This window comes from Phycodurus eques, chromosome 8 (genome assembly GCF_024500275.1).
Source record: "Phycodurus eques isolate BA_2022a chromosome 8, UOR_Pequ_1.1, whole genome shotgun sequence".
In the NCBI taxonomy this organism is placed as follows: domain Eukaryota; kingdom Metazoa; phylum Chordata; class Actinopteri; order Syngnathiformes; family Syngnathidae; genus Phycodurus; species Phycodurus eques.
The window spans coordinates 25756662-25964185 of NC_084532.1; the positions used below are offsets into that span (position 1 = coordinate 25756662).

Sequence of the window (207524 nt, forward strand, 5' to 3'; positions counted from 1 at the left end):
GCCAGGGCTTTTGCCCCATATTGTGGTATCTCGAGCCCCAAAATCCGCCGAGATATCGGAAATTGGTGAGATTCTCGGCGGATAGGTGCGGCATAAAATAATGTAAATATGCAAATTAGTGAATGGCAAACCGCAAATGGGCTAAATGCCATATGAATTAAAGAATAGCTTATTTTCGAGGGGAAAAAATGTCTTAACAAAGATGTATTTTGTCAGGATAAAAAGTTGGAACCTTATGAAAATGTGGTCTTTTTCCAAGATGTCATAAAATAATGATATCAAAGTCCTATACAGTAGAACCTTTATTGATATTATTATTCTTATGATTATTAACACTATTGATATTAAAACTAACATGCAAAAATAAACCTCTTAAGGGCTGTTTTTGAATATTTTACTGGTAATTTTGTGTTAGGACAGGGTAAGTTGATCCAGCAGCTTTGTATTTCACTTGCAAAACTAAATACACGCACTGTTGTTTTTGTTGTTTTTTTAAATCTCTCGGGAACAATCTGTGTTTTAAATCCAAGTTTTCTGATTTGAGTGACAGCATGCAACATGTAAACATGACTTGGCACGTTTGTGTCCCACTTTCCCGGCATTTAGCCTCCTGCCGCTTGGTCGTAGTCGTCCATCTTTCACGCATTCATTCCCCGAGCTACGTTGGCGTGCCACCCCGGCGCTGATTACGCTCTGGTATGTCATTCCGATAAGAGCGCCGATGAAAGCGAGCCGCGCCCAAAAGGTGAAACCACCACTGACTCATTTTGGCATAGCGTCTTCCAAATACATTTGTATTGTGCTGTTATGCAGTCTTTATGACGATTAAGAAAAGGTAATCTTATGTTCTAATTTCCTTCATACTTTTTTATATTTAATACAGACCTGTGATTCAAATTGTAATCTGTAAACATATTGTAAACCTCATTTTCTTAATTTACATTTTTATATTTCATACAGAGTTAGATTCAACTGGGAAACAAATGTTTTTGGGAATCGTTTCTTTAGTGGCAATTTTTTGTGAGGGGCAAGTGGGTCAGTGCCCCGCCGGATGTTTTTACGAGACTCGCACTGACAATACGCCTTCTCCATTACATTCAATACAATACAATGATCTAATTATAGTTACATATTTTAAATTTGATACAGTTAGATTCAACTAAAGTGGTATTGGGCATTGCTGGGGAATCATTACCTTAGTGGTTAATTTTCCATTAGGGGCCGGTGGGTCAGTGCCCCACTGGATGTGTTATGAAACTCGAGTTGACCATTGCATTAAATACAAGGAAATCATGGAATTTTGTTTACATATTCTATATTTGATATGTAGTAAGAGTCAAGTCATGTGTTACCAGTCAGAGGTTTGTTTTTATCACTTCCTTAGTGGCCATTTTGCGTTACAGGCAAGTGGGTCAGTGCCCCACCATACGTGGTGGATGGCTGGATGGGCGGATGGATGGTCACAGCTGTAATATTCACACATATACACTCATATTAATCAGAATGAAACAACCAACAAAGTTTTTTTTTTTTAAAACCACAGACACACAGAAAGGGTAGTATTTAGGAGGAATTATAAGAAATTTAAATGTAATTTAAATGGGGGAAGGGGGGACACTCGTATGAACATTCCGGAATGGATCTAAACGGTTCTACTGTAGGGAATTAGAAGGTCACTCACACTGAATGATGTGACTAGGCTTGTTACCAAGGTGGGGGTCGATATGGGGTAGGGGGGCTATTTAGCTGGATTGAGGGCAATTGTCAAGGATCATTGGGGGTATTCATTGCAAATGGAATGTGAGGATAATTAGGGGTGCTGGCCCAGGAGATGCAGGCAGGCAGGCAGGTGAAATCCCAAAAAGGGTTGAGTTATTTTGTTTTTTTTTTAAATGTATTTTATTTATTTATTTTTTTGGGGGGTGTACAGAAGGATGTCCTTGTTGACACACGTGAGGAAGTTCTCGAGGCATCCCAGCCTCAGTGTGCCGCCGCCTCGGGCTACTGGAATACATCCCACGAGCCCGAGGGGGCATGATAGATGCTTATCGTCCTCATTGTTTAGTTTTAGTTTAGTTTATTGGTTTTATTTGTCAGGGAACATTAAACTCCCAAATCTAATGTGGAATACGGTAGTCATGCATATATTACTCACATAAAGTACATCGGTAGTCTATATACTCACTTAGATTACATCACTCACTCCTATACAGAGGTTGAAAAAAGTCGGTACAGAGTTGTTAGTTATTCCAAGTGCTTTTTCATTTACCTTCCAATTTTCTTTTTTTTCTGTTTTGGCCACCATGATAGCCAGACATCACCCCGATGGATTTCTTCTCTTGCTATGTTTAACAAGTGTTTCCTAATCGTTTAAGAGAGTTTAAATGTGTTTAAAGCGTGTGGGAAGGGTAAAAACTATTTCGATATTCTTTCTTCAGATGGTCGGTCTCTCTATATCGCAGCTTTTCACCTATTGCGGTTGGGTCTGGAACGTATCCCCCGTGAGGAAAAGGGGTTCACCGTGCCTATTTTTTCACCCTCCTGAGTACTTACGTAAGGTACATTAGTCACATGTACAAGAATTGCATTACTCACGCACATCTATTGCATTGAAAAATTCAGTTCAAAGAAGTCAATGCTGACATTTTCCTTTCATGGAGATGATTGGCATCCCGTGTTTGTGCGTACGTCGGCCCGGATTAGCATTGGCAACGAGCGATGCGTGGAAAAGCTATTGGCCTGTTGGCGCACGCAAGCGCACACAAAGGCAAAGAGCGCTTGTTGTGGTTCGTATTGAAATGCAAACGTGCCGCACATGTTCCGTCATTTGCATACCTCTAAATGTCAACAGTGGCGGAAGGAGGAGGAACGAGGGGGGTTGGTCCTAATGTGTGAATGACAATGGACACACACCAGTAGGTTGCGCATACAGGACCGGATTCTTGTAGATTGTGTTTGGAATATATGGTGTCAAAAAGATACACTAGTCCTGAAACCTTTCTGACACACGTTGTAGCTAATGGAAAAAGAAGCCAGTCACAACTAAGGGACTCAAAAAGCTGCAACGATATAAGTTGTTGTTGTTGTTTTGCAGAGAATAAAGAATATATGGCTTGGTGAGTATTGTCATATTGACTGTCTGAATGTGTTGCTTAAAGGGTTATAACTGCTGCAACATTGATGCTAGTTTCGTTAGCCCGTCTAAGGCATTTTGAATTGCGTGTTACCGTTAATCTAGCAGACTGTTACGTTTCGCTTTTGTACTAAATTATATTTCACAGTCTGTGCTTTTTTTTACTTTTACTTAAGTACAGGAGTTGAATCGGTACTTGTACTTTCACCAGAGTCTTTTGTGCGAGTACTTTTACCACCTCTGACACACACACACACGCACACACACACATAGGCCCTCCTCCCACCTGAGGAATTCCAGCGTTAAACTCCAAGTCAAAGTTGTGAGGAAACTTGAAAAATATCTCAATCCAGATTCAATCTCCATTCATGTCACACCGCCTGTTTACATTCCGCAAGCTGATCTCTGGCACGGCGGCGGATAATTGGGCCCCATCGTGCACGTGCCCGGACAAACTATTATCCTGTGTGTGTGTGTGTGTGTGTGTGTGTTTGTGGGCACCACAGCCTGATTAAAAGCACTTAGTGTTGCGGCAATAACAGAAGACACAGAGAGTGTTTTCTCTGCATGTGACATGTGTACGTTAACGTTTTTACGACTTTAAACTGCCAGATTATTCTTGTTTCATGTTGTCGACACATTGTTTTAGTCTTCTCACGCAGTAAAATTTATGAGTGAGAAAAAGCCCAATGAATGCCGACAATTTCGCATAAGGGTAAGTGAACTGGTGCCCCCAACACTGTCGTGATTGGATTTTTATTTTTTTTATTTAAATGACAGATTTGTATGAGGGGCCAGTGGCCCAGTGCCCTATCATATCCAGTAGATGGAACTGTGGTGATTGTTTTCCCCCTTTTTTAAACTTTTATTCCAATAGCAGCTTTTCATTTGGTGTAAGTGTCCTAGTGCCCCAAAAGACTGAGCAAATGGGACGGTGGTGAAAAAAAAGAGCTCATTTTTTTACTGTCTATATTCCATTGTGGGCAAGTGGCCCAGTGCTCACCAGATCCAGCAGATGTCACTGTGGTGGGGGGAAAAAAACACTGTTACTTTTTTTCCAATGACAATTTTGCATAAGGGACGAGTGGCCCACGGCTCGGGAGCAGACATTTTTGTGCCATACGTAATCTGCCTAGCAACAAGCGGCCACACAAACATGATGTGACGTTACCAGGAAGCCATCGAGGTACGGTGGTATCATCACCTACTATTGCCTCAAGGTGCGAGTTTTTCAAATTGAAGCCAATGCTTGGTTGATTTTTTTTCTTTTTTTTTCCCGCTTTATGTCTCCAGGCCAAATGTCAAATTTATGTTACAAACGAGCATCAGATACGCCGCCGCTCGAGTGAAGTGAAAAACAATTAAACTCGTAACAAGGTACCACAGTACATCACTGTGATCAGGTGAGGAAGTTTTCTCATGAATCGCAGACGGTTTGGATTTGTCTGTAACTGTCGAAAGACAAACTGGAAGCACATCTGCCGTGGAAGTAATGTGGTTGGTTTTCCCTGCTATTAGCCTAGCTAAGTGGTTTCAACGTTTGAGAGCCAAGACACAAGCAACACTGTGAGCTTTCAACATTGTTCCACATTCCATTCTCAGGGTTCAAATAAAGCAAAGAGTCTTTTTTGTGTGTGTGTGTCTAACACAGCTTAGGGGGAAATAACAATGTCATGACCCACGATTACTTGCAGGACCATCCAACAGCAACAGATTTTTAGTCCGAGGTCGAGAGGCAAATACCCTATTTTGTATTGATTTTATATTTAATACAAAATGGTAAATCAAATTTCAACCTTTTGAAATGCATTTGCTACAAGAAGCTGATCTTGCATTACTGGCAAGTGGGGTAGTACCCCATCAATTCCAGCAGATTACACCACGGTGGGGGGACAAAACAGTTATTACGTTATTATTTTTATTTACTTTATTTTACATTGAATACAGAGTCGTGAAAACAGTGAATAGCCATGTCTGCTTTTACTTTCCAATTGGTATTTTAGATTTATCGTAGAGTAATGATTTAATTTCAGTTAGGGGCAAGCAGTAATGTGCCCCACCAGATCCAGGAAATAGCACAGTGGTGGCAAAACAAACTTTTTTTTTTCCAATAACAATTTTGCATTTTTATTTTTTATATTTAATACAGAGTGGTAAAATCAAGTGTCTACCTATTTGTGAAAACTGTTTTAAAAAGACACATCTTTGCTCTTGGTGGTAGATTTTGCATCAGGGGCAATTGGCCTAGTGCCCCACCAAATCAATAACAAAGTCCTCCAAGGGGAAAACTACATTTATTAAGATATGGTATCATAATAACATTATGAGCAGCGATTTTTTATTTTTAACTAAAATATATTTTAGAAAAATTACTGTTGGTTAAATGTTTTATTCAATTTATGACAAGTATGACACAGTGATCTACAAATGCCTGTTATATATTATGAGTATACAGTGGGTACGGAAAGTTTTCAGACCCCCTTACATTTTAGATTGCAGCCATTTGTTAAAATCATCCATCCATTTTCTCAGCCGCTTCTCCTCACAAGGGTCGAGGGCGTGCTGGAGCCTATCCCAGCTATCATCGGGCAGGAGGCGGGGTACACCCTGAACTGGTTGCCAGCCAATCGCAGGGCACCTATAAATGAACGACCATTCGCACTCACATTCACACCTACCGGCAATTTAGAGTCTTCAATTAACCTACCACGCATGTTTTTGGGATATGGGAGGAAACCGGAGTGCCCGGAGAAAACCCACGCAGGCACGGGGAGAACATGCAAACTCCACACAGGCGGGGCCGGGGATTGAACCCGGGTCCTCAGAACTGTGAGGCTGACGCTCTAACCAGTCGTCCACTGTGCCGCCTCTTGTTAAAAATCATTTCTGTAAATGTTTTTCCTCATTAATGTACATACAGCAAGCCATATTGACAGAAAAAAAATGTTTGCTGATTTGTTTTAAAAAGAAAAAGTGAAATATCACACAGCCATAAGAATTCCGACGCTTTGCTGACACTCATATATTTAATTCAGACGCTTTGCTGACACTCATATATTTAACTCGTTTTTTTTTTTGTTTTTTTTCTTCTGATCATCCTTAAAATGGTTCTATACCTTCATTGGAGTCCAGCTGTGTTTGATTATGCTAATTGGACTTGATTAGGAAAGCCACACCCCTGTCTATATAAGACCTTACAGCTCACAGTGCATGTCAGAGCAAATGAGAATCATGAGGTCAAAGGAACTGCCTGAAGAGCTCAGAGACATAATTGTGGCAAGGCACAGATCTGGCCAAGGTTACAAATGCTGCACTTAAGGTTCATGAGAGCACAGTGGCCTCCATAATCCCGAAATGGAAGACAATCATAACCCTTCCTCGAGCTGGCCGTTCGGCCAAACTGAGCAATTGGGGGAGAAGAGCCTTGGTGAGAGAGAAAAAGAAGAACCCAAAGATCACTGTGGCTGAGCTCCAGGGATGCAGTCTGGAGATGGGAGAAAGTTCTAGAAAGTCAACCATCACTGCAGCCCTCCACCGGTCGGGGCTTTATGGCAGAGTGGCCCGACGGAAGCCTCAAGACACATGAAAGCCTGCATGGAGTTTGCTAAAAAACACCTGAAAGACTCCAAGATGGTGAGAAATAAGATTCGTTGGTCTGATGAGACCAAGATAGAACATTTTGGCCTTAATTATAAGCAGTGTGTGTGGAGAAAACCAGGCACTGCTCATCACCTGTCCAATACAGTCCCAACAGTGAAGCATGGTGGTGGCAGCATCAGGCTGTGGGGGTGTTTTTCAGCTGCAGGGACAGGACGACTGGTTGCAATCGAAGGAAAGATGAATGCGGCCAAGTACAGGGATATCCTGGACGAAAGCTTTTTCCGGAGTGCTCAGAACCTCAGACTGGGCCGAAGGTTCACCTTCAAAAAAAGACAATGACCCTAAGCACACAGCTAAAATACAGGAGTTGCTTCAGAACAATTCCACAACTGTTTTTGAATGACCCAGCCAGAGCCCTGACTTAAACCCAATTGAGCATCTCTGGAAAAACCTGAAAATGGCTGCCCACCAATGTTCACCATCCAACCTGACAGAACTGGAGAGGATCTGCGAGGAGGAATGGCAGATGATCCCCAAATCTGGGTGTGAAGAACTTGTTGCATCATTCATTTTAGCAAATGGCTCCAATATAAAAAAGTGAAACATTTAAGGGGGTCTGAATACTTTCCGTACCCACTGTATATGGGGGCTTTTAATTTTTTTTTTTTAAATGTAATTCAAATACTATTGGCTCTTATGTTGTAATTTAAAAATAAATCTAAATAAAATTTGGGGATGGAAAAAATGCTTACATGAGCGGCTGTGGGTTAAAACATTTTTAAATTATTTTAATCACGAATGAATTCACAAGCAAAATAAAAACTACTGAACAAATGCTCAATATTGTTTATTATAAATTTCGCTTTTTTGATGAAGACAATTAATTAGTGTACCATTTATTGACTTTTGTATTTTTAATTTTTAAAAACTTCAATGATAAATTATATTTTAGGTTTTTTTGTATCCTTTTTTAGATTTAATTCAACTGTAATGCTATAAAGATTTGGGGATTTCTATGATTAATAAATAATTACAAGCTGGGGATTTCTTTATATATATATATATATTTTTTAAATTGTTTTTTTATTTTATAGTGACCATACAAATGCTTATTAGTATGTTATTATGTATTATGAGCAGTTTTGGGTTAAATATATATATATAGATAGTCAGTCAGTCAGTCGGTCACTCGCCTGACTTTGGTGCAGTTCAGTTCTTTTGGTGGGTTCAGTTCCCACTCAGTGACGGTGTGAATGTGAGTGCGAATGGTTGTCCGTGTCTATATGTGCCCTGCGACTGACTGGCGACCAGTTCAGGGTGTAGTCCGCCTTTCGCCCGAAGTCAGCTGGGTTAGGCTCCAGGGCCCCGTGACCCTAACCAGGATAAGCGGTGTTGAAAATGGATGGATAGATAGATAGATAGATAGATAGATAGATAGATACACACACATATATATACATATAAATAAAAAACTTCAACTGTTACTCTGAGGTTGAATGTGTTTTTAGAATTATACGTCTGGCAGCATCAACATGGCTTCAGTTGCCCACCCCTTGGAATGAATGGTGTTGTCTTACACAAACAGTTTCTGCCTGTCGGGACTCCGCGTCTGCCTTGCCTCATTGTGTGTGACATGATCCAGACGATGTCCTGCTCGCCATCTCCCGTGGAACGGCGCGACCTATCTAGCGGGCACGTAACAACGAGTGGGGCCTGATTCCGCTGCCGACAAAGAGCAGAGGCTTTGTTCAGAAAGATACGCTTTCAAAACTCACTTTTATATCTACCGATAATAGGTTTGTTTTGACACTTTCTGTCATCTTTTGTCTCGCCTCGTCGGGTCTGAATGCGACGACGGACAAGCTCAGGCCCATCACCGAGCGTCAGGTGAAGAATGGCCGGATTAGACGCCTGTGAGCACACCTAACAGCCAAGACAGACATTTACACCTTTAACTGCCTTGGTGGAGGTCTCTCACGGGTTGCCGTCGCGTTCCAATTCAAAGATTTACCAACTTTCTTGGCGCTTCAGAAGGAATCCTGTCTGTGAATTACAGTAGTACCTTCATTCACGACTTTTACGAGTGCCCCAATTTACGAGATTGGCAAATTACGAACTGTCAATTCGTCATTCGTGTGGAGTCCCTCTATTTATGCCTCAGTGGGTGTGTTCCTTGGGGGTGGTCACCGATAGGGTGTTGTTGTTGACAATAGGTGATCCCTCTAACCTACTGTTTAGACATATTTTCTAGTTTACCACAGATGGCTTGTTTTACACCTCTTTCAAACCAGCGGTCCTCCCTGTCCAGAATTTGGACGTTGTTGTCTTCGAAGGACTGTCTCTTATTCTTGAAATGAAAACAAACCGCTGATTCTGGACCCGAAGAAGCGTCCCGTGGATGCTGCGCCATGCGCCTCTGCAGCGGCTGCTTAGCCTCTCCAATGTAGAGGTCTTTGCACTGCTCACTGGACTGCACAAACAAACAATATTGCTTCGTTTGCTTCTCGAGATTTTGCCCTTGGGGGGGAAACAGCTTTTGTCTGCGGGTGTTAATGGGTTTGAAATGCTGTTGTATTTCATGTTTGGGGAAATTCCTTCGGAGTTTTTCTTGCCTTGCTTCAACCTTTGCGCAAGATTTATGGTTGGCTGGAACTGAGGACACTGTTGTCTACCGAGCCCCATCGTAAATAGCGAAAGTCTGCAAGTAATTGTCGCACCCCTTAAAAAGTTTTACAGTTACCTACGTATAGATGCCACGAGATGGCGGCAAAACACTACTGACGAAATGAAGCTCCTCCCCTCACTTCAACAACAGTTTCTTGGCCAAGAGGATGAATACTTTTCGCAAATATGCAGGGGAACTCTGTAATGACCTTTCAATTCATTTAAATATGAAAAACCGATTTCATATACGGGCAATTTGAATTCAAGAGCAAACAAATTCAACTCGTAAGTGAAGGTATCACTGTATTTGCGTACAAAGAATGTTTTGGCCTCATTCCTCGGATCACCCGATGTGCTTGACTGGACTTAGATGATGACCTTGACTGTCCAAGTGCTTGGCATTGTTTGGCATGCACATGGCCCCTCAACCACCCTGCGCCACACCCCCCCATCCCCCTCTCCAGACCCACTCAGGCGCCAACATTCTGGCCTGTGCCCAGCGATCATGGTGCCTGCTTCCAATCACGCCTTTCAAAAGAGGAAAAAGGCTAAATCTTTCCTACATGGCTTTGTCAGATGTTTATCCCTTTAGGTAACTGGAGAGGCTCGCTGGCTAGATAGCTAGTCAGTTAGCTAGCTCGCTATTTATTTTCTATATCTATCATCCAACTGTCATCTACCATCTTCTACCATCCATCATCCTTAAGTCTCTCATCTAGCTACCCATCCTTCTATTATCTATTAATCAATCCATCCATCCATCCATCTACTGATCCACAAACCATCCATTCAACTTCAAATCCATCTACGATTTCCCCGTCTGTCGAACATCTACCAATCCATCGTCAAACTACCAATACAGCTATGTAATCAGCTTTACATCTCTACTGATACATATCCATCCATCTAACATCTACCAATCTACCATCCATCAGTCCATCCATCTATCCATCTACCGATCAACTGATCCATCATTCCATCTAACCATTGATCCATCTACCAATCTACTGATCTACTAGCCATCTGCCCATCTACTCACCTATCCATTATCCATCCATCCATCTAACAATCTCCATATCCACCATCCATTGATCCGTCTACCAATCCACTCACCGTTTCTATCCATCATCCATCCATCTACTGATCTAAAATCCATCCTTCCATCTACAGATCTAGCATCCATCCATCTGCCAATCTACCTACCCATCTATCCATCCATTTACCTAGCCATCCATCATTTATCCATCCAACTATCTACCCTTCCATCCATCTATCCATCTTTCTATCAATCTATCATCCATTCATCTTCCAATATACCCATCCATTCATCTATCATCCATCAATTCATCTAACATCTATCTACCAATCGACTGATCTACCATCTATCAGCTATCCATCTAACCATATATCTCCCAATCTATGATCTACCCATCCATCCATCCATCCATCCATAACCCTATCAAATGTACACACTTTGTTAAGCATGTTCCATGACACACATTAAATCAGTCTGTATATTTTGTCCGGTTTTGTGCTCTTAAGCCGACTGTTGAGCTGTGTTAATGTTATTATTACCGCAGGCTTGTCATTGGGGTCCATTAGGAAACCTGGCAGTGAAGTAGAAAACTGTAGCGAGGGGCCCAAGAGCCCCTGGGGCCGGCGTACGTGTGTGCCAGTTGTTCCTGAAGGGTACACGCTGTACAACGTACACACTGTACGTGTGAATTGGCATCGACAAAAGAGAGAGACGTGCGTCAGACATCTTGAACCCACTCCTTCGAAACCACTGGATGGAGCACACTTGGTGTTAAAAACAATTATTATAAGTGGCTAAAAAAGCCACAGTCTCAATTTCTTGCCATGTATTTTACTGTTTTTACGCATACAGGGGAGGTGGGGGAAAAGCATTTTAAAGGCATTAAAAATGTACAAATGCAGTTATTTTGAGGATGCACTTCCCTTGTAATTAATTCAGTAGAGTCGATCAAGGATAGAGAGCAGAATTCAGACCTCCCCCAAGGCTGAATGATGGCTTGGTCAATATTTATTTTAAAAAAATTGTTTTTGCTTTGTTTTGCAAGCCAAAATTTTAGATACATCCGGTAACTGAAGTGGGAATTATTATTATTATTTATTTATTTTTTGCAATTAAGGTGTTGTAAAAAAAAAACAAAAAAAAAAAAAACATTACAAAAAAAAAATTGTGAGGGTTGAATGGATTAATGGCATTTCGGTTCATTTCGATGGGGAAAATTGATTTGCTATACAGTACTAGTAAAGTGATTTACAAGCACTGTAATAGTAACTAGTACGGCAGTCCATGTTGGTGTAAAGGTAGCTGGACATGACGCGCGCGTTCTGTCGGTACTTTCAGAGCATCGTGCTTCATTAACGTGCTTTCCACAGGGACGTAAACAAGTGGGTCAACAAGCTCTGTTCCTATAGACGTGCACGGTGTTGTTATTGGGCCAAAATAAACCATGCAGGGGGATACATTGCCGTGTGTGTGTGTCATCAATAAAAATATGGTTGTTTTTCTACCGATCCAGCCACCCACCCAATCAGTATCTCTTTACGGTGAATATAAAAAGTCTACACACCCCTGTTCAAATGCCAGGTTATTGTGGTTCATAATAATAATAATAATAAGACAAGATCAATCTTTTCACTTTTTCCATCATTAATGTGACCTAGAACCTCTACAACGCAATTGGGGAAATATATTTTATAGAGGGGAAATAAGAATAACTGTGATAATGTGGTTGCACAAATGTGCACACCCTCTTAACTAGGGATGTGGCTGTGTTCAGAATTGACCAAGCACATTCAAACTCATGTTAAACAGGAGTCAGCACACACCTGCCAAAATGTAAAATGTCTGATTCACCCCAAATAACGTTCAGATGTTCTAGTAGGCCTTTCGTGACGTTTTTTTTTTTTTTCTTCAATTTAGCATTTTTTCACATTCTAAATGACCCAGTTACTGTTTTTATTTTAACACTGTTGTTGATTACATGGATAGTTTGATTACATTAAGTGGCACAAACAGCTTTACTGTATATAGTGAACACCCCCAATTTTTTTATTAACCTATCCTCCATTTTTTGCTGAGATACTCACCTGTTTGCTAGTTTTGTGCTCAGGTCAACGCAATAAAAGTATTGCTGTGGTGCAATCTGGTGCCATCTTGGTGCCAAGGAACTGTTGGAGTGAGTTGAGCAGCTTCAGTCGGGCAAAAGTAATGCTTTGTTGCCATTTTGTGGCATCTATAGGCAATTGCAGTACAATGTAAAGCTTTTAGGGGGCTTCAATATTGGGGGTTTACAAGATATTAGTATTATTATTCCCGTACTTGCACCTTTATTCAGATACTCAACAAAATATCACGTGCACCACCCCTTGTAGAAACCTTTTTAGCATGTTAAGTGACCTGTTTTTATGACGCTGTTGTTTAAAAGAATGGTTCAATTCCATCAACAGGCCCACACAGAGTAGAAAATAAGATTTTACTGAGACTATTCGCGGTAAATTAGGTCAGTGCAGTGTAAATACGCTTAACTACTCATTGTTTAGAGTTTCCACGCATCAGTTAGTTAGCGGCGGTAAGTTCCGAGTGACTCAAGTCGTAGCGATTGAGTTTGTGTGGTGGCTGCCGGTTGCTCTTGGCCTTGAAGTTCCCGGCTTTGTGCTGCCTCGACGTGACAACGCCGATGTTCCCGCTATTGTGTCGGTGGAGTCACTTGCCGTTGCGCAACACAACCTTATTACCTGCACCTTGCTGTTTGACTCGTTTTTTATAGACCATAAAAATGTTGCTTTTTGTGCCGAAATTAAATAAATGCGGAGAAAATTAAACAAATCATCAAAATACTAATACATTTAAACGTGAAGTGATTCCATTGTAAATTAATGAAATTACAAAATTTAAAAGATTAGGATTAGGGTTAGTTAGGCTTTAGGGTTATAATAATTTAATTTAACATATTTTATCATTTATTTTGTGACCGAATTATAGACTTCAGGACCATTTTTTTTTATTGTTTAATAGCATTATTGAAATTATTATTCTTATTAAGTTTTTAATGTCATATTTATTGAATGTCATTATTAACATTACTATTTAATTCTGTTTGTATTATTTATTTTTAATTATTCAATCTATTTTAGATTGCTTTATTGGCATTCTATTTTCGATCTAAAATTTAATAGAATTTGTTTTCTATAACCTTTTTATTTATTTAATGGTGTTAGTGAATTGTTTTTATGTTTTTGCGGAGTTTGGATATACTTGCCCTCTTTATTTATTCAAGGACATTCCTGATTTTTTTTACGATGGAATTTTGATTTATTTAATGATCTTTTTAAATACAATGGCATTTTTATTTATTTAATGGCATTATTTAATGTATGTTTGGTGTAGTTTAATGAAATGACAGTATTTTTTAATTTGTTATTATTTCATGGAATTTGTAAGGCATTTTTATTTGTTTAATGGAAAAATAATTTTCTAATCATTTAATAGAATGTTTATTTATTCAATAGAATTCTTATTTATTTAATGGGATTATTGAATTTTAAATTATCTACTGATACTGTATTCATATTTACTTCATCCATTACAGAGTTTTTACTATGTAATGCAATTTGCATTTTTACAACTGTTACCTACTGTGCATTCGCAACAACGGCCACAGCAAAGAAACAGGAGTTCAGAACATTCAGAGAGCAATTTTCCCATCCAACGAAAAACGCATAGAATAAAATGACATTCAATAGATGAACTGCTGCTTCAATACAGTCAAAAGCCCAACGCATTGCAAAAGATTGGCTCTGATTGCATTGAGTGCGTATTGTGGGGATGATCCTTGTGTGTCCATCCACCGCGTACCCATCATGCCCTGCTGATCTGTTGAAGAAGCCTCTGCATCAGGCACGTCCACTTTAGTCCACCAGACTGTTGGGAACACTGTGTACCCAAGTCAAGAGGCATGCCAGGCCTTTGTTTGTGTGTGTGTGTGTGTGTGTGTGTGTTGGGTGGGTGGGTGTGAATAATAACACTCCCCATCTAGCCTCCGCTGCTTTTGTTCAACTGAGAAATGACTGTGACCTTGATTTATGGATGTAGTTGATGTTATCAATGTCGTAACTTAGTTTACTCTGTTTTCCCCATTGAAATTAATTAAAATGCCATTAATCCAGTCCAGCCCCCATTACCCCCCCCCCCACCCAAAAAAAAGAATGAAGCAAATTGTTTTATTAGACGTTTTTAATAAAGAGAACTAGCAGGTTTATATATATATATATATATAAACATAAATAAAACATAATTGAAGAGAATGTAAAGAAATAAACTGGTTTTATAAAGTGCAGGAAATTGACCATTTTGGTTTGAAGTGTAGTATTTGTGGGTTGGACGTGTGCCTTTAACGGGCGTGACCTAATGAGTGACATCAGGAACTGGAGTAAGGTTGACCGGTTAGTCTGCGTGTGAGCGTGTAGGTGTGGGTTGTGGCCTACAGCAGCCTTCTGGCAAGAGCTCTCATATTGTGTGTTTGACTGTTTGTTCCGTTCAATAAACGGCTGAAAGTGAACCGGCGGTTTCGGCTCTCCTTACGGTTCCTTCATTGTTCCATCATTTGGGGCAACCAAATTTGGGCTTTGAAGCGGGCTCGTACTTTGACAAACTCCTACTGGGGAATTCGTCCAAATGAGCCTTAGTTGGAATCAGGTATACTAGACAGACAGACGAGTCAAAATTGCCATACTTCTTTGTCTACGTTATCTTATGTGGGCGTATAAATGGCGGATAGTTGATGATCATTTCGAGGAGTCTCGCAATGTTCGAGATAAAAATTAGCCCCCGACACTAGTTCCACGGATCATCACAAAATTGGATGGACGTGTCTACCCATTCATGAACGTCAACAGGATGATGGCAATTTTCGCTTGAAGTGGACCATTTCGAGTGACTTCTAGTTCTCGTACTTTGACGAATTCCTACTAGGAAACTCAGTTGGTATACTAGACAGACATGAAGAAGTCTCGCACGTGTCGTGAAAGTACCAAACATCCCACACCACGCTTCACCTACCTGGCGTGAACTTGTTGTGGAAACAAAATTCCAAGCCGCCCACAGCAGAACATCAACTACACATCCTGAAAAGGAAGATCCCTCAGATTTTATTTTCCGGCCCTGTTTTGGATTCATGGATGCCACTGAGTGTTCGTCAGCCTCCAAACAGCCACCTGTGAGCAATGACAAAGTCAACAAAAAGCGGCGTGACACAGACAAATTAATACAGTACATCCACACGGGGACGGAAATAGCAAAACAAGTCTGTGAACCTTTTTTATATTCAAAGCCCTCCAGCTGCAATTGTTTCCTCGTCAATTACGGGCTGACCTAATGTAAGCAAAACGACGCCGCATACCAAACACGACACTCTCCCCGTCCTCCGCTCCCCTTTCCCTTTTGAAGTGCCTTTCATCCTAATGATTTGTTGTTTTCCTTTCTTTTTTGGGGTCCACATTTAAATGCTAAGGAGATAATTGCGGAGGGATTGTTGTGGAAGCACAAATAAAGTTGCCCGAGGGTGGGAGAACCCCTACGGAGCGAATACTGCACCCTCACCCCCAGGCTACATCATGCTTTCAGGCAGGATAAATAACGCAATGTGGCTCTGACATGGTCTTAGTTTGTAGAATAATAAACAATTAAAAACAGTTGAAGAGTTCAAAAGCAAAAATCTGTTTTTTTTTGTGTAAATTGAGTAAAAATCTTTTTTTCTACTTCTGGCTCCAGGTTGAAGCTAATAATGTTTATTTTTAGAGTACTCCATGTTAGGATGTGTATATTAAGCAATGAAGAGGCTAATTTGAAAAAAAACCAACTTTTTTTTAAGGTCTTGTTTGTCATTTCATCAAAAAAAGTAAATAATTTTCTTCGAAAACAGACAAATCCAAAATGTTTAATGATAAAATTACACCAAAAGTACTTTCTTAAATCATTTTACTGTTGGGCAAATTAGCAAGAAAATAGAATGAAGTAAAATAAAGGAAAAAAACATGTAAAATGCAATCTAATCATTAATTTTATATAATTCATTATATTAACTTGAATCTTACATGTTTTAATTATTTTCACTCTTATGTATAAACAAAATCATTGATCTTAAAAAGAATCTTACATTTTTTTTAAATGGCAATAATTGTAATAAATACTAATATATTTTGTAAATATATATACAGTGCAAGATGTAAAATTTTAAAATGTAAAAATGTGGGTAATGCCTACACGATACTAGCATATTTTTTATTAAAATGAAAACTAATAATAATAATAATAATACTCATATTACATTTGCCTCCCTTATTTTTAACACACACTTTGTGTGCGTGTGTGTTAAGAATGCATCATGTAAAAATGTACCTAAATATTTGTGGGAATTATTTTTTTTTTCAAATGATTAAATTACGAATTTGTGACGTCATAGTTACATCTATCTATAGTTGTCACAAAATTAACTTACATGATTACAAGGTTCCAAAATCAAACTATATTAATAACAACGTTTGGTAATTTATGAAAGTTCTTAATTCATGAATATTCACCTGCAACCAAATCATTCGGTTTGGCGGCTCGCTCAATTAACTGGAGACGCCAATGATTGGTTGCAGTTCCACTATTCAACGCTCTGATTGGCTCCGCTTCTCTGTCAATCAAATACTTAACCCTGAACCAATCATAAGGTAGGTTAAGCGGCAGGTGGGCGGGGCTACGTGACGTCGCCACGGAAGCCGTTCCCTGTTTGTTTGCTAACAAGCAGCCTCTCATAACTTGCCTCCATTATGTTGTCTTTTCATCACTTTTTGGCGATGAAGGCGCTTCGTCTCTGAGTCGCTCTTCGGTCTCCTCGCTGGCCGTATGGTGCCGCGGGTCTGCGTTGCGACGCCGCCCCGGGGCTTGTCGTTGTGTGCGTTTGCGTTTATGGGTGGCCTTCCAATTCAACTTGTTTGCTCCGTCAAAGTCATGTTTATTTCCTGAAGATGGCGGCCAAGGGGACACTGTGAACTAAATGACTGTCAGAAACATCGCCTCCATTTGTAATATGGTGAGTACTACGTGGTGGCTCGTCCGTGCTGCTAACCGGAGTAGCCTCCGTGTTGACCCGAGCGAGGGCTGCTGTTGTGGGGGCGACCGAAGGTAGACACTTTCAGCCGGATGCGAAGCTGGCTGGGCTGTGTTAAACATGTCTACTAGATGCTTCCGTGCCATTTATGGGTCAGCTCAGCGTGGTTGTGTTCAGTTGACACCACTGGAGCGAGAGAAAGCCTCTAGGGTGCATTCATGTGTGCTTGCGTTGCGTTCAGGGACTCGTGCGTCCTCCCACAATACTGTCACTGCGGTGTTATGACGCAAGATAATTGGACCGTACCACTTTTTTTTCTTGAATTTTGGGTTGGTGGAATACTCCTAATGTAACTCAAAATGGCAAATATAAAAAAAAAAAGTTTAACTGAAGTGAAAAAAAAAAATGTGAAACGTATTTTTATTCGTTTGCAAGCTAGCAGGATACTTTCAGGTTTACCTATGTTGACTTAAGACCATTTAACTGAACCATTTTTTTTTCTTTTGGAGATAGTAGTTTTATCTGGACCAAAACATAAATAAATAAAAAGTGACAAATGGTGAAATGCAAACTTTTCGGCCATTTGTTCCCAGGTTTCTTGATTCACTAAGATTAGCGTACTACAATGGACTGTACCATTTTTCTTGATTTTTGGAGTGGGGACTTTCCCTATCAGAACTCAAACTGCCCCCCAAAATAATAAATGAATAAAGTTTAACTAAAATGACAAGGCGGAAGCAAGTCACACAAAATGACTATTTGTTTGTCCATTTGCTAGCTAGCAGGCTACTTCCTGGTTCACCTCAGTTGACTTGGCAAATGAACTGTATAATTTTTTTATTATTATTTTGCTTTGGGAAAGAACCGTTTGATCGTAACTAAAACTGTAACCCCCCACCTCTCAAAAAAAAAAGAACAGAGAACATTTCCATTATGACTCTTAAATGGCAAAAAAAAAAAAAAGAAATAATTTGTTCGCTCATTTGATAGTCAGCAGGCTACTTCCTCTTTTAAGGAGAGTGATATAAAACAAAGGAACCGTACAATTTGGGGATTTTGATATGGGGACAACATTTCGATGACTCAAATGGCAAAAAAAATCCGAAATGGTATATTGTCAGTCCATTAGTTCTCTATCAGGCTCCATCCTGACTGATTGATGTTCAAAGCGCTTGCTGCTAATAGAAACACAAACAATGAATCCAGACACAGTGATTGATGTGAAAGTGCTCTAATGCCACTACTTTTCCTGGATCACTGGCACAAAGCGCCATTCAGCGTTTTTGCTGTGACGCTCGGAACCGACCGCCGCGGGCCGTCAAAGGCGCCCGTCGGCTAAATTGTCGCCTCTGTCGTCTCAACAAAGCCTCGCTTTGAGCCGGAGGGGGCGGGGGGGGGGGGGGGGGGGGAAGCCGAGTCGGCGCAGAGATAAGCGCTCGAGCTCGCCAATCTTCTGTAAAACACACCTGTACAATTTGGAGCGGATCCGCTTTCGTCGACCAAAACGAGCGCCACTCTGTGGGAAAGACCTTCATGGAGACCTCCGCCAAGGCCAGACTTTCCTAATTGCGTTTTTCGTCCTCTATGCTTGCAGGGCACCAATGCCTCCGCTCTGGAGAAAGACATCGGCCCGGAGCAGTTCCCCATCAATGAGCACTACTTTGGTTTGGTCAACGTAAGCGTTAACATAAATACAGCGGTGCCTTGAGATGAGAGCTTAATTTGTTCCATGACCACGCTCAAAACACTCATATCTTAAATGGTCTTTGGCGTCAAGCTGTTTAATGCCAATCCCAGTTGAAGTTTACTGTCAAAGAGTGTTACAGTACATGTGCATTCAAAACTAGCAAATAGCTTTGCCTCAAAGTCCACTTAGTTTGTTGCTAACAAAAAGTTAAAAACGCCATTGACGGGCTAACAAATTGCATTTATGTAGCGGTGTTATAACCCTTTAAGCAATAAAAAAATGTAGCACAAATGGTGTGGCAACACGCGTAGTCAGACAATATCGCCATACTTAGACATAGGGCTGGCTTTAGGCAGACTCCTTGCATCTTGTGGCCCAAAAAAGTGGCCCACTTTGATGACAATTTAGTGAATTACCCTCATTGAAACATGCTTTATGAGAAGTAATGCACAAATAATGGATTTGAAATTGTTAGTTTTTTTTTTTTCTTTCTATTTCTGATACTTGGGGATCGTTAAACACACGCTGGGTCAAACTGACCCAAGAACATTATTGCTGTTCCTGAGGAACAAATGACAAAAGGTTAAGAAATCTTACATTTGCCTTCTTTAAAACATTGAAAGTGTGAGAGGTAGGTCACTTAAATATGAATTGAAGTGTTAGTAATTGGGTTACTATTGAGTTATAAACAATTTGGATGACTAAACATGTCCCAGGTCAATTTGGCCCAGGGATGTTATTGCTGTTCCTGAACATAACGAGTTAAATATCTTCCATTCGGCTTCCTTAACTCACTGAAGTGTTGTCTGTGAGCGGTAATGGGAGGTAAATTTTGGATTTAAAAGGTTATTTAAGGAGTTAATGACGTGCATAATTATATATGCCCTAGGTTAAAATGACCCAGGGCATATTATTGCTGCTCCTGAGGGGAAGAAATTGTGGCAGGAGGGTAAATCTTAAATGTAACCCCTTGAAACTATTGAAGCATGCGCTGTGATAAGCAATGCACAATAGGTGGCTTGAAATGTAGTAACGCAGTTACTAATGAGATTTTTAAAAAATAATAATTTGGATGCTTAAACATGCTCCGGGTCAAATTGACCCAGAGGCTATTATTGCTGTTCCTGACCATAACAACCGTAACAGTGGGGTGAAATGGCTCGAACGTGATTGCGCTGCCGTTGTTCTTTTCGATTCCTTCCCGTCAGTTCGGCAACACGTGCTACTGCAACTCGGTGCTGCAGGCGCTCTACTTCTGCCGGCCGTTCCGCGAGAACGTGCTGGCCTACAAGGCCCAGCAGAAGAAGAAGGAGAACCTGCTCACGTGCCTGGCTGACCTCTTCCACTCCATCGCCACGCAGAAGAAGAAGGTGGGCGTCATCCCGCCCAAGAAGTTCATCTCGCGCCTGCGCAAGGAGAACGGTGAGAAGCCTACGCCATCATTTGGAGGTTTTTTGTTTTTTTTGTTTTGTTGTATGCAAGTATGAATAAAACAACTGCAAATGTGAGGAAATTTTTTTTTTAAATGTGTGGGGGGGGAATGCTAATACCTGCACGTTAGGTTAATAATGCAAAATAAATTTGTATCCAATTAAATCGATGGCTTAATTGGGCAAATGCTTCATTCTAAAAATATTCAATAGCTGATCCCTTAGCAAAATTTACATATGACATCTTTTTTTGTAATTATTTTTGAATTTGCAAACATCCACCATACATACTATATCCACTATCATTGCTTTTTTTTTTTTTTTTTTTTGGTATTTGTGTTGACAATACTTTTTTCCCAATCCATTTTTGGTTCAGGGTTTGACGTTGACAAAATCTCAACAACTCCAGGTCTAGTTGGTTTGAAACAAACATTCGATTAAATAAATGGAATAAATAATACAGATTTTACTTAAGGATTGGTGTGTATATCCAAATAAGGCAGTAGTAGAACAGTGCAATTTGGAGAAAACAAAATACATTATCAAAAAGGATTCAATTATAGTATACTGACATAATCATTATAATAAATGAAATGATTTTCTTTCTGATTGGCTAAACGCCTACGTTTTCTAATCCGTATTTTCGGTGGACAATATTTCGGCAGACCTGTTCGACAACTACATGCAGCAGGACGCCCACGAGTTCCTCAACTACCTGCTGAACACGGTGGCTGACATACTGCAGGAGGAGAAGAAGCAGGAGAAGCTGAACGGACGCCTGAAGAACAACGGCCCCGAGGCCGAAACGACGACGACGACGACGGCGGCCGAGAACAAGACGGAGCCCACCTGGGTGCACGACATCTTCCAAGGCACGCTGACCAATGAGACGCGCTGCCTCAACTGCGAGACGGTATGTGGCCACTAGCCAAAATTGGCTAATTCTAATGGATTAATTAATTTTTCATTCTCAAATTGGTGAATGGATTTGTCGTAAACACTAAATAAATTTTTAAAATTCATTTTATAAAAGTGGTTTGTTAAGTATAAATAATAAAATGTAAAAATCATAATGAATTACTTTATTTTTAAGATACATTTTTACCCCGGCGAGGACAAGCCATAACTCGCAATAAAATTGTTTATTATTATTATTATTTATTTATTTTTTGTACTCTCGTAGATCAATTTAGTAATTGGTCAATTGAGTGAGGATAAACGGTACAGAAAATGGATGGATGTAAATAATAAAATTTTAAGTGTTGGTAAAATAAACAATGTTATATATTCACGTAAAACTTTTTTGTATTTATTTTTTATTTACAAATATTAAAAAGTTGGTTAGTTAATCATGACTAAATTGTATCCCAAAAAAGTTCTAAAATCAGAAAGAAATCACTAAGTTTTTAAACTACATGACCTAGAAAAATAATTTAGAATAGTTTTATTTTGTATTCATGTATTTCATTAAATATTAGGTGCATCAATTTATTGAAAATCATTAAACAAAAATGGTTGTTAAAATCATTAATTTTACATACATAAATTGAACATTTATAAATATTGTTTTTAAATGTGAATGACTTGTTTTGTTATAAACAAGTTCATAATTATCTTGCATGTATTTATAAATGTTCGTTTTGTATTCATTTGTCTCATTAAATACGTGAATTATTGGAAATTGTCAAACAAAATATTAGTAAAATCAACAATTTTACTTACTTTTTTACTTTTTATAATTGATTTCAATGATATTGGTTAATTATAATAAAATCAAAATCAACGATTTTAAATGTTATGCATTTGTCTTAATTTATCTCATTACTAATTGATTATCATGATAACTCAACAATATATTAGTAGAATGAAAACATGCATTTAACAATTTTGTATGTAATAAATATTTGGTTAATTAATGATAATTATTATAGACAATTTGAAAATAAATGGGAGGTGGGCTGCATATAGGAAACGAGAACCACCATCATTAACGGACAATGAGGACATGGATGAGCAGATGATTATTTTAATTTTTTTTGTATGCATGTCCCAATACTGTAATTTGTTCTCATTGTTATTGAAAGAGAATTCATTTAAAAAAAAAGAAGTGATTAAAAAATGAAAATACATTTTACTCCAAGATGAGCTTTTTTTAAATGTTTTTTTTTTTTTTTTTTTTACATATCTGTAAATAACCTCATCTGTCCATTTCAAAACTCAAATTTGGTGGCCCTTGAGCATAAAAGTATGGCAACCTCTGTCCTCAGGCCACACCTAAGGCTTATCTAAATGTCTCTGACAGGTGAGCAGCAAAGATGAAGATTTTCTCGACCTTTCCGTGGACGTGGAGCAAAACACGTCGATAACTCACTGTCTCAGGTAGTTTTTATTTTGAACTCACACAAAGTGCAAAAGTAGGTCAGCTTGAGCAACACCCCCGCGCCTCCCGTGTGGCACCGCAGGGACTTCAGCAACACGGAGACGCTGTGCAGCGAGTACAAGTACTACTGCGAGATGTGCTGCAGCAAGCAGGAGGCGCAGAAGCGGTCAGTGAACGCACCGCCGCCAAAACTGATCAGTGGCTCTCAAACTTATTTTTTTTTCTCTAAAGAATTACTTTCCTATTGCAACATTTCTACTTGTTTCACGGAAATATACAACTTTTTAATTCCTATGGAATTTAGGGGTACACGTGGTTGTTGTTAATTGATTTAAGGGTTGAAAGGACTGGAGTGAATTAAGCTAGTATCTGAAGGCACCACTAGTTCAGGAGGATCCTTTGAAAAATGTAACCCTGTAAGGGATCGGGGGGGAGGGTCCCTGGATCTAGCTGAGCGCTCACCTGCATCTCTCCTTTTGTGGTAGCATGTGCGTGAAGAAGCTGCCCATGATCCTTGCACTGCACCTGAAGAGGTTCAAGTACATGGAGCAGCTGCACCGCTACACCAAACTGTCGTACCGCGTGGTCTTCCCCCTGGAACTGCGCCTCTTTAACACATCCGGCGACGCAGTCAACCTGGATCGCATGTACGACCTGGTGGCTGTGGTGGTCCACTGCGGAAGGTGAAGTACGCTCGATGAAGCGCGTGAAACTGGCTCATATGATTGACCAATACACGCCTGGTTCAGATGTACTTAAGAAGTTGACTGCATCGGCCCCAAACCTTAAAATATCAGCCAATAGCAAGCACAACGTATTTGTTGACGCTAAAACTCTATCGACTGATACTAAGTGCACCTGTCTGCTTTTTCCATCGTCAGCCACGAACAAGCCCATGGGTCTGTACGAGTCTTTTATTAAATTTGTGTGACTTGCTTCCGCCTCCTTCCCTCGCGTTCATGACGTAAGCACGTTGTCCTTGAGCGTCCGCTCGGTTGAGCTTCACACTTGACTCATTCCTGCCATTGACAGGAAGCTACTGTACTCTACCTACAGTAGCAGTGCTACGAACGAATGAGTGCCAATTCGGATTCACTCACGAGTCCGCCTGTAGACAATGAATACCGAATAATAATGTTTGCATTTCAATGAAAACAAATCAAAATATGTATTTTATTCTGAAAAAAAGCTGCAAGGCTTTGATTGCTTCCTCGCAATTTTGATTTACTGCACGTGCGCATATACGCAGTTTTAGCCACGGTTCACGTAGATAAGTAGTTCCACATAAAACAGTCCTCTCCCCGAGACGATCATTTCCACGGAACCGTCCGATGGCTGCAAGTTGTACGGATGTTCATGACAAACTGACCGTGGCAGATGAATTGGATAAAGTTCTGCAAGATTCATTTCGCACATCGTGGCAGATGATTGACGATAGCTAGCCAGCTACCACTAAGTAGTAGCTAAGCTAACTAGCTGGCTTAGTAGAAACAGATGTTGCCAGCCAGCGTAGATTTACGCATTTTACGGCACAAAATAGACCACGGCCACGATGCGGTAAGGGATCCTGGTTAAAGTAATTAATTTTAAACGAAAAAGAAACGTTTTGGGAACCGGAACATTTATTTTTGGTGGTGTGCGGAAATCCGCGACCCCAAAAAAATGTGACCGGGACTTAACCGAGGGGCTATCAATAATTTTCATCCGTCCAGCCATTTCCTCTACCGCTTATCCTCACTAGGGTCGCAAATTAGATTAAAAAAAAAATACATATAAATAAATAAATAAATTTAAAAAAAAGCTTCTTTTTTTTTTTTCTCGTTGGACAATGACTTCTAAGCTTCCGAATAGTACAAGGAGTAACAATGTTATAGTGAATTCGCTGTTCATTTGTTACTGTCGATGCAAATAGCGATTGGAGTCCAAGCTGTGATCAATAGTAACAAATAAGCGGATTGCACTGGCTGAGAAAATTCCTCATTTTTTCTTTTTTTTTTTTTTCTTTTCTATTCAAATGACTTTCAAAAACTTGAGCACTCGTTAAATTGAAGCATTAAATCCTGACACGTGATGAGTATTGTTGTATTATCTGTGTACATATCGCAAGACCCCACTGTAGCATGATTCATTCTAGGCCAACGGCGAGCCGAGGTGTTACTATCATTTGAAACCAGTAGCAGGTATTTGCCTGGCTGGACTTCTGCCTTACTTTGCGTGTAATGGCTTGCGTTTGCGTGTGCATGTGTGTGTTGTTCAGTGGTCCAAACCGAGGGCATTACATCACCATCGTGAAGAGTCATGGTTTCTGGCTGCTCTTTGACGATGACATCGTGGAGGTGCGTCACCTTTCTCCTCGTTTTCCTTTGTACGCTCGCCACGTTTGTCTCATCAGTAAAAATCACACCCCTTTCTCCCCTTCCTCCCCACAGAAAATCGACGCGCACGCCATTGAGGAGTTTTACGGACTTACCTCAGACATCTCCAAGAACTCTGAGTCGGGCTACATCCTCTTCTACCAGTCCAAAGAGTGACATCCTCGTCCTTTTCTTTTTACTCCTCCATGTGTGCCAACCCCCCCCCACTACCCCCACCTTATTTTTTTAACTGACTTCACCTGCATCTGACCGCACTTTACGCAAAACAAAAATAATCTACGTTAGCCCTCGTCTTTGACTGGGAGGATGATGTATAAATTGACCCTTTGTCATTCCTCACAGTTACTATGCATTTTTTAGGGGGTTAAAGTAATATGTTCATATTTAGATACCCAACTACAGGATCAGCCGACACTCCATTTACAACTCATTCTCTAGATGGATCTTATTTATTGAACTTATTTATTTTTGTAACTTGTAGCACGAACTGCAGGACTTCTTCTTTTCCTTTGGGCTTGTCCCTTTAGGGGTGGCCACAGCGCGTCATCCTTTTCCATGTAAGCCTATCTCCTGCATCCTCCTCTCGAACACCAACTGCCCTCATGTCTTCCCTCACGACATCCATCAACCTTCTCTTTGGTCTTCCTCGAGCTCTCTTGCCTGGCAGCTCCATCCTCATCATCCTTCTACCAATATACTCACTATTTCTCCTCTGGATGTGTCCAAACCGTCGAAGTCTGCTCTCTCTAACTTTGTCTCCAATACATTGAGCCTTGTGCTCATTTCTAATTTTATCCAACCTGGTCACTCAGAGAGCGAACCTCAACATCTTCATTTCCGCCACCTCCACCTCTGCTTCCTGTTGTCTCTTCAGTGCCACTGTCTCTAATCCTTACATCATGGCTGGCCTCACCAATGTTTTATAAACGTTGCCCTTCATCCTAGCAGAGACGCTTCTGTCACATAGCACTTCTGGAAGCTTCTCCCGTCCACCGAGAGCCTGTCTCACCTCTTCCCGAAAAGCTGCACAACACTCGTCCTGTCTCAGCTTCCACCACATGGTTCTCTGCTCTGCCTTTTGTCTTCCTAATTTTTCTCACCACCAGAGTCATCTTACACACCACCATCCTATGCTGTCTAACCACACTCTCCCCTACCACTACCTTACAGTCTGTAACCTCCTTCAGATTACATCGTCGGCACAAGATGTAATCCACCTGCGTGCTTCAACCTCCGCTCTTGTATGTCACCCTATGGTCCTGCCTCTTCTTGAAAAAAGTGTTCACTACAGCCATTTGCATCCTTTTTGCAAAGTCTACCACCATTTGTCCCTCCAAGTTCCTTTCCTGAATGCCGTACTTACCCGTCACTTCTTCATCACTCCTATATCCTTCACCAACGTGTCCATTACAATCTGCACCGATCACGACTCTCTCTCTGTCAGGGATGCTCAGAACTACTTCGTCTAGCTCCTTCCAGAATTTCTCTTTCACCTCTCGGTCACATCCTACCTGTGGGGCGTAGCCACTAATCACATTACACATAACACCCTCAATTTCAAGTTTCAGCCTCATCACTCGATCTGATTCTCTTTTCACTTTCAAGACATTCTTAGCCAACTCTTCTTTTAAAATAACCCCGACTCCATTTCTCTTCCCATCTACACCAAGGTAAAATAATTTAAACCCTGCCCCCAAACTTCTAGCCTTACTGCCTTTCCACCTGGTCTCCTGGACACACAATATATCAACCTTTCTCCTAATCATCATGTCAACCAACTCCCGAGATTTTCCTGCCATAGTCCCAACATTCAAAGTCCCCACATTCAGTTCAAGGCTCTGTGCTTTCCTCTTCTCTTTCTGCCGAAGAACCCGCTTTCCACCGGTTCTTCGACTTCGACCCACAGTAGCTGAATTTCCACCGGCGCCCTGCAGATCGATGGCGCCGGTGGCGGACGTTGTTAACCCGGGCCACGACCGATCCGGTATGGAATTCTTTGGATGAACGCTCATATTTGCTTGGCAAAGTTTTAAGCCAGATGCCCTTCCTGACGCAACCCTCTGCATTTATCCGGGCTTGGGAACGGCCTAAAGTTTGCACTGGCCAGACACAGAAACAGCTAATGGAAAGATCAGGTCTTGGACAATTGCAATTCCAGGCCTGTTTTTGTATTGGTCAATGGTAAACTCTGATGTATTGTTCGATACCAGACCCTGTATCTATTGATTGCATTAGCAGACAATGACAAAGGTATTCTTCGTTGTCTGAATCGGTTGATACAAGACCCTGTATCTGCTAAAAGAGATCGGATTTTGGTCAATAGCAAATGCAGGTTCCTGGTATTTGATGGTATTGGTCAATGACAAATTCACATGTATTGGTTGATGCCATACCCTGAATCTACTAATGGCATGATCAGATCATGACAAATGGAAATTCAGGTAGTGTCCAATACCAGATCCTGATTATGATACAATTTTTTGGGTGTTGGCCAATAACCAGCCCAAATATCAGTATCTGCTGATACCAGAAATTGGTATCTAATGTTAGCTCTATAAGGTACAGTATGTGTCCATAGCCAGGTAATCAGATAACGACAAATGGAAACCTCAGGTGTCTGTATCAGTCGATACGAGACTCTGCTGTATCTGCCAATGGTATGATTAGGTTTTGCCAGTAGCAAACCCTGGTGGGTGTCTTGGTACGCGTTTCCTGTTGCAGCACTAGAATTCAGTGGACGTTGCGTGACGTTCCTTTTTGTGGAAAAACCTATCACGGCAAAAAAAAAAAAAAAAAAAAAAAAAAAGCCAAAATGGTGCAGTAAAGAAGTGAGGTTGAGCAGTGAGGATGGTGCGTTCAGTGACCCAGCTTGTCACTTTTGTTGTGTTTTTATTGCATTTAGTTGTACTTCCTTGTTCCTGCATTATTGATGTAAATGGTGTTTGTGGTAAATACTCGTTAATTCAATATATCTCCCGAGAGATTAGAAAATTAGCATTTCATACAAGTCTGTTTTTTTCCGCTCTGTGCCAAACTGCTGCAGACCTCGTCTTGAAAAATGTCTTTATTTTCTTTGTAAACGTGTACAGAAACAGTATGGTATGTAGAAAACCGCGACATTATTTTTTTAAAAGGTGTGTGTGCTAAAGAGTTTCACGTATAACCGAGTGCTGTTTTTCCCGCTCGGTAATCTTGTCGCGTGATTGGTCGAGAATGAGTTTCCATTCGTGCTATGCACTCTGTGTTGACTCTTTACTGTGACCATGGGTGGGATAGCGCCACCTGTTGGAAGAGTTGATGGAAGTGTCTGATTGGCTTTCAGCGAAAAGTGCACTTTATTGGCCATGAGCTACATGCTAACACACACTCACTCGTTCTCAATAAAAGTGACCATCGATGACATCAATGTTGTCTGGTTTTTTTTCTTACTGTCATGACAAAATCATTCTTATTTACTAGTTTATTCATTATTACTTATTATGCAATCTAGCAAGTAGGACTAAAAGTACATGTTTTATGGTCCATACTGTACTGCTGCAGTAATTGTTACTGGGTACCGGTGAATATTCATTTTATTCTCAGGGCATTGAGTCGATCGCAACTGGACTGTTCTGTTTGCCTTAGAAGACGTTTTCCCTCTCGTCCGAGCGGGCAGGCTTCATCAATTCACGCACCAAGATTTAGTTCACACACGTCCGAACTGATAATTACAATAACGGGGTTAGGGTTTCAAAACAGGCTTATGGTCTTAAATTAGGGTTTCAAAACAGGGTGAGGGTCTCAAATTAGGGTTTCAAAGCAGGGTTAAGGTCTTAAATTTGGGTTTTAAAACAGTTTTATGTTTCAAAATGGAGTGTTAGAATTTCAAAGTAGGGTTTATAAACAGGGCTAGGGTTCCAAAGCAGGATTTCAAATCAGGGTTAGTTTCAAATTAGGGTTTCAAAACAGCGTTAGGGTTTAAAAATGGGGTGTCTAAACAGGTTTAAGGTTTCAAAGTAGGGTTTATAAACAGGGTTAGGGTTAGAATGCAGCATTTCAAATAAGGGTTACAGTTTCAAATTAGGGTTTCAAAACAAGGTCAGAGTCTCAAATTAGACAGGGTTAGGGTTTCAAACTACGATTTCAAAACTGGTTTAGGGTCTGAAAGTAGGGTTTTAAAACAGAGTTAGGGTTTCAAATCAGTGCTACAGTTTGAAATTATGTTATAAAGAGAGTTTTATGGTTTTAAAAAAGAGGGTTTCAACACAGGGTCAGGGTCTCAAATTTGGGTTTCAAAACATGGGCAGGTTCTTTAATTAGGGTTTCAACACAGGGTTAGGGTTTCAAAGTAGGGTTCCAAAAAATGGTTAGGGTTTCAGAAAAAGATGAGGGTATTAAATTAGGGTTTCAAATTAGGGTTACAGTTTCAAAGTATGGTTTAAAGAGCGTTTTGGGCTTTCAAAACGGGGTCAGGGTCTTAAATTAGGGTTTCAAACAGGGTTAGGGTTTGAAAACAGGGTTGGGGTTTCAAAGTATGGTGTCAAGACAGGGTTAGGGTTTCAAAGTTGGGTTTCATAACAGGGTTAGGGTCTTAAATTAGGGTTGCAAAACTGTGTTAGGGTTTCAAAACAGGGTTAGTGTTTCAAAGTAGGGTTTGAAAACAGGGTTAGGGTTTCAAAGTAGGGTCTCAAAACACTGTTATGGTCTTAAATTAGTGTTTGAAAACAGGGTTAGGGTTTCAAAGTAGGGTGTCAAGACAGGGTTAGGGTTCCAAAACTGTGTTAGGGTTTCAAAATGGTTAGTGTCTTAAAGTAGGGTTTCAAAACAGGGTTAGGGTTTCAAAACGGTTAGGGTTTTGAAGTAGGGTTTCAAAACAGGGTTAGCATCTTAAATTAGGGTTCCAAAACTGTGTTAGGGTTTCAAAACAGGGTTAGTGTTTCAAAGGAGGTTTTCAAAACAGGGTTAGGGTTTCAAAGTAGGGTCTCAAAACACTGTTATGGTCTTAAATGAGTGTTTGAAAACAGGGTTACGGTCTCAAATTAGGGTTTCAAAACTGGGTTAGGGTTTAAAATTGGATTTCAAAACAGGGTTAGGGTCTTAAATTAGGGTTTAAAAACAGGATTAGGGTCCTAAATTAGGGTTTCAAAACAGGGCTAGGGTTTCAAAACGGGGTTATGATTTAAAATTAGAGTTTCAAAATAGGATTAGGGTTTCAAACTGGGTTTGGAAGTGGGGTTTTAAGTCAAGGCTAGGGTTCAACTTAGGGTCTCAAATTTGGTTTTGAACCTATGTTTAGGGTTTCAAATTCAGGTTCAGGTTTTAAATTGGAGTTTAAAGCCAGGATTTGGGTTGAAGTCTGGGTTAGGATTTTCAATAAGGGTAAGGGTTTCAATTTCGGCTACAAATCAGAGTTTGGGTTACGGTTTGAAACTATGTTTCAGGTTTCAAATGAGTGTTTTAAAGCAGGTTTAGGGTTTAAAGTTTGTCCTTGTAGCTTGACTTCGGCTGTGTGTGCGCGTGTTGCTGTTTTGCGCCGGTTTCTCGGTACGTCGCAAGAGAGAAAACCACGGGAGGGCGAATTCCCCGTTCACTAATTTCCACGAGGAAATAAAATGGACTTTCTCAGAACACACACGCACACAATTCACAGGAAGTTGCTAATGGGGTCGCTCATGTGTCCAACAAAACGTTTTTGGTTGAATTCACTCAGATGTTTTCTTGACATTCGCAGGCTTTACATGCGGACAAAAGTGTTGGGACACCCGGATTCCTGTTCTTCCGGTTCACAATGCAGCCAGACACTTTGCAACAGTGGCTGTAGTCTTAGGCTGCCATCTAGTGGTGAGATGCAGTCACTGATTTTCGGCTGCCTTTTGAGATTTGACTTTAAATTGATAACAACTAGAAAAATGTCAATGAAGTTAGTGTTAGGTTTTCAAATTAGGGAGCAGTAGTAGTTACGGAATTGGTAGTAGTCGTTTGTAGTATTAATTGTAAGAGTGATAGTGGGGGTGGTAGTAGTGGTGGAAGTTGTAGCAGTGTTGCTAGTATATTTATTAGTAGTAGTAATAATAGAAGTAACAGTCACGATAGTGGTGGTAGTAGTGGAAGTTGTTGTGCTATTAGTAGTAGTAGTAGTGCTGGAGCTAGTGCTCGTGGTGGTAGTGGTAGTATTAATATTAATAGTGGTGCTCATGGTATTATTATTAGTGGTGTTAGTATAAAGATAATAAAAGTCTATTAACAGGCCGCTCCAGTGAGTCTCTAATGACCCCCAGGTGGTCTGAAAGGCTGCTACTTGAGTGCTGACGAGAACCAGCAGAAGCAATCCTATCATATTATCGGGCAAGAAACCATATTAGCTAACTTAGACTTGAGTCAAAATGGATGCCTGCTTTATACCGTATAAAGCTCCTCCCGGTCGGAGGGCTTCCCGCAAACTCTACTCCGCAGTAGAGCCGCGCTCGATCGAGCAAAAAAGGTTTCGGGGCAGAAGCTCGACAGAGTGGGATACGTATTTGACCCGCTGGGCTTCACTAATGCGCCTCACGCGGGCCCCGTTCCGCTAGTTCGCAGCCGGGCTAGAGGCATCGGGACGTCGGCCGAGCGGCGGATCGGCGTCAAATGTGTCCGTGTGATGAAACGAAACGACACGACAGCGGGGAGGCTGAGCTTCAGAGGAGACACCGTGACCCGGTCAAATTTGCGGAATTGATGTTTCTCGGGCCCAGCGAGGTTGTTACAACAAGTGCAGCAGGAAGCAGCGTTTTCGCAATTTACCACAGCAGGCACACAAAATAGGCGACGCGGGAGACGGCAAACATCACTGCGATTCCTGTCGCTGGCTGAAGAAGACTCAATTGAGACCCACCAGCTGGTTTAAAATGCCGCTGCTCGAGTACTGACTAGAACTACGAGAAAAGATCGCAGTTATGTTAGCTTTCCTGCACTGGTTCAAATTTTGAATTTGAAATCCTTCTATTCATCTACAAACCTCTAAGGGTCAAGCGACTGACGACTTGAGTGCAACTCGAGCGTTAGAGAAGAGAAGAAAAAAAAAAAAAGAAAAAAACTTTCCTGTCGCTGGCTGTCTGGATTATTAATCATGATCAGCATCCTCCAGGAAGTCTTTAAAGACCCTTCAGCTGCTCTTAAACACCGATGCTCGAGTGCTGACTAGAACTAGTAGAAAAAGATCATCGTTGTACTAAGTTTATTGCACTGGCTCCCTGTAAAATGTTGAATTTTTCATTTTTGTACTCACCTACGAAGTTCTAGACAGTCAACCTACTGGAGCGCTACGCGAGCACCACAAAAGAGAAGATAAAATGGAAAAACACATTTTCTGTTGCTGACTGATCATGAAAAGCTCGTCTCGTTGGATTATTGTAACTCTCTGTTAACAAGCCACTGCCTTCAGCAAAATGCTGCCGCTCGAGTGCTGACTAGAACGAAAATTGTAGTTTTGGAAGCTAGAATTTTGAATGCAGCAACTCACGGTGACATTGCTCGTCGGGCGATACTAGAGAAAACACAAAATTTTTAAAAACTGTGATGTTCGAGTGCCGACTAGAACTACAAGAAGAGATCATAGTGGCTTCACTTTACCCTGTAAAATGTAGTGTTGAATTTTGTAGGAAGTGAAAGCAACCGGTCAAACTGTTAGAGGCATATGTGTGTTCTTGAAGCCATCTTATTACGGATTTTTTTTTTTCTACCGGAATTCCCTCTGGGCTGACAATGCTCTGACTCTTTAAATTTGGCTCATGTGCCCATTTTCGTTGCCACTTTTTCTTAAAATAATAAATAAATAACGTTATAATCACAGAGCAGCAGCGCTATCTGTTGTTAAAACAATCAACTGCACCTTTAATATCATGTAAAACGGTGATTCCTTATCCAATTTCATGTAAAGAAATATATTATTTATTGACAACAAACCTATGCCAGTGACATATAGTGACAGACAGAACAATTAAATACTACTCTTAATACCTTTCGTGACATTTGTTTTAGTGTAAAATAATTGGCTCAATAAACAGATTATAACACTGATGTAAAAAAAAAAAATGTAAGGATGTAAAAAAAAAAAAAAAAGTATTGCTACAAAAATACTTAAAAGCACACAATAGTCGTACGTTCAAGCCATCTACTGTAGCTTGACGGCAAACCACCCATGTTACATCTACATGGCGATAAAGACAGTAGTTTCATAAATGACATGTTAATACACAAGCGATTTATTTCGTACTCGGGTAGTTGCATACTGCGGGTGTAAAAAGCGCTTTGCATCAAAGCAATGATGGAGAGAAAATACTATACTACTGTATATCAATCAGTCACTGTGATACTGGGGGAGTTGAAGTACTTATGGAAGCCCGTTTGAGCGATTATATGGTATCTTTGATATCCAGCTTAAGGTCCATGTACTCGTATGCGCTGCCAGGCTAGTTCGGACTCTAGTCAAACAGATGTAAACTGCTGCAGACGTTTTCTTGCGTGAGCGCAAGTGTAAACAGACCAGTTCAATCCGGTTTGTGTTCCGCGTGGTGTAGATCTACGTCCTGTCGTTCACAAGCAGCTGGAGGCGATCGCGTCCGGAGACGCGCTACTCATCCTGTCGTTGAACGTCTGGAAGCATGAGAGAAAAGGAAAAATCTTCAATCGAAAAGCATTAGAAATGTATTAGAAATACCACAATGGAAAAATGTGATTATTGTTGCCAAGCTAATTGGGCCTGCCAGGGAAATTTGAAATGTGATCGGTTAAAGAAACAGTCCCATAGCTAATATAGTTTAAGTTATATTGACAACAAAGAGAGGCTGAAATCTGACTGGACAAAAAAACATGACCTCCACGTGCACGTACTGTAAACGTAACATCTATGCTCATTTCTGTTAGCCTGTGTATGGTGTTTCGCATTATATGTGAGCTTTAAGCTAGCAGACTTTCGCTAGACAAAATTATTTGGTTTAATTGAATATTTTGGTGTCGAAATACACAATGTTTAATTCTCATTTGTCTTGTGTCTCAGTTTTACTGCGGGTGACACATTTGCCTCTGATTTGTAGAACTGTGAGCAAGTGAGTCTTTCTTTTTTGTCCCCTTTTAAGTGATGTTATACAGTACTCTGTCATTTCTTGACAGCGAGAGACTGAAAACAGTTAAAAAGTGTGCTTCAAGAAGTTTAGTAAATGCAAATGTGTGTAACGTGTACCACTGTGGTCGCTCACTAAGACGTATACTTACGGGTTTGCGAGTTGGACTGAGAGACCGAGAGCGTATGTAGCTGATTGCGCTTCTCTTCCACTGCAAGAGCAGACATAAACACAAATTAAGCATCAGAACGTCACCATCTTAACTCGCATTCGTGTTACTTTTCAGTACCACAGCTCCTTTCTTGGTCACGACTTCGCCCATGGAGCGCACGGTGCCGCCCTGCATCAGAGCGGGCCACACGTGGTACAAGACCAGCTCGGCGGAGAGGTCCGAGTCGGGGCTGCGGCGGTACCTGTCGAGAAAAGAAGCTTACACAACTGTAAACAAAAGTATTGCTTTGGCACCATCTTGTGGCATCTTTTGTGTAAAGGAACTATGTTGAAGTTTGTTGAGGAGCTTCATGCTGAGCTCTATAGGCAATTATTAACCTTTTTAAGGGGGAACTGTCACTATTCGTGATGGGAACAAACCCAGCCCTGACGCGAGTGTTTTTCAACACTAATGTAAGTTGGAAAATTTAGTTAAAAAAAAAACCCAAATTACTTATTTTGCATTATTTGGGGGGAATTGAGCTGTAAATGTTTGGTAAACACGGATGTAAAGGAGAAGGAAATGCTAACTTATGTAGCATGAGCTAATTCTTCTGGTATGTTGCACATCTCAGTATTACACTAGTGCCTTTTTGTTGTTATATTTTTGGTGCCATACTTGTTGCTGATGTAAAGTTCCCCATCGCTGGCGAAGGCCAAGTCAATGGGCGGGTCCAGCGTCTGCATGGTGAAGGCCAGCTTGCACGTTTCCCTAATCAAGGGGCTGGCCACGGAAAAGTTGACTTTCGGGATGGAGGCGATGCGAGGGTTGAGGTTCATGGCGCTGAGCACTTCCTGTTGCACACCCGAAACAAACAAAAATCACAAATACATACAAACCTCGAATGACAGTGCATATGTTTCTGTTTCTTCTTACGTCAACGCTGTTCTGCACGTCATAGAGGTCCTGGTTTCGGACGATGTAGTCCACCACGGTGTCCTCAAGGCTTTCAGGCCCAAAGTGACACACGGACAGAGTCTTGCGTGCGCGCAGCCTGAAGAGACGGTGCGCTAGTTTAGCCGCCTTGAAGGATTCCTGTGGTGTGACGATAGTAGTGGTGGAAGTTGTAGAAGTGTTGCGACAAAGAACAAAAACATTTTAAAAGTTGTATCAGGCCCACATTTAAGCGGAAAATCCGTAGTTTGTGTTTGAAATATATCTTTTGTGAACCAGCCCTGGAACCTTTCTGACACACCTCATATATAAAAAGGTCATTTTTGAGGTTACAACCTGCAAATTGTCCAAGCAAACAGAAGCAAACTGTTTTTCACCAGCTCAGTTTTACAGATTTTTTGGGGAGGGGCTAAAACAGGGCCCAGTGATCCACTTGGGCGCCTGGAATTAGTCACCACCTCCCCCAATATATAAGTACTCGAGCTCCTTCGTTCACATCAGCGGTTATCCAGCGCAATTGTGGCGTGCAGTTAGCCAGCTAGTTATGCCTTGAGACAGTTTGCTGCTGTGGCCTCTTTAGAGCGCCTCGTTGTCAGCCGAAGTGCGCATATGTCATGCAGAGAAAGGTGGAAGAGCAAGGGTGGAAGGGGGGGTTAAAGTCGCTAATGTGTGGACCGGGGCTTCAGGCTAGCGTGGCCGCTTTAGAGCGCCTCGTTGTCACGGCATGAAAAAGACCCGGTGGGATATATATTCCAACCAGCGGAGGCTTTAAGCAGATAAAGTTTTGCAGCTCAAACATGCGGTTATGTGTAGGAATAAGAAAGATACTAGACAAAGTAGCATACATTTTTCCAGGTCGCGGTAGAAGGCCTTTGATTGACAGTTGACCAGGGCGTGGTTGCTGCGCATTCAGCGGACACGCCCACAGCATTCAAGAGCGGCGAGAACAGTTAAATTCTTCATGATTTTGAAGCCTCATTTTATATATTTGACTAGATTTGTAATCATTCAAATTTGGCAGGGTTGTTAACAGCATTCTTCTCTGTGGTGTGTCCAATTCATAAGACACTTAAAAACTTTCAGTGCAGTTAAAGGAGCAAAAAAATATAAAAGAATTACAGACTATGTCAGTACATGGCCAAAAATGGCCATGAGCAAGCTCAAGGCTAGTAAAATGAAACAACGCCTGAGGGTAAATTGCGCTTATTTTTGTACTCTTACAACTATGGCGATGAAGATGATCCTCTGCACTGTCTCCAAATCATTTATGAAGCCCTGAAGCTGGAATTGGGCATCTTTGCGCTCCACGTTGTACAGATCGCCGAAGCGCGACACCACGCGCATGAGCCGGGACGAGCCGGTGAGCTGGGACCGGGGGGTCGCCTCGGACCTGAGGGGGCTGGAGGTGTACCGCAGCCCTGCCGGAGTCCTCGCAGAATTGCTTCTGGCCAGTCTAAAGACGTGAGAGAAGGCATCAGAGCTTGCTGGATGAAAACTGGTTTATGCTGTATGTGTGTTACAGTGTGGAAATACCTCTGTGAGCTTAGATACGACACTTCGTCCCTCAACTTCGACATCTGACGTTCGTAATCGTGGTAGGAATCCAGCTTCTTCTTGTAAAGATCCTTTTGTAAGTGTGCTCCTCTCAAGCTAAAAACAAAACAGAACATACACAGTGGGTACAGAAAGTAGTCAGACCCCCTTAAATCTTTCACTCTTTTTTATATTGCAGACATTTGCTAAGATCATTTAAGTTATTTTTTTTCCACATTAATGTACACACAGCACCCCATATTGACAGAAAAAAAAATGAATTGTTGCAATTTTTGCCCATTTATTTACATAAATAAATAAATAAAATAAAGAACTGTCACACAGCCATAAGTATTCAGACCCTTTGCTCAGTATTTAGTAGAAGCAGCCTTTTGAGCTAATACAGCCATGAGTCTTTTTGGGAATGATGCAACACGTTTTTCACACCTGGATTTGGGGATCCTCTGCCATTCCTCCTCGCAGATGCTCTCCAGTTCTGTCAGGTTGGATGGTGAATGTTGGTGGGCAGCCATTTTCAGGTTTTTCCAGAGATGCCCAATTGGGTTTAAGTCTGGCTGGGCCATTCAAAAACAGTCACAGAGTTGTTCTGAAGCCACTCCTTCGGTATTTTAGCTGTGTGTCATTGTCTTGTTTGAAGGTGAACCTTTGGCCCAGTCTGAGGTTCTGAGCACTCTGGAGAAGGTTTTCGTCCAGCATATCCCTATACTTGGCCACATTCATCTTTTCGTCGATTGCAACCAATCTCCCTGTCCCTGCAGCTGAAAAACACACCTACAGCATGATACTGCCACCACCATGCTTCACTGTTGGGACTGTATTGGACAGGTGATGAGCAGTGCCTGGTTTTCTCCACACATGCCGCTTAGAATTAATCCATCCATCCATTTTCTGAGCCGCTTCTCCTCACTAGGGTCGTGGGCGTGCTGGAGCCTATCCCAGCTATCATCGGGCAGGAGGCGGGGTACACCCTGAACTGGTTGCCAGCCAATCGCAGGGCACATACAAACGAACAACCGTTCGCACTCACATTCACACCTACGGGCAATTTAGAGTCTCCAATTCATGCATGTTTTTGGGATGTGGGAGGAAACCGGAGTGCCCGGAGAAAACCCACGCAGGCACGGGGAGAACATGCAAACTCCACACAGGCGGGGCCGCGGATTGAACACGGGTCCTCAGAACTGTGAGGCTGACGCTCTAACCAGTCGGCCAAAAATTTCTATCTTGGTCTCATCAGACCATAGAATCTTATTTCTCACCATCTTGTAGTCCTTCAAGTGTTTTTTAGCAAACTCCATGCGGGCTTTCATGTGTCTTGCAATGAAGAGAGGCTTCTGTCGGGCCACTCTGTCATAAAGCCCCGACTGCTGGAGGGCTGCAGTGATTGTTGACTTTCTAGAACCTTCTCCCATCTCCCGACTGCATCTCAGCCACAGTGATCTTTGGTTTCTTCTTTACCTCTCTCACCAAGGCTCTTCTCCCCCGACTGCTCAGTTTGGCCGGACGGCCAGCTCTAGGAAGGGTTCTGGTCGTCCCAAATGTCTCCCATTTCCGGATTATGGAGGCCACTGTGCTCTTAGGAACCTTAAGTGCAGCAGAAATGTTTTTGTAACCTTGGCCAGATCTATGCCTTGCCACAATTCTGTCTCGGAGCTCTTCAGGAAGTTCCTTTGACCTCATGATTCTCATTTGCTCTGACATGCACTGTGAGCTGTAAGGTCTTATATAGACAGGGGTGTGGCTTTCCTAATCAAGTCCAATCAGTATAATCAAACACAGCTGGACTCCAATGAAGGTGTAGAAGCATCTCAAGGATGATCAGAAGAAATGGACAGCGCCAGAGTTAAATATATGAGTGTCACAGCAAAGGGTCTGAATACTTATGGCTGTGTGATATTTCAGTTTTTCTTTTTTAATAAATCAGCAAAAATGTATACAATTACGTTTTTTTTTCTGTCAATATGGGGTGCTATGTGTACATTAATGAGGAAAAAATGAACTTAAATTATTTTAACAAATGGCTGCGATATAACAAAGAGTTAAAATGTTAAGGGGATCTGAAAACTTTCAGTACCCACTGTATATATATTATACATGTATATCAATATGTTTGTATTATACTGGGCGGCACGGTGGAGGACTGGTTAGAGCGTCAGCCTCACAGTTCTGAGGACTGGGGTTCAATCCCCGGCCCCGCCTGTGTGGAGTTTGCATGTTCTCCCCGTGCCTGCGTGGGTTTCCTCCCACATCCCAAAAAGACATGCATGAATTGGAGACTCGAAATTGCCCGTAGGTGTGAATGTGAGTGCGGACGGTTGTTTGTTTGTATGTGCCCTGCGATTGGCTGGCAACCAGTTCAGGGTGTACCCCGCCTCCTGCCCGATGATAGCTGGGATAGGCTCCAGCACGCCCACGACCCTAGTGAGGAGAAGCGGCTCAGAAAATGGATGGATGGATGTATTATACTGCCCCCAAGTGGCTGAGGTGTGCACACCAGAAGAAGCAACACAATGTTCAAGTAAAAAATGTGCCAAAAACTGTTCAATTCTTCACATTCAATTATGTCATTTTTTTAAATACAGGACAATATTATGAAGTGTTATTTTTCTTATGAAAAACACATTACAAAAATGTTTTTTTTGGGGGAGGAAGTGGAACGGATTAACGGCATTTCCATTAATTTCAATGGGGAAAGATGATTTGAGAAATGAGTGCTTTGAGTTACACGCGTGGTCACGGAATGAATTAAACTTGTTTCTCAAGGCACCACTGTCATCCCGAAATGTAGTTATTTGTGTGTGTGTGTGTGTGTGTGTGTGAGTTTGTGTGTGTGTTTTACTCTTCTTTCAGTTGCAGTAGTTCATCCTCCAGCAGGTCGGTGGCTGTTTTGTTATTTGTCTTGTTCACATCCCTGTGAGCATCATCCAGCCTGGAAAAACCAAACACATCCTTTATAGGTACTGTATTCCATACATTAATCCATTTTTTCTAGCGCTTGACCACATTAGAGTGGCGGGTGAGGAGGGGTAGATCCCGGACTGGTTGTCATCCATCATCCTGAATTCCAGACGTTTTTCTGCCGAGAGGCCTGAAATCAGTTCATTTGAATTTCTCGAGCTTATCTACATCACTAGCAAAGATCTCCGCCTACCTCTCTGCCCCCCGAGCCAACACTGTCAACATAAACACGCGTGCTCTCACGAGTGGATCTTCTACAAGGAGGCAACCAATCAGAGCAAAGGGGGCGGTCTTAGCCAAATAGGGACAAAGCGGATACAAAACTGGGTCAAACAGAAGTATAGCTGTCAGAGGGGCCTTTTCTGGACACTAGCATGACAAATCAAAGGTGTTTTTTGAAATGAAATTGAAATCTTCTTCTTCTTCTTAAAGAATCACTTTATGGAGGTATAATTAGCTAAAATACGGGACCATTAAGCAACAGGGAATGTTACTCACTTGTGCTCTAACCACTAGTTGACTCCATAAACAAATACAGTGCAGCTCAGCCTCTGGCTAGCAGGCATCATGGCTAGCAATATTGTTTTGGCGCTATGTCAAACTCATTTGAAACGGGGTTTAAAAAATAATATACTGTGAATGTGTTCTCAGAGGCTGTTTCTGAACAAAACAAAATATATATATATATATATTGTTCTTAACTTCTATAAAAGTGGGTCGTGACTTTGCAACAATAGGAAAATGCAGGTCCCAGGGTGACAACGTTTGAGAACCAACTGCTGTAAAACTCAGCTAGGTGACTGTATCTCTCTGAAAACACCTTCGCGGCGTGAGAAGTTTTGCTTTATTTTCCTTGTGCATCAGACTCACTCCGCCTTGACCGAGTCCAGCTGCAGCCGAGTGGAGCATAGCTGCGACTCCACCCACTGCATGTCGCTCATGTTGCCGCTGTTGAGCTCCGTGAGTTTCCGCTCCTTCTCTGCCAAATCCTGGTGAGGACACACAATTCAGCACATGTAGCGACGATTAGGGTCATCCGGCCCTGGCAGAGGTCATCTTGACTGCCACCGTTAGTTTACTTGAAAGGGTGATGTCACCTGAAAGAGATTGAAACTGTTGTCTTTGTGGGCGGGGGGCTGTAATGGCGAGAAACAAGTCCCCAGCCACGGAAGCAGGCGCGTTTTAAGCGTGGACACTCCGTCTGTGTGTTCACCTGAGTCACAGGGAGAGAACGGATGTCACACACAGCTTATAAACACAAACATACAGTGGATATAACAAGTCTACACACCCCTGTTCAAATGCCAGTTTTTTGTAATATAAAAGAAGGAGACTAAGATAAATGATTACAACTTTTAACATCATTAATATGATCTATTATCCTTACAACTCATTTAAAAAAATAATACAACACACTACCAGTACAATTCAATTTAAAACAAATAATCGAGAGCGGAAGAATAAATAAACAACTGAGATAATGTGGTTGCACAAGTGTGCACACCCTCCTATAACTGGGGATGTGGCTGAGTTCAGAATTAACCAATTATATTCAAACTCATGTTAAATGGGCGTCAGAACACACCTGTCACCATTTAAAGTGCTCCGATTAACTCGAAACAAAGTTTAGATATTCTAGGAGACTTGTTTTCAATTAGATTGTACAAGTTTAAGATCACGTCAATGGTGGAAAAAGTGGAAAAATGCTCTGGTCTCATTTTTTTTAACTTCACACAAATCTGGTTTGAATGTGTGTGTTGACTTTTTACATCCATATCTGTGCATTTTATGACTGTATATTACTGTAGGTTTAGCATATTTTTAGCATATATTAATGTAGTTTTTATATACATATATATATTAGTATTTTTTGTGGTGATTATCCTTTTCATGTGCAACCCCAACTAGGGACGAGGGTTGAAAACTTGCATTAGCTATATACACTCTATACAGCTCATCAGTTGCATATTTTGCTCTGTAACTATGTTATTCAAATGAAGTCTATTCATTCAGTCAGTCAGTCAGTCATTCATTCATTCACAGTAGGTTAGATTTACAGTGGTTACCTTCAGCAGCCACAGAGTTAAGGACAGCGAAAAGCTGCCCTTGGATTTTGGCCGTAAATTCTATCATCTCACAGCACCGATTCATGTTCTCGTCACAGGAAATCACCTTGGAGAGCGTAAAATCGTGTTCACGAACAAGAAAAAAAAAGTTTCAACAATGTTTTCTAATATTTTGGTGACCTTAACCACATGAAAATACTAGAAACAGTACAGTTCTACAACATGAAAACTACAACGGAATATCTTAGTAGATATCATAATAATTTCATTTCATTTCAACCCTTCATTTAAATTTCAAAAGATCACAGAGAGCAAGCCCTCATTTTTAGTGATGTCAAGAGCACAGAAGAGCAATCGTTATTGAAAACAGTTACATTCAAATGCCCAATGATTGTTGATCCTATTATTGAAATATTGCATGCTAACAATTTATGTTGCGTTTGGGTGACTATTGGATTCCAGGAATATGCAGCAGCTAAAAAGTTCATAGAGTCTGGAGGACTGGACCACATGTTGAGGTTATTATGAGACCAGGTTAATAAAGTTTTGCTATATATATATATATATATATATATATATATATATATATATATGTATGTATATATGTATATATATATATATATATATATATATATATATATATATATATGTATGTATATATGTATATATATATATATATATATATATATATATATAAAAAAGACTGTACTTAGAGTTTAAGGTTAGCTCACTTTTTAGCAGGTAAATAACTTATTTTAAATAGTTTAAAATACAACAGCTAAATACGAAAATTTATTTTTTTAAATACAACGTAGCGATTAAAACCAAGACTAAAAGTTAATTCCTATCACTTCCGGGTTCGCATGAACATAACAGGAAGTGGTAAGCTAAAACCTCTCAAATGGAGTCGAATTTTTTGGGGAGACGTTGCTAGGTAGCCACTGGCAACCCGTTTCCATAGCAACGAAACTCAACTTGTCAAGCTGTAAATCGCTAAATAAGTGTATTTCATGAATTTACAAAAAATAAAAAAAAATCTTGACAGTGATGGCCAAATAAAACGACAAATGGATATGTCATTTGACGTCATACCCAGACGTGAACCGCCGCCATTACGTGTAACTTCATGACGTATTTATCATAATATGTCACGTTGGGTGGACTTTAAATTCTCAAAAAGAACTTACATGATACTCTCTTTGCCATCTCTCCAGCCTGTCCTGTAAAACGCTGAAGCAAGACTGAGTTACGAGCGAGTTTAAAGCATCCGACATGTTTGTGCTCCTGCTGAGATGAAAGAATCAGAAAACAACAACAAGAACAACACTCCTTGTCTCGTTTCGTCCCTAAAAGCGAGGGAAAACAATGAAGAAAAAAAAAATGTTGTCCCCGCCTACAGGTGAGGCGACGTCACGTCACCTTCTGTCGGCCTTTGTTTCACAGCAGCCGGACTCCACACACGGAGGCTGTAGCCGGTGATGTGCTTTTAATCCATTTATACTCCGGTAGGTAAACTTGCAGTTCACCTATTACAGTAGTTTGCTCACCCGAGCTGCAAGTACATGTAAAATGCACCAGGGGGCAGTGTTGTTTAATTTACACCATTGTATCAGGCTCGGCTCTCCAATTGGGAAACTATACTCCTTTAAAAAATAATAATAATAAATAAAAAAAGATATCAAAATGTATCACACATAGAAGTGAAATTCAAATTTGACTTCAATCAAGTAAAAAAATAATATTGATGCACATGTATTGTAATTTAAAGTTAAATACAACTGAACTGCACTTAAAACATTTTAATGTACATGAATGGTAAGCTGAATTTAAAAAAAAACAGGCTGTATGCATAATTACAAGATTCATCCTAATATGTTTCATTGTATTCCGTGTTTTAAATAGAAAATTGATTTGTACTTAATGCAGTGATTGTTTTGCATACCACGAGAGAGTACTCATTTTACTGTCTCATTCAAATGTTTTTAGTTCATTTAAAAAAAAAATACAAACGTTTAATCCCTCGAGGGGAAATTATTATTGTTTTTTGTACTTAAATATTAGCATTTTCTAATGTGCGACTATCCTGCCCTTTTATGTATTGTATACACCATGTATATTGTGTTTAGTTAAATTAGGAAAAATATAAATTAAAAATATAAATAAAATAATTATAATTAATACATTGAATACAATAACAATAATTAAAGATGTAATTACATTTTACATTTTTAAAAAAGTGACAACAGTGAGTCATATGTGGACTTATATTTTTCATTGATTGTACTCATTTTTAATCCCTGAAGTGGGAAATTCAATTGACACTCTACTTTATAGTTTGTGTGTGTAGTTACATAATGGATCGTGTAGTAGTTGTAAATTTTATTAATTGAATTATTCAAAAACTTGAAAAGTCATGAAATAATATTTTGTATAACTTTTCTAAAATAAAGGAATAAAATTACTTGAACACATTACAAATGAAGACAAGCTCTCGTTTCTTGTCACGGTTGTTGGAAATATGAAATGTGTCTTTTGCTATTTTGTGGCTCCTGGTCCCATCGGAACGTACCATCTTACATAAAGAGTTCACATTCTTGGAAACCTCATAACCGACGCGACAAATATTACCATGTTTCTGTCGTTTGTATTAACACGTTACAACATCCATAATACAATTTTTACCCAGCAAAAACAAGCTTCTTTTAACAAGAAGAGCAACAACGCGGTGAAAAGTGGTACGTTCCTTCTCCACACTCCAGTAGGAAAGAGAGGGAGGGTCAACATGGCGTCCGAGCAGGTCCGTTATATTCTCAATCTATTCTTATTTTCTCCTTTATAGACACCATTTTTTTGAGTGTACTAAATGGGCATTAACCCGTGTGTGCTCCATGGACATAAACGCGTCGTCTTTTAAGCCCAGTTTGGTGTCATTCCAGCGTAATAAACACTGGCTTTCCGAATCAGATGTGTTTAATAAAGGCTGCGTTGCATACAAAATGGGGCGAAATGTGACATTTAGCGGGCCTGCGCGACGACCAAGTAACGCTAAAAGCGCCGATAAGTGACGGTTTATTGCGTGTGTTTTTGATGCTAAATTGGGAACAGTGTATTTTTAGTGACGGCCACACAGACAGGCGGTCTCAGAGGAGAGAAATTACAGCACACACCGTGGAATGAGGATTTAAACAGGACTGCTGCATGAATTCAGTGGTGTAAATGAGCCTCGTTTAAAATGGCCATTGTCTATATAGGGAGTATAGGTTTAGTGTGAAGTGTACTACTGCGCTCTTTGTCCTCTCCTGATTTCAAGCATATCAAATAAATGCTCCAATGACTTTCCATAATTGTGTATGCGATTCTGCAACTAGTTTGGCTGCGATTCTATATATCGAATCGCAAGTGAATGGCATCTCAATTGCACAGACGTTTATGGCCAATCAAAATGCCAGGTCATATCACATGATCTTCTACAACAACTAGCTTAACGGGGCCTGTCGTTAACCTTTTCTCCAGGAGAGCGCCAACGGGCCTGTGAAGAAGTCCATGCGGGAGAAGGCCATCGAGAGACGCGGCGCCAACAAGGAGCACAACAGTAACTTCAGGGCGGGCTACGTGCCCATCGAGGAGGAGCGTCTGCACAAGACGGGCCTTCGCGGGCGCAAGGGGAACATGGCCGTGTGTGTCATCGTGCTCCTCTTCCTCCTTGCTTTGATTAACCTCATCGTGAGTACGGCGACGGCAAAATTACAGCGGTTCCTTGACCTACTAGTTTAATTTGTTCCGTGACCACGCTCGTAATGCAGATCACTCGTATCTCAAATCAACTTTGCCCACTAAAATGAAAGAAATTGCCATCAGTCAGTCCAAGCCCCCGAAAAACTTCTGCAAAAATTGGAATGCCTTTATAAATTTCAGAAAAATAGTACTTTACAGGATTATACTGTATAGAAACATATAGTAATAATATTAGATTGTAATGTGTCCGCTTACTGTGCTGTTCCATTCAGATCACTCTTGTCATATGGACGGTGATTCGCATCGGTCCAAACGGGTGCGACAGCATGGAGTTCCATGAGTCGGGTCTGCTGCGCTTCAAGCAGAAGGCGGACATGGGCGTGGTTCACCCACTGCACAGGAGCACCGTCGGGGGCCGTAAGGACCAGGACCTTCATATCGTCGGCAACAACAACCCAGTAAGGGGAGACAAAAACCTCCGAAGAGCAAACTTTCATCTGGACAAGACATTCACACAGGCTCCCTCTAGTGGTACACGGAAGAATCACTGCCCAAGTACAGTTCAGTTCTATTGAACTTTTAAGTTGTATTAAGTTCAGTACAACTGAACTGTAGTTTTAAAGCTAGAATCGGCAATTTCTGGCGCCCCCTAATGCTGGAATTTAGCATTACAACAAAGCCTTCGTCACCTCAGTATGATGGAGGCTAAATGCTTGTCCCGCCTCCTCCTCCTCCTGCCAACCCCGCATGCTTTCTCCTTTCTCTATGGCTCAGTCGACTATATATGGGCCTGCCCGTTCGTAGGTAAAATACATTATTTCCGCTATGTCATTTTAGAGTGCCACCAAGCCATCCAGCATGGGAATGTATAGGATAGTCACTAAATATAACAAATTAAATATTGAAAAATATAGCAAGATGTGTAAGAAGCTTAATCAGCATTCTGTCATCTACTCTTGTAGAGTTTCACCGCATGGGTGGAAATAACTTTTTTTTAACAAAAAATAGTTGTGAATTATAGCATTAAGTTCAGTATTTTCATTTCGTCTTTAAGATCTGTTTGTTTTTAAACATTATCTTGTCTTAGACGGTACTTGGTGTATAAAAAAGTTTGGGAACTTCTGATCTCGACCTTAAACATTTGTTGTTCCAGGTGGTGTTCCAGCAAGGCACCTCCAAGCTGAGCGTGGAAAAGGACAAGACGTCAGTGGTCAGCGACACCGGGATATCCTTCACGGATCCCCGCACTCAGACCACCTTCTTCAGCACAGACTACGAAAACCACGAGTTCCACCTGCCCAAAGGCGTCAAGGTGCTCAGTGTCAAGAAGGCCTCCACGGAACGGGTGATTGTCTCTCTCGATAACTGTTCAGCAAGCGTCATAATACATCGTTGGTTCCAGGTACTTTTGGTGCTTGGTACATGGAGTTCTGGGAACTATTAGGTTTTAAGTCAGCATGAAAAAGTTCCCAGTCGCAACATTTTTGGAATAATAATGCATTTCATTCGTAACACCCTTCTAGTTCCCTCAGAGTAGTCATTAAATCAGTTGTGTTGTTCAGGTGTGCAGACCCCGCGCCAAAGGTTCCTGTGCATCTAGAAAGTACTATTTACCCTATTAAGATGTTCTTTTGGCCACAAAATACATTTTAGGAATAGTTCCCAACATATCTGCCAAAAGTTACTAGTTCCGCGGTGAAGTTCCTGTGTTTAAGCTGCATTTCCACCTAAGGTTACATTTAGTTTCTGGATGTTCAGTGGTGCGGACCCTGCATCAAAGGTTCCTGGATCTCTCAATAGTACTACCCTAGCGTTTTATTGAGGCTTGTATGCTAGCAAATACGATTGATGAGCCTCATGTTAAGGTGGTTTGTTTGTGTTAACTAATTTAACTACTGAATACAGTCGTTTATGTAACAATGGTTCCTGATTGTGTACATGGCAGAAGGATGGTGTTGATGCTTTATGAACTTCTCCAGTTCAAGTGCTTTGCCTCCCTCTTGTGGCATCTATACACAATTACAAAGCACTTGTAGGGGGGGGTCAATAATTTGCAGATTTCCGCTCTTCACAGCAAGGGCTGCTCCCTATCCCCTCTGAATAGCGGGGGTGCACCGTACTACATTGTCAGAATAGTTCCTAGAGTGAAACATAGAGTTCCTCCAAAGGTTCCTAGTTCCGGGAGCACAGTATTCCCTTTAAGCTGCATTTCCACATGAAGACCCAACTTTTACTTCTGGAACATGTAGTTTCTGGGTATTCAGTGCTGCAGACCCCACCCCAAAGGTTCCTGGGGCTCTCTTACAATAGGGCCCCTCCCTAGTAGGGTCTTCTTTTGGCCTGAAAAAGTTCAAGGTATTACATTTTGGCAATAGTTCCAAACGCACAAGGTTCATGTGGTGCAAAAGCTCTTTTGAGCCGCATTTCCACAGAAAGTTCCTAAAACCTTTAGTTCTTGGTACATTACTATAGTTCCAACCGGCTCGTCTGGTCTCCCGTCAGATCACCAGCAGCGCCGCATCGGACCTGAACATCCGTGGGGACGGCAAGGCCATCATTCGCGGCAACGAGGGCGTCAATATCATGGGCCGTACTGTCGAGTTCAAAATGGGCGGCGACATCGAGCTCAGAGCCGTAAGTAAACCATGGCTTAAAGTACTCCAGCGTATGATATATATATATATATATATATATTTGCTTTAACAAGACTCACCCTAGGTGTGTTTAAAAAAATAAAAAATAAAAAATGCTCACGTGACATTGTAAGCAATCATGGCAGATAGAGGTATACACGCACTTTAAAAACATCTACCATATGGTTTGTAATTGTATTCTTATCTTACAGTTCCCTCGCACCACTGCTGAGGGGGAGCTAGCGCAATTGGGTTTTTCAACCGAGGGCAGTCCACCTCGGCACTAAATGAAATTTGTGAAATAGTAATACCCTATTTAAATACACCCTAAGTGTGTTTTTGTTACATTGATGACACTTAAATTTTTTGAAAGGCCTATAAACAATCCATTCACAAATTGTGGCGTAACTCGCCCGGCGTTGCCTCCGTCTTAGTAAAGCTGTGTTCGCCATCTGTCATCCATGGCTCCCACGCCGCTCGCAACTTCACTTTGAACGCCCTGTTTACACGGATCTCCAGCGGTTCGTCAAGCCTCCCGAAATGATGACAAGCCCCGCGTTATTGCCCTCAGTCGAATGGTGACTGTAGAGACGCTTCTCCCGGCTGTTCTTTGCTCATTTATCCATTGCACCACCTCGCCTTTTGCCCGCGTTTTCTTTTTCTTTTTTTTCTGCAGTAACTCAGCTTTGTCTTCTTGACTTGGCGAAGCTCTTTTTCCTGCTTCCTCTACTTGCGAACCATGGATTCGTTGATCTTGAATTCTCTCGCGGCTGCTGGATTCCCATGTTCCTCCGCGTAACCGATAGCTTGCAGTTCAAACTGTGCTTCGTAAGCGTGTCTCTTCGTAGATGACATTTTCGGGGTCCTTAGCCAAACCGAGGTTGTTTTGCACAATGCACACCCCGGAAATGCTTCCAGTCAGTCAAGCGGTAAAATAAATAAATAAAATAAATACAAAAAAATACAAAACACCCCGTCGCGATATACCTACTGGCTTTAGCGTCCTACTTCACACACCCTTCCCCTGTATTCAGCCACGTCCGCTTTTCCTCTTTGTAAGCAGCGTGTTGGCAGGAAATGCTAATAAATAAATAAATAAAAATAAAAAAAGGCAAGCAGAGCGCTCATCACACAACATTTATAGCTGTTGGCATTATAAGGCACCCCGTCCATTTTGGAGAAAATTTAAGACCTTTAAGTGCGCCTTACGGTCGTGAAAATACGGTATACTGTTGCTCAAGAGATGACTAAGTAGAAGTACAGACACAAAGTGAAAAGTTGTCAGAATAGTAAATAAGTATAGTTCAGATACCTGAAAAATCTAGATGAACCAAGTATTTGTGCTTGGTTACATCTTAACACTGCTGTTGATTACAAATCTCCACTTCTCATACTATCGGATAACTATTCTGTTTTAAAATGTATAACACTGCGGATGTCTCGGTCCTCCCAGGAGAACAGCATCGTGCTGAACGGCTCGGTCATGTTCAACGCAACGCGAATCCCCAACTCGGCGGGCGACGTGTACTTCGACGAGGGCGTGGAGCGCTACAAGCTGTGCATGTGCGCCGACGGCACGCTGTTCCGCGTGCAGGTTAAGTATCCCAACATGGGCTGCCAGACCTCAGACAACCCATGCCGGAACACCCACCAAGGACTGTAACCTCACCCCCACCCTCTGCCTCTCGATCACTAAAACAAAAAAAAACTGTATTCATGGTTTACATGATCAGTGTTTCATTTGACCGTCCAGTATTATTTTTATTATTTATATCCTAGAGAGTTGCACAGGGACTTATTTGGCAGCTGTGTGTGTGTGTGTGTGTGTGTGTGTGTGTGTGATGCGTTTACTGACCACTAATCGATTAGTAGGATTGTATGCGCTGCAGTCAAAGCTCTCAAACTGTCAATCATTAAACTGGCATCACGAGGAGAGATTTACATGGCATGGATAGGATGTGTATGTGCTGTATGCTCTCAATACATCTGCACGATCGAATAAGATCCGATCCGTATCTGTCAAAATATTTGCTACTACTCTCACAGGTACGATGTGGTTATTCGATACTGTTCAATTAACCCTCCTGTTATATTGTGGGTCAGAAATTTACCCGTTTAAAAATGACAATATTTGTTTTCTTTTAAATAGAAAAGGAATGGGTACAACTTTTTTTAATTTCTATTTTTATTATAACTTTGGGTCAAATTGACCCATTTTAAAAGAAGAAATTCTAGCCAAAGAAAATTGAAATGTAAAATAAAAATCAGATGTCAGGAAAAGAATACTAGAACATCTGAACTTTATTTGGGGTTAATCAGAGGCAATTTAAATAGTGGCACGGGTGTGTCGACTCCTTTTTAGCATGAGTTTGAACATGATTGATTAATTCTGAACAACCGTAATCTCTAATTAAGAGGGTGTGCGCACTTGTGCAATCACATCTCAGTTTATTTTTACTTCCAGTAGTACAGGTTATAGGCCAAATTAATGCCAGAAAAAGTTTTGAAATAATTTATCGTGGTCTCATTATTTTTATCACAAAAACCCTCCCTTTGAACAGGGGTGTGTAGAATTTTTATAGAATTTTATATTATTATTGGATCGCTTTTATGACTAAACATCCAGCACACGCATGTTTGCCCATGGACATTTTTTCGAGAGAAACAAACATAGCAGGAGGGTTAATACTACCAAAGTGAGTATTATTTGGATTTTGTGCAATCAAAATGATTGATTGGAAAATCTGTATATCATTTGCTTGAAAACATTGTGGTGTGTTTGTTTGAATAAAAGAAATGGCGTGTCAGCGTGCTGCTGCCTCTTATCGTTTGTTTTGGTTAAAGGTCTCGGGGCGTGCGCGTGCTGAGTTTCAAAATCACAGCCCTTTATGATGGAATAGAATGTGCGGGCTTGGCCGCCAGAAACGCACTTATCACGGCGTAAAAAAGGGGAAGACAGTAAGGCATTAACTGCGTGTAAATGATTGAATGGCGTCTTTGGGCGGGTTTGTACTCCAGCAGACTTTGGCCGTGAAGTTTACAGCACTTCGGATATGACGAGTGGATGATTGGTGTGGATTTTTTGGATTGGATTAAAACACATTCACTGCCATTGACGGCTTTAGAAGTCAAATATCCATGTTAACTGGGAAGGCTGGCAGTGAATGTGTTTTAAGGGGATGGCTCGGGTTCTGATCATTTCCGTGCTGCTGCTCGTCTACTTCGGGCTCCACTGCCACTCGTCGGCTTGCCCGCCATCCTGCTCCTGTCCCGGGCTGTCCGTGTTGAACTGCTCCTTGGCGGGCCTTTGGGCTATGCCACAAATCCGAGACTCTGTGGCTCATCTGGACGTCTCTCACAACCGCCTCGAACGGGCGACATTGGTGCGCCGGACGCTACCTCAGCTCCGCACCCTACACTTGGCCAACAACAGCGTTGCGCGCCTGTCACTCTGCATCCACGGGCGTGTCCAGGGTCGAGGGTGCGCCTCCTGGGCCCCCAACCTGCAGCTGCTATCTGTGGAGAGGAATCAGCTACGACGACTACCGCGGGGTGAGTGACCGGGTTGTAAATGCTTTGTCAGGTATACCTGAACATGCTGTATCAAAAGATTATGGGACTCGTGAGAGCAGACCTCCCCCAAGGCCAAAAATGTAGATCTGCACTAAATTGTTCAGAGGGTTAGATGTAAAAAATAGTTTTAGGAGTCGGCGTACAGGTTTAGTGGTCAAAATAAGATACATTATTTATTGTAAATATAATTTTTTTTAGCAATTAAGTACACAAGTATATACAGTAAATGAACAGGTCATTTAAATAGACACATTCCTCCATCATGTGATCGGATCGGTGATCGGTTATCGTTTTTTTAAAACTCGCTGATCGGCCCCAAAAATCCTGATCGTGTAAAGCCTAGTCTGTAATAGTGAATTTAAGAAGTGATTTGAAAGACGTCACCCATTTTGCCTGTCTCAGTTCCTCACGCAGCTCGTTCCAGAGTTGAGGCTCTCTGATGTAGACTAAGGTCACCTTTGGTTTTAAGCACCAACTTTGAAACAACTTCAAGGCCCTCACCTCAGGATCTTAAGCTGCGGGCTGGCCCATACAGGGTTAAAAGTTTAGTTGCTCGGAGCCAGGCCCAAAAATAATCAGTAAAATTGATTCTAAAACAAACAAGAAGCCAGTATAGTGATGCTAAAATTGGGGTAATATGATGTCATCTGTTTGATTCAGTGAGAAGCCTTGAAATAAAACAAGGGTTTGGTGGAAGAATAGGGTTTTGGCGTTAGGTGAAACATACGGTTAGGTGTAAAAAAAAATATATGGTTAGGGTTAGATATAAAAGAGGGGTTAAGTGTGGAAAAAAATTGAATTAGGAATAAAATAAGATTATGTGTAGAAATAGGGTTAGGTTAATGGGGTTGGGTGGGGTTAAAAAATTTTTTTAAAAAAAATACAGAAAACATGTATTTCCAAATACTGAATATGGGGGTTACAAAATGCTATTCATGTCAACACCCTAAAATGAACTGAAAATTAAATAGGATTTAGTTATGAAAACGATAAAATGTTTTAGAAAACCCCAGTTTGTTTTTTTTAAATTGAAAGTCAAGCAGTTCAAGTCCAATGAAGATATTGAAATGGTACAAACTAAGGTAAGTGGTCAACTGCCAGAGGTTAATAAAAATGGGTAAGGTTACCCAAACCTGAAACATAACGTACATTTCAGAATTTTACAAAAAGGCACAGTCTTCAGACATGAACCCAATCGAGCTGGTTTGAGATGATATATAGAAAAAAATTGGGGGGGAAAATTGGGGTGTTCTAAAACATTTGACAGGTAATGTAAATTGACTTGATTTTGTCGTGCAAATATTTTTACCCAAAAACCCCTGAATAAAACGATGCAATTTTCTGTGGTTGTCATTACACGTTTCTTCTTCGCCCCTACTAGTACCTCTTCTGTTGTGAAATCACACACAAAAAAGCCAAAGAAAAATATTTAAGTGCTGATTGAGTCATACAATGAATTACATTTTTGTGAGGCCAGTGATCTTTACAGATAGCACTTTTTAATATTCTAAACTGTTACAAAAGTGCTCAGTAAAACAAAATAAATGGTGTACTACTCACCATCAAGGTCAATGGTACATGGCAGATGTACTAAGTTAGGATGCCTGGGAGTTTAGTCTCTCCACCTAAGTTTTCCTACATAGCCGTATGTTCTGTTTCCTTCTCTGTGGCGATCATCACTGGTACCCTTCAGTACCGACATTACAAAAAAAAATAAAAAATTCACTATGCTTGTGGAGTCAGTCCTTCTAATGGTGACTATATTCTTTACCATCTGCCATGCTCCAAAGGCTTGAGTGCTCTGAAGGTCTTGGAGGTCCTGCAGCTGTCCTACAACAGGATCTCCGCCATCCAGCCAGGAGAGCTGGACAACCTGCGTGGGCTGAGGGAGCTTCACCTCAAACACAACCTCATCAGCAGCCTGCACCCGCACGCACTGCGACATTTACACCACCTCAAGGTCAATAAACAGTAACAGTATTATTATCATTATTATTATTATTATGCCTAATGTATCTGAGCCATGTTTTCAAAAAAAATGGAGGGGATTGATTCAAATACCACAATTATCAATACCAAATACTATTGGTACAGTGGTGCCTTAACTTATGAGTTTAACTTGTTCTGTGACTGAGCTTACTCTATTTGCATCTCAAATTGTGAGTGAGACATTGGTATGCTGGGCAGATAATGTGGCATTTGCTGCCTGCATATAGCTTTGGCAAATTTGAAGCTCGCTCATACCTTAAATTTTGGCTCAAAGCAAAAAAACATTACCAAGCGTCAGGTACACGATCATCTCGAATTAGGTATCATCAAAGATCAGTAAGATTCTTGATCCGATTTTTAGGATGATAATTAATAAAAGCTCATAGCTGTGTGTTTACCAACATTTGCCTCGTGGCAGGTCCTCGACGTGAGCTTCAACATATTAACCAGCCTCAATCCTTCAATGTACTTATCTCTACGCACCATCGGGGCGGACCTTCACCTGGCTGGAAACAGGTGGCGCTGTGACTGCAGCATGCGTAGCATAAGAAGATGGATGGCTTTTGACAGGAGCAGAGGCTCTCACACCTGGGATTTGGTATGTGCTTCCCCACCTGTCCTCGCTGGTACGGACCTTCTACAGCTGGAAGACGACGATCTGAACTGCTGGAGTGCTGAAAATGAACCACAGCTCCACCAAGATGTGACGGTCTACAGAGGTTCTGAGGTTCTGCTGTCCTGCACCACAGAAGGTAACCGCTAAATGAATACTCCGCCACGTCAAAATCTAACAAACTACTAAGGTGTCTTATTCCTAGGTGCATTTTGGTGGACACCTAGTGGTTCAGTACCTGCGAACCGACCTCAGTCGGGTCTCCTTGTCAGTGACATTACAGAGAAAAACGCTGGTCTTTACGTGTGTTTGTCCAAGGGCCACCAGGTGGTGTCTGTCTTTCACCTCCGCATTGAAGGAACTAACAGAAAAGCTCGAAGTGTACTTGAAAGGATCGCAGGTGAAGAAAGAAGCCAAAACGTGACACAGTCTGACTTGACATTAGCCGTGTGCTTGTCCGTGTTCATTACATTTCTGGTCGCTTTCATCCTGGGAGTGCTCCTAAGACCTTGCATAGATATACTTTGGAAGAAGATCATCAGGAAGAAAACGCCTGACTCTGCCTTATCAGCGGGGGAGAGACAATATGACAACGAGGCCTACTCGGAAGGCGAGGACCCTGACGAGTTGCGGCCTCAATATGACAACGAGGCCTACTCGGAAGGCGAGGACCCTGAGCAGTTGCTGCCTCACAGGGAAAGGAGAGTCACCTTCAGCACAGTGGACTTTAGGGAAGAAAATGATGTGAAATATTATGACACTGAACGGGAAACAGATGCACACAATGCCGTAGTTGAACGTGAATCGGTCAGAAATTCAGGAAGTGAAAAAAGCCTGGAGGGGAGTGTTTCAGAGGATAGAAAAGATCTTTCGGACCGAAACGTCAAGAGAAGAAGTTTCTCTGATTCCTCACTTTCTGACAAGGACCAAATGGAAGTGAACACTGTTCAGCAGAACTCAAAAGACCTACCTCAAATTTCCAATTATAAAAGTCTACAATTATCCTCTGAGCCCTTTGCAGATTTAATGCCACATCCAAATAATGGAGGCCTGTTAGCAGCGGAACCCGAGGACAACGTAGAACAGTTTGACTTCAGCGACTCTGTCCGCAGCACGTCTCCAAGAACCAGCAGCCCCGTCGTTTTTTTTAACTACACCAGACAAATTATGCCAAGGCTGAACAGGAAGGACTCGTCCAGCTCCAGTTCGTACATGAGCGACGACGAACCTTCGCAATACACTGTCAACCCAGAACCACAGGAAGACGAGTTGGTGGGGAGGAGCTATGCTAAAACCGAGGTCAGCGACAGTCTTGCTAGCTCGAAGACTCCGAGAGGATCTGAACCTACCCTGAATCAGGACGCAGAACTTTGGTGGCCTGTAGTTGATCTCGAGCGCTCGATGCGCATCCAGAGGCGTATGGATATCAAATTGCTGGACAGCGATGGTCAAAAGAAAAGCCTCAGAGAGAAGCGCAGAAAAGGGAAAGTGATCACAGCAGGAGTCATACCTCTGACTTCTTTCTCCAGCACTGATAGTGAAGGAGAGACAAGCCGTCCAGTTACAGTTCCGCCAACACTTGACTCAAAAACGAATTGGCCAGTGCTTGATCATAACATCCCAGTCCACAGACGTTTAGATATCAAAGCACCATCACTAACATCAGATTCGTTATCTGGTACAGAGTCTGAGGATGGGTCAATACACCTCACAGAAGCACCCCAAAAAGTGAACAGAGAGGGGCTTCGAGGTCAAGAAGTACACGAGGAGACTGACACAAGATGGCCTTCCAAGGAACACCAGATTCCTTACATTGAAAGTCAATTAGATTTAAAGTCAACACTTACTGATTCCTCCTCAAGCAGTAACAGTGAGGAGGTTACAGGGGCCATCATGACACAGCCTCCATCTAAAGTAGCATCAAGTTATGACCCACAAGCTCCTTGGCCCTTACTTAATCTTGCTGAGTCTTTCCGAATTAAGAGGCGTTTTGATGTCAGAGCACTGTCACCAACTTCACATTCAACATCCAGTATTGACAGCGAAGATGAAACAATGTACCACACACAGAAACAGGAGCAAGGGACAATAAAAGTAGCTAGGGACCCCATTAGTGTGTCTCCAAAACTAAGTTATGACCCACAATCACCTTGGCCCTCAATTGATCTTGAGGATTCTTTCAGAATTAAGAGGCGTCTACACATTAAAGCACTGTCACCAACTTCAGATTCATCATCCAGCAGCAATGGCGAGGATGAAACAAAATACAACACCCAGAAACAGAAGCAAGGGACCACAAAAATAACTACGTACCCGATTAAGGCACCTCCACCATCAAGTTATGACCAACAAGCTCCTTGGCCCTCTATTGATCTTGAGGATTCTTTCCGAATCAAGAGGCGTTTAGATGTCAAAGCAATGTCACCAACTTCAGATTCCTCATCCAAGAGCGACAGTGAGGATGAAATGACTAATCATAGAAAAGAACAGGTGCAAGTTATCACAAATGTAACAAGGCAACCCATTAGAGCACCTCCAACACCAAGTTATGACCCACAAGCACCTTGGCCCTCTATTGATCTTGAGGACTCTTTCAGAATTAGGAGGCGTCTAGATGTCAAAGCACTGTCACCAACTTCAGATTCATTATCCAGCAGTGACGGCGAGGATGAAACAATGTACAACACACAGAAACAGGAGCAAGGGACCACAACAGTAACTATGTACCCTAGAGCGCCTCCAACACCAAGTGATGTCCCACAGCTTGAGGATTCTTTCCGAATTAAGAGGCGTCTAGAAATCAAAGCACCATCACCAACTCCAAATTTATCATACAGCATCGATGGCGCGGATGAAACAATGTACAACACCCACAAAAAGGAACAATGGACTACAAAAGTAACTACATACCCTATTAAAGTGCCTCCAACACCAAGTTATGACCAACAAGCACCTTGGCCCTCCATTGATCTTGAGGATTCTTTCCCAATTAAGAGGCGTCTAGATGTCAAAGCAATGTCACCAACTTCAGATTCATCATCCAACAGTGACAGTGAGGATGAAATGATTAATCACAGAACAGAACAGGTGCAAGTGATCACAAATGTAACAAGTCAACCCATTAGAGCACCTCCAACACCAAGTTATGACCCACAGGCACCTTGGCCCTCTATTGATCTTGAGGATTCTTTCAGAATTAAGAGGCGTCTAGATGTCAAAGCACGATCACCAATTTCAGATTCATCATCCAGCAGCGATGGTGAGCATGAAACAAAATACAACACCCAGAAACAGGAGCAAGGGACCACAAAAATAACTATGTACCATATTAAAGCACCTCCACCATCAAGTTTTGACCTACAAGCTCCTTGGCCCTCTATTGATCTTGAGGAGTCTTTCAGAATTAGGAGGCGTCTAGATGTCAAAGCACCGTCACCAACTTCAGATTCATCATCCAGCAGCGACGGCGAGGATGAAACAATGTACAACACACAGAAACAGGAGCAAGGGACCACAACAGTAACTATGTACCCTATTAGAGCGCCTCCAACACCAACTTATGACCCACAAGCACCTTGGCCCTCTATTGATCTGGAGGAGTCTTGCAGAATTAGGAGGCGTCTCGATGTCAAAGCACCGTCACCAACTTCAGATTCTTCATCCAGCAGCGACGGCGTGGATGAAACAATGTACAACACACAGAAACAGGAGCAAGGGACCACAACAGTAACTATGTACCCCATTAGAGCACCTCCAACACCAAGTTATGTCCCACAATCACCTTGGCCCTCTATTGATCTTGAGGATTCCTTCCGAATTAAGAGGCGTCTAAATATCAAAGCACTGTCACACACTTCCGATTCATCATCCGACAGCGAGGATGAAACAAAGTACCACATGCAAAAATATAAGCAAGGGATCGCAAAATTAACTAAGTACCCTATTGAAGAACCTCTAACAGCAAGTTATGACCCACAAGCACCTTGGCTCTCTATTGATCTTGAGGATTATTTCCGAATGAAGAGGCGTCTAGATGTCAAAGTATGGTCACAACCTTCAGATTCATTGTCCAGCAGCAACAGTGAGCCTGAAACAACTCATCAACCCATAAAACAGGAGCAAGGAGCCACAAAAATAACTAATTACCCCATTAAAGCATCTCCAACACCAAATTATGACCCACAATTTCCATGGCCCTCAATTGAACTTGAGGATTCTTTCCGAATTAAGAGACGTTTGGATTTCAAAGCACTGTTTTTATCACCCAGCAGTGATAATGAAGACAAAAGGACGAAACTCTTCACAAAACAGGAGCAGGAAACTACAAAATTAACTTGGTACCCAAATAAAGCACCTCCAACACTGAGTTATGACCCCCAATGCAGTCCTCGACTCAAGAGGCGTCTGGACATAAAAGCCCAATCACCACATGTTCTGACTTCTAGCGGTGATAGCAACGTGGAAGCACCTAGCAATGTTGGGTCTACTACAGGAGCGCCGTGGCCCTCGGTGGAGCTTGGTAGAGGTACTCCCGTGAGGCGGTGGTTGGACATTAAAGCAGTACCTGCTGATGTGTCACGTGACGTCAGACAACCACCAAGCAGGTCAAATGAACAAGCTGATGCAAATGCTGATGCCACTGAGACACAAGCACTTCCACAACTACACTTGGGTATCAGCAGACATTTGGATGTTAGAACACCCTCCCCACAACCAGCTCCTGATAGTGTTTCTCCTGAGGCTCGGTATTCCAAATCAAATTCCTCCACAAATGACAATGAGGACGAGAACAGAGATGGAAAAGACTCGCCAAAGTTTGCAAAAAAGAGTTCCGTTAAATCCCCCATAATAAGCATCCCTCGTAGTCCCAAAATAAATCCTGACATCAAATTAGAGAAGTACGACGTCGTTCCGGAGAATGTGGGGGACGGAACCAGCCATGTGACTGTGGAGATAAACCCAGAGCTCCAGTCGCAATGGGCCAACATGCAACTCGGGTTCTCCCGCTTCAGAAAGCGTCTCGAAATCACGTCACATGCACCTGAACCACCCAAGGTGCCGCTCAGTGACAGCAACACAGGAGCAGCAAAACAAAAGCAACCTGTAGTTAGCTGGAAAGGAATCAGAGAGACAGAATCACAGCTCACCGTGGAGCAAGTTCACCACAACACCGAAAAATCCGCAGTTGGTCCCACAAGTGAGGGAACGTCAAGTCTACCAGGTGGTATACCACATATAAGGAGGTACCTGGATGTAAAGGCTCCCCCTACTCAACAACGTCTGGATTCATCCAACAGCAGTGAGAATGGAGCTGAACCCACAGACTATACAATATGGAGAAGAAAGTCTCATGATCTCGGTCTTTCTTCTCCATATGCAAGCCGGACTGTGGAGACCCGACAGACTACGGATAAGTCGCAACTCACCACTGTGTCAGGGCAATCTTCCTCCAGCAACACCGAAGACGAGATAGGTGGTGTTGCGGAATCCAACGAAATTACGGAAGTTGCAGTGGGGTCAGTTACGACAGACAGCGAATCACCAATACAATACAGACGTTCAATTATTAAGGCTTCGTCTGTACCAAATGATACCTCTACCAGGGATCAACACACAACACAACGTGGTTCCTCTTATAGTACCAGATACCAGAACCCATCTCTTGCCCCAAAGAGCATTCCCAATCCAAGATCTGGGGATGATACCTCCCCCACCAGGGATCAACATGGTTCCTACTATAGTGCCAGATACCAGTTACCCTATAGTGTCAGATACCAGAATCCATCTATTCCCCTGAAGACCATTCCCAATTCAGGCTCTGGAGATGATACTCCCTCCACGAGAGATCCATCAGGGGTGAACATAGTGACAACACAATATGGTTCCTCCTATAGTGCCAGTTACCAGAACCCACATGTTGCCTCAAAGACCATTCCCAGTCCAGGCTCTGTGGATGACACTCCCCCCACCGGGGATCCATCAGAGGTGAACATTGTGACTACACAAAGTAGTTCCTCCTATAGTGCCAGATACCAGAAACCATTTCTTGCACGTAAAACAATTCTTAATCCAGGTTTTGGGGATGAAACGCCCCCAACCAGGGATCCATCGGGGGTGAACATAATGACTACACAAAGTGGTTCCTCTTATAGTGCCAGATACCAGATCCTATCTCTCACACCGAGACCCTTCAGGAGCTCCAATGAGGGCCTACCGGCTAAAATGCAGTGGACAGGACTCAGGACTCGCCTGTCTGATCTCTCCAAGCGTCCGGATGCAAGCCCACTATCTCCAACTAAAGGACTCGAAAACACTACAGCTGGGTCCTTTATCCCGGAGGTCGCACAAGAAAGAGGGAGCACAAGTGTGACAAGATCTCTTAGCCCAAGCGGCGGCTCCTTGTCGTCACTCGGCACTGATGAGACGTGGAAGGGCGCATCAGAAAAGAGGGACAGAAGAGGACTTAGTGCCCTGAAAGCCATGTCATCAGAGAGACAAACATGGGACAGGGAGGATGAAGATGTGGCCTTTTTCCCACCAAGTCACATTCCTGGGAACTTCAACCTTGACAGGTCAGAACTCCTCATCTCTTCTACCTCAGCAAGCACTGCAGTAGACCTTCTGTACAACATTCCCCGCTACAGGACACATGAGCCTCTGACGCAAGGTATTCCACCTCCTGTTCCGACAACACCGCTGCCAGACGAAGCCGTGGAGTTAACGTGGAATTCCAAAAGTTCTGACTCGCCAAGCATTAGCCAGATTTAAATCGAAAAAACACTTCCAGCCTTTCGAACCAAAATTAGACTATTTTCAGGATACAAAGATGTAAACTGTATTAAGGATTGTCAAACATTGTGATTAACAGTATGTTCCTTATGTTTATCATTAATTTATATGTACATGATGTTATGACAACAGTTTTTGTAAACTTTGGTCCCGGGGAGGAATCAAATATGAGTTTGAAATTGGTGTAAATACTTTAAAAGTATGCTTTAGCCTTGTTTCTCCAAATCAGCAATATGCCAATTTTTTAAAGCTCGTGTATCAGGTGAAACTTTTATCTTAGTGCCCCTGAAAACAACTCCCCCAAAAGTCAGTAACACCCCCTGGAACATTAGTAAAAATTAGCCCCCACCACCAGTTCCACTGATTAAAAACTTGGATGGACATGTCTGTTGTGACAGCACTACAAAAAGTCTCAAGGACCCATGCCTTATATTGACCGAAGTTATCCATTTTGGTTTGACGCAGACATTTGGGGAAAATTCCAGGACCCGCACTACTAGGGAATTTTCCAATAAGCCCCTATGATAAGCAGGTATACTAACCATACGGACAACATTAAATTGCCAAGCTTTTTTGGCATCGTTTGATGATGCAAGGGGCCCGCTCATTGCTGCTTCCTATTATTCTTGGTTGAGTTACAGAATTCGGTATAATGGTCATCAATATACTCCAATTAATGTGCTGGGAAAATATAAAATTTAACTTAATTGGTACTTGGTATTTACTACAAATAATGCCTTTGTTCATCTAGCTATACCCTAGACATATAGTGCCAGGTAGAAAAAAACTCTTCCACTAAACAGCAGAATGTCCAATTCACCTGTGCATCAACCTGTTGCCATTCATGCAATAGAATAGCTTTGTTCAGCCGGCATACATAAGTACATTTGAGAGTAAATGAAAACCATTACCTTCAGTGTATATACTTCACGTAACATATTTGTTTGGTGGTGTGCCAGGAGTTTTTTCTCATGTAAAATATGTGCCTTGGTGCAATAAGGGTTGGTGTACACTTTAATTTGAATGTCCAACCCAGTCTTCCGTTAATTTAAGGTGAATATTAGGCTACTTTTACATTAAGCTTATACCGCTTCACATTGCTGTCTACATATGGAAATTGTTTTCTTTCATGATGCTCTGCTATGCTGTGACCATTTTGACAGATTTTCCTTGTTGGAAATAAAGTGCCCCAAACAAACCAAGTGGAGTTGAGTTAAGTTAATAAACCCATTTTATTTAAGTATATAGACATAGGTTATAGTGAAAACCAACATATAGACACTTAGTTTTACATACATATATACAGCTGGGACAAGCACGTTCACCATCCTGCATTGTCACAAGAAGAATACGAGAACATGAATGAAATCTATACATAACCACGTGTCATTAGTTCATATACAGTGAAACCAGAGGTGTCGTGTGTGTGTGTGTGTGTGTGCGTGCGCAAGTCGACGGATGCACTGCCAATAAATAAACTGAGTACGACACGCTATTTTTTTTGTGTGGCGTCAAAGCAGGGGTGAGCGCTCATTCCACCGTGAGGTTACACGTGTGTTTTTTTCCAGGTCTTAACAGCGATAAACACAATCATGAGTTTCCATCGGGGAGTCAAACGATAACGACATGATGGTGAACATCAAATAATCTAAGCACAAAACATTTGCACAAATTCCTGTACAGAAAAAAAAAAGGGCTCTGTCGAGAGCTGCATGCAAATATTAAAATCATCTGGACGAGTCAGCGTCACAGCACAGCCAAAAAGACAAATGTATGGGGGGGGACGACAGCAGAGCACTATTACAGTTCTGACCTGTCCCGCGTTCCCGTAGGTGGCGCTAGAAATGCTCGTTCCAACACTCTGAGGGGGGAGGGAGGGGTGAGGATGCTACCTGAAACTATCGGACTAAAAAGGAAGACCAAGCCACACGTGGGAGACAAAACGGACAGCGGGTATGACGACAAATAGGCTCCCAACCTTTACACATATGTACATCTGTCCTTTACTTGTGTGGCAAAGTTTGAGGCACAGCTAAGTGGACGCATCCATTGGCCTGGGAAGGGGACCAATAAATGCTGAAGGGGGCGCTCACTGGCCCGCCAGAATGGAATTAGCAGCAATGCGGTTTTGTTTGGTGCTTAAAAAAATAACCCAAAAAAAGGGAAGAAAAAAATAAAATGACTGGCACTAATTAAGTAAACAGCACAGGCAGCAGAAAGCTGCCATTATCTAAATGTGCTCACTTTTAAGACTGACCCCATTGGTTTCTCCCACCCGCAATACTCTCTCATTTCCAAGTGGTAAAGGGGAGCCGGGCTAAACGTGGCTAGCCCGCCAGCCAGCCTTAACCGGATTTGGTAAACGTACACCCACGAGTAGCTGACCTCCCCCCCAACCGTGGCTGTTTTTGTTTTGTTGTCACGTGGTAGATTCTCGTCGTTGCGGTCGTCACAGTATTTTGATATTCGCTTTATTTTTGTTTTTTTTTGCTGCAGTTGCAGCTATGACATCTGTCTTTCCTTGTACCATTCCACAAACTCATCCAACAAGACAGGCCCTGGTGGGAGAAGGAAAGGGAGATTTTAGTTAGCGGTTGCAGAGAGTTGGGTTGGGACTCGAGATTCTCACATCTACACTAAAAAAAAAAAAAACAAACAAACATTTTCTTCTTAGTTAAGTGCAACATCATTAGTATGTCACTTATTTAGTTAAATGTGATATCAATACTTTGTTTCCTTTTTCATAATGTACAGTACAACATCCATAGTTTGACATTATTTAGGAATGTGCAACATCGGTTTGTCTTTTTAGGAAAGAGCAAATAGTTTTGTCATTTAAGAAGGTGTGACGAACAGTTTGTCTACTTTTTAAACTAAGTGTAACATCAACAGTTAAGTGTTTTAGCAAAGCACAACAAATTGTTTTTACAAAATGCAATGTCAATAGTTTGTCTCCTTTTAAAGGAAAGTGGGATTTCAAGTTTGTATCTGTTTTAGGAACGTGCCACACTTTTTTTTTTTTTTGGAAACGTGCAACATCAATAGTTTATTTTTTTAGGTGAACTGCAACATCGATAGTTTGACTTTTCAGGAAAGCTCAACATCAACAGTTTGTTTTCTTTTCAGGAAAATACATTAAAACGTTCACTTTTTATTTAACAAAGTGCAAAAGAAATGGTTTGTCTTCTTTTTAATAAAGTTCCACAAAGCAGCTTGTCTTCTTTTTAGGAAAGTGCAAAAACCAGAACATGTACAGTTACATCTCGTAGTGGTCAGGTTTAACGCGGGCCAACTTACAGGCTCCATCCTCGTCATAGTTGCTGAGGTCCAAGTTGATTGTCCGGCTGAACTCCAACACGTTGCACCACTGGTCTTTATTTACCACTTTGTACTTGGATTGCTGGGGAGCCAAACATTACCAGAATTGTGTCACAACACAAGCGGCGGCGTGAAGATTTCGTACATGTGACTCAAGCTTGCCAAAAGAACATGTAGAAAATAAATGCATGCCTGCACCTCAAGCACTGCCAACAAAGTTTTAATTTTGAAAATGTACTTTTCGCGCACAAAGATTCAGTTGGGTACGGTGAGTGTTCACACGCTAAAAATTTCCAACAGCACTAGAATACGTCACCACAAACCACATGACGAACGTTGCTTCTGATTGGTCACACCCCAATTATTTTTTACCGGCGCTAACGGTAGGAAAATGCCAACGTAAAGACTTAGTTATACACAATACCACACTTATTAATTCAATACAAATAAAAACTGGCACGCGGTGAGAGCATCGCTCTGCAAATTCCATTCGTTAGGGTTTGGCCGGCCTCTTCAAAATGTTAAGTAGTTTTACTTGATCTTTGTTCCATTACAGAAATTTATTAACTTACCTATAAATTTGTATAAAATTTTAGAATGTTAAAATATTACTGAAACATTACTATATTTTGTCCTTTTGTCCAGTATTTTGGTACTTCCCAATTAATAATTCTGTAATTTCTTTCCTCGTGTTTTTTTATTTATCAGCCAATATATTTTTATTTCTACATTTTGTTGTATTTTTTGTCGAATATTTTAGTAATCAAATAGCTATTTTTTCAAATACACATTTTTTGTCCCAATTTCTCTCAATGTAATATATTTGTATTGGCCAATATTTTTTTTCCTACTATGCATTTTGGTCTTTCATTTTGAAATTTCTCGTCTATTTTTTCTAAAATTTGCTCTATTTGTCAAATATTTTTGTTTTTCCTAATATGACCTTTTGTCTTATATTTCAGTGGTTGTCCTCTATTTTTTTGTATATTATCCATTTGTATTTTGTCTAATAGATTTGTATTTATATGGTATTTTTGTAATTTGTGTTGTATTGTTTGCATTTATAATAATAACTAATATTTTTCTGCCATTTTTTTATCCACTAAAATTTCTATATATATTTTCCAAATAGTTTTACATTTTCCATCTAATATTATATATACAGATTTATTATTATATTATAATATTACCTAATGTTTTGACTTGTACCACTTCCATGGCCAAATTGCTCACGATTGTCGTGTTTTTTTTGTTTGCTTTTTTTTTTTATTTATTTATTTTTTTTTTAAACATACGAATGTTAAGAATGCCTGTACAATTTCACCCTAGAAGAGATAATTTGGATTCCTATTATTTCCTCTGGGGTGGACAGCTTCCCGTGTATTAATGGAGAGCTGGCCGTCCGTACCTCTAGAAATTGATTAAAGACCGGAAAGAGGGGCCACGTCTTTCCCAACAGAAGCCCCAGCATGCACTTGGCTGTGTTCAAGTCCAAACTCCTCTGATCCTTCTCCTGCCAAAAGACACGCATATACAGTATATCATGAAATCAATGCAAAAACACTGTTCCTTAAAAGGGACATATGTAAAATGGACTTTTTAAATGGCTTGCATATAAACACTTAGGTCCCCAAGCATCATGACCAACATTAAAATACTATATACTATAGATGCCACAAGATAGCAGCAAATGCCTCAATTTAAAACACACGCACACACAGATTACCCTTTTGGCAGACTCACCCTGGCAAAGTCAAAGGCGTATCTGTATATGAGCTTAAAGCTGGTGCTGTCATTGAGGACGGACCGCAGGAAGTCCAGCGAGTTCCTCAGCCTCTCGGTAGAGTCGCACCTGGCGAGAGCACACGAGCCAGTCAGACGAAGAACCTTAGTCTCAGTGTGTGTAATGAAAAAAAAACAACAAACAAACAAACGTTTGATCGCAAACGTACTGCAGCGAGCCCATGCCCCTCAGCCACTCCTGCAGCGTGAAGTAGCCCATGCTCTGAGCATCCAGCTTCCACGCCAGCACTAGCATCACCACCTGGAATACACAAAACATCATTTTTGGACTTTGTGACAATGACTATTAAACGTCTACACAAGTTCAAATGGCAGTTTTTTTGTGATATTAAAAAAAAAAAGACCAAGATACATTTTAAAACTTTCCATCATTAAGGTGACCAATAAGACTCAATTGGGGGGGGGGGGGGGGGGGGGGAATACAAAAAATAAAATATATATATATATATTTTTATTTTTTTTTAAATCATTGGGTTGGTGGGTGTACACACAACTGCCGCAGTTGCAGAAGGGTCCACACCCGTTTATAACTGGGGATGTGGCTGTGTTGATATTTTTTCTCGTACATTTGTGTTTATTGACGTCTTTTGTCTTTTTTTCCCCAAATATTTGTGTATTTTGCTCTGATTTTTAATGGTTAGTGTAACATTTTGAGTTTTTCGTTGAAATGTTTTATTTCATACTTTTTCAAATATGTATTCATCACTAATGTGTTTTTTGGCTAATATTGGATTATTCGAAAATATTTCTGCCAAATATTGGTATTTTTCCCCCCCAATATATAAAAACCAAAATTACATGCTCGCCAAAACCAAGTCATCTTACGTTCTCCGGTTCCACTCCGATGTCTTCACAGAACTTCTCCATGCCCTCAGGTCCCACCACGTCATCACAGCCTATCAGAGACAACTGTGACGCATCACGTGACCTAACCAATGTGCAATTTCAAACTGTAAAATGTAGGCTCACCCGCATACTCGTAGAACCACTCCAAGCATCTCTTGTTGGAAAAGGTTTCCTCCTCTCGAATGAGTGGCGAGTCAAGTTTTCTGAACGTGCACAAGGGACAGAAGGAAGACCTTATTGACTAATAATTGCAATAGCAAACAGAGAAAGAATGCGGTGCTGTCTCCCAAAGATTCTACATTTTGCCCCTGTGTTTTATCCATGTCAAATATTCTTGTATTGTTTTTGACTATTTCTTTCCTCACGTTTTTTAATTAAATATGTTTACACTAGATTACTCATGTATATTTTTTCCTGATATTTGTGTATTATTTTTCAGATGCATTTTGTATCCATTTTTTTATTACCTAATATTTTTGTGTATTTTCGATTACATTTTTGAATTTTGTAACAATTTTCCAGTTTTTGTCTATTTATATATATTTTTTCACGATTGTTCCAATATATTGAAATTCACTTGAAATGACCAATTCAAAAAAATATGACAAACTTTCCAAAATATGCAGCTTTATTCTCATAAAATAACTACGTAAATCTAGAAAATATCTGCCGCTTTTCCAGAAAATATACAACCTTATTCTTGTAATATCATGACTTAAATCTGTAAAATACATGACTTTTCATCAAAACAAGATAATCTTTAGCTGGAAAGTTTTCCTCAAAAATAAGAAATAGTAATCGTAAACAACATAAGTAAATAAGACTATTTGCATAATATTACAGCTAATATACACAAAAATATACAACCTTTTATCTAAATGAAAATATGGTTTCCCCCTCTGAAATAAATAAGACTTTATTCTTGAAAAAAAAGATTTAAAACAAAAAACTGGCTTTCTCCTCCATTGTTTCACGTATTACGTTGGTAATGTCTTTTCAGCCTTTGCGTAACAGCTTAAAATGACTGTCCAGCGAATAAAAGTGACCATTTGATCTTAAAAGGGACTATTTCAATTTCCCTTTATTTCTCATGAAGGAGGGAGGTGGCGAATAGGCCCCAATTGCGAACGAGATAATCTATTGCAATTGTTCCCGTTTTAAACTTGTGTAACTTTTGAAAATGCACCAGTGTTGAATATAAGTCACCCCCCCCCCCCCTCAAAAGAGAAACCTACCTGTCCTGGCGACTCTTCTTCGCTGACATGTCATCTCCGGCAGTCGGTCTCCTCTTTTTCCTCGGGGGCATGGCTCTGGAGCAACAAGCTAAAGAAAAACATCATCATTAGAAATAAATATCAGTGTGTATTTTTTGATAAAATGTTTTTGTATTGTTTTAATATTTTTGTCAAATATTTTTCTAATTGATCTATTATTTTGTATGATATTATTGCAGCCCGCGACCCGAGTGAGGACAAGCGGCTCAGAAAATGGATGGATGGATATTATTGCATTGATTTAGAATATTTTTTCTGTATTTTTCATTATTACTGTGTCGTTTTCCCAATACATTTTTAAATTTGCTTCTCAAACTATGACTTGAAAACAAACCATATCAAAGAGCCAGTTTTCAAAGAAAAGTGTATTTGAGGGGGAAAAAAAGTTGTGTATGACATTTTAAAATAAATAAAGTGGAATATATGAGAAAAAAGTCCTAATATGAGAAGAGAACAAAACTGAGAACAAAATATGAGAACAAAATATCTAAGAAAAAGGGTTGGTATTTGATGGAAAAAGTTAAGTATTTTTGTTTGAAAATAAAGGGGGTTATTTGAGGAATGAGTCGTAATCCTACGAGAATAACTGCATATTTGGAGGAAAAAGTCTCAATCGTACCAATTTGAGAAAAAAACATTTCTATCAAGTAAAAGTTATTTGGTTAGAAACAGTGCCACCAGAAAGTATTCACACCCTTTCACTTTTTCCACATTTTGCCATGTTAAAGACTTATTCTAAAGCGGATGAGAGTATAGTTGTTTTTTTTTTATCTACATAAAATATCCCATAATGACAAAGTAAAAACATTTTCAGACAAATTTATTGAAAATGTAAACATTATAGGTACACAAGTATTCACACCCTTGGCTTAATATTTTGTTGAAGCACTTTTGGCAGCAATCACAGCCTCAAGCCTTCTTGGTCTCGTCTCTACGAGCTTGGCACAAAAATGGGCATTTTCTCCCATTCTTCTCTGCAGATCCTCTCAAGGTCAGTCAGGTTGGATGGGCAGTGTCGGTGGACAGCCATTTTTAGGTCTTTCCAGAGATGTTTGATTGGATTCATGTCCGGGTTCTGGCTGGGCCACTCAAGGACATTCACAGGCTGCTCCTGAAGTGTGTGCTTTGTGCGTTGAGTCTCGTCGTGTTGGAAGGTGAATCAACACCCTAGTCTGAGTTCCATAGCACTTTGGAGCAAATTCTCGAAGAATTTCTCTACATTTGGCAGCTGTCATTTTACCCTCTATGCGGACTAGTCGCCCAGTTCCTGCAGCAGAAAAACAGCCCCGCAGCATGATGCTGCCTCCACCATGCTTCACAGTCGGTCGGGATGGTGTTAGCCAGGTGATGAGCAGTGACTCTTCTCCAGATATGACGCTTGCAATTCAGGCCAAAAAGTTCTATTTTGGTTTCATCAGACGAGAAAATGTTGTTTCTGCAGTTCTGAGATTCCTTAATGTCTCTTTTGGCAAACTCGTGTTTTTTCACTGAGAAGTGGCTTCCATCTGGCCACTCTACCATAAAGGCCTGATTGGTGGAGTGGGTTAGCAATGGTTGACCTTCTGGATGGTTCTATCTCCGCCTTAGTGACCATAGGGCTCTTGTTCACCTCTGAGACCGAGGCCCTTCTTCCTCGGTTACTCAACTCGGTCGGACGGCCAGATCTAGGAAGGGCCCCGATGGTTCCAAACGTCTTCCATTTCTGAATAATCCAGACCACAGTGCTTTTCGGAACCTTCAATGCTGCTGCAATTCTCTTCCCCAGATTTGTGCCTTGACACAATCCGGTCTCGGAGGTCTGCAGACAATTCCTTAGACTTCATTGCTTTGTTTCTGCTCTGATATGCACTGCCAACTATGAGATCTTATATAGACAGGCGTGTGCCATTCCAAATGATGTTCAATCAAATGAATTCACCACAAGTGGACGCCATTCAAGTTGTAGACGCATCTCAAGGATGATCAGTGGAAAGCAGATGCACCTGAGTTTAAGTTTGAGTGTCATAGCAAAGGGTGTGAACACCTATGTTTCAATGTTTACATTTTTATAAATGTATACAAATGTCAGAAAATGTTTTTACTTTGTCATCATGGGATATTTTATGTGGATCTTTTTAAATAAAACTACACTCAAATCAGCTGTAGAATACGTCTGCAACAGCAAAATGTGGAAAACGGGAAGGGGTGTGAATACTTTCTGGTGACACTATATAGTTATGAGAATTTTTAATTTTTTTTTTAATTTTATTTTTTTAGATTTTTGAGAATTGTGGTATATATTTAAAGGGTCAATCTTACAAAAAATAGCTATAATTTAAGGAAAAAAAGTTAAATTTTCAAGATAAACCATAATCTTACGAGAATACAGTAGTTGTATATTTTGAGAAAGAAGTTTAATACTCAACACATTCATTGCCATTGACGGCTTTAGAAGTCAAATATCCACGTTAACTCGGAGGGCTGTCAGTGAATTGAGAAAAACTATATATTCAACTTTTTTTAAAGAAAAAGCCATAATCAACGAGATTATCCATACCTTGAGGTATTTCCAATGAATAAAAAACGGTTTTAATGTTTGAGAATAAGGTGGTATATTTGGGGAAAAAAAGTAATTAAAAAAAGTTTTATTTTTCAAGATTAAAGTAATAATCTTAGAAGTCATATTTTGAGAAAAAAAGTTGTATACTATAACAAAATCTTTTGAGAACAGCTGTTTATTTAGAGAGAAAAAAAGTTGTATATTTTAGGAAAAAATATGCATTTTTGGAAAATAGTAAATGAGAAATATTTTGAAATATTTTCAAGTTTTATATCAATCCATTTTCTGAGCTGTATACAGCAGTGCCTTGATTTAGAATTTGAATTTTTCCCGTGACCAAGCTTGTAACTCAATTTAGTCTTTCATCAAGTTTATCATTTTCCCCACTGGATTTAATTGAAATACCATTAATTCTTTCCAGTCTCACAAACAAAACAAAAATCCCCCACATTGTTTTTTTTTTTTTTGTTTGTTTTTTTAAATAAAGAAAAATAGCACTAGATTGTATCAAAACATCCATCCACCCATCTTCTTAGCCGCTTCTCCTCACTAGGGTCGCGGGCGCGCTGGAGCCTATCCCAGCTATCATTGGGCAGGAGGCGGGGTACACCCTAAACTGGTTGCCAGTACAGTTTAGAGAAAATTGTATTTGACATTCAAATTTTTTAGGGTAATGTGGTATATGGAGAAAAAAAGTTGTAATACATGTATGAAGTAAATTTTTTGAGATGCAATGCAATCTAACAAGAATAAAGTTGAAAAGTTAAGGGAACACATGTATAGGAGATTAAAGACAAGCTTTAGAATAAAAAATATTTGACAGAAAAACAAGTCACATATTTTCATGAATGTCTTATTTTAACAACGGAATTTCAAAAACAGATTAGAAGGATCTTTAAAAGAGATAGAAAATAAAATTGGACGGAAATTTGAGAAAATATACATCCTAAAATGCATGCTTTATTTCTCGATTTGCATGAAAAAAATAATTACTGCAAAAATCACCTGACGTGTGGCTCTCCTGTCCAACGTCTTCCGTGAGGTTCTGCCAGAACAGATGCCAAATGCTTTTAATCCACAGAAGTATACGCTTGAGAAACAAACACAACATGTCATATGCATTTACCAGCCTGTGCAACGTGTGGTGGATCTTATGGATGTTGGCCAGTGTAGTCAAGTGAGAATTCAGCTGAAAATCTATCCAAAGAAATAATAAAGACACGAGGTGCGGTTATTAGAAGTAACTGTGGGCATGCAAGTCAAGTCAAGTACGAGGATACACGAAGATGACGTCACATCCTCGTCAAAAGTCCCGAGCCCGGCCGTCGGCTAACGCTAAGCGTTTCAATAGATGTTCACGGCTTAGTTTTAGAGAGCCACGGCGTGATGTTTGAACACGAAACGACGGGGCGGACTGTTGACGTGACTCAAAAATGTGTTAATTTATATTCCGGCTCGTCGTCGAATGTTAGTCGAAAGTGGCCGTTAAAAAGCGACACGGCGGGGCTAGCGTTAGCTTGCGTACCGAAAATAGCAGTGCAACTTGCGCGGAGTTTACAAAGTAGCCAAGCAAGTGTGCGCTTGGGATTTGTAGTCCATTTCCGCCATGATTCACGATGGCGGCGCCGCTCGGCCATAGCCTTGGGAACTACAAGTCCCAGGGACCTCGACAAGCCCAGCGATTCTCTGAAAGCCTTGTGCCCCCCACCACTAACATGCACTCAGACTGATTTACAAGCCTTTTTTCATATTGTGAAAATGCCAATATTGGTTAAATACGACACGAAAATGTGCCAATAGCACACGTGCTCATTTGGGTAAAAAGAAAGCCGGTTAAACACGGCGAGCGGGCCAAATGGAAGATGTTAACTCAACTGCGTCACAATTTTCACTCTCTTAACAACCTACACACACATTTGACCCATTTCCACGTTCGTTACGTCGCCCACTAAACTCCCCCGAGTCGGAACACTTTGTTCCTCCGTCACCGAAGACTTAAAAATACGGAAAAAGATCACAACGCCGGCAGATACGCATGAAAGTAAAGCTTCGCATTCGGGGGAGGGAAATTGGCTGCAATCGAGTAAGGCCGTCGACAAGGATGTACATTTATATAACTTCACACAAGAAAAAGTGTATTGTCGGATCGGAATTGGGAGTCAAATTAGACTCTGTACACGTCCTTTGTTGTCGCACTGGCAAATACAAAGAGACCCACAAAAAAAATAGCACGGAATACATCCAACCCTGCAGAACTGGCGAAATACGGAAATGCCGTCGAGTCAAGCGTCTTTCTAATCATGTTCGGAATGTGTTCTGTTCCCTGTAAACGGTCGTAATTTGACCAAAAGAGCCAGTAGAGGCTTCTACTTACTGGCCGCATCAGAGTGCATCTTTATGAAACATACAACTGTCTGTGGGAAGTCCGCAGACCGGCCAATGGGCGGAGCAGGTCGACGTTAAGCCACGCCCTCCGGTTCATGATTGGAGCCGGGTACGTGCCATTCTGCCCGTGCTCCCATTCGTTTGGCCACTAGAGCTGCCCAGTCAAAATAACATTCGCAATGACTCCGCCCTTGCTTCAACGTGATTGGTCACTATTCCCGAATAGGCGTGCCCCATTGTCATAGTTCATTGGTCAAGGTTTTGTTAATAGAAATATGATTGAAGCCCATTGAAACCGGGTCCATTCCACTTCCGCCTGCGCTCCCACTCGATTGGCTACACAAGCTGTCTCGTCAAAAGAATTTGGCCTCAGTAATCCCAAATAGGCGTGTGCCATCGGTATAATTAATAACAATTAATTAATTGCTCCAGTTTATGATAAGAGTATGTCGTTGAGCATGTAGTATTACCTGTTAGATAAATGTAATTAAACAACGTTTTTGTGATAAAACCTGATTGACACCCGGTCCGTGCTAGTTCCGCCTGTTCTCCCTTTCGATTGGCTACTCGAGCTGTCTCGTCAAAAGAGCGTAGACCGCAAGGAATTACTTTTTCAAATGAAAAAATAAATACATAAAAAACGAATTAACATTTTATTACTTTTTGAATGAACACATCAACAGTACCCTTGGATGTTTCTAACAGCCGCACTGTATTAAATGTATTTTGCCACAAGGGGATACAATTTTATTGAGTTTAATGTATTGTTTGATTATTTATTGCTACAATTATTTAGTACAGTATTGAAAAACATTTTGCTATCCATCCTATTATCCTATTATTTAGTGTATCAAATGTAAAAGTTTAAGTTTATAAAAAAATGGAAAAATAAATGAAAATCGAAAAAACATCTCTTAAGGTGGCCTTTTTGTTGTTCTTTTCAGGCCTTATTGCATATAATTTCTAAATTTTTTTAGTTTGCAAACACCTATCCATGGTCATACAGGGAGCTAAAAGGAGCTAAAGGAATTTTCCAATAATGACGAAAAAATAAAAATAATTAGTTGCACTAAATACTGACAGAATACTTAATAATTATGTTTTTTTTTTCATGATTAAACGTGCAGTGGGTCACATTGGCCCATGAACATTTCTGGTGTAGCAATTTAAAGAAACAAATGCAACATTAGTGTTAAGGGACTGTCTCACCTTTGTTCTATGGCTTTTTACAAGTAAGTCTACTCGAATGTGAAACGAAAACAAATGACTTCGTTAAACGAATGTGTGTCCTTGGAGCTTTAGTCAAAGACAACACGAAAATGCATTTATATTCAATGATGCACAATATTTTACAGACCCTACTTAGGTTATTTGAAAATCCACAAGATTGAATACGATTAAGTAGAATTCTATCAACATGATACAGTGGAGCTGTATCTCAAATCATCTTTCCCCCTTGAAATGAATTGAAATGCCATTAATCCATTACAGCCTCCCATAAAAACAGCACAAAATGTGTAACGTTTTTTATATATATCTTTTATAATTGACTTTATAAAAACATACAGAAATTACACAATTAAATAGAATGTAAAGTGTTAAACAGTTTTTTGCTTCAATTCAATGGACGTTGTGCTCTCCTGCTGTGCACGCCTTGGCCACATGTGGGCAGTATAATACATCCATCCATCCATTTTCTGAGCCGCTTCTCCTCACTAGGGTCGCGGGCGTGCTGGAACCTATCCCAGCTAACATCGGGCAGGAGGTGGGGTACCCTGAACTGGTTGCCAGCCAATCGCAGGGCACATACAAACAAACAACCATTCACACTCATAGTCACACCTATGGGCAATTTAGAGTCTTCAATTAATGCATGTTTTTGGGGTGTGGGAGGAAACCGGAGTGCCCGGAGAAAACCCAAGCAGGCACGGGGAGAACATGCAAACACCACACTGGCGGGGCCGGGGATTGAACCCGGGTCCTCAGAACTGTGAGGCTGACGCTGAAATACATGGAGACGGTCTTAACTCAGTAAGCTGCAGTAATATTAGTCATTCTTCACAGAGGATAAAGAATAAATGCTTGAGAGTATTGCGATATTGTATGTCGACGTGTTCCTCCTTTTGTTTTCAAATATCTATGATAACATTGAGACACCAATGCTATTCGTTAACCCATCTGGCATTTCCGATTATTTGTTAGCCTTAACCACATGGACCTCAAGGCAAAGTTATGTGGTTTGGTTGAATACACAACATGTCATTCTCTTTGTTGTATGTTTAGTTTGACAGTAAACTTCAACTGTGAGTGGCAAAAAACAACCTGAAGCCTTTTTTTTTTTTTTTTTTTTTTTTTTTAAGAATTTGTCACGAATTCTATCTGCCAAACTGCTGCTTGTGAAGTGAGTTGAGTTCACTGCCACCATACAGCGGTCATATCTCAAATTTCTGCTCGTAAATCAAAGCAGAAAAGCGGCTGAACACGTTTTATGTTGAAAAAGTTGGAAGTCAGGTGACTTGTATCTCAAGGCACCACTGTATTCATTCACAGATAATTCAGGGAACATAAATAGCAATATTACATGTTCAAATTATCACTTCTACAACAATCCTAGGAAATTATAATGTTCCATCACTGGCGAGCTATTTTCAGAACAGGCCTAGAACGGGCTACTTATGCGGTCATTCTAGGCTATCTAATGACCCCGGCCGTAAAGTGTCTCAGTCTGTGTCCCTCAAGTGCCCCGCGTTGGAAGGAGACATCCACAGGGATGACGTGAGGAAGGTGTGGAAAGAATGCCATGAGTAAAGCTTCTGGTACAGAGGTAAGCCACACACAGAAAACAACAACAACAACAACAACAACAAAACAAAAAATCACAAATCAGTGGATTGCACAGGCGGAATTGCATGAAAGCGCTGGGGCCCAACTCGTCCATCAAGACTGCATCCAAGCTCATGTTTACATTCTTTTATAGGGAGGCCTCTGGAAACACCACCATATGGGGACACAGCATGTTACTACATGATAGCTTATACTGCAGTTACTGTATATTCCCCACACTATCTGCAATAGAGTGGCGCATTGATTTACAAGTTGAATTCCTTCAGTGACTACGCTCGTAACTCAGGTCACTCGTATTTTAAATCAACTTTCCTCATTGTAAAAACCTTAAATTACATTCATCTGTTGTAGCTGTCCAAAAGACCCCCCCCCCCCGACCCCACCCAAAAAATTATCAATGTTTTTGTAAAAATTGTCTTTTACTAATATTTTTTATTTTTGATAATTCATTAATTAACCAATTACTTATTGAGATGAATGATCAAAGAAATGAAAATTTTAAGGAAAAACAGCTAATCTAGTGCAACAATATATAATTCATATAATTAACATGTTATAATTCCCAGTAAATCAATTAACCAATTTTTAATGAGATAATATTAATAAGTAGAAAATGTAAAAATCTGCAGCGTGTTAAGAAAGTTATATATTATATTGATCATGAAATAATAATGTTCATTTTTAATTGTATTATTCATAATTAATTTAACTATAATTTACCAATTATTGAATGAAAGAAAACGGTGAATTTAAATATACATTATATTATATATATTTACTAATATTTTTTATTTAATTTAAAATAAATCAAGTCAGCAATTATTTAATCAGATAGATTAATGACAATAAATAAAATAAACGACACACTCTTTTTACACTAAATCAAATATTCAATAAGATTAATATGACATTTTAAGCAAAACCTCCAGAAAAACAAACAAAAGTTTTTCCATGATTAATATCATATACTGTGATGTGGTATGCTTCTGAACATGAGCTTTCCTTTCCAAAGATAGATGTTATTGTTGTTGTTGTTTTTTTTTTTTTTGGGGAGGCCTAATGCCGATTGAGGACTCAGTAATTAAAAATGGTCAGAGCACCGTGTCTTAACCATGAAATGTTTAACAACATGTGAGATGTGGTATGCTTTGGATGTGCTGCGTGCATCCATCGCGAGCAGGATCTTGACGCCGGCGAGCTTGGGCGCCCTACCTAATGCATTGAAGATGAGCTATTGTGCATGTCAAACTATTAACGAGAGCCAATGGCTAAAGATATGTGCGCCCCCTACCGGAAGTGCGTCACTAAGCGAACACACGAGCGAAACAACTTTACTTATAATTAACTATACAGTATAATATTTATCATGCTCATCTAAAAATAGATATATTTTTTCATATTTTGATTGAATATTTTGTCCAGTGAAAATAAGTAGGTGTCCACGGCGCGTGGTGGTGCGATCATAAGCTTTTCCTTTCCACAGATGTATTTAAAGTGCAGTGAATACTGCGGTCTGACCGAAACTACGTTTTTCTTTGTCTTTAGCTCTTCCCCTGTCCATGAGCAGCATGGCTGTCACGGGGGCTCTCATCTACAATGGTAAAAAAAAAAAAAAAAAAATCACATTCAAACACTACTTACTGTTACAATGTCAATGCTTACACAAACTGGTTGTATTTCCACACAGGTATTTGGAAACAGTCGAAACGGTTTGGTCCCTTTCCAAAGCTAGCAGGTGTGGAATGGGACTTCTCTTTGTTTAGATATAGCTGTTCTTTTCTTTTCAGGATATTAATCAAGACGATTTATTTTTTCAGTTGGCTATGACGCAGGGAAAGCATCTTACATCAGCAACTGCTGTCGCAAGTTCCAAAAGCTCGGCCCTGGGATCGAGCCCTCATTTGGGCCCTGGTCTGGCCCCTTTAACCACAAACGTAGAGCCTGTCAACGTGTGTGAAAAGTGTCAGAAACAAGATCAGAGAATGAGAATGATTTTAAAAAAAAAAGTGCCAGATTTGGATACAAAGAATGTCAATTTCATTCTCAAATACCTCCTGGCTCCTGACTTTTTCTCAATGTTATGTTCCATTAAAAAAAAAAAAAAAGTACATGCACTAAAGCACCTCTAGAGAGCGGTGTTGTTCTTTCACCTATAAATATCGTTATAGTTAATGCATTTGTTACATTGTAGTCCTCGTTAGTGTAATAAACAATTTTCATATTATACATTGCAATTAATGATTTTTTTTAAAAATCAGTTAATTTTATTTTGTTTACTTTACTAATTAAAATTATGTATTTTAATCTATTTAATAAATTTAGGCATAACATATGCATTGTGGGAACAGGGAAATAAAATAATTCACTAATTTAAAATATTTGAGATATTATTATATTTAATATTAATTTATATTAGGTATTTTTGTATTATATTTATTTCATCAAACTGTGGCGAACCATTACCGGTACCTCATTGATAAAATCCACTTTAGCTTGTGTGACGTAGTTTCCGCATGCATCCGTCGGGGTATCTTCCTTTTAGGGTATTTTTTGTCGTTGATTAATTATCTGTAAGCGTTCGCCCCCATACCCGCCCCTCCGGAGTGTTTCCGGTGTGCGCTGAAACTACAGCGAGCAAGTCCGTGTGAATGTCACCCTCACGATGTAGTTCAATCAACGGTTCGGTTGTGGTAGATTGACACTTAATTTTCTCCTATGGAAAACTGGACTTGATGGAGGCGTACTGTAGGAGAGCCAATCAAAAGAGAGGAAGGCGGGGCAAGTGGCCACAGGCTGTTCTGACAGAGTGACCACTTTCAACACCGAAGCAGATTGAGTAGGAAAAAAAATAAAAAAAATCACACCACTACGCAAATCCTTCCAATGGAGGAGGGCCAGAACGTTGGAGCTTGTCCGGCGAATGAAGACTGCGAGCCAGCCGCATAGCGCAACTATAACAGGGGGAGTGACATACAGAGAAAGAGAAGACAGAGAGGAGAACAAAGTTGTAAGTAACGCCGTTGTTGTGTCGTAGAATGTAGAAAAAAACCCTGGTCGCTCATATCCTGATGTGGTAGGCAACGTTGCCGCACGCTAACTTTGTCGTTTTAGGGGCTGAAACGCAGCCTTAAAGCAAACCAAACGAGGGGTTAAAAATGGCACGTAGTCCACACTAGTTCACCTTTATCAGGCTGTTAGAATTAGAGCCTTTCCTGGTGTGTTAAAAACATTAACTTCAAAGTTGGCTGTTCTGGCTAACTAGCATCTCTCTTTACATTAGCCCCCCCCCCCAATACACTAGCTAGAAAAAAAAAGCTACTGGGAGGATGTTGCTTTAAGTCGTCAAAGTGATAGCCGTTTTCAAATCCTCTTTAGATTCAGCATAGTCAAGCACACCACTAAAAACATGCAAGTTGAATATCTTTAACAAAGAAATATTAAGCCCACCATGGCATTTGTGCTTGGGGCAGGTCACTCTTGTTTTTCTTTTTTTTGTTCTTGTTTTTTGCGTGTTTTTAATTTTTTAAATTTATGAGTATTTAAAAAAATAAATAAAGATGGCGTATTGTAAGAGACTTTAAGCCACGACATGTTCAATGAGGATACTGTTGAGATGGACCTGAGGACGTTAATGTTCAGTGTCAGTTGCCATAATGAAGTATTTTTTATTTTTTTTTGCCTGGTGTGTTTTGTTTATGTCAAGTCATTTGAGCATTTATTCCATATCCTTGATATCAAGCTCAAAGTCCATGTACTGGTGGGTGCGTTGTCTTAACGAGTAAAGACAATTCTGCACACTAGTAGAACGACCGGGTGCTACTGGAATTATTATTAGTATTTTCCAGTACTAGTGGCAATTTTGGCCTACTAGTACGGCTTTAAGATGGATATCAAGCATATGGAATAAATGCTCAAAAGGCTTCGATATTAAAAAAAAAAAAAATGATAAAATTACTTTACATACCTAAACCTATTCACTGAAATGTCAGTAAAGTGTGAAAATTCATCTTAATCATATTAAACCTTGCTGTAGGTTTTAAAAGAGGATCAAATAACCTGCGTAAAATAATGTGCAATATTGAATGTTTCCATAAAGCTATTTGAATTAATACTTACACGACTTTGATATCTAGGCTATCAAATAAATGAACGTTATCGTAAGCCATTTGAGCACAATATGACATTTCTGCCCAGAAAATGTCCCATGTTTGGGATCATTTCACACTTAAAAATGAAGATAAAGTGCAATGTGACTACTACAAAGCAGACCTGGCTTACACAACTGTACATCTACTAGCCGACATGTAAACCTTAACTAATTTAATATAGTTTACCACTGCTGGTAATTAATTTTTGTAATGCCCCCACAACTGGTCAACGACAGACACAGCCGTAGGTGGGCTTTCAATTACTTTATTGAAAAAAATGGTAACAAAATCAACACGTAATAAGCACATTCGTACACAAGCTGCTACAGCCACCATTGACAGACTTGCTAACAGTTAGCAAGTTAACAGCCGCTAACCTGACTTCACAACATCCATCTCGACACACTAATTCGCTGACTCCCACGTCTCACTAGGTCAGGCCCCACCTTTTAAAGCCACACATGCTCAAAGTCACAGATACAGTGTGGAATGTGTGGATGGTGACCCCAAGTCGACAACATTGTCTGCACTTCACATTTTGTTGTTTAATAATGCAAATTGGATTACTGTATTTAATCTATAGGATAATTGGTACTATAATCGACTCTAAGCCCTACTATTCTCCTATTAGCTGAGCTTTAACACCGTTTTGTGTTACTTAGGGTGTTACATAAAGCACGAAAATACACAGAGGGACATAAATAGGTAATTTTTGTTTGTTTTCAGCGAAGAGCCAAGGATAGGTTCCCCAGAAAGAAACGTGACTAGGGGAATTTGTGATTTTAGTAATCCTCCTGTATATTGTGGGTCACGCTTAGTGGTCCCGCTAAATTGGGCAAAGACAAAAACATTTTTTATTACGCTTATTCTTTATTTTTTTATTTATTTTTATTTTTTTAATACTCTGTACAATATTTTGTGATCCATTGCTCTTGCTCTCTCTCAGTATAGGCTGTTATATGCATTTAGATGTCTGTGTTCTTTTAAAAATGTGTTTAAAGACCTTCAAAAATATTACGTGGCATAAATGCTATAAAAACATATAAAGGGTGTACTTAAAGGGGGTATTTCTATATCGCAGATTTCATTTATTTCAGCGTTGGTCTGTAACGTAACGCCAGCAATGGAGAGGGGATTACTGTATGTGCAGGTTTCACTGTATTTCAGTGGTTACCAGAGGCAAAACAGCTTTGAATTAGTGTCTTTACTTTAATCTGGTAAGACATTAATGGCATTGAAGCGCACACGGTTGAAACATTGAGTTCCGTGAAATGTCCAGGCTGTGAGAACCCAGGTCTCCTTTAAGCCAGCCCGTGTAGATTTAACAGCCAAGTCAGCATTTCAGACGGAGCGTAAAAAAATTCTTAAAATGCTCGTGTAAAATCAAAACACACGCATCTTTTTGGCCTTGCGGCCATTTTCTATGCATCGTCCAACTTTCTAATTAGCGACCTTGTGCTGACGCTTGCGTTGCACCATGGAAAGTGCGTTGACACAGGCGACTGAGCAAATATTTGGGCTGATGAAGGCCCTTTAGCACCTGCTCCGGTGGCCCGTCACCCCCATTCAGCGTACCGGTCACCTGTTTCAACAAGGACGGCAACTTTTTAGTCCCTTTTGTGTTTTTAAATGTCACTTTCCAGCAAACTACACCGCCTCCTGTTTTTGCATTGAAGATAAAGAGTGGTACCTTGACTTAGGAATTTAATTCTTTCCATTACCAAGCAAATTACTTGTATATCAAATAAATGTTCCCCATTGAAATGAATTGAAATGGCATTAATCAGTTCCGCGCCCCAGAAATCCCCCAATTTCAGTTGCGTGTTTTTATCAAAGAAAAATAGCACTATCAAAACAAAATAAAACCTATTAAAAGAGAATGTAAAGAAGCAGAAAATCGTTTCATATGGTGTAAATACGGTTCGTACTGTTGTATTAATGTATTGCTAGTTTGTCCCACCTGTAATAAATTAGTTGTTATATTACACACTATCCCACAAGATGATTTTTGTTGAAAGTTAATTTGTGTACGCATAAAACAACGCAGAGCTTTGTGAGCTCTTGACGTGTTTATTTTTTCTTTCACTCGATTGCGTGGAGCCGAGGCGTGGAGCTGGAAATAAACTATAATTGAGTCCTGCTGAGGAAGATTATCCCGAGCGTCGGGAGCAAGGCTTTGGATCATAATTGATGTTTGGGAAGGAAACCACCCTCGTCTCTTTGCCCGAGAGAAGACAGAAGAAGGCTGCAAGAGTTTGGGCCGTATTTAGTTGCATTGCTACTAAATGCCCCGTTCCCGCATTCAAATGTGAAATTGTCCGATTTGATGAAAAAGATAAGAGGAATGTCTACGGGTTAACGTCTGGTCACTTTCCTCATCCCGTCATGCTTCCGCCGAAAGACGTGCTGATTACGGCCGGGCCAAGCCTGTCATTTGCGCCGCATATGAAGAGGCCTGCAATGCATTTGTCTGACACTTTTTTTTGTGTGTGTTTGTGTAACTGTTACTGCTGCCTATATAAGGAAAAATGCCACCGCAGAAATGTGCAGTGTAACCTCAGAAGCTCCAGGTCCCGGGACACTGGTCGGTCTCGGATTTGTCTGGATTCCCCATTGAAAAGCCAATAATCTGTTCCAGCCCTCACAAAACACCATTATTTTTTGTTACGCATTTTTCTATGAAGAAACATTGTGAATGTAAAGAAATGAACTTTTTATTTTATTATTTTACTTTTTATAAAGTGGAATTACTGTATGTTCTGTATTTGTGTGTTGGCTGGGTAGTCTGCGTGTGAGCATCTGGGCGTGAGGTGTGGCGTACAGCAGCTCCTTGAGTATTTTCATTTTGCATTTGTGTGTTTGCTGCGATTGGCTGGCGACCAGTTCAGGGTGTACACCGCCTCTCGCCCGAAGATGGCTGGGATAGGCTCCAGCTCGCCCGTGACCCTTGTGAGGATAAAGCGGTACGGAAAATGGATAAATGGATTTGTGTGTTTGATAGTTTTCTCTGCATAGTAAACGGTTGAAAGTTCATGGGCAACTGTGGCTCTCCTTACCCACATGCGAGGGCATAACAGTAACTTACTGGCTCCATTTTGTTTTTGTTTACCTCAATCCACTTGGGTGGCATTTTCTGGTGAAAGGAGATAGTTTACTCATCCTTTTGCTAGGTTTATATTTTCATGGAACACAATAATGTGTGGGTCTTACATGATGTTAAATAGCTGGCTAGCATTGGCTCAAATTTACCGCTCTCAAAATAATGTGTTCCCATAGCTTCGCTAATATTGTGAACTGAGTAACTCTCATGGCAATGCATGCCGTCGGTTTCACGGTACCGCCACCGGTGCAATTGTTCTTGAGAAGACAGACAACAGTCACTTGTGCATTAATTAAACCAATTGTTGCGATTCACTATTTAAGGTACAAAACACAGTAATGCAATGTCAAATGTGAAAATTTCCATTACACTGTAAATATCTTTTGTCAAATGTAGGGAGTAGAAGTAAAAAGTCACCAGAAAACTAGATACTCAAGTAAAGTACAGTCCTCAGTCTTGCACCCAAAATAGATCTCCCGCCTCTTTTGGCGCAGCATCCCTATTGCATTGCACTTAAGCAGATTGCAGGTCATATCGGTTGAGACCGGGCTAATAATTGATCAGATGCTTTTCGTTTGACCTTTAGCCACTCTCCCTTCCTCTCGTCCCAGGAGAGCTGTAGTGGCGCCAAAACGCCATTCAAAGTCATTACTCTGGTTGAAGAGTGGAGGACTTTGTTAAATATTTTTAGCAACATAAGAGGAACGCATTGAGTGTTTAACAGGAACCTTATTTGACCGCATGTGTTTGACTCACTTTTTGTTGGTTTGAAGTCACCCGGTAGGAGCAGGAAGTCTCATTATCCGTTACTGACAGGTCTGTCGGCGTGGGAAAACAGCGCATTGTGTCTTTTTGCCGGGATACGATGCGTCACCGCGATGTGACTTCTCGGCCGCTGGTCGGTTTGTTTGGGCTTGATATCATTGCGCCGCTGACCCCGCTCTTGTTCAAAGCCGCGGTGGAGGTTCTCGCACCCGAACAACTTATTTTGCTTTCTGGCAGCTCGGTGACTGTGGCGTGGCCTTCCTTCCTTTGCAGCATGATAGTGGTTAACAGTATATGTCGTCTTCTGTTTGTCACCAGCTACCTTTATAATAACCCATTTACCTGAAGGGGACCTATCGTGGAAAATTGGCTTCAGTAGATCTTAAATGCCTATTTCCGAAAATATGTCTGCGATCTAGCCGTTCGGAACTTCTGTATCAGTGTCGCCCTTGAAAACATTTTTTTTAAATCTTGCAAAAAACCAGACAAAAATATGAAAATAAATGTGACAAAAACCAGATAAAAAATCTAATAACCGTTTTAAAAAATTACAGAAAGATAAAATACAAAATCAGACAAAAATATGAGAAAAATATGGCAGAAATTTGAAAAAAATAGAGCAAACAAACAGACAAAAATATGAAATAACTGAATAAAACAACAAATTTAAAATACCGTTTAAAAAAAGCTGATGAAACCTATAGCAAAGCTGACAAAACATTAAAAAAATCCAGGAAAGAACAAAGCTAAAAAAAAACATTACAGAAGAAGAGAAAAATCTGACAAAAAATAATAAAATGACAACAATGTACAGAAAGCTTACAAAAAATCTGCAAAAAAGTGAGACAAATATGGCAAAAGATCTGAACACATCCCAAAAAACTCAAAATGCAGCCAGAAATGTTCAATAAATTAATAAACAGGCAAAAAGCTGGCAGAAAAATGACAAAAAAAATTGAAAAAGACAAAAATATGAAACACTAACACAAATCTAACACAGCAAAAAATATGACAAAAAAATGATAAAAATAAGACCAAAACTTGAATCTGTCAAAATAACAGAGAAAACTACAAAAAATGGCAAAAACCTGATAAAAATACAGAACAAAGAGACAAAATATGATAAAACATGGGCAGACAAGAATCAGGCAACAACTGACAAAAAAAGACATTTAAAAAAAAAAATATATATATCTGAATTTAAAAAGCTGTCAAAGAAGGCAAAGACAAAAAATATGGCAAATAACTGACAAACCTGACCAAATTCAAGGCAAAAAAAAAAAAAAAAAATGACAGTATGATAAAACTTGGAAAAAAATGACAAAAAGGCAAGAAGTTCGCACTAGATTATGCGCTTTCTGATTTATGTACAAATTCGGGTTACTTCACTGCTAGAGTAATGGTAACTCCGCTGTAAAACTGAGTACCCCGTGTAGTATGACCTCAGGTGCGTTCGACCCTGGAGGTTGCTCCGTGTTTGATACTAGCACACTAAATGTAATGACTATTTTATTTATTTATTTTTTAATCAGCCTTACCGCTGCTAAAATAGGACGAAAGTCCACTTTAGGACGCCAGGGATCAGTTATGTAACGGCTTGATGTCGGAGGGTAATCTTCAGATTATTCCGCCGCTTCGGGAGGAGGATTTAATCCGGTGCAACCCCAGAGCTAAGCAGAGCACGGCAGAACCGTCCTGTTGCCAAGAGAATGGACTGGTTTCCAGTCAATCGCGGGGCACATATAGGCAAACAGATGAGGGGAGAAGAGAACCATTCAGAGAGACTGCATGCTAAATATGTTCAATGCTGAAACTAATGGGGAACTATGACAGCAACTTCAAGAGATGCCTCTGCTCTGTGGCTGCAAAATCCGTTTCTAGGTGTTAAATGTGTTGTTTCGCGGCGTGTGTTGCGGGTGAGGTTTTCTTAGCGACTGCGAGCTAAGTAGTGTGGGAACCGAGTGAACTGGGCGTATGTATTAATCCTTGTTTGTTTGGGCCGATTGTGAAAAGTGCAATGTTGGCTTTTCTTCCCTGCCCTTTGTTTTCCATCTTACCAAGCCAGTGCAACTTTTCATTGTCTGGACAAACTCTGGACGGATGAGTGATGTGTCACAGTAGGTCATGCACTTGCCGTATTTCCTCAAATAGTGGCTGTAACAGACAACATGCCTCAATTAATCACTTAACCCGTCACCAGCGCCTGTTTCCTAATAAATGACTTTACTGCGAAAATATTTCAACATTGGCCTGACACAACTACGATACATATATTGTAACATATTTTAAGTACAGTGGTACCTTGACTTAAGAGTTTAATTTGTTCTGTGACCAAGCTCATAACTCAATTTACTCATATGGCAGGTACATTTTCCCCATTTGAAATAAATTTAAACACCATTAATCCGTTCCAGCCTCCTAAAAAACCCACAAAATTTTTCATGACGCGTTTTTAAGAAAAATAGGACCGTATTGTATTAAAACATAAATCCCCAATTACAATGAAGTTGGGACGTGGTGTTAAACATAAATAAAAACAGAATACAATGATTTGCAAATCATGTTCAACCTATATTTAATTGAATACACTACAAAGACAAGATATGTAATGTTCAAACTGATAAACTTCATTGTTTTTAGCAAATAATCATTAACTTAGAATTTAATGGCTGCAACGCGTTCCAAAAAAACTGGGTCAGGTGGCAAAAAAGACTGAGAAAGTTACGAAATGCTCATCAAACACCTGTTTGCAACATCCCACAGGTGAACAGGCTAATGGGGAACAGGTTGGTGCCATGATTGGGTCTAAAAGGAGCTTCCCTGAATTGCTCAAATCATTCACAAGCAAAGATGGGGCGAGGTTGACCTCTTTGTGAACAAGTGCATGAGAAAATAGTCCAACAGTTTAAGGACCATGTTCAAAACGTTCAGAGAATCTGGAGAAATCACTTCATGTAAGTGGCAAGGCCGAAAACCAACATCTAATGCCAGTGAGCTTCGATCCCTCAGGCGGCACTGCATCAAAAACCGACATCAATGTGTAAAGCATATCATCACATGGGCTCAGGAACACTTCAGAAAACCAATGTCAGTAAATCCAGTTCGGCGCTACATCCGTAAGTGCAACTTGAAACTCTACTATGCAAAGTAGAAGCCATTTATCAACAACACCCAGAAACACCGCCGGCTTTTCTGGGTCCGAGCTCATCTAAGATGGACTGATGCAAAGTGGAAAAGGGTTCTTTGGTCCGACGAGTCCACATTTCAAATTGATTTTGGAAATTGTGGACGTCGTGTCCTCCGGGCCAAAGAGGAAAAGAACCATCCGGACTGTTATGGACGCAAAGTTCAAAAGCCAGCATCTATGATGGTATGGGGCTGTGTTAGTGCCAATGGCATGGGTAACTTACAGATCTGTGAAGGCACCATTAATGCTGAAAGCTATATACAGGTTTTGGAGAAAAATATGCTGCCATCCAACTTTTCCACCATTAAAGTGACCTAACTGTATAACCTGGACAACTTTGTTGGTAAAAAAGACATATGTTTGAGATGTTCAGTAAAAATGGACAACTGAAATTATGTGGTTGCACAAGTGTGCGCAGATACTTTTATGGGGATGTAGCTGTGTTTAGAATTCAAACTCAAGTAAAGTGGAAGTCGGATCTGATTATTCCCACATAAAGTTCAGATGTTTTAGTAGGCTTTTCCTGATTTTATTTATTTATTTAATTTTTTTTTTTTTTTTTTGCTTTTTACTAGAAACCTGAAGATTTTGTGCTAATACTGACTAGTATTTGGAAAAGTTCATAATTCCCTCCACCTTGACTAAGGCCCAGTTCTAATTTAAGAAATGTTTTTTTTTAACTTTTAAAACCTGTCAGTTTGAACTTCACTATAAAATTTGGCAGCTTATAGCTTTATCATTTTCTGTTGTGGAGCTTTATGGGTCTACATTTTGCAGAAATAATGACGTTATTAAAGTGTTCATGATGTTAAAAGTGTCAAGTGTTTCCAAATAATACTACTCAAGGGAGGCAGCAAACATTTTGATGAAGGGTCCCATCCAGTCAGGTCACATTCTTCAGCCAAGTGAATTAGTGCCCGAACCCCGCCGGCCCCATTGGTCGTCTCACGACTGTCATTCTGGCTTGTGACCAAACCAGCCGGACTTCTTTGTCTGCGCGTCTAGAACTTGAACATAGCCTTGGTTGTTCTCGCTCACTAGGGAAAAGATGGTGAGTCCCTCCCTTATAAGGCTGCCACACATCTCTGAAAAGTCCAAAGAGACAACACAAAGTGGCAAAGAGCATTTTTGTGACCGCGAGAACAAAGACTGGCTTCCTCATGCGGTGAAGGTCCGAGGGGCCGACTGGCTTCCTCATGCGGTGAAGGTCCGAGGGGCCGACTGGCTTCCTCATGCGGTGAATGTCCGAGGGGCCGACTGCTGGACGCAACTGCGGCCCTTAGAAAGTGAAGAAAGTGAGAGTGCCCCCGCCCCTCAATGCCCTTTTGAATATTCAGTGTTTAATGCATTTAGACCACCTCCTCATGTATGAAGGACTCTTTCTATTTCAGTGAGCTCTCCATATTCTTATGATTTTGAACAGGAATGAGGAAGTTCAAAGTGATCATTTAACCACTTAACAGAGATTTTTACTGTTCAGGAATGCAAGTAAATAACTATAATTTGACTTGACAGGGTTTTTCCTTTTTTTTGGTTTCCTTTTTTTAATTGTAGTGCAGGGAACCTCGGTTCACAATGGAGTTCTGTTCCTACGGTGGCAAAGTAACAGATTTGTGTGTTAATTGGAATGTGCCTTAGTCTCTCACTAACCTATTGCCCAGTTTTCCCCATTTTAGTCCTGATTTTTGTTAGGTGTTGCATTTTTGTCTTTTTTTTTTTTTTTTTGACAGAGTTTTCTCACTTGTTTTGTTTTATTTTTTGAAATTATTTATCTCGGTCTCATTTTGTTAATATCACAAAAACCCGGCATGTGAACGGGAGTGTGTAAACTTATTTCCACTTTATATAGATGTTGATAGACGTATAGACTATAAATAGTTTACGGTCTATTGGAGGGAGGCATTTTTGGAATTACTTTTTTATTACTGTGACTGAGTTGAGCAATTTGACTTGTGTGGTGGGTGGCACAGGTGGATGGACCTGATTTTAAAAATCAATCTTCTTTCACACTCTGAGTAAAATGTTAATGGTTTAGGCTCTCAGTGTGGACTGATACCAAATTATCCCTAGACTGGTACTGGTATGTGGTCTGGTGGTTGCGGACCGCTGCTTAAAGTGCAAGAGAAATTTCTTTTACCATTAGGGGGCAGTGGAAGTTTGTTTTAAAGCCCAGTTGTGGCTGCGAGGAAGGTCAAATCAGTGCACTATTCTAGTGATCGTAATGACTGTACAGTATCGCGCCCCCCCCCCCCCACACACACACACTGACAGAACAGACTTCGGTCCCTGGGTCCCAGCCTATGAGTTTTCCTGTTTTCTCCTGCATTTGAAAGCAGAACAAGGCAGGAGGGCCGACGGGCGGGGGACGCAGACCGGCACGGGGAGCGCTGCACATTGTTCCTGAAGCTTCCTCTTTCACATTCCTGGGCTGATTGGGATCTTGGCCTCCTGTGCGACTCCAATTGTTCTCGCTGTCCAGCAGACACAAGACCAGACTCCAGTACAGCTGCCATCATTGCACCCGGTGACGGCTATCTGCTTGTCCCTAGGGGTGCAAAAATTCAAGTATTTTCAAAGTTGGAAATTTTCCAAGGGAGTTAATGAGAATAAACAGGAATGAACCAGGAATTTACAGAATTGAAGGCTGTCTCTCAATAGGGAACTTAAATGTATTCAGCAAAATCCTGATTAAAACAACTGCATTTCATGCATCTACAGTGGTACCTTGACTTAGGAGTAACCCAGTGTACGAGGGTTTGTAGTTAGGAGCCTTCTCTGATTCTCCTTCTCTCGATTTATTAATTTGGGGGTGGGGGGTTTTCTGTTGCAAGGTAGAATTTGAGTTATGAGCAAGGTTCGGATACCCCACCACTTCAGTGAAGTAAATAAAAATGGAGCAATTAAGGTACTGTAATGCCCTTACATGTGGGCATATTTTGCCTGGAGGTCTGTTTATGATAAAACAAAATATTTATATACAGATATGACTTGACATGCAAGTGGCCCGACTTCAAAGTTCTTCAGGATACAAGCTGTTGTTTGGATGATTTTTTAAATTTTATTTCCCCCCCCCCCCCCCCCACTTGGAAAATTTCAAATCCGAGCGCTGTATGGTGGCATTGAGCTCAACTCACTTCACAAAGAGCAGCAGTTTGGCACATAGTGAGCAAGTTTCCAAAAAAGAGCATTCAAGTTGTTTATTGCCACTTCCAGTTGAACTAAAAATAAAACAATGAGAATTATACCCTTTGTATTTAAAACAACCACATAACTGTGCTTTAGATAGGTCCGTTTAGCTTAATGCTGATGAACAATGCTAAATGCCATAGACAGATTAACGAAGAGCATGAGAGGTCTCACTGTGTTATAACCCTATAAGCAATGAATATTTGAATACAAACAGTGCAGCAACACATAGACTAACAATACTCACAGGCATATATTGTTTATCCTCTGCAAAAAAGACTAATATTACCACAGCTTACTGAGGACCATTTCCAAAGATATTGTTTTTGTTTTATACTGCCCCTAGGTGGTCAAGGCACACACACCTGAAGGAGCATAATGTCCATTGAATTGAAACAAAAAATTTGTCAAAAACTGTTTAATTCTTTACATTCTTTTTAATAAGTCATTAGTGTATGTTTTTATAAAGTAAAAGATAATATTGTGCTATTTTTCTTATAATTTTTTTTTCTTTTTTTTTCGGGAAGCTGAAATGGATAAATAGTAATTCCATTCCTTTCAATGGGGAAAGATGATTTTAAATATGAGAGGTTTCAGTTAGAAGCGTGGTAACAGAACAAATTAAGTTGTATCTGAAGGCACCACAGTACATTGCTGTGAAAAAACGATTGGCCCCTCTCAAATTATTTTATTTTTGTATAATTTACCCTCTTTGTTTAAGATAATCAAACAAATGTAAATATCAGAAAAATACAGCCCAAGTGAACTTAAAATCTTGTTTTTGAATGATTTCATTCATTAAGGAAAAAAAAAAACTATTCAGTTACCTAGCCCGGTGTGAAAAATGAATGGCCCCCTAAACCTAATAAATGGCTGGCCCATCCTCAACAGCAACAACCGAAACGAAGCATTTTCTCTAACTGGCAATGAGTCTTTCAAATCTCTCTGGAGATATTTTGGCCCACTCTTCCTTGCAGAGTTGTTTGAATTCAGCAAAAATGTAGGGTTTTCGAGCATAAATGTCCTTTTTAAGGTCATGCCACGGTATTTCTATCAGATTCTACTCTGGGCTTTGACTAGGCCACCCCAAAACCTTCGTTTTATTTTTTTAAGCCATTCAGAAATGGACTTGCTGGTGTGTTTTGGATTATTATTCTGCTGCAGAACCCTAGTGTACCTCAGCTTGAGGTCACAAACTGATGGCTGAACATTCTCCTTCAGGATATTCTGTAAAAGAGCAGAATTCATGGTTTCATCAATCACAGCAAGTTGTCCAGGTCCTGAAGGAGCAAGCAGCCCAAGACCATCACACAACCACAACCATGTTTGACTGTTGGTATGATGTTCTTTTTCTGAAATGCTGTGCTACATTTACGCCAGATATGACGAGACACACACTTCCAAAAAGCTAAACTTTCATCTTGTCAGTCCATATAAGTTATGTTTTTTTGCAAAAATAAGATGAGCCTTTGTTACTTTTTTGGTCAGCAGTGGTTTTCGCCTTGGAACTCTGCCATGGATGCCATTTTTGGCCAGTCTCTTCCTTATTGTTGTGTCATGAACACTGACCTTAACTGAAGCAAAGGAGGCCTGTAGTTCTTTATAAGTTGTCCTGAGTTCCGTTGTGGCCTCCTGGATGAGTCGTTGCTGTTCTATTAGGGTAATCTTTGAAGGCCTTTGTGGACTGATGCAAAGTGGAAAAGTGTTCTGTGGTCCAATGAGTCCACATTTCAAATTGTTTTTAGAAATTGTGGACGTCGTGTGCCAAAGGAAAAGAACCATCCGGACTGTTATGGACGCAAAGTTCAAAAGCCAGCATCTGTGATGGTATGGGGCTGTGTTAGTGCCAATGGCATGGGTAACTACCACATCTGTGAAGGCACCATTAATGCTGAAAGGTACATACAGGTTTTGGAGAAACATATGCTGCCATCCAAGCAACGTCTTTTTCACAGACGCCCCTGCTTATTTCAGCAAGACAATGCCAAACCACATTCTGCACGTGTTACAACAGCGTGGCTTCGTAGTAAAAGAGTGCGGGTACTAGACCATCCTGCCTGCATTCCGGACCTGTCTCCCATTGAAAATATGTGGCGCATTATGAAGCGTAAAATACGACAACGGAGACTCCGGACTGAACAGCTGAAGCTGTATATCAAGCAAGAATGGGAAAGAATTCCTCCTACAAAGCTTCAACAATTAGTGTCCTCAGTTCCCCAAACGTTTATTGAATGTTGGTAAAATAAAAAATAAAAAAATAAACACCACACCTCAAATAGACGCTGGTGGGATTTTAAGAGTGAGTGCTTCTGTTTGCAGTGGGAAACATTCCCAAAAACATTTCAGCATTGGCAAACAGATTACATCATTATTAACAAATTAAGTGATTAATGAATGCCAAGCCCCCAATAAATGCCCTTGGTCGCTAAATATGAGGAATTACGGCAATTCTACTGCCTTGTTTTTTTGTGGTGCACTTATAATGTGGCCTCTAGAGGGCAGAGTTCTGCATTTATTTGCACAAACGATGCAGTTTTGTTCAGGTTTAACAGTCATCATGGTGGTCATTTTTTTTGTTTTTGTTTTTTTTTGTTCAGTAATATTTTCAGATGACAGACTAAGAAGTCCTGTCGGAACAGTCCCTGTTCTTTTGTTTCACCTTTTAATCCCCTTGACATGTATAGTGAAGCGGTTACATCACCTCACGTATATGCTGCATTAGAGCATTAATGCACAAGGAAGGGGAGGGTAATGGCTGTCTTAGATTATGTGTGTACTGTTTATCATCAAAACAAGGTTCCCATTGCGTTTGTCTCGTGTATTATAGCCATGTAAAAAAAAAATCTTAATATAGTTGAATGCGGTAGAAATTAATGTTGATGTATTGCTTTGCCCAATTCCTTCATCCATCCATTTTCGATAGTGCTTACTTATCCTAATCATTAGAGTTAGAGGCAATATTGTAGAAAAGTTGATTTCAGTTAAATTTAAAAAGGGCAAAGTTTTACTAAACAGGAAAATAATTTCAGAAGGCTGAATAATCATTTGTATATTAAAAATCATAAGTGGTATAGAAAATGGATGCATTTTGATGATCTATTATTCCTGTTCCCTGAAATGTTGGCAATAAATTAAAAAGTTGCCTATTTTGGGGGAAAAAAGTTTAAATGTTTGAATAACAACCTTTGTTTTATTCTTTCTTTTTAAAGAGGAAAAAAAGTTGTTGAACATGGACTCACTGTACAAGCTTTGTTTTCTGTGGTGAGTGTTTACATGGAAGCGGACGAGCATTTGAGTGCAGTGATAAGGGGCTATCGGTTCGCGCAGGCGGATGAGTTTAGCTCGCTTTATGATGCCTTCCTACTTCTCACGGCGCATGTCAATCTCCCACTTTGCCTCTGTATCTTTTTGACTGGGCGAGCAAATGCGGGCCGGCCGGGGCGTGGCCTGCCTCGTTCTCCTGCGTTATCTCCCGTGGAACACGTCCGAGTCCCACCCTAGATAATGCCCACTCGCCGTGACATCTCCTGGCACACGACCAGCGCCGTGACTGTTTGCCTTCCGACAGGTAGCGTCGCAGCGCAGGGAGTTGCTCTGCGCACTTAAAGTATGTCAGCGACTAGTTAGTCCAGATAGACAACTTTTAAGGGAGTGCGGCATTTAGCCTGACTTCTTAACTCGCGTGGTAGCTTGGTGAGCGTGGACGCTCCCGGTGGTGCTCCCGTCTTAGGATGGAGTGACAATGGCGTGGCACAATCTGCTGGACGGTACACCTGAGCGAATGAGTGCCAAGTTGAACATGGAGTTTCTGAAGAGCATGATACCGGGAGGCGCCCAGGTGCCCAATGCTCAAGGACCTCCCCTCGTGCACGCGGCTGCCTCTCCGCAGGAAGCCGGCCCGCAGCTCATCCGCATGAGGAGGATGGGCCTGCTTCTCATGGGTGATACTATTGTTGAAGAAGACGCCGCGGTCGAGGGCGACCCGGTCGTCGTCTCCGCCGGGCCGGTCCGCAGTAGAAAAAATCACTTCAAAGGTATGACTGACTCCATTAGATGCTGTACTTTGTACTGATGTCGTCTTTGGAAAGTAACTAGACCGCTTCCTTTTCCTTTTTCTCACCTTTCCTGCTTGGGCTGCTTAGTCAGGCATCTCTAAATTCGGACTTGCCTGTAAAACTGGGTCCGAAACACATACAGTATCAACAAACAACCATTCACACTCACATTCACACCTGCGGGCAATTTAGAGTCTTCAATTAACCTACCCTGCATGTTATTGGGACGTGGGAGGAAACCGGAGTGCCCGGAGAAAACCCACGCAGGCACTGGGAGAACATTCAAACTCCACACAGACGGGGCTGGGATTTGAACCCCGGTCCTCTGAACTGTGAGGCAGATGTGCTAACTAGTCGCCCATCGTGCCGCCTGAACAATAACATGTTAAAACAATATATAACAGTTATTTTACGTACTGCAGGAGTTGGATTTTATCTATATTGTTGATGAGGAAGGCAGTGATTTACAAGGTGAGGGAGGGATGCATCATGTAGCAGATAGGATGGGACAGGACAGGTGCAGCATGGTGATTTGGCGGTTAGCCTGTCTGCCTCACAGCTCTGAAGTTTCATGGCTGCAACCTCAGCTCCAGCCTTCCCTGTGTAGAGTTTTTAGTGCTAGAGGTTCTCCCTTTGCTTGGGAACACACGTATTGACAATCGGGACAAATTTCAGCATTTTTCAAGTCAGCAAAGACCTGGTTCTCAGACGTCTGTGAAAGATTATTTTTAAGCGATTGTCCTTTCATGTGGGATTTTGTTAAGAGTGATTGATTAAAACGAAGTAATAATTTCAGAGGTGGGAAAAGTACTCACACTCTTCTTAAGTAGAAGTACAGATACCTGTGTAAAAATAAAGACTGATAAAAGTTCAACTACAGGTTCTACTCCTTTACTTAAGTAAAAGTAAAAGTAAAAAAAAAAGTACACGGTTTAAAATTTACACCTGTCCAAGACTTTAAAAAAAAAAAAAAAAGTAATGATCCTGTTTTGACAAAGTAAGGAGGAGAAGTACAAATATTTTTTTTTCCAAATGTAGGAAGCAAAAAGTAAAATAAATGCTCAAGTACAGATAACTGACAAACCTAAGTACATTAATGAAGTACAGTGGAACCTCGGTTTACGAACTTAATTTGTTCCGTGAACCCGTTTGTAACCTGAAACGTCCGTAAACCCAGGTAATGTTTCCCATTGAAATGAATGGAAATGCAGTTGATCCATTCCAGACCCAAAATTATGTTATACTTACCTTTCTTATCAGTGTTGTTATAAATATAGTGCAATATACAGAAGAAATAAGTGAAGTAAAACACTAAATAAAGATAACTGTTTATGGCTTTTTAACTGGAGGGGAAAGAGGAGAAGGACTACAAATGTTTCATTCAAGAAGTCTTCTTCCACACAGGGAATTTCTGATTCAGGTGTTTTTTCATTTGTCTGTTTCTTTTCTAATTCATTGGTTCATTTTGGCGAAACAACCCGATACAGGGAAACTTGTTTTTTTTTTGTTCAGGAAACAATTCAGAAAGTGGGGTGAACACATTTTATTTTAAAAGATTAATTGCTCTGTTTGCCAATTTGCCACACATTTCTTTTGATCATCCATCCATCCATTTTCTGAGCCACTTAACCTCACAAGGGTCGTGGGAGTGCTGGAGCCTATCCCAGCTATCATCACTCACATTCACACCTAAGGGCAATTTAGAGACTTCAATTAACTTACCATGCATGTTTTTGGGATGTGCGAGGAAACCGGAGTGCCCGGAGAAAACCCACGCGAGCACGTGGAGAACATGCAAACTCCACACAGGCGGGGCCGGGGAATGAACCCCGGTCTTCAGAACTGTGAGGCAGACGCTCTAATCAGTAGTCCACCGTGCCTCTCTTGATCATTTTTAGTTTACCTCGCTCATACCTTTACCAGAGAGCCCTTTCTCATTTTTTGTCAGTCTAATAAAGAGCAAAAAAGAACAACAACAAAGCTACAGTATCTACTTTTTTTGATCATCCTCGACCTCCATTGCAGTGGTGCCCATTGATGCACAGTCAATGAAGATTACACAATGTGAAAAGCGCAGCACTGATGTTTCCGCTCATCTATGACAAGTGCTTCCAAACATTTATCATTTGCAATGTCCCTTTTCTTAGGAACCATTCTGACTATTTAGCCCTTTGTTTACTTGTTTAGCAAAAGTTCAGTGCGGCAAGATAGTACCTACTTCCGTGTTCATTCATAAACAACGCAGCTGCTGATCACATCTGTGATTGGGTGAATGTGTGTAGGCGGAATTTCTGCCTTGCGAATACATACATGGACAGCTATTTGGATGTGATTACGCCGGCATTAACCATTAGTTGTCTTAATTAAAGAGACGCTACAATTCAATAAATAACATGCATACCAGAGATGGTATAAAATAAAATGATTTTTGGACTTCTTTTACCGCGTCAATCACAAATGCGTCCGTCCGCCTACAAGCGGAACAGCTTTCCGCCTTATGGCGCGGACCAGACAAACTAGTTTTCATCTGAAAGCAATGTGTTATGCATGGAATCAATAATTGTTACGCAGCATGACAAGAAGCACAACATAGATCGTTGAGCGTTTGCAAACCAAAAACAATACATAAATAGAAGTAATTTTTCTACAAAAACTTTGGACGTAATCCAAATTGTTTGAAACGTATGGTTCCACTGTATTTGTACTTCATTACTTTCCACCACTCACAGCGAGATAATCATACAATATTTTGTCCCACCCTTATTTTTAAGTCGGAATATGAACACAGTTGGGACTCTTTGGAGGATAGGAGATTTGGCGATCTCAGTTTTTGACCTCCATTCATAATGCTTCAAACAGACCCTGCATCTGTTGCTATAAATCGGCTAAAAAGGTCAAAAGAGAGACTGTTTATATTGCATCTTCATTTGCTGATAAGGGGGACACGCGGAAGAGGGAGTGGTGGCCCAAATATCCGCCACTTGCTCAGCCTTGTGATGACATACATGACTCAGTTATGTCTGAAAGAATTGTTTCTGTTGACTTCAGTTAGAAAAGCATGCTTTGTGTTCAACCTCTGCAAATTACTACCTGCTATTTTCCCAATGATGAAAGGGAAGCGCTACAGTATCTATTTAAGGGAGGCGTTTATTCATTTCAAGCGTGTAAGGGTCAAGAAGGATTGCCGTAGGTCCGAAAACGATTCATCTAATAATTTAAATAATTTGATTCCAAACATTTTTCGATCAGCCTATTGAACAAGTGTCAACAAAATGCTATATTTCACCAATTCAGTACTAAATTCTCAGTCTTTGCACGTTTTCAGCACTTACCTTCAAAGATATTTAATGTATTTAAAAGGAAAAACTGTGACCTCTATGAGTCTCAAAGCAGTAATATTTTTTTAAAATATTTTTTTTATTATTTGTTAAAATAGAACATGAAAGTATGACAAAGGCCTTTCTTCTGGATTGGTCACCCCAGTTATCTATAGACACTATATATGCACATGACTTACCATTGATCATTTTCTACTCACGTCTGGAGTTGATGCTTTAATTCTGGTTTACCTACCACAGCTATAAGCGTAGGGAAGCTAAACCTATGCTAATATTCAAATATTTTGTAAAGATTATATTAGTGTTTGCACTAATCCAAAAGCCTGGCATGAAATTATTTTAGATGGTTTTGTTTATAGCCTCTGTTAATGCTAATATCACACATGTTCAGACAGCCCTCATTAATTTTTTAGTTGGTTTTAAATCTTTTTTTTTTTTGTTTGTTTTTTATTTTTTTCTTCTTTCCGACCAGGAAACATCCACCGATTTCGGAAAGCCTCCTTTTTACAGCATGCTCGTCGTGGCCAGGACTTCAAGGGTGAGTGTATTTTCAGTTTGTTAAATAAAAGTGATGTTTTGATAAATTGAAGACATACTCTTGGTAGCGTGTTGCGTTCATACCAAAGGATCATTTGCCCTGTTGTGATCTGAGCACCACTCCCTTCTGCATAACTGGCTTAGCCTGAGTTGGCTTTTTAGGCGGTGCTACTTTCCTGCTGTCATTAGTCGTACTCTCTGCTCACATCACACTGTCACGAGATGTACAAGTCCAGTTTATTTTTTTAATTATTTTTTTAAAGAGGAGCCACGGCTTGATTAGAGCATTTAAATAACAGGGACAGCACCAGGCTTTGTGTTTTTGATGTGAGATTTGTTTGTGTTTCTTGTAGGCGATTCCACTGCGAACAGTGCCTGCATTGTTGTCGCACAGCCTTGATGTTAAATGACGAATAGCTAAAGAATCCCCACGATGGCGCATTGACGTGCAGTGTGAGAATTTAGTGGCAGACTGGCGACCAAGTGTCATGAGTAGGCTTATGCGGCATTGGGGAAAAAGAAACCAAGCTGTTGCGGTAACTTGGAGGGAGATATTAAAAAAAAAGTGACTTTTTTTTTTTTTTTTTAATTGCTCGTACAGGGACCATGTCGGAAAATGCAGTTACAAAACACAACTTTATCTAATGTATTGTCCTTCCTTGTTGTTCTTTTGTGGGGTTTATTTGCACTGGTATCTCAAGACATCACTGTACTTCCTTGACCCCAATTACTATACCACTTTCCAATTTAGACAGAGCTTTGTGTGAAAATCCAGTATATGCGCATCCTACTTCCGCATTCGGTAAAATAGGTCCAAGCGCTTCCTCCTGGTTCGGTTGAATGGTGAAGGGGGCCATGACAAAGTAACAGTAGGGGTTTTAAATGTCTATGTAACAGTAGGGGGTTTTAAATGTTTTTTTTTTTGTCACCAAAGATTTCAATATTTGATGTTTAGGCATTGTTCATGTTTACAGATAGCATATCATATATATTTGTATAAATAATTAATATTAGTGTATTTAACTTTTGTCTGAAGACACCAGCCTTAAAGAAAACAATTTTAGCAAGTTCGTCTTCAATCATGTAATCAAACCGTAGTCATCCTTGTTTGTTTTTCATGAATTCACGTTTTGTTCCCACTAAGCTTTTCATGGAAAAATTCACCAATTTGGTATGTCTGTGTTTTTGCGCCCTTTCTATAATTCCCTAAGATACCACAAGAAACCCTGGCTAATAGAATAGTAGCAATTGGTGTCAGGGAAGGATGTTGACATTGCTATATCTCAACTGTTCTAAGATCTTCGTGTGAGGGAGGAGCTACGTTTAGCCTGAGTTGTTACCAGAAGTTATGGAGAGTCTTCGCTGCATATGCATGTTTGTGCTCTGCATTTATTTGAAACAAAAATTTTTTTGTTACGAGATAATATTCAACTGTTTTGTGGAAATACCCTGACTGAATGGCTTAATCCCATTCGTTGTAGACTTTTGTAGATCTAAATGGCACGTCCTCTGCCACATGGGCACCACTGGAACGGAGGTTGAGGATCAAATTGCAGCTCGAATCGATTTTTGTTCCCTGCACTGCCCTTTCGACAGGAAATGCATCCTCCAGCCTCTGTGGGCTTTGCGGAGTAGCAGTTCCTGCTTAAGTAGTGGTGTACACACACAGCGATAATTGGGCCAAATTGAGCATTGCGATCCTCCCTTGTGATCGAAGTCTCCGAAGGTTCGATGTCTCTGAAAGATTATCCTGTGGTATGCATTGTGTTACGTGATAATCGGGCCTAATTTGAGCATTTAAAAAAAATAAAAAATAAAAATAAAAAAACACCTTTCTCATCAAAGTCAGCAGAAGCCCAGTTATCGGCTGTATCAAGATTATCCTGAATAATTATCCTCTGGTGTGGGTTATGTTATGATTTTTAAAAATTTTTTATCCCGTCTTGTCAGTGGCTAAATCAGGGTACACCTTAATCTATGAATTTATTTTTGCTTCCTTAAGGTTGATAATGGGTGAAGAGCATATGCATATTAAACATACTGATAATTGGGCCTAATATTCTAGCATTTTTAAAGCTTTGCGATCAAAGTCAGCAAAGGCCCGATAATCGTATGTCTCTAAAAGAAATATGCACATACATGCAAATGCGGTGAAGACTCTCCGTAACTGCCGGTAGCAAACCAGGCTTAACTTGGCTCCTCCCCGACATACAAACCTTGCCTCTCAGCCAATGTTATCACTTCAACTTACTTTCTTGACACCAATTCCTTTTCAGATAGGGCTTTGGCTGCATCTTGTGGAATCTAAGTGCATTTCAGAAAGAGCACAAAATGCAAATTAGTTTTTCAGCAGAAAATGCAAATTGGTAAAATTCATTAGTAATGAACCACAAATGTACAGGCAATTACTGTTCAACAAACACCATGCCGTTACAAATCTTTTACAATGTTAAAAATCAGTATGAGTGTACTCCGGCTTATAGGGCTGCGGAGAGGATGGCTGACTGTCAGTCGCAATCACTTTGCCCGCTTTTTGAACGGAACCATGAGCCTTAGTGATGTGCATTCCACATAAGATTATTTGATCAAGGGGCACTCCCACCCCCTGCCCAGCCTGACCGGAAGTCAGCACCTCTGAGCTTGAAATTTTCCCAGAGAGAGACGATGTTGTCGGTTCCTCCTCTGCATTCCTCAAACAAGCGCGAGCTGGGTTTACATAAAACAGTTCCCCCTGAAGTCTGGCTGTTTTGCTGATAACAGTGCTTATAATGCAATGTCCTTGTGTGTTTCTGGTTCTCACACACACACACACACACACACACACACACACAACATTGCCCATATTTTGGTCAAGGAGGGAAGTATTTGCTCAAATGTTAGCAGTGTCACAATACTGGTATGCTGCAAGCGGCTCAGCTTGTTTAATTGGAGGATAACCAAAAACAACTTCAAGCCTAAAAGCTCTATTACAGTGGAGGTTGAAGACGATGCATTCTAGGATGTTTTGATTTTGAAGCAGTTGTTGCGAATGTGTCCGCTGCATGCGCCACATGCACCAGATCTGCACACTTATTGACGTGTAATTAGGCTGCTTGATGTTGAAGTTCTGCCGCCATGAGCGAAAATGATCGTTTTCACTGTCTATAAGGGCGCTTGCCTGTGCTTCACAGTTAGCTCATGCCTGAGTTGTCATGGTAACTATAACTGTTGGCACACCCTCGCAGTAGAGGGCAGTAGAGTGGCTCATTTGCATGAGACAGGAAGATCTACTCAGACAGGCAATTTCAGTGAGGCTCACACGAAGGTAATTGTCACTCTGTCTAGCTATCTAGATCTCTGCCTCTCTATCTAGCTAGCTATCGTTCTATCGTTTTAGCTATCTCTGTCTTTTTCTCTCATTTTCCATCTCTCTAGCCAGCTAGCTATCTCATCTCGCAAGCTAGCTGTCCTTCTGTATAGGTTGCCATCTCTACGTTGTTAGCTATCTCTCTAGCTATCTATCTATCGCTCTCTCTCTCTCTCTCCCTATCGCTCGAGCTTGCTATTGATTGCTCTATCTAGCTAACTATCTATCTATCTATCTAGCTAGCTAGCTATCACTATCAATCGATCACATTATCTCTCTCATCTAAAACCATAAAGTAATGAACTTTAATGAAGAAAGCTGATACAGGTCACCGATTTCATTTTAAAAAATTCTTAAATAATTGTTAAAATAGGTGACTAAATGAAAAATGGTCAAACACTAACAATGTCGAAAGTGGCATTGTACTTCTTCCTTTTTTAAAACAGAAATGTAGTTAAGGTCACATAACTTCCACTGAATATCCTTCTTCTCATGTTATTCTTGTAATACTGTTCTCGGAGGCGTTTGGAGTTAATTATTGCAAGAAAAAAAAAAAACTCTCGTAAGGACTAATCATTTGTTTGGTTAACTGACAACTTACAATGTCTTTAAGCTCTTGTGCGAAATGCTTTACAAATAAATGGCAGTAGTCCGTCGTCGTTTTGGGATGTGTTGCCAAATAAGCCAAAGAAAAAGCAAAACACCAAGAACTAATCCTTTGTTTGCTTAATTGAGGTCTTGCGATGTCAGGTGTTGCTCAATCGATGGATGTTTTTATAGTAAGTTTATAAGTAAGTAAAAAAAAAAAAAAAAAAAAACTTTTAAAAACATGTGAATTAAAGGTGTATTTTCCCGAAAACTTTGTTTGAATTCCGAAATGTCTTAGTGGGCATTTTGAGCAGTAGACAAAATAACATTACTTATGTCAGAGCACATTTTTCTACTTTCATACACTGCAGGTATGACATTAGTAAAAATAATTTCTAAACTGTACCGCAAGTTCAACTTCTTCAGAGTAGAAAATTAATCAGGTGAATAAATCAAGCCAGCCGTCACTCAGTGAGACTCTGTCAACGCTGACAGAGTCAACGCTATATTCCATGCTACCCTGCGTTTCTGGCAAATGGTTGTTTTGACTGAGGCAAGCAGTACAAAGAGACTGTAAACAACAAAACCTGCCTTTCAAAAAGGATCGCATCGTAAAATGTTTTGATCCACCTCCCACACATCACCCCCCTTCGAGACGATTCATAACTGTGCGCCAGTGCGTCTTGTAAACTGACACTCAGGAACTAGATTAGACTTTCACTCCTGAAGCGCATACATCGCATGTCTTTGTCTATTATTACACATCCAAAGTAGAACAGTATGAATGAATTTGGAATAGTTTATATACTATTAAGATGGCCCCATTCTGAAACGTTTTAAATAAATACAGTGGTGTATGAGTGTACATAAATACATAAGCGTGCCCCAACTTACGAGTTTTTCGAGTTACGAGTCGTCACGACCGTTTTCTTTGCTTTGTGTTGCAAGCTGAGATTTGAGTGACTAGCCGCTTAAGTGGGGGAAAAAATTGAGCAATTAGGGTATTCTACTTGCAACCATTTATTGAACGGGACGGTCAAACACAAATATAAAATGAGAAAACATGCAATGACCCTGCTATAGGGAGCACCTCACGCCCAGATGCTCACATGCAGACTAACCGGCCAAACCAATTCCAGCTCATGGCGTCAAGAAGCTAACACTAATCTGTGCATCCAACTAAACGCAATGCCGCTATGCTTAGATTTACAGTGTATATAAAAAGTCAACACACCCTTGTTCAAATGCCAGGTTTTTGTGGTATAAAAAAAATTTACAAATATAAATATTTTAGGCGGCACGGTGGATGACTGGTTAGAGCGTCTGCCTCACAGTTCTGAGGACTGGGGTTCAATCCCCGACCCGCTTGTTTGGAGTTTGCATGTTCCCCCCGTGCCTGCGTGGGTTTTCTCCGGGCACTCCGGTTTCCTCCCGCATCCAAAAACATGCATGGTAGGTTAATTGACAACTCTAAATTGCCCGTCGGTGTGAATGTGCGTGCGAATGGTTGTTTGAGTCTATGTGCCCTGCGATTGGCTGGCAACCAGTTCAGGGTGTACCCCGCCTCCTGCCCAATGATAGCTGGGATAGGCTCCAGCACGCCCGTGACCGTAGTGAGGAGAAGCGGCTCAGAAAATGGATGGATAGATGGATAAATATTTTAAAAGAGAAAATCACTGTTATTGTGACCTATAAACCTGTGCAACTCAAAAGAAAAAAATCTTTCAGGGAGGGGAGTAAAAATAAACAACTGAGATAGAGGTGGCCATGTACAGAAATTAACCAATCACATTCAAACTCATGTTAAGTTGGAGTCAGCACACACCTGCCACCATTTAGTCTCTGATTAACCCCAAATAAAGTAATAAGGCTTTTCCTGACATATTCACATCGTGTAACTTCTCACATCTTAACTTCCCACTTGTAATTTCATAAATGTCACAATGGTCACCGAACAGCAAAGCTTCCTCATCCATCATCTGTTTCTGTGATGTTTTGTGTGTGTGTGTGTGTGTGTGTGCGTGTGTGTGCGCGCAAGTATTTAAGATTTATAGTAGAGTGGCCTTGCATTAGACAAATGACAAAATACTGCAGTAGCAGATCTGCTGTCAACCACAGGATTTGAATGTTTCGCCTCAAAGGGAGAATTGTCTATTTTTCCTTTCCTGCAGCGAACCGTTATGACATTTATCAGCACGTTTAATAGGTAGCCGAACGGCCATTTGATTTGCCGCTATTTGCCACAAACGGCCACATCGAGCGAGTCAACGCATTATATAAATATAATTTGTGATCGAGAATCTCGCGCTTGTCCATATAAAGGCATCTGGGTGGCACCACAAAGTGACTGCTTGTGTCGATTGTTTATGCTCGGCTCTGCCTGGTTTTTGCATAACTTGTGTAGTGCAGGGCATGTGACACAGTGAGCGAGCAAGCGAGAGATGAGAAATCAACAAAAGGGGGGGGTTTGGGGACAAAGACTTTTTGTCTGTTGCAGCCCTTCCAGTCGTCATTTCCTTGGATATTTTGTTAATAAACATAATCCACAGTTTAACTGCGAAATGACTTGTCACGTGGACCTGCTTGGATAGTTTGGATAGATGACCGTCAACACGAGATTATAATATCAAATGAATCAACTCTGTGATATTGTTTGCTTGTTGAGCTATGACTTAATTTCATTTAATTTCAGGTTTTACCATTGTGACAGTTTGAAAAATCTTCCCTGAAAAGACTTCTTACAGGAGTCTAACTGGATTTGAAAAACAATAAAAGTGTAAAATATTGTTTAACATTATGATCCTTAACCCTCCTGATGTTGCGGGTCAAATTGACCCAAACAGTCTATCATTCTATTTTAACTAGGTTTTCAGTATGAAACTACTTCTGCTCGGCCTAAAGGCTTCTTTATACTCGCGCGGTCAGTAACGTTTGCCTTTATACTCGAGCGCAACCCAAACATGCTGTTTTGAAAGTGTGCTGCAGTTCTCCTCCAAGTCAGAGGTGTCGCTACGGCTGCTATTGGATAGGACACCACAGGGAGGAGTTTCCTCAGCATTTTTTTTTTTGCCATTTCCGGTAGCCGTTTTTCCTTTCCTTTCAGTAACAAGGAACAAAGCAACAACAATGGCAACCGCGACAGAACAAATGGACCTAGATGACCAGATAATACGTTTAATTATACTGCAAAATCGATCGATAAGGCGGCAACGTAGATTGTATGGAGAACCAATGGGCACGCTGGTACGTCATCACAGCACGTGACTAAAACGGACCAATCACGAGCGATGATCTCCTTCGGCGTTCGACGCGCAGCAGTGATTTTTGTCGGGTGCGCGGCAAGCTACGCAGACGTGCTGCGCGGGGCAATTCGTCGGTCACGTGATGCAATGCGGGCGTTGTCGGCCGCGGTAGTATAAAGAGGCCTTAATTCTCATCAACCTACACAATCAGAATCAGAATCATCTTTATTTGCCAAGTATGTCCAAAACACACAAGGAATTTGTCTCCGGTAGTTGGAGCCGCTCTAGTACAACAGACAGTCAATTTACAGAACACTTTGGAGACAAAAAACAATTGTGCAAAAAGATGCAGAGTCCTCTAGCACTTAGAGCATTTCGAATGACTAATATTGCGATAGTCCGGTGCAATGACCATTGTCCAAAGGTCGCTGAGACTTCAAGGAGTGTATGCGGTTTAAAGTGACGAGTAGTGCGATCATCATCATCATCAATGAAGCTCCGTTTATTGGAGGGGGTATGTTCCAAACCCACCCACAATCAGTGAAAATCCACAATATCGATTAAAAAACCTGATTTATTGTTTTACCATTTCCACACGATTTAAACATCTTTAAACGTATTAAAAGACACATTTATTAAAATATACTTTAAAAAGAATTCCTTTGCGCCTGTTTTCACTCGCTCCAACACTAGTCTGACGAGACTTAAGTTGCTGTTGTTGATTCCTGCAGTAAAATTACAAGGAACAGGAAACCGCTCAGTCCTGTGAGCGACGTCAGCGTGCGTCATCTTTGTGCATCTTTCAGTGACTCTGCCTTGTTAATAGCGCTGTGGCCGAGCAGTGAGGTCATGAGTAAGGGTGTGTATTATGAGGAGTTTATTTTTTTACACTAGCGCCCTTGAAGATGATAGAAAATATGATCCATGCTTTTAACGTTCACACTTATCTATTTATTTATTTATTTTAAACTCTGGGCTAGTCACCATGGTAGCAAAAGCTGTCATTCGAAGAGGGTGGGGTGAGAAGTGGTAATTTGCATAAGACAGGGGCACCCCTCAAAACATGCTGATCCAGGTTTGCGATATTTATTTTATTTTTAAACACATGGGACCTGTTTTAAATTGTGGACAAAAATGCATATTTAGGGACCTGTTTTAAATTGTGGACAAAAATGCATATTTAGGTCTCCTCTTAGATTATTTTGGAATAGCAGAGTCCTATTGTCTTACACATTTATTTTTAAAGGCGTAGCCCTAGCTGGCTGTGTTGTGATCGTGCGACCCTCCCATTGTTCCTTCCACTCCCGCAACAGTCAGCGATGACACATCAGTTATTGCCATGGTGCTTGACAGGAAGTGGCTTTTCATAGGCCAGCGGCTTGGGGTGGGTGGGTTGGGGGAGGGGGGGGGGGGGTGTTTAACGCAGTGTTCTGCACAGAAGCCACTCTGACACCGGCAGCATTTTGATGACATCACTGCCACGGAGCCCACCCTCTTTCTCTTTCTGTCTCTCTGGTCTCCCACCTCCTGTTTGCTGTCGAAACAAGCTCTTTTTCACGCTCTCTCTCTCTCTCTCTCTCTCTCTCTCTTTCTGTTTTTGTCTGTGTGAAAAAAACCACGCTCGGGAAGGGGAGGAGGCTGCCTGCAAGCGAATGGGGAGGGAGATCGCTTCAAGTGAGAGCTCAGCGAGTGGGGGGGGGGTGGCTGTACATTCACACACAGGAAGAGCAGCAGTGAGGAAATATCGTAGTGCGTTGTAAATAAATGTCTTACTTTGCACTATTTTTTTTGCTTTTTACCTCGTTTTTTTCAGACACTGCAAGTTTAAACCACTTTCTGGATTATTATTCTGTTCCGGGAATGAAAGGAGTGAGTGGATTGGCACTCTGGTGAATTGGTTCACTAGCCTGGCAACCCCAGAACTTGGAGCTAACAACCTGGTGGCAACTCTCGACAGGGTCTAATACGCTCGTCCCAGGATGCCGCTTTTGGCCGTTACCGGTGGTGGGTAGCGCCAGTTCTGTTTATTTAATGAATGACTTGCAAGACAAGCGGTCAAAGTGAGGGTAACCGTGCGAAAATTGTGCCTTGCTGGACCATGCCAAACTTTTGAGTCGGCGCCGCCATGCTGAGCCTGCAGGATTCGGTCTTCTTCGAGATCAGCATCAAATCTCTGCTCAAGTCGTGGAGCAGCAGCTGTGAGTACCAGGTGTTTACATACCGCGCAGTCTTATCTGCGCAGCATTATTGCATTGAGGTCCCCCAATCTCAAACCTGTGTAAGGATGACTAATGGAGTGTCAGCATGACTGATTGTGTTCAGTCCAGACGTAGTCTGGCTTGCGTGGTGCAGGTGGCTCCATTCAACTCAGTCTTTCTGTCTCACTTCCGCCAGTAAAACGTCGCTACTGATATGCGTAGCAAGCAGGGTACTTGCACACATACTGACAGTCATGCCAAAATTTGAGCGCCCCCCCCCCCCGGACGGATATCTCAAAGATTGGATGTCCTGCTAAAAGATTTTTGGCACCCAATTCAGAGTTGAGTCACTTGAGTTTGTGTATAGACAGCGATAGCCCGTCAAACACAACCAATGGCGCGCAAGTTTTCTTGTCACAAAATAATTCACATCATTAAAATGTGCCTCTTTTTCCTTAACGAGCTTCGGACCAGAGCGAAAGCTTGTGGCCATTTCGAACGCAAGCTTCGAGGACAAAGGCGCTGACCACTATATAGCACTGTGGCAACAGAAAAGACGCACAGACTGCTGCATAAAGCAAGCGCTGTTTTAAAAAAAAATAAATAAATAAAAAAATTAAATATCAAATCATTTTCAGACTATAAGAATCATCAGAAAATTACGAGATTTGCTCCATTTTCCAATCATCTGATCGGATTGGGACAACTCTTATCCTGAGTGATTATCCTGTGGTAAAGGGTTCCCCCCCCCCCTCTCCTCCCTTCCGGGTCTACTCGGAAAATGGTCGTAAACGAGAATCGTAGAGACATACCGAGGGACAGCACACATGATAGGGCAAATAATCGCCGTGTGTGCTTACTGCTCTTCTAGTGTCTGGTGGACAACAACACAACATAAACATGTCTGTCGTAGTTGCAAGATTGACCTTTGAGAGGCAGTACAGTTCCACTGGGCAGCCAGACTGACAGAAAATACAAAATAGAAGAAAGAGCTGCAATGGAAGAAGCTGGGATACCTGTTTCTTCTCTGGTAACTACCGGTACATTGTGGTACCACACTCTTGTTGTTTTTAATGTGGTGAGTGACTTGAGACGTGTTACGTAAACACTCAAAATCAACCATTTGCTCCTGTATTTGTACAGCAACAGCGCCACCTGCAGGGAGTTCTGGTTGGCTATTGTTTCATATGATGTCACAATCACAGAGTCTGTGGATCGGCCCAGCTTGTGTTGACCGCAAACATGAACATATCCTGAATAGTGAACAGGTTTAACATTTACAATAGTCACTCTTAGCGCACCCAACATCACAGGATAATCACTCAATTTTGGATTGCCGACTTTGATTGCAAGAGACAGAAAATGCTCAACTTAACGCCTAATTGTCAGTGTGTGGGTACCCTGCTTTAATTATGAACACGTTTAACATTAAGGATAATCGGCACTGACCGTTTTCCGAGCAGATCGTGGAGGGAAAAAAATCACTCTTAACACACCCCACGCCACAAGAAAATCCCTCAGCATAATCTTTTATAGACATCCGAGAATCTGGTCTTTGCTGACTTTGATCGTAAGGGAGGGAAAATGCTCAAATTGAGCTCAATTGTGTGTGCATACTCCAGTTACACACCAGCAGGCATGTGGGCCAGTTTTAAAAACATTTAGAGTTTCAGAATTGCTTAAACTTACAATCAGCAGTGTGACTTTTTCTTTTCTTTTTTAAAATTGTTTTTATTTTATTTATTTATTTTTGAGTTGTCCAGTGCACGCAAAATGACACGACCACTCCCCCTCTTATTGTTGTTTCGAGCAGTCACTGAGGCCGATGACTTTTACCCTTTTTGGGTCTTTTGGGAAGTTTTTGGGTGCCACTGCTTGGTAGAGTAAGGGTAAGCAAAACGGGCTTATGAAGAGTGGCTGCTTGAGGAGGCAATACTTCAATACGATGTCACATGAGTCGTTTTACAGTTGTACTACATTTTGGTTTTATTTGGAAAAAAATCCATTGTTTATTTTATTTTTATGTTTACTAATGTAACTACGGATCACATTGAATTTACCCAAACATTTCAAAATAATAAGTTTTAGAGCTGTACTCGCCATACCACAATATTTCTGCTCAAGGTTATCATACCAGCAGAATCTGATAGTGGCCCATGCCTACTCACCAGTTAACAGGAGGTACCTGTGCTCATTCCGCTTTCAGTCGCTGTCCACTCTTATGTTTTACCACCCAAATCTACTTTGTCGGCTTAATTTAGCAGCATTCAACGCAATATCAGTTTCTTCATTTGCCCCCAAACCCGCCTGCTTTTATAACCCTGCTCTCCATCCCCTCCGGGGCAGCTAATGTTTCCCGACTATTGATCCGTCTCCCGTCTCCCGTCTCTGTCCCATTATTAGCTTTTTAATGTTTACTTCAAGAAACCCAAAAGGCACTCGCTCCACAATCCGACTGAAACCCTATGAATGATGGACAAATGGAGACACTCGTGCTGTTTTATTGTGCCATAGATTTGCTGTAAGCGTGCAACCTCAGCTGCAATTCTAAGCTGCGTCTCAAAGATGAATGTTTTTGCTCTGCTCTGCACTCATGAATTGGGAACATAGCATCAAGTACGCCTTTTGTGTCATCTTTGTTGCTAGACGTTGATAGTATGAATCAGTCCATACGTGCAATCATGCGGGGTTGAGCATTAATGTCCCCGGAGCGATGCATATATTGCACAATAATGACCTTTCAATGGAGCCTTAAGCACACTGATGACTCATCTTTTTTTTTTTTTTTTTTTTTGCCATTACTGCGGAGCGCAGTGTCACACAAGTGTAATTAACATGCAGATACAGTATGGTATAGATTTACCCTGGTGTGATCACATTTGAAACCAACATTTGCATATAAGCACGGCGTAAAATCGCATGTTGCTACCCGATTAGGCAGCACTTATTGTGTTCATATTGTGGGATCATGAAACTTAAAACTCCCAAAACATTACTGCAGTCGTCTGAATTACATATACCCATATTGCATAGGGTTAGGTTTAACCCCTAACCCTAAATTGGCTATACAGTATCGCACCAAAAATCAGTACACCCCTCACATTAATTTAAATATTTTTTTATATCTTTTCATTGGGCAACACTGATGAAAAGACACATTGGTACGAAGTCGTCATAGTACAGTTTACATAGCATTGGAAATGTAATGTCTCCACCAAAATAAATCCACACACAGCCGTTAGTTAATGTCTTGTTCGGTACGTACCTTGTTTTTTGATTCGCATTTGGTACAGTACGGGAACAAAATGTAAAACACCAAATGTTTTGTCAATGTCTTTATGTCCCCAAAGTGTTCTGTAAATTGACTGTCTGTTGTACTAGAGCGGCTCCAACTACCGGAGACAAATTCCTTGTGTGTTTTGGACATACTTGGCAAATAAAGATGATTCTGGTTCTGATTCTGATTTAAAATTGAGCTAAATTCTCCATCTATCCATCTACTAATACTCCTTATCATTACTAGGGTTGTGGTGGTGGTGGAGCCTATCCTAGCTGACTTTGGGTGAGAGGCCGGGTCAACCCTAAACTGGTCGCCAGCCAATTGCAGGCTAAATTCTCCAATAAGTGGAAGACAAGACACAATGCAATATCATGGGCAGTAACAGAAAAACACCTAAGCTTTGTTTTCTTACAAGAAGTTGCAACATCAATAGCTTGACTTATTTTTAGGAAAGTGGAATGTCAATAGTTTTACTTCTTTTTAGGAAAGAACAACATGAACCGCTACTTAATCTTTGGAAAATGCAACATTGATATTTTATTTTTAGGAAAGTGCAACATCAATTGTTTGTCTTCTTTTTAGGAAAACACAACATTGACAGTTGGTGTTATTTTTAGGAGATTGCACCATCAATAGTGTCTTTTTAGGAAAGTGCAACATCAGTTCTTTGTCTTCTACTTAGGAAAGTGCAATGTCAGTAGTTTTTTATCTTTGTAGGAAATTGTAACATTGACAGTTTGTCTTTTTAGGAAAGTGCAACTTTAATTCACTGCCATTGACGGCTTTTGAAGTCTAATATCCAAGTTAACTGGGAGGACTGGCAGTGAATGAGTTAAGTTTGTTCTCGTATTAAAATGAAACATCGATAGCTTTGTCTTATTTAAAAGAGAATGCAACATCATTAGTTTGCCTTCTTTTTAGACAAGTACAAGATAAATAGTGTGAATTATTTTTAGGAATGTGCAATGTTGGTAATTTATTTTATTTTTTTAGGAAAGTGCAACGTTAAGTTTGTATTCTTTTAGGAAAGTGCAACGTTAAGTTTGTATTCTTTTAGGAAAGTGCAGTGTTGGTCAAAGTTGGTCTTTTTTAGGAATTGAACCATGCACGCATGTGCAACAGTAATACTTTTGAGCAATGTGATTGATTATGCTTTAAAACATTTATTTTTGCTTTGCCTTCATCTTAATATCCCGGGAGAGGCCGTTTAAATGCTGCTCGAGGTTGTGTTTGCACCATGCACCGGGGAGTGTAATTTCCGTGCCGCACTGATATTCACGAGTGTAGGATTATTGGTGTCGTCATCTATACCTGTATGACTCCCAAACAAAACTGCATTGCGATCAATAGTGCAACAAGCAGACCATTCTCCAATCACTCCTCTTTCAAACTGCCCCCCCATGTCCCCGACTGCCTCAGGTTGCTAGTTCCTCATTGGGCCTCGCAAAAAAAAAAAAAAAAGAAGAGTGCATCAAAGAACAGTAGCCTCCCTTTATATACCCTTTCTGATATCCTCTCCCCTTGTTATGACACCATAAAATGGTTTGTTTATACTTTATCACTAGTTAAAGAACTGTATCGTCTTCTTGCGTGTCAGTATTGGTATATTTGCTAATAGCTCATCAGTCATCAACCCAAAAAAAAAAAATGTCCTGGATTATCTATGCTTTAGTTGTAACTCATCACAGCCCGAGCATGTTGGGACACAATAACACATTTGGCGCTGCCACGCCACATAAACATTACTAGCGAATCTTTTGTATGTTTTAAAAAAAACAAAAAAAGACTCTCAGCTCTGCATTCCAGCCGTATGTGTGTGATCGTGCTGTTTTTGCTGGTTGTCCTGACAGTGGAAGTGAGCAGGCCGCTGGGAGGTTTTTAATTTTTTTAATTTTAACTGTGACAAGGTGGAGTCGCTAATAGTTGTGTAATTGTGTTTCCTAAGTTAAAAGCGCTGCTGGTGTACAGTGTATGCCTCGAGCCACAAAGCGCAAAAAAAAAAAGTAAAAACAATACATGTTTTCATGCCGTTGTTGATCACCAGCTTGCCACTTGGCTTGTATCACAACTTAAGTGAGTCCAGTATGTTCACCACACTCCGATACCAGTGTCATTATGCACAGTAAATTCAGTTTTAGCTTGAATGCCAACTCTCATCATACTGGGGGGCCAGTTGTTTGATAGTCTATTTTTAGGTTAAAAAAAAAGAGTTAAATGTGTAAGTAAATGTAAAATTTATTTTATTCACATTTTTTAAATTGTATTATGATTTTTATATTAACAATTAAAAATGCTTAATTATACATTTATTTCACCATTTGTTATTATTATTCTTACAATAAATAAACTAACCTATTAAATCAATTAAGTTTAATTTAAAAAAAGTTTTAAAAAGTTTCTTCTTGGGAACATCCATCCATCCATCCATTTTTCTGAGCCGCTTCTCCTCGCTTGGGTCGAGGGCGTGCTGGAGCCTATCCCAGCTATCATTGGGCAGGAGGCGGGGTACACCATGAACTGGTTGCCAGCCAATCGCAGGGCACATACAAACAAACAACCATTCACACTCACATTCACACCTGCGGGCAATTTAGAGTTGTAACCTACCATGCATGTTTTTGGGATGTGGGAGGAAACCGGAGTGCCCGGAGAAAACCCACGCAGGTACGGGGAGAACATGCAAACTCCACAGAGGCGGGGCCGGGGATTGAACCCCGGTCCTCAGAACTGTGAGGCAGACGCTCTTACCAGTCGGCCTCCATGCCGCCTTCTTAGGAACATGCAACATCAATAATTTATCATTTTCAGAAAGTGAACAAATGGTTTGTCTTCTTTTTTTGAAAAATACATTGGCAGTTTTATTTTTAGGAGAGTGCAACGTCAATAGTTTGTCTTTTGGGGTAATTGCAGTTTCTTCTTTATAGGAACGTGCAACAGAAGTATGTGTTTTTGTATAAAAGTGATATAGCAGTCGTTTGTTTTTTAGTAAAAGAGTTTGTCTTTAGTGTGTGCATCAATAGTTTGTCTTTTTAGGAACGTGCAACATCAGTAGTTTTTCTTTTTAGGAATCTGAATCATGTCCAAAAAACACACAAGGAATTTGTCTCCGGTAGTTGGAGCCGCTCTAGTACGACAAAGACAGTCAATTGACAGAGAACACTTTTGAGACAAAGACATTGAGAAAAACAGTCACTGACCAATAAAGGGTTGCTGGTTATCTGGTAATGCAGTGTTCAACATCAATAACTTGCAGTACGTGATCATTACATTTGTTGGTAATACGGTACCATTCATTTTTATGGTGCAATACCCTGAAATCTTTATCTATGATTTTTTATTTTTTTTTTTGCTGCGGATCTGTGTAAATTTACATGCTCGGGCTGCACGATATTTTGTTTCAACATCGTCATCGCGATGTACTTGTGTGCAATAGGTCTGCTGCAATGTTGGTGTACTATACAGTGAATCAACTGTATTAATAAAAGTGACCAGCAGAGTAACCTCTCTTGACATGCTTATAAGATTAGCACCTTGCATGTTACGGTAAATTATAATGCTTCAAACAACACACGCAGCAGCCCAGAGTGTTGTAAACTTATCTCCTTGTATGATAACTATGAATGAGGACATGGGAAAGAATGTACACTTGCTGCATTTCCTATTTCGCGCTTTAGAATGAAACTACTGGAGGCAGGCACGCCTGAGCTACGTGAGTACGCAAGGTGCGTTCAGGGACACTGTGTAAATGGCAGTGAATGTGTTCTTCATAATTGTAAAACTAGATTACTAGGAAAATTATTATTTGAATGCTTTAGTTAAAACAGTGTACGATCACTCTGTGATATGGAATTTATTTTTTGTAATAGATACATTATTTTGTTAATATAGTCAGCTAGAGCTTCAAGGAATGTAAAGTTATCAATGTCCTTTCACCATCGTTCCTGTCATATACTGTGTTGCATTATTTTGTTTGCACATTAAAGTCAAAACTCCTGTTTTTGTTTTATTTCCAAATTAAAAAAAAAAAAAAAAAATATTTATAAATATGAGGAAAAAATATTTTCCTCATATTTTTGAGATTGTAGGGTGAAAGGTGCAGCTGGCTACCAGTGCGGACTGAATGGGTGGCGAAATGGGGAAATGAAATGCCAGTATTTTGAGGGTAATAGCCCATCAGCAACATATTGAGAGGGGGGAAAAATGAAATGAAATACTTCATTTTTGGACTGGTGAACTTGGTTCAAAATTTTGAATTATGAACTGAACTAGTTCATTTTTGGAACAATGAATTGAACTTTGAACTAGTTCATGTAGGAAATCAACTTTCCCAACACTGATCCTGTATTATTTCACAAGGCAATATATATCGCAGGTTTAAAAAAAAAAAAAAAAAATGTAATTTTTTTTCTCCATTTTTTTTTCTTTTGTTTTATTGATCATTATGGATACTCACATTTTTTTTTTTTAATCCAAAGCTGAAAAAGTGTAATGTGCATGGCGCCTATAGGACAGGAATAGAAATGAGAATTAGCTGAAAACATGCCCACACAATAGCATCATATTTGTTATTTTTCCCAGTCTGTTGGGAGGTCATCCTCAGAAAAGAATGGAAGTTTGGAATGCTACAAATGACCGGCATGTCCTAGACAGAACAACTTGGGGAGGGGAGGGGGTATCGGCACACTTTTGTTTTTCTTCTTTGTTGCTGTTGACAAGTGCACCATTGGTGCGTTTGTGTGTGACGGTCCAGCTGGCCTGAGGCGGGAGAAAGAAGATTAGGATGCCCACAGCGCTGATTGGTTATTAGGGGAGAGGCTGCCTGTGTGACATCACTACAGCACAGTAAACAAAGATGAGGGCGGCTTGAAAGACTCTCTGTGTTGCTGGACAACATGACCGTCACATACTACAGCGTGCCACAATGTGCTCAACATACCAAAAGAATCCAAATAACATAGTTTAACGGGGACATGTTGTGGAAAATGTACTAAGTAAAACCTTTGTGGGCTGTTTATTTCCGAAAACGTCTTTCTGAGCAAGCCAAGAATTTGGTTACATTTTTGAGTTTCTCCTTCCTTAACTAACTTCTCAACTGAGTCATTTTAAGTTTGATTTGTATAATTAGTGATCAACCCAATCGAATGTGTGCGGTCCTTTTGGTATAAATAGTCCTTGCCTATGTTAATCAGATTTAATACTCTATTGATCCAAATATTTACTGTAATTGTAACTTTACTACTGCATCAGTGATAGACACCTGTGGCGGACAAATTAATTACTGACAACAAAATTACACATACACACAAAAACATATGGCACAAAATGACAAAAACGTGACAAAAATCAGACATAAGACCTGATACGAATCGGTCAAAAAAAAAAGTAACAAAAAATGTCAAAACTGACAAATAAACCATTAAAATAACTATGGCAAAAATGAGAATCTGACTACTGTAAAAAAAAAAAAACCTGAAAAATACATCAGAACTTTTGAAAAACACACAGAAAAAAAATCTGTCAAAACCTGTGAAAAATAACCTTTAAAGAAATCTGGGAAAATGTATAAAATTGTCAAAAGAAAAATAAACTGACAAAAAAATCCAGCAAAAAAATAGACGGCAAAATATAGCAAAAACTGACAAAAAGGAATCTGTGGGGAAAAAAACAGAACGAAAAAAGACAATTTTAAATTGCAAAACTACAAAAACAGAAAAATACAGCATCCTTTTGATAAAACTTGGACAAAAATAAGACAATGACTGACAAAAATATGATCAAATAATTTCTGACCAAAATAGAGAGCTTTAATTAAAAAATACACAAGCATTGACAGAAAAAAATCTGGGGGGGAAAAAAAAAAATACAAAGAGAAAGAGGTGACAAATCTGGCAAAAACTGACAAAAACCTGACAAAAATACAGTAAAGGAATTTGCAGAAATATGGCACAACTTGGGCAAAAATCTGGAGAAAATAACACAAATATGAAAAATTATTTTACCATTTTGGAGAGGTTTATTATTTTCTTTTTTTTAATTACAAAATAATTGGCTAAGTACAGCCAAAAATCTGTCAATAATACAAACAAAACGCTGACAAAAATCTAGAAAAATAAGGCAACTTTTTAATTAAACTAAATTAGACAATAAAAATGTTCCGTGCCTCCATTTGTTGATGCGGCCGACCGGAGCTGTGGCCATCCTCCATCCCCGTTGGTGGACACCAGTGGTAAGGGATGACGTCAAGCTTATCTGTCGATTTACGTTCGTACCCTCACCAATGGTCACAAGCTGTGGGTCCTCACCGAAAGAACAAGATCGCGGATACAAACGTCCGAAATGAGTTTCCTCCGCAAGGTGTCCGGGCTCTCCCTTGGAGATGGTGTGAGAAGCTCTGTTATCAGGGAGGGACTCCGAGTCGAGCCGATGCTCCTCCATGTCGAACGCAGCCAGATGAAGTGGCTCGGGCTCTGGTTAGAATGCCCCCTGGACGTCTCCCTGATGAGGTGTTCCGGGCACGTCCCACCAGGTGGAGGCCCCGGGACACGCTGGAGAGACTGTGTCTCCCGGCTGGTCTGGGAACGCCTTTGAACCCCTCGGGAAGAGCTGGACGAAGTGGTTGGGGAGCGGGACGTCTGGGCTTCCCTGCTTAAGCTGCTGCTCCTGCGACCTGACTTCGGCTAAGTGGAACAAAATGGATGGATGGATAAAAATCTGACAAAGACATACAAAAATTGTTAAAAAATAGTGGACAAAACATTAAAAACATACCAAATAAAAGAGTTAGAAATACATATATATCTCCATCCATCCATTTTCTTTACCGCTTAGCCTCACGTAGATCGCAGGCTGCTGGAGCCTATCCCAGCTATCTTCGGGCGGGAGGCAGGGTACACCCTGAACCGGTCGCCAACCAATCGCAGGGCACATAGGAAAAAAACAACCATTTGCACTCACATTCACACCTACGGGCAATTTAGAGTCTTCAGTCAACCTACCACGCATGTTTTTGGGATGTGGGAGGAAACCGTAGTGCCCGGAGAAAACCATGCAAGCACGGGGAGAACATGCAAACTCCACACAGGAGGGGCCGGGATTTGAACCCCGATCCTCAGAACTGTGAGGCAGATGTGCTAGTGTATGAGTGAAACTTTGTAGCACATGAGTTTTTCTGGGAAAAGAAGTCAAAAACAAGAAGCAAACGCTTCCTGAGAGGGGAAGATGAGGTAAAGGCGTAGTTATTGTTGAAGCCGCCCGCTCACTTGGCCGCCCTTTCAGCCATTGTGGGCTCAGACTGCAAATTCTCCCACAGCCGTCACATAATTCTCTCATAAGCCGTTCAAAGTTCTGACTGCGAGCTGGTCGTGCGACAATGCGTTTCGTGGGGGCGAGTGCTTTTTTTCCTCTAGCGTATTGAATAGTAAATACCCGCTATTGCTGTTCTGTCTAGGGTCATGTAGCGTGTGAGCCTTTGTCCGGGTTTTATTACAATGTTATCTCATCTCAATAAATTTCTCTGATCCTTGACCTTAAAGCTTGCTGCAATGTGATTTAGTCAAACGACATAAAATGTTACTCCTGGAAACGCTCGCCTAATAGCATTAACCTTAAAACAACCCCAAACTCCTGAAATTCTTATTCGTTTGCATGCAAGGCAAGCAAATGATGTGAGGTACATACAAAATGCACATGTGGGGAAAAGGAAAGGAAACGTTTTATGTATTTTCTTCCCACCATTTAAAAACTAAAGAAAACTGACAAGTGTGACAAAACTTGACAAAAATATGCCAGAAAAATGATAAAAAAATGAAAACAAACAAAAAAAATTTTAAATTCTGTTATACAATTTGACTAATAATTTTAAAATGCAGCAAATCATTCACTTGTGACAAATTCAGGTAACATTGCTGCCATAAGAGTGAACTCCTACAATGATAAATGTATGGCCACAAAAACTTGACAAATATTGATAAACACCTGAACAAAAACATAAAAGATGATGAAACCTGTAATAGAACCTGACAAAAATGAGGTCAACAGTGACAAAAATATGACAAAAAAATGGCAAATCTGAATAAAACTAAAGTAAAAATAAAAAATAAATCTGAATTTTTTTTTAAATCTTAAAACAGATAAACATCCATTTAAAAAAATGACAAACCTGACAATAATTGGGAAAACCCTGAGCAAAAGTCAGAATTTGGCAAAATCAATGTCAAATTATACATTGTGCGTGATAGATGGACGCATCTATAAATGTGGGTTCAGTTGCACCATGGGGATGATGATGTACATTCATACTATTTAGAGCTGTAACTAATATGAAAACCAGAGAGTGTAGATGCATGGTTAATGCAATATTTTTCCCCATGAATTTCCTCCTCCCAAAGATGTCTAGGTCCACGACCTTCCCTACTTTATTTTTTCCTGTCTGACATGTCATGTCATTCCCTGATCCCTGACCTCTGCCCTTTGGCTCGCAGCTTCTGCACCGGTCAGCAGCAGCGTGAGTAGACGGCGCGTCCCCGCTTCGGCGACTCCCCTCCCGTGGGAAAAACACAACTTCGCGGCCATGTCCATCATCACCATCGACCCCGAGCTCAAGCCCGGGGAGTTCGTCATCAAGAGCCTATTCGCCGAGTTCGCCGTGCTGGCCGAGAAGAAGATTGAGATGGTGATGGCCGAACCGCTGGTGAGTCGCCTTTTAACGACATAACCGCCACCTCGTAAAACCCTCGAGGACCGTTAGCTGAAGCTCGTTAGGTTTATGTGCGAGGATTAATCTTTAACACGCTTCACTGATTGTCCTCCGATGTGCAGTTTGGGAAGAACGCTCCATTACTTGATCCCACTAAAGCTGGGATGGGCAAACATTTGCACTCCTGGGCCACATTTGATTTGGAAAACAGACATGATGATGATAAATCCATCCATTTTCGGAACCACTTATCCTCACTAGGATCGCAGGTGTGCTGGTGCCTAACTCAGCTGACTTTGGGCGGGAAGCGGGGTTCACCCTGAGTTGGTCGCCAGCCAATCGCAGGGCACACCTATGGACAATTTAAAGTCTTCAATCAACCTACCATGCATGTTTATGGAATGTGGGAGGAAATCAGTAGTAACCGGTGATAACCCACGCAGGCACGGGGAGAACATGCAAACTAAGAAAATAACAATTCATTCTCATTTTTAAATGAATGATGATTAGTTGTATAAGTTAATACAACACAAAATTGTTAAATGTAAATCTGAAATTACTTAATTTACAAAAATGTTTGTAGCGTTTACATAAATGAATTAACCAATTATTTGGTTGTGATAAATGAATAAAAATAAATGTAATATTATAAAATACTTCAATTTAATAATAAAATTATAATTTATACTCAAATGTTACATTTTTACAATTTGAATTCTTATAAATTAACCAATTGTGTAATAAAACTTCATTGTATATGTAGAGTTGTTTATTTCTGTATTTTATAATTTACATAAATGCATTAACCAAGTGTTCGGTTGAGAAATAAAATGTTTATGAAATTTAAATGATAAAATAATAATTCATACTCAATTATTTGTGACCAATTATTTAATAAATAAACAATTGTTAAATGTACATTATATGTCAAGTAATATATTTAATTTTATTTACAATATATCTATTAACCGTTTCAAATCAATACAAATGAATAAATATAAAATATGTAAAATAGTTCATTGTATTATATATTTATAATGAATTCATTCTGATTGTAATGGTCAAATATACATTATATATGAAATGTATTTTTATTTAGTGAGGTAAATTAATAGAAAATGATTAATTTTAATAAAATAATAATTAATTGTTTATTTTATTTTAATCAGTTATTATTAACTGTGTTTAATAAAATAATGCATAAATACAAAATTGTTCAATGTGTATGTACTATTGTTGTATTTTAATAACATGAGCCAATTAAACAATCAATTTGTAGATAAACGAATAATCAAATGAATATTTAATAAAATACAATCATGTTTAATGTACTGTCTATATAAAGTTGTATATACATTTGTCAATAAATATATAGAATAAAAAAATAAATACTTTAATGAAGCAATTTTAGGAAAATCGGCTGAATTAATTCAACAAATATTACAGGACAGCTATTACCGTTATAAGTTAACCACTGTTTCATAATACAGTTGACCTCCGCTATTCGCGGAGAATAGAGACCACGCAGACTGTGAATAGCGAAAATCTTTCAGGTTCAATATAATAGTTATGGGTAAAAAAACATGAATAACCCGGGGATTTGGTTTAAAAAAATAAATAAAAAATAAGTGATGGCCTCCGTCAAAAGGTTGCCTCAAGAATCCGCAAATCGGTGAATTCATCAATGATAAACCACGAATCTGCAACTGTCTACAGTACGTCAAAAGAACAAAACATTTCATCTGAACTTAAATGACGATCAACAAAGGCGTAATGAGACACGACACAGATGCAATTCATGCCTTTCTTTATGTTAACAATACGTATAAAAAGCTAGCAAGTTAATCCCTTGATGCTAAAATTGTTTTTGTGAAAATTGCGGTCAAAAATATGAATTATATCACTTGCTTGACGTTTTAATGTTTCCGTGTTCCAGGAGAAACTTCTGTCCCGGTCCCTTCAGAGAGGGGAGGATGCACAATTTGACCAGGTCAGTGCGGCAGTGTGATTGTTTCGCTTACCCCCCTGCTGCCAAGTTGCATACTGCACTTGTGCGCAGTATTTGAATCCCCCTAGTTGCAGCCAATCAATGCCCCATTCAGCAGCCCATCATGTATACAATGGGGCCTGCTGCAGAGCTTTGTTCAAAACACCAGGCTGATGAGGAGAATAGGGGCAGGGAAGTCAGTCCGCATCGAAGCGCTGTGTCATCCTCGCCGCTAAATCAGCCCCTGGCCGCTGTTGCGCATGTGCATTTGTGTGTGATTGTATGTGTGTGTGTCAGAGTGTCCTGTCATGTGTGTGTGTGTTGTTGGGGTGTGATGTGTCTTTTTATGTATCTGTGTGTGTCTGTTTTTGTGTGTAGGGGGTTTGTCTGTGTGATTCTGTTTCTGTGTGTATTTGTGTTCGTGTCTGTGTCTGTATGTGTGCATGTGTCTTTATCTCTGTATCTGTTTGTTTCTGTGTGCGTGTGTGTGTGTGTGTGTGTGTGTGTGTGTGTGTTTGCATGCGTGCGTGCGTGTGGTTGCCTGGCGCCACGAGGGGCAGCGGTGGGCGTGACGCTTACGTAACTCCGCTGGCCGTCATCCACGGTCGACGCCCTGCATGCCCGCTGACCAACGCCTGCCACGTCCAACATCTTTCACTCTGTCATGTGTTTGAGGTCACTGATGTTCTAAATGATTGCGTATAGGATTGAGGTTAAATGAGCTTTTAAGTTTTGGTTTCTCTGGGGAGGTTTTTACAGATGTTATTTCTCGTGTCTGTTTATATCGCTGATATTAATCTTAGATTTGATAATTAGCTTCTAAAATGAGCCTAATTAAAGGAAAATGACTTGAGGAGATGGTTCCACATGATTAAGGTCAGTTTTTGCATTATGGGGATAAAGGATCCTTCTGCTGAAAAAAAGCCCGACATATTCCAATCCCTTGACAAAGGAATGAAAACACTCATTTGTGTGTAAGGCCTATATTTTGATAAAAACTCATGGTGTGGCCACCATCATCCTCTAACCTCAACCCTATTGAGAAGCAGTCAAATAGCCTTAACCTTCTTGTTATGTTGAGGGTGAAATCAACCCAGTTTAAAAGTTGACTAGTTTATTTAATTAGTGACAGTACTGGTGGCTAATAGAGATACTGAATCCATGGCGTTATAAAACATGCTTGCATTGTTTGTTTCTGTGAAACCTTTAGTGGCCTTACTGCGCATCTGAAATGTATTCAGTGTTTCACTTTTTTTTCAATTTGTTAAATTACAGCTACATTCCAAAATGGATGAAATGATTCTGAATTCATGGAAATTTCAAAATTTGACATGCAACACCTCATAATGACAGTGTGAAAAATGTTTATTTGATATCTTTGCAGATTTATCTACAAAAAAAAGGAAATTACATGCACTGGTGCTTTGAGATAGGAGGGACCTGACTTATGAGCCGTCGTTCGGATATTTTTATTTAAACTCAACTTACTTCACAATTTATTTAAACTCAACTTACTTCACAACAAGCAGCAGTTTGGCAGATGGCGAACAATTTTTCAAAAAAGAGGCTTCAAGCTGTTTATTTGCTGCTCCTATTTGAGTTTACTGTCAATAAACATTCAACAAAAAGAATTACAAGTTGTGTATTTCAAGCATCTGAACAACTTTGCCTTTAGAAATCCCCCTGCTAGCTTAATGGTAACGCATAATGGAAAACGCCATAGACGTGCTAAAGATTAACTATTTTTCTTTTGTGCTCTGGTTTTCCAGTTAATAAGCTCTATGAGCTCCATAGCCGAACACTGTTTGCCCTCCCTGCTGCGTACGCTTTTCGACTGGTACCGGCGGCAGAGCGGCACTGAAGACGAGTCGTATGAGTACAGGCCTCGTTCCAGCACAAAGTCCAAAGGGTGGGTAGATACATTGTTGAAGTTTATCTGGGGATTTCTTTTCTGCAATGCTTCCCTCTCGTGACTTCCCTTTTTTTTTTTTTTTTTTTTTTCTTTTCTTTTCTTTTTTTGCAGTGATGAGCAGCACCGGGATAAAGACTACCTTCTTGAGAGGAGGGACTTAGCCATAGATTTCATGTTTTGCCTGGTGTCAGTGGAAGTTCTCAAAAGGGTGAGCCGTCGTTGCTGCTTTTAATGCTGCTTTGCATTTTTCCGTTGTTTTCCATGTGCCTGGCACAAGGACAAAACATACTTACACTCTGTACTTTACCACAAGTAGACATACTGTATTCTTCTTTATTCCCTCCTCCAACATTTCTTAACTTTGTCAGACCATTCCAACCACAAAACAATTTCCACATTCTAAAAATTCCTACATTCCTTAAATTCCACATTTTGACAGTAATATTCCACATTTTTCCACGTTTACATTCCCGCATTTAGACACATTCTACATTATTCCCACCTCCTTCGATATTTATATTTCTTGACTGAGCTTCCAGCTACAAAATATTTTCCACATTCCAAATTTCCTACATTCCCCAAATTCCACATTTGATTCCACAGCATTTAAGTTCAGCTTCAGCTTTTCAGCGGTAACAGTAAATTATTAATTGAATAATTAGAAATTCAATTACATTAATTCATATTTTTTAGTTAATAATATTATCATAATTATTTTAAGATAATTTTTAAAAAATGAAGCCAAAATTGGAAATACATTTAAATTTCAGGTGACTACTTTTTTCGGTGAAGGTCATTTGACCGCAGTGAGAAGAACTGTGCTACCGCTTCTGCTCATGCTAGTTCAACGACCAGTATATGAGGAAATTGGACCGGAGGAAAAGAGGAAACATGGCTAGAACTGCTAATAACCCTGTAATTGCAGGCTCTCCCATGCATCCATCCATTTTCTGAGCCGCTTCTCCTCACTAGGGTCGTGGGCGTGCTGGAGCCTATCCCAACTATCATCAGGCAGGAGTCGGGGTACACCCTGAACTGGTTGGCAGCCAATCGCAGGGCACATACAAACAAAGAACCATTCGCACTCACATTCACACCTACGGGCAATTTAGAGTTGTCAATTAACCTACCATGCATGTTTTTACGATGTGGGAGAAAACCCACGCAGTCACGGGGAGAACATGCAAACTCCACACAGGCGGGGCCGGGGATTGAATCCCGGTCCTCAGAACTGTGAGGCAGATGCTCCAACCAGTGCCGCCACGATCAAAACCAAAACAGGAAAAAAAAGCCTTCTCCCAAAATACAAATATTCAAAGTATAGATACCAGAAAAATCTAAGTGCAGTAACAAAGTATTTGCTCTCTGTTACTTCACTGGTGCGACTCCTGTAAAGCAGGAAGTGTCAAACATAATTTCCTCGACTGAGTAACTATTGTGCATGTGATTAATTATACCTCATTATTAATTTCATCTGTGAATAGCACATAGAAAGACGCGTTTTTGTACACATTTAAAAACCTAATTGTTTTCAGAACACGCCGTACTGTTGTCATTGAGGCCTTTACCTACAGGGGGTGTCTCATAAATCAACACTTCCACCATTTCCAGCCTTGGTGCATGGCCAAAGTAGACCGTCCAAATTTTTAAGCAACATTCCCAAAGCTGTACTCCCGGGAGACCAGTTCTAACTTGTCCTTGGCTCAGCTCCTAAAGGAAATGAAATGTCGCAATGCGAAAAAAAACAACAACGAAGAAAAACCTGAAAAATGTATCAGTGCAGACTAATAAGAGTAATTTGTTTATATTTGTCACAGATTCCTCTTCATCCAGTGCCGGACACCTTAGTACACGAAGTTCTAAACCTGGCATTTAAGCACTTTAAACACAAAGAGGGGTAAGTCAACACAACTTCAGTGTAGCTGGTGACTTAATAGCAGAGGTCCTAAATAAAAATACAGTGGGGCCTTGTTTTACTGTTCTTTTTTTTTTTTTTTTTTTTAAACTCGTGTGAAAACACATTTTTATTCATCGACTTTCAACACAGCATGAGACTGCTCAGTGTCTCATTTGTTTTTGTTTTTAATAGTTGTTCAATTTGTTTCAGCTACGGTTGTTTTTTCAAAGTGCTGGATAAATCAAATTGAGTTGAGTTTAATTTGTGTGTCTTCTATGTCAAATTATCTTTCTCTCCATTGAAATGTATATATTATTAAGCCATTCTAGCACTCTAAACAAACAAACAAAAAAATTGTCGCGTAGTAATACAAACATGGTGTTAATACTGTTTAGTTGTCATTAGTTCAGATCTTTTTGTACCCCAAATATTTGTGCTAATGTCAAGAAAGAATGTTGCAATTCAAAATATATTTATTTTTCACTCAAATGTCCTTTTGGGGGGGGATGAAGTGGTATCATCAAGTGGTATCTTCACTTATGAGTTTGCATTTTACTGTGACCAACTCGTAAATTGACTTGTAACTGAACACATGGTAGTTATGTTTAATTGGTGTTAGGTTTTATGAGAGGCTCCTTTAGGGAAAAGAAATTCTCCTTAGCTGTATGGCAGTTGTGACACTCATTTTTGTCTTGGGCCACATCATAGTTAGGACTTTACTCAGAGGCCCGTTATGACTGTGAACCCATATAAATGAATCATCGCCTCATATAATTTCATATACACAACAAATTGATGGATAGATAACTAGTTTTGAAATCAGAAGCCTATAAAAACATGTTTTTAACTAATACATATCTTTTCAAAATGGGATTGTTAAAAAAAATGCTTGCAATATCTCAATGTTTTAACTTATTACAATAGAAGACAATTAGCAGTTTTTATATTTTTACAAGAAACATGAAGCATGATTTGCTTTCTTAGGCCACATAAAATGATGTGGCGGGCCGGATCTGGTCCCCGGGGCCACCAGTTTGATACCAGTGCTGTATAGGGTCCCTGGACCCAAAAGCTAAGGTGTCATTGGCATTGCACAAACGTATGTGATTTTCGGTTTTGTGTTACAGTAAACCCCCGCTATATAGCCTCTCCGGGACACCTTATGTTTTGTACGACGTGTTATTAATTTTGATATTTTCGACATTTTTTAAATCCATTTTCTCTCTCTCGCTCTTTCCCCCTCTTTCAATATATTATGTGTTTGAATGTGTGTGTATTGTTTTAAGTGTGTTTGAAGACCCTAATAGAATTTCGAGTGAAAAAAGACAATTTTTTTTTTTCCATATTTCTTTAGGTATTTCTATAGCACGGATTTTCACTTATCATGGGGGGGTCTGGAACATAACCTCCGTGATGAAGGGGGGGGTTTACTGTAATTGTTCTAAATGACGTAAGTGGCTGATGCTTTTGTGTCACTGCAGATATTGTGGCCCCAACACAGGCAACGTGCACATCATCGCAGACCTGTACGCGGAGGTCATTGGAGTTCTCACACAGTCAAAGTTAGTTATTTCTTTTTGTCTTACACCCGACATGTAGCTTTGCGAGTCACTGCCAGTGTAAGCTTATGATAGTTAAGGAAAACGAACAAAACAATATGAAATATAATAATAAGAAAAAATATCCTTAATTTTCTTCTTTGTCAATTGATTTCCTAACTAACCTTTTTGGGTTCCATCCATCCATCCATTTTCTGAGCCGCTTCTCCTCACTAGGGTCGCAGGCGCTCTATCCCAGCTATCATCGGGCAGGAGGCGGGGTTGCCAGCCAATCGCAGGGCACATAAGAAGAAACAACCATTCGCACCCACGTTCACACCTACGGGCAATTTAGAGTTGTCAATTAACCTACCACGCATGTTTTTGGGATTTGGGAGGAAACCGAAGTGCCCGGAGAAAACCCACGCAGGCGCGGGGAGAATATGGAAACTCCACACAGGCGGGGCTGGGGATTGAACCGCGGTCCTCAGAACAGTGAGGCAGACGCTCTAACCAGTTGAACACCGTGCCGCCCCTTTTTGGTTGATTTGAAATAATTTACTTGGGCTCTAATCTACATGATTCTTTAGTCTGTTGGGTGTTTTTACCAAGCACAATAGCCGCATGTAATCTCAGAAGCAGTATTCTTCACTGTCCTGTACATAGATAGATGGATAGATGGATATTTTATTAATCCCGTGAGGGAAATTAGTCACAGCAGCAATATTTACACTTGTATCAATCATATGGAAACAACCAACGAAGTGGAAACAAATACAAAGAGCAACATTGAGGAGGAATTAAAAGAAATTTTAATCATAATGAAAAACTAAATTAGGTAAAATTAAGATGTAGCATTGGGGGTGTGACCTTACAGCACTTATTGCAGTTTGGCTTGGTTGTTCATCTTTCCTAACAGAATGCATTTATTAAAAATTTTATCTTTTGTCGAGTTTTTATTTCACAATTGTTGTTGTGAACTTTTAAATCCCACACCTGGAAAATACCCCTTATTACAAAAAAAAACCTAACACTAAAACTAATATAAAATTAAACTAAACATTTAAAAAATAATAATCAAAAGTAACTAATTATACCGAACTAAATTTAGAAAAACGAAGCCAAAGCGAAATACAAACTAAAAGTAATGAATTGTCCTGAGCTGTTATAATGTTGTGCGTGTGCTTGTTTTTAGGTTTTTAGCGGTGACGAAAAAGTTCAACACTGAGCTGGACGAGCTCCGGAAAAAAGAGCAGAGTCCCTACATCGTGCAGAGCATCATCAGCCTCATCATGGGCATGAAGTTCTTCCGGGTGAAAATGTACCCCGTGGAGGATTTCGAGGCGTCCTTCCTGTTCATGCAGGTGAATTACTGACATCTGAAAAGCCGTTTCAGCATTTATTCCATATCCCTGATATACATCTTAAGGTCCGTTTTATCCCGAGTAACACAATTCAGCGTACTAGTAGAATGACTCTGTCATAACCTTTTTTCCGCTACTGCCCTCCACTGCTGTATGAAATTTCTACACACTAGTAGGACATCTTTTGTATAGTAGTGAGGCAAATTTGTACACTAATTGACTTCTGCTTGCTGCGAGCACTACTGGTGAAAGTGGTAGATGTTTACTAGTATAATGTCACTCGTAGTACTAGTAGTGGCCTGCAAGTTGTCATCACTGCCTCACTATTAACTCATTTACTCCCAGCATTTTCAAAGCAGTTCCTTATATTACCAGCCGTTTTAAAGCATTTTGACAGGTTGCCCCCACCCCCCCACTCTCAAGACCCAAAGAATATGGTGTTTTAGCACTGAAACGAGCAAAAGAAAGAATAGACTTTCATCTTTCACTTGGGAAAAAAAAAAAAGTTTAATTCTAATTGAGGAACATTAACATCCACGCAGGGAATGAGTTAACGTCATTATATTACTAGTATGCCAAAATTGTCCTACTAGTAAAGACAAAGAACGCGCTAGTACATGAACCTTAAGCTCGATATCAAGGGTATGGAATCAATGCGCAAATAGCTTTCCATTCAGACACACCTATAAACATAATAGCCGTCATATTGCGGCTGATAAGATTCTTCGCTAAATCGCACCAGATGTTTATTTTTTTTTTTTTACGACTTTAACGCTCTGTTCAAAACAGGTAACGCCTCATAAAACCCAATGAATAACGTCCAGAGGTTTTTCCAAGAAGTATGCATGTGGCTTAATTAATTTTCCTCATTGAGCTCTTCGCAAAGCATTACTTGTTTCCTCGTGAGTGTCTTTAATGACGCGCGCGGTGGTTTGTTTCCTCATTTCATCCCGCCTCGGTTTTGTAACAGCATTCATTTCGAGCCCCGTCACTCGTAAATAGTTTGATTTGACAACCATATTACAAAACTCCACCAAGTCGGAACTCACTTTTGAAACGGTTTCCCCCATCGGAATCTATTCAACTGTAAATATTCGGTCAATTGTGAAACCCTGTTTAGAATTATATAAGCACTGTTTTAAGCAATATTTTTAACATTTAACTGTAAAACGAATGTGAAAATATGTGATAAAATATATATCAATAAAATTACTTAAATAGTGAAAATAAAATAGTTAAGAATATATAACTATGAAAGCTAAAATAGATACCATTTGACGACGCATGATGATTTATCAAATTATATATATATATATATATATATATATATATATTTACCATTTATGGATATATTTTATTGAGTAATTGGTTTATTAAATATCAAATTATGAATAATTAATGAGTGAATTATTTCACATTTCTTACATGCATTAATTTTTCAATGTTAAATTGATCTCAACAGTTGGTTAATGGGTTTATTGCAATGAATACAATAAAAAAATCTCTAAAATAAACACATTTAAATACATATTAATTTTTATTTCAAATAATTGGTTAATTAAATAAAATTAAATATAAATAATATTAAGCAATGAAAACTATTTGAATAATATTGGTTTACATGTATTTTTCAAAATGTATCTCAATAACCCATTGTTTAATAGATTTATTGTACCTTGTAAAATACAAAAATATTAGTAGAATAAACACAATTAAATACATATTAAACTAAGTAATTGGTAAATTAATTACAGGTAAAGAACATTAAAAGATGAATACATTATTACTTGCATTTTACATACACGTAACATTTTTTTTTTAACCTCACCTAGAAATGACCTGGCCCATCTGTCCATTTTAAAAATCAAATCTAGCCCTATAGCACAACGTTTTGCCCGCCTCTCTTCTACCCTCTTTGTTCACATTAGGTATACTTAGGCACACTTAGTTGTATCAAAATAATATACTTTTAGAAAGACCTCGCTTGGTTTTGAGAGCTATTATTTAAGCCTATAGTATGTGAGGAAATAGTGTGAAGACTGGAAAGTTGTGCTTCTCATTGGGTGAATGCTGCATGTTAAAGTCAGTCCTCATGTGTCGTCATTACTTCTTTAAACTTTTACCTGATGTCTTTGTAGGAGTGCGCCCAGTACTTCTTAGAAGTCAAGGACAAGGACATAAAACATGCGCTCGCTGGCCTTTTTGTGGAGATCCTCATCCCAGTCGCGGCCGTGAGTGAAGCCAGTTCCCCCACTTTGTTCTCGCCTCTCCTCTCGAATGCCTCTCTGAGTGTAATTGTGTTTTTTGGAGCCCGCCTCCCGGTAATTAGTTTCTTTGTCTTCCAGGCGGTGAAAAATGAAGTCAACGTGCCGTGCCTGAAGAACTTTGTGGAGAAGCTGTACCAGACCACGTTTGACCTTAGCTCCAGAAAGAAGCACTCTTTGGTCAATACGATGCCTGATTTCCATCTCAACTGTTTAATTTCATGTCCATTGTTCACATGTGGACATTGCGGATTTGTGAATTTACACACAGCAGCACCAAAGCACCAGATACGATACAACCACATCCACATACACACATATCCCAAGAACATATTTCCACAAATAGTGTCCCTAACTGTAAATATCTATTAGGCTTATGATATTATAGAGTTCTGTTGCTAACCAAAACTTTAGCACCACAGCAAGTACAGTAAATGCCACACACAATTTAGTAAAATGACTGTCTTACAAGTGATGTTTTTTTTTGTTTTAAATATTTAGTACGCCGACTGTGACGTACTAGTAGGACAACTACTACGACTAGTGGCCATTCAGGTGCTACTTGTAGGGCCCAGGAGGCTACTAGTGCGTGACACATGCCTACTAGTTGGGTTTAGTAGTGTAACAAGTGCAGCACATTAGTTTACTATAAAGGTTTAATTGAATACTGCAGGTAGTGGGCTAAAAGTGTCACTTGTAGTGGAAAAAACATTCACTGGTAAGACCTGTGTTTTAGGCCAAGAGTCAGTTGTTCTACGAAGGGCGTCACATTGTGTTACTACTGAGGACAAAGAATATTGTCGTACATGGGTCGTAAACTGGATATCAAGCATAGCCAATAAATGCTCGTAACGTCTTTTCATACTCAATTGGATTTTCTCACGTGGACATGGCAAACATTTCTCCAGATAATGATTGTCAGCTTCCTATCTCGTGTGTGATTACTGACGCACACCGTTTCGCCCATCCAGGCCCTGTATCCCTTGGTGACCTGCTTGCTGTGTGTCAGCCAGAAACAGTTCTTCCTCAACAACTGGCACATCTTCCTGCAAAACTGCCTCTCGCACCTAAAGGTAAACACCCCAAGGTTTGCGATCCGCACAGCTCGCACAAAGACCGTATGGAGTCCGCGGACTTGGCCTGACAATGCCTTAATTCATTTTTGAGTCCTCGTGACTGGTGTTACGTAATCCCGTGCTGGTATTTTGGTGATAGAAACAACAGCGTGACTATTTTGCTTTCATTGTTGTGATGGTTAACTTGATGCTGCTGATTGAATTTGAAGTCGCATTGGTTATGACTGGTGTGCCCTGTGGTTGTGTCTTGAAGATCATGATGTTCTGTCCCACCCATTGTCAAGCAGCATATCTGGACAGGAATAGCACTTAATTGCATTGGCTGATAATACAGTCTTTGTTCACAGGGTGGGAGGGGAGCATGACTTAGTGCTCTAAGGGCAAAAGGAAAAGTAATCTAAATTTAGCAGCAGCATATATACATGTTAAGCGGAGGTACTACACACATACCTATTTTCAACATTTCAACCAATTTTAAAAAATAGAGCCCACCATCGTGATGTGTGCTTTTACTTCTGTTTTCGAGATGACCAAGACAGCACACCATGCATGACATCTCTATTTTCGGAGCAGATTGGGGAGGAAAATAATAATAATCCTAATGTATATTTTTTTTAGATTTGACAATCAGGCTTTTGTTCACTTTGATCACTCTTCACAAACACCGCACCACTGGATAATCAGTCAGGATAATCCTTTAGAGCAATCCGACAATGTCTTTTGTTGTTTTCAATTGGAAGAGAAGAAACAGGCTCAAATTTGGCCTGAGCATCAGCATGTGTGTTACACCGCTTAACCTCCATCAAATGAATAAAGCGACATACACGCATTCTGATTTTTAACGTTGTCACTGATCTTTAAATGTTTTTTGTTTTTGTTTTTTTAATGTAAGAGAGCCCACTATCGCCACTATTCAATCACTCTTAGACACCCCACAACACAGGATAATCTTTGAGAGACAGCCAACAATTGGTAACGAGGAGGAAAAATCACTTCTCACACACCCCACCCCACAGGATAATCTTTTGAGACATCAATTGGTAACGAGGAGGAAAAATAACTTCTCGCACACCCCCACACCACAGGATAATCTCTTAGACAAATCCGATGACGGGGGCTTCGCTGACTTAGTCGGAAACTTGGAAAAATGCTCAAATTCAGCCCGATTATCGGTATGTGTCGACCCCGCTTAACTCCCATCTAATGACTAAAGCGGGGTACACGCAAGTGACACAACCAATTTTTAACATCGGAACCAATTTTTAAAATGTGAGAGCCAACTATTGCCACATTTTCTTACTGCTCATATCGTGTGTGGCGTACTCGATGACCAACACAGCACATCTCACACACAATGAAATCTTAATATTCTGAGCAGGTTTGGAAGTAAAATCACTCTTAACACCCACCGCCACAAGATGATCTTTTAAGGTTCGGGACATCCGCTAATCGGGCCTTGGCTGACTTCAATTGAAAGGGAGGAAATAGTCTCAAATTGGACCCGATTATTATATATGTACCCTGCTTAAGGTAACCTCAACGGATTTTAACAAGCTCTGTGATTTAATTCTATGACTTTGCACCAAAATGTTATACATTTGCCACCGAAAATGGTATTTCCAAGTGCTGTTTTCACTCAGCTCTGTGCATGACTCCTCGGAAATCAAGTCTCCTCCGTGATCGCCTTTTAACTGACTCAATGACTCTTGTTACTTACCTCGATTGGAGAGGGAGATTGTTTGGTGATTTCTGTGTGTCTCTTTGTGATGGTCAGTGGGGTGTGTACCACCATCGTGATTTTTGTAGTTGGCCCCTAATTAACAATCCGTCTCTCTGGATGCTGATTCTGGTTTAGGATTTGAGACAATTTTAGGCTTGTTGTTGTCATACATCTAATTTTTCCCTCTTGTTTTTTTTTTTTTTTTTAACGCTGTGGCATGTGAGTTTAAAAAAAAAAAAAAAAAAAAAAAAAAAAAAAAGCACCACCAAGGTCTTATTCACACACAAACCATGAGCAGCATTTTTGATTTCACTAACCAAAACAGCAGCACCAAAGCAAGTAATGGAGTAGAGGTGGGTGGTGTGAGCAGTGGCTCATTTGCAAGAGACAGGACTGCCCCCAGAAAAAAGGCCAAATTCAGCAATTTGTTCATTAGGAGTTAAGTGTCAGGCTTTCTTTTCCAAATACATCAACACTTAGCATCGTGCCAAACACATGAGCGCATCAGGGCGGCCGTTGTGTTTGCATGCCAGTTTAGAAAGAGGCATTTTGCTGCTTCTGGGAACTCCAGACAAGAATCTCACGGTGAACAAAGGAGTCGTTTGTCAAAAACTCAACAGCTCTGTATGAAATAACACATGGGCCAAGCAAAGTAGTAATTGCATTCCCACCACCCCCTCCCACAACCTTATCAGTGTCAAGCAAATGGCATTTGCTTGCTATGATGTTTCTGTCCAGCTTTACACTTGCCACAGGGTTAAAATGCAAGACTTGGATGACTCAAATCTTATCAAAATTACAGCTTGTCGCTTTGCAGGTGAAATATTTGCAGGCTTTCTTTAGTTTGCCTTATCTTTGCATCACCATTTTTATTTTTTTATTATTATTATTTATTTTTTTAACACATACAGTGGCACCTCAGAAGTCCAAAACACAAGAAGCCGATTGACTTCCAAGTTGTTCGTCGTTTAAAAAGTAATAATGCCCATACGAAATGATGTCAAATGAATTAATTTGTCATTTAACAAAAATAACCATAGAGGCAGTGTTTGAAGTAACATTTTAACATTGTCAGTTAAGTGTGCGGTGAAGTTGGCCACTATATATTAAGTAAAAAAAACATTTTTATTACCTCATTCACCTTCCAGTCTCATATTCTTGACAAATGAGATTCACCACCTAATCTTTATCTCCTACTCAAACGATGCGCTGATCTCAAATGCAGTGCTGCCATCTGCAGGGATCTGTTAGTCATTGCAATGGTTTACAAATCTGAATTTCACAGACAAGTTGGGCGTGACCCTCTTCCACGCCTACCTGGTGAAAAACGTTAAATAATTTATACATAGGTGGCAGTCGGTTGGTTTCCAGTTGATGAATACCAAGGCCCCACAGCAGTGAATAAGTTAAAATAAACAATGGCTACGCTTTAACCATTTTTTTTAACCTCGTCTACAAATGAGCTTGCACATCTGTCCATATTCAAAATCCAATTGTTCCTTGAGTACAAAAGTTTGCCTTTTGAAGCAAATTTTGGATTTGAACTCTTGAAAACTGTTCAACTTTTGAGGTGTTCCACTCTACTTAAAAATCCCCTCCTTCCTATGTGTTCACATCACCTCCGCTTCGTCTTCTGTTATCTTTTCATGTTACTTAAATTGAAGGCCACAGCAGATTGCCAACACATTAGAATTATTTTGTAACGTACAAATCTCACAAAAAGTTAGGGGTATTTGAGTTTGGGGTGAAATTTCAGGATGAACTTAAATGCACCACAACCTTTACAGATAATTTGATCTGTTGGAAACCTTTCAATGTTTCAGTACTTTTTGCATGACCAGTGAAAAAACTACTTAAGTACTTAGTACCTGGTGAGTAACTTCAGATTTATTTTTTAAATCACAGCATGAACATCGAGACATAAACATATCATGGATGTGTGCAAATTCAGATATTACTCAAAAATGTCACTTCAACTGAAACAATAATACATGTAATCTTGGTCAAATACCATAAATTATGGCAAATTCTGCGAGGAGAACTTGTCTTGAATTAGCATTCTTTGTTTACTACACTGACCACATGGCACAATAAGCTCACCAGGCAGAAATTACATTGCTATTTTTTTCTCGTTTTTACCAGGTTTCAGGAAGCCGCAAATACTTTGTATGTGGTCACGTGACTCCCCGGCTCCATTTGATTGGTCAAATGGAGTCAAAGGTCACAAGTAGTTCCATTGAAACGGTGTAACGCAGTCATGTGCAATAATGCAATAATGGAGTTAAAAAATAAAATTAATGAGATCAATGTAGGTCAATGTAACCAAGTAAAAATAGTGTATTTTTCACAAAAATACTCAAGTATGTTGCATTAAAACTACTCTTAAGTACAATTTATCAAAAACTGAAAAAAAGGAATTGTAACGCCAGAAATGTAGTGCGTTAGTACCCAACTCTGATGTTAGTCATGTCCCTGCAAGAGGTCAAGGATAGACACAGCCGCTGGCACAATTGTAATGGCTTTATTCAACAAGCGGTAAGAATACTAAAATGTAAAAGGCACATTCATGCACAATAGCCAATGACTATAACTCTCGCCGGGTCACTCAAAAATTTGTCTCACGAGTTAGCTAGTTCACTGCTAGGCGAATCTACACTTTCATTCGCTGACGCCCACGTCACTCACCAGGCAATGCACCGCCTTGTAAAGACTATACACACTCAAAGTCACAGATACTTTATAAGAATGTGAGGATGGTGACCCCAAGTGGGAAAAAATAATACTTGCACCTCTCATGCATGTATTTTCGAATAATGCAAAACCCATTTTTATTTTTTATAGTTAGGATAATCGGTAGACTACTCGATTTAAAAAAAAAAATATATATATATATGCATTTAATGTCAATTCAGCCATTCAGATCCTTGTTAGAGAACATTACGTTGTGCAAAGAAGTAGTAAAATTTTTAAGTTATACATTCAAAAACTAAAAAAATTAAGTTCACCTGTAAAGGTTATAGTGCATTTTAGGTTCATCCTGAATTTTCACCCAAAAGCAATATCACAAAAATTTTGTGCGTATTGTATTAGCATGTGCGGTTTTGTTTTCATTTTTTTTTGTTTCGTTTATAACTTGCACGTTTGTGTCTTTGTGCTTAATCTCCCCACCAACCTTTACTCTTTGCCTGCTGTCATTTTATCTTTCACCCCCACCCCTCCTCCTCACATCCACCCGCTCCAGATGCCGTCTAACAACAGCATCCGAAAGCAGATTGAGACGCTGCAGGTGAGTTGTTTGCCATGCCTTTACCTGCCTGGTGAAAGGTTACGTTACTGCGACGGGGGTTTCTGGAAGTTCTGAATCGAAATTATGAGGAAAGTTGTTGGTGTGTAGCTGGTTTGCATTAATGATCGACTGATTGCGTAGGTTCTTGTGTATCAAGGTTGGAGCAAAGTCTTGTCTGTTGACTGTTCTGATGGAAGAACAGTATTAGTTGATATTAATGCAGTGTTTCATTTTCAGAGTGACGAATGAATGGCAACTATAAAGCTGACGTTTCCACGTGAAAGGTGTTTTGCTATATGCAGCTAGTATATGAGGATATGTCGATTTCAAGGGAGTTTTTGCTGATAATTTTTTTTTCAGGGTTGGGGAAAAACAAATTAATGCAACAAATAGAGGACTTTGATTTGGACTTGTGGGTTCGTCACTGTACATTGTTGCTGTTTGACAGAGACCAAGCAAAAAAAACCTTCTGCCCTCATGTCTTGCGTTACAAATCCTCCTGTCATGCTGTTCGGCAAACCAGGTTGACATTTGCATGATGAAAGTGCCCAGTGGAAATATGCGCATGAAAGCGCAATGATGAGTTTAGTCATGCGCGTTCTGATCTCGGGTCTGTTGCGCTACGTCCGTCTACAAGCTTTCAAGTCGGATTAGCAGGGTTCCTGCCGAGAAGCATTTATCGGGGTATAGTTATTCTGAAATTTTTGAATGCAGCCCTATGGGGGGCACAAGCCAGTGCAAACTGTAGCCCGGTCCCAAAGCCCGGATAAATGCAGAGGGTTGCGTCAGGAAGGGCATCCGGCTTAAAACTTTGCCAAACAAATATGAGCGTTCATCCAAAGAATTCCATACCGGATCGGTCGTGGCCCGGGTTAACAACGTCCGGCACCGTCAAACCTGCAGGGCGCCGGTGGGTATTCAGCTACTGTGGGTCAAAGTCGAAGAACAGGTGGAAAGCGGGTTCTTTGGCAGAAAGAGTTGAGGAAACCACAGAGCCTTGAACTGAATGTGGGGACTTTGAATGTTGGGACTATGACAGGAAAATCTCGGGAGTTGGTTGACATGATGATTAGGAGAAAGGTTGATATATTGTGTGTCCAGGAGACCAGATGGAAAGGCAGTAAGGCTAGAAGTTTAGGGGCAGCGTTTAAATTATTTTACCATGGTGTAGATGGGAAGAGAAATGGAGTCGGGGTTATTTTAAAGAAGTGTTGGCTCAGAATGTCTTTGAGGGGAAAATTGTATCAGATCGAGTGATGAGGCTGAAACTTGAAATTGAGGGTGTTATGTATAATGTGATTAGTGGCTACGCCCCACGGGTAGGATATGACCTAGAGGTGAAAGAGAAATTCTGGAAGGAGCTAGACGAAGTAGTTCTGAGCATCCCAGACAGAGAGAGAGTCGTGATTGGTGCAGATTGTAATGGACATGTTGGTGAAGGAAATAGGGGTGATGAAGAAGTGATGGGTAAGTACGGCATCCAGGAAAGGAACGTGGAGGGACAAATGGTGGAGCCTGTCTCACCTCTTCCCGAGGTGAGACAGGCTCTCGGTGGACGGGAGAAGCTTCCAGAAGACTGGACCACTGCAGCCAAGGTGATCAGAGAGGCAGGCAGGAGAGTACTTGGTGTATCTTCTGGCAGGAAAGGAGAGAAGGAGACTTGGTGGTGGAACCTCACAGAAATCATACAAGGAAAAAGGTTGGCTAAGAAGAAGTGGGACACTGAGCACTCTCCTAGTGAGTAGGAGAGGCGAAAGGAATACATTGAGATGTGACATTGGGCAAAGGTGCTGTAGGTGTGACAGATGAATTTAAGGTGGAGGTGGGACTGCATCAGGGATCAGCCCTGAGCCCCTTCCTGTTTGCAGTGGTGATGGATAGGCTGACAGATGAGGTTAGACTGGAATCCCCGTGGACCATGATGTTTGCAGATGACATTGTGATCTACAATGAAAGCAGGGAGCAGGTGGAGGAACAGTTTGAAAGATGGAGGCATGCACTGGAAAGCAGAGGAATGAAGATTAGCCGAAGTAAGACATAATATATGTGCATGAATGAGAGGGGTGGTGGGGGAAGAGTGAGGCTACAGGGAGAAGCGATAGCGAGGGTGGAGGACTTTAAATACTTGGGGTCAACCGTCCAGAGCAATGGTGAGTGTGGTCAGGAAGTGAAGAAGCAGGTTGCAACGGGTGGAGGAAGGTGTCAGGTGTGTTACGTGACAGAAGCGTCTCTGGTAGGATGAAGGGCAAAGTTTATAAAACAGTGGTGAGGCCAGCCATGATGTACGGATTAGAGACAGTGGCACTGAAGAGACAACAGGAAGCAGAGCTGGAGGTGGCGGAAATGAAGATGTTGAGGTTCGCTCTCGGAGTGACCAGGTTGGATAAAATTAGAAATGAGCTCATCAGCGGGACATCCAAGGTTCGATGTTTTGGAGACAAAGTTAGAGAGAGCAGACTTCGATGGTTTGGACACGTCCAGAGGAGAAATAGTGAGTATATTGGTCGAAGGATGATGAGGATGGAGCTGCCAGGCAAGAGAACTAGAGGAAGACTAAAGAGAAGGTTGATGGATGTCGTGAGGGAAGACATGAGGGCAGTTCGTGTTCGAGAGGAGGATGCAGGAGATAGGCTTACATGGAAAAGGATGACGCGCTGTGGCGACCCCTAAAGGGACAAGCCCAAAGGAAAAGAAGAAGTTATTATGAAATGTTTGAGGCCGATCCTGTCGCTCCTCCTCTTTTTTACGCTTAATTGAGCCAGATGTCTCGCACGGTTTTCGACAGCACCCTCTCAGGAAAGGATAACTGTAAGCAAGGTCATTAATAAATACTAAAATAAGGTTTCAATTCCAAAACAAATATTCCCCACTGTACAGGCCACTGTCATTTAATTGTAATAGGACGTGATCCACTGTAAAACATGAGTTTATCAGTTTGTTATACTTTGGTCCATTTTTGTCAGATTTTTGTTAATTTTTTAATGCCTGTTTTTTTTCCCCATGTTCTTTTGTCATGTTTTTGACAGATTTTTTTTTGTACAGATTTTGCCTGAGTTTTGCCAGATTTATAAAATGTTTTGGTAATTATTTTGCGATGTAAAGTAAATTTGTAAGCAAGTAGGAATGCGTCCAATGCTAAGATGCTGCCTATAAATCTTTTTTTTGTGTGATATTTTTGTCCCAGTTTTGTGCTGTTAGTCAAGTTTTTTTTTTTTTTTTTTTTTTTTTGCCTCTTTTTACCAGATTTTTGTCCAGGCAGGTTGGGGTAATTTTTTCCCATAATTTAGTGAGATTTTTTTTAGCAAAATACTTTTTTTCAGAAAATATTTTGCGACATGCGCCTAAAGTGGGAATGCGCTGTAGCCTATCTCCAACCTACACGACCTGCACTACATAAAAATAGATAATCAAATCAATAAAATCTGATTTTAGCATGAAATCAGTGGTGAACTTGGACCTACAGTGTAAATCCAGCCTAAAAGTGCAATGAAATTCGGTCGCTCACATGCTTCTCTTTTTATTCTGGCAGAACAAAGACCCCAAAATGTCCCGAGTGGCTCTGGAGTCGCTGTACAGGCTGCTGTGGGTGTACATTATCAGGATCAAGTGTGAGAGCAACACTGTCACGCAGAGGTCAGTTTATCTTTAAGGCCCCGTTCAACTTCAATTGTAACAAAGTGTAAAAAAACAAATGCCTAATAAGCACATTCCTACATGAGCTGCCGATGGCCACAACTCACGCTGAGTCACTCAACACCTTAACACCCAGTCAACTCTGCATTCTCATTCGCGGACACCCACATCACTCCCCAGGCCGGGCCCAGCCTTTGAAAGGCATACACGCTCAAAGTCACAGAAACTACAGTAGAACGTGAGGATCGTGACCCTAAGTGGACAGAAATAATATCTGCATAATACATACTTTTTTTTATCCGATTACTCAATTTGATAATCTGTAGAAACTTGATTCTAAAATAATTTTTTAGCTGTCGCCCTATATAAAATATATACAGACACGCACACACACGCAGTGCTACCTTGAATTACAAGTTTAATTCGTTCCGTGACCAGACCCATATCTAAATTTACTCATGTATCAAATAGCTTTTCCCATTGAAATTAATAAAAAAAATTTATTCATCCTTTTTCACTTCAGTCGAGTGGCGGCATATCAGAAGTTAGCTCTTAACTAAAATTTTGGCTCGCAACACGATACCACCGTAGATTATATCTTGAAGATCAAATTGGACATTTGAAGTTGTTTTTCGGTTTTCTTCCTCCTCCTAGTCGACTACTCAGCATCGTTTCAGCACTTTTCCCTAAAGGCTCCCGCAGCGTGGTGCCCCGGGACACACCCCTCAACATCTTTGTCAGAATCATCCAATTCATTGCTCAGGTAGCTAAAAAATGTGTGTCTGTGTGTGTGTGTGTGTATGTATTCGTGTGTGTGTGTGTGTATAGATATAGATGTATGGATTTGTGACTCCCTTTGCTGCAAATTGATTATCTGCTGTGTCTCTGGATGCTAGGAAAGACTGGACTTTGCCATGAAGGAGATCATCTACGACCTCCTGTGTGTGGGCAAGTTTCACAAAACCTTCACCATCAATCCAGAGGTAAAGCATCACTAATAAACTCTTGTTTGTTTGTTTTTTAATGTGTTGTTAGTCTGTTGTTTTCACCTCATCTCCTCCTTCCTCAAGAGGATGAATATCGGCCTGCGAGCCTTCCTGGTGATTGCCAACAGCCTGCAGCAGAAGGACAGTGAACCCCCCATGCCCACCACCAGCATCATCATGCCCTCTGGCAATACCCTGCGTGTAAAAAAGATCTTCCTCAACACCACGCTCACTGACGAGGAGGCCAAGGTCATAGGTATGCTTGAGTCTTGACACATTGAGAGACAGGAGAGGCTACGTTAGCTTACTCACAAATAAATTGACAAGTTAAATTATTATGGCTGGTTCTTGTTTATATATAAACAGTGGATATAAAGTGTCTCCACCCTTTTTCAAATGCCAGATTTTTGTGATACTAAAAGTAAGACCAAGTTAACTTTGTCACCTTTTCAACTCAATTGAAAAAAAATATTTTCTAGAGGGGAAATAAAAAATAAAAAACTGAGATAATGTGGATGCACAAATGTGCACACCCTCGTTTAACTGGGGATGTGGCTATGTTCAGAATGAACCAGTTACATTTAAACTCATGTTAAATGCCAGTTAGCACAGACCTGCCACAATTTAGTGCCTCTCATTAAGTAAGAGGAAGTAAGCAAGTTAACTCAATAACAGTGCGTATACTCATTACATTTATAAAACCTGTTTCTTTACATTCTGTATTTTTTGTTGCGTAATGTTATACAACAGAGTGCTATTTTTCTTAAAAATAAAAACTGCTACAAAAAAAAAAAAATATGGTGGCTTTTGGGAGGCTGCAATGGATTAATGGCATTTCAATTGCCGGGGATTACTTGATTCTAACAATATGGCAGATCAGCACTAAATGGTGACTTGTCACTTCCTAGGCATGTCTCTGTACTACCCACAAGTAAGGAAGGCCTTGGATAACATCCTGAGACACCTGGACAAGGAGGTGGGACGCTCCATGAGCATGACCAGCGTCCAAATGTCTAATAAGGAGCCGGAGGACATGATCACGTATGTTCCTGCGTCTGTGTCTGTGTGCGCGTTGGACTTTTTTTTCTTTTCATTTCATTTATTTAATTATTTTTTACTGCGGTTTGATTGATTGACAGGGGAGAAAGGAAGCCAAAGATCGACCTTTTCCGCACGTGTGTTGCTGCAATTCCCAGACTGATACCGGACGGCATGAGCAGACAAGATCTCATAGAGCTCCTTGCCAAGTATGTCTTTGTTTTTGAGTACAATGGTGCCTTGGTTTACAAGTGCCCCAACGTAAGACTTTTCAGGTTAGAAGAAATTAGTTGTTCGAATTTTTTTTTTTTTTTTTTTGTGTTGCTAGACAAAGTTTGAGTTACGAGTGAGCTTTGAATACATCAATGTTCAAGCAAAGTTAAAAAAAAAAGAATTTAGCTCCCATTCAATGCCATTGACATTTATATTTGTCAACTGGAATTTACTGCCACCAAGGTATATATTCGTCAAGTACGTTTTTTCAGTGGGTAGCGGTGGAAGAAGGTCTCGCCCATCTTGTATGTGGAAATTCACGTTTGTAAACCACTGTAATGACTACCAGATCTCTGTAGATGGTAGCATTGTATTAATAGATTTGATATCAGCACAGCTTTTGAGTAGAATATAAAGATTAGGGCAGTGAATGGCAGCTTGTCACATTGATTATGAGGGAGAAAAAGGCCAACATGGAAGGTGGACAAGTTGATGCACCTGACACTGGAACAGAGCATGTATATGTATGGTATAAACAGAGTATGTGTCCCAGAAGTTATTAGACAGTGTGTGTCACGTTTGTGAGAAATTATTTCAGTTCATGGAGTGAATGATGAACACCATGTAAAATAGCCACTGGCTTTCAACTTGAGCCCAGCGGTGAGTTAGCATCCCTTACGGTGCATTCTATAGTTGAATATCAGTAAATAAATTGCTGTGATCAAAATCCCTTTCTTAGCCATTTTCTTTTTTTTTTTTTTTTAAATATAGTTTTACGTGTCACAAAGGCAAAGAAATATTAGCGTCAAAGTCACTGTTGTTCTTGACATGTTTCTTTTCCCAAAAAGCTAATTTTCTCAGCTTTTGGGTCAGAAAACCGGTGTTTTTAGTGAAACCAACCCATGTTCCACTGCTGATAACGAAAGAAAGAAGAAACAAACTAACTTTCAAGATGTTAGTAAAAACAGAGCAGTATTGCCCGGGAGTATAAAATGAGGAAAAGGATGGGAGTGGGATTCTGTAAAATTTTGGCTTGGTATTGGGAGAGGATGGGATCAATCTCTATGGGAGTGTGAGGAAGCAGGAATTTTTTTAAACGCTCACTCGGGATTGTGGAGGAACAAGGAGGAAGGAAGGTACAATTAAATTAACTTACGAGTTTGATCACGACACTAATTTAACTTGTAAGTCAAGGTACCACTGTAGATGCGCTCTTCCCCATTCTCTGCCAACTTTCCCCACCCTCTCCCAGGCTGACCATCCACATGGACGAGGAACTCCGCGGCTTGGCCTTCACCTCCCTCCAGGCCCTCATGGTGGACTTCCCAGAGTGGCGTGAGGACGTGCTGTCGGGCTTCGTCTACTTCATCATGCGCGAGGTGACAGATGTGCACCCCACGCTGCTGGACAACTCAGTCAAGATGCTGCTACAGCTCATCAGCCAGTGGAGGCAGGTGGCACAGAGCAACAACAGGAGCCACGATGCGCAGGTTGGTCACTTTTACGAGGGTCTCCATTAGCGCTTGTTTAAAGACGGCAGTTTATCACGGCGATATGTTCCAGACCCACCCACTATTGGTGAAAATCCACACTATTGAGAGAACATAACTTTTTTCTAGTTTTACCCCTCCCACATGCTTTAAACACATTCACACTTTTTAAAACACAAAATAAATTCCAAGCTTTAGGTGTTTAGAAAAAACTGTGTACAGTGGTGCCTTACAAGATGAGTTTAATTCGATTATTATTATTTTTCTAATAATTAACTTTTTATTGGTTTTCTTTCGAAGAACACAAAATAATAGAAAATAATAGATGTTCATTGTCAGTATGTGCCAATGCTTAGTCTCTTGTTTCTAAGAAAAATGTACAGATACACAAATAAAATAAAATATTCTCTTCAAAACACCCAGAGGAACCAAAAACAATTGTGCATATATAAAATAAAAAAAAAAATATATATATATATATATATAAAACACACATTAATACTTCACTCTGCACATATGTTTCCTTTTGCACATTTAGTTGATATCCTTTAAACTATGTACAGGTAGGGAGTGATCTCTTTACCAATTTAAATAGTAGACTCCCTGTGTATACTGTGGATTAACGACATGATAATTTGAACCTGAACTTGCTCAAATGTTGTTCAAACTGTCATTTCATCAACCCACAGCATACACAGGGAATCTGCTCACCTTATTTCGGGGTTTGGTCAGGTGATGGCCGCAACGTTCACAAAGGTAAATGTGACGTTAATTTCAGTCGCCATCAGAGGGTACATACAACATAATTTTTTAAAACAAAAATGTGGGTTTACTTCCCCATTAACACAAGCCTGTCCCCACAGAGTTCAAGCAGCAGCCATTCTCTCTCCATGGAGCGTTCATTGCTGGGCGTGCTGCACGTGGTGGAAGGTTTGGCCATGGTTGTGCTCTGCAGCTGTCGCCCTGCCACACGCAGGCTGGCTGTCAACGTCCTGAAGGAGGTCCGTGCACTGCACACTGCACTGGGAATCGGCAAGGTAATCATCATAATAGTGCTACTTTTAACCAGGGGTTCTCTGTCAAGGGAAAAATATATACACACATGAACAGATAGTTACCGCGCTCTTGCAACTCTTCCTTTGTTTCACAGCAACTTGATAATGCAATATCAGAGAGAGAGAGAGAGAGAGAGAGAGAGAGAGAGAGAGAGAGAGAGAGAGAGAGAGAGAGAGAGGAACAAGGTCCACTTTCTTATCCTTTCTGGAAAACAAAAGATATGAGGTGATACTTGGCATAAAATACATTTTAAAAGTCCAAAGGCATGTTTTTTTCAAGTGAGACATTTTTCTAAGGATACCCACATAATCCTAATGTCAATTGGACATTACTACCATATGTACCCCTAAATGCGTTGGGTATTAAAAAAAACTGCTTCAGAGTAAACGTGATGAGAGTGAAGTTGAATTTTTGCAAGAAATAGTCATAATATTTTATTAACATGAAACTTTGACAAGGGAAACAGTCATGTTTTAACAAGTAAATTCCATCCATCCATCCATTTTCTGAGCCGCTTCTCCTCACTAGGGTCGCGGGCGTGCTGGAGCCTATCCCAGCTGTCATCAGGCAGGAGGCGGGGTACACCCTGAACTGGTGTTGCCAGCCAATCGCAGGGCACATAGAAACCAACAACCATTCACACTCACAGTCATGCCTACGGGCAATTTAGAGTCTCCAATTAATGCATGTTTTTGGGATGTGGGAGGAAACCGGATTACCCGGAGAAAACCCACGCAGGCACGGGGAGAACATGCAAACTCCACACAGGCGGGGCCGGGGATTGAACCCAGGTCCTCAGAACTGTGAGGCTGACGCTCTAACCAGTCGGCCATCGTGCCGCACAAGTAAATTCAAAATGTACAACTTTGTTCTCCTCATATTGTGACGGTAAGTAAAACATTATGCTATTGCGCTAACGATAGTGCACATTATTTTGCAGACCACCAAGTTACGGCTCGCAGGCCCCAGTTTGAGAACCCCACTTTTAAACCCCAAAGCAGTCATTTAAGTCCTTCTCTTAACAGTTTCTCTCTGCCACTCTTTTAGGGTGATGAGGACCTCGCAATAGATGTCATGGATAGAATGAGCGCATCGGTGTTGGAGAGCTTTATTCATCTCACCGGTGCCGATCAGGTAAATGTCCACACACCCATTTTGCCACACCAGGGTCTGAAAAACTGTGGCGTTTTAAAAGAAACTGGGACTGGTCAACTGCTATGAGTTACATTGTCGACTTGGGACCGGAAGCAAGTGTAAAATGGTCTTCATGTGTAAATGTGTACGTTTCAAATGATCTGCAAAGTGCATCACTAGGCACCGTTTTAGCCAAGTACCAGAAATAAAAACAGAAAAAGGGATATGGTGAAAAACAGTTTAACATTATACCTCCACAATTAAGTACCACATAGTTCTCAGTCTTTCCATATGTTTCCAGCAATTATCTTCAAACATTGTGGTTAGAAACAAATAACTGAATTCACTTTACAGGCTTTACAAATTAAACAAAAAAATCTCTAACTTGTTTTTTATTAACAATGGCGCCTACTGTGCTATTATAGTTTGTTGGTCATTATGAGGGTAATTGGAGGGGCAAATATTTTTTGAGGTGGTACTTGGTGTAAAAGGTTTGAGAACCACTGCTGTGAGGAGGCCAAAATGCATGTAAAATGTCTGTAGGCATTAGTTACTTTAAATGTTAATGCCATTGTCTTGGCCTCCTTTCCAGACCAACCTGCTGTACTGTCCCAGCGGCATCGACCTCCAGTCGCTTGCGGAATGGAGCTCGTCTCCCATCAGCCACCAGTTCGACGTGGTAAGCCCGTCCCACATCTGGGTTTTTGCGCACGTCACGCAGGGCCAGGATCCCTGGGTCATCAGCTTGTCCAGTTACTTGCGCCAGGAAAACCTGCCCAAGCATTGCCCCACTGCGCTCAACTACGCCTGGATGTTCGCATACACCCGCCTGCAGCTGCTGTCTCCTCAAGTCGACATAAAGTACGGTGGACACATAAATGCGATTTATGAATCTGACTGATTTCCCTTTGACATTGCCTGTGTTTTCCACCCGCAGCAGCCCCATCAATGCCAAGAAAGTAAACAGCCTGAGCAGCAGTGACTCCTACATTAGCCTCTGGCGGAATTACCTGATCCTGTGCTGTAGCTCAGCCTCCTCGTCCTTCTCGCCCGGGTGCTCCTCGTCGTCCACGTCAGGCTCCGTCCGCTGTTCCCCGTCCGAGACGCTGGCGTCCACGCCGGACAGCGGCTACAGCTACGATTCAAAGGTCAGGAGGTCCCCCATTAGGTGATTTTTAATGCCACCACACACCTGTTACACTGGCTGGCTTACTGCTCCTGTCCTGTTTTGTCCTGTCGCTTTCTTTCTGGTCCTGTTCTGCCTTGACCCGTCATGTCCTACTCTGCTCTGTCTTGCCCTCTTCTGCCCTGTTGTATCCTGCTCTGTCTGGTCTTGTCCTAGTCTGTCCTGTACTACCCTATCATCCCACATTGTGTCCTGTCCTTTTCTGTTCTGTTATGCCCTATCCCATGCTGTCATGTCCCTTTCTGTCCCATTCATCCTATTTCTATCATATTCTATCTTGTCCTGCTCTTTCCTAGTTCTGATCTGTCCTACCCCATCCTTTTCTATTGTGTCCTTTCCTTTTCTGTTCTACTGTGCCCTATGCTTCCCTGTTACCTCCCTTTCTATACCGTTCTATCCTCTGCTGTCGTTTCTTACCCCTTCCTGTCGTGTCCTATCTTGTCCTGTTCTGACCTGCCATGTCGTGTCCCTTCCTTCCCTGTTCTGTTGTATTCTGACCCACCCTGTCCTGCTCTGTTCTGTACTGCCATCTCCAGACCTGTCCTGTTCTGTAGTGTCCTGTCCTTCCCTATTATACCCCGTGGTGTCATGCTGTCCTTCCACGCCCCGTCCTGTCCTTTTTTCTGCTTGTTGCATTCCTTACTCCTTGGGTGTGACGCTGCCTTCCCAGTCTACATATAAATACAAGCTAACTCCTATGTAATGCTTTTTTATCATATACAGTTGTTTTTGTTTATCTTAATTAACTAGCAGATAGAAAATATCTTACAATTACAATTTTGCATATTAACTCACAGTTGTCCTGCTTTTTTCTGTTGCCAGATTGTGGGCAGTCCCTCCCCTTCCTCACTGTTCAAACACATTGTTCCGATGATGCGCTCTGAGAACATGGACATCACAGAGTCTCTCGTTCTGGGGCTTGGCAGGACCAACCCCGTGGCTTTCAGGTACGAGTAACCCTCCACAGCAACCGCCGTCTACTTGTGAATATCACATGCTAATGGAGCAACTCTTACATTAACAGAGAGCTGATAGAAGAGCTAAACCCCATCATAAAAGAAGCTCTGGAAAGAAGACCTGAAGTAAGTAGTGCGCAGAGGTGCGAATAAGTCACATAGAGTATTTGCAAGTCATGAGTGAGTCTCAAGTCTTAACCTTCAGGTTTCAAGTAAGTTACTGTGGAAGATAATCGAGCAAGTCAAGTCCCCAATTAAGTAGTTCAGGTGTAAATTAAATTGAGATTCATGAGGTCAAAGCCAAGTCAACTCTCAGGCTTTAGCCAAGCAAAAACAACTAAAATTGGCGACTTATTATTATTATTATTTTTTCTTGGGCTTTGCAGAACATGAAGCGACGCCGGCGCCGCGACATCCTCAGGGTCCAGCTGGTCCGGATTTTTGAGCTCCTGGCTGACGCTGGCGTCATCAGTCAGATGTACGGAAGCCACAACACGATGGAATGCAGGGCTTCGCAAATCTTTTGCAACCAGCGACCCATTACATGGGATGCATTTTCCAAAGACCCCCTCATATTCCTAATGTCAAATGAACATAAATACCACGTGTGCCCCTAAATACGTACGAATGAAAAAGTTGCAATTTTTGTTGTCATGATAATGTTATAAAAAAAAAAATTACCGAAAAAAAAGTTTAAAAAATGTTATGAAGTAATTAAAAACAAAATTAATAAATACAATTTCTGATCTTTATAAGAACATATGATGTATTTTGCTGGGATAAAAAGTCATAATATTAAGAAAATACACCGTTGCTTTGAGATGCGAATGACCCAGCTTTTTACTTTGACTTGCAAGAAAAAAATGGATATAAACACTGTATGGTAGAGGACTCTTCTTCTTCAAAAAAAAAAAAAAAAAAAAAAAAGTGGCTTCAAGCTGTTTCATGATAATCCCAGTTGAAGTTTGTCAATCTAAATTTAAGACAGTTTTACACATTGTGTATTTAACGCAACCTAATTTATATCTGCCTTAATTCATGCCAGGATGTCAGATATCCGAATGATACGTCATATCTGAACTTTTAACTGGCGCAAAGCTAAATTAGGAAGAACGAATTGATTGTTTTTATTGGCACGCCAGTCCCCTTATATAAGAATACACTTAATGTTGCCAAATAATTTATTGCAAATATTTTGTCCTCTGATCCTAGTTTGACAACCTCTGGTGTACACAATTGAAAGATGAGCCTTCAAGTAAACATGTTTCATCCCCACCCTTGTTACAGAGCAAGTGGGGGCTTAGATGGCGAGAGTCACTCTCTGAACAGCACGCTGCTAGAGTACGTAGATCTGACCCGGCAACTGCTTGAGGCGGAAAACGACAAGGACTCGGACACATTGAAGGACATCCGGTGTCACTTCAGCGCGCTCGTGGCAAACATCATCCAGAATGTTCCAGGTATTGTTCATCCTCATTTTTGAATCATGGACAGACTCTGTTTTACCAAGTCTGGCGATATTCGGTATCACATCCGACTGGCACATTTCTCAAATGTCTCCCCTTCAAGGGGTTCATGGACTCAAAAAGTATGAGAACCCATGTCCTTAAACGTTATTTTCACATTAAGGTTGAAACAAATGAATGTCCCCACTTGTTGCTTGCAGTGCACCAGCGGCGGAGCATCTTCCCACAGCAGTCGCTGCGACACAGCCTCTTTATGCTGTTCAGCCACTGGGCAGGCCCCTTCAGCATCATGTTCACGCCGCTGGACCGCTACAGTGACCGAAACATGCAGATCAACCGTCATCAGTACTGCGCGTTAAAGGTGCATGTGGAGACACACCTGTAATCACATAACGCGGCCCTGCTACGTTGCAAATTATTTTGGGAGAACGTATTTACTTGTCACGGAAATCCCTACTTTATGATGGTAGTCTGCAGTTTTTCGCTATCACTTTTTATATGTATCAGTGCTGGGATGTGCATATGGTATCTGGGCCTTCAGTGGGGATTTATCAGACATAATTAACCTCTGACTATCGAGTCCCAAATATAAAAAAGCACCAACAGTATACAAAAATTCAATATAACAGCACACATCTGTGACATGTACATCCTCTGGAGCAGTTCAGAATCAATAGGTATCTAATATGAGAAAATGTAAGTAAAATGCATCATACTCACCGGAGATGCTGATTATTAAATGGATTGTTTTCTGCAGTGAACTACGGATTTGTTTTGCTAGTCAAACAGCTTTGCTCTGACCAACTAATCAGAGAATAAAAAAATGCAGATGTCATTGAGGGCCAGCGCTCTGCCCCTGTAAGGACAAATTTGAAATCCCATCGGTTGAAGAAGCAGTCCCAAAACTGATATACAACCCCAATTCCAATGAAGTTGGGACGTTGTGTTAAACATAAATAAAAACAGAATACAATGATTTTCAAATCATGTTCAACCTATATTTAATTGAATACACTACAAAAACAAGCTATTTAATGTTCAAACTGTTAAACAGTTATTGTTTTTAGCAAATAATCATTAACTTAGAATTTTAAGGCTGCAACACGTTCCAAAAAAGCTGGGACAGGCTCATTGTTTACCACTGTGTTACATCACAGTTTCTTTTAACAACATTCAATAAACGTTTGGGAACTGAGGACACCAATTGTTGAAGCTTTGTAAGTGGAATTCTTTCCCATTCTTGCTTGATGTACAGCTTCAGCTGTTCAACACCCCGGGGTCTTACGCTTCATAATGCGCCACACGTTTTCAATGGGAGACAGGTTTGAACTCCAGGCAGGCCAGTCTGGTACCCGCACTCTTTTACTACGAAGCCACGCTGTTGTAACACGTGCAGAATGTGGTTTGGCATTGTTTTGGTGAAATAAGCAGGGGCGTCCATGAAAAAGATGTTGCTTGGATGGCAGCATATGTTTCTCCAAAACCTGTATGTATCTTTCAGCATTAATGGTGCCTTCACAGATGTGTAAGTTACCCATGCCATTGGCACTAACACAGCTCCATACCATACCAGATGTTTTTTAACTTTGCGTCCATAACAGTCCGGATGGTTATTTTCCTCTTTGGCCCGGGGAACACGACGTCCACAATTTCCAAAAACAATTTGAAATGTGGACTCCTCAGACCACAGAACACTTTTCCACTTTGCATCAGTCCATCTTAGATGAGCTCAGGCCCAGAGAAGCCAGCGGCGTTTCTGGGTGTTGTTGATAAATAGCTTTTGCTTTGCATAGTAGAGTTTTATGTTGCACTTACGGATGTAGCGCCGAACTGTATTTACTGACATTGGTTTTCTGAAGTGTTCCTGAGCCCGTGTGGTGATATCCTTTACACATTGATGTCGGTTTTTGATGCAGTGCCGCCTGAGGGATCGAAGGTCACGGGCATTCAATGTTGGTTTTCGGCCTTGATGCTTACATGCGGTGATTTATCTACATTCTCTGAACCTTTTGATGATATTATGGACCGTAGATAATGAAATCCCTACATTCCTTGCAATTGTACGTTGAGGAACATTGTCCTTAAACTGTTCGACTATTTTCTCACACACTTGTTCACAAAGAGGTGAACCTCGCCCCATCTTTGCTTGTGAATAACTGAGCAATTCAGGGAAGCTCCTTTTATACCCAATCATGGCACCCACCTGTTCCCAATTAGCTGGTTCACCTGTGGGATGTTCCAACCAGGTGTTTGATGAGCATCTTTTTTGCCACCTGTCCCAGCTTTTTTGGAACGTGTTGCAGCCATAAAATTCTAAGTTAATGATTGCTAGAAACAATAATGTTTATCAGTTTGAACATTAAATGTCTTGTCTTTGTAGTGTATTCAATTAAATATAAGTTGAACATGATTTGCAAATCATTGTATTCTGTTTTTATTTATGTTTAGCACAACGTCCCAACTTCATTGGAATTGGGGTTGTAGTTTAAGTTACATCGCCCAGCGTTATGGATTCTGAAGACCCCTGGACAGATTAGATTGACATGGCAGCACAATTAATAAATTAGTAAAATTTAATGAAACATGGTACAATATGCTTAAAATGTGTGTTTTAATATGTTTTGAAGTGTGTGGGAGGGGTGAAATAAAATTGTGTGTGTCCCCCTTGCAGGCCATGTCTGCTGTGTTGTGTTGTGGTCCTGTCGCTGACAACGTTGGCCTCTCTTCTGATGGGTATCTCTACAAGTGGCTGGACAACATCCTGGATTCTCAAGATAAGAAGGTGGTTGAGATAAAATGCCCCAGCATTAATAAACTATAAACCTCTACCTTAACTTGGGTATACACATACAATTGGTCCAAATTTGAGCATCTTTTCTCCCTTCCGATCCAAGTTAGCAAAGACGTAATTATCAGATGTCTCCTGGAGATTTTCTGGAGCGATTATCCTGTGGTGTGGGTTATGTTACGGGGGATTTTTACTCCCCAATCTGCTCTGAAAACAGTCAGTCGATAGTTGTCAATGTTAAACCTGTTCATTATTCAAAACTAACAACACGCATACTGACAAACGCTGCAAAACAAAGAGTGGAAAGTCCTAAATCCTTTGGACCACAGAAGCAGAAGTTTCACACCCAAAATTGAGTTGAACTGGCAAGATAAAAATTCTGTTTTAACTGTAGTTCCTTTTTTTGTTCATCTTATGCCCCTGCACAGTCAAGCTGTCAATAAATAGAATAGTCTAAAGAACAATGTGGTTACATAATGCATTCTAACTGCATAACATAGGTGCTATGTCAATGAGCCAGACGGTTTTGCTTGGCCTAACCCAGAAAGTTGAGGTCACAGTCACACCACTGATAGTGTGCAACTAGGGCCCTCTTGTGTTGTTCAGAGATACTGCCAAAACATGGTGGTAAGGGAGTGAGCAATTTTTGTCAGAACATATAGGTTTTTACAATATTGATAAAAATCCCTACAGTGAGGAAGTCTGTTTGGAGCTAATGTATTGCAGTAGCTTTTTTTGCCAGCATCTTTAAAATATATATATTTTTTCCACTGTCCTTCTGGGATATTTTCAATGTCAAGAGTTGTGAATGATACCCACATTTTCAAACACAGAATATATGAAATAATCACAGTTGTGTAACACTCTTATTGACTTTCTACTTGACTACAGAGGGACGTGGCCCTTGAGCTTGAGCAGCAGAAACTGCCACGAATTGCAAAAATCCACGAGATATTGATGCCCCCCCCCCCCCCCCCCCCCCCAAATGGGTTTCTAATTGTGTATAGCTTCCACAAGATGTTGACAAAGCACTAAAAACAGAAAGGATCATAAAGCACCAACACCATGCATCGAGCATGTACACAATCATGAACCCATGTAACATAAACAATTGACATATTCAGTCATTAAATATGTCAACTCAAACCACTTCGACATGAGACTCATCAGTAGTATTAGCTAGCATACTAGCTTACTTTTTGTGAGTTGTGTACTTTCCCTGTACAAAAATCAATCAACGGGCTTCTTCAGGTTCACCAATTGGGCTGTGAGGCGGTGATGCTGCTGCTGGAGTTGAACCCGGACCAGAGCAACCTGATGTTCTGGGCTGTGGACCGCTGCTACACGGGCTCCCGTCGCGTGGCTGCCGGCTGCTTCCGGGCCATCGCCAACGTCTTTCATAACAGGTTCAACACCCGAGCCCACCTTTTACACGGGGACTGTTTTTGTTGCTGTTCCACTTTGTTTCTTATCCTCGATTGCGTTGCTCTCAGGGATTATCAGTTTGATACTGTGGTGCTGCTGAACCTCATTCTGTTCAAGGCCGCCGACTCCTCCCGGGATATCTATGAGGTGGCTATGCAACTTTTACAGGTGAGAAAATGGTGAACAATTTCTTCAAAAAAGAAACAAATTACTTTATTCCAGCGATTTGTTGTCACTCCCTCTTTACTGTAAAACTGAACATTAAAAAAATAAAAAATAAAGTGCAACATTGTATTTAAACAAACCTTTCTTTCAAAAGTCTGCGAGCTTAATGCTAGCAAACAATGCAAAACTCTATAGACAGGCTAATGGAACTAGCATCAATGTTGCAGTTATTATAAACCATTAAATAAATTACATTTGAACACAAGCGTTAGCAACACATGCAGATAGAACATACGAGTTGCTTCTTATCTATGTTGTGATGGCTCTGTTTTGGGGTTGTTAGGTTTTGTTTTTTGTTTTTTTGCACATGCACAGGTGCTTGAACCCAAGTTCTTCCGCTACGCCCACAAGTTGGAAATCCTGCGAACGGACGGGATACTGACGCCGCCCTCGCCACTTCCGCACCTCTACTCCGTGTCGTACTACCAGCTGTCCGAGGAGCTGGCAAGGACTTACCCGGAGCTCACGTTACCCATCTTCTCTGGTCAGCAGCTCTTACAAATACTGCTCTTTGCAGAGTGCTAGTTTTTGTATTGATGTCAAAATGTATCTTTTACCTAACAGGAGCCATATCAGAAATATTTTGGATATTATTTTAATCCTCAGACCTTGTTCGATTTTACTACCTTTCAGCTTGTTCATTGCCAAAAAGACAATTCTGTCATTTTAAAGATTTTTTTTTTTTAATGTGTTTTTTGCTTCTTTTACTGCAGTATTTTTTTTAAACTAACATAATTCAAATAACCTTTAAAATTCCTGCTTGTTTGCACAATGTGCAGGTTGAAAAAATAAATAAATAAAAATTGTCACCGTTTGTCGGAAGACTCGCAACTCCTAAATGACAACTTTTGAGAAAATTACAAAAATGGCATCTTGCTTGAGTTACCAAACGCCTCATCTTTCAAGTTGGTATTTGGCTTTATATTACTAGCATGTACTGTTGCGCACCAACATCAACACCACACCAGCCCACAACCATGTTCAATTGGTAATTTAATATGCTAAAAAAAATTCACTAATTCTTTTATGCTGTCATGGTTTAAAATGTCATTATACGTTGCCAACAGCAACTTCCCTAATTATTTTTGAAAGGCCTTAGAGCCATGAGTGATGCAATACAAAAAACAAACTGAATAGGCTGTCACATATGAAATAAAATCTCAGAATCATCTTTATTTGCCAAGTATGTCCAAAAAACACACAAGGAATTTGTCTCCGGTAATTGTAGCCGCTCTAGTACGACAACAGACAGTCAATTGACAGAGAACACCTTTGAGACATAAAGACATTGACGAAAAAATAAAACAGTAACTGAGCAATAAAGGTTTGCTAGTTATATGGTAATGCCGGTGCTTTTTTATTTTTTTTGACAATTGTGCAAAAAGATGCAGAGTCCTCTCGCACTTAGAGCAGTTCGGATGACTAATATTGCAATAGTCCGGTGCAAAGGCCGCCGAGACTTCAAGCAAGTATTACGATAATCTGGGACAATGTTGATTGTGCAAATGTTGCAGATACTCCTCAGTCAGTGTGCAAATGGAGCAGATGCTACTCTGGCATGAGTGACCACAACAGATATGCAAATAGTGCAGCGTGGTGAGACTACTACAGTGAGTGCTGTATCTGCACAAACACTCACCTTTATGGCTGACCAGTTGCTTCTGCACAGAAGCATTAAAGCTATCCATTTTCAACAAAACGGGCTTAGTCCAATTTGTATAACCGAACTGTGTTCACTCGTTATTGTTTTAAGAAAAACAACCAGAATTCTAATCTTGTGGCAACATAATAATAATAATGCTCCCGCAGATTGAGGGAAGAGGCGGTATTTTTACTTATTATTATACTTCTCAGACAGTTTGAGAGAGTTTGGATTTGTTCTCAAGTTATTTTCAGCAATTCATGTTCCTTGGCATGCAGAAGTGAGCCAGCGTATCCAAACGGCACACCCTGGCGGTCGGCAGGTGATGCTGCACTACCTCCTGCCCTGGATGAACAACGTGGAGCTAGTGGACTTCAAGCCCGCCACACGGCGCCCGGAGGACCCCGGCAGTGGCGAGGAAGACGAGGATGGGGATATTATGATGGTCAACAGCCGAAGATGGCTACACGGGGAGGGATGGGGCTCTCCACGAGCCACCACCATGGTGCTCAACAACCTCATGTTCATGACAGCCAAGGTGGGTCAGCTCTTGCACCTGGTTGGATTCAGATTGAAATTGAAACAGGAGACTCTGATACGCTCCTTCTGTTATTTGTATTTAGTAGGATACTGATTGGAAATGTGGTCGGACAAAACAAGGTTTGAGTCATGATAGGCTGAGAGAAAGGATGACATGGCAAAAAAGAACAAGACTCAAAAACTTCACATAGGAGTGAGATTTTATCTACAGGGGTTCATCATTTTAGGATAGTAACTGACCTGATGTTTTGAGGTTGCAAATGGTCCAAAGTGTAAGCATATGAGGTCACGCTCACAAAAAGGCACTCTCCGTTGCTGCCATACTCATTTTTTTCATTTATTTTAGATTTATGGCCTACAAGTGTATTTCATACAAAGGTTTACTGGAAATATGACTTAACTACTGAAGCAGGGTAGGTTAGTGATTGACTACGGTGCGTTACAACTTACGGACGTGTTGGGGTTATGTCGCTTATGGCACACACAAAAAAATGTTTTAATTAGAAAAAAAAAAAAACATACAAAAAACTAATCCCCAAAAAGTAGCAAATAGGCAGTAGGTTTGTTACCTGTAGTAAATGGTAGTTGGGTAAAAATTCAAGTCACGCGATGCTGTAGTTGGACAAAAGATTACTGACAAAGATCTGACCAAAATGCAGCAACAAAACTGACAAAGACTGAGAAAGATCTAGCAAAAAAATGTCAAAAACGAATTAAAAAAAGACCGCGTTGCATTCCAACTTCATACTAATTCAGGTTGCATCGCCGGCATCAGAACAGCTCTCCTACGGTGGAAATCACTGACAAAGATGTAACAAAAAATATAGCAAAAAAGTCACAAAATCAAGCAAATTAAATTTGAGCAAAAAATGTTTTTATTCTTTGTAATTATCAGGCAAGAAAAATGGCAAAACTCTGCCAAAAATCCTGCAAAAAAAGTTTAAAAACCAGACAAATTGACAAAGTAAATGACAGATTGTTCCGATTTAGGGTTATTCAGGATACGTATCCACCATAGGAACGGATTTCCTACGGTGGAAATAACTGACATCAATGTGACAAAAATACAGCAAAAAAAGTCACCAAATCTGGCAAAAGAAAAATGTAAAAATGTAAGACACAAACTGAGGAGAATCAGCGAAAAATAAAAAACATGACAAATTGAAAAACATATTTTTCTCCCCCCCCACAAATTTCAGGCTAAAAACAGACAAAACTTAGACAAAAAAAACCAAACAGGCAATAAGTTGGCGCTCGACTATGGTGTGTTCCAACTTGAGGACACATTTGAGGAGTACAAAATATTTGCTAGGCTAGGACAGCCCCGCAGTTGAGTGGCCACCAGTCCAGGTTGTATTCTGTCTCTTGCCCCACATAGCTGGGATAGGCTCCCGCTCACCCGCTACCTTAATGAGGACAAGCACTATAAAGAATGGAAGGACAGGAGCAGTGCTAGCAGTGTGTGGTGGGATTTCCAGTCCCCACTGGAAAAACTGACTGACAGCACTACTATTTGTTTATTTGTAGTACGGGGATGAGTTTGCCTGGTCGGAGATCGAGAACGTGTGGACCACCTTAGCAGACAGCTGGCCAAAGAACCTCAAAATAATCCTGCACTTCCTCATCAGCATGTCTGGTGTCAGCAGCGAGCCTAGCCTCCTGCCCTACGTGAGTCTCACTTTTACACGTGGCGTCATCTCTGGCGCGTTCTGCCGATCACTCATTCGTTTCGCCTGTTCTCTGCAGGTAAAGCGAGTGGTGGTGTACCTGGGCCGAGATAAGACTATGCAGCTGCTGGAGGAGCTGATGAGCGAGCTGGAGTTGACAGACGCCGTCAGTTCTGCTGTTGCCCACATGGACAACCCGCCTTACTACCGCATCAGCTCCAGCTACAAGATCCCCTCGGTCGCCTCAGGTTAGCCGCATGAGTCTTTGACGGCTGCAGTTAGTGGAAATCATAACGTCGCGTTGCGTCTGTGTTGTCCTGCAGGTACGACATCCAGCAGCAACACAATGGTGCCAGGACACGACGGTCATCATGACGGCAAGGTCAAAGATTCTAACATGGAGGACAGGTACAGATTAATATGGCAGCACAGAGACTGAAATCTGATTGGACAACAAAAATACACAGAAACAGGAAACAGTACAGCAAAGGGAAATGCTATGAAATGGAGAAAATAGACTGTTTGGAATAAATAATACAATTTCGTGGAACAAATATTAGAATTTAGGATGTACATGTACATTGGGTCAGTCCTTGTGTTTTTACATAGTATGTAAAAAGGAGTGTTTTGTGTTTTTCAGTTACACACATTTGGACATCTACGGCGGTCTGAACACCAACCTGAATCGCCAGCACCACCGCCTGGAGTCTCGTTACAGCAGCAGCTCAGGTGGTTCCTACGAAGAAGAGAAAAGTAAGGCCAAACTCACACGACCATCAATAGAAACGATTGGCTAACCAAACTCTTCTCCCAGGCGACTCCATGCCGCTTTATGCCAACTGGCGCTTGAAAGTGATGGATCACAACCGTCCGGCGCCTCTCCCCTTCCCCCCGACGGGTGGTTGCTGGTCCCCGCTGGTGGATTACCTGCCAGAGACCAACGGCCCCGCTGTAGCACTGCACAGGTACGCCACCCGGGCCTCTCCCTCGCCTGCATACCATGCCCAGTGTCCTCTAAAGGGGGACACCAGTACCCATACAGATTTTTAACAACTTAACTCCATTTGTATAATGTGAGAAACCCCACACATGACAAGGAAAAAAAATAAAACTATAGTATAGCGTGTGGTGTATACCAGATGGCCTGAAAGATGAGACAAGAATAGAGGGGGACAAAACGTGACAAAAATCGAGCTGCCATCATACTACGGTTACGGAAATTACAGATAGAAAGAAAAAAATAAAATAAAACTTGCAGGGAGTTGGGTATTGACAAAAAATAGGGCAAACATTCTAAATAATCACACAGAAAAAAACTAAGAAAATTACCAAAAAATGTAAAAAAGTTACAATTACAGAAATCTAATTTGGGCTATGGTACTATTACTGACAAAGATGTGAAGAAAATGACTACCATAATGTGATAAAAATGTGGCAAAAATCAGGCAACATAAACCCTTAAGTAGGTAAGAGGTGAGTGATGTACTACAGTGTGTTCCGACTTGTGCAAAAATTCAGGTTATGTTGCATCAGCAAATTACTGACAAAAACTTGTTTTTCAGATGTAACATTGCCATCATCCTACTAACCGATCTCATAGTGGATCACGGCGTCAAAGTGGAGTGGAGTGCCTATTTGCATCTCTTGCTGCATGCCGTTTTCATAGGTAACTCGCTTGCTTGCCACTTGTTAGCGTCACTTGAGGCCTGGCTTCCTGTTGACGCCGCCTCCTCCCCCTCGTGTCTCCTCCAGGATTCGACCACCAGCATCCGGAGGTGTACGAGCACTGCAAGCGGCTCCTGCTGCACCTGCTCATTGTGCAGGGTGCCAACAGCAGCGTTCAGGGCGTGGCCATGGTGCTCCTTCGCAACAGGGAGTTCAACGACCCCAGGGTGCTCACCGTCAAGCCGCCTGCACCCGACTTCCACTTCACAGGTCAGAATGTTGCCGCTGTTCTCTACAAATGTCACTTGAGACCCGGTGTGTGGGTGCATGCATGTGTGTGTAAAAATTGTCAATTTATGTGTGTGTGTGTGTGTGTGTGTGTGTATATATATATATATATATGTGTGTGTGTGTGTGTGTGTGTGTGTGTGTGTGTGTGTGTATATATATATATATATATATATATATATATATATATATATATATATATATATATGTGTGTGTGTGTGTGTGTATATATATGTGTATATATATATGTGTATATATATATAGAGAGAGAGAGAGAGAGAGAGAGAGAGAGAGAGAGAGAGAGCGAGAGAGAGAGAGAAGATGGAGAGAAGATGGATGTAATGGTGCGTTTTTTGTGGATACAGGCGTGCAAGAGTTGCTGCCCGACTGTCAGCCGTCGCCAGTGACGGACTCAGGCATGAGCTCCAGCTCCACGTCGTCCAGCATCAGCCTGGGTGCCGGTGGCTCCTCCCTGTCCCACATGTCCCACACCTCCCCCTCGCTCCTCAGCGAGGTGGACGCCAGCGCGAAGAAAGACGAGAAGGTCAAAGCGCTGATAGAGTTCATTACCTCCAGGTGATAACATCTTTTTCGTCAATACAGTTTACATTCTCGGCCCTCGGTTTCCCACTGTGTCGTTGCGCCTTTTTTTGTTATGTTTGTCAGGTTTTTGCCCTATTTTGTTTGTTTTTCATCTGATTTTTTTTTTTTGTCAGTTTTCTATACATATTTTTGTTCATTAGTTTTGTCCATGTTTTTGACAGATTTTTGTCAGATTATCCGTTTTTCTTGTACTTTTGTCAGTTTTTTTACCAGATTTATGTTCCTTTGTTATTCAATTTTTTGTCCATTTTGCCGTATTTTGTAATTTGTTCTTAGGTTGTTTTTTTTTGTCATTTTGTAATTTTCTTCAGGTTTTTCACTTTGTGAATGTTTTTTGTCAGATTTGACTGTTTTTTAAATTTTTAAAGATTTTTGTCATATTTTTGTCAGTTTGACATATTTATGTAAAAAAAGAAATGTTTTTGTCTTTCAGATTGGTTGTAGTTTGTCAGATTTTTGTATGTTTTGTAATGTATTTTTGTCAGTTGTCTGTTTTTACCCAGTATTTTTTTTCTAATTTTATCATTTTTGTGCTGATGTATGTAAACTGTTTGGTCAGTTTTTGCCCAATTTTTCACATATTCAATCAAATTTTGTTCTGTTTTTTTTTAGTCAGATTGTCTTTTTTTTTTTTTTTTTTTTGGTCACATTTTTAACAGATTGTCTTTTGCCAGATTTTTTTGGGGATCAATAATTTATTTATTTATGGGGGACATCCATAACCCACAGTACACGTCGTAGTCATTATTTGTGTGGAAAAACACTTTTGGGCCATAAATGTTAAACTGTCAATTGAAAAACGAGTACTGCACTAACTGAGCATGTATTCTTGTGCCGTGCGAACTAGTTGATTGCGCACCGTTTGGAACCTCAAAACCACGTATGTCGGGACCGTTGTTAACTGAGGACCTTCATATTTATGTTAACACATGGTCATTTTGTGCAACTGCTTTCATCCTTCCAGCACACTGACTGCATCGGGTATTGTAACATCATATGCATTTGGTTTCCTTTTGGCCTGCTTTGTTGTTGTTAATTGATTATCAATGTTTCCAAACCTTTGAGCCGAGACACATATTTTGCCTCTCTGAGCAGTAGAGCAGGTGGAGAGGAAAGAGGAGAAGCGACAGTAAAACAGACCAAAATCCAAATGTCAGGGGCTGAGGCAGGGCAAGAGGCTAGTTGCATACTTGGTGTGGTTTAACCAAATATGAGTGGAGAATACTGTAAGTCTTAAGTCGAGAATAGAGAATGTGCTAGAACCTGCTGACTACTTTTTATTTCTCAGTCACCAAAAGACCACCATGTTATAGCGTAAGGCTCGGGATGAAACATAAGGTACCACTTAGTCAGCAACACAGGAATGTGCTAAGCCATGTAGCATTTTATGAGTAAGCTTATGAGTAAGGTTTGCTCAGAAGGTAAGAACTATTGGCGTGTGATTCCAAAATGAAAAACACAAAATAATAATCAGTGAACAACCATGACACAAAATTGGAGACTTAATTTCATTGAGAGGAAACTTACAAATTTGGCAAGGGACCAAATAATGATTTCCCCCTCTGTATGTGTTATAGGAAGCACGGACCACTCTGGAACCACGAGGATGTGTCTCCCAAGTACCCCAACATTAAGAGCGCCGATCAGTTGAGCGTGTTCGTCCGACACGTCATGACCGTCTTCAAACTTGCCCAGCCAAGTGCGTTTTGTGAAAAATAGTGTTTTAAAGGATACCATTGATCTTCGCTGTGTTATAACCCCGTAAGCAACGGATATTTAAACACAAACACTGGAGCAACACATGTAGACAGGCAATGTGATACTCTTCGCAGGTACATGTTCTTTATCCTCTGCGAAAAACGACTAATATTGTTGCATCCTACTGTGTTACTCAGAGTAGTGGTGAATCTTATTCCTTTGTATGCATGGCTGTATTATATTGGCCAAGGCAGGACACACCATAAGGAGCAGCACAATTAATATAATTGAAGCATTAAATCGTGATGCACTTTAATTTTTTTACATTCAATACATTTAATTATGTTATTGCCGCATGTTTTTTTTTTTTAATGAAGTACAATACTGGCGGCACGGTGGAGACTGGTTAGAGCGTCTGCCTCACAGTTCTGAGGACCGGGGTTCAATCCCTGGCCCCGCCTGTGTGGAGTTTCATGTTCTCCCCGTGCCTGCGTGGGTTTTCTCCGGCCACTCCGGTTTCCTCCCACATCCCCAAAACACATGCATGGTAGGTTAATTGACGACTCCAAATTGCCCGTAGGTGTGAATGTGAGTGCGAGTGGTTCTTTGTTTGTATGTGCCCTGCGATTGGCTGGCAACCAGTTCAGGGTGTACCCCGCCTCCTTCTCGATGATAGCTGAGATAGGCTCCAGCACGCCCGCGACCCTTGTGAGGAGAAGCGGCTCAGAAAATGGATGGATGGATGGATGAAGTACAATACTGTAGAGTGCTATATTTTGTAATTAAAAAAAAAACAATGATTTTGAGTGATTTTACTCTCCTTGAGCATCAACTTATTTGTTGTTTTTGTTTTTGGGGCTGCAGTCCTTCCTTCAGGTTTTCAGCTAGACTCTCTGCTGAGCGATGTGGCCCTACAAACAGCGCTCTCGTGCTCCTCCCGCCACTACGCCGGACGCTCCTTCCAGATATTCCGGGCACTCAAGCAGCCACTCACTCCCGCCACATTGTCCGACATCCTCTCCAGACTGGTGGAAACTGTAGGGGACCCTGGGGAGGAGGCTCAGGTCAGAACTTATTACGCTTGTATCTCTGGAAAAAAAATAGGGGAGGAGATTAATTTAGGCCGTCACCAAATTTAATAGAAATTAGTGCTATGCCACCATCTTGTGGCATTGCAAGGTAACTATACATTTTTGGGGCGGTGTGCGGTTCTGTTTCAGGCAAAATGAGTCACTGTTCACTCACCTCTTCTACAGGGGTCAATGGGCTTTGGTTACCATGGTGACCAGAGACAGAGCTAGGGCGTTGCAACTATGCAAGCGGCTCCTTGTTTTCAAACAGCTCAACGGCAGGGAAAGAGCAGAGAAAAAGCCAGACATTTTCACTTACTGATGCAGTATTTCATCAGCAAGAGTTTACCTTTTTAGATTTCCTAACGTCATATTTGACCTTAGAGGCATATTTTTACAGAAAATTTCAGACTCCCAATTGTGTCGCTTTTTGGACATTATACACAGACTAAATGCTAAAATATTTGAGTTGTTAATTGTTGTTTTTGTCTTCTCAGGGCTTTGTCATTGAACTACTACTCACACTGGAGTCTGGCATTGACACACTGGCAGACACGGTCAAAAACTACGACCTCCTCACCGCCTTAGTACAGTACGTCCTGTCATTCATGTATACTCTTGCTGGGCTCATCCTCTCAGCCCCAATGTTCCTTTGTCTGTTTCAGAACCTCCACCTACGATCACCTGCTGGGGCCCAAATTTGCGGCCAACAGGAAGAGCACAGGGCAGCTGAACCTGAGCAGCGGCAGGCACTACGCACACAACCGCAGCAACTCCCTACGAGCCAGCCTGATGGGTGTGTGCAAGGAGGACCGGCGGCGCAGTAACACTTTGGACGTGGCCGACCGCCTCGGGGGAAGCCACGGCAACCTCGCGCGCACCCGCAGTTTATCGGCGCTGGGCGCCGGCGGGGTAGGCGGCGGGGGCCCGGGCCGGGACACAGACCCCCCCGTTGACCCTGCCAACCTCATGGCCACCGTCTTCTGGATCGCCGCCTCGCTGCTCGAGTCGGACTACGAGTTCGAGTATCTGCTGGCGCTGCGGCTGCTCAACAAGCTGCTTGGCCAGCTGCCTCTGGAGCGGGAGGAGAACAGGGAGCATCTGGAGAGGATACAGGCCAAGCTCAAGTGGTACAGTTTCCCAGGGTTGCTGCAGCTCTTCCTCAAGGGCTTCACCTCCACATCCACACAGGAGCTCACCATCCAGCTGCTCAGCAGGCTCATCAGCGTCTCTCGGCACGCACTCGTCGACCCTTCACAACTGGCAGGCAAGTGGACTTAGTCCTCGTGGCCAAAGTGGTAACATATAGGGTGCTTGGTTTAGAGTTCCATTCCTACGGCGGTGACCTAAACTAAATTTGTACACAAGTCTGAACGTAGCCATCATTAACTTATTGTCTATTTGTCAGGGTTGTATGTCAGATTTGGTCTGGTTTGTTTTCTGATTTTTATTTTTTTTCTCCCAATTTTCTGCCAATTTTTCTGTTTTTTTAACAGCTGTTTGTAATTTTTTTATCAGCTGTTTTACATTTTTGTCAGATTTTTATCTCTTTTCACCATTTTCTTTCCTCTTTTTTTTCATTGTGGTCAGCTATGTCAGTTTTTTTAATCACCTTTTTGTCATTTTTATGTGATGTCAGTTTTTTGCCAAGTATTTGTATTTTTCTTCAGCTATTTTACTGTTGTTATTTTTTAATTTTTTTCAGATTATCAGATTTTTGTCTGTCTTCAGGTTTTAGTCAGTTTTTGCCTGATTTTTGTCCAATTTCCATCCAAATTTATATTTATTTTATTTTATTTTTTGGCCTGATTATTGTCAGTTTTATATAAAAAAATATTTTTTTAACCATATACATATATTTTTAACCATATACATATTTGTCAGTTATATTACACTTTTTTGCCAGATTTTTATCCTGGTTTTCGTCACATATTTTGTCAATTCTGCCTTATTTTTTTCCCAGGTTTGTTAGGTTTTTTTTTGTCAGTTGTTTCGGTTGTTTAAAATCTGATTTTTGTTGCTAGTTGTCAGATTTATATCTGTCCTTTGCCGACATTTGACCACCTTCACCTGAATTATTACGCTAGTCGGAACACATGGTAGTCTATCACTGATCTATCACAGATTTTTGTTTGTTGTTTTTGGTCTTTTTTGGTGTGGTTTTTGTCAATTTCTTTCCACATATTTGTCAATTTTTTGTATTTGCTTTTTTACGTTTTTTGTCATATATTTCTCACGTTTTTGTTAGTTGATGCTGTATGTTTGTCTTTTTGTATTTTTTTTTCTCCCATAGTTGTTTGTCTTGATTTGTCTTTTATGCCAGGTATTTTCTTTTTTTTTTTAATAATTTTTTTTTTTTTGTATGAACGGAACTCCTACGACATAAGCCAAATGTGTAATGTACTGGCGCTGTAGTCTTAATGCTAACCTATGCTGCCCACAGTATTAAAGTCATTACATGAAATAGTTTTATTTTTACATATAAACTCATCCGTATTGGTCATGTTCCCTTGTCAGGCTTCCCGCTGAACATCCTATGCCTGCTGCCGCACCTGATCCAGCACTTTGACAGCCCCACGGCCTTCTGCAAGGAGACGGCGGACAAAATCGCCAAGCTGTGCGCCGAAGACAAGTCGGCCACACTCTCCAACCTGGCTCACATGATGAGCCTATACAGCACCCACAGCTACTCGCGCGACTGCTCCAACTGGATCAATGTGGTGTGCCGCTACGTGCATGACGCCTTCGCAGACATCACCCTCAACCTGGTCACCTACTTGGCCGAGGTGCGCCGAGAAAAACAGACGAGAATGACCCGTGTGCATTCGTGCTTAACAGAGTGTTGTGTTGACAGTTGCTGGAAAAGGGCCTTCCCGGCATGCAGCAGTCCTTGCTACAGATCATCTACAGCCTGCTGAGTCATATTGACCTGTCGGCTGCCCCGGTCAAGCAGTTCAACCTGGAAATAATGAAGATCATAGGAAAATACGTTCAGGTCAGCCTTCGCCACAAACAAGTAAAATGCTTATTGACCAATTCTCATTTAATGCCGATACTGCCATGCCATCAGGAGCTGAGAAAATTTGACTAATTGACGACCCCTTAAAAAAAAAAAAAAATTGTTTAAAATTGTTTAAAATTGCCTAGTTTGGCAGTTTAAACTGTAAGTATACTACAAACTATGATCCCAAAATAATTTAAGTATAATTTAAAATTCATTTCACTCCAAGTACAATATGATTCACTCCAGTAACGGTACGATACAAATCAGTCCAATTGCAATATTATTTTAGAAAATTAGTTTGGCGTTCATTCTCCGATTTTTGTTTTGTTTTTGCCAGATATATTTTTTTTCTTTGCCGTATAAATATTTTGGGCTCATTTTTGCCTGAATTTTGCCCATGTTTTTCCATTTTTGTCCGGTTAGTGTCCCATTTGTGGTTTTTGAGTTTTTGTAAAAAAAAAAAAATTTCAGATATTAGCATTTTCTTCTGTCAGCTGTTTTACATTTTTTGTTACATTTATCTCTAATTTGTATTAATAAATTTGCCGTTGTTTTTGCCTGAGTTTTGTCTGGATTTTTTTTCTTTACCTCGTTTTTTTTTTTTGTCAAATATTTGTTATTGCTATGTCAGCTGATTTACAGTTTTGTAGAACTACTGCACACTACTATGACCTCCTCGAACTAATTCTGTACTATCTCAGCTCTTTTGTATCTAATCTCCTGGTTTGCTTTTTTAACCGTTGTGAGCCAGGGGCAGGGATTGGTGAAAATATTTCCCTTCGCATTCCTAAATTCCACCCAAAACCCAGCTCACCTGGCCTCAGCTCCATCCCCTCTCATCTTTCCTTACAGAGCCCTCACTGGAAAGAGGCGCAGAACATTCTGAAGCTGGTGGTGTCCCGTTCGGCCAGCCTGGTGGTGCCCGACGACGTGCAGCGCTCGTACAGCACTGAGTCGTGCGGCTCGCCGGAAATCGCCTTCACGCGCATATTCAACAACTCCTCCAAGGAGCTGCCTGGGAAGACGCTGGACTTCCACTTTGATATCTCGGAGGTAAACGTCTTTACTCTGTTGTTCAGAGGTGGCAAAAGTACCCAGCCTGAATGGTACTGAAATTAAGAAAAAATAATCATGTTCCTCCTAAACCAAAATATGCGACATATTGTGGTTTAGGAGCTAGTTTGTGTTGCCTCAGGCTTTTATTGCGATGAAAACATGTTTCCATAGCTGTTGCTTAACGTTAACTAACAAGTCCTAAATAAGCTAATGATAACAAATGAAAAATTAGACACATGTACAGTGTTACACAGCATACACAGCAATTCACTACTCACTATGCTCTATTTGCTGAAAAATCCCTGAGTAAAAGTAGTGCTTTGGTGCCATCTTGTGGCATCTTCGGGCCAAGGATCTATGTTGTTTAGAGTGGTCATCACCATGTCTTTAAAAGAAAATAGTGCTTTGGTGCCCTTTGGTGGCATCTATAGGCAACAATAAACCTTTTTAGAAGGAGGGGTCAATTACTGGCAGATATAATTGCGGTATTCACTGATAATCAGGTGTACTCTCTAGACGCCCATCATTGGACACAAATACGGCGATCAGCGCACAGCAACCAGTCGGAATGGGAAACCGCAGATGAACGCCGTCACCAGGAGTACATCCTCCACGTCTTCCGGATCTAATTCCAATGGCCTTGTGCCGGTGAGCTGGAAGAGGCCGCAACTCTCTCAGGTACAACAAAGTGAAAACTAAACATTTTGCCCCCCCACCCCTCCCAAGCAGCCTGATTTAAAATGTTTGTTTTTTTTCTTTACAGAGAAGAACCAGAGAGCGACTCATGAATGTTCTGTGTCTATGTGGTCCGGAGTCTGGCATTCCCAAAAATCCATCTGTAAGACTCCTTTGCCTACTGTAAAGATTCCGACAAGGTCTCTGTCTGTTTAACATACAATGAAGGCTTGCATATTCACTGTTCGGTATTCGGAAATTTGCATATTCACTGATTCTTTTTTTTTTTTTATAACCAATCCTGTGTTATTCACCGTTTTTCTGTTGAGGCCAAAGCAAGTGAGTAGAAATCGAAGTGAAAATGTCCATATTGAGTCCAAAATGTCAATATTTTGTGTGGCCAACATTATTACCATTATGAGAGTTTTAGATCAATAACTCCAGGTAGATCAATAGCTCGCTATTCACACCTGAGACCTTCTACTAACACTTAATGAGTCTTATGAAACCGGGGAGGAAAGAATGGCTAATTGGGTCAAAGTTGGACATTTTCCCTCCTGGTTGTACTCACTTTTGTTGCCAGTGGTTTAAATATTAATGGCTGTGTGCTGTATTATTTTGAGGGGACTTCTTTAGTGTTTTGCCGTGAAAAGATAACATATTTCCAAAAATGTGAGGGGAGCACTCACTTTTGTGGGATACCGTAAAACCATGTGTTTTTCCTTTTCCCCCCCACCAACGCAGGTGGTCTTCTCGTCCAGCGAGGATCTGGACTCTACAGACCAGCAGACCAGCCTGATCCCAACCGTGGAGGAGGCGGTGCGAGAGGAGGATGCGCAGGCTGAGGAGCTGGGCAGCGAGCAGCAGTTTGGTGTCTTCAAGGACTTTGACTTCTTAGATATTGAACTGGAGGACGCCGAGGTGAGAAAATACACACAAATTAAAGCCATACCGGAGGAACTGGAATTTTCTGGTTATGAAATAGGCAAGTGCCATATTCAACCAATCTTTTGCATGATACAAAAATGTAATATGGATGGAGTGGCCAGCATTATGGACACCAAATATAGGCGGTCTGTTGAGCCATAACCTTCCTGTTATGCTACGGGACAAACTGACCCGTTTTAAAGAAATATCAAAACAATATTCGTAAAATGTTTAAAAAAAAAAAAAGTTTGGTAAAACTTTCAATTCTTCATTTTATTTTATTTATTTAATGAAATTTGTTTTTTTAATTTTACATTATTTTTTTAATTATATCCCTACTATATTATTTTTAGTTCATGTATTTTATTTAGAATTTTTAAATAATACAAATATAATTATAAATGTGTGTAATTGAATGAAAATAAGGTATTTCTACTCAACATAAAAAAATATGTATTTTGTCTAGATTTTAAACCATAATTTAAATTTGTTGCGATAAAAAATATAAACTATTCAGTTAGTTTTGTAGAAAAGAAATCTTGAATATTAGAAAATCGCAGAAAATAAAATTGTTTTACAGTTTGTCCCGCAACAGATGGAGAGACAGACAGACAATTCCTCAGTAAGAAAAAGGAATTCCCTGAGGTCTTTTTCTGGGAATATGACGCATCCAGTTTCCCTGCATGTTGACTCACTCCATGCGTCGTCATGTTTAATCTTCTTATCCCACACGAAGAGTGTGTCCGTGTTTGTGCTTACCGTGTGCCTTAATTGTCCAGAGAGTCTAATAACACCTGTGTTCCTTCTCTTCTTTTGCCACAAGGAGTTACAGGTAAGTCTGTGAACAGCATAGGTGGGGTACACACATACTTTGTTGTAACTTCTTAATCGATTTTTGAAATCTGTGAGAGGCCACAAATGACAAGGAAAATAATTGCTGCGTGTCTGTCATAGTACCAAGACTGACCTGTGAGGCAGTGCAGTGCTACAGGGCATCCAGACTGATAGAAAATACAAAGACGAAGAAAGTGTAGTTGTAAAAGAAGAAATGAAAACCACAAGGTTATCTGTTGGCTTACAGTATGTGTTTCCTGCATTGTGGTGGCAAACTCTTCTCCTTGACATTTTTCTTCTCGTGGTGAATGACTTGTTGTTAACACATTATAGAAACGCTCAATAAAACAAGTTGCTCGTCCATTTGTGCCTGGCAACAGCCAGCTACAGCAAAATTCAAGATTGGCTATTGTTCTGTATGATGTTACAATAGCGGAGTCTGTGGCTTGGTCCAGCGTGGCGCACACATAAGCCATCGCAAATATTGAACAGGTTTAGCATTTATGATCGTCACCCATGACTGTTTTCCCAAGCAGATCGGGCCAGAACTTAACATACCCCACACCACTGAATAATTGTTACTGAATTATTGCTCAGAATGATCTTTTAGAGACATCGGACAATCAGGCCTTTTGCTGACTTTGATCGGAAAGCTTTTAACGAATGCTCAAATAAAGCTTGATTATCAGTTTGGGCATACCCCGCTTTAGCCCATGTCAAGATTGGGATGGAAAAATCACTATTAACACCCCCACACCAGAGGATAAATCGCTCAGGATAATCTCTTAGAGACCTGATAATTGCGCTTTGCTGACCTTGATCAGAAGACTTGGAAAAAAAGCTGAAATTTGACCCATTTATCGGTGTGTGTGTGTGTGTGTGTGTGTGTGTGTGTGTGTGTGTGTGTGTGTGCGTGCGTGCGCGCGTGTGCGCGTGTGCGCGTGTACGCGTGTACATGGCTTTAACCATTGTCAAGACCAAGGAGGTAAAATCACTCTTACCACACCCCACACATGATAATCGTTCAGGATGATCGTTTAGACATATCCAATAATGAGGCCTTTGCTAACTTTGATTGTTCACATTTTCAAATGGTTCTAAATTTAAATATGGACCCTATTATCGGTATGTGTGTACCCCGCTTTGTATTTCTTTAGATGTCGTACTGCGTCTGGTGTCTCTGTGCCTCGTGTTATTTTTCTTAAAATGTAGCCATTGCGAGCATTTCTTTACTTCATGTTTATTTTGTGTTGGTTTTTGTGTACGTGTGAGCCATAGCGAAACACACTGTGTATAGGTGTCATGCGCTTGTTCCAGCTTCCTATTTTACGCTGGGCCTCACTGTTGTGCCTGCGGCCGTCCTGCAGGGGGAGAGCATGGATAACTTCAACTGGGGTGTCCGGCGTCGCTCTCTGGAGAGCATGGACAAGGGGGACACGCCGTCTCTGCAGGAGTGCCAGTACACCGGCAGCACGCCCAGCCTCAACCTCACCAACCACGAGGACACGGACGAGTCGTCCGAGGAGGAGGTACTGAGCGCTAGCCAGATTCTCAGCCGCTCTGGCCGCGTAAGTCGCACTCTAATCAGGGTCCATAAAAACAACCCCCCCCCCCCCTCCCCCAACCCGCCATGCTCCTCACACAGCCTGCTGTGTATGTGAGTGAGAGTGTGTGTTGAGCTGGAGCTGTGTGGACGCGAGGGGCTTGTTGCTTGCTTCTTGGCTGGTGGCCCCCTTTCTAATGAACCTCTACTGCGGTGGCTGTAGCTCGCCCCTCTTTAAGTTCTCTGTTGCCCCTTTTCTAGTCGGTAAGTACGGTGTAGTAGCTCAAGGAGAGCTTACATGCTCATGAGTCTTTACACATAAAATATTCATAACTTACGCTTCTGTTAATAATACATTCTCATTTTTAAATTGTATTATTTATAATGAATTTAACTGTAGTAAATCAAGTATTGTAAAATTATTTTTAAAATTAATGTTTGTACTAAATAGTTCACTGTCATTTTTGATACTATCATTTATAATAGGTTCAATTATTATCCATTAGCCATTTATTGAATTAAAAATTAAAATAGTTAACATGCTTTAAATGTGTATCTAATAGATTATTTTAATTCTTAAAAAATTCATTTTTGTTATGCGTTTACTCATAATTCTTTAAACAATTAGTTAAGAAAATGTTTTTATTTGAATAAAACTTTACAATTCATAATTTTTACATTTCATAATTTGTAATGAATTTAATTACAATAATTAACCAGTTTTTTTCTTAAAATTGTTTAAATGTGTATGTAAAATTTTAAAAGTTCATTTTAATAAAAATAATTAATTCTCATTTTTAAATTGCTGAATTTCAATAATTCCATTAAGTTAGCGTTGATCAAATAAAATTAACTTTTTAAATGTTTTAATGTGTATCTGAATTATATAATTTTAATTGACTGCATGGTAGGTTAATTGAAGATTGTAAATTGCCCATAGGTGTGAATGTGAGTGCGAATGGTTGTTTGTTTATATGTGCTCTGCGATTGGCTGGCAACCAGTTCAGGGTGTACCCCGCCTCCTGCCCGATGATAGCTGGGATTGGCTCCAGCACTCACGCGACCCTTGTGAGGAGAAGCGGCTCAGAAAATGGATTGATGGATGGATGGTAAAATAATAATGAATTCTCCTTTTTTAATTGTATTATGTATGATTAACTTAGTGTAAAGTATTTTACTGATATTTTTATTCTATTATGTGCAGTTAATCTATTGACCAATTATTTGTGTTAAATGATTTTTAAAAATAAATTTAACCTAAAATTGATTGATTAAAACTAATAAACACAAAAAAATGCTAAACTGCAAGTCTTCCCAGAAGAGTTAAAGTGCCATATTTCCCTCCATTTCTCCTTCCTGTGGTTGAAAAGGGCAAAAAAGGCATTTTGTCTCAATACTTTTGTCCATATAGTTCATGTGTCCAGATGCTAACGGCTAACACGCCCTCAAAATGTCTTCCATCTTCCCCAGCTCAACAGCGACTCGGCCACAGACGATACGGCGTCCAACCACGTGGACTCCCTGCAGCAGTCCCAGGAGTCGTCGGGCAGCGCCCCGGCCGAGGAAGCCTCGGCCCTGGCGCCCCTCCGCCATCTTCCCTCCTTCCCCCGGCCGGATAGCCCCACGTTGGAGACGGCCCGCTCAGACAGCACCAGCAGCCAGCTGCCTGAGGTGCGATCAGTGGGGAGCAGTGACAAATTGTGGTGCTCTTGGCGTGCCTTCTAGCTTGACTTTTTTTGCCTTCAACTCTTTGCTTTAACTCTTCACATTCATGACAGCGCTGGTCGGGGATGGTGCTTGGCCGTTCATGTCTTTCAGCTTTTACTGCTTTTTTTAAAACTTTTTTTTCTCCTTTCTGCTGCATTCATGCCTGGTGTAGTGCTTGCTTCCTTTACGCTTTTATTTATTTATTTTCCCCCTTGGTGTGATAATAATTGTGGTGGGACTTTCGCATTTGATTTGGGGGGAGTGATGCAAGAAAGACTCACCTCAGGTCAGCTGTAACTGCTCACCTCCAATAACCTCCAATAAAAAAAAAAAAAGAAATTCTCCCATTTAAACACTTGTGAGCCGGACACCGCTGCCGTAACCTCCACGGAATGCATGTGTGAGTATGACGTGGGCGTGAGTCCACTTACTTGCTAACAAACACACTTACTGCCATTCACTGCTACTCCACTGCAAATTGTCACATGCACTAACCATGGTGAGTATGTCCTCACTGTGTTCTGTTTCTGAGCATTCTTGCATTGTCTTGACTGCATTTACAGGGCGAAATGCATCGAGCCAGATTAGTTATTTATAGTAAAGGAGGTACCTTTTTATTATAAATCAGATTTTTAGATTGGCCAGATGTTGCAGGTCATTTGTAGATGGGGTAAAAAAATATATATATATATTTCAAAAGTAAAAAAATGTTAATGTAAGGTATTCTGTTTTAATAATAAATCTCATATTTTAAACTATTTTATGTAAAATTCATTTAAATGTAATTAAACACTTATTTAATAAAATACATTTTAAAAAATGGTCAACAGTATGTCATTGATTTCCAGCACAATCCTCCTATGTCCAAAATTTGGTCAATTTTGTAGTTTTTCACAAAGCGATATTATTGGTCAGTATTCACGTGGGCGTGTTATTTATTTATTTTTATTTTTTAACAGAATACTGACTAATTGCCGTGTTGAAAACAGCTTGAGAACTTAAGATCCAATGTTTGATCATTCAAAAAAATTTGCTGGTTTTTAATTTCCTGAAAAATAATGGTTTGGAGATGCTGTGAAGACAGTAATGATTTTATGTAAAATAGTAAATTTTAACAATTATAATAGTTTGTCTTTTTTTCCTTGATATTTTTTTAAATTTTATTCGAATTAATCACTTAATGAACATTTTATTTCTATTTATATGTAAAAGGATTCATTTTTAATAAAATAACCTTTCTCATTTTTATTTGTATTTACGACTGATTCAATTATAATTCATAATTATTGCTCCATTGAAGTACAGTAAGCCAGTGAACGCCTCTCATGGAAACCAAGACTATTACTTGCTGCCTTGTCCAAAAATGTATACAATCTGATTGAAAACTAACATCAAACTAAAATGTTCAAGTGTTGAGTCTAGAATGAAAACCCATTTTACAAAAAAATTATAATTCATCAATCCAGTAAATAGCAATGAATTAAAAACATACTTTTCTTGGGTTTCAGTTGGCCAAAAGTGGCCACAATGGAGCATAAGGAAAAGGGTACAGTTTGATATAAACAGTGTATTAATATTATTGTATATATTTTAAAGAACTTAAGTTGGAAATCACAAAATCAGAGCAAAACATCTTTGGGAAGTTTTAATTAAATTTGCATGAGCCCAGGGGGTTAAATGGCGGTTTTTACCTTCAAGGAATCTCCTTTCCTGTATGCATATGCGAGTGAATGAATGATGAATGCGGGTGTTCCTGGATGCAATCTCAACATATTTTTTTTCCCCTCTCAATCGAGCCAATGTCGACCCAAGGACATCGCGGCCGCAGCTCTTAGCGTAATGAGCCTCCCGGATAAAAACCATCAATACTCCAGCTCGTTCCCTTGCAGGACGGCCACTTTCTAAAAGCTTTCCGTAATATAGCTCCCGTACTGGCAGTCTGCCACGCTGGCGTTGCTGAATGCATTAGACTGTTACAGGGACAACAACAAAAACAACTTTATAAACAAGCCCATTTCTTTGGATTGTTTGGATTAATTTGCCTCCATTACGATGTTTGTTCTACGTCACGGCTATGGAATTTAAACATATTGTTAGTTTATCACTATCATAAATCAGGGGAGCCTGATGGAAAGTGGTTAGCCCGTTTGCCTCACAGGTCTGAGGTTGAGATTCAAATCTGCGCTCGGCCTTCATGTGTGGAGCCTGCGTGTTCTCACCTGCTTGCGTGGGTTTTGTACGGGTTCGCCGGCTTCCTCCCATATTCCCAAAACGTGTATTAGACACTCAATCATGGAAAATTGAGACATGCAAATGTTTAAATATTGAATGGCGCCTTGTGAAGTTTAATTTGTTCCGTTAAAATAATGGTTTAGTTTTTATGTGTGATAGCACAAAATAACATTGTACTTTATAAAAGCATACAATAGTTACAAACTAAATAAAATATTATTATTTGTATTTATTTTTTTGCTTCAGTTTAATGTGCATTGTGCTGCTCCTTCTGGTGTTTATGCCTTGGCCTCCTGGGGCAGTATAATGCAGACATAGAGACAGACGAAGAAGCATTTCACAACTGACTCAGTAGGCTACTGTCATATTAGTCACAACTCTCTTTTAAGTTTGACAGTAAACTTCAACTGTCAGTGGCAATAAACAGTTTGAGGCCTCTTTTTTTTAAGAATTGTTCACTATCTGCTCAACTGCTGCTTGTTGTGGAGTTGAGTTCACTGCCACCAAACTGCTCATATCTCCCATTTCTGCTCGAAATTCGCAGCAAAAAGAATCCCCCAAAAATCGTCTGAATAATGGATTGTATCTCTAAAAAGTCTGGTCACTGTGTAGTGAGGCATCACTGTCCAACTAATTCAATTTGTTTTCAAAAGGGAGTTGTTGAAAATAAGGGCTTGTTATATCTGTTAAAAGTGGGCTCTACACAATCAGGATTTTTGTGGCCGATCACCGATCAGCAAGTTTAAAAAAAAAAAAACCGATAACCGATCCGCATGTTCCTACTTGTGTACATTCATCAGGAACATACGCCACAGCGACGTGGAGTAAATGTCTTGTGCAGAGCCGATCGATGATGTCATTGATCGGATCAGCGAATTATAACACGAAAGCCGATATGCCGATCAGCATAAAATGCTAATTATCAGCCGATACCGATCAGGCCGATCAGATCGGTGTAAAGTCTAGCTGAAGGCGAAGGGACTGCAATTTGGGTACAGATTTTCTGCCAAAATGCAAAGAACAAACCCATTTAGCGAAAAATATGAAGTCGACACTATTTGCGTTGAGGCAACCCCACCTAGAAAAAGAAGTTTAGAATTGCATATAGCTGCCACAAGATGGCAGCAAAGCACTGCTTCTGTCTAACTAAAGCTCCTCAACTTATTTCTGCATAGTTCCTCAGCACTGTTTTCCCAGGTACTGCGACCCAAACAATGCTTGCTAGGGTTATTTCAGACTCTGATTTGTCCATACGTATGAATGTGAGTGTGAAAGCTTGTTTTGTCTATGTGCCCTGGGATTGAGTGGCGATCGGTCTAATGCGTACCCTGCTTCTCTCACCCGAAGTCGGCTAGGATAGACTCCAGCAAATACGCGACCCTAATGAGGATAAGCGGTAAAGAAAATGGTTGGATGGATGGATGGACCTAACTTCTCTTGCCCATTCAGCTAGGATAGGCTTACGCACTCGCTTTATGAGCTATAGAAAATGGATGGCAGGATGATCGTAAATCACTCAGAGGAGCTCTCATTCATATCCTCTTTCCCGCTGGTCGTTCCCTCATGTGCCTTATTGGCACGAGGGTGCAATTTCTAATGGTGTTTCCGTGATAGATTAATACTGCCTCATGTTTATTGATCCCTTCTCGTTTTCTTGGGTTTCCCACAGGAGACGTTAGCGTGCGAAGGAAGTAAAGATGTTTACTTTACGCTTGGATCATTGAGATGATACGCTTTCTTAAGTAAAGGCCCTAATGAAGGTCCAGAGTCGACTCCGTCTGTGATGTACGATGTGCTGATGTTGCAGGACGGTGTTGGCATGACCACGGCGACCGACGAGCTGAGCAGCAGCGTCAGTGAGGACACGGGCTTCGGCAGTGCCCACCCTCTGCTCCCCGACCGCCCGGACCTGTGCGAGCTCCAGGACGCGCAGGATCGCCCGGACCCCCGGGAGACCCCGGAGCCTCAGGACGACCTGGACCCGGCCCCCCCTCCACCGCCGGCCATAGATACTCCGCCGGGGTCCCTCTGTGAGGAGGAACCACAAACTGTCCTGCCTTTGCACCCTCCGGCGGAAACAGAGACGAAGCCAGACCTGGACCTGGACCTTGAACCTGACCCGGACCTGGATCCAGATAGCACGTGTGGCTCTGTGTGGGAGGAGGATGTGACTCAGGCCCTGAAGGAGCTGGACGAGCGTTGTGAGGAGGAGGAGGCCGACTTCTCTGGCATGTCCAGGTGAGTTGATTAGGATTTAGGATTTTTGACCTCACCTGGTTTTCCACTGACGGACACATGTAGAAAAATCTTAGAGCGTAGAATAGGAGTGTCCAAACTTTTTCTTCCAAGGGCCACATACAGAAACATCAAAGGATGCAAGGGCCTCGTTGGCATTCTACACCTTTAATTTCTTTACAATAACATACTAAAACAAATACATTATTTTTTTTCTAGCGATATGAACAGTCTTTCTGATGATTTTTGGCTTTGGCTTATGAGCAAAAATATGATGTACGAGCGCTGTATGGGGACAGTGAACTGAGCAAATCTTAAGAGATGTCCATCTCTTTATTGCCAGTTCAAGTTAACTGTCAAACTAAGCATGAAACAAAGAGAACTTGTGTATCTAAAACCACCTAATTTTGTGTTAGTCTGCTATCTTAATGTTCACACATAATGGGAAACGCCATAGAAGGGATAATGAATCGAAATCAGCATTCTCACGGGCATATATTGTTTCTGTACTTACTGAGACTCTTACAGTAGTCGAGAAAGTCATCTTTGTTGGTGTCTGCATGACTGTCTTATACAGGCAGGCACACCAGGAGCAGCACAATGAATTGAAGCAATCTGTCATGATGCACAAACTGTTTAATGCTATACATTGAACTTAATTAAGTTATTAACATATGTTTTCATAAAATACAGTATTATAGAATGGTATTTTCCTTAAAATATATATTTCGGGAGGCGGGGGTGACACATTAATGACATTTCCATTGATTTCAATGGGCAAAGATGATTTGAGATACAAGTGTTTATCCTCATGTCGAATATGGGAAAACTCTTTTAAGACTTTGGCTCGAGTTGAGGTTCTGCTGCTTTTACCAACATTGTTTTGGCCCGGCCTTTGCGATGAACACTTTGGCATGACCGCTAATTGTTCTTCTGGCGTGGCTCCCAACCAGGTAGGCCGGAATGATCCTCAAGGTGGGCTGGAGGACGCTTGCCCGTTTGGGAATTTATGCCGACAAGGAACAACAGGTAAGGAGCGGAGCGCCAGCTGTCAGTGGCCCGTCCGCGTCGTGAGACATCCGTCAATAAAACCATATATGATTGACGGTCATGCGGGTCGGGTGGGGTTGAGGGGGGCGCACTCTGAGTGATTGTGCGCTGACAGCAGGGGCACTAAACAGTTGAGCATGCAGCCATCTGTGAGGATTTATGCCCGACTGTTCAAACCACCACCACCGCCCGCCCCCTCGCTGCTGTGAGGCCGCGAGTTGCACTGAGTGAATATGCGGAGGCTGTCTGCACTGCGCTAGTTCTATGAGACGAGAGAGAGAGGGAGAGAGAGGGGATGAGGACGGAGACTGTGTCGGCGGCGGTGCTCGGCAGTGCTGGCTTCAGATACTTGTATTCCGTCTGCTTCTTCAGGCTCTTTGGTCCCACGGGCCTGTGAGTACTGTATATATGTGTATGTGTGTTGTGAGGGTGAGCGAGAAATACATGGAGAGCGATTTGTGATGCTAAGTGGCTAATAGCTCATGTTGTTGTGCTCGAGCACTGCAGCAAATCCATCATGAAGTGGGCCAGCGTTTGTTTACGTCGGGGCCTCCTTACACTTAATGAGCCAAGACACATATTTGACCTGAGGAAAAATCTCATGGTGAACACCAGTAAAGATAAATCTCACAAAAAGTAGATACAGTACAGTGGGACCATGAGTTAGATGGTTAATTCTCTGCATGACCGAGCTCGTAACTTTTATTGGTACATGAGTAGGTGCCTTGGGGTGCGAATGACCAGACTTTCGAGTTTTTCGAGATACGAGCCATCTTTCAGTCGATTATTATGTTTTTAAATTCATTAATGAATTTATTTATTTATTTGCAAAAATTTAAGATATGCGCGCCGTATGGTGGCAGTGACCTCAACTCATTTCACAACAAGCAGCAGTTTGGCAGATACAAATGTTGAACAATTTGTCACAAGATTTTATTTCCACTGAGTTTTCTGTCAAAGTGAACAAAACAAAGATCATTTAACATTGTGTATTTAAAACAACCATACACTTTTTCCTGCGTTGTACTAGCTTAATGCTAGCACAACGCCATACGAATAGCATCGATGTTGCAGTGTTTTACTCTTTAATCAACAGATATTTGAACACAAACGGCGTGACAACACATGTAGACAGACAATATAACAATATTCATATGCGTATAGTCTTTGTCCGTTGCAAAAAAATGACAAATATTACTGCAGCTTACGGAGATAGTTGTGAAGCTCAGATTCTTCAGAAGGAGCACCACAATCCATTATCCATCGAAGTGAAGCAAATAATGTGGCAAAACTTTAATTCTTTACATTCTATTTAATGATATCATTGCAGTACAATATTACATATTATTATATATATATATATATATATATATATATATATATATTTTTTTTTTTTATTATTGCACTCGAGTTGTGGCAAATGCAAGCTTGCTCGCAACACAAAGCAAAAACCGGTAAATTGGAGCACTCTTAAGTCAAGGTACTACTGTATCCTGAAAAGATTACCTTGTCTCAGTTTTTTTTTTTTAAAGTAAATAAACAATAATTTTGGACCGACCCATCCATTTTCCATACAACTTATCCTTATTTGGGTCGTTACAGCCAAGATGAAGGCGACACAGACTGCTTCCCCGAGACCCAGGCCTCGCCACCCCCGTCGCCCTTCCTCTCGGCTATCCTGGCGGCGTTCCAGCCCGTCGCCTACGACGACGGGGAGGACGCCTGGCGATGCCACGTCAACCAGATGCTGTCGGACGCCGACGGATCCTCCGCCGTATACACCTTCCACGTCTTCTCGCTGCTCTTTCAGGTGGAATGAGCGGGCAAGCTAGTTTATGATGCACCCAGAAAGCTTTAAACACATGTATTAAAACACACTTAAAATTGTTAAAGCACAAAAGTATTTCTCAGGGCCTGTTTTCACTTTCGCATTGTCAAGAAATGGGAGACTTCCATACAACATCACTTTGAGGAAATTAAAAGAAGACTCTCGCTCAGTTCTACAAATTGGCAAATTGTCACTCACAGTTGAAGTTTACTGTAAAACAAAAGAAAATTGAACATTGTATTTATAAACACTTGACATGTTCAACCAAGCCATATGACAACAAATGTCCGCCAGCTCAAGGCTAACATATAATGCCAAACACCATAGACAGGCTCACAGAAATTAGCATAGATGTTACGGTAATTATAAACCTTGAAACAACTGCTACTTTCATACACTTGGAGCAGCAACACTGTCATACAAGAATAGTCACAGGTGTATATAAGGCTGTAACGTAACAAAATATGGGAATAGTGGAGCACTGTACCGTTTCTTATACGTCGTTCCCTTCGTTTCCAGAGCATCCAGAAGAAATTTGGCGCCATCACGCACGCGTCTGTCCACTTCCTCGGCGAGAAGCTCCAACGCATGGGCAATCACTTCCTCAGCTCCCTGGAGGTCATGACATCGCACTCGCAATGCCCCACCGTGCTGCTAGACGCCGAGACGGTGCGGCCGTTTGACACCCGAGCTATCTTTTTCGCGTCACCCCCCGCCGTGCTTGGATCGGATGTTCATATTTGTGTCTCTCTGTCCTAGCTGGTGTCGTGCGGACTGCTGGAGACGCTCAAGTTTAGCGTTCTGGAACTGCAGGAACACCTGGACACGTACAACGCCAAGAGGGAGGCGGCGGAGCTCGTAAGTAGTGTACACTGAACACCCGTTTATCACGGAGGATTATATTCCAGACCCACATGCAATAGGTGAAAATATGTGGTATAGAGAGAATACTAGAGACCCGACCACAAGCTTTAAATACATTTAAGCTTGTAAAAATACACTTTTTAAACAATATGAACGCATGAACCCCAAAAACTGCAATTCTAAAACACAATACAACTACATATTGCAGTGTCTGTGTTTTTCAGTGAATAACAGGATAGGTTACCCCCCCAAAAATCTGCTAACAGCTAAATTTGTGAATAATCCCCCAAAAATCGTGTTTACCTTTCACAAATTGTATTAAGATCCACATTGAAGTTCACGTAATATCCACACACATTTACAAAATGTTTTTTTTTTTTTTTTGCTAAATCGGTGTCAACTTTTTTTTGTCTGTTTTTGAAATCTTTTTTTTTTAAAGTTTTGTAAGATTGTTATACATTTTCCCATATTTGGACATTTAAAAAAACTGCTTGATTTTTAAAAAATTTCTGTTCCATTTTTTTGGCACATTTTTGTCGTTTTTATAAAAGATCTTTGCTGTATTTTGTCATCTTTTTCTGTGCAGTTTCTTTTTCCTCATATTTTGTCTGATATTTGGTTGTCATGTTTTTGTCAGTTTTGCCTGATTTTTAAGAATACCTGATTTTTGGCAATTGTGTCAATTTTTCTGCTAGGTCATATTTTTGTCACCTTGCTGAGTTTTTGTCTGTTTTTTGCTGTCAGTTAATAATGTGTTTAAAATTTTGTTTTTAATCAGTTTAAATCTGTTGGGGAGAGATGAAACTAGAAAAAATGCTTTCATATGGTCTCTATATTGCCAATTTTCATCTCTTGCGGGTCTTTCTGGAACCCCGGCGATAAATGGGTTTGACTATAGACAAATGCTGCTAAGCAGATACCTAATATGCTCCGTGAGAGAATTGGCTACGCCCTTGGTAATGTTTTTCAAAAAAACAGTGAAATCGGAAACCATGTAGCGATGGGCTTGGCTTGCCTCACGAGTGCGTACATGACGTCAGCAGCGGCGACTTCCCCTGTTGAGGGGGATAAAAATAACTCTGGTCTGGTCCTCCTAAATCAGTTAGAGTGAGCCGGGGCGGGAGGATTTAGTGAGGGGGAGGCGCTCGGAAGATGAGATTGCTGGGGTGGTTGGTTTCTGCCATGCATGGCCGCTAATTGAATGAGAAAAGCATGCTCCCTGGGGGGTCAAATATTACACACCCGCTCGCCACCATGTTCTCTTTTTGTTTTTTTTAATACGCTAAGTACAACGCTCTCATCATTGTCCTCGCTGACCAGATGTTATGATGTATGCAGAATATCAAAGTCCAGTGTACTCCTAAACCTCTCTTTGTTTCATCTTCCTCTATTTCTAGTGGCTGGAGAACTGCAGGAAAACCTTTGGGGACAAAGACAGCTGCCAGCGGCTCAACACTCATGCACAGGTAGGCTGTTGAGTAAATAAATGCCACCAGGTCCACGAATTCATACGTTTCAGACAATAAGCCGCAACTTTTTTTGCACGTCTTCTAACCACTTGCGGCTTATTTGCAGATTGCTCGATCGCGCCCAGGAGCGTCACATACTCATCTATTTTTAGCTCTTTAAACTCCCCCATTGAAATTACTTTTAACATAACATCGCCGTCATTATTATTAGCCTAACAAGTCCACTAGCTTAATCCTAACATACAGTGAGAATCATCAAAGATCGGCTAAGGGAGTCAGACAACTTTTACTGAAACACAAACACGACAGGAACACATACAAATAGAGCATACGAAAATACTCACTGGCAAAGATTCTCTCTGCTTTGTAAAAACAATTTGAACTGTTGGAGTTTAACTTTAGCTTGGCTATAAGGCCTTACAAATCTTGACGACCACATGTTTTTCGCAGTTCTTTCCGCCCCTCAAGTGCCGTGTGAATTCCAACTAATTCTTTGCTCTCTCTCTCCTTCTCCTTGTCACCTTCTTGCTTAGCACATGGAGAGTCTGGCAGTAAGTGGTTCTCCTGTTTTAATAGACAACACCGACCATCCTCATCACAGACCCCTGTACCTCTGCCTTGATTGGCCACGTAACACCCTCATCCAATCATATTGTTACCCCCCTCAATGGCAAAATAAATCTTTAGTGTTGCCAGGGTCCCAATGGAGGAGCATGATGCTTGAAAGTGGGGGGGTATTTTTATTTTTTATTTTGCATGGTTGTTGCTCTATGCCCTTTTCAAATGAAGTTCTATACTTTCCCAGATTAATACAGGGGGTCCTCTGTTTACGATGGGGTTCCGTTACTAGTGGGCCGATGTAACCGCAAGTTGTAAGTAGGAACGCAACTGTCATTAACCTATTGCCTATTTGTCAAGGTTTTTTTTTTGCTCGATTTTTTTAATTTTTAAAAATTATTTTTCTTGCCTAATTTTGGCCACGTTTTGTCATGCAATAATGAGGTTTTTGTTAGATTTTTTTTGTTTTGTTTTGTTTCTTTGTTTTTGCAGATTTTGGCCAGGTTTTGTTACATCTGTTAGATTGTTTTATTTCTAGATTTTGGCCAGGTTTTTGCATATTTGTTGGACTTTTATTTGATTATTTTTTTCTTTGACAGATTTTGGTCAGGTTATGTCATACCTGTCAAATTTATGTTCAATGTTTTTTTTGTTTGTTTTTTTGACTGATTTTTGTAAGTTTTTCCCTCTAACGTTTGTCAGCTTTTTGTTAGTTTTTTTTTTCTTCTTTTGGTCACATTAGTAAATTCTTTGCTGGGATTTTCTCAGCTGTTTTTTTATTTTTTTCTCTCTCAATTATTTGGAGATTTTTCTCTTTCTCACATTTTTTTCCTATTGTTTTGGTCTTGGTAATATTTGATAATATTGTAATATTAATGACGTTTTGGCAGATTTGTATCTGTTTTTTCTCATTTTTAGCTTTTTATTTTTTGTCTTTGTTGGAGGTTTTTGTCAGAGTTGTGTCCAATTTTGCCATTTTCTTGTCCATTTTTCTTGGTAATATTGTTGTGCCATTTTTATCTGTTTATTGCCTGATTTTTGTCAGTTTTTGCCGAATATGTCAGATTTTTCCCCCCCCCCGCCCTAAATTTTTTGGGTAGATTTGTTTGAGTTCCCGATTTTTGCCTGTTTTTTTTGTCCAAGTTTTATATACCGTATTTTCAAGACCATAAGGCGCACCGTATTAAAAGGCGCACTCTCAGTTGCGGGGTCTTTTTCTGTATTTAACACATGCATAAGACTCACCTTATTATTGGGCACAGGCATGGTAAAACATCGGCTATCTTAAAACATACGCTAGCATGTTTTTAAAAAGGCAGCGGTGGCAAAAGTGAGCTTGGTTGTACTTTATTGAAGTATTTAACAGTAGTCACGTTTATTTTTTTTATCAATCCACATCCACAAATCCATCAAGTCCTCATCTTCTGTATCCGAAATGAACAGCTGGGCAAGTTCTCCATCAAACATGTCGGGTTCCCTCTCGTCAGAGTAAGTCTCGTTGCCGGGGGGCTGTTCAGCAATGATGCCGGCTTTCGCGAAAGCTCGGACAACAGTCAAAGCAGATAACTTGGCCCAGGCATCCACAATCCATTCACATATGGCGGCGTAACTCGCCCGGCGCTTCGTCTTCTTGACTTGGCGAAGCTCGTTTTCCTGCTTCCTCCACTTGCGAACCATGGATTCGTTGATCTTGAATTCTCTCGCGGCTGCTCGATTCCCATGTTCCTCCGCGTAACTGATAGCTTGCGGTTTAAACTGTGCTTCGGAAGCGTGTCTCTTTGTAGGTGCCATTTCGGGGGTCCTTAGCCAAACCGATGTTTTGCACAATGCACATACCGCCGCTATATACCTACTGGGGCCGTGCCTTTAGCGTACTTTTTCACGCGCACATTTCCCCCTTTAACGTCCGCATGCTGTCCTCAGTCACGTCTGCCTTTCCTCTGTATAAGCAGCGTGTTGGCAGGAAATGCTCCCAGTCAGTCAAGCGGAGCACTCATCAAAGTCACACAACATTTACAGATTTTGGAACTCGGTGCAAACATAAGGCGCGCCGCATTATAAGACGCCCCGTCCATTTTGGAGAAAATGTAAGACTTTTAAGTGCGCCTTACGGTCGTAAAAATACGGTATTTATTATTATTTGTATTTTTTTTTATTGTTTTTGTCACTTTTGTCAGTATATGTCCAATTTGTTGTTGTTGTGGTACATTCTAGTTTTGTTAAATTTGTATCAGTTTTTGCTTGATTTTTGTCTGTTGTTTGTCCCGGTTCTGTCAGGTTTTACTAGATTTTAGCAATTTATTTGTCAGTAATATATTGTAGGCGTGCCGTTCCGACAGTGTTAGTGTTTTTATGTTAGAATGCGCGGTAGTCTAGTACTAACCTACTCTAACGTGGTAGTAGTCTTACAGTAAATTTTGGTTTGAAAAACGCTTGTAAATACGGTAGTAAGTGAGCATTCCTTCCTGTATTCGACCACGTATTCTTATGCCACTGCGCAAACAGTTTTTTTGCGTGCGTGTTGTAACCTTTTACATTGGTACCATCGCAAACCAAGGGCCGCCTGTAATTAGTGACATCTTCATCTTGTTCATCTTGACAGCCACTCTGTGATGGATCCTTTTCTAATCGACTAATTCTGCTAGCAATACACTCTCAACGCCCAACATCCGGATGGCGCTACGCTCCTGGTCTCGTTAGCCTGTTGACCCTGCCCAGCTGTCTCCTCGTACGTTTTTACGTTTTTCTCAACGCCGCCTTTTGCGCTTTTTTTGTGCACAGGAATTGGAGTTGTGTCGGCGCCTGTACAAGCTGCACTTTCAGCTGCTGCTGCTCTTCCAGGCCTACTGTAAGCTCATCAGCAGGGTGGACACCATCAAGAGGGAGGCCGAGGTGAGGGAGAACCGTGGATTTGACGTTGCACAAAAACACACAGTTGATGCTTCACTTTCCCCCAAAAAAGATAGTTGGATGTTTAGCTTTCTTATAAAGAAGACAAACTCTTGATTTTGCAATTCCCTAAAATGGAGACACATTAATGTTCCTTAAAAGAAATAACACTGCTGATTTTGCACTTTGCTAAAAGGAAGACAAACAATTGATGATGCACTTCCTAAAAGGATGAACAATTGTTCTTCCACATCCCTAAAAAAGACGACAAAGTATTGTTGTTGGAATAGAAAAGCAACACACAAAAAAGTGTCGAGCTAATGGAAGTACTGCTTGAAGGGAACAGTGCAGGGTGGTTGCTGACTGAGGCACGGCCGTGTTGCTTCTCTTTCCGTGCTGCATCTTAATGCACCTTTAAAAGGATTACATTACTGAATGAAATTGAATAATTTCTTATGGGGATTGATGAGGTCAGCTGCCGTTAACGTTCAAATTCAATCAAGATGCTTATTTTGCTGCCTCCTCCTCGCTACTACCCCTCTACTCCATTCTTGTATGCAACACACGCACTCACGCCATTCCCGTCTATCTGTCTTCCATCTCCCCGTCGCCTAGGTGACCAACATGTCGGACGAGCTCAGCGCCCTGGAGACCTGCCTGAAGGCGGCCGAGAGAGGAAATGACAGCCAGGAGGACGCGTGCATGCCGGACGCCGCCCACGCCAGCACGGAGACGGCCATCCAGTCGCTGGTTGAGACGCTGAGAGCCCGAGACTTTGGCTCGGCCCTCACCCAAGTCAAAGTCTTTAGGTAGATACCAAGACTCGGGTGACTAAGAATCTGCAATAACATAAAGAAAAAACACATTTTTAAGAAGCACACTGGTGTTTTTTATTGATATTGTGAATGTAATTTAAATATGATTTAGGCGAACAATATCATTTTGTTGCCAGCTCAATGCTAACATATAATGGAAATAAGCGTGATTGTTATGGTAATGATAAACTTTCAACCAATTGCTAATTATATACACCACGGAGCAGCAACACATACAAACAGAGCATAGGACAAAATGGAATTAAACATTGTATATTTAAACACCAAAATGTTCAACCAAATCAGTTTGAGTTTAATTAATTTCATGACAAAAATGAATGGAAATTCCATTAATCCATTTCAGCCCACCCCCCCAAAAAAAGCGCTCCATTTTGTGCTTTATAAAAACATACATTATTGACATTAAATTCAGTGAAAAAGATTGAAACAGATTTTGTCACAGCATCAATTGAATCGCCAATGTGCTCCTCTTTCTGGTGGGGCTGCCATGGCCTCCTGGGGCAATATTAAAAAAGAAAAAGATACTGATCATTAAGACGTCTCAACGCCTCTCAGTTCACCGCACTATTAGTTGTTCTTTGCGGAGGATACAGAATATATAATTGAGTTCTGTTATATTGTCTGTCTACATGTTGTTGCTGCCATTGCTTAAAGGGTTAGCGCCATAGCGTAGATGCTATTTAGCGTTAGCATTAAGCTAGTGGACTGTAAGGGTAAGCTATGTGGTTGTACTACACTGAAGGAGTGTAACTGTAAATTCGGGCTTGCCTGTATAATGTAAATAGCCTCAACCCTTGTTTTCCGCCGCCAGGTCGCTGTGGCCCAACGACATCTTCGGCAGCGAGGGCGACGACGCCGTGCAGACGCTGCTGCACATCTACTTCCGCCACCAGACGCTGGGCCAGACGGGCTGCCTGGCCGTGGTGGGCCCCAGCCGGGACCTCTCTCAGGCCGGCGGACGCCTCATGGAGCTCAACCTGCAGATCCGAGAGGCACTGAGTCGAGCGCAGGCTCCCGGCGGAGGAGGACTGTGACCAGAGGGGGGGGGGACTCGGCGTCTAAAAGGGCTACAAAAGGATATGCGGGAATAAGAAGACTTCTTCATCACACCAGATGGACGCTTGGAGCTAGGACATTCCTTGCGAAAAATGTGGGATATTGGGCATCGGGGTGACATTTCTGGATGAACCTAAAATGCACGATAACCTTAACCTTTTTCCATGAATGGGCCTATACATTTCCAGATGTCTACTTCTGTTGCAACATGATAACACTAGAAGGTCAGTGGCCACTTCCCTCGCAGTTGTGAGGTTTCAGACAGGATATTCTCAGAGGGAAGTAGCCATTGAGTCTGGAGCATGACCATCATTAATAGTGACACTGAGTCACAGAAGTGAAATCTCCAATGATTAAAATTGAATTTTGCAATGTGGCTCCTTGTTAGAAAACAAGTTGTGCAAAAAGTAGTAAAACATTTAAAGGTTCTAGTGCATTTTGGGTTCATCGCGAAATTTCACACCAAAGCCCAAACTTTCGAACTTTTTTGAGTAGCGTATCTTCCCCACACTAAAAAAAAAAAAAAACTCATGCAAGATTCCGTTTGCAATAAGTCACAGACACGTTTTAATACCTGGCAAAGCAGTGGGATGATAGATTTTATTTTGTTGTTTTTGTACCCTGCACACCATCGACGATACATTCATAAGTAAAAAAAAAGCATGCTTGAAAGAGAGAAAAAGCAGAGTATTTTTTGGGGCGAAATGTATTTTTTACGAGTCAGAGCTTAACCTCCTCGGTTGTAAATGTTGGGGTATTTAACGTCGAGCGCCTGTGGGAAATCCTCAGGGAAGTAAGTGTAAAAAGAGAGATAAATATCTGCCCCCTTTCAAGGCGTCCTTAATGGCTATTAATCGCCCGTCTAACCAAATAAGCAGCTGCCTTTAGAGGCTGTGTGATGCATAGATATGCACACAGCTCATAACTTATTTTACTCTGTATATATTTTAGAAAGTGTAAAAGCAGTATTTTTGCCCTCCTTCTTTCCTTGTACTTAATGCACTGCAGAGGGTGCCATGCTCATGTGATGAGTCATTCATAACCCAACTTTTTTTTTTTTTAATTCCATGGTGGGACAAGCTGCCTTTTTTTGTGATGTCACAGCCTGGAAAAAGGGTGTGAGGGCTCTACTGTAGCATCCGTATCCCACCACATGCATTCCTTGGCTCAGAATCCAAAGATACGGAAAGGAGACTGTTTTCCATTTGTCCGCCAACCAAGCAGAATTATTCACCCCTCCCTGATGGTCACTGCTTGTCTGGTACATTCTGAATGCTGTTCATTATTTAAAGATTGACTTGGAAGAGCTTTTATTTTAGAGGTGCATATTTTTTTTTTGTTCACTCACATACCAGCCTTCTTTCTGGATGAATAAAAATCTAATCATATGTTCCAAGAGTGATTGGTCATCCTTTTTCCATAGGGTAGCAAACAGGCCGGTGGCTGGAGAAATCTGGTCTACAGACCTCTTTAGATGCATTTTCAGATTTGCAAAATATTTCCCACCATATTCGTGTGCCTTGCGCCAACTAATCAGAGGGAATGCTGGCACCACTAATTGTACATTCAGTCTAAACTTTTCTGTACTTTAAAAGTATGAGAACCACTGGGTTAAACAGTCCCATTCCCAATTTATTTTTAGTTACATCAGCTAGCACTACAGATTGATTGATTTGGCAAAAAAAGTAACATCCACTTTGACGTACTGGAAGCAGAGGCATCAAGCTTAATACAATTTCCTAGAACTAATAGAATTTATGTTGTAAATGTAAGTCAGTGCATTTGACTGCAGAAAGAAATGGACCAATGTCTCCACAAAGTGCAAGTTAGACATTTTATTAGTAGTGAATGTGCGTGGCAACAACATGTGAACCCAAAAAAATAAACTGAAGACCGTATACGCTTGCTGTTGTGGTTAGATGATGTACTTGAAGCTGAAGGTGCTGTCGCAGGAGAGTCGCTTGCCTTTGCAGCGGCCGCACAAGTCCTGCCTGTGCGGACGCTTGGGGTCCACGTGGCGTTGAGTTAAGGCGCAGCAGCAGCGGGCTTTGTTGCACGTCTGGAGAAGAGATAGATGACAGTTTAGTCAAGGTGGCAAGCTTTTTAATTTTATTTAAAACATGTAGCTCACATGACATGTGATGTCCTCCACACGGTACGGGTTGAACTCCTTTTGGCATTTCCTGCAGTATTGTTTGAAGTAAACCTGGAACGCACCAAAGGTGGGAAGTTACAACCTGGGTTTGTAGGTTGGATCTTTTTGTCCAATCAGATTTCAGCCTGTGTGTTGCCACACCAATATAATCTGCCCAGAAACTTCACAATTAATAGTGCTGGATGATGTAACCGTCTTAAACGCGGTGCGGCCACAGCAATTACAGGACACTTCTGTCAGTCTTTGTGCATGTAAAACGGTATCAATTCTCTTGCATGTATCCGCAGACACACACCCCTAGGACTCTTTCACTGGGTGTTGGGTCACGTACTTACTGTGACAAATAACTCACGAATAGGCAAATCGCTTGTGTATCCCCTCACTTATACTCTCGTCCTGTAGACTTCTAATTCACATAATTAATGCAACCACACTTCAGTTGTACAGTCGGGTTCACGACCCTTGTCCTGCATGCTGCTTCTCCTGTCCTTGTCCTGTCCTATTCTTCCCTCACAGGGTGTAGCACTACAACCCCATGCAACACTCATTTAATGTTTCATTCTTGTAGATAATGTAATGATTTACTTCTCTCATCCTGCTTACAATTAGTGCTTTGTCTCTCGCTCCCTTCTCGAAACTTTGTTCTGTTGGACTGATCAACTCTGATTATCAATAAACTTCAACTATAATATCACAGCGAAAGCTTAAAATCTCCACTGTGATCCCCCCCCCCCCCAGATGCATCACGGTTCGCCAAGTCCTCACCTTATTGGTGGCCTGAACGCACCACACGTAGGCACTCTCCCATCTCAGATTGCACTCTCTGCAGTGGTAATATCCGTACTTCTGCTCCAGAAACTGAAATAGAATCAAGAGCAATGTTGAAATTAGATCAGAAGTGGGGAAACCTAGAGCACGGAGGCCATATACGGCCCACCATGCCCTTTATCACACACCACATTGTGTGCCTTTTCAAATGACACCTATGAATGATGAACACCTGATCCATGAGAAGTTTCAGCATCTAAAACTTTTAATGTACAAATTTTAATTACGATTACGGTGTTTAAAGGTCTACTTCAACTTTAAAATTACCAGTGGTATGTATAAGACACTGGGTGGTAGGATTTAAAATTGCAACGATTTAGAGGGCTAGCTAATAAGAAAGAAAAAAAAACTAAGGTTAAGTCCGTCTGCTAAATTCAATAAAAACTGTTGTAAATTTGTTCGAAAACCAAATTTTTTTACTTAATGACATGACAAAAATGAACCAGTTTTAATCTGGTGGGGTGAAAGTTCTGTCAGCAATATTGCACACACAAATTCCAAAATCCGTTTGAAATCTAACCAAACTTCACTAAATGATGCCAACTAAACTAAGCAAAGCTGGCCCAACCTGGAAGCGCACTCTCGCTTTCTCCTTTGGAGGCTCCTCAATGGCGGCCCTGGTGTCCTCGCTCTTCGGCGGATCTTTTGACTTGATCGGCTCGGCCTCCTTCTCCTCCTGCTTCTCGCCCCCCTCGTCATCGGCGCCCGCGGCAGCCTCGACCTCCTCTCCCCGCTCGGCCGGAGGAGCCTCCGCGGGCGGCGGCGGCGCCGGCGACGACTCCTGGTCCTCCGGCAGGAAGCAGGTGATGTTCCGGTAGGCGACGGGGGAGTAGAGCGCCAGGGTCCGCGGGTAGCGCACGACCCCCTTGGGGCTTCCACCGTCGCCGGACGTCACGGAGCTCTCGGAGCCTTTCTTACGCCGGAAGTCTCGCTTGACCGCGCCGAGGCTTCTTGGCCCGAGGGAGCACTGCACCGAGGCGTCCTGCTTGGGGTTGACCTGCACGGCCACGTCCTTGGTGTTTGCCTTGCGGAGCCTCGGCGTGAGCTTGGGGTTGATCTGAGACAGGATGGACTTGAGCTGGGCCCGTTGCTGGTTGTTGAAGGCCTCCGATGCGTCGGCGCCATAGTGGGACAGGTAGCTACCTTTGTACTTCCTCGGAAGCTCCTTGGGCCGGTATCTGCCCGAATAAGGGTTGTTGTAAGATGAATAGAAATAACGATCGACTGGCTCGTCACCGTATGTTGCCATTTTGTTGCGTTTTTTGAAGCTGAGCAGGTGACGTCATTTAAATCACAGGTGTGCCTGCCAATTAGGACGGATTTCATGCAGCTGTGTTCCCGCCAAAAGGTAGGGGGCGTGTCTAAGATTTCGATTTAGACTACGAATGCAGTGAGGAGTCGCCTCCGAACCTCTCTGCTCATGTGCATGAAAACACTTTACCCGTGACTCCATTTTATTTTTTTATTCAGATAACGTGGCTGGCTAAGATTTGCTAAACAACTTACCAGTGACGCCATATTATTTATTCAGCTAACTTGGCGAGCTAACATTTGCTAAAACACTTACCCATTACCCCATATTGTTATTTTTTTCAGCTAACGTGACTAGCTCACATTTGCTAAAACACTTACCTGTGACTCCATATTGTTATTTATTCAGCTAACGTAGCTAGCTAACATTAGCTCATGTCTGCATTTACAGACACACTTGGATAACGACGCAACGTAACCGTGAGTATTCCGTATTATTTTGAAAACTACAATCTCGCCCCGTGAGCGGAGAGGTGTGGAGGTGACGCCATACTGCACACGCGCTCGTCTCATTCAGACAACTTTATTCATCCCGGTAAGCCCAGTACAGTAGTCCTTTTTACATCAAGTACCACCTCCAAAAATACTTGGCTCTCCAAGTACAGTGTTGGGAAGATTACTTTGGAAATGTAATGAGATACGATTACAAGTTGCCATTTTAAATGTTATAGTCGTGAAACTACTCAGTCAAGCGGAAGCATATCTGAAGCTCACTTGTATCCCAAATGTTGGCTCACAACACAAATAGAAATTGACCAAGCGACAGTAAATTCGAAAAAAGTCGGGGCACTCATAAGTCAAGGCACCACTGTACTTTCCTGTTCATTTAATAACCCTTCTGTTTTATTGCGGGTTAAATTCACCAATTTTGAGATTAAAAAGCTTTCAAATATATTGGAACATGCAAATTTAGTCTGGTGTTTCAGTTCCAATTCTTTCCATTTCCCAGTTTTGAAGTTCAAAAAGCTAGAAAAAATAGCCTTTTAAAAAATGTGAATAAAAAAAAATTATGATTTTTTTTTTTTTTTTTTTTTTTTTTTTGCTGGCCTTATATTTGTTCTTTTTTTAATATGTGGTTAACTTCTTTGCACTTGTGTGACAGTTGTGTTAATGTTGAAACTTGACTTAAATGGGTTGTTGGGCCAAGAAAAGACATTTTACATATGTACATCTTTAATTTCCTCCATACATTTCTTTTCATATAGACATTTTGTACATCTGTTCACACACACAAAATGGCTGTTGTTACATTCACAGACTGATGTTTTCACGGATGATGATTTTTTTATTTTTTATTATTGATAAACATTGAACATCTGTGCATCATTGGTACTTTCCACTACCAATTGGCAAACCAAAGTCTAAACATGAAAATGTGACTGAATTTTTTCTTGTCCTTTTTAATCTAAAAGGGAAAAAAGGGGGGAATCCACATTTTCCATATATTAATTTTAGACTGATCAAATCCAAAATGGAAGAACTACAAGATAGAATTTGATTTTTTTTGTGTTTTTGTACTTCCATACTGCGAAAATCCATGAGTAATTGAGAACCCCTCGGAAAGGTTTTTAATTGCCGAGAGATGCCACAAAATGGTGGCAAAGTGCTACTTTTTTATAAGACAGGCTGATGTCGTGTGTAGCTGAAGCTCCTCCCCTCAGTTTAACTAAATTCCCTGGCACCAAGATGCTATAAGGTGGCACCGAAGCAATACATTTATATCAAACAGGGCTTTGTCTTTGTCTATGCCTTTCTGTAACTCTTCCAGTCTCTCTGTTGCATTCTTGTGATGACACGTTAAGCTCAGTGGCCGTTTGCCTCTGAGAACATCCTGTCCTGTCTGAAACCTCACCACTGAGCCTCAGGTGTCACTGGAGTGTCATCAGCAGGTTGCAACAGCGATACTGGAAAAGTCACACAAAGACATAGAGGTGGAATCCTCAGTTATGTTTACAAATCCAACAATTAGTCAATTAATCAACAACTGATCAATTATCAAATGAATTGATAACTATTTTGATAATCGAGTCATCATTTAGAGACCTTAACTTAGAATTGTCCAAATCCTTGGAATTTCAGCCTCTCAACAGTAAATATTCACATATTTTTGGAGTCCTCCATGAAAGTAGACTGATTTAGCTTTGTTTTATCAAAGTAAGACATTTGCAAAAATCTGCTTTTACTTTGCAAAGCAATAATCAACATTTTTGGTGGCATTTTCTGACATGTTACGTACCAAACCTGTTACCATTTTGTGCACTGTCAATTTGAAATAATGTCCTGTTTTTTAATGAAGCAATGGAAATAAAAGAAAAAAAGAAAAAACATTTACTTGATTCATCCATCCATCCATCCATCCATTTTCTGAGCCGCTTCTCACTCGGGTCGCGGGCGTGCTGGAGCCTATCCCAGCTATCATCGGGCGGGAGGCGGGTTACACCCTGAACTGGTTGCCAGCCAATCGCAGGGCACAAACAAACAAACAAACAAACAAACAAACAAACAACCATTCACACTCACATACACACCTACGGGCAATTTAGAGTCGTCAATTAACCTACCATGCATGTTTTTGGGATTTGGGAGGAAAGCGGAGTGCCCGGAGAAAACCCACACAGGCACGGGGAGAACATGCAAACGCCGCACAGGCGGGGCTGGGGATTGAACCCCGGTCCTCAGAACTGTGAGGCAGTTCATGTAAGACGCTGCAACGCTACCCGTGAATCCCCTCTGCCTTCCACCTCTGACCACGAGGTCTGCCTTAGCATAGTTGTTCCCCGGTCCCCAAGGCTGTTGTAAGGATTCTGCTACAAAGATAATGACGGGTGAGCATCCCTGGCCTGCTATGTGTGGATTCCGGAGCATTATGCGACTGACAAATAACGAATCTTGAAAGTCTCACCATCTCGCCCGTGAAGTTAACTGCTCTGTATCCAGGCTTTGAAGTGACCTATGAGAGTTAATATTCAAGTAATTTCCAACTGTTGCTGGGGTTCGGTGTATAGCACTTCAGTCCTACGCCGCAGTCATAAATAATACAGCAGGAAGACACTATTCATATTTAGTGTCTCAATCATTGAATGTTATCGTGCTATATCAGGAATATATGAGGCCAATACCAGTTTTGACAAGGCCACCACAACTTGGCTAAAAAAAAAAGATCAATGTCGGACCCTGGTTTGATAAAAAGAAAATCAGTCACTTTTTCAATATTTGATTTTCAATTGCCTATTAATTAAAAATGGAAATACACAGATTATTAAGGCCTTCCATGCATCAGCCCATCTTGTATTCTTTTGTTTATCTTTAGTCACACCAACATTGTGTTTGTCACACAGGCGTAGGGTCCGGTGGGCAGGGGTCAAGCATGATGCTGTTCGGGTCGCTAACCGTCACGGCGCCATACGATTCGTCAAAGTCGACGTCCTCATCCCAGAAGCGCTGGTACGTGATGTCCGTGTCCTCGCCGTCCCGCCGCGCCGCCGGCTCCTCCTTGCCCAGCACCCGCTTGCGGTACGTCCGATACGCCAGGATGAGGACGCCCGCCTCGGCCGCCTGGAAGAGCGCGTAGAGCAGCGGGAACATGTACATGCCGCCCATCAGCTGCGGCGGGAAGGCCAGCTTGAGGATGGCGGTGCACAGCTGCACGTTCTGGCAGCCCGTCTCCAGCGAGACGGCGCGTCGGCTGTTGGGCGGCAGGCGGAAGAGCGCTGCCAAACCGTAGCCCGCCGCGTAGCCGCACATGGGCATCAGCAGGGCCACGACATACACGGACGGCGGGATGGCCGAGAGCAGCTCGGGGCCCAGCAGGGCCGCCGTCAGGATGAAGAGCAGCACCAGGGTGATGAGCAGAGACCACAGCGACGCCTGCGGAGACACCGCCGCCCCGTCAGGTACGTACGGTCATGGCGACTCAGGGGCTCCCCGTTGCTAATCAAACGGCCACAACATTAATTAGAAGTACTGTCCTTTCTCGTGTATAATGTGCATTTTTTTCCCCTCAACAATTTTCAAAAATCAATAGTGCGCATTATACATAGGGATAGGGGCAAATGGAAAAAAACTAACATTTTATAAATGTATGCCGCCACCTAGTCGTTATGAAAAAGCTGTACACTTTCATTCTAAAATGCCACCGCCACCCAGTGGTTATAAAAAAAAAAAGTGTAGCCTCCACTTTCATTCCAATATGACAGGGGTACGTATGACTGCATATATGTACAGTTGTGCTCATAAGTTTACATACCCTGGCAAAATTTGTGAAATTATTTGGGTTTTTTTTATGTCTGAACAACAACCACCATTAATTTCTTTATGCTTATGTTTTGTTTCATGATAATGGTTTTCTGAAATGCTTGACCGTTTAATTTAAATCCCATTAAAATTAAATTAAATGTGTTACGCCTCATCCTTCATGTTTTCTTTGAAGAATTGTACCCATCTTACAAATTCTGCCTGGGGAATCAAACATATGAACACAACTGTGTGTTTTCTCATTTACCAAATAAAAGTAGGGCTGTGAATTTCAAAATAAGAGCAAGTAAATAAAAAAAAAAAAAAGGATTACGTGTTCAAATAAAGTGCTTAACTTCAGAATAATTATTTGAAAAAAAACTAACAAAATACAGATAATACTTCGTTTTGATTATATGAATAGAAGCAAAATCATGCATTGTAAAAATGCATTATACATGGGTAGAAGCGTTTTCCAGAATTTTGAGGTCAACTTTGGGGGTGCGCATTATACACGAGAAATTACGGCACAGCTCAGCGAATGATGCCCAATACAGAAAACGGACATTTCAAAGATAATGCTCGCTTTTGAGACATTCATTCAATAATTTGATAAATAAACTTGTCAAGTTACAAAAGCTCAAAAAAATATTTTTTTTTAAATTGGGAAAAAAATAATTCTGTGACCAAGCTTGTAATTAAAAATACTTGTATAGTGGTGCTTTGAGATACGAGTTTCATTTGTATGATCCGGATCTTTTCTAAAATTGTCTTTTCACATTGCAATGAATGGAAATGCCTTGATCCGTTCCAGCTTCCAACCCAAATCAACAACAAAAAGTACTGCATATTTTAATTCAAAAAAATGGCACTACATAATATTGTACTTCATAAAAACATACAGTAATGACACAATTAAAGAGAATTAAAAATAAACCGTTTTTGTCACATTGCATCAATTGAATGGCCATTGTGCTGTTCTTTCTGAACTGTTCTTTCCTCCTTGGCCAACTTGGGGCAGTATAAGACTGACAGACAGAGATATAGTGTTCAATAGGACATCTCAACTGTTCAAACAGCTCATCAGTACGGCACTAATATCAGTTTTTCCATATATGATGGAGTGCCGTTATATTGTCTGTCTACATGTATTGCTGCACCATTTGTGTTCAATCTGTTGCTTAAAGGATTATAGAACCGCAACATAGATGTTTTGGGGGTTAAAAAAAAAAACACAAACAGAATGATACAAATGTAATCAAAATTGCATTAAAACGTCATTTTTACTGTATTTTATTTTTCTTCTTTAAATTGTACAACCCCAATTCTAATGAAGTTGGGACGTTGTGCTAAATAAAAATAGAATACAATGATTTGCAAATCATGTTCAACCTATATATATTGTTTTTAGCAAATAATCATTAATTTAGAATTTTATTGCTGCAACACGTTCCAAAAAAGCTGGGACAGGGTCATGTTTACCACTGTGTTACATCACCTTTTCTTTTAGCAAAATTCAATAAACGTTTGGGAACTGAGGACACTAATTGTTGAAGCTTTGTAGGTGGAATTCTTTATCATTCTTGTTTGATGTACAGCTTCAGCTGTTCAACAGTCCGGGGTCTCCGTTGTCGTATTTTACGCTTCATAATGCGCCATACATTTTCAATGGGAGACAGGTCTGGACTGCAGGCAGGCCAGTCTAGTACCCGCACTCTTTTACTACGAAGCCACGCTGTTGTAACACGTGCAGAATGTGGTTTGTCATGGTCTTGCTGAAATAAGCAGGGGCGTCCATGAAAAAGACGTTGCTTGGATGGCAGCATATGTTTCTCCAAAACCTGTATGTACCTTTCAGCATTAATGGTGCCTTCACAGATGTGTACGGTACCCATGCCATTGGCACTAACACAGCCCCATACCATCATAGATGCTGGCTTTTGAACTTTGTGTCCATAACAGTCCGGATAGTTCTTTTCCTCTTTGGCCCAGAGGACACGACGTCCACAATTTCCAAAAACAATTTGAAATGTGGACTCGTTGGACCAAAGAACCCTTTTCCTCTTTGCATCAGTCCATCTTTGATGAGCTCGGGCCCAGAGAAGCCGGCGGCATTTCTGGGTGTTGTTGATAAATGGCTTTTGCTTTGCATAGTAGAGTTTCAAGTTGCACTTACGGATGTAGCGCCCTTTTTCTGAAGTGTTCCTGAGCCCATGTGGTGATATCCTATACACATTGATGTCGGTTTTTGATGCAGTGCCGCCCGAGGGATCAAAGGTCACAGGCATTCAAGGTTGGTTTTTGGCCTTGCCGCTTACATGCAGTGATTTCTCCAGATTCTCTGAACCTTTTGATGATGATATGGACCATAGATGATGAAATCCCTAAATTCCTTGCAATTGTAGGTTGAGGAACATTGTCCTGAAACTGTTCGACTATTTTCTCACGCACTTGTTCACAGAGGTGAACCTCGCCACATCTTTGCTTGTGAATGACTATGCAATTCAGGAAAGCTCCTTTTCTACCCAATCATGGCACCCACCTGTTCCCAATTAGCCAGTTCACCTGTGGGATGTTCCAAACAGATGTTTGATGAGCATTCCTCAACTTTCTCAGTCTTTTTTGCCAGCTGTCCCAGCTTTTTTGGAACGTTTTGCAGCCATAAAATTCTAAGTTAATGATAATTTGCTAAAAACAATCAAGTTTATCAGTTTGAACATTAAATATATATTGTATTCTGTTTTTATTTGTTTAACACAACACCCCAACTTCATTGGAATTGGGGTTGTACATCACACACACACACCCCAATTAAACACAAACACAATCTCCAATGTGCATAACAGGAGGACAAAGTTTATCCATGTGCTTGAAGTTGCACCGTACTGCAAATCTGTTTCTAATATTTTGAACCCATGTTAAATGAGAAAATTCACCATGATTGCGCTCCATCACATCGTATCACAGCAAATGCAGGAAACCACGCAAATGAAGCGCTTTACCTTCAAGACGGTGTCAGCCACGCGCGTGTAGCGGTAGCGCAGCATGACGCCGAGGCCGATGGGGATGAGCGTGCTGCACAGGGTCAGGATGATGGCGCCGAAGGGCATGAGGCTGACCACAGGCGTGTTGATCCACGCGCGGCTGTAGATCCACAGGCACAGCGGCATCAGCACCAGCGCCAGCAGCGTGGACGAGATGGTCATGACAATGCTGTTGGCGGTGAGAGCGCACGGTCAACTTTGGTTTGCAACCTTCTAGAAAATTATAGACAGTAGGACCTTGTCTTATGAGTTATTTGTACTTTGTTCTTATGAGTATTATTTTGTAACGAAATCCGTAACACAATTTACACGTACAGTGAACACCTCCCAGCTCATCAGTACAGCACTAGTATTAGTTGTTCTTTGCAGAGGATAAAGAATATACGACTGAGTGTTGTTATACTGTCTGTCTACGTGTTGCTGCACCGTGTGTGTTCAGACATTTGCTTAGAGGGTTATAGCACCGCAACATAGATGCTATTTAGTGTTAGCTTTAAGCTAGCAGATTTCTCAGAAATATACAACCTTTTTTCTTAAAAATGTACAACTTATGTCAGAAATGTAATTTCCATCCATTTTCAACACTGCTTATCAGAGTTAGGGTCGCGGGGGGAATTTAATTTTCTGCCTATATTTTACGTTTTAAAACAAAAATTTAAAAAACTAATATTTCTTCAAAATAAAATTTTTAAAATCCCCTATATATTTTTTTTTTTCTCCCAAAATTTTTATTTTTTTCAGGATAATATAATTACTGTATTTCTTCAAAGCACTTTAAATATTTTTGGGAAAAATATACAACTTTTGTTCTTGAAAAACTACAACTTTCCTAAAACTATATGAATATATATACTCCTTTTTCTCACATAAATATCTTTATTTTTTTCAACACAGAAAAACACAGTTGGAATCAGAACCCTCTTTATTGGCTAAGTTTGTTAAAACAGACAAGATTTTTTTTTTCTTTGTTAGTTAGAGCCTCTCTAGTACTGGAACAACAAACTGTCTTGACCGTTCATGGCACTGGAGGGAGGCTCGAGTTGTGATACTACAAAATATACATTTAGGACAAACACCAATGTTCATGTTGGGCAGTTGTGACATGATCCTGATCAACAACAACAAGTGTGCAAATGATGAAAAAGATCCATCCATCCATCCATTTTCTACCGCTTATCCGAGGTCGGTCGCGGGGGCAGTAGCTTTAGCAGGGACGCCCAGACTTCCCTCTCCCCAGCCACTTCATCCAGCTCTTCCGGGGGGTTCCCGAGGTGTTCCCTGGCAAGCCGAGAGACGTAGTCTCTCCAGTGTGTCCTGGGTCGTCCCCGGGGTCTCCTCCCGGTGGGACGTGCCCGGAACACCTCACCAGGGAAGCGTCCGGGAGGCATCAGAATCAGATGCCCCAGCCACCTCATCTGGCATCTGACTAAGGGCAGCGGACCAAACTCTGACATCGGTCGTACAGGGACAGAACAGCACATATCAGGGGGTTCGGTACCCCATACTCCCGAAGCACCCCCACAGGACTCCCCAAGGGACACGGTCTAACCACCTTCTTCAAGTCCACAAAACACATGTAAACACACTGGTTGGGCGAACTCCCATGCACCCTCGAGGACCCTGCCGAGGGTGAAGAACTGGTCTACTGTTCCACGGCCAGGACGAAAACCACACTACTCCTCCTGAATCTGAGATTCAACTTCCCGACGGACCCTCCTCTCCAGCACCCCTGAATAGACCTTACCAGGGAGGCTGAGGAGTCTGATCCCCCTGTAGTTGGAACACACCCTCCGGTCCCTCTTATTAAAAAGGGGGACAACCACCCCAGTCTGCCAACCCAGAGGCACTGTCCCCGATGTCCACGCGATGTTGCAGAGGCGTCTCAAGTGTGGTGCCAAGTGTACGTGTGGACACCCTTATGCTTGAACACGGTGTTCGTTATGGAGTCTAATAACAGAACATCGCTCGGGTTCTGATCGGGGGGCCGTTCCTCCCAATCACGCCCTTCTAGGACTCACTCTCATTGCCCACGTGAGCATTGAAGTCCCCCAGCAGAACGATGGGAGTCTCCAGCACCTCCTCCAAGGACTCCAAAAAGTGTGGGTACTCTGAACTGCTGTTTGATGCATAGGCACAAACAACAGTCAGGACCCGTCCCCCCAGCCGAAGGCGGAGGGAGGCTACCCTCTCGTCCCCCGGGGTGAACCCCAACGTACAGGCGCCGAGCCGGGGGGCAATAAGTATACCCACACCTGCTCGGCGCCTCTCACCGTGGGCAACTCCAGAGTGGAAGAGAGTCCAACCCCTCTTGAGAGGACTGGTACCAGAGCCCAAGCTGTGTGTGGAGGCGAGTCCGACTAAATCTAGTCGGAACTTCTTGACCTCGCACACGAGCTCGGGCTCCTTCCCCGCCAGAGAGGTGACATTCCATGTCCCTAGACATTCCATGTCCCTAGAGCCACCTTCTGTAACCGGGGACCAGATCGCCAAGGTCCCCGCCTTCGGATCAAGGTCCCCGCCTTTGGCCCCTCCCACAGATGGTGAGCCCATGGGAAGGGGGACCCACGTTACCCTTCGAGCCCCACCTCCAGGCCTGGCTCCAGAAGGGGTTCCCGGCGACCCGCGTCCGGGCAAGGGAAACCTCGATCCACTTATATTTTTCATCATAGGAGTCTTTTAGCCGTGCTTTGTCTGGTCCCTCACCTCGGACTTGTTTGCCATGGGTGACCCTGCCAGGGGCGTGAAGCCCCAGACAACTTACCTCCTAGGATCATTGGGACACACAAACCCCTCCACCATGATAAGGTGACGGCTTCCAGGAGGGACAAAATGATGAAAAAGATTATTTCTTCAAAATGAACAAGAGTGATGTATTTCTTTTCTTATACTCCACCTTTTTCCCCAGCTCTTTCTCTGTCCAACCAGATTCCGTCCTCGGTGAATGTTGACAGGAAATCAGATTTTCTGTCAACTTCCCACAAGTCAAGAGGGTAAAAAAAAAAAAAGTACAACAATGTTCACCTGTCTGCGTATTTCCACGTACGTGACGCCACTTGCATCCATCCTCCGCATCCATTCCTGGGTTACTCCTCTTATTAATGATGGGAAATCCCCTCCGCTGACGTCTTCTCCAGAATGATAATCATCACATTACCAAGATCTTCAACATCCCCATTTGCTTCTCTCTGACCGCATTTGTGTCAACATCTTGCTCTTCTTATTTCAAGCGACCATGTTCCTTTGTTTGCGGTAGATGAAGGTCAGACTGTAGTTTATGAGCAATTTATGGAGAAATGTAAGAAATTCCAAAGGGTTAACATACTTTTTCCTCCCACTCTATCTCTGAAAGAATCCCATCATCTTTGAACCCATTCCAGAGCTTTTACTCAGGTCTAAAACACTTATTATTATTATTGTCAAGTTTTGGTGACAGTTTTTTTTTTTTCACCTTTTCTAAAATGCCCTTCCGTCGTAATTTATGCGGTTTACTTAAAGTGGCTGGCAATAAAAGTGGAACTAACAAAAAACAAAATTGATATTGCCACATATGGCATTGTCATCATTCCAATGCAGTATCGATATGGCGACCTCAGACAGCACTACTGTAAGGGTGCACCCCGCCTCTCGCCCAGAGTCAGAATCAGCGGTTCAGAAAATACATGGATGACATCTTTTTTCTTGGGGGGGAAAAAATATGAAAAATATGCACTTCTTAAAATATAATTCCGCTTTCGTTATCAATGTACTTTGACAAAGTATATCATATTGTTCGTGGTACACAACGATACCTTGACTTACGAGTGAGCCGACTTATGAGATTTTCAAGATACGAGCCGTTGCTTGGCCGATTTTGTTCTTTTATTATCTTGAGTTACTATCAAAAATTTGAGTAATAAATGGTTGCAGTCAACTTAAAGAGAATTGCGCTTTGTGTATCGAGCCAAAGGACATAACTTCTCAAAGTAGCTTCATGCTAACAGGCAATGTAAAACGCCAGAGACGGGCTAATGAAAGGAAGGGAGAATTGAATGCAAACGGTGGAGCAACACATGTAGACAGACAATATAGCAATACTAATAAATGTATATATTCTTTGTTTTTACTACAAAAAAATAGCTCACTTAGTCAATTACTTGTGACTGTCACTTTCATGTCTTTATCGTGTCTTACTGCCGCCTAGTGGCCAATGAGCGCACACCAGAAGGCGTCCAATGTCAACGGGTATTGAAGCATGCAATCATGATGCACAAACATATGTTATCTTATGTACAATACTGTGGAGTGCTGTGTTTGTCATTTAAATAAAATCCCCGGATGTGACCGGCAACCAGTCCAAGGTGTGCCCCGCCCAAAGTCGACCAAAGTCGGCAAGGCTCCGGCTCGCTGCGACGCCGCACAGGATATGCGCTTTACAAAATGGAGGGCAGCACGGTGGGCTCATATTAGATTTTCATCCATCATAGTCTTTGGTATGAATATTTGGATAATTTTGTCATCTTAATATAACATTTTGGGGAGCACCCTAAAAATATGATTTTATTTTAATGATATATTTGTAAATGTGATTATTTCCATCTTAAAAAAGTATTTTTTATTCATTTTCAGTTCAGAATCAAATGTTCTGTCATCTTAATAGCAGTTTTGGAATTTTGAATGGATATTTTAATATTTTTGTAATCTTAAAAACTGGTTGATATTCAGTGGGAACATTTTCTCAACTTGCTTATTTGGCCTGCAAAATGTTTATATTTAATAATTTCCCTCATCATAATATTCGTTTTTTTGTCCTTCATCACGGTACTTTTGTATGAATATTTATATATTTTTGCCTTTCGTCACGTCATCTTAATATTAGATTTTTGGTGGAATTTTGATCCTCGTTGGGAAGAATACCTCCACTTGAGATATAGAGCTATAATTAGAAAAATGCGATTATAAAAGACATCTTGATTTTTGCTCTCCAATGGGCTCATCCTGTCCATTGCATGCGATCGGCTGGCCGCCAACCCAGGTGGGCTCTGAGTGCGCTCTGACTCTCGCCCGAGCTGAGACCGAAAAATGAAGTTTGGCTTGAACGGTTCCTCTGCCATTCCCACCCCTAGTCGACAACTTCGTTTTTTTTTTTTTTTTGTATTGGGTTGTTTTTGCATAAAAGTGACTTCTAGAGTGGGGCGCGCAAATTACCTGAGGTTCATCTCTCCGTGCACCAGCAGCGACATGATGTTGGACAAGTTCCCTCCGGGGCAGCAGCCGCACAGCAGCACGGCCACGGCGGCCACGTCGTCCAGGGAGAAGGCCAGCGCCAGCAGGAAGGCGACCAGGGGCATGATGACGAACTGGCACACGGCGGCCAGCAGCACCCCGACGGGCCGCCGGATGTGCTCGCCCAGCTGGCCCACGTCCACCGTGCAGCCCAACCCCAGCATGGTGAAGCACAGCACCAGACCCACGAACACGTTGATGCCGTGGCTCAGCGGGGAGTCCCAAAAGGCGGGCACCAGGCGGAGCGCGTCGGCGGGGGAGTCGGGCGGAGGCGAGCCCACCGTCAGCTCCGAGTGCCCCCCGGGCGGCGGTGCGCTGGAGTTGTCCATGGCGCGGCCGCTCCTCTCCTCTCCGCTCTCTGTCTCCTCGTCTTTACGGTGCCATAGTGAGCGTCCACGCCGCGAGACTACTGGAGAGGAAGGACCGACCCCTGGTGTGCGGGAGCCCCCTTTTTATAGCGCACCCAGCACGTGTGCGTTGTGCGTGCGTGCGCACCCGTCAGTGCGCCGTGCAGAGCGTCATCCGCCCAAAGCTCAGGAAATCGAATCAAATCACACACAAACGAAGGACAAGCTGATCTGATGCTAAACTGCATTTGACACGCCAAATGCACAATTGGGATCAGATTCGGATTCAACTTGCTTTGGCATAACACACTCTGACCCTGTGTACAAAAAGGCAAGATTTGTTTTTTGAAATCAGTTTAAAATCGGAGTTATTAATGATATTTTTCTTTTATTAGTTAATGTTTATTTTATCCCTACGGGTTTCACTGGTTTACATGTCAATAACAGATTTTTAGAAACAATAATTAATAATAGTAATTATCCATACATATAATACAATTTAATGTCTTTCCTCATAATAGTTTTTTAATGAATATTTAAATATTTGTATATTATTTTGGGAGTGGATATTAATGAGAAAATGTTTTAATAAATACCAACAAATATAGTTGATGTGTTTCGTTTTTTCATTTTATTGTGTGTTCATTTCTTAGATTTATTATTTTTGTCTTTATGAATGTGATGACCGTAAATACATGCTTGAATCGCTTAAAACCGTATTTATATTCAAATTATTTTCTTTCATATTTCCTGTCGTCTTAATATTAGATATTTTTATTTTATCATCGTATTTTGTTTGAGTATTAATATTTTTGTCATGTTATTACATTTTTGGGGAACATTCTCTATAATGAAGAATTGTTTTCCAAATTTTAGTTATGTAATTGTAAATGTGATTCTGTATATATATATGTGTATATGTGTGTGTATATATATATATATATATATATATTTATGTATGTATTTAAATTTGTTGTCATCTAATATCTGAATTTGTGGGTTTGATGTCCTTAATGGGAACATCCTTATGAAAAATACCTACACATGTATAATTTAAAAAAAAATACATACACATGAATTATTGCCATATATGTATATATAGGAGACAGGAAGCACCACTGTGCATGAAAAAGCTGTGAAAAGAAAGTGTCGATTCTTTCCAAAAAGTGCCCCAGGCTGTAAAACCCAAATGGCGCGTCGGCTTCGTTGGCCGCCACGCTGCATTTTTCCACCATATAAAAAGCATGTGCGCATTTTCTGCACCAGTGCACGTCAACATGAACATTTTTGGTGGCGCAAAAAAAAAAAATAATAGCACGGAAGAGGAGGGTTTATATACTACATAGGACAGAATTCATGAGTCACTTGAAAATAGATTTATTTACAAAACATCTTACAAAATGAACGAATTCCCCTGCTATATTGTGATTTTATTGACGCAATCTTTTTTTAACAGGTTTTTTCAGTGTACTTCCTGTAATGCCCTCGCGTGTGGGAAAGGAGAGCCACAGTCATCGATGCAGCCATTTATTGAATGCAGGGAGAACAATATAACAGTGAGCGCACTCACACAGAAGCTGCTGTCAACCACAGCTCACGGCCAG

General features: G+C 40.9%; 8 protein-coding genes across 18 annotated transcripts; 4 read left to right on the plus strand and 4 right to left on the minus strand.

The window, feature by feature from the left end:
• Window positions 1-17182: 17182 nt before the first annotated feature.
• Window positions 17183-28800, plus strand: usp46 (ubiquitin specific peptidase 46). The gene is made up of 9 exons (XM_061684328.1): window positions 17183-17508; window positions 19121-19201; window positions 20422-20635; window positions 21309-21556; window positions 22946-23022; window positions 23106-23189; window positions 23509-23706; window positions 25281-25359; window positions 25453-28800. The coding sequence occupies exons 1-9, from the start codon at window positions 17473-17475 to the stop codon at window positions 25552-25554; spliced, it is 1119 nt and encodes a 372-aa protein (XP_061540312.1). The 5' UTR covers window positions 17183-17472; the 3' UTR covers window positions 25555-28800.
• Window positions 28801-33447: 4647 nt separating this feature from the next.
• On the minus strand, window positions 33448-43504 carry spata18 (spermatogenesis associated 18). Of its 2 annotated transcripts, XM_061683849.1 has the most exons (12): window positions 43346-43504; window positions 42159-42264; window positions 41190-41305; window positions 40963-41081; window positions 39974-40063; window positions 37114-37230; window positions 36802-37033; window positions 35563-35721; window positions 35305-35480; window positions 34765-34888; window positions 34627-34686; window positions 33448-34008 (listed from the first exon to the last, which is right to left on the minus strand). In XM_061683849.1, exons 1-12 carry the CDS (start codon window positions 43430-43432, stop codon window positions 33949-33951), a joined length of 1446 nt encoding a protein of 481 aa, XP_061539833.1. In that variant the 5' UTR covers window positions 43433-43504; the 3' UTR covers window positions 33448-33948. The 2 variants fall into 2 exon arrangements, with proteins under 2 accessions (XP_061539833.1, XP_061539834.1); XM_061683850.1 differs by lacking the exon at window positions 42159-42264 and having other exon boundaries at window positions 43346-43413.
• A 1392-nt stretch (window positions 43505-44896) lies between these two features.
• Window positions 44897-51333, plus strand: sgcb (sarcoglycan, beta (dystrophin-associated glycoprotein)). The gene is made up of 6 exons (XM_061683863.1): window positions 44897-44955; window positions 45672-45881; window positions 46166-46351; window positions 47047-47238; window positions 48396-48527; window positions 49980-51333. Exons 1-6 carry the CDS (start codon window positions 44941-44943, stop codon window positions 50187-50189), a joined length of 945 nt encoding a protein of 314 aa, XP_061539847.1. The 5' UTR covers window positions 44897-44940; the 3' UTR covers window positions 50190-51333.
• An 11370-nt stretch (window positions 51334-62703) lies between these two features.
• On the minus strand, window positions 62704-73700 carry dcun1d4 (DCN1, defective in cullin neddylation 1, domain containing 4 (S. cerevisiae)). Of its 2 annotated transcripts, none has more exons than XM_061684401.1 (11): window positions 73645-73700; window positions 72397-72467; window positions 72276-72315; window positions 68693-68780; window positions 67581-67660; window positions 67437-67507; window positions 66761-66852; window positions 66552-66660; window positions 66217-66321; window positions 64788-64890; window positions 62704-64048 (listed from the first exon to the last, which is right to left on the minus strand). In XM_061684401.1, the coding sequence occupies exons 1-11, from the start codon at window positions 73661-73663 to the stop codon at window positions 63993-63995; spliced, it is 834 nt and encodes a 277-aa protein (XP_061540385.1). In that variant the 5' UTR covers window positions 73664-73700; the 3' UTR covers window positions 62704-63992. The 2 variants fall into 2 exon arrangements, with proteins under 2 accessions (XP_061540385.1, XP_061540386.1); XM_061684402.1 differs by lacking the exon at window positions 73645-73700 and adding an exon at window positions 73489-73638.
• A 2167-nt stretch (window positions 73701-75867) lies between these two features.
• On the plus strand, window positions 75868-78456 carry ociad2 (OCIA domain containing 2). Its single transcript, XM_061684209.1, is given in 5 exon segments — window positions 75868-75879; window positions 76395-76479; window positions 78045-78098; window positions 78187-78234; window positions 78317-78456. Coding segments are annotated over 5 exon segments (339 nt in total).
• An 855-nt stretch (window positions 78457-79311) lies between these two features.
• Window positions 79312-190128, plus strand: fryl (furry homolog, like). 9 transcript variants are annotated; one of them, XM_061682818.1, is made up of 63 exons: window positions 79312-79506; window positions 98751-98816; window positions 119950-120158; window positions 122101-122154; window positions 123921-124060; window positions 124175-124271; window positions 125881-125960; window positions 127442-127522; window positions 128694-128862; window positions 131001-131093; window positions 131208-131306; window positions 132098-132199; window positions 137164-137208; window positions 140738-140841; window positions 141496-141604; window positions 141738-141824; window positions 141912-142083; window positions 142736-142868; window positions 142967-143074; window positions 144331-144568; window positions 145432-145605; window positions 146672-146758; window positions 147351-147619; window positions 147696-147906; window positions 148767-148891; window positions 148969-149026; window positions 149287-149378; window positions 150188-150360; window positions 150567-150727; window positions 153038-153148; window positions 154406-154560; window positions 154648-154747; window positions 155120-155288; window positions 156725-156984; window positions 158514-158654; window positions 158733-158901; window positions 158977-159061; window positions 159294-159406; window positions 159468-159618; window positions 160216-160319; window positions 160406-160588; window positions 160972-161182; window positions 162787-162908; window positions 163772-163971; window positions 164475-164569; window positions 164643-165244; window positions 166495-166763; window positions 166832-166972; window positions 167834-168034; window positions 168554-168715; window positions 168801-168875; window positions 169457-169633; window positions 171841-172041; window positions 173487-173687; window positions 177763-178193; window positions 180843-181050; window positions 181588-181737; window positions 181828-181926; window positions 183330-183398; window positions 183935-183952; window positions 186741-186851; window positions 187464-187657; window positions 188496-190128. In XM_061682818.1, the coding sequence occupies exons 3-63, from the start codon at window positions 120039-120041 to the stop codon at window positions 188716-188718; spliced, it is 9282 nt and encodes a 3093-aa protein (XP_061538802.1). In that variant the 5' UTR covers window positions 79312-79506; window positions 98751-98816; window positions 119950-120038; the 3' UTR covers window positions 188719-190128. The 9 variants fall into 9 exon arrangements, with proteins under 9 accessions (XP_061538802.1, XP_061538803.1, XP_061538797.1 ...); XM_061682813.1 differs by lacking the exon at window positions 79312-79506 and adding an exon at window positions 93460-94919 and having other exon boundaries at window positions 171841-172002; XM_061682811.1 differs by lacking the exon at window positions 79312-79506 and adding an exon at window positions 93461-94919.
• A 527-nt stretch (window positions 190129-190655) lies between these two features.
• Window positions 190656-192972, minus strand: zar1 (zygote arrest 1). The gene is made up of 4 exons (XM_061684267.1): window positions 192292-192972; window positions 191661-191753; window positions 190872-190946; window positions 190656-190799 (listed from the first exon to the last, which is right to left on the minus strand). The coding sequence occupies exons 1-4, from the start codon at window positions 192970-192972 to the stop codon at window positions 190656-190658; spliced, it is 993 nt and encodes a 330-aa protein (XP_061540251.1).
• A 3392-nt stretch (window positions 192973-196364) lies between these two features.
• On the minus strand, window positions 196365-205902 carry slc10a4 (solute carrier family 10 member 4). Its single transcript, XM_061684322.1, has 3 exons — window positions 205496-205902; window positions 200270-200480; window positions 196365-196901 (listed from the first exon to the last, which is right to left on the minus strand). The coding sequence occupies exons 1-3, from the start codon at window positions 205900-205902 to the stop codon at window positions 196365-196367; spliced, it is 1155 nt and encodes a 384-aa protein (XP_061540306.1).
• Window positions 205903-207524: the final 1622 nt, after the last annotated feature.

Coding starts and splice junctions, on each gene's coding strand:
- zar1 (XM_061684267.1), bottom strand. CDS start 192,972: ATGGCAACATACGGTGACGAGCCAGTCGATCGTTATTTCTATTCATCT. Junction 190,947..191,660: donor GCGTTCAGGCCACCAATAAG/GTGAGGACTTGG, acceptor GGTGCGTTCCAG/GTTTACTTCAAACAATACTG. Junction 190,800..190,871: donor TGGAGGACATCACATGTCAT/GTGAGCTACATG, acceptor TCTCTTCTCCAG/ACGTGCAACAAAGCCCGCTG.
- slc10a4 (XM_061684322.1), bottom strand. CDS start 205,902: ATGGACAACTCCAGCGCACCGCCGCCCGGGGGGCACTCGGAGCTGACG. Junction 200,481..205,495: donor CACGGAGAGATGAACCTCAG/GTAATTTGCGCG, acceptor CACCGCCAACAG/CATTGTCATGACCATCTCGT. Junction 196,902..200,269: donor TGGCTGACACCGTCTTGAAG/GTAAAGCGCTTC, acceptor GTGTCTCCGCAG/GCGTCGCTGTGGTCTCTGCT.
- usp46 (XM_061684328.1), top strand. CDS start 17,473: ATGACTGTCAGAAACATCGCCTCCATTTGTAATATG. Junction 23,190..23,508: donor AAGCAGGAGGCGCAGAAGCG/GTCAGTGAACGC, acceptor CTTTTGTGGTAG/CATGTGCGTGAAGAAGCTGC. Junction 25,360..25,452: donor TTGACGATGACATCGTGGAG/GTGCGTCACCTT, acceptor TCCTCCCCACAG/AAAATCGACGCGCACGCCAT.
- dcun1d4 (XM_061684401.1), bottom strand. Junction 72,316..72,396: donor ACCACACGTTGCACAGGCTG/GTAAATGCATAT, acceptor CTGTTCTGGCAG/AACCTCACGGAAGACGTTGG. Junction 67,661..68,692: donor AAGAAGAGTCGCCAGGACAG/GTAGGTTTCTCT, acceptor GTGCACGTTCAG/AAAACTTGACTCGCCACTCA.
- spata18 (XM_061683849.1), bottom strand. CDS start 43,432: ATGTCGGATGCTTTAAACTCGCTCGTAACTCAGTCTTGCTTCAGCGTT. Junction 42,265..43,345: donor GATGGCAAAGAGAGTATCAT/GTAAGTTCTTTT, acceptor ACGCTCTCCAAG/GTGATTTCCTGTGACGAGAA. Junction 34,687..34,764: donor TGACCAAGAAAGGAGCTGTG/GTACTGAAAAGT, acceptor CTGCTCTTGCAG/TGGAAGAGAAGCGCAATCAG.
- fryl (XM_061682811.1), top strand. CDS start 94,628: ATGGCGTGGCACAATCTGCTGGACGGTACACCTGAGCGAATGAGTGCC. Junction 162,909..163,771: donor CTTCAAACTTGCCCAGCCAA/GTGCGTTTTGTG, acceptor TTGGGGCTGCAG/TCCTTCCTTCAGGTTTTCAG. Junction 178,194..180,842: donor GACTTCTCTGGCATGTCCAG/GTGAGTTGATTA, acceptor GGGTCGTTACAG/CCAAGATGAAGGCGACACAG.
- sgcb (XM_061683863.1), top strand. Junction 46,352..47,046: donor TCGTCGGCAACAACAACCCA/GTAAGGGGAGAC, acceptor TTGTTGTTCCAG/GTGGTGTTCCAGCAAGGCAC. Junction 47,239..48,395: donor AGAAGGCCTCCACGGAACGG/GTGATTGTCTCT, acceptor GTCTCCCGTCAG/ATCACCAGCAGCGCCGCATC.